The 265,091-nt window shown below is 43.2% G+C and overlaps 16 protein-coding genes and 1 non-coding gene across 24 annotated transcripts; 8 read left to right on the top strand and 9 right to left on the bottom strand.

The window, feature by feature from the left end:
* Positions 1-3,043: 3,043 nt before the first annotated feature.
* On the bottom strand, positions 3,044-9,494 carry LOC138584305 (uncharacterized). Its single transcript, XM_069656502.1, has 6 exons — positions 9,344-9,494; positions 7,273-7,625; positions 7,050-7,125; positions 6,596-6,674; positions 6,081-6,264; positions 3,044-5,945 (listed from the first exon to the last, which is right to left on the bottom strand). The coding sequence occupies exons 2-6, from the start codon at positions 7,621-7,623 to the stop codon at positions 5,352-5,354; spliced, it is 1,284 nt and encodes a 427-aa protein (XP_069512603.1). The 5' UTR covers positions 7,624-7,625; positions 9,344-9,494; the 3' UTR covers positions 3,044-5,351.
* Positions 9,495-15,630: 6,136 nt separating this feature from the next.
* On the top strand, positions 15,631-30,043 carry ca14 (carbonic anhydrase XIV). Of its 4 annotated transcripts, none has more exons than XM_069655416.1 (13): positions 15,631-15,719; positions 16,043-16,066; positions 20,541-20,720; positions 20,948-21,093; positions 22,388-22,483; positions 22,580-22,646; positions 22,868-23,025; positions 24,809-24,935; positions 25,703-25,726; positions 25,820-25,904; positions 26,069-26,110; positions 28,658-28,711; positions 29,294-30,043. In XM_069655416.1, exons 1-13 carry the CDS (start codon positions 15,650-15,652, stop codon positions 29,403-29,405), a joined length of 1,185 nt encoding a protein of 394 aa, XP_069511517.1. In that variant the 5' UTR covers positions 15,631-15,649; the 3' UTR covers positions 29,406-30,043. The 4 variants fall into 4 exon arrangements, with proteins under 4 accessions (XP_069511517.1, XP_069511521.1, XP_069511519.1 ...); XM_069655420.1 differs by having other exon boundaries at positions 26,069-26,102; positions 29,294-29,382; XM_069655418.1 differs by lacking the exon at positions 26,069-26,110.
* Positions 30,044-32,383: 2,340 nt separating this feature from the next.
* On the top strand, positions 32,384-33,625 carry LOC138584680 (uncharacterized). Its single transcript, XM_069656975.1, has 2 exons — positions 32,384-32,468; positions 32,676-33,625. The coding sequence occupies exon 2, from the start codon at positions 32,688-32,690 to the stop codon at positions 33,273-33,275; it is 588 nt and encodes a 195-aa protein (XP_069513076.1). The 5' UTR covers positions 32,384-32,468; positions 32,676-32,687; the 3' UTR covers positions 33,276-33,625.
* A 10,409-nt stretch (positions 33,626-44,034) lies between these two features.
* crabp2a (cellular retinoic acid binding protein 2, a) lies at positions 44,035-50,734 on the top strand. Its single transcript, XM_069656074.1, has 4 exons — positions 44,035-44,363; positions 47,946-48,124; positions 48,666-48,782; positions 50,092-50,734. Exons 1-4 carry the CDS (start codon positions 44,282-44,284, stop codon positions 50,140-50,142), a joined length of 429 nt encoding a protein of 142 aa, XP_069512175.1. The 5' UTR covers positions 44,035-44,281; the 3' UTR covers positions 50,143-50,734.
* A 20,739-nt stretch (positions 50,735-71,473) lies between these two features.
* On the top strand, positions 71,474-92,271 carry itga10 (integrin, alpha 10). Its single transcript, XM_069656939.1, has 29 exons — positions 71,474-71,544; positions 71,657-71,766; positions 71,852-71,940; positions 74,287-74,401; positions 74,504-74,631; positions 75,202-75,350; positions 80,993-81,143; positions 84,963-85,128; positions 85,613-85,686; positions 85,761-85,905; positions 87,115-87,263; positions 87,399-87,542; positions 87,735-87,941; positions 88,040-88,170; positions 88,418-88,584; positions 88,694-88,836; positions 88,917-89,027; positions 89,127-89,212; positions 89,319-89,460; positions 89,558-89,650; positions 89,767-89,843; positions 89,977-90,066; positions 90,150-90,234; positions 90,904-91,017; positions 91,092-91,199; positions 91,284-91,397; positions 91,477-91,572; positions 91,656-91,769; positions 91,864-92,271. The coding sequence occupies exons 2-29, from the start codon at positions 71,658-71,660 to the stop codon at positions 91,915-91,917; spliced, it is 3,351 nt and encodes a 1,116-aa protein (XP_069513040.1). The 5' UTR covers positions 71,474-71,544; position 71,657; the 3' UTR covers positions 91,918-92,271.
* A 66-nt stretch (positions 92,272-92,337) lies between these two features.
* Positions 92,338-98,438, bottom strand: polr3c (polymerase (RNA) III (DNA directed) polypeptide C). Its single transcript, XM_069656940.1, has 13 exons — positions 98,344-98,438; positions 97,118-97,264; positions 96,560-96,824; positions 96,127-96,428; positions 95,854-95,958; positions 94,226-94,399; positions 94,079-94,130; positions 93,922-93,982; positions 93,690-93,840; positions 93,028-93,129; positions 92,855-92,904; positions 92,615-92,764; positions 92,338-92,513 (listed from the first exon to the last, which is right to left on the bottom strand). The coding sequence occupies exons 2-13, from the start codon at positions 97,262-97,264 to the stop codon at positions 92,429-92,431; spliced, it is 1,644 nt and encodes a 547-aa protein (XP_069513041.1). The 5' UTR covers positions 98,344-98,438; the 3' UTR covers positions 92,338-92,428.
* A 59-nt stretch (positions 98,439-98,497) lies between these two features.
* Positions 98,498-105,865, top strand: rnf115a (ring finger protein 115a). Its single transcript, XM_069656944.1, has 9 exons — positions 98,498-98,650; positions 101,296-101,354; positions 101,692-101,746; positions 101,983-102,266; positions 102,433-102,501; positions 102,619-102,691; positions 102,791-102,884; positions 104,009-104,124; positions 104,724-105,865. The coding sequence occupies exons 1-9, from the start codon at positions 98,498-98,500 to the stop codon at positions 104,841-104,843; spliced, it is 1,023 nt and encodes a 340-aa protein (XP_069513045.1). The 3' UTR covers positions 104,844-105,865.
* Positions 105,866-106,468: 603 nt separating this feature from the next.
* Positions 106,469-112,682, bottom strand: gba1 (glucosylceramidase beta 1). Its single transcript, XM_069656941.1, has 12 exons — positions 112,566-112,682; positions 112,311-112,388; positions 111,975-112,166; positions 111,745-111,891; positions 110,685-110,818; positions 110,425-110,597; positions 110,237-110,326; positions 109,998-110,145; positions 107,866-108,090; positions 107,244-107,407; positions 107,025-107,141; positions 106,469-106,946 (listed from the first exon to the last, which is right to left on the bottom strand). Exons 2-12 carry the CDS (start codon positions 112,381-112,383, stop codon positions 106,841-106,843), a joined length of 1,569 nt encoding a protein of 522 aa, XP_069513042.1. The 5' UTR covers positions 112,384-112,388; positions 112,566-112,682; the 3' UTR covers positions 106,469-106,840.
* Positions 112,683-112,878: 196 nt separating this feature from the next.
* Positions 112,879-118,073, bottom strand: dap3 (death associated protein 3). Its single transcript, XM_069656942.1, has 13 exons — positions 117,922-118,073; positions 117,679-117,720; positions 117,384-117,497; positions 117,175-117,276; positions 116,950-117,058; positions 116,748-116,840; positions 116,522-116,652; positions 116,040-116,120; positions 114,812-114,976; positions 114,665-114,724; positions 114,491-114,580; positions 113,535-113,652; positions 112,879-113,454 (listed from the first exon to the last, which is right to left on the bottom strand). Exons 2-13 carry the CDS (start codon positions 117,715-117,717, stop codon positions 113,369-113,371), a joined length of 1,188 nt encoding a protein of 395 aa, XP_069513043.1. The 5' UTR covers positions 117,718-117,720; positions 117,922-118,073; the 3' UTR covers positions 112,879-113,368.
* Positions 118,074-119,625: 1,552 nt separating this feature from the next.
* On the top strand, positions 119,626-136,609 carry LOC138583642 (histone-lysine N-methyltransferase ASH1L-like). Of its 4 annotated transcripts, XM_069655573.1 has the most exons (14): positions 119,627-119,867; positions 122,947-123,809; positions 124,697-128,822; positions 130,995-131,343; positions 131,525-131,698; positions 131,787-131,881; positions 131,966-132,039; positions 132,169-132,214; positions 133,182-133,222; positions 133,320-133,390; positions 133,489-133,664; positions 134,184-134,275; positions 134,398-134,543; positions 134,629-136,609. In XM_069655573.1, the coding sequence occupies exons 2-13, from the start codon at positions 123,156-123,158 to the stop codon at positions 134,527-134,529; spliced, it is 6,030 nt and encodes a 2,009-aa protein (XP_069511674.1). In that variant the 5' UTR covers positions 119,627-119,867; positions 122,947-123,155; the 3' UTR covers positions 134,530-134,543; positions 134,629-136,609. The 4 variants fall into 4 exon arrangements, 3 of the variants coding, with proteins under 3 accessions (XP_069511675.1, XP_069511677.1, XP_069511674.1); XR_011305432.1 differs by lacking the exon at positions 134,629-136,609 and having other exon boundaries at positions 119,626-119,867; positions 133,489-133,659; positions 134,398-134,487; XM_069655574.1 differs by lacking the exons at positions 134,398-134,543; positions 134,629-136,609 and having other exon boundaries at positions 119,626-119,867; positions 133,489-133,677; positions 134,184-134,265.
* A 544-nt stretch (positions 136,610-137,153) lies between these two features.
* Positions 137,154-154,907, bottom strand: rusc1 (RUN and SH3 domain containing 1). Its single transcript, XM_069656461.1, has 11 exons — positions 154,829-154,907; positions 149,810-153,141; positions 144,977-145,099; positions 144,813-144,889; positions 144,163-144,337; positions 143,709-143,814; positions 143,030-143,076; positions 141,672-142,165; positions 141,356-141,585; positions 141,017-141,184; positions 137,154-139,590 (listed from the first exon to the last, which is right to left on the bottom strand). The coding sequence occupies exons 2-11, from the start codon at positions 153,012-153,014 to the stop codon at positions 139,425-139,427; spliced, it is 4,791 nt and encodes a 1,596-aa protein (XP_069512562.1). The 5' UTR covers positions 153,015-153,141; positions 154,829-154,907; the 3' UTR covers positions 137,154-139,424.
* Positions 154,908-156,234: 1,327 nt separating this feature from the next.
* fdps (farnesyl diphosphate synthase (farnesyl pyrophosphate synthetase, dimethylallyltranstransferase, geranyltranstransferase)) lies at positions 156,235-159,998 on the bottom strand. 2 transcript variants are annotated; one of them, XM_069656255.1, is made up of 10 exons: positions 159,897-159,998; positions 159,283-159,435; positions 159,063-159,203; positions 158,429-158,509; positions 158,177-158,299; positions 158,013-158,101; positions 157,847-157,919; positions 157,615-157,692; positions 157,390-157,524; positions 156,235-157,025 (listed from the first exon to the last, which is right to left on the bottom strand). In XM_069656255.1, the coding sequence occupies exons 1-10, from the start codon at positions 159,897-159,899 to the stop codon at positions 156,825-156,827; spliced, it is 1,077 nt and encodes a 358-aa protein (XP_069512356.1). In that variant the 5' UTR covers positions 159,900-159,998; the 3' UTR covers positions 156,235-156,824. The 2 variants fall into 2 exon arrangements, with proteins under 2 accessions (XP_069512356.1, XP_069512355.1); XM_069656254.1 differs by lacking the exon at positions 159,897-159,998 and having other exon boundaries at positions 159,283-159,744.
* A 368-nt stretch (positions 159,999-160,366) lies between these two features.
* On the bottom strand, positions 160,367-167,679 carry fam189b (family with sequence similarity 189 member B). The gene is made up of 14 exons (XM_069655424.1): positions 167,446-167,679; positions 167,305-167,361; positions 166,475-166,582; positions 166,216-166,332; positions 166,012-166,119; positions 165,674-165,834; positions 165,436-165,535; positions 165,273-165,345; positions 164,586-164,883; positions 164,150-164,490; positions 164,026-164,067; positions 162,782-162,960; positions 162,535-162,681; positions 160,367-162,430 (listed from the first exon to the last, which is right to left on the bottom strand). The coding sequence occupies exons 1-14, from the start codon at positions 167,677-167,679 to the stop codon at positions 162,176-162,178; spliced, it is 2,220 nt and encodes a 739-aa protein (XP_069511525.1). The 3' UTR covers positions 160,367-162,175.
* Positions 167,680-169,439: 1,760 nt separating this feature from the next.
* rab13 (RAB13, member RAS oncogene family) lies at positions 169,440-175,229 on the bottom strand. Its single transcript, XM_069656036.1, has 8 exons — positions 174,644-175,229; positions 173,891-173,951; positions 173,484-173,544; positions 173,286-173,363; positions 171,653-171,742; positions 171,338-171,403; positions 171,138-171,188; positions 169,440-170,997 (listed from the first exon to the last, which is right to left on the bottom strand). The coding sequence occupies exons 1-8, from the start codon at positions 174,765-174,767 to the stop codon at positions 170,926-170,928; spliced, it is 603 nt and encodes a 200-aa protein (XP_069512137.1). The 5' UTR covers positions 174,768-175,229; the 3' UTR covers positions 169,440-170,925.
* An 856-nt stretch (positions 175,230-176,085) lies between these two features.
* On the top strand, positions 176,086-181,053 carry rps27.2 (ribosomal protein S27, isoform 2). The gene is made up of 4 exons (XM_069655839.1): positions 176,086-176,144; positions 176,630-176,738; positions 177,244-177,354; positions 179,900-181,053. The coding sequence occupies exons 1-4, from the start codon at positions 176,139-176,141 to the stop codon at positions 179,926-179,928; spliced, it is 255 nt and encodes an 84-aa protein (XP_069511940.1). The 5' UTR covers positions 176,086-176,138; the 3' UTR covers positions 179,929-181,053.
* On the top strand, positions 176,996-177,127 carry LOC138584823 (small nucleolar RNA SNORA13). The gene has a single exon (XR_011305471.1). It is a non-coding gene; the product is annotated as a small nucleolar RNA SNORA13 (small nucleolar RNA).
* A 14,405-nt stretch (positions 181,054-195,458) lies between the features above and the next one.
* kcnn3 (potassium intermediate/small conductance calcium-activated channel, subfamily N, member 3) lies at positions 195,459-254,034 on the bottom strand. Its single transcript, XM_069656088.1, has 10 exons — positions 253,526-254,034; positions 251,738-252,864; positions 235,818-235,913; positions 221,510-221,806; positions 220,361-220,482; positions 217,284-217,425; positions 210,921-211,031; positions 202,700-202,827; positions 200,327-200,396; positions 195,459-199,529 (listed from the first exon to the last, which is right to left on the bottom strand). Exons 2-10 carry the CDS (start codon positions 252,836-252,838, stop codon positions 199,107-199,109), a joined length of 2,490 nt encoding a protein of 829 aa, XP_069512189.1. The 5' UTR covers positions 252,839-252,864; positions 253,526-254,034; the 3' UTR covers positions 195,459-199,106.
* Between the last annotated feature and the right edge of the window lie 11,057 nt (positions 254,035-265,091).

Raw genomic sequence — 265,091 nt, 5'->3', positions numbered from 1 at the left:
AAGCACCAATTGTTGCCTCAGTTTGCTGAACATGCTTAAACACAAAATGATGTTAGTTAAGTGTATTAATGTGCATTATTTCTGTGCTGTTAATGTTACATAACTGCATAATTTAGGACGTTATTTAAGATATTTTCAACGTTCTTTCAAACTGTTTTTTGATTCATCAAGTGTGTGGTTCTGATATATTTCATCATGCTGACCCAGTTGTGTTTCATTATGTCTGACAGGGGCTGTAAATCATGTTGGAGGATACGTTCTCTGGGGACCCCGCTGTCTTTACTTCACGCATGGGCTGCTGGGACCCGAGTGCACGTGCATGTACTACACCCGATACGTCCACTCAGAGTGTGCGCCTTTTAAATCTCACTTTTTCTCCCCTCATTCATAACCTCTCTGTTAGCCAAGTGTGCCCTCTGTATATTTTATCTGGTGATTCCCCCTCACTCACTCTACGTGAATTATTGAGCGGTCGTGTAAGATGGCGTCATCACCATCAGGCTCCCCGCGAACACAACCAGGCCAAAAGAAACGGATGGGGATGTTATTTGCCTGTAGCTCGTCCGTGCCCCAAATATCACACACACACACAATGTCACGAGATACACGTGCGTCCTTGAAAATGTAGTCCCGGTACCTCCGTCTTTACCGTGTCCCCTGTTGGTGACATCACAGTGATGGGGACCACAGATGGTTGGCAGAGCAGCATCTTCAAAACCCCCCAAACACACACACCGAGGCCCGTCATCATCAACGCTGTGAGCTCCAGCAAGGCAGAAAGGAGTTCAAAGTAGCTCAGATTTCCATAGCAGGGCTGTCCACTGTGCAATTTTAATGAGCATCCAGGCTGTTTTGGGATCAGTCTGCACTGAAACCCCCCGAGGACTTGGGGTGAGTAAGAGCAAGTGTGTGAGTCTTTGTGTGAACACACGAGCGAGTGTGTGCGTGGTTGTAAAGTCACAGCATGGCTTCCCATCGCGTGAGTTTTACTGGAGTGCAGTGAATGAATAAATGGGGGAGGGGATTTTAGAATAAGTGAATAAGCACCTCATTGTGTCATTCCGTTCATTATGCACATGGATCATGCAGCAGAAATAGACAGATTCCCCTTAAATCATTAACTTGTTAAAACCAATAAGGGGATGTGGGAGCACAATTAAGACCTACACAACGAGGGATCAGAGGGGCGGTAAGTTCATTATGTGCAATCCTATTGATGTTCGGACGCACGTGCTCGAATAATCCAACACAAGCTTGTTGGATACTGAGAGAAGTGAAAACAACCGAGCACATTTATGATGCAATAACAATTATCGATTGTTCTCAACCTTCTGCTGACTGTGTGGTTTAGTATAGACTATTATAAATATAGCGTGCTGATTCTGTATAATGTAGTGAGGGTGTGAAACTTTTATTTTTTCCAAAAGAAAATTACAGAAGGAAAAATGAAACACACAAATGACCAGAGCTCATTAAAACCCAACCCAAAAAACCCTCTCATTGTTGAAAAAAATCCTCCTTTCTCCCCAAAACTGAGTGAGGTCACTCCTCCTCCCTGTGCCCTCCACACATCCTCTTCCAGTCCTCTTCCTCTTGCCCCTCGCTTCCATCCTCCAGAGGAGGAAGCGGGGGAGGAGGGAGACGGAGGGCAAGGGCTTCTCTGCTAAAAACTGCATGGATACAAGGGGGGGCTGAGAGGGGGGGAGGCGGAGCGGTCTCTGTTGTTGTAACGTAGCACAGTCAGTGTGTCAGAGACAGGCCCATCACAAAATCAACCAGTCAGTGTGTCAGAGCGTGAGGCGGGGAGTGGCGCACGCGCGTGGGCATCAGTGTTTATGACTTTGGGTATGTTTGTGTATGTGTGTGTGAGAGAGAGTACGTGCGGCATGGCTGATTTCATCCCGTCTGAGCAGGGAGAGATCAGACCACACCCTCTTAAAATTTGCCAATCTCGTGCCCACTCGCACGCAGTATCCCTGGATGTGATGCTGGAGTGGAGAGAAAATGGTGAATGTTTCAGAAGGTTTACTTCAGATGATTAGAACTCTGTTTAATATTTGGACATCAGAGGTGCAACTTATGATTATCTTTCAAGTAATCTGCTACTTGTTATTTTTACTAAATGATTGTTAAATTTATAAAATATCAGATGTAGGGAAAAGTCAAATTTCAGAGTCCAGATTGCATTATTTGTCCAATCACATTCAGTTTACGTTGACAGCAGAATTATTGGAGCTTTTGTTTAAACAATCACTCAGTTATTAAAACAGTTGCCCATAAATTGACTCTGCTTATCTATGACATCATTTTATTATACTCAGCTCTGTGTCCACAGCTTTCTCTAATGGACTATAAAGTAATTTCCCATTATAATGTATTGTATAATGTTACATAACATTAACAGTCACCCTACTGTGTGTCTATGTTAACAGCAATGTGAGGTTTGTCATTGATCAACGGGAGAACAAGACACTCCGGTAAGTGATTAGCAAGGTTAGCATCTGACTCTCACCCTTTCATTTTTTAGAGGGGCTGAAATCAGACTTTAGTTCCACCACCGAACAAGGAGTACGCCACAGACGCAGCCATACCCAGCTCTTGTTCCTCTACCCACAGGAGGTTTTGACTCATTTTGATCTTATGAAAATAAACAACCCTCCCACAACAACACACATGTAATCTACAGTAATGTTTGCTCTCCGTAGAAGCAGCTGGTTGGAGGATCAGCCGGCCCCCCCCTGCTACTGCCAGTCAGATTACCGAGGCTGTAGCCTCACACCCTGCTGCCCCTCCTTCCCCTCCTTCCCCTCATAACCCCCCCCCACCCAAGCACGCACACTTCAAAATGTACAGTCTCTAAATCTGCACCCCATTGAGTCACACATCTGTTCAGTGAGAGCTGCTTTCCCAATCCCAAGTCCTACTGACATCGGCTGTGAGTTGCATCCAGAATGAAATGGGATATCAAAATGTTTTCACAAGATGAAATCAAAAAAGTAGAAAAACAGGCACACAGTTCAGCTTTCAAAAAATGTGTCATTTATTAAAAGATTTTTTTTCCTTTTCACCATTATTGAAAAAAGTAGCCAGAAGAGTAATATCATGTAAAGATGGGTGGAGAGAAAGACAGAGTTTAGTTTAGAAAGAAAAGATACTAACAGGATTGAGGGAGACGAAGGAGAGAGGGCAAGGGCAGACGAATGCTGCAGAGTGGGGGAGGGGAGGGGAGAGGGGAGTGGGGGGGGAACTACAGTCAGCTTTTACAGTTTAAGAAGAAAAAGGCAGCTAAAAAAAAACATATTATTCCTGACCAATCAGCAGTGGTCGCTGCAGTAGAAAACATACATGAAAAAGGACATAAACAATGAAAAATAAGTGCAATTGGTTTCTCTGTCATACCACAACCGTTATAAACAGGAGGAGGAGGCGGAGGACACCCCGAGCCTCGGATCGAGAGTCAGCGTCTGGCTCCGCATGCCGTCACCTTTGAAGACGGGATGGGGCGAGACGGTCTGACTCTGGGTCTGCGGCCGAGGGCTTGTGTGCTCCTTCCTCCGCAAACATAGGCAGTAACATGGAGGCTGCCAGTGACTCTGTGTTCACACGTGGTGCTTTTTTGGAGAGGAGTCTGGTTCTTGGATATCCCTCCTCCCTACTCATGTAAATAGTGTATGAAGCACTCATAACAATTTAAAAATATTTGTCTAAATATTTACAATACTTTTTGCAATAAGGATAAATCCAATCACATCGCAGGAACCCCCTACTACATTTACAAGATTATTGTGATTCCCATGAGAGAGCCTCCTATCACACATCTAAACAGAACTGGAATTAGAATAACAATAGCAGCAGTAGAGGGTGGTGCAAATAAAGATTTTTCCTCCCTTACATTTATATTTTCTGTTTTTTCAAGTTTTCAAGAGCACCAGCTTTTAAGTGCAGATCAGTCTGTTCCTCTGTGACCCAAAGGAAGGCTACACTTCAATACTACGTGACAAATAGTAGCCACTGCTGTTGGGTTTGTGTAAAAGTTGGACATGTAGGCGGTTTGGATTAACTGTTGGTTCGTGTAGAAGCAGGATGAAAACAACCACATGTAGGTTTTCATGATTGAATGTCTGTGTGTTCTGGTTTTGTTAAATAAAAGCAAAACAATCAAAACGCAGTATGAATGCACTGAAAGCACCAAAATGCTTTTGTGAACACATCCTATTATTTGGTTAAAAGGCACAGTAGTCCCAATATTCCAATCACAAGATTTCACTTCCTTTCTTTCTTATTTTTTCCCCCACATGATAGCATTAAAAACAAACCGTCAACAGCATCTTCCCAAACTCCCCAAACACATCGCAGGCCAAGCTGTGCGAACGCACAGCAGGCGATATTCAGCTGCCCAATAAATAAATACAAACAATAAATAAATGCAGTGTCCGATCTACACATGAATAAATTAACTGGAGTCATATGTCTTTGAGTGGTCCTTGTTTTTTCCTCCTTAGGTTTTCACGACACTGATTGCCCGTCGGTTTTGCAGTTGAGCAACGTGACCTCTGATTGCTGCGATGCCACTCCTCTCGATGCCAGCCAAGTGCCCGAACTGTTCTTGGATTACATTCGTGAGTTGATGACATCAGTTTTTTTCCGATGACTCTTAACACACCACACGTACAGTATAATGCTGCGTTCTGTACACTGTAATTCTCACGTCGCTAGCTACGAGATTCTCAGTGACCTCGGCGTCACGTCTCCTCTTCACGCCAGATATCTCAATTCTATCTACAAGTGAGTGTAAAGTCAAACATCTCCTGCCGTAAGACTAGAGTCAAATCAGCTCACACTGTTTGAATCCCACATCACAATAAACCTCAGAAACTTTCTGATTATTGACATCAGCTTTTCTAATTTCAGATCAAGAGTGTCCCTCAGGTTAGATTCCTGCCAGAACAGTCATCTCTGAATACATTGATTGCTTTCCTGCTGAGGAGAAACTATTTGCTCCTCGAACTCCTTCGAAATCTCTCTCCTATTGATCGTTGCCCAGAAAGCTTTTAATAGCCTTCAAGTTAAGATGTTCTTTCCTAAACCGCTCAAACACAACTGCTTTTGTGCAAATGCTTAGATTATTATGTAATTGTGATTATTGACACATTTGATCCTGCTGTTAGAAATAACTGTTAGAAGTGTGGTCTTGTTGAGCGGTTGTGTATGATCTATCGTTTGTCTTCACCTACAATTCCTTCCTTCCTCTCTTTAACACATCTTTAATCGCAGGCCCTCAGCCTCACACGGCAGCTTGAAGCCCAGAATGTAACAAAGCAATGCTGCCTGCTCTTTGCTCCTGCAGTGCTTCAGGTCTCTAAGGGGGCGGGGCACACGCTGGGCAAAGGCTTGAGTGTGACATTTTGATCTTGGCAGGTCTCGCTCTCACTCTGTTGTCCGGCAACAGGCTGGCTTTGGCACCGGGTTGGCTTCTTCGGATTTTTGGGGTGCTTGTAGGGCGTCGTAGAAGAGACGGCGCTGTCTTGCATGGCTGGACTTCCCCTTCTGACGGGCGGGAGGACGGCTGTGACCGGCTTGTTTTCGTTGTTACCTGCTGTCGTGCCCTCGTGAGAGGGGCAGGCCTTTCGCGGGGACAGGATGGGGGCGACGTGAACCCACGTCAGGCTGGGCTCAGAGCTTTGACCTGCTTTGTATTTTGAAAGCTTGCCCGCTTCCTCGCTGTCACTGTCCTTTCCCTTTGTGTCCTCATTAAGCTGGCTGTTACCGGCCACTTCCGGTAAATTTTGGTTTGCATCAGAGGGCAGCGATGAAGGAGGAGGAAGGCCGTCCCTTTCATCACGACTGTGCTTCACCCTCTTCTCTTCTGCACTGATACGGGGGCACTTGAGAAGCACTGGGGAAGGCGTGGGGGAGTCGGTGTCTGTCCAGCTGAGTCTGCGCTTCTGCAAAATGAGCAGGAGGGAAATTTGCAGGTGAAAATAGAGCTTGTTTTGTGGTGGAAAAGGAGAAGGGTTTGTTTGGCTGTTTGTGTGTGCACAAGTATGCTCTTGAACACTCAGGAATGCATGCCTTCTCACCTTGACGGGAATATGCGACTGATCCCTGTGCTTGTGCGAAGGGGTGGAGGTAAAAGTGTCTCGGAGGGAGCGAGCGGGGGACGCGGCGACGCTGGAGGCTGCAGACACGGGCTGAGCGGAGATTTGAGGAAACCAAAGCTTCAGCATCATCTCCACCTGGAGCAGAGTGTTCAGGTACTTCTCCCTACAAAGAGTTAAAAAGGATGAATTAATTGAGGAACATATGGCAGTGAAATTGTTGTTATGTAAGTGCAAAGGAGAACATCTGGAGAATAAATAAAATTTCTTCTAATGTTTGGTGTTTGTCTGCACTGCTGGTAAACGCTGTAACTCTACCTACCCCGAGGACTGTTCAATAAAACATGGAACAGGAGATGAGGCTTGAAATAGAAGACTAACCCCCTGGTCCTTTCCCTTTGTTTTAATTACAATCATTTACAAGCTAAAATCCAACTAAGATGTTGTGATGCAGAGGCAAGATAACAGATGTCGGGACAATGTGGATGACGTCTTACCCGCTGTTGGGTCTCTGTAAAACCCCCACAATCCTCTGGATTCGATCCATGGCGACGCTCTGCTGGAAACTGCTCAAACCTGCCGATCAGAAACATAATCCTCCAGTCAGCATTTGCACCCTCACACTTCATAGTCACAGGAAATCATGCTACACATGAACACATGGACGGACTCTCTTTATCTCAGACACACACACCACCTTCACTTTGGGCTATCAGTAGACTCTCGTGAGTCGATGAGTCAGCCAGAAGACTGTCGCTTCACACACGCTGCACTTTGGACTACATCAATAGGCTGCGTCAATACAGACTGCTACACACACACACACACACACAGAAGAACACTCTAAAATGCAACAGACTGGCCACTTAGACCACATAAACCTGCGTTCAGCATCTACTACTTTAGCTGCCACACGTGACCATGTGGAAGCAGCGATGTAAGGATGCTTACCACGGTCGAAGCGGCCCCTCTTCAGTCCATTCAGCAGCTCCAACAAGGGCCTGACGAAACCCTGCAGCTCAGCACACTGCCAGAGGAAGAGGAAGAGAAGATAGATTACTACAGAGTTTAAGTTAGGCGCTGCTGTCTGAATCAGTCTACAGGGCTTTCCACTGCACACTCATTGCCCTGTCATCGCATCATCACTTCTTTTTCTAGGCCCTTCAATCTTTACCTTTTGGGCAAACAGCAAGTCTCCCTCTGATTTTGGGATCTGGCTTCCACGATCCGTCTCCTCCAAGCTGATGCGAGCTGCCTTGCCGCCTCTCTCCAACCTGTACGCCTCCTCCTCTTCCTCTTTATCAGTGAAGCCGTCGCACGTCCACTGGGACCCGGGGCTCTCCGATCCTCTGTCTCTGCCGGCCGCCGCCCCGCCCACGCCGCCGATGATGACAGAGGAAGAGCCGTCCGTCAGGAAGACGTCTGTGTCGTCCTCCGCCTGCTCCGAGTCGCTGAACAAGAGGCTGTCGCTGGAGCTCAGGGAATCAAAGGAGGGCTGGGAGGAAGTGCTGCCCTGGGACTGCATTTCTGTGGAGGAAGCAGCAAGAGGGTTATTATGACAGCCAATTCCGCTATGTAGAAAAAAAAGGCTTGTTCAAACACTTAAAACCAGCCTGTTTGAAGTTGTTACTAGAGTGAGAAGGGGAGGGGAGACAAGATGTGAAAGGAGCTGAAACTAAATCATCCCAAAAGAACTGCTTTTTATTTATCCATTTTTTCCCTCTCTATCTCTATCCCAAAAATAATAACCCCAATTACTCAAAATGGTGGGTATACTGGTGCCCTAGTTAAGCATGGTGCAGAGTGGGACTGGGGGTAGGCAGTAGGCACACAATGGTAGTGCATGTCTGGCTCCCATTGAGGAGATTGGAGACTGGAGAGGAGAGTAAAACGTGAGGGGGATGGGAGCTTGTAGAGTAGTGAAATCAGAATAGGCAGTCTCTCTCTCGCTCTCTCTCTCTCCCTCTATCCCACTGCCTCCGGTGCTCTCTCTAGCCCCTCCTCTCTGTCTCGGGCTTGCTCTCCATCCCCCCTTGGAATCACACACACACACACACACACACACACACACACAAGCGTCTCTCTTTCCTGTACGGCTGCGTTTCTGTATGCCTCTCATCTCTCTTCAGCTCATCCTGTTCGCTATGCACACAAACCTGGTGCTCCTTTTCCTCCACTCTTCCTCCTCTCTTACTCACATTTTACATTCTCTTATCTCTGGCCATGTGCCTTCCCCGTCTCTTTCCCTTTCTTGCTCTCTCTCGCTCTGTAATCTGAGTGACTGCCGGTCTCTGATCCCACCAACACAGGAGGAAATTAGAGGAGTCACAGGAACAAACTCCACCAGGACACACACCAACACAGCCATTAACAATATAAATAAAGTCTGAACTTGCTCATAGACAAATAGAGTGATACACATTTTTGCATCATGCCCACACTGAAAAAAAAAGAAGGAAGAACCACTTACAACACAAGGTTTCAATTTCAGGACTACAGAACATTTCAACAAGCCTCTGCTCAGCTTTTACAAGAGACAACATGCTGTGAAATTCACGTTTTATCCGGGGCTGATGGCTCGCTTCCCGTCAGGCAACTTGTTTCCCAAAACTAAATGTCACGTTGTTTACATACACCTCCCCGAGTGCACTGAACAAACAGCAGCAGAACACAATGATCCGATTTGTCTATTATTCCCATTTCTTCCCAGCCCTCTGTGAGTTAGTCCACAGCCTACGTGTGGTGGATGGGATGGGGGTGGAGGTAGGGTAGATGGGATGGGGGCGATGTGGTGCTGCATGTGTCGGCACAGTCTGCACAGGTACGCGTGGATCATGAGGCTGCGTCTCAGGTGTTGGCTGCCTGTCTGTGTCAGCCCACCACCATGCCCACAACAGGAACCGAAACACCGCATTTACATAATGTTCCTCTCACTTTTCACACAGCTACAACATTTAAGTATCATAAAAAATCCGGATGACTGGACAACAAAGTGAATATCAAATATAATAGAAAAACATGATTTATATATGTCCTGCTCTTGCAATTTAAAGGAACTGACATCATTACATGGTAATAATTTATTTTAAAAGATGAAATCGATCAAAACCGCATTAAAAACAGCTTGTTTGGCTAATTTAACAAATTGTACCGGGAGCACAAACAGGATAGTAGGACAGGAAATTCCTATAGGCTAGCTTGCCAAGTTCGGTAAACGTTAACAAAAAGCCGTTGGAAATACTCACCTTCAATATTGTGAGATAAAAGCAGCAGCTGCCAGAAACAATCGTTAGCGGCTCTATTTCCTACTTTGATAATAAAATCCGTCAATACACGTTCCGTAGCTGGAGCAGCATCGGGACGGCCAGCCTCAGCTCTGTCTCTCACACACACACCGCCCGGTAGTTCATCGGTTTGTGTCTTTGCTAGCTCTTTCTCTCGGCAGTTTACGAGCGTCAACATGTGCGCGGATCCACGTGCCCACGTTTTGCGCGCATTCTATTGGCTGACGTCCCGGCGACAGCGAACGCTATTGGCTGACCCGTCCAGCCAGTGATTGCTTTACTTGTCGCTGATTGGACGGCGGTGCGGGCACTCACGGTACTGCCCACTCATGTGTTGCCCGTGTGCACGGTGTCGGGCAGGGCTGCTCTACTACAGCAAGCGGCGGGTGTAAACACACGCACGCACCGAGCATGCACGCACTACGGCACCCGGCCAGAGAGATGCACAATATGTTCTATGCATCTGATATACACAGTTTTAATGGCCCCGCCCCCTCACACTCAACTCCCAAAACACAAAGCACGCGCACACTGAACGCGCCAGAATAGCTGAAACCTTATGCAACTCAGCTCGCTCATCATACTGATTTGGGTTTAATTGAATAAATACACGCACAAGCAAAGCATACGTGACTTTTCCTGCTTACTGTTGACGATGCCTGGCCTCTTATCAGAGTAGAGGCAAAATAAGCTAAATTCAGGAGAAATAAATAAGGCAAATGTTGGGATGTACATTCCATTTAGGTACAACAAACTACTCATCATCTGTACTGCTCATACAGATTGATAAAACAGACTTGACTATGACCTTTATGTGAGGAGATAATTAAAACCTGGACTGTCCTATCCCACTTCATATACAATCAGTGTCATTTTCACTGCATTTTAGTGGAATACTTGACTTTTGTAATGTAACAAAGTCAGTCTCCAGGCAACATCAGCAACCCCCTATTTGATTTAATGACACAATTCAGCTATTGACAGTGCTGCTATACATCTCATAGCTCCCTCCCTTCCACTTCAGCCTTTCATCAGTTGTGTTTTCCTACTTGAAAATCCTTTAGTTGCAGGAACCTTTAAGATGTGAAATTTTCAGGAACTGGCCAGGAATAGCAAATGTTGAATGCCTGTGAATCGGCCAACCCTGATAATACTAGAAGATTTATTTCAAAAGATGTGGGGTTTTTCTTTTTCTTTTTTCAGTTGTCTTGTTGGTTAAACTGACAAACCGGCTCTGCAACTCGAACATGGAGTGACACAAACATCGTCTAACATAGCACTCTCTGACAAAAAGTGTTTGTCATCGTTGAGGTTGCGAAACCAGAAAACACAGCCTGATACAGGAAAATGTGAAAACAAAATTCACATTGTTATTTTAGTCTATTTTTTGGCTGTATTGTCAACTGAAGATCACTAATAAATCACAATGTAAGTTAAAGGGATTCGACCATAATGCAGCAAGTCAGTGTCCAGGTCTGTGATTAATGATCATGTGGCAGCTTCCCCCTATTCTAGGTTACTACATAGTGAACTCAGTGACCCCCTCTTGAAACAGGCGATACAGCATACCATAATGTATTGACTTCACACACACACTCTCACATCATCTGTCCCATACTCATCTTATGGATTGGTATTTTCTCTCCCAGTAAGACTGTAATTGCAGGTCAGTTGGTATGTTGGCTTTACTGGTATTTTTAGATGTGAAATGCCAGGTTAGAGCATGAGGAGCTGTGGATGCCTCTAAGCGCCTTGCATGTAGCAGTGAAGGGATGAAGGGGGCTGCCCATCCCCCCACTAAACATACAACATACATATGAACTCACTAACCCCTTTCCTCAACTCACACACAACAGGCTGTGTCCTTGTTTGAGAGGCAATACCTGACTGAGCATTGTAACTATGTACAAGCACCCAGTAACCTCAACACCAGGTGAGCACACCACCCCTTTTTATTGTCAAAACACAATAAAGCTTAACCTCTGGTAATAGTAAACCAAGGGAGAGGTCGTGGTGTGTATACCTTGCAGGGACCAGGTCGATAGAAAAAGCTTTCCAACCCCCCACAGCATTCTTCTGCAGCACATGAACTCAATGAACCTCCTCTGGGTTCATGGTTGCTGAAGACCACCCCCATCATTTCCATCCCTTCATCTCCTCGTCTCCCTTCCCCCTTTCGTCCCTTCCCCCAGTGGTGTTTTTCTCGTCCTCTTCTCACTATCGTGCCTTGTGTTGACATGCTTGAGAATTCAACAGTAGTGATCATGTTAAGCTCAAACCCATTGAAGTGCAATGCAACAAATTGGTCCTTCATATGGAGCATACAGCCTTCTCCTGTTGGGTTATTTAAGGTGGAAATGAAGTGTTGACATCTGGAATGACTCAGTAGTGTTTTTGCCTCTAAAGTTACAACATAATGTGAATGATTTCACTGCTGAGGCCTGTGTCCTAAACTGACATGTAGGCCTGTGTCCTAAACTGACTTGTAGGCGTGTGTGCTAAACTGTCATACAGACTTGTGCAATAGCTAATCCTATGGTTCACATAAGGAGAGCTTGAACATATATAGTCATATAGAATAGGATGTTGGCAGTTGAAGTTTATCTTGCAGCCTTGGTCATTGTCAAAGCATGCAGGAGTTCCTATAAGGCCAAATGCAAGAGTAGGTGTGGTTAGAGCGAGACACCAAAACAGAAATCTGAGCCGCCTGAAGGGAAGACAGGGGCCTAAAGTGAGACTAAACTGTAAACTGTCTCCACTCTCATTGCAAATGCCGAGCAGCATGTCTCACGTTTCACCTGGTAACCAGGACAGCTGAAGGAACAATTGCTGCTGCTGTCTCCTCTCTGCACTGCACCTGTCTGCCAGTCCTTCCCTCCTTCACCCTCCTCTTAACCAGAGGAATTTTACATAACTGTATATTACAGCCAAACCGTTTTAACCAGAGAAAACAGATGACACATATATTCATTTTCTACCCACATGGCAGTATGTGCCTCACATTCTTGTTTCTTAACATTATAAGCAGGAAAAGTTCGGTTAAGAGTTTGTTTTTGAGATTTAAAGCATTGATTATTCGACATGAAGCAGCCTTTTGCAGTCTCTCTCGCTCTCTCTGTCACACGTTCTTTCTGAGATTATATATTCAGCGTTGGCATTGGTGGATCAACAAACTGATAACAAGCGCAATCACATGTCAAGAATAACGCTTGTTTTGCTAAATAGCTGTAGTCCAACAGCAGATTACAGTAAATACTAACATATAATTAAACCTAGCATTGCTAATTAGTATTAACGTCCACTAGAAAGCTCGAGAAACTACTTTTTCCGCGAGGCTCACATTTGCGGAGCCGGGACATGTGTTCATCACTATAAACAGCGCCATATTCACATGTCACAGAGATACTCCGCTGCTAGATTTGTGAATGAAGTCAGCTGACACGCCCCCAGCGAAGACGCGGCCAATGGCGTGTGAAAATATTCTAACCACGCCCCCTGCACGGAACGCTGAGCGACCAATGGGAGGCCGACAGGACCTATTGCTGTTGCATAATTTGGCTGAAGCGCTTCACGTTTGAGCGAGCCAGAACACAGTGTGAAAAGATGGAGAGGAGAGAGACAGGCTGAAGAGGTGGAGAACAAATAAAACAGCAGCTTTAGTGCCAGACATCTGAGCTCACGTGAGAAATATTCGCCACCACTGAAATAAAATTGCAGCAAATATTCACCCGTGTCTAGCCAGTAGAGAGAATTACAGTCTATGTTTAGGTTGCCTTGTCACGTGATCACAAAAATAGCCTTTAGGGAAAATAAATAGGTTGTTTACAAGGAATAATCTAGAAGCTAACAACAACCTCGTCAGAAAATCATACGATACACGTTGAATTGGACGCAACAATTTCTTCTATAAGTAGAAACATCAAAGGCTGATAAATACACAAAAAGTATAAACATTAGGGGACAACTCGTAACAATTAGGATTAGGACAGTAAAAATACATTAAAGTCATTCTTATGTTATAGACAGAATAGTTTTACAATAGCTAATCTATCTATTTGTTATTTAAAGCTCCTTTAGAGGTGCTATACTCAATGCAGTAAGTGATTTTAATGAGAAAATCCACCATAAAAACGCGAATTAGATCGATATTCCAGCGTTTGAGGTACAAAAAACTCAGCAGTGCACCCAAACTTTAATTGGTGACGTCATGGGTCGGCAGTTTGCAGTTGAAGTGCAGACATGGGCTCACGTGAGTGTTACATATAATGATTTGGGCTAGTAATGTAGCTGTGAATCGATATTTCCCATGAAAATAACATCCCTCGCTCCTACATTCACGATTTATGGAGCAGCTCCAGAATTGTAACCACTTTTTAATGATGTATATGAAGGAATTACACAATTGAAGTCATGTTTTAGGGTGCATATTTCCGTTTGAGGAAGCAGCTCAAACTGTGTCACGTGGAGAGGGCTCCCCCTTGTGTTTAAAACGTGAACATGTCCAAGAATCTGTGTACATTATGTTCAGTTTATGTAACCTTTACATAGAGACACAGTGGAAGTCCGCAGTATAGAATTTTTCAACACGATTCATAGTGTTCAGACTACAAACACATTGAACATTTGCAACTATACTGGTGCTATTTTATTAAATCCAGTAAACAAGTCAAACGTTGGACCATTTCTAAGAAGACTAAATTTCAATTTGGGAATTGTCAGGTATGCATGACTCCTTACTATTCACGTGTCCTCGTGAGCCGTGACAGTGAGGCAGCATGAAAAATGCCAGCAGCCTGAAACAAAACATTTTGCCTTAAGGCCTTAAGATTCCACACAGAAGAAACAGACATAAGAAAGATTATACATGTCGTACACACACACTGCACTGTTATTGCTATATGATTATTTGTTACTGCATTAATACGTCTTTTATCATGATGTAACAAATTCTAAATGCTACATAGTACAACACACAATATTTATAATTAGTATATGTTTTGTACATGAAATACCTGTCATGGAAAAAAAGAGCAGCAGTTAACATTTATTAAATTATATTTAGTAATATAATATATAAATCATATGTCTTATGCTATAAGTCCTTAAAAATGTAGCCTGTTTAATTCCAGAGATCAGCATAGCCTTCATATCAGACAACTATTTTATAACCATTTATTTTGAATGGCCTTTTTGCTAGCCCAACCAGCGGGACAGCACTCCACGTCAGGATGAGAGTTGATTTTTAGGGTTCTTGAGATGATGACTCGCAGTTGGAAATATGTTTAAAGTAATAATAATAAAGTTATTATTATAAAAATGAAAATCTGAGTGAAATTGACGCCCACATCTTGAACTGGTCAAAGATTACAGACGTGAAACTTGTGCTTAAAAGATTATATTGATTTGTGCACTACCCAAACAAATTAAGAGATTAAAATAGGTTTTATTACCTAAATTACATTTCCAATATAACATTGTACATTGTCGTATTCTTTCAACAAAGATGGGAGGGATCCAGAAATCACAGTCGTACCTCACCAAACCAGACTTTATTGGCAGACTCAGAGTGCCTTTGTTAGAAGACGTTAGCGTATTGTAGGGTCACTTGAAAAACAGGTTGGGAGCTACTTTGAGTGACATGTCTGTCCTCTTCTTCACCCCCTTCTCTTACTTCCTCTGCTCACCTCCAGTATTTTTCTGAGTGTCTAATAAGGACAGTTGAGATCTGAATTTATTGTCAAACTGTCACCCATAAGACCTTAAAAACATAGCAGCTTTAGCGGGCCTCATCTCAGATCCACCCTTTTCCATTTACCTCTTGTGATCTGTACATTTTTGCATCATATTGCCCCCCTTTTATTCCCCTTCCTTTACACTGCTTGTCATTTTTCTACCCCGCTCTTCCCATGCTGAAACCCCCTCTTCTCAGCCCTGCACTCTGTCCCTCTCACCCTCTGCTGTGTCTCCCGCCTTGTCCAGCAACAAACACTGAATTAATTCTCCCTCGCTCGTCCCTCTTTGCGGTGTCGTCTCACCACTTTTGCCCACTCTTCCTCTCTTTTGTTTTCCTTCAATCCTTGTTATGCATAGTCCTGTGTAACAGTGTGTAACATCCACACTCTAGCTGTGGCAGGTGGGATCGCTGGACCCATTCAGTCTCCCCCCTGCTGCCCTCTCTCTCTCTCTTTCTCTCTCTCTCTCTCCCACTTGCTCCTCATCTCTCCGTCCACTATTATTCATTTCTGTGTATGGGCAAGGAGGGCTAACATGGACTCTTTGGGTCTTTTTATCCTTCTAATGCTTCTGTGTTTGCAGTGGACAGCTGCCCATGCTGCCGGTAAGGTCTTAATTAACATGATAATCTGCATTATGTTTGATTTGCTTTACTTTGCTATGAGTTGATTGTTTTGGTTTTTCAGTGTGAGTAGTAGCAAGGGAGTAGTAATAAAATAGTGTTAAAGGATAAATCTGTGTAACTTAGTCAGTTGTAGTGTAATGATCTTAGAAGTACAACTAGTTATAGATTAGAAGTGATGGAAGCAAAACATATTGTCTTGTTCAGTGTTTGTTACCTAAATTGAATTTAGAGCCACTTTAAAGTTTTAAAAAAGGAGCTAAACTTGCTAAAATAAGTGTTTTTTATTTCATTCTTTTTTTCAGAGGACACTCCGTGGACCTACAAAGGTAAGTTCAAGTTTAATTGTACAGCTGAATCTCATTCAGAAGCAATGCAAGTGCAGCAGAGAGCGATACGAGAAGACAACACAAACAGAGGGTGGTATCCCAAATATCATATATAATTTAGAGTTTTATGGACAAGGAGTAAATTCTATAATAAAAAGGTAACAACATTTTATATGATTGAATTAGTTTGTCCTAGTGAAGCAGTTTGATATCCACTAGCCTACATCATGAGTTTTGCTAATCTAGTCCGCTACTTTCTTGAAAATCAGGGAACTGTCTGACTTCATGTTCACATATTCAGCATATATCTCTGTCATAAAAGGTTGTGTAAGTTTGTTAGGATTTGTCCTCCCCCCCTCTCATTTCTTCTCCCTCTGTTTCCCCCTACTTCCCTCTCTGTCTGTATTAGTTACAGCTCAACAAGCTGGCATGAGCACAGCACTCGCACAGAGATGATGAAGGGGTGGAGGGAGATAGAGAGGAAGAAGGCAAGAAGAAGGGGCAGATAGAGCGAGGCGGGCGGAGGAGGGAGGCAGGTGCACGAGGATGAGGGTGTTGCACGGAGAGAGAGAGAGGGAGAGAGGGAGATGGGACGGGGCGAAGCTAAAGCATACCAAATCGTGCTCTTATTGTTGCAGCGCACAATAACCTATGTGTTTATTGTGTTGTGGACGCACACTGGCTGAACTATGCCGTGGACAATGACATTGTGGGAATGAATGGGGCACACAGGCCACCACTCTCTGCATGTATTCAGGAGGGCAACACCAATATACAGTACAAGCAGAATAAAGTGTGGGGGCTGTGCCTGGAGCTAACTGGTATCCATACATTGGCTGCTCAGGCTTTATTATAATACATGTAAAGGCAAGTGTACAGTGCAGAAACAGGTGGGGTCATTTAGAGACCAGCCCATATAATGAGTGATGGATGCATTCAGCTGTGGTAGATTGTGCTTTTTGGCTCAGATTTTTCAAAATAAAAGTTTGCATAATGCTCAACTAAGTGTAAGTGTGTTTGTTAGGCATGTCGCATGACTCGTGTATCTATCCACAGGCTGTTTAGGCATTATTATGATAGATATGAAGGCATGAGTGTTGTGCAGAAACATGTAGTGTCATTTTTAGACTAGCCAGTATTCTAAGTTATACATGTTTTGCATTCAGCCGTGTTTAAATTGTGCTTATTGGTCCATTTCAAAATAAAAGTCACAGGGATTTATCTACTATTGCACATTGCTCAACTAAGCATGAGGCATGTGGTTTGACTCATGTATGAGGCAAGTGTGTGGTGCAGAAACATGTGGTGGGACTTTGAGACTAGGAGCGTATATAAATATATTGATCAAGTCTTGCCTTCAGAAAGGTTTAATCCGTGTTTTTTGGTCCAGATTTCTCAAAATAAAAGTCGCAAAGGATTTATCCACAATTTGCACAGTATTCAAACAGACTGTTTAGGCTTTATTATAATAGATATAGACAAGCCAATGGGCGGAGTTATACATCTCTTGCATTCAGCTGTGTTTTAATAGTGCTTCTTGGTCCAGATTCTTCAAAATAAAAGTCACGGGGATTTATCTACTGTTGCACATTGCTCAGCTAAGCATGAGGCATGTTGTTTGACTCGTGCATCTATGCACAGGCTGTTTAGGCATTATTATAATAGATATAGGGGAAGTGTATGGTGCAGAAACGTGGTGTTATTTCGAGACTAGGAGCCAATATAATGAGTGATCAAGTCTTGCACACAGAAAGGTTTAATGTGTGTTTTTTTAGTCCAGGTTTTTCAAAATAAAATCACGGGGCTTCATCCACAGTTGGCACATTGTTGGAATAAGCGCGAGTATGTGTGAGGCATGTTGTATGATTATCCATAGGCTGTTGAAGCATTATTATAATGGATATGGAGGCAAGTGTACGGTGCAGAAACATGTGGTGTGCTTTTTAGACTAGTCAACATGCTGAGTGATGCATTTATTGCATTCGGTTGTGTTTAATTTGTGCTTTTTGGTCCAGATTTTTCAAAATAAAAGTCACAGATTTATCCACAGTTAGCCAATATGCTGAGTGATGCATCTCTTGCATTCATACGCTTTTTTGTGTGTGTTTTCACTTAGAATTTTCAAAATAAAAGTGATTCATTTACAGTTTGCACATTGCTTGAATAAATAAGTGTGTGTGTGAGGCATGTTGTGTGACACAGCTTTGCATGATGCAGCCGTTGCTGAGCTTGTTAGCTGATGTGTAAAGTCAGGTTTTCATGCTCAACATTGTTTTCACACATGAAAGAGCCTCGTTTCACGGTTTCAGAGACGCTTCTTTCCATGAAACAGTTACGTAAAGTAATCGAGGGAATGTCAGCCTCACCGTTGCCTCATCATGCTCTGACTGAGTGAATCTGCATTTGTGTGTGTGTCTTTGTGCAGCATGCTAGGGTCGAGGTAGAGCAGGCGCACAGGGTCAGGATTTTTCGGCCTCCGGTTACCATGGAGATCCCCATGACGACCGATGGCGGGGCAACGGGACTCACTTTTGAAGTCGTGTTGTGGTGCGGGGCTTTCTGTAGAGAGAGGAGAGGGGCAGGGGGCCGAGAACAGATTAGAGGTGGGGGTTGCAGGAGGTGTTTACATCTCGATTGTGGTACAAACGTGGTACAGTACTTTAGGGTTCACTATTGGGTTTATTCACTCTTAGCATTTGCTCTAACCATTGAACATAAACATGCTTGTTTATAACTTTAACATTTACAGAAACGTGAATGTGCATGTTTTTCAGCGGGCTCTCTTTGCACCCTACTGACACATTTCTGTCAGCGTGAGCTGCTCTCTAAAGCATTCCTCTCCTTTGCAATTGAAATCAGATTCTTTGACTCAGTCTTTTTCTTTCAGACTCTTTCTTTAACTTTCTTTTATTATGCAATGTGGGAGACCAGTTTCTCTCTTACTAAGTAAACCTCCTGGTTCACTCAATCCCTCTCCTCTCCATCAGTTAGTTTCTCAATATTTTTTCTCTATTTTTTATGTAAATTCTGTCTTTGTTTATGTGTCATTAAGAATTTAAAATATAGAGCATATTTCACAATAACTGTACAGGTCACACACACTGTGAGTATATTTTCTGATATTAGACGTTAACAGTATAGCAGAGTATTGGCTATATGCCGTAGATGCTTGCTGTAGCCCCACTGTAACTGCATTCGTATTTTGATATATTATTATTGACATTATAACAATATTATATGATGATATTTTTTCAATTATCTTATGTAGAGGTAGTCTCTACATTTTAGTACAAATAGAAGTACAGTTTTTTTTATATTATTTTATTATTTTATAATCAATTTTATTATTAAATAAAAAATGGAAATGGAAAACATGGTATAGAAATGTGGCCAAATTTACATCTTTGCATGCTATGAAAATCTAATTTAATAAGTCAATATTCAGTCGTTAATTTTCAAATCTAGCTAAAGATTCAGCAAAAGCATCAATTTGTAGCATCTGCGGGCGTTTATTAGAAACAACACTGTGTGTTTATCTGTTGAAAAAGTGTGTCATTCCCCGACGTGAAGAAAGAACACTAAGGAAATTAAGGAATATTCTTAATTTATATCGGAAATAATTTATACTATCTCATCTCAATGTTAGGCTGAGGAAAAAGGGCATTTTATATTTAATCTACGTGTGTATTCAGCCTAATAATTCAAAAAAAAAACTCTAGCTGACTGTTATCAGTGACAAATTTGGGGTTTTCAGTTTACCTTGTTAGGCTCATCAATTTCTGTTATTTGACCACTCTTACACTGAAGATAACAGAACTGCTGGATGATACTGTGTAACCAAAGTTGGAAGAGTAAGTTACATTCGATTTTGATTGTATAATGCTTTTAAGCATCCAACATTAGTTATAGAATGAAGTGCCTGGATTAACTGCTTTTGTAGGTAGCAGAGCCGAGCCCGTGTTTCACAGGAGGTTCATGTAACCTGCATCTGAGTTTGACGATCTTAGTCTTTTAGTTTGATCCAGAGCCAGTTTGAAAGTATATTAACCTTAAAGAGACATCATATGGGAAAGACAGCAACTTATATATCTGGAAATAAAAAATATTTGGGCTAAATGTTGATGACAAAAGATATGAAATAAGGATTGTACTGGAAAGTGGAATCTGCAATTACTGAAAAATCTCAGTCTCTATAATTCAACTTAATCGCAGGTTTTTTCCTGAATTAAAGTAGCAAAGAGCGTATTGTCAATCGCTCATAACCCGCCTTGTCCAGTCCTGGAAATCTTTTATTCAACATTTATTATATGATTTATCAAACGGACCACCATGGAGCTGTGAACCGCAGAAACAGTGAGGATTAATTGTCTTGTGTAATTACAGCCTGATCAATGGAGGCTTTCACAGGATGACAGCGAGTCAGTGGGCTGTGTAATCTGTGACATCATCGTTTCTGTCTTCTCTCCTGTCACAGGCTTGGTGGGTCAGTCTGAGTGGTCCCAGTATTTCCCTGCCTGTGGAGGTACTTCTCAGTCCCCTGTTGATGTTATGACCACGCAGACTAAATATGACCCCAACTTGATCCCTTTGACCCCGCTGGGCTACGGTCAGCACGGGAACAACCCCTTCACTCTGCATAACAACGGACACACAGGTAACAATGAAAGCGATGGATTTCGAGCTTCCTGTATGAACCTGTTTTAGGTATCAGAGCAGGTTAATGGTTGATCTCTTTTCCCTGCAGCCTCCTCTACTGCAACCTCTTTATGCCCCATTATTAGTACAGGAGATGAGTTATTTTTTATATAATACTTTTACATTTTCATCGTATCCCTACCTAGTATTTCTTGATAGATTATCTTCTCCCTGTCTGTTCCTCAGTGGTGATCGAGCTGCCGGACTGGATGGGTATCGGGGGGCTGCCGTGGCTCTTCACAGCTGCCCAGATGCACCTCCACTGGGGCAGCGGCGGGCCGAGCCACGGGGGCAGCGAACACACCATCAACGGCCTGAGTGCAGATGCAGAGGTTCGTTCAAATTGAGCTCTCTGTAAACGATAAAATCCTCTCACAAGAAATCACAGTTAAACTGAGTCAAGGTCGAGTAGAGTGATGATGGTACTTTTTAAATGAAAGGATGAACTCAGAGTAAACCTCCGTAAAAATTCAGACATTATTTAAATGAAGGAAAGAAAAAGATTTACAATGTCAGTGACTCCCAAAGGTGGCCTGCATCAATAGAAATGTCCCTTCTGTTCACTATTTCTACCAAGTAAATAAAGTGATATGTGTGTGGATAAAATATGCAGAAATGTGGAACAATATTCAACCTACAGTTTTGATCACCTATAAGATAATAAGTACAATAAATCACAGAGAGAGGTTAGGAAGCTGGTTAATGTCTTTACACAATCGAATTTTAAGTAACATTTAATTGAACCTCTATAAAAAATTAGGATGAGAGGAATTTAGATCAGAATAAAAATGGATTACACTGCAGTTTTTATCACTCCATGAAAACATAATTCATTACATGTAAATTGGTCAGAGACAATAAATGATTTTTTTGTTTTTAATTATCGATCGGCCAGCTCTCCATAGCCTCGCTGAGGCTGCACTTTGTGACGTCACAAAGCAGCGTGTAGAAAAAACAGTGTGAAACCTGGCGTTCACAGCAGCCTGCAGACTGAGCTGAGAAGCCTGGGGATTACTCCAACATACTTTTACCTACAGATTTGAAACTTCACCCACGTTAAGTCTGGACATCCAACATTGTAACATTATATATATATGTCCTAAAATGAACAGCCTTATATCCCCTCTTTATACTCACTTTCTCCAGAATAGGCTCCCAAAAATCCCAAAGAGAGGAAGATAACACTTGACTAAGATTTGGAGGGTGGGAAAGGATGGAGTAAGAATTTAGTAAGGAGAGAAGCTAAGCCGTCTCAGCACCTTGGTTCCTGTCCATCTCTCAGCATCCAGGTTTGCTAACACCTTTTCTTCAGGGCTGAGTGGACGGAGAGAAAAAGGACATTTAAGCAGATTAAAAAGTACAAACTTCCTGCGCAGTTTATGAAAAAAAAAACGAAGGAGAGGACAAACAAACCAGACATGCATGAGCGTTCTCATTACATAATGCCACAATTAAGCTCTTTCTCATTCACATCAGTCTCCTCGTCGCTCTTTATATTTCTTCGGTCATACTCTTAGAAAGAAATGTGAGTTTGCACGCAGCTTTCTCTCGTTCTCCTTCTTTAACCCTCACATATCAGGAGGACAAACTAGCATGTCCCTCTAACAGTTCTCTCCCTCTCTGCAGCTGCATGTGGTGCACTACAACTCCGAGCTCTACCCCAACATGTCCACAGCCATGACCAAGAGGGACGGCCTGGCTGTGTTAGGAGTTCTCATTGTGGTAATGAAACGATGTGAACAAACAGCATTATGAAGGAATGAGTAGAATAACTGCTGCAGTGTTTTGAACATGAAAGCCTGAGGTTTGTTTTCCCAGACAGGTGAGGAGACAAACCCGGGATTTAACAACATCATCAACTACCTGAGCCGCGTCAGACATGCAGGTAAGTCAGCTTTAAACTTATAAAACCACAAATACTTTACTTTTTATTTTTAACATAAAATAGACACTTTGCTATGACACCTTTAAGATACTTAGGACCACTAATGGAGAAATGAAACAGCAAAGTTATCAGTTATTTTCCAGCACAAACATGTCCTCTCTGACCCCAGCAGTAATAAGATCTCACCTACCTGTTGTTCTCCTCCGTACACCCCCTGACAGATCAGAAGGTGTTCATCCCAGCCTTTGACATCCAGTCCCTGTTGCCTCAGGATCTGGGACGCTACTATCGCTACAATGGCTCGCTAACAACGCCGCCCTGCTACCAGAGCGTCATCTGGAGTGTGTTTCATGAGAGGGTTCAAATCTCAAAGGCACAGGTAAGGCAGATAAGAAGATAAAACTTGCTTAAACTGAATGTCAACTGATCCAACATGCATTGATATGTTGTCTGAAGCCTGAATAAGAGATGAGCACACAGCTCAGGTAACCTTTACTTTGAAAATATGCACCACACTGTTTTTAACCAATGCACTCCTAACTCACATAAACCAAAGCAGTGATGCTTCAGACTGATAATACAATCATTAAATTATTTGTCCATTTTAACCTAGAAATGCTAATTATAGTTTCATAAATAATTATTCTTGGGTTCCAGTGCTATCAAACCAAACATTTCCTAATTTAATGTCCTATATTTTTCATATCATTTTCATTTTTTACCCTTTCTTTAGACAGGTAATCTCATTGAGACACATGGTCTCATTCTCAAGAGAGACCTGCCCTTCTAAGGACGAGTGTCGCAAATAAGGATACGCTTTGAACACTATTATACCCTATAAAATACAACAATAATAAATACATAAACATGTTATAAGACTTCAACTAAAAAAAATCAATCATTTCCTAACTTGAGCTTGAAATAAAGTTAAAAAAATGTGCACAAGTGTGGATTACTAAAACTTTCTTCCTTGTTACCTTGCATTGCTGGCATCTGTGTATTTGTTTCCATGTGTACTAGCAACATTGACATATAAATTAGGGATAGTCGGGTATAGGGATTATCGGCGCCGATATTCGGCATTTTGACGCATCTCGGCATCGGCCTTTTTGCTTAATTTGACGGCCGATAAGAGATCAATTTAAAACTGGGTTATTTTGGCTCTGATGCAGCCGCGCCTCTCTGTCTGCAGTCACTACTCTGTCTCCAGCATTGTCCCACCCACAGCACGGATTGGTTACACGCAGAGCCATGGCACGGGTAACAGCCAATCAGCAGTGAAAGCTGTGCATGCAGAGTGTTTTATTTACTTTATAAAACTTCAGGAAGTTATTTTTTATTATTTAAATTTTCAGTTAACTTTATCAGAGATGCTGCTGACCCTGGGAACTCCCTGCGCTTTTTGTTTGTTTGTTTAATAAACATATGCTTAAAGGCATTTAAACAAAGTTAAGTGTTGGAGTTTGTATAATTCAAAATTTTGAAGCCAATATTTTCACTTTTACTGCAAATGAATATCGCCTCCAAATATCGGTTATCGGCCTCCTTGACTACTAATAATCGGTATCGGTATCGGCCCTGAAAAAACCATATCGGTCTATCTCTAATATAAATAGCATAAATATCCTCAGAGTCCAAAAAGTACCACTTCTAAAGGCTTCTGAAACATTTGAATGCTCAGTGTCCAAAAACTCAAACTGCAACAAGTTTGAGTTTAAGGCTTCAAATGGACAGAATTCTTCAGATAAATCTGTGCGGCAGACTTTATTGTTTTTGTAGATTTACTCTGGCTTAATCTGACGAGTAATGTAGCATCAAAATACATATTTTGTTTGTTTTTCAGGAACTAGTAATGCTAATATATAACATTTTTCTTGTTGTTGTGGTAGATTTTATCTTACCAAAACGTCTACCAGAATTCATTTTTAGAAAAGTATAAAATACATATCAAATGTGACAAATTTAAGAGTAACTTTAACTTGGTGACTTGCAGATCAATCATGAATCTGAATCAATTTACTCAGTGACTTTTACTTAGAGCTACTGGTAAACTTTGCTGTGACTCTCCACTGCTACACCATAACCTACTTCTGTTTTATGTTCAACCTGTAACTAGTAAAACTATTAACCCCGTCCCTCTCCCCTTCACCTCTCCCCTGCAGCTGCTCAAGATGGAGACGCTACTTTACTCGACTAAATCTGAAGAGCCGGAGAGGATGCTGCTGCAGGACAACTATCGCGCCACGCAGCCGCTCAACCACAGGGTCGTCTTCGCCTCCTTCACTGCAGGTTAGACAGACGGAGCATGCACAGATACAATTCATCATTATTATGTCTTCTTCTTTAATAAGAGATATAAAAGTTAATAATACTAATAATAAGAGTTAATAAGAGAGTTTATGTTGCTGTGACCTCCTGAGTTTTACCCAAACTGCATCTCTACATTGTTGGATTGCTGCCCATAATGCAAACCACAGTAACATGCCAGAAAGTGCTCATGCAGACCAAAGCTAGCAATTAGCACAACCCATGCAGAGAGCAAAAAGAGGAATGTGGAGAGAATTGTGTAAATATGAAGGATTACCGGTGACTTTGTCTGAGTGAAAGAGCCTTTGGTGGGCAGGAATAGAAAGAGAAAGTCAGAAATAAAGGAGCAGTGGTGGGAAAACACGGGGAGCTGTGTTTGTTAGCGGGCTGATTAGAGAGAAGGATTTTGCAAAAAGCTAAACACTGACTCCATTGTTAACACGCAAGTTTAACTGAGGAAAAAAGGGAGAGGAAGAGGAGACACAGAGGAGTGATGGAGGGAGACAGAGGGGGAGACAAAGACAAAGGGGGGAGAATTTGTGTAAAGTGCCTTTTGTGGAGAGTGACTGGACTGGAAGGCCTGTGATATCAGCACGGCTGTCAGAGGCAGCGACGGTGACCTGACATAACATTTTCAACCAGCTGAGCTGCAGATTGTGCTGAGATAACCCCACTGATGAATGTGTTTGAACTGTGAGACAGAGAAATAAAAACTTTTCTAATAATGTTTCAATCTTTCTGTGTTGTAGAATCAGGGAAGGAGCTCTCCTCTGGTAAGACTACATGTGATTTTCCAGTTTGTTGCAGCTTTTCTGGAAGTTTTCCTCCACCTGTCACGCCTCTTTGTGTGTGTCTCTCTCCTGCAGGGGAAGTCACAGCGATAGTCATAGGAGTGATGTGCGGCTGTGTCGGCCTGGCAGTGATTGTTCGCTTCATCGTGAAGACGATACGGTAAGAAGCTCGGTCATGTCGGTGGCCTTCTGTTTTCCTCTTTTGTTTCTGTTGGCTGCAGCAGACACTGGAAACCAGTCTGGTTTCACTGGGCGATCCATGGAAGCCCCACCGTGCACACATACCCAGCCTCTTCTCATTCTCTATCTTCTATCTCTCGGCAGATTTTTTAAACTCCTCCACCATGAAACAGTCGCGGTAAACAGGTGGTTTACCTGATCTCATACTGACCAGGATTCATCACTAGAACTGACAGTGTTGTTTTAGTTCTTCATTATTTTTCTTTTGAGCGACATTTATCCTGAAGCGCAGATCTTGGATCATAACATGATTAAAAGAGGATTACTGAAGGAAGTTTGGAATTTCTAGTCCATATTGAAATACCTTCTAATACAATGAATTACAACTAAAGACGAGTCCTGTGTACTCACACCATCGCAGGGACATGAGACAAAATAAGAGTCTGACCAACATCGGCAGGGACAATCTGACTGGAAGGTTGTTTTTTTTTTAATCAATCACAGATTTGTTTATTGGGAAATATATCGGAAATATAATTCAACTAATGAGAAAATGAGAATTGTCCTCAGGGGCTGCTAAAATCCGCACAAAATGAAAGTTGATGATAAGAGCAAAACACCTTCCAGTTTTCAGCAGAAAGCCAGTCTCTAAATGCTATATTACTAAACTGATATTAAAGTTGTAATCTCGACGATCTCAGTTTCGTTCTCTTTGGCGGCACCTATGGCGATAAACATTGCGAGAGCACACTTCCCAGATATCTGAACGGTTGGCTCCGGTTGTAACTCTTGATTTTCCTGGCTGACGGTCGCTTTCCTTTTTCGACTGTTTGCCTTCATCTGAGTGTAGAATTAGCTTAACATAAAATGACGTGTGCTCATACTTACAGGAATATAGTTCTATTAGCGAACTACAGTATTAGCTCTAAGCTTAATCCAAATTGGTTGAAGTTCTTGAAGACGTTTCACCTCTCATCCGAAAGGTTTCTTCAGTTCTAGAAGAGTTCTTGAGTTGTTAGCCTGAGCTGTGAACCCAGTATCACTGAGTCGATAGTACCCACTGGTGTTGATGGGTCGTTGAGACACAGTTCAGGCTAACGACTCACCCCTGATTACACATCTATTAGCATACTAATGACCTACAGAGGCTTATATTTCTAGCTCTGTCCACCAGTCATTTAGAACTCAAGACGCCTTTCAGATGAGAGCTGAAACGTCTTCAAGAACTTCAACCAAGTCCAGTTGCCTTTTGGATTAAACTTAAATTATGACCTTGATCTTTGAGAACCTTCACAGACATACAGTGTTAGCTGCCGACTTCACATTGTGAACAATCTGCTGCTTCAATACTGCAAACAAACCAGCAACAGCAACCTCAAAGGGTCAAAACTCAAACTCAGAAACGCAATGGGTTTAAAAATACAGCCACCACTAGGAGGGGACATCGCACAGCTTATCCTACCAACAGGCAAGTTTCAAACAGAAATACGCACCTTGGTTAACGGAGGCGTTCTGAGTGAAGAATTAAAATGCAATTAAAATTTTCCAGGACAACATAAATTGTGTCCAGGATATTTGGTCATTTTAATACATTTCCAGATGTTTCCATAACTGGAAAACTTGTTTCTAAATTTCCAGGTTTTCCAGGACGAGTGGGAACCGTGAGATTACCTGTTACTTGCAACACTTGCAGAGACCGGAAAAGCAGCCGCTTAGCTCCACCTACATATAGATCATTTCCTTTGTCCTCCTTAGTATGCTGAAGACGGCATAAGAGCCGAAACGCGTTCATCCGTGACCCACATTAAAGTCAGTTTCACATGATCCTGTGAGCGCCGGAGCTTTTTGTTTTTCTGGATCTTATTTTCTACCGTGCAAGAGAAACGATATTTTGTAACTTATTTTTGGAGTTGTGCGCGCTGCCACTGCTGTATTCATTCAATCACCATCACCACCTGCGACAGATAGTGACTTAACAGACATTTATTTAAATGAAAATCTTCGAGATTATATCTTTCATATAGCAAACGGTGCTAAATTATTACTATCAGTTTATTGTGGAAAACCTTTGGGGCCAGAACAGTATAGAAACAAACAATTTGTTAATGAGTCCTCGTGAAATTCCATTAGCTACTTTTAATAAAGTCAAATATTGTTGTTGGTCCGGCTCTTATAGAAATGTCAGTAAACAGATAATCCTCTTTGTAAGGTTTCCCCATAAACGTTTAAGCGACTCCTAAGATCAGCGCTCAGGATAATCTGATTTTCTGACCTCTGCTGCAATAACATGTTGCTGTTTCTCTCATAATGACCTCAGTTTAATCAAAGTGTGCTGTTTTTTTCCCCGAGTCCCACCAGTCAGTGATTTAACCTCCCCACTGCTTCGATCAGGGGTTCCCAAAGATCCCATATCTGCCAGAATCTTTAGCCCTAAGAACAAAAATATGATTTCAATTTCTTGAGATGTATTATTTTCATTCCTGTAATCTTGCTGTCACTGTCCAGTTTATAAATGAGATTACAGATTGTCCCCTGGATCCTCCTCATGGAGCCTTCATGGCGCCATTATATCCTACTTTGGGCACCTCTGACTTTAATAAGTGTGATCAAACAATCGCTTGACAAAAGTGCAGGAGGGAGAGAGAATGAATGATTTGTTTTTGCACCCCGTCTCTTTGAAATGTTCAATCTGTCTGTTCTGGTCATGTGATTGTGTCTTCTGATCTGCGACAGCTCTACCTCTAGCTGGGACGTCCTACACAATAACCGGCCAGCTCCCATGCCAAGGTCACAGTTTGAAATCATCACCTTTGACCTCCAAACCCTAACATGACCACTTGTCTTCACATTAACCACCCACTCATAGTGACTGATCCTGCCGGGCTAGACTTTAACCCCCTCTCTTAGAGTGTTAGTGCTTAAAGAAATTCCACAGACCGTGAGGAATAAGCTTTTATGTATGTTTGTGAGAAACGTTGAGAGGATTCCCACAGTGTTGCCTGTGTTTTAGAAATTGTTTAACCCCAGTGAACACTGAAGTAATCCTTTAATCCTGAAATTACAGTTACCTACAGTGTAACCCCCTAGTGTTCATTAATGCAGACCTTCTGGCTCCGGTTCAACAGAAGCGTTAACACATTTCTCCTCTTAGTGTTTATTATTTTAACATGAATAATTATCTTATCATCATATAACATGCATCAGTCTTGGTCGGCGTTAACATTTTTTAGTGCACCAGAACCCTAAACTTCTGCACAACCATCTGTGAATGTTAAACAAACGAGGACCTCTGCTGGACATCGTCACAAACTACAGCTGACTTGCTTCAAATGGGATGAAATAGTTGTAATCTTCCCTTTCATGTTTCAGGATGAAGGAGCCAGAGAAAGCGAAAGAGAAAAAACAAGACCTGGCTCTGAACTCGACCTCTGCAGGGGAACGGAAAGACGAACCGTCAGCGTCCCCGCAGACGGAGCCGTAGCCGACAGCACGGCCCCGTTCAGCTGTTCTCGTTCAGACACACGAATCACTGATACTCGTCTTCCTCGCGGGGCAGAAAGCAAGACACGTATTCGCTCGTGAGTTGCAACAGGACGAATACTTTATAAGCCGTAAAGAGAAACCGGACACTGTCGCTTATTTTTGTGTTTTTCCTCCCAAATTCGCACAGAAGCACTTAGTTAAATGATGTCAGTTTCACTTCATGTAAATACTCTGTTAAATATATTTTCTTTGTCGCACATGTTCCACTGTTGTTACATCTTCCTGCCTTGAAACACAAGCACACTGCACTGTATGAAATGTCATAGACTTATGAAACCTATAAATTCATTCATTCATCTAGTGTTATGTTATTTTATTTTGCACCAAGTTTTAGAGCATCTACACAAACTGTACAATTTTGTAATTAAACACACTGAAGGACTCTATGATGAAGGATTAAAGCGTTATATATAAAGTGAACATTACAGCTCTGAAGTCATTTTAGCACATGGTAATGTAAATGGATGAGTTATATTTATGTACATGTGTTTATTCTACTTGAAAAAAATGATTCTTCTTCTTCTGTCTGTATATAACTTGTCAAAGGGGGCACCTCAATAAAATACTTGAATGGAAACGGCACCTGCTTCGAACTCTTGAGAGGCTTTGTGTCAAGGACTTTGCATTTTCTTTGCATAAGTATTTGTCTTGTTCTGCCCATATTGAGTTATTTCTTTAAAAGAGCTACATTTTTAAATATTGTACAGGACTGTTTAGTCTGAAGAAAAACACCAACCCTCAAACACCTAGAGATTGAACTCGGTAAATCCTTGACTAAACCACAAAGACTTCAACAAGTAGAAGAAGACAATAATCTATTACACTTTGAATACCTGCCCATGTAAAGGTTTAAAGGTTAAAGATAGAGGCTGCCTCTAACTCTGTTCCTGTTTGCAGAAGGTTAGTCCGAGTCACACTTAAAACCAATAACACTTTGATCGGCTGTTACGTAACACTTCTTGTTAGTGAATTAAACACTAATGACTTGTGTTTACACTTAGACATGAGACTAAAGGTGACCTTTAGAATCTCATGTGTGGAGCAGAGAAACAAGAGAGTACATTTCAATCTTACACCTTATCAGACTGGTTCTTTTTATTGTTATCTTCAACAAGTCTTTTATACGATTAAATAATCTCATCAGTGCCTACATGATCTTTAAAGAACTGTTTTCATACAGGATTGAAAGCTGGAGGTTTTGGAAGCTGATACTTGATTGTCAGGACATGAAGCACAGACAGAAGGAAATAACCTAATTCATTATAATATGCAGACTTTAGGGACACTAAACAAATGCCCCAGAATCCTGACTCGCTTATCAAAATTAAAATAAACTGGGCGAGTGGTTCATTAACGGGTTGGAGGAATATTAACTTAATTGCACATGGAATGAAAACTCATGCCAGCAGGAGGAAGAGAAATTAGAAATTTTAATAAATTAGCTAACTAATTTAGGGGACTCGTTTGGGGAACGTCTGCCCCAAATGATCAAGTTTAAGAGAGACAGGCAGACAAGATGAGAAGTCAGAATTCAGACAAGTCTCTGGAGTTATATTTTACTTTAAGGGTATTTTTACTCATTTTCCAACACAGATGTTTTATGCACCAATTATGTTGGATTTCATGTTTTAAGACGTATAAAACACTCTGAAATAATAAACTGTCTGATTTGTTTTTTCTGTAAAAACTTTAATTACTTAGCACCTCCCCCCTCATTAAAAAGTCCTTAATCTGCAGACTCGAAATGTAGTCATTAGTAGTAGTAATGTTAATGTTAGTAGTCAGTAGTGAGTTTGCAAAAATTACGATGATGGTTACAGCTGGCTGGCGCATCGCCGAAGTGGTTGCCATAGGTTGCACATAATGATATGCATAGTGTCACCCCGTCCATTAACGGGATTGGCTCCTTAGGTTTGTGACGTCTCAAACCTGCCAATTTGAAAACATGTTGTTCAGCCTGTCCTTGGTACACTGCAGTTTAAAAGCAGACAGGCCCAGCCATGGAGATGACTGCTTATGTTGTCCCTGATATGTAGCACATGAAAAACACCACATGGAGATGTTACAAGGTTAAACACTAGATTTTCACTGGAGGGGGTCTTTAAGCTAATTTTACATTTTTTGCATTAAACACTATCTTAACTGAACCAATTAGAAATGGCAATGTGTTTTCAATATTTAACTGAGTAGAAAATCTATTCTGATAGTATGTCTGCATGTATTTAATCAGTCAGTCGAATACTCACTTCATATTTTTGCTTTTTAAACAAATTTCAAACCCAAGAATGGACACTGAAGTGAAGAGGAATGTAGATGTAACTGGATCAAACTAATATGTAATATATATTGTTACTTATATGGTACAGCTCATAATTATTGTTTACTTACTAAGTGGAAAGGTGCAGACTGTAGGTATATGCCAATAAGTGATAGTATCAATTAGAAGTCTCTCTTCAGCTCCGATCAATAAAGGCAAAAAAAGCCCGAAAAAATCTTTAAAAAAGACCATATTATATCAACAAGTAGATATTATTCAATCGTAATTAAATTAAATGTCTAAATTCATCCCCTCTTACATGTGGACGTAAGAGCAGACAAATATTCCACTGTACTTTTGAAGTCCTTTTTTTAAAGTCCTGACCAAAACAAGGTCAGACAAAAAAGTTAGATTAAACATGTATTGAAACTCCCCATAAGAAAAAGCAAACACTATTCAGGCGGCACACACACACACACACACACACACACACACAGCTAACATCCTAAACAGCTCACTGCACCTTTAACATGTATTTATAGCTGTAACTGGATCACCGCGGCTGCTGCTCTTAAGCACAGCCCTGTGGAGACATGTAGGAATGCACATGCAGTTTATGCCACCTCCTCCCGCTCAACTTACAGGAAGTGAAATTTGGAACCACAACTGAAGGACAGAAAAGAGGACCTCACATCTGCAGCTTTGATCACAAGTAGCCCACAGCTTCTCTTTTGCCAAAACCAGGTAGGGAAGTTCTCTCTGTCACTCTCTCTCTGTTATATTATTATCTACTTCCTCTCCCGCTTTCATGTTGTAAAAAAAACTGCACAGACAGACAGACAGCTGTGGTTTAGTCAGGCTGCTCTTGAACACACTGTTTACTTTATTATGTCTCATGTCCCTCGAAAGGTTCGTGCGTCTTCATTCTGTTATGACTTTGTTCCTCTCCAGAACTGCTAGATAATGGCTGCTCTCAGGGCTTTCCTCACTCTGGCCGTCTGTCTCCTGCTGGCTCACCAAACGTTTGCCAAGAACGACGCTCCCTGCCAGCGCTCCAAGTGGAACAACGGCTACAGCACTTTCCAAAAACGCCACATTCGCGAGGGGATGCCAAAATCTATGGACCAGAACGAGTGGGAGAAGTACATCAGGAACCACGGGGGCTGTGACAGACCCACACAGTCCTTCCTCCAACCAGAGGACCGGGACAGGGTGAGGGACGTGTGCACGAACAAAGGGGGGAAGAGGTTCAAGGAGAATCTGTGCATCAGTGATAAACCGTTCACTTTTGTGACGGTGAGGAGCGAGCCGGGGACGTGCGGGATCAGGAGCATCCGAAAGGAAACCAAACATCTGATCCTGGCCTGCGAGGTGATTGAAAACCAGTGTGTGCCCGTCCACTTTGAGGGAAACCCCAACAACATCAGGCCAGATAACAACGCCAGAGGCTGCCAGGACCCAGAAGAGAAAGGTCAAGCTCCCAGCTCAGGAATGAGCTGGCTGTGGATGTGTTCTGCTCTGCTTGTTATCGTCTTATATGTGAGAAACTAAGTAAGACAAGGACGCTTTTATCTGAAGACATTTTCCTCTTTGTTCTCATTTAAAGTGTTGACAATTCATTTGAATTTTTTAAGTTTTAAAAAACAGTATTTTGAAATGTATTTTTGTAACAAAAGCTCAGTTTATTGTTCTCACTGTGTATTTGTGAGTCTGTTTTTAATAGTCGAACATGCATCTCTGAGAGATAAAGACAGGGTTGATTAAATTTCCAGTGTGGTCATGTCTCGTACAGACCTTCTGATGTGTCTTGTGTATTTTATGTAAAATGGCATCAACAAAATGCCATTCAAAAGGGATTTAAATGCATTTAATAAATGTAATAAACAGGATTCGTACAACGATCTGGAATTAGTCTACAGTAATTTCCACACCACTTTTTTTTCAGTGCATCGATGGCACAGATCATTTTTACAACCTACAATAAAGTGTCCCATGTGCAGGTAAATTTCACGCTTTACAGCTGCATAAAACTATAATCTATGTAGGACAGAATTCGTGGACTCTGTACCGATACACGCCCTGATGTCTGCATCATAAATGTTTGAACTGAAACTCGCAGATCACGTGAATAACTTGTTCAAATACAAACTCAATATAGTCCACCAAAAACCACTTTGTTTCCTGAACAGCACCGTGACTAATACTCAGAGGCAGTGAGTCACATTTACAAACAGCGAGTGATTCATCCGAACAATGAGAATCGCCATGTAAAGAGTCTTACTGCTACACATGCACTCTAACAGTGCAGCAGAAAAGCCAGTGAAGAGATAACAGACCCAGTCGTGCAACACAAGATGAACACTTTGATGATATGTTGTGGTTCCAAACCAAACACGATATCATGATCAAGGTTATTGGCATCTGTGCAACTGTTTTTCTTCTTTTTCTCATTTACAAAACTACTGGAATATTTTTTGTTCAAACTTATTTGAGAAGTTTTGCTCTCAGCCTTAATCCGAGGTATTTTCACTCTGCCTGTGGGCTCACCGTCAATATGAAGGCCTTCATTTATTTTCCCTTAAGATAAAGGGATATCGAATATTAGACCATCAAACTATTCCACCCGCTATTAATCAGCCTCAACATGCTCTCCTCACATCCTGACACTGTCAACACAGACGATGAAATACTCAAATTAGTTGTTTGTCATTCAAATTGGAGGTCAATTTACATGTAAGCCAGTTTTTAGATAACGACTGTAGGCTGAAGGCGGTCAGGTAGGTTTGCTTCTTCATTGTATAGTTTTCACATCAGCTGTTTTAATCCATCAGATTAGAAACATTTTTGGCCACAAATCAACCATGTATGTTGAATCAGACATGTTTTCCATCACTCTCTCTCTCTTCCTCAAAGATTCTTATATGTTTTTATCAGTGACGGAGGTCACACCGTCTCATTCTCTGTTCAATAAACATGACTCAATTTAACCTCTTACAGGGCTGGTTCATCACGCTGGGTTAAATCAGATATAGGCGCCAACTGAGCCCATGCTTCTCCCCTATTCTTCCAACATGATTTATATTAATTAGTAATTACTGATCAGTTTGTGGTCAGTTGATAAAGCATGGATGTATTATGTAAAATGCACCATGTAAGCACAGAATATTCTAGATTTAAAACTGGATTATGATTCGGGGGCTTATCTCAAGGCCTCGATCAATTCAGATAATTAACTTTCTGTCGTTTATTTCCTGTGTGGTGTCAAAAACCGTGCAAATGCGTGCTTAGTAGTTTCCTAATCCGTTTACTGATAGGTCGACAGGGAATGCAGTAGGTCAAGATCATTTTAAGAGTTCCCTCTGTTGCACTTTTACATTTTCAAACAAGTCATTGCAGTTTAAACTTTCAAAAACAAAAGTTACAAATCAGCAGGTGCAGCCCGAGTATACAGTCGGCAAACTCATTTTCACAAACTCTTCACCCTCTGTGCAGTTAGCTGCATTGCCTGCTTGCTAACCCAGTGTGACCTCTCTCTCTCTTTTTAATGTCTAAACTTAATAATAACCTTTACCACACCTTATTTCTGAATCTAAAGTACAAACCACAGAGTCAGAAATACAATGCAAACAGTTTTCCAACAGTTTCCCGGACAAACTGGAATGATCTTGTTAGTACACTGGTCCCTGCAGGGGTTTTAGAGGGTCTCTATGTGTAGTCCTGCAGAGTGCATATAACATTAATAAACTCTAACAACAACAGTTTAAATAGATAAAGTAGCTTACTTTAGCTGCACAGGCTCAGACGTCTCCCTGATAACCGGGCCAAAAGGTTCACAGTCTGAGTCAGGAGACATGGCAACACCTCAGTTTCACCACTAGGTGGCAGAAGAGTTATTTAAAAGTCACTTTAGGAATCCCAGGACCAAAGTGAGACCTGCATCCGGATCTTTTGGGGAGACAAGTCCATCTCTGCAACAACATGTGTGTATTTTGTTCTTGGGTCTGCAAACATTACATTACTATGACATGATTAGTTTTAGTTCGTACCACGACATGTGCTGAGCCTCACCTGTTTTCTTTTCTGAGGTATTGAACCTACTTGTGTCTGCTTCCAAAGCTGATTGTACTCCCAGTTTCTGGTTGAAATAACACCAGACGCCGTGACCAAAAATGTTGCAAAAATTTGCAATGAATCAAGAAAAAATAGTGGATGAAACTTTAGTATTTAAAGCCGCAAATAGATTTTGATTTTTGCAGCTGGATCGTGGGTGCAGTTGCAGCATAACTTTGTTTTGAGGATGAAAGAAGCGGCCACATACAAAAACTAACATATTGAAGTGATGTGGTGCACAGTAAAGCTCCAGACATTAATTGCATGAGTGCTTGTTGGCAGTGGTGTACTCAGGCTGTTTGAGGGGCAGGGGCAAAAAAAAGGGGGCATCGGCTGTATGCCATGGGGCACCAAAGCACAGAAAGTTGGGATGCGAAACAACAACGTGGGCATTTTTTACTATAGAGGGATCCCATGAGGGCACATTGTCTCACACGTAGGAGTGTACGGAGGCCAACATGCAAGACCCAAGAGGGGGCGTCCATGAGGGCATGTAGCGGTTTGTTCAAGTGTGAGGGCACCAGGGGGCGATCGCCTCCCCTGAGAACACCACAGCTTATAGGTAATGTCATTGGAAAGAAATGCAGCCGTGATCTTGTAAAACTGCACAACTTTCCATCCTGCCACAGAGCACCATTTCACATCCTTTTTTTCCCTCTGCAGCTGGTGTGATTCTGCTGCAGAGCTGAGAAATACGAATGTTTTCTAGTTAATAGTTCGGCTTTTGGCTCATTTTTTCACAGGCTGTTGGCAAAGTCAAGTCAACTCCTATACTTCAGTACCTTGAAGTAGTTTTTCTGCCCCAAAGGCACCAGGGAGTGACATGTCTGCTGAGCGCTATTCAGGAACATACAATACAACACATAAATATGTTCCCATTCTTTCAGGTACGTACAGAGACTTCAGGGACCCACGGTCACATACAGTAACAGTGACCACAGGTTGACCTCCAGTGAAGCATTAAACCATGGCCATTCCTAATCCATGACATCATCATAGGTCCCACACACACACAGTCACATGAAATACAGACATAAAAACACTGTCTACTGTGTACACACACACACACACATAATCATGACTGAGGAAAAAGCAAAAGCGACAACAATCGTTGACTCGGGTCAAAGAGGAAAGGCTTCGGGGGAATAAAAGAATGAGTGCAGAGTGAGAGGTGGCGTGAGGGTGGAGGAGCAGGGCAGGAGGATGCCGGGAGAAGGAGGAGTAAGCTGATGAAAAAAAAACAAAAAAAACATGGCTGCACTTTTATTGAACTTTTGTGGGGTTTTAAGAAAAACACATTAAATAAGTGTAAACAGACTAAAGTGAAAGGATGGGAACTGGTGCTTGTTTTCCTTCTCAGCTTTCCCTCCATCCTCCTCCTGTCCTTTCAACTGAGCCTCACTGCATTTCATATAACCAACTTAGGGAACATTTCTATCTACGTTACTTTCTTCTTAAATATTTGACCCCCCTTCTCTCCTTCCTTCTTGTCAGTCCTTCCCTTGGGTCTTCCTAAAGCAATTCAGCTTCATTCAGCCCATACTGTGCTGTTTTACAGTGCTGTTGTCACCTCATTAAAGCGTAAAGGGCAGCAACAGAGTGGACAAACTGTAAAAAACAAAAGAGGAAGTGACACGCCAATGGGACCAAACGAAAATTTACTAAGACAAATTAACTATTTTTAAAAAATGGTTTGGAATCAGCCCGTCTTCAGATCTTTTCTTGTCTAACATAACCTCTCTCTGCTCTCGCTCACCCTCTGTCCAGACCAACTCATAACAAATGAGCGCGATAATTAGAACCACAAAGACTCGAGGGGGAGGGAGGAGAGATTTTTAGGAGTTGGAAAGACGAAGGGGGGGTTGAAGGACAAAAGGAATAGAGTGTGAGTAATACAGGCGTCTGGGTGCAACTGCCCAGGCATCTGGAGGTTTAGTCTCATGTACACAGGGAGACTCAGCTCCACACACACACACACACACACACACACACGCACACGGTCCACTCTTATTTACTGATGCTTTAAATACAAAAATTCCCCGTGGTGAAGTGATGTGTGTTGGCAGGATATTGAGTCATGATTTCAGTCAGACTCTGTTTGATTCCTGTAAAATCCTTTTACCCAAGAAGAAGAATAAATGAGTTACAAATGTTGGGAAGGGGAAGATTTCAACACACGCGTGGATGCAGGGGCTCATAAAAGCATGCATGAGCATGCACGCACACACACACACACACACACACACACACACACACACACACACACACACACACACACACACACACACACACACACACACACACACACACACACACACACACACACACACACACACACACACACACACACACAGCTTTCCCACAAGCCAGGCCTTGTCTTGTCTTTACCTTTTGCCCCTGTTTTTTTTTTAGCTACAATTATTGCACAATGTCACAAACGCACACTCCTGAAGATGCACAATCCTTGTCATTCAACGTTCAACTCTTTTTCTCAGTTCCTCTTTTCTTATCTTTTCCTCTCCTCTCTTTGGTCTCCCTCTTTCTCTGCCTCTCATTTCCATGACCGTTGTTAAACGCTGCCATCTCCTCTCCTCTAATCAAACCCACATGGTTTGGTGGGCCGGCATGCCAGCAGCACAGAGCTGCACACACCTTTGGAAGTGAATGTCTGTTTGTTGAGAAGAAGTCACACAGAGCAGTGGCTCCTAAAGTTCTGGGCTTGTGACCCCTAAAAATGAAACGTCTTCATGTTGTATGTGTCAATGAGCCATGAGTGATGACTGCGTCTCGGCCTTTTTTTAAGAGGCTGGAGGAAACAGAACGGTCCAGTATTTCACAAGAAAGGAGCAAAGATTAAAGAAAAGGACACCACTTTGTGTCACAGAACAGAGTTTTTCTTTCCTGTCCAGTTAATCTTCTCCGAACCCTTCAGATTTATTTTACTACCCCATGGGGAGGTCCCAACCCCCCACTGACACAGAAGTAAATCAAAAGAGAAAGATACTGTAATTTGTGGCACTTTTGTCTGCATGCGTGTGCACATCTTAACCAGTGGCTTCCTCTGAGGGTAAAGGCCAGTGATAATGACTTCCAGGAGTTGGCAGTGGGGAAGGCCAGGGTCAAGTTCACATCTGGGATTACCAGGGTTACTGGGGTGAGCGGCTTTTACTCGAGGTCATCTGGATGATAAAGTGGAGAATGCCACTCAAGTGTGACTTTACTGCGGGCGGATCACACGCACAAGCTCAAACTTGTGCAGACTGGTAGCTCCTTTTAAAAAGTTGTGATTGCAAAACGACAAATTCACAGCTCTACTAAACATACAAAAAATGTTGCACGATGTGCAAGCTTCAGTCAGTAGTTTCCCAGTTTCCCATTCCACGCTCTGATAAGCTCTCTTTGGGACAATAACAAGCCGCTAGACAGTCTGGATGCTCCACAGATAGGGTTCAAATCTGTGTCATTTGAATGAGGAGAGGAAATAGGAAACAATACGCAGCGAAAGAGGAAGTGAAAGTGCAGATATTGTCGAGTTCACTCCAGTGAGAATGTTGACACAAGGCTGTAATCTGAATCAGACAGAAGCCCAACAAAACCAAAGAGACAGAGAGGGAAATACATCTGAATGTGTCCTCATTACTACTAACCACTAAAGTCTGTTAAATTATGATGAAAGAAAAGAATTACATTAAATACAGTGCCCGGTGGCAGTGGCAGTGGCAGCAGGCACAACAAGTTACCCCAGATGTCCCTCTTCCCTGCAACATTTTACAGCTCCTACTGGGAGATCCTGAGCTGGTCCAAGGCCAGATGGGGGTATAATCCCTCCAGCGAGCTCCGTGTCTACCTCTGGGTCTCCTCCCAGTCGGACATGCTCAGAAAATCTCTAAAGGGATGCTCAGGAAGCATCCTAATCTGATGCCCTGACAACTTCAGCTGTCTCTGTTTAATGCAAGGGACCACATCAGGGAACCACATCATCTGCAAAAAACAGAGGCAGTTCTGAGGTCCCTGAGGGACAACCCTAGGTAGGCCAACACCATCTGAACCATCTTTGACTTTGTGCAAAGGACACGGACACAGCTCTCACTTTGGTTATTCAAGGATGGGATGACTTGTAGCAAAAGCCCTGGTTAGTACCCAAGCCCACAAACCACATGAAGCCTGGATGAGCAAAGGTAAAGAGCTGGTTCCACTGTTCCACGGTCAGGATGGGATTCTCATTTTTCCTCCTGTATCTGAGGTTTGATGAATGTCTGGATCCGCTTTTCCAGCACCATGGATGAAAAGTACAGTGATACCCAATAATTGGAGCACATCCTCTGGTGTCCCCCTTTCTCAAAATAGGAACCACCACCCTGGTCAACAATGTACAGACCTTTCAGCATCTCAGGTATATCTTACCCACACCTGGTGCCCTGCCACTGAGGAGCTTCTTGACCACCTCAGTGACCTCAAGGATACAGGTAAGGCCTTCCCTGGATCTTTGAACTCTTGTTGCCTGGGTTCAATCATATCATCAGTTCGGGTCAGCAGTTCTCCAGTTCGTCTTAGGCAAGCCCTGCTTTCCCTTTCTGAGTTGTCTAACAATTTTCCAGAACTTCCTGAAGGTCCCTCTCCATAGTCTCTCTGAACACCCACGTTTTTGCTTCCACAACCATCCAAGCCAAAGCCCTCCTGGCCACCCACTTCCAGAGACCGCCGAGCTGACCAAGGGTGAAAGGCATCCTCCTTCAGCCTGATGCCTTCCTTCACTGCAGGAGAAAGTTCTTAGGTTAGGTTAGGCTTGGAAAATGGCCCTCTCTGATATGTCCCCAATCTCCCCAAGTATGCACATAAATTCTTCCAAAGGTGGAAGTTAAAGACATTGTGGAAAAGGGGCCTCCGTTAGATGTTCCTAGTTCCCCCTTACTACGTGCTAAGGTCCGCTCCAGGTCTGTCCGGGAGCGTCAAGGGAGATCAGTTGACAGCTTTGCTCATCTCTTTACCCGATTGGCCGTAACAAATGGTCCAAAATCTGATCATACAACGCTACAGTTGATCATGTATGTTTGGCTTAAGGTGTTCCACCCTATGATAAAACATGACGTTCATTATGGCCAATCCATGACTAGCACGAAAGTCTGCTAACAACACTACTCAGGTTCTGTTGCTTGTTTTTCTTGCTGGTCCATTTATTTTTCAGTTTATAGAATAGTAAATAAATGCTAATGTCTTATTCCCTGAGGGTTTACAAGCTTGTTAAGTCCAACCAAGAGCTTAAACCCAAAGATATTCATGAAACAGAGACACAAAACAGAGAGCAGGAAAAAGCTAATCCTTGGACTTCATCGACTTACTAATGACTATAAAAATAGTGAGTAATTCCTTTTCCGTCAATCAGTTGATTCACCAGTTTCTTCTTTGGTATCCGTATTGTTCTGCATTGCTCAGACTGGTTTCTAATCTGGTGTGTTTTTGCTGTGAACTCTGGCTCATAAGAGTCAAGCGTTACCATAAACAGTCACAATACACTGTTTTGTGTGCACGTGTTTCAGTACTGCCCGTGAGTCTCTGCGTTGGCAGTTGGGGATATCAGTTACCAACAAAGTTCTTGGCATGAGAGAGAACACAGAAAGAACAAGATGATGGAACAAAAGAAGCGAACAGTATACGGGTGGATAATAGTTGGAAGGAAACATAAGGAAGTGAAGATGAGTGAAATAAAGTTGGCACTGGAGGAGCAAACTAATACTTCTTTAAGACAGAGGAGTCTCTCTTTACATCTCACACCTTCATTCTTTCACTGTTTCTCAACCTCTCCATCTCTGTCACTATCTGTTTGCCTTTGATCTCCCTTTGCTGACTCACTCAGCCTATCCTTTTCTCCAAGACAATGAGGTAAAAAAATGACCTGCACTCTAGTCTCTAACTTTCTCACTAACTTTCTCCCCCTTTCTTTCTTCTCCTTTCCATCCTCTCCCCTTCTGTTTTCCCCTTCTCCCTGTCTTCAATGTGCTTGAGGAATGTGTCAGAGCGGCACAAAAGAACAAAAGCTTGACAGGAGGAGGAGGAAGAAAAGGAGGGGGAGAAAGTTGCGTGAGGTAAAGGACAGGCAGAAAAAGGAAAAGGGGGGAATGGAGGGAAGGAATGAGTGGAGAGAAAGGTTGAGAGGAGCAGAACACGGTTGAGTGGATCTGAATGCTGAGCGGTGCTTTGTCATCACGTGCTGACATGCAGCATCACACACACATTTCAGAGCTCTTTATCAAGCCCCCTATGAACAGCACGCACACACGATGGGTGAGGCTGTCGCTGGGCTATACTGCACGGCTGCCTGTTCGATTCAGCGGCCTTTGATGCATTTCTTGTTGTGTCATGGTAATATGCTAATGGCCTGCAGCGAGGCTGAAGATGAATTTTCCCAACTCTAGACAGCGCTCTATTGTAACCTTTGTGTTTGCATCGGTCACTTTCAAACTGGGGGCATGATCAATATCCCTCTTTCTGAACAGGCCGTGTTCGACGGACCACCGTAGCAGCAGCAGCGAGGCCGACTGATGCAGAGCTTAAATATTTCTGTCTTGCATTAGATGTGGACCAATATATTGCTTTAAGAAACAATAGTTTCCCACTTTAATGACAAGTCTTTTCTTAGTGCGATTGTGAAAACAGACCCTCAAACAGTAACCCCCCCTAGTCAGCTGCACAAAGTGATTGACAGGAAAGAAAAGGAGAGGATGGAAGATTGGAGAGGAAATTACAGCTCTCATATGACTGCCTAATGGCTCTTCTCTGTTGTTTGGACCACAAGAACTTGTGAGGACATGCTGTGATTGTGGCACAGTGTGTGGCCAATGGGAAGTGATTGTGCGTGTGTGTGTGTGTGTGTGTGTGTGTGTGTGTGCGCGCGCTGATACAGGAAACAATGTAAGCGAGCTTTGTTCACATCAAACAGGGCCGCCGGGCCCGATGCAAAGCGTTGGATTTGGTCGCAGATTCGTGCGTAAAAGCGCATATCGTGTTACCAAATATTAATCTGAGGCTGTTATTCACCTTTGTTAGTCAGTGTGTCTTTGTTAGAGGTCTGACACTGAGCCGGTGTTAGCGGAGTGTGTACTGCTTCTTCTGATGTCCCCTCCCTCCTCTTCCTCCCGGTTTACCTCGCGCTAATTCGCCGTGGAGTGTAGCGGATGGGATCATCCATCAAGAGTCAATAGTTAACGCCGGCTTTGTCCCGGTGCCATCCATCATTAGCGTGTGCGTGCGTGGGCGCGCACGCACACACACAGAGAGCGTGTGTGTGTGTGGTTGCTCTTTATAGGACTACCTCCGACCCCGCGGGCCCCTGACCCTGCCCCACTGGCCCGTCTGACGCGCTTTTCCAAATGCCCCCGCGTCTCCTCCTCCTCTCCTCCCTTTCTTCCGTCCGAGCAGCAGGGGGGGCGGCAAAATCTCTGAGCCGACCTGCGCCAGCCCTGCTCTTATTTTAATCTATGCTCTCTCATGGGTTCAGGGTGTTTTTTCCTCTGACGAAGGCCCCGTTAAATGGATAGCCCACCGGTCTAGGCCAGAAGCTGTATCCCATTACCACCGCTTTTATTTTTATGACACTGCGCCGTGGCGCACAGGAGGCTGGGGGTGAACTTGGCCTCTCAGTCACTCTCCTCACTCACACACACACACACGCACACGCACACACACACACACACACACACACACACACACAGCTCTGCCATCCTTTCAGTGTGCCAGTCTGGCAGTTGACTGGTTCTTCCTTCGCACCGCCCTGCCAAGACGACATGTTCTGTCAACAGACCGGCCTGCCTGACATCCTCCCTGGTTTTCACATATAATGTTCACCGCATTGAAGTCTTGTGCAATTACCGGCTGGATTACATGTGCACGTGGTAAAATATCACCGTAACACTTCACAAAATGACAAATTAAATTTGTCGCGTTTCCTGCAGTGCGCAGCGGACTATCAGGGCGCGGCACCTTTGGCTCATTTAAGATAAGCGCGTGGAGGAGAGGCGTCTCCAAATGCTGGCTGCATGTGAAGCTCTGCAGTGCACATGCTGCCTGCAGGGGCGTGGCCGGGTTGTGGCACTGTGGACCTTTGCAAGTATTCTGTCGGCCAGTGGGGCGTGTCCGTATTAAAGGGGCGTGTGAATCCATACAGAAGTATCTTTGCTCTCTGTGCCATTCATTTGTAGCACAGCGGCTTATAACGTGCACCGGCACATAGGTGAGATAAGAGCACTGACAGTCGGCCACTCATCCCAAGAGGAGCAGAAGTATCCGGACAGGCAGAGTTAAAACATCTGGTGCGCCCATACACCCAGACCAGACTTAGAGGGGGCAGTTGGAGTCTTTTTGACGCAAGAGGCGCAGGGACAGAAGCGCACCCACCGCACTTGGACCTGACAGTTCACTTACATTAACCCGCAAAACACCTACAGCCTAACATGGAGCGCAAGATTCCTGATTTCGCCGGTACCTGGGAGATGAAGAGTTCTGAAAACTTCGAGGAACTCCTGAAAAAGCTCAGTAAGTGATATAAATTATGATTTTAAAAACTCATCATAGCCTATTGTGGCAGCTTGTCTCATTATTTCGCCAGACTGGCTTCTTATAAAGCTTTTATTTCTGTGCGTAATGACACAGATCAGACGTGTCAGCTCAAACTGTAGCGTTCTCAGCACATTGTAGGTCAAATCTTCCTCTGTGTCCGCACCAGAGGATCACCCCCTGTTCCGCATTGGTAGGGGGTCTTTGTCATTCTGCAGAACCCAAAATTCAGTGTTTGGCCCACAGCCAGCCTCACCCCTCTTCCTCTCTTCTCCCCCTTTTGCCTCCCCTGCTAACACAATAGAGACAAACGACGGCACATCTGTCTGTGTCACAGCCTCATATTGTGTATGTGTGTGAGTGTGTGTGAAGAGGACCGTTATGGCACGATACAGTGCAGGACAGTCACATCATTATCTGAAGTGACAGTCCGGGTAAAAGGAAAAACACCTGCTGCTGAGATTCACACAGTTCTGGAGCATTAAGAGTCTGAACAGACTTCAGAGTGTGTGTGCGTGCGCGTCCATGTGCGCGTCCATGTGCGCGTGCAGAGCCGTCTGTCGTTAGTAGCCCATTCCCATTAGATGACTCGCCAGTGCGCACCTGGAATTCATATCAGCACGTAAGCGCACACAGAGAGATGACTTAGAGGAGCGCACCGAACAACGCGCCTTTTATCTCTCTCTCTCTCTCTCTCTCTCTCTCTCTGTCTCTCTCTCTCACACACACACACACACACACACGCTTTACTGCACATGCAGTTTATTGAAAAAGCCGTCAAACGACACTATTGTTCTGAATATAGACGCATGAAAACTACGCGGGAGCGCAAACTCCAACTTCCCTGTGAGGCTGACGCACCAGTTTGTGTGCGGGAAAGATGGCATTATGCTCATATGGCACATGCGCAATAAGGTGAAGACAGTGTCGTTTGTGTGACTACGTTAATGTTTTTGCAACAGGGATGTAAAATTCGCGACGTTGCACAGTTGTACCAGAGCCAGGACTCTCTCTTACAGAGACATGTAGCAGTGCTATGCTCCTATAATGTACCAATGCATCTCTGGGCCTCGGTCTCACTGGGGGGCACATCGCAGCTGTATGCAGCCTGTCAGCACCCAGCACCCTCCACAGTCCCTCCATCCTATCTTCCTTTCCTCACTCCTGCTCTCCTCCCCTCATCTCCCAGTGTCCCAAATGCTTCCTCTGCCCTCTGCTCTTTGACCTCTGACCCTGACCGTCTGTCCAGCTATCTATCTGTGTGTGTGTGTCCATGTGGCCAGGTCTGTTTGAATTTAAGCATTTTAGTCACAGGTTTGCAAAAGTCTGTTCAGGTAATTTCTGACTTCTAAGAACTTGCAGTTACTTGAGAAGCTTCGGCCCCCTCCGTGTCTCCCAAACGGTCCACAGGCCAGCACTTGACTCCTCGCTGTGTCTGAGCCAACAGGCTGAGGAGACACAAAGGTCAGGGAGAGTCTGCATGTCGGTTTGTTGCCTGAAAAAAATCTAAAACTTTTAGGAAGGAAACCATTACTAGTTAGACCCTGTGCCCAACCTTTAAGGTTGACATTATGCTCATCTATCATGTAAAGTGGTACCAAGTGTAATTAATTCAGTAACACACTTTGATTAATGTAATTTGGTGCATCTTTTAAATTATGTCTGTGTTAAAAGGCTGTGTCTATACATTTAAGATAACCTTTTTGTTTGTTTCTTAACTGGAACTCAGGATTTATCATATTTTTAATCTGCTAAATTTCAAAATGCCACAAAATGGTATAAAACAGGAAACAGAGCATTTTTGAAACTGGAACATGCAAATGTTTATCAATGTTTCTTTATAAATGTCTCAAAACTGATGGACATTTTTCTATTCATTGACAAATTGACCAATAATTCATGCACTGTCTTCTGTGCATGAATTGTGTCTTTAACAGACAGATTACTCTGTGCAGTGAAAGAAGTTATTATATGCTTGACTTGAATGAAAGTTGCAATACCAGTGTGAAAAAACCTCAATTTCAGGTTAAACTCGAAGAATCTTGAAGATTTCAGTTTCATTCCCCTGATAGCGATATACAGTAATTGCGGGAGGACTCTACAGTCTACAACTGGCTCCCTTTGTCACAGTTGTATCTCTTGATTTTCCTTGCTTATGGTCGCTTTTGTTTTTAGACTGTTTGCCTTCATCGGAGCGTCAAATTTGTTTCTTTTTCTTTGGATTTTCACTTATTTTTGAAGTTGTATCAGCAGTCATCGATCTTTTCTTTGTTTGTTCAGCCATAGTAGATTACGGTTTACTCACAACATTTACAGAAACCGGAAATGCATCCGCTTAGGTCCGCCTACCCTCTCTGGCAGGCCAACCACAGGTAGAGCCCTTGGGAACATGTGGTTACTTCCCAGGCCAGACTGCATGTCTGTGAAACTGGTAAATAGACATTAATAAGATAGTGACTCAGGGTCACTGTACACCTCCCTGCAAGAGGTTAAATCCTGATTAGCTTATAAATAATATAAAACTGTAACGTCTGTTGCCTAATGCCAATATTTCCTGCATAGTGATGTCCTTACACTCTTTGAGTTTCACACAATCCATCTTACACTGCACACACTGAGACGATGACAATGCACACACACACACACACACACACTTCTGTTTGTGTGCGCTGTACATACAGTGTGCAGCCTGGCCATCCTGCTGCACGCTGAATGACTGTGCATGTCTCAGTGTGTATATATTTACCCTTGGTGACAGGTGGGAATGTGTGAGAGGTGAGAAGTGCGAAACCCAAGTCGGCGGCAGATACACGCTGGAAGACGTACACACACTTCCCCTCGCACTTGGACAGAGATCTTCACACACCACACACAGACCACTGCTGCCCCTTGTCTGTCTGAGCCCCCCCCTCCCCCCTCCTCTCTCCTCCTCTCTCCTTCCTCCCTCCACACCGGTCTGCTTCCCTCTCTTTTCCCACGCTGTATCATCAGTCTCACTGCAACACACTATGGAAACATGAGTGTGCTATCTGTCTGTTAAAGAGAGGAACATAATGCTGATTAGATTGCAGAAGGCATAAGTCAACATATTTGTCTGCGTGTATGAGTGTGTGCGCTTGTGTGCTAAGATGATTAAGTGTGGGGGGAATGCAGATGTGCTGGGCATGCTTCATCATATGACCTCATTGTTTCCTCTGTCATCGTTATTGGACAGCGCTGTGCTGCTCTGCTCCTTTTACCCTGAGTGTGCAGGAGGAGACAGTGAACCAGCAGCTAAACCACACTATTAAAACACACACGCACACAGCCTAAGGCATGTGGGTTTGCATAATTTGGTAAAAACTGGTTTAATTTGCCCTGCTGCTTAGGGCTGGATCCTATAAACTGTGTTACACAAAGATCTGAACTGAGTAGGTGTTCTTGTAGGTGTGTACTGCGTGCATGGGAATATTTAAACGTACATTTTTTTTTACAAGAGCAAGAGTTTGCTTGCCCCAAATCTCTGCCAACATACTGTATACTCTTTCTAGTTGTCATCACCTTCCTGTTTGTGTTTTTCAGATGTGAACATGATGCTGCGAATGATTGCCGTGAAGGCAGCGGCCAAGCCTCTGGTGGAGATCAAGCAGGACGGAGAGACGCTGAACATAAAAACGTCGACCACAGTCCGCACCACCAACATCACCTTCACCGTGGGGCAGGAGTTCAATGAGGCCACAGTGGACGGGCGTCCCTGCACGGTACACAACACTTTCGTGCACCCACATAAGCACACACACACACACAGAAGAAATGGGCGTATGGGGAAGGGGGCTGTCCAGATTACATCAATCTGTTTAATTTGGCTTTTCATCATATTTGGCCTGATAGCGTATCTTTACCCCTCCCTCGGTCTCTGAAGGCCTATCATGCTACATTATGTTCCTCACACACTCTACGGCCCCTTTTAACTTCCCCGCTTCCCTTCGTTCCCCCTTCTTGCCCTTTCCTGCCCTCCGTCCCTCCCTAATTCTCCCTGTTGCTTCCCTGTTTTCCCATAGATGGCCTCTGTTTGGCCGTCTCCAAAGCAAACACACTCAACCCGCCAACAAGTCGCTGTAGTAACGATGAGCGCATCACAAGTTATCACCTCCAAGTGATCGCCCTTGTTTTTGGCTCTCCATTAGCCACTCTCATTATCTCCCAATCCCTCTTAATGCCATTGTTTATATTTCTGCATCCATCCTTGTTTACATCCAACAATTGACATGGTGTGCCTCATGTTTTTTTCTGTGTCCTCAGAGTTTTCCACGTTGGGAAACCGACAACAAGATCACCTGTGAGCAGACTCTGCAGAAAGGAGAAGGACCGAAGACGGCCTGGACCAGAGAGCTCACCAATGACGGAAAGCTGATCCTGGTAAAGCACACATATATTGACAGAACACAAATTACAGTGTTATTTGTTAGACATATGAGGTATCATTAAAGTTCCTAACCAAATAGTGTTATGGACTAAAGTCACTTGACTTCAGCCTGAACCCAACCAGATTTACAAGTCAACTTCTCTTACTCTCCTGCATCCAGCTTGAAATGACTAGACTCGCCCACATCCTAAATGCTGTTTCTTTACTCTGCCTCTCGTGCTGTCAGTTATGTAATAACTACATAGTATATACTTTATTGCTACCCCGGTTATTCAAGAAATTTAGACTGTTATATTACATAATTGCACTTAGAGTACCATAATGCCGAGCTAATTACTCCCCTGGCAGAGGATGAAAGAGCTTCTGTCACAAATCAAATGCAAGTACAGGCATCAGCTTGAAATCATGAAGTGTGTGTGACAACAAGGCAAACAAATAGTGATGAGGTTAATGATGTGTGCAGTGAAGGCTGATAAAAAAAGAAAACGTTGAAGAGGTCTCAGTGATTTGTTCTGCTAATGACAGCTACAAAAACTGTAAGGTTCCCAACCACAAACTGAACTGTATTTAACAGGAACCCCGCCCAGCTGGCAGCGTAGGTTCATCAAAACACTTCGATGAGCATTTAAAAGTAATTATTCGACCCAAGTCTACCGGTAAACCAGTCTGACTGGAGCTAGAGTTTTAACTGAACAGACTGTAAACAGAGCAAGTATTTATGGACCAATGGTTGCTTGAGGGTAAGCAGTTAGTTTAAATCTAAGACTACTGAAGTGCTATTAAGGAACAAACTAGAGACAGACCGATGTGGTTTTTTCAGGGCCGATACCGATACCGATTATTAGTAGTCAAGGAGGCCGATAACCGATATTTGAAGCCGATATTCATTTGCAGTAAAAGTGAAAATATTGGCGTCAAAATTTTGAATAATACAAACTCCAACACTTAACTTCGTTTAAATGCCTTTAAGAATATGCATCAGAGCCAAAATAACACCGTTTTAAATTGATCTCTTATCGGCCATCGGATTTAATTTTTTTTTTTTTAAATTAAAAAAATTTTTTAAAAAAAGGCTAATGCCGATATGCGTCAAAATGCCGAATATCGGCGCCGATAATCGACCCGGCCGACTTTTTAATCGTCTATCCCTATAACAAACCCCAACAACAGCTTCATAAGCCAACTGTAGTATACTTTATATGGGTAAGTGTCTTTGAATAAGCCTGTTTGCTTAGAGAAAAAAATTTGATAATAGATCATTTTAGTGCCAACTTTAACGTCCACATTCTCCTCTTCTTTCAGACCATGAGTGCGGATGATGTGATTTGCACCCGAGTCTACGAACGACAATGAACAAGAGCACTTCTCCCACTTTTCGTCCTTCCAGCCCCTCGCCTCTCCTGCGTCACAACTTGCATCACAACTCTCCTTTTCAAAGGCAGCGCCGGGAGATAGCGGTCTATAGTTTCATTTCTGGTAGCTTCACGATGTTAGAAGTGTAACTGTATCAAATGTATCTACACAAAGGTCTTAGCTGTCCTTCTCTTCAACTGCCTCAAATTTGACCAGCCAGGTTTTAAACATGTATTGTATGTTACATTTGCTGAGTGACATTGCATTTATTTGGCATTGTATGTGTGTGTGCGTGTGTGCGTGTGTGTGTGTGTGTGTGTCAGCAGAAGAGGTGTGAGACTATATTTGTAGATATGTAAACCAATCTTTGAGCTCTTCCAGTGTCAGGTCAGTTTTGATGTGTCCCTCCTCTCTTCCTGTAGCCCCACAACTTTCACCTTTTCTATTTCACAGCGACATTTTATATTTATTACTACACTAGGAGTCTGATACAGTACTGCTAAAGTTTTTACTTTGTGTCCCTTTTATATGAAATGTGATCATAGGAAAGTACACTTTCTATGGAGAAACAATAAAGCATGATACGAACACAGCTCAAATCTTGGCCCTCCTCTGTTGAAAACCATTAGGAGCGTTTGACAGTGCATATGCTTTATGGTTTGTGAGTGTAGCTGTGGAATATGTGCACATTAGATGGCTCCATCTTTTTTTAGGCCTTCTGTCAGCTGTCTGCAACTAGAATAACTTGTCTGTCCCCTCCCTTCCAGTCTCTCTCTCACTCCCTCCCAGTTTTTTGTCTCTCCATCCGTCCCTTCCTTCTCTCTCTGTCGATCATCTTTCTGCCACATGCCCTCGTTATTCCTCCCTCACTGCTTCAAGGCTGACAGGTTTCCATTTTCCTTTTTTATTTTTCCCCTATCTGCTCACTTCTATCACACATTTCATTTGGATCCGATCATCCTGCAGTTTTCCCCGGCGTCCGGAGCGACACACACAGAGCCAGCTGCGGGAATGCCACCATTAGACTCGGCTCTGTTTTATTTCCATTTTATCTGCCAAAGGGTTACACTTGGTTCACATTTCTCTGGAAAAGTCTTTGAAGGCTTCTTGACTTTAAGAAGTAGTTCAATATTTTGGAAAATATGCACTTACTTGTCTAGAGCTAGAGCCAGCAGCCCATTAGCTTAGCTTGTGTGACAGATGGAAAGAGAGGGAAACAACTAGCCTGCCACAGTCCCACCAAAAGCTCATGAATTAATGATTTATGTCTTGTTTTTTAAATTCAATAAAAAACTAATTTTAAAAATTACAATTCACTTTTTTACTGGGTTATTATGTGCTGGACTATTTCTTGGCCAGGACCAATATCCTTCCTGTTTCCCCCTGTTCGCCTGGTAAATACACACGGCACAAAAAAGCAGGCCAGTGCATAACCTCCCAAAAATAGTGAATTGTTACTAACAAATAACTTTATTCTAATGTGTTAATTAGTGAGCTTTAGAGGTGCTTTTATACCAAGCCAGGTAAGCTGTTTTTATGCTAAGCTAAGCTAACTAGCTACTGATTGTAACTTCATAATCACTGTAGTAACTGCACAAACATCAATCTTCTTTTCTGTCTCTTGGCAAGAAGGCAAATAATTGATTTCCAAACATGTCGACCTGTCCCTTTAAGCATCCTGATTTATGACACATCTGTTGTTATGGTAACCAAGGACGTTGGTAAGACAAGTAGGGCTGAACTTGGTTGGACAGTGAACTACCTGACCAATCACCGAAGGTCACAGAGCAAGGGTCAGTGGGCATGTCTCTAACGACAGGAAATGCCAATTGGATTACAGGGTACAGCTGATTGACAGCAGATGTGCTTAACAAGGAGTGGGCCGTTAAGGGACCTGGAAATGAAGAAGTGGGAGAAAGATGGATGACCCCCAGCTCACACACACCCACACACGTACATACAGTAAGGAGATCAGGGGGGAGATCCTGAGGGAGGAATTCAGTGATACTAAAACTGCTCTTTTATTCTCCTTTTTTTTTTACAAACTATCTTCTTTATTCCTCCTCTTGCCCCGCAGCTGTGTGTAGTTACAGTGTGACCTCAATAAAGTCCCCTCCTCTGCCTCCTGCCCTAATAAAAGGGGTAAATAACTACCCCTCCCTCACTGTTTATTATCCCCTGGGGCAGTAAAAGGCAGCTGTCTGGCCCGCTTCAAAACGCCCGGCTAGCACCGGTCCCCCGTAAAAAAAAACACACACGTTCACATACCAAACTAAAAACACACATTCTGGGAACTCTTCACACATACCATCAAACACTCGCACTGTACACGCAGCTCGTAAAACACCGTCGTGGCTCACCCAAAAGGTGAACGGACAAACTTCCCTCAAAGATGTAGCACCAAGAAGAAGGTCGGAAAAACAAGAACAAAGTAAAAAGGCCGTCTCTGCTGCTGCTGCTGGCATCCTGACTGCATCGTTATCCCCGCATGTTGCCGGCTTTGCAGAAAGCCTAACAAGGAGCAGAAGGCAGTTTGGCAACATCGTAACAAACATACCTCACTGCCCGTAAGTCGAGAAACACACACATGCATACCCAGTAAATAAAAACACTTGTATAATGAAGGATTAGCCTACACATCACTAATGCACGTCATCCATCAGAATAAAGGGGCAATTGGATACCTCTCTAACAAGGTAACCAAAGGCATTTTAAATAGAAACCAATGGTTTGGCCTGTTACGGTTGTGTGAGAGCCGGTCGAGTTTAGGTGCCCAGCGGCCACGGCTGAGTCAGATTGCAATTTGACAGATGACTTATGTGCAGGGAGGGGTGCAGTGTGTGTACTTGTCTGCATACTTCATACTTCATGGTATGTCACAAAAGTCAAGATGGGTGATTTGTGATGTGGTTGAAGCAATTATTGCCACGAGGGTCAAGTGCATTCTGGGTTAGATAGTAAAAGATGTGGGAGTGTTCGCAGAAAAATGCCCTGCAGGGGAAAGGCATGATGGGAAAAAACAGCCCCCCTTATCTTCGGGAATGGTCTTTTGTTGCACACATTCATAGAAAAAAAAGCAGTGACAGTGTGATGACAGGTGAGTGTCATTAAACACCCTCGCATACTGTACTGTCTCCGTCCAGGATATTGATTTACACCCACACACACCTGCACGAAAGCACAAACCGGTACACACATCTAACAGTCGCACGCACTGCGGTAAAGTGCACCAATCTCCTGTGGCAAACGCAATTAGACCACCCAGGAACCTTTGAGGCCTCTTGTAAAACATTGGTCAAGAATAGTACACATGAGGGCATACCACACACGCACACACACACACACACACAATGTAGCTCTGACGTAGATACAGTTAAATGTTTACGGATGAAAAAGTCGAAAAAAGGAGCCAGCAAAACCACACTGGCCTTCCTGAACGCACAATTTTATACACTTACAGTAATTTGGTCTTTAATAAGAACTTAAATTATCTTAGAATTCCCCGTTTTCTGGGTCAGGATGCAGAGTTAATAAACCAAAGGAAAGACATGAGAGAGCGGGGAAGATTTTCTGTAAAGGTCAGGGGAAGAGGTTTGGAAATCACCAGAATATGGTTGGCACCTTGGCCTGCTGAGCCACACAGGACACTTAAAGCAGCCTCCTTAAAAACTCCTCTTAAAAGGTCTGGGCAGAGGATCCTTCCATTAGGGAAAATAAAAATCAAAGAGAAGTGAAATGGAGACGCATGGAGACACTGAGTCAGAGACTAAGACAGGTTATGTAGGGCTAAAAACTCCCCTTTAAATTTCTTTCGTCTTATTGTGTAAAAGATGATTCATTCACTTACACAAAAAAAGGCCAAAGGTTCAATTATGTAATTTGCTTACTGCTTAGCTCAGTGGGGAGAGTCCCTGAACTGATACTGAACCACTATCTGATCATCGGTCCATCATGAGCATCATCATCCGAGACAATGATCGTACAGTATACCAGAGGTAGGCTGAATGAAGTCTTTGTAGAGACCAAAGATTTAATGATAAATCTAATTACAGACTCTGACGGTGACCTCTGGATAGACCGAAGGAGATGATGAAAAGATGGAAGATACTGTGAGAGGACTGAATAGGAGAAAGAGGCGGTGCGTGGGAGAAGTAATCGCAAATCCTACACGGCTAAAAGTTTGTGAACTGAAAGACGGCAAACTTTCAGACCGAGCTGGTCAAGCATAAACTGGAACTTTTGAACAAACTTTATAAATATTTTTAACTCAAAAAACTTGTTTTCTCTTCCTTACTCCATATATTAGGGATCAGAACACTAGAAACACCTCTGAATATTAAGCAGCCCAGTGCAATATAAAAGCTATGAACTCAGAGCAAAGGCCAGGGAATATGCAAAAGTTTGCAGTATGACGTACAAAGAAAATGTGCAACAGAGATAAAAGTCCAACACATGTGGGTTACTGTAACACCCTGAGACAGATGTGCAAACTTATGTTAATGTTGAGCCTGTGGGAAGGGGTAAGAGAGAGTGTCAGTGAGGGCCCAGGCCATGTTGATGAGGCCAGCTGCATTCAGGAGGAAACTGTTTTTGTGGTCCTGATGGACAGCCTCCTGCTGCAGAGGACTATCTCTAAAAGTTGTATCCAGGTTTTCAGAGGGGTCAGCCACAATATTTCCAGCTGACCTAAGTGTCTGTTACTGATACAGCTTCTTAGAGGGATAGTAGATTGCAGCTGATCCCCTCCTTGAGGAAGTGAATGGTCTGCTGGTGATGGATGAGGTGAGGATGTAATCAATGATGGTGGTGTAGAAGTGCACCATCATTGACTTTGGCAGATTGAACCTACACTACTAGTCAAAAGTTTGGACACATTTTCTCATACAAGTGAATGGGAAAGTGTGTCCAAACTTTTGACTGGTAGTGTATTCGCCTGCCACAGGAAATACGTCCTCTGCTGTGCTTTCTTTGGGAGGCAGCTGATGCTAAGCTCACCAACTGGGGAGTAGCACGGTTGGATGGGGTCAGGTGAGCTTGTTGCTTCCTGAAGGCAGCAATCGTCTTCACTGGCTTCATTCCATTGAGCACCAGGTTCTTCTGGCTGCAGCAGGCCACCAGAGTCAATCTCCAACCTGTAGGCGAACTTATCTATACCAGAGATAAGCCCAATAACAGATGTGTCTTCCACAAACGTAAGGAGCTTGAAAGACTGATAACCATGGTGACGCCGTTGCTGTATAGGGAGAAAGAAGTGTCAAACATCTAGTCTGTGTTACACCTGTAGTTGGCGTCAGGCAAAAACTGCTGGGACAGTTAGTCCTGCAGCAGGGTCGGGGGTAGGGCAGCGCAGCCAGGATTCTGGTAAAAGTTTCTAAAGGGTCCAGGAGGTGAACTGCAAGGAGGTCCAGGAGTTGGTCAGGGATGGATTTGAGGTGGGAATGCTAAGAATGCTCAAACTACACCATTACTACAGAGATCCAGGCAGTGGGTCTCTTGTTGTCCTGTGCTCCTTTGTGTTTTAGGGACATGGATGATGTTGGAGCTGATCAACACAGTGATCCAGGGTGGAAAAGAGCTCTTCGCTGGGGTTCTTCCTCTTAAAGAGTCTATTGTGATCCCTAACCAGGATGGTCTCCTTTGCTGTAAGGGAGGATGGAGCCTGGACAGTGGGGAGAGGCCAAAGCTTCTGCTTTGAGAGGCCCTTGTTGCGGATGGCTGCCACAAAAGCAACCATCCTCTGTGCCATCTTTCCTTTAACATTTTGGGACCTCATGTTGGCATGCGTGGCTGTCTGGGATCCAGTTCATCCCACAAGTGCTGAATGGGGTTGAGGTCAGGGCTCTGTGTAGACCAGTCAAGTTTTTCCACACCAAACTCAGAAAGCTATTTCAGTATGGACCTTGCTTTCTGTGCAGGAGTATTGCCACAATGATGGAGGAAAGGCTCTTCCCCAAGTTAGATGCTCTTTAAACAAATACCCCCTATTCAATTTTGTTAAAAGAATACATTTATATTCCATATATTTTGCTCTTACTGTGTAGTTTGTACACATGCTGCAACATAAGTGAGACAGATAGGGGGTTCTGCAGAGAGACGCCAAGGAGGATCATCAGGCGATACAGCGTGATCAACTGTCAGAATGACTCATTCCTTTTTTTATATAATCAGCAGACTGTCAATACACCCTCAGTTACAAACACACACAGGTACACACACGCAAGCAAATGCTTATTACACTCAAAGCCTGTTTTATAAAGATGAATACATCCTTCATGTGCTTTATTTATTGATCAATACATTCTTTACACAGACGATTTAACACATTAAGCTTCAAGAGATCTCAGAGGTATAATATAAACAAATCTCTAAAGGGGAAAATAAAAGCTGAAGTTAGATAATTTACAGTTTGAAAGAGCCTGCATTTGATTACTGCATACATGAGGTTCAGCTTATCACCCCCTTTTTCTTTTCCTCTGTTTTCTTCCCTCCCTTCCTCCCTCTCTGCATCTCTTTCCTCTTTTGACCAGCACCAGACGGCGGCCAGGCCAAAGCATACCGGAGGCTAGCATGTCATAGCTGGACACGGTGTTAGCGCTGGCTGAGGTGTGCTGTGGTGTGGTTTGATTGGTTGCAGAGAACTTTGACTCTGGAAACAGGGGTGGAGGAAGCACACCTTGTAAAAAAAAAAACCCACTGGCTGCTACACACACATGCACACTCACACACTGAAACATGTGTGTGCATGTAAAGAAAACCAAATGTGCTTCCCACAATTTGCTGAAAGTGTGAGAGAGTTATGTTTTCTGAAATAGCAAAGGCGTGCTCTCTTTGTGGGAATAGATAAAGGAGCACTGCACACTGACAGACAATCATCATGATAACCGCGGGAGTAAAATATTGGCAGAGCTCCTGGCAAACCAAACACAAGTGACGTTGCTGGAGCACCTGGTGACAGATGGAAAACAGGCTCGTCTACTAACACCACACCGTCACTACCGTCTACCTTACCCACAAATCACATCTACTGTACTGCACTGATGATATGTAATACAGTGGTGCTAAGGTTTCCTACTGCCCTTCATCTATCCATCTACACAGCACGGCTCTGTGTCTGGCACTGATCTACTGATCGTACAGCAGGCAAAATATCTCAAGGACATGCCAAATAATGTAGTACGCCCAGCAGGCATTCCTTTTGCACCTCATCCTAAAATCTGCTTTGCATTAGACGTCAAATCTCTGCTGCTGTCTCTGATAAAACTTAAACACAGTTAACAATATTTTCAGGTAGTGTATTTCTCAATTTAGAAAATACAGGATTGCGCCTTTAAATTATAAATAAGCATCAGAGATATAGTCTGAATACCTGAAGTCAATATTCACTTTTATGTCTGAAAATCAAGAAATAACGAGACAGCTCTTAAATGGCTAATCAGTGTCAAGTTCAATATTTACTGTGCAGCAGTGGTTTGTAAAAGCTGTAAAGTTATCTCCTCTGCGTCAATTCGAAGTTGTGTTGTTATAGCGGCGTGACTTTGCAAAGTTCGATTTAATGCCTGACGTTAATGGGCTCTTGCATAGCTCCAGCTGGTGTGAAACAGTCTGTGTGTGTGTGTGTGTGTGTGTGTCTCTTGGCTCTCGCTCCAGCTCAACCTCTGTGCAGGAATCTGTGGTTGTGTACAGTGAGGTCTGGTTGCATGTGAGCTTGCGCATCTGACTTTACATACAGCTGCCAGACAGCATGGCCATGCTGCCTGTCGAGGTTACAGTAACAGCATCCTGCCAAAAAAAGGCCAACGTGGGTCACTGAAATGTAAAAAGTCTATGTGCCTATTGGTGTGAGTATTTTTCTCGGATCGTTATGGGAATATACCACCAAAAGGCAGATGGAAGGTGGAGAAAGATAAAAGACAGAGAGGAAGAAGTGAAGGCAATAACGGCAAGGGTACTGATGGAGACCAATGTCATTTAGGCAGTAACTGTAAGAGCACTAATGGAGAGACTCGGGTCAATTATCGAATAATCATTACTTTTTCCCCCACTGGATTTATAAATCAAAGCTAATGAAGTTATTCTCATTCTAACATTTGTAGGCCACTCACCAATTTACTCTCCAACCCAATGAACTCTCTCTCTGTCCAAAGCTTGGCAGAGACCCACCGCCACATGATGTGTTGCAAATGGGAAGCTGATTTGCCATAGACAGAAAAGGACATAGTTACATAACTTGAAGCATAACTACAAACATTTAAGAGGAGAAATTATGCATAATATGAATCAGTCATCAGCTGACCATCATGAGTCAGAGCACTGACAATCAAAAGACAAATTAGCTTTGGATGAACTTTTCAATTAGCTACAAAAGGAAAACTGATGCACACCATGAGGCAGTCCATCCAGGCTTGGACAAAACATTAGCTGAAGCAGGGCGCCACCGAGTGGTGAGATGTATAATTGTAAGAGCATCAGAAAACAGCAGCTCATCTTTAGGTTCTGAAATTCCACTACATTCTTATGATTCATAAACACAAACATAAAAACTCTCCAAGCAGACCTCAGATTTTAAGAAAGAGAGTAAAGCCTCAAAAGTGGACCTCCTCCTTAGATGATCCCAAAACACAATCTAATACCTACCTCCAACACTGCTATTGTTACGAACTAGTGACAGGAATTTAGATAAAAACCAACGTGGAATTCTTCAACAGTCATAAAGGAAAACAGTAAAATGTTCAGTATTTTCTATATCAAAACAGCATGTTAATATGATTCAGCTAATTTATTTTCTAAATTGTGTGTTAAGTGAACATTCAATATATCCCCATTTTTTGTAATAAAAAAATAGAAGACTGGAGCTAATATAGGCTTCATGCAATGACTGATATGTTGTATTTCTTACAAAACATCTGTCTGTCCATTAATAGTAGACTTTGTGTGTTTATTTACAAAAGAAGCTCAATTAAATTACCTTTAAGTTGAAAACAGGAAAATACTTTCTCTTGTGGATAAGTCTTTTTGGGAATGGGCATACCATTTTTCAACTGAAATACTGTCTTAAGGAAATAATTTACTATGCAAAAAAGCCTTCCAAATACTGTAGCTGATACTTTCAGTGAGTTCATTCTACAACCATCGGATATTGGCTGCTGTAAACACAACTGGAAAAGGATTTAAGGCCTTGACCTCAAAATGTATGCATTTTTTTGCTTGAGAAAATGATAAACCAGGGAAAAGATCTCTAGCCAGCATTTGACATTAAAAACACTGTATCCACTTATTAAAGGTCATATACAGAAGTATATATTGAAATAGGCCTACAAATGGTCAAAAATAAAGTGAGTATCAAAATATATTTTTTTCTCATGTGTCTGTAAATGTGGAAGAACATTAAATTTGACAAAAATAAAATACATTTTTCATGCCCAAAGTTACTTGAGTGTGACTCACAAAGACCTCTAGAGGAAGAAGTGGTGAGCTGTAAATCGACCGTTGGAAGGACTCTGAAGTTACAATCAAAGGCAGGGGCATATTAGCTAAATGGGTCTCAATTTTCAGAACAAATTAACTAACAAACTCACGACATGTTTGGAGGCATTTATATTATTACTATGATCTAACATAAACTGCCCTTGTTTTGTGATTCTTGGTCAGTAGGGGTCATTTAGCATTTATCGTTAGCTTAAAAGTTATTAGCCAAAAACTGAATACTTACACATCTAGCTGAATCATGCTAGGCAGGGCCAACGTCTTCTAGTCTTCTATCCGGAGCCATGCCTAAGACATGTAAGTAGCATTTCCCAGATGTGTAATCCCTTCTTTTGTCGGCCAAGTCCTGTTTAGAGTTCAATAAATGTTCCACTTCGTTCACCTGTCGCTCAGCTGGGTGCTTGGACAGTATCATACAGTTAGCTAGCCAACGGTTGTTGATGGCTGTAATATGAAACCGAACATTTCTGTCATTAGGTGTTCATTAAATTGGTTGTGAGAATTATGTTGTTAATGCGAACGCACTAAAAGAAAGCCAGGGTTCTTGGCGACGTGTCAGGTGGGGAAACGTCGATGACAGGAGGGTGTAAAGTGACAGAAACGCGACTTAATCTGATGTAATTGGGTCACTTGTATCAAAAGTTATGACAACCAACGTGAAATCAAAGATGGCGCGGAAGTTCTTCCTCGCTCACAGACTAGAGTGCTGCTGCTGAGCAGTACTGACACTAATGGAAGGAAGCCGATTAGAGATAATACTGATGCTGCTGGGTCATAGACAGTTGTAATAGTTAGATACATGATGATAAGGGCATTTTCTATATTTAATTGGTCCACCAATTTGCATCTAAGCCTATCCTGATTGCCTTTAAGAGACAGAAAGAGCTGAAAACACTTCAGAGGATGTACATGGCAAGAGCATAGCACTAAAATGTCTGTCACATAGCCAATGCAACGTTTCTCACATATCCAAGTGTCCTTGAGAGCAGAGGTGGGAAGTAACGAAGTGCAAAGACTTTGTTACTGTACTTAAGTAGATTTTTCAGGTATCTGTACTTTACTTGAGTATTTATTTTTCTGACAACGTTTGACTTTTACTCTCTACATACACACAAATATCTGTGCTTTCGACTCCTTACATTCTCAAAACAGGCTCGTTACTTTAGTTTTAATGCCTGGTAGGGGAATTATCGGTTATTTTTATTTTGGTCTCCGCACGCTGCCTTCCCAACATCAAGACTGATTTCAAAGCTGTAAAAAATTCAGTAACCCTCAGTTCCGTTCAGTCTTTATTATTCTGTCTGAAATTTGGCTTGCAGCAAAGTGTCCAGTGATAATAAATGAAGAAAACTATCCTAGTGTGCCGAGGACTTTTTTCGTTTTGCCCAGTTATCAAAAGAGGTATCGTGTATTGCTGAAGTTCAAAATTCTGGTGTTGTTACAACTCTAGGACAGAGTTAATGTTCATTATTGGCAGTATATATATATTTTTTTTATTTTAAGCTAAAATGTTTAAGTTTAATTGTCTTTGAATTATTATTATCAGTATTATTATGATTGTGAGGTTTAGTTAGCTTTGCACAGAAGTGGTCGGTAAAATGTCCTTCAGAGGAATACTTTTAACTTTTTTTCTTAAGTTCATTTCAGAGCCTGTACTTTCTTACTTTTACTTGAGTAAAGGCCCCCTCTGCTTGAGAGTAAGAAGGAGATCTGTGAGATCTTGTGGCACTATGAATATGTGAAGAAATAACTGTAGAGGCCTGAGGGTGGCGTCCAAGGGCTATTTAATGGGCATGACAGAGGGGGGCATGTATGACTTTTTCTTTCATGTGTAACATTAACTCCCCTGACATTTCTTTCATTTTCGATATCATTATTGTTTTTTTAAGACCATTATAATTTTATATTTCTTTGTAGGATATGACTAATCTGACTAATTATTTCCATGGAATATTGTATTTGATGTAATTCTCTGGTATCTTAGCCTTCCTTCATAGCCCCTCATGCAGGCACACACACTTGACAGGCAAAGAAGGACAATTACTTATGCTTCTTTAGCTCACATCATCTGCCTTAAAAGGAAACTTTTTGCTAAAACAAACATACTGCTAGTAAAGAGACAGAGAAGAACAGCTTTGGTCAGGATATGGAGAAAACCATTAACCGGCAGCGCCATTGTTGTTAGTGACAACAGTGCTGAAGCTGCACCTGCTGCTGTCAGCTACCACTATCTTGTGGCTCCTAAATTTAAAAGATTGACAGATTTTGGACAAAGAAGAAGAGAAAACCTTATAATACTTAAAGAGCAAATACAAACCCCTTGCTCTCTGAATGTCAACAGTGGCATTTTTGTTACTGCTGGTTTCGTGATTATTAATTTGCATTGAACTGGTGCATCTGTTGATCATGTTACATTTTTCCCAGATATTTTTTGTGAACACTCAACAATAAATTTCGAACTGTGGCTATGACCACTTGTAACCTCTAGATGGGGACATTGTCATCCTGGTAAAGACACCCCTCAGTATAGAAAAGTTTCACTGTAGGAGATGGTAATGACTCAAAAACTGTGATATATATATATGTATATATATATATATACATATATATATGTATATATGTATATACATGTATATATGTATATACATATATATACATATATTGTAATCAGTTTCGTTTTTGAAAATGAAAATTCAAGTACATCTCAGCTCTAACTGTAACTGTAACTTTAACTTTTGTTCTCTGTCAGAATCTGTGGATCATGCTCTGTATTTATTTGGCAGAACTGAATTTATTTGCTTGCCACTATTCTTATCATAAATCAGATTAATACAGCTGACATGTTGACCTGTAGAAAACAGCAGGTGGAACTACTTATTTACTGATTGCTTCCTGACAGAAATTACAGTGATACAATGCAGCATTTAACTGGTTAATTAGTTACACCTGCATGACTGCTCAGCGGACCCATAAAGTGACCAACCGTGGTGGTCAAACATTCAGGCTTGTACCTTTTTCATTCTGAATTTTGAATATTTATTAAATAATTTAAGCGAGAGGCTCATCCTGCTTTCTTTATTATAAAGATTAGTTGTTAGCCTATAATATTTTTTTGCCTAACTTTTGCTCATGGCTTAGTAATGAATATGGGAACAGAGGATTTTCCACTACCTGCACCCAAAAGTTGATCAATCAATGAAAGCTTTTAAAACATCATAATGTGGTGTATCATTAGGAATTCGTACCAAATGGCTTGTTGTCAAGAAATGTAGGAACTGTGAAGAAAAAGAAATAAGTCAGGGGTGAACAAACTGAAAGATTTTTAGAGAGAAAATCTAGAGACATGTTTGAAAAATGAGAGGGCGAGAGAGGGAGAGAAGTGGGTTTGAGGTTTGTGAAGCAGTTGCTCATTTAGGTGCCTGGTGGATGGAGAGGACGGATGGAAGGAGGGGAGCTCTGAGGATAAATGCGCTCTTTCATTTCAAAGTGAGAGAAACCCGTTAGAGGCACATATTTTCATGAACAGAAGCTCGCTGGAAACGACCGTTTTTTCGCTGTTTCGTTTGAGGAATCCAGTGGACAGGACCATGGATAACTAGCAGAGCAACTCACCTCAAAGTTTTGTCTTGATGAGCGGAGTTTTATCTTCAAAGACGCGCTCCGGAGTCAGCAGGGATAAAACGCGGTGCCGACTGACTGTTTGGGAAGGTGTTGCATATTAGTAATGGTTAAATGACTCTGGACGGCGGCCTCTTGTTTGATGGGACAGGTGCTGGATTTTCACGCTCAGAACAAGGGTCAAGGAGGTGTCAATTAAGTTGTGTTTTTGTATCCTAAAGACCTTTTCATGCGCCCCTATATAACTTGCAACTGTGGTTTCATGAAACTGTTCTTGCTGGGACTTCAAAAAGCGCAAAAAGAAAAGCTTTATTTTATTGAACTATACGTTTAACAGCTCGGGACTGCTTTTGTAAACGTCCTTAACGTCCTGAGCCCCCACGCGCACAGCAGACATGCTACTGCAGCACGGTTTGACCGGATTTTATGCATCACTGGGGAAAAGAGAGAGCTGAAAAAGTGCGCGTGTTTCTCTGTGTGTGTATGTGCGGTGGACGCCGATTCGCTGCATATTCATCTCAGGGGAGACCACTTTGTTAACAGAGAAAAAAGGGGGAAATATATACAAGAGACTCTGCTTTAAATTTGTTTCATAAATGGAGCTGCGTAAATACCTGTTGTGCCTGGAGTTCATCTTCCTGCTTAAAGGTAAGAACTAGTTATTTGAAATTATGTTTGGGCTTAGAACTACATGTTTACATTTTGTTTTTACACTTAAAATCCGATTTAATTTATAAGTATAATCGAAGTCTGAACACAAGGTGAAATTATTCAGTAACTGCTCTTTAAGCTAACTTTGGAGAACTATATAAACTGAACCTCTTGTCCATGATTGATGTCTCTTCACTGCCCAGTTGTTCGCCTGTCCTCCAGAACTGTCTAACCTGGTGATGTGGTCTTTAACCTCCACAACTTTTGCACCCTAACAGACAACATATGTGAATAATTGTGTCATACGTGCCTCCCAGAGGCCCAGAGATCTTTGTTCTGTGTGACAGTAAGTGACTGACCATGAAGACATTCCTAACGTGATTGTGCGGGAGAGTCGAGAAGCAGTTGCATTAAAACATATGGCCGCACTCCATTTGCCAAACAGATCAAAGGTATAGGAAGTTGCGCATGAGTCCAACAAAGTGATGGTTCCTGTTTCAAAGTCTGATACTTCAGTAAATCTATCCCTTTTGTCAGTACCGAGGAAATATTTCATTCTTGTTGGAGGCCCCCAGCTCTGCCAGAAGATGTCTGGAGCAATCAGAGATATTTGCTGATGTATCCTCTGCCAAAAGGTTACTGGTTCATCTCCTCTTACAGCTGACACCCTCTGACCCTGGCAGCAGTGTAACTCGACCTCATCGGCCGTATCAGCCACTTTCATCGCTTAGACTACACGTCTACAGTTCCCCTAATAAGGCGTCTGTGCCATGTGTGTTTTCTTCATGGAGCTTGAACATCAGACACCCTGCTTACTCATGTTCGCTGTGGCAGTGCGGCCTCACACACCTCAATGAGCCATTCCTGCCCACCAGGAGGAAACCAAAGAAATAGGCTATTGTTGTCTACCATAACTAAGTGTTTACGCAGCTGATAAGACTTTATGTAACTGCTGCATTATAGCAGGTTGCCGTGAAGCAAAATGAGATCGATAGGGCGAGATATGTTGCGCAAAGCATGTAAAGTTTGTACCTGCTCTGAATCACATACACAATCTCTGAAGGTAATGTTTATATTGAAATACTGGCCAAATTTTAACATGTAGACTGCAGACTGACTATGAAGTTATGCAAAATGCTTCTTTACCAGAAGCTGAGGAGGGAACAAGGTCATACACATACCTATTTACACATGCCAGCACCCAAATGATGCCTGCGGTTAGGTTTTACACATTGCCTTTCATTTTCTGTTTAAATGGAGCATATACGGGGTAATCTTCATCACTGTGTAACCCATGGTTTAATTTGTACTGTAGCTTAGTGTAAGAGTTCTTCCGAGTGTGAGTTTCTACCTTGTTCATGTATCATACATAAGCATGTGAGTGAGTATGTGTGTAATTTTAATGGTTTCAGCAGAGCTCCCCTGATGCAGCCAGCAGGCACCCCACGTCTGTTACACTCTGTTATGCTTTGCTGAGATGTCGAACACAGGTGTGTGTGTGTGTGTGTGTGTGCTTTTGACTCAGTTCCACCAGTCATTCATAAATTTGCGTTGTTATTCTCCCAGCTATCTTCTGTTTTTTTTTTTACTCTCCCATCATTCGCTCACTTTCATTCCTACTCCCCCTCGTCTCCCACCCCCATTCCCCACGAGAGGGTGACAGAGATGAGAACAGAACACGATGGAGATAATGGATAGAAAATCTGTGAAAGTGGGTGAGAAGAGGTGAAGGGGGGGAGATGCTTGGGAAACATGAGTCGGTTAAATGAAGATGATAGAAACAGAGAGTGGAGCTGACATCTCTGCTTTGTTTCACAGAGGTTCTACAAGTCAGGGATATATTTTGGACAAAGACAAAACAAAAGAAAAAGGAGAAGGAAACTTAAATATGTTAGTCCAATTAGAACATACATCAATGCATACTTCTATAAGTGCTGGTGTGTTTCTATAGTTTCAAAACATTGTAGTGTCAAGTTCAGTTCCTCAACATGTGCACTCACACACTACACAATCACAACTATACACATCCAGCAGCAGTAGCGCCCAGAGCCGACAGTGTGGTTGAGAGAATCTGGACCCAGTTTGGCTTGATAAATGTTTGCCGCCAGTTGTCATGGCTATGGGTGGTCAGACAGGCTGTGGTACGGTGTCATATATAAACCCCAAATGAAAATGGAACCAGAGGAGGGAGGACAGGACAGGGAGTGATGGCACCGTTGTGTGGGTTTTTGAGGGGTTGGGCAAGGAGAAGGGGCCTTGTGGTAGAGTTATAGTGTGTGTGTTTATGTCTGTGTGTTATAGGAGAAGGAGTTAAAGAAAGAAGCAATTTATGTTTTACGAGAGAATGAGTGCAATAGGAGAATGACATCAGTCAGAATGACATCAATGAAATCTGTTGCACGGGTGGTTATCAGAGGCCTGGTTTGTTGTGGAGAGAAATTTGGAATTGGAGAGTGGGGTTGGTGTTGCCACAAGAAAAGACAGAAACTGTTTACTATGCTGGGCATAAGAGGGGTGGTGAGAGAGTTTAGGAGAGATAAACGGTTTACAAAAAGGTTTGATAGAGAGATTTTTGTTCATTCTGGCCATTGAAACGAAAGGTTCTGCATTAAGGAATTACACTATTCTTTCCCAGGCATATTCCCATTGGTGAATTATATTAAACATCTGTGTAGAACCAAATCTATGGCTGAATCCCATCAGAGTCCCCTGGTGGTTTGACGGCTAAATATTGGAAGCTCACATAGATCTGCAAGATGAGTCTACAGCTGAGCTTAGCAGCTGCTTTTGGCTTAACTAAGACACAGCAGTGATTTGAATTAAATGCTGATGTTGGCAAGCTAACATCCTCAAAATGGTCATGTTAACATGCCGATGCTAAGAAGGAATAATACCATGTTCATCACCTGAGTTTAAATTGTTGGCATGATAAGATGCTAATAACCATTTATTTTGAAAATTTTATAGCACAAACTTTTTACACATTTTTATCGTTTTATGAAGATTTAACAGATTACATTACTGATTAAATAATTACAGCTCATCTGAACCAAATTCATGGTAATTCATCCAGGTGTTGTGAAGACTTAAACCACAAATGTGAACCTCATGGTGAGGAAAAGTCAGTGGGTCCTGAAAGTCAGTAAACCTCATCCTTTAGGGACTGTACATTTTGTGCCAATCCTTTGAGTAGATAACTGCAAACTGTGGTCGACTGCTGGCCCAAGAGGAAAAGTCAGAGGACCACCAAAGTCAGCAAGAATCATCCTTTCAGAAGCATGAAAGCCTGTACCAAATTTTATGGCAATCCATCATTTATTTGTTGAGAGACTTCAGTCTAGACCGAAATGGTGGAACGAACGTCAGTACGACAATGCAGTCTCACATCTATGTTGCTGTAGGACTCTAGTGAGTAAATCTCTGTACAAGTAAAAAAAAAGAATCTTGACTGGAAATGCAATGATTACAGAGTAAAAACATCTGTGCTGAAGATAAAATGAAAGAACAGACAGAAGAAAGTGCAGTATGTGAGAAAGGCAGAAGCAGAGACGGAAGAGAAACAGTGGACATATCTAGTTTCCCTCTCAAAACCAAGTGGAATCCCCTTCTGATTGGCCTGGCCGAGGTAACTGTCTGTGTGTGTCAGTGTGTGTATTTGTTAGGAAGTATCTCTATACAAGTGTATGAGTAGCTGGTGTAATCACAGATGCCGTGTTCTGGTCTTGTTTCCCATCCTGTACTACTTTTCTGCTGTGGAATCACCGAGTAATGTACAGTAGTGGAGTTACGTTGGATGCCTCCGGATGCTGCTAAATTACATGTCAAGTCAAATTTATTTTAACAAAACACATCCAACACACCCTGCTTTTCAGGGATACAAATGACTAACAGTAGATAAACAAGAGGGACATGTTAAATACCAACTGTCTGGAGAATCATACCAGTTATGAGACCCAACTAAAAATACAAAATGACGATACTCTTTAATTTGAGTGGAACTGTGTATCCATAGGAAGTACCAAGGAGAGTTTATTTCCTGTTGGCCACCTACAACATCAGAAAATAATTTTGCTGAAACCACCCGAGACTGTATATAGAAGAGCACCTCGCTGCCATGACATCACCCATTGATTTGTGGACTGTCTGGTTGAAACCTTGAATTTAGCTTTGTGGCCCTCCCCATCTTGTTTTTTAAGAGCCAGAAGGGACCAAATTTGTTAAAGGCGGCGGAGCTTTGGAGGAGTTAGGGTTTTGGGAAATGCTAAGTTATCAGTATTCAGTGTTAAAGTAATACAGTCTATCATTACCTGGATAATTAGCAAGTTAACAACAATGTTTCCTACAGAATGTATTTTATTTGAGATGCTAGCTAACTAGAGTTGTTTATTCTTTAAACTAGAAAAAGCTAATAGAGCTTGCGGATCAACAAACCGTAATCTGATGTCATGCATCTTCAAAGCGAACCATGTTACTCATAAGAACAAGTCTTCTCATAACTACAGCCAGCCATCTCCTCTGTGAGGAAAAGCCAACATCCTGACTCCCAAGCTGCCACACATAAATGGTATAAGAAACATTACACAAATTCATTAGCCAGGTTTGTTGAGTGAACACAACATTCCATGCTAGATATCCAATCTGCAGGCTCGCTCGCTTTTTGGTTTCAGGTGAGGTGTTTCAACAATTACCGCATTGCCTTGAAATTTGTTACAGACATTCAAGTAACGTTGGTGATCTCCTGACTCTCCGTCTGGCACTATAGCAAGTCAAATTTATCGCTATGTTTTGTGTACATTGCTAATAAGCAAATGCTAGCATGCTATCAAACAAAAACTGAGATCGTATTTATGATAAACAAACATGTATTCCCTGCTAAAAATCACCATGCTAATTTCCTTCGTTGTTAGCATGTATATTTAGCTATTAATCAATGCATTGCTGTATCAAGTAGAGTCTCAGTGCTACTAGCATGGATGTGGACTCTTAATCTGGTTTTCCATTAGAAGTGAAATATATATTTTTTGGATTAAAAACATATTTATTTTTATAATTTAAATTGATAATTAATTGAATAGCCTATATACAGTAAAGAAACCAAAGACAACTACACCCGCCCTATTGTAGGCAAAATAACCTGGAACTGAAGGACTCGCACGACTGAATTTACTAGTGCGAAGACCGTCATCAATCCTAAATTGTATTTTATTTTAGAACTACTTTGTATTTTAGAAGTTAATCAGTAACATCTTTATTCATTTGTCCATTAAGTCTATATTTTATAGAGCATGCATAGCAGGAAACATTTTATCTGTGTAGGTGAGTATAAAGGTAACATTATATATTTTTTCTGGTGTTGGAAAAACATATTTAGACTTTTCCTTTCAGAAAGTGAAAAGAGTAAGATGTGTGTCTTATATTTTGGAATATATATATATATATATATATATATATTCCAGTTGGAATATGTTTTCATGCTTCTCTTTACACCTAAACGTTTACAACCCAGTGAACTGTCTGACTACCATCTTGTTGCTCTCTTTCTTCTCTGTGTCTCTCTCTCTCTGTATGAAGGGCAGGCTTGTGTGTCATAACAGGAGGCTTACTATGCTACATAGTTTTTCTAACCAACACCCTTCCCTGCCTTGCCTCTTCTCTCCCCTCTCCTTTCCAGCTCTCCCCTCAGACTGAACTCCCTTTTTTTCCCGGAGGTTGCCTTTGGTCAATCTGTTTATCCATCTTTTTTTCAGCCCCCCCTTCACCTCCCTCCAGTCCCCTCTCCTAACGCCAAGAGGGAAAATAATAATCTGACTCTGCACTGTAGATGTACAGTTTTCAGCTTCGTGTTTTGCACAATTTTCTCTCATTTAACAACTAATGACTATAGTTAATGCCAACTCATATTCTCAACGCCTTAAAGCCCTTAAAAGTTTGACATTCTGATTTTTCTACCTCTGTTGATTTCCTCATATCTACGTCAGACCTTGCCTTCTTTGTCTCTAATTGGTTATTTCTACAGCTCTACTTCTACTTCTTCTTCTACAGCTACATGTATGTTAGGGACCTGAAGATGCTGTTGTTCAGGGTAGGATGAAGTGTGCAGAACAGCAAAGTGTTTTGTTCAACACTGATCAAACTAAAACACAAACCTTATGTCACATTATCCCTGGACAGAGCCAGGCTAGCCAGAAAGGGAAAGGTAGCTAAGGGAAACCCTTGTTCAATCAATCAATCAATCAAATTTTATTTGTATAGCGCCAAATCATAACCAAAGTTATCTCAAGACACTTTACAAAAAGAGCAGGTCTAGACCGACTCTTTGTCATGTTATTTAAAGAGAGGCCCAACATGAATCACCATGATTAGCACTTAGCAATATTCGGTACATCGGCAAGGAAAAACTTCAAACCTTGAGCAGAACCAGACTCATGTTGAACAGCCATCTGCCTCGACTGGATGGGCCGAAAATGTTCTAGTTCTAGTCTTGGCTAAGACTGCTTGGCTAATTTAGCAAGTTGCTGGCTATAGCTTTATATTCAACTGGCAAATATGAAATAAGTATCATTAAAGTGTCAAAGAGAGCAAATAAGCATAGGTCCCAAAATGTTGAATTTTCCCTTTAAAATCCAACTCTCATCCTCAGTCCTGTCATGCCATTATGGTAGGAAAAAATGCAGAGGATGCTATCTGCTTCTCCAATGGGCGCTGGAAAACCTCTGCCAGACTACGTAAAGCGCATCATCTGGTGGAGGCCAGGGAGCTCGCTAAACTACACTTCCTCAGTCTAGGACGCCCGCCTCCGATGTCATGTCTCGTTCAAAATCGTCAGGTTTGAAATGCAGACTGCAGTCCTCAAGATTCTTTAGACGATCCACCGGAATATTCTTGTCGTATTTCAGATTATGTACCGCTCTGAGCCATTGCCTGCAGTGCAACAGTAGTATTTCACTCCAGCGCTGGCGTTCCTCTCAGAGGGAGGGGCACATTGCATGCTGGGTGTTGTAGGAATATAGAATGGGCGAAACCACGAGCTGTTTGAACAACTTTCTCCACAGCTATGGCGCCAATCTTCTGCTTCTATGGATTACAGAGAACACCAGCTTTGACTGACAGCGGCTTTTTCCAGGGGCGAACTGCTCCTTTAAGTTGCTTTAATGTTGGGGAAATCATCTTTTTCCACACTGTTTGACATTCCTTTGTCTGAAGTATTTTTTCTATCAGCTTGTTCCATCTCTTTATTTAACTTTTGAGTTTACATTGAAAGAACAATTTCAACCTAAACATTCAAATTACAGTGTTTGTATTGTTGCACCATGTCATCAAAGGGAAATTCCGAAGTCTTTAAAGTTTACAAACAAATTTACTCAAATTTCAGCCGGACATTTATTAAGTTTTCTGTCACTGAACAAAGGTTGGCTGCACAGCATGACTTTGCAAAGGCTCAACTAACAGCAAGTGAGGTTTAGGGAATGTTATTTAAATAAGAAAAATATATTTAACTTTGACATTTGTGTAATAGTCCCTTCCATTGTGTCTTTCAGAGTTGTGTCAGTGTTTCAACATAGATGTAAAGCATCCACGCATCTTCACCGGTCCAGAGGACGCTCTGTTTGGCTTCTCTGTTTTACAGCATGAAGCAGACGGAGAGAAATCGTAAGTGTGTGTTGAAAGACAAAGAAAGAGAAACAATAATTAGACATCTTCCGCAAAGAGGACGTACACGAGGTTTGGATTGTAAATGACTGACTGTGTGATTCTGTTGAAGGATGCTGGTCGGTGCTCCCTGGGACGGGCCACCCAACAACAGGAAAGGAGATGTGTACAAATGCATTGTGGGAGAGGAGAAGAACTCAAGCTGCAGTAAAGTGAATTTAGGTGAGAGAAACAGATATTCTTGACAGATAAAATTACCCATTGAAAATGTGTATTTGAAGTCAACTCTTCTGTCTATATATCCCAGGTGAAACTGCCCTCCAGAACGTCTCTAAAAACCTGAGGAATTCTCACCTGGGAATGACGCTGACTCCCGACTCACCTGATGGCTTCCTGGTACGTGGTTTCAACACTGAGAAACAAACAACTTTTTATTTTGCTACATCATGGGGATTTTGTGTGTGGGAGCCTGAAGGGATGTGGTGAGAGCAGGTTGTGTTTGCTTGTCAGAAATTGAATGAATCAGCTCAGTTTGGAGTGTTTTTATTTGAATTTAGATGTGACCGTGTGCGGTTCACTCATCCCCCACTTCCTGGATACCTTTATGGAGATTCATACGCACATTTACAAAGTCAAACACAGACTCTTTTATCACCTTACAGAATCTAAATCCTTATAATTTATATATCCAAGGATTATATAGTACATGTATATTATGAGACGTTGTCAAGTAAAATATCAAGTCTTTCAATGTGTTCAGAAGCAATTTATAGGTGAAGATTTTAATCTTCCAGATTTAAATAACAATTTAACTGTGGACATTTTACATTCAAAACTGTAGTAAAAAGTTTTTATTTATTCCACTGTGTGAGGCTTGTGAGCTAGCTCAGGCAGTCAACTCTTAAAGGGGCCATATCTTTTGAATGGATGTTCTCATATTTTCATGGGTTTCACATTTTTGGGTGTTTATTGTTCACAGTGAAAAAGTGAAAGCTGCATAATTCCATGTTTTTCCAGAATTATATGTTTAAAAAGGTCGCCTCTGAAATGGGCCGTTTAGAACAGCTGCGGGTTTCTACGTAGAACCTTGCTTTCGCTGAAATCGACCAATCGTCATTCACGGTCATTCACCCTCAGGCTGCCTTCTTGCACTAGCTTGTAGTCAAGTCGATAGAATCTGGCGTTTCTGGCTTGTACATGTAAGGCCGAATAACTGATCCTAGAGCAGCCATGTTTTCTACAACTTCGGAGTGACAGTGCAGTGCGGCCGTTCCCCCACGTGGGATCGCATACGTTGGGGAGGGGCTACACCAAATACTGTCAGCCAATCGTGGCTAAGGTCTGACCTTTGAATGGAAAAACGGCTTGTTTGTTCCAGGAGGAAGGAGAGGCTCCGAAAAAAATTACATTAACATATGTATACAATTTTTAAAACGAAACAAACTTCAACAACGTGATTCCAAAACACATTAGGATAATAGAAAATTGATTACATAGCTAAAATATGTCTACTTTAAATAGGTCAGATCTCAGAGCAGTCAAGTGCACGTCCTCATTTTGATCCCTTAACTCTAGCTGGTCTCACAGTTCAAGCCTTTAACTCTGATACACACATGTTGCTGTTACTCTAGAGCCTTGATTTCTCCGGTTTTGAGGCTCCTGGCGTGCACAGTAACACACTTCTGCCTGGGCCAGCGAGCAGATGTGTTCCTTTTGTTTATGAGTTACTGTGTCTATGGCCCTTTGTCTCATTGTGTGTGTGTACATATGCATGATTTGGTGCCAGGTTTTTTTTTTACAGCTGCTTCGGGTGTGGAGTTTGGTAAAGTTCACGAACGCCATCCAGCTTAGCCTATTTTAATTTGTGTTGTGTGTGTGTGTGTGTGTGTGTGTGTGTGCCCTTGTGTGTTTATCCTAACCCCAGTGGTCAGGTCTAAAACAGGATCGGAATGCGTCTCCGGCCCTTTGTTAATGACAGACCTACCAAAAGCCATAGCACCTCTCTCGCTTTTCTCCGACTTCTCTCTCCTCCCTCTCTCCATCCCTTCTTCTCTGCTCGTCTCCCTTAGGAGAAACCCTTCCATAATGACAGGGCAAGAAAAACCAGGATGTTTCTCTTTCTCTCATTCTACCCATATTTCACCCCACTTTGGGTCTCTCTCTCTTTTGTCTCTCTGCCGTGTGCATGAGTTTCTCTTTTATCTGCTCTTTCCGCACTCTCCCCCCTTATTGCTCCCTCTTGGTATGAGTGCCAAATAAACAGCCGGCTTTGAAGACAGAAATATTTTTATGATGCCCTCCCACCCCACACTCACCCCACTACATTTAACACAATCACTTTTAAATGACTTCACTGGTCTGGTGTTGGAGCTCTGGTGAAACCACTCATGACAACAGTGACTGCCAACATGTCAACAATAGTCGCTCTCTTTCTCTCTGCGTCTCCCTCATTTTATTTCCCCCAAACCACACTATTGTAGTTTTTCCATGAGTTATTCCCTCTCATGACTTGTTTTCTTTTTCTTCCACGTCTGCCCTCATTAACTCTTTTTTTCTCTGTTTATTTGAGGGTCACCAGTCCACATTCGTCTGCGTATTAAAACCCTTGATAAAGACCAAAATACCACTTTCACAACTTATAACACTTGGAAATATACACTGCTCAAATTGACTGTAGTAGCTCCCGTTGTTGCTTCCCCTTCAACACAAATGCTTATGTGTGTATTTGTGTGTGTTCGGCAGGCATGTGCCCCTCTGTGGTCTCAAGAGTGCGGTACGTCCATGTTCAGCACCGGCATCTGCGCCTCTGTCAGCGATGACATGGAACCGAGAGAGACCATCGCTCCGACAGCGCAAAGTAACCACACGTTTTGCACAAACACACACATTGAGGCAGAGAAACATGCTGCACAGGCCTGTTGCAGCTAACCAAATATTTTTAAACTCCCACATGTGGCAGGGTGCTCCACATACATGGACATCGTGATCGTGCTGGATGGCTCAAACAGTATCTACCCCTGGTACGAGGTCCAGAACTTCATCAGCAACATCCTCAGCAAGTTCCACATCAGCCCGGACCAGATGCAGGTAATAGCGAAAGATGTTTCGTGTTTGCAATGGCTGTAAATATTATTTACGTTGGTAATGGAAACTTGTGGGTTTGAATTCGAGTAAGTCTCCAAATCAAACCTCTGGATCCCCTTAGCTGTTGCCCAGAACAGAAAGACAAGCTCGCCCCTTGAGTGAAAACATGCATATAGTGACACATTTACGGAGCCAGTATAGCGAATCTGACCAGAACGAATTGCTTTCATAATAAAAAGGGACATGAGCCGAGCTAGCTTGAGGTTGGGGAGGAATGGGGACATTTCTAGTGAAACAACAAGAGGAGTGAGAGGGGGTTTGGGTTTAGAAAAAGGAGAGTGGGGGGTAAGGAGTAGCAGGCAATGTGAGGTGAAGAGGAAATACTTCTGGTTTCTGAATGAATTCAAAAAGTCCCAGAGTGCTCTGTTTGCTTAAAGAACAGGGTTGTTACTTAAAGAGATAGTTCACCCCAGAAACAAGATGCTTTCCACAACTATGTGCCAGCACAACCATGAACATATGGCATTAGTGAAATGCTTCACAATGTTCGTGTGTGTGTTTGTGCACATTCAGGTTGGTATACTGCAGTACGGCGAGGTAGCGGTCCATGAGTGGTCTCTGAAGGACTACCAGACCACACAGGAGGTGGTGGAGGCGGCCAAGAACATCAGCAGACAGGAGGGACGAGAGACTCGCACTGCATATGCCATCCACATGGCCTGGTAGGCCTGTCAATCATTGTTACCCCGCTCCTACTGGCTGATGTTCTTTCTACTGAAACACTCTGAGGATTTGGCTGAATAACTGGAAACTGTGTGGCTGTTTCAATATAACATTCTTATGGGTTTGTCTAATATAATATGGTATAATATTGAGTTAAAAAGACAATCAGGTCTATTTTTCTTAGACTGGTCTTCCAGCTAATGATATACCTCATGAGCTCAAAAGGCTGTTTCTGATTTATGGCTTACCAAATTATAAGACCAGAATTAGATTAAACACAGTATCATACAGCTGCTACAATCAATGTTCTGATTTCAACAATGGATCAAATGACTGCTTGATATAAGAGGAGTAACTCATAGTGACACACCAACAGATAAATGTCATACATCCTCGCCTCTGTCAGTTCATTGTTTTGAATTTAGGTCCTGAAGCTTCACTATTTTTTTTTAATCAATTCAACCATCATCAATTTTTATTTATAAAACGAAAAATCATACCAAAAGTGAACTCAGGAAACTTTACAAAAAGAGCAGGCCTAGACTGAACTCATTGTAATATTACAGCGTTCACTCTCAATGCCCAAGTTACTTTCACAAACGCAGAAAGGCGAATTAATCACACTGGAGCATTTATCAGCTAAATAGACCGATATCAGGTGGTGAAGTCCAAAACCCAAGCTCAAAGGGAAGTGAATATTTGACAAAAAAATTAATTGATGATGTTGCTCTTTGTTTGCTAACACAGTTGCCATGACGACCTAGAGAAGATGATAACCCACTATTCACTTTCAGATCAAACAGTAGGGCTTTTGCACTAGCATCATCAATAGAAAGGCTGAGGAGCAGTTGGCCAGCTGTTGGTCTAGCAATGCCACAAACAACATAAACAAGACGGAGTGCACTTTGTTTGTTTTGTTTTAAACGCTGCACGATAATAACATAAGTTATTTATTTATATTATTTTCCCTGTTATTCTATTTTTTAAGGCTTGTGTTACAAGCTAGCCAGCGCTGCGTTGGCTTAGGTATTGGATCAATTAACATAGACTTAAGCCTGGACCAAAGGTTTCTTTTATGCTGGGAAGGTGGCTTCATTGAAGTAGTAGTTTAAGACGGATGTCTATGACGGGGCATTGGTTTAGCACAGCGGTTAAATCATGCGTCTTATGTGCAGAGGCTCGGTCCTCACCGCGTTCGGCTTCCGTACTTGGCCCTTTGCTGCGTTTCGTACCTATTCTCTCTTCCCCTGTTTCTGAGACGATGCACTGTCCTCTCACTTAACAAAGGCATAAAAAGCCCCAAAAAATCAAACAAAAACTAAAAAGTTTTTGAACAATGAAAAAGTTCCACTAGTTTTTGCTTTTGACGGATCCCAAGTGGCCCAACTAGTTTGAATTAATACGGGTTGTTATTGCTAATGGCAGAGCATTTTATGTCCATATAGTTTTTTCTGAAAGTTATTGATCTAAGATAAATAAATGATACATGAAAAAATCATTTAAAAATGTGTTGATCATCATTCAAACTCCCTCCTTAAACTTACTCCTGGCAGTTCCTTCATGACTTCTCTTTGTAGCTGGTAGTATGCTGGAGGTATTTAAGCTGGTAACCCAAGTCTAAAGAAACAACTCTACAGGTCGAGGGTCAGTTGCTTAATGAAAACCTTAAAGTCTTAAAATATCTCTTTCTTTTTTCAAAATAAAATTCCTGCTTTATTAAAGTCATACCCACATCGAGCACCACACCCAGACCTGATGTGTGGCCCCAACTTCCATTTTTGGGTTGTGTGTCTTGGAGACGTGTTTAACTTCTACACACAGACAGACCCACACACACACGCCCCCACACTAGCACACACACACACACACACACACACACACACACACAAATACAGGTAATTGGAGAGTTCCTGTTTTCTGGTACTTTCAAAGGTAAAAGTTGGAGAGCTTTAGGAGGAACGTTTAAAAGGTAGTTGAAAAGCAGTGACTGGAAAATGGAGCCAGTAAAATTGTGTTACTGTGGCATAAAAACACCACTGACTGGAAATCCAGACTCTACTTCCACTCTCTCTTGCTCTTTATCTTTTACCGTCAGTGCCTTTCCCACCCTGTCAGACGGTGAAAACACTCAGTAGACTCATCATGAGAATAAACACAGAAGCCTTTGTGAAATCACTTAAGTATAATGTTTAATTTGTTTGGTCATGTCAAAATAAAACAACGTTACTGCTCACACACACACACATAGATCGCAGCGCAGGCATTGGGCAGGAAAGTGACGGGGTAGAAAAACATGGAGATTAGCTGAGCTGGACTAGTCGGCTGCTGGCTCAGCACGGCTGCAGGTGTGGCACACACTGACCCAGCCTGGTCAGCCAAGTAGTCCTCCTGCAGCTGTAAAAATACACACACAGACACTTACAGTACACACATGCGCTGATGGACACTTACACACACATTAAGGGCTCACACCTTACACTCAAACTCACATACACACATGGTTTTACTATACTTACATTGACTGCATTCATCCCGTGCCCCCCTAACCTCAACTTTAACCCTCGTCCCTGCATGGTTGACCTTTGACCTTTACCCTGACCTTGTCCTTATTATAAACTCAACCCTAAACTTAAGCACTTTGCTAACATAGCTATAAATATTTGTCCCTGGAGGCTTTTGATGATTTTATTTTTCACTTTTCTGACAGTTACAGGAACAACTGAATGTTTGTTACACTGTAAGTTCATCCAAGCCGATAGAAATAAACCCACCAAATCCGCTGTATTTAACGAGAAACAACAGTGCTGTAAAAGTTTTGAGGCCAGTGAGGGAAGCAGTGACACTGGAAAAACAATTAAATGCTCAACAAACTCATGCAAAGTTTGTAATGGAAGGGATCTTCAAATGCGACCAAAGTGAAGTGAGGACACGCAGAGGAAAATTGCCAGATTCACGTGAAGGCAGAGAAAGCTAAGCTAGCTAAATTAGCGGAGAGATATTAGAGATCCGTAAAGTGTTGGACTTGACTTGAGGCATTCAAGCCTCTGGTTTTGACCTGTTAAAGTCCTAAATCAAAGATAAAAATAGGAGAAATTAGATACGACAGGTGGTGCAGTGGTTAGCGCCGTCACCTCACGGCTAGAAGGTTCCTGGTTTGCAGAGGGCCTCTCTGTTTAGAGTTTGCATGCTCTCCCCCGTGCATGAGTTGGTTCCTCCCACAGTCAGAAGGCGGCTGTGGCTCAGTGGTAGAGACGGTCATCTCTCAATCGGAAGGTTGGTGGTTCAATCCCTGACTGCTACAGTCACATGTCGAAGTGTCCTTGGGCAACACTGAACCCCGAATTGCTCCTGAAGGCATATGAATGGGCATAGATCTGATTGGAGATTGGCATTTGGTGTCATCAGTGTGTGAATGTGTGTGTGAATGGGTGAATGTGACATGTAGTGTAAAAGTGCTTTAGGGTGGTCGGACGACTAGAAAAGCGCTATATGAGTACAGTCCATATACCATCCGAAGACATGCTCATTAGGTTCATCTGTGACACTGTGTGTGAAAAGGTTGTCTGTCTCTGTGTGTCAGCCCTGTGATTGACTGGCGATCAGTCCAGGTGTACCCCGCCTCTCGTCCAATGACAGCTGGGATAGGCTCCAGCCCTCCCCTGACCCTGAACATGATGAGCGGTGTATAGATAATGTATAGACATGACAGCGACAAGCAGGCTTTACATGGCAACAAAGCTTGAATTTCAAATAGACTTTGTGTTTTTCAATAAGAGCAAAAATCTTGCTGAAGTCTTGTTTCTGTCCAAGAAAGAGTCCCGCACACAACCCCTCGAAACTCTGTAATTCGTTGTTTTTTCACTTGTACTTTTTTATGTTGGACAAGGCTAGGTGTTTTCTCCTGTTTATAGTATTTGTGCTAAGCTAAGCTAAAGGCTGCTGGTTATAGCTTTAAATTAATCTTACAGACATGACAGTGGTATCGATCTTTTCATTGCGATCTTTACCAGGAGGCGAGAGAGCCACATCTCACAAAATGTAATTTTTCAGATTCAAAAAGGCTTGTGTTCAGTTTTACAAGAAAAACCTTGAGAAAGACACAGACACCCAAACTGCTCCTAATAAGGAGTTGTGTTTGGGGTTTGCTTTGAACACACACGCACACACACAGTGTAATGTTGACCTGTAAATGACAGTACTGGAGCACACAGAGGACACTTTAGAGTAGATGACAGACTGATGCATGAACATCAAACAACCCTCTACAATTGAATCAGCGCCTGATTTTTATATTGCTCCACCCGTCTGAGACGGTCTCACCCCTACACACACACACGCACACGCAGACCGCTGCGCCGTGTCTTTACCACACTGCTGGGACTCCATAAAATGGGTTGTAAATACGAGCAGGCCTCCCAATTAGCATCACTCACTTTCTCTCCTCTTTCATCTCCCCTTTCCTTCTTTCTCATCTGTCTGTTCCTCTCCTTTTTTCCCCCTCCTCCCTCCTTACCTGTTTATATCTGTCTTGTCTCGTCTTTCTCTCATTCGTCTCTCCTCAGCCAAATTCCTTTCTTCTTTTATGTCTCTCTCTTCTCTCTTTCCCACCAGTTTTATAACTCTGTATACACCACAATTGCAAACCCACATCAGAGCAGGATTTGCACTCTCCAGTTGTAATATTTGGCGTCTTTTATTGTTCTACTTAATTTGAACCCGTTTCTCTCCCCTCCAGTTACCCTCGTTTTCTGCTCCTCTCCCTTTCCTCCTGCTATTTTCCCTTACCTTGTAGACTTAATATTTACCTGTCTGCCATCTTCCTTTTCTCATCTTCCCCAGTATTTTACTCATCTATTTGTCCCTCTCAGTTATTTTTCCTCCTCTCCTCCCTTCTGTTTTCTCCTCTCCCTCTCTACCCTATGTAATTTGCAGTCTGCATAGGGGGAAACGGTTGTTTTTAACTCCGAGTTTCTTGCGGCTGACCACGATGTTATATTTAGACAAGGGCTGGAGTTAGGCCTGAAAATGACTGAGTTCGCGAGCAGTGACTACTCTCCCCAGTTCACTGTGTGTGTGTGTGTGTGTGTGTGTGTGTGTGTGTGTGTGTGTGTTGGTCTGAGGCTAACCAACCCTATTCAACGCTTGAAGCAGGTCCCGCTGAAAACAGGTTTCCTGCAGACAAACAGGGTGGGTCCGTTCTTGTGTGTTTGTCATTTAGGTTTCCTCTCTGTATCATGGCACAACCGGATGGGAATGCACAGATGCGGTCGCTGTGTGCAATGACAAATGCACTGACCGACTTGAGTCAACTGGCAGCTAATGCATGTGTGTCAAGGATGACTAATATAGATGTGGGAAGGTCCAGTTGTGATTTGGACCGTTTATGTGTGACTTGATGTGAAGGAACTTTAATATGTTCTGTCTGTGTTTTACTAGCTATTCATTTTGTCAGGAAGCACTTAGAAGTGTATATTATCTCATAGGTGGGGTTTGTTGATTTTAGGAAACCAAGTGACTCCCTCTCCTTCAGGCTCTTTCACTTCTCTTCTTCTTCTCTTCTTGATTCAAGATCATTCACCTGGATATTTTAGCAAACTAGCATCACGTTATAAAGCTAAGTCCGTCCTCTCTTTCCTTGTAGCACAGAGGCGTTCAGTGCTGAGCGCGGAGCGAGGGACGGCGCCACCAAGGTGATGATTGTAGTGACGGACGGAGAGTCACATGACGGGGAGGAGCTACCGGATGCTCTGATGGAGTGCGAGAACAGGAACATCACCAGATACGCCATCGCTGTGAGTACATCTCATCAAGTCTCGCAAGTTTAAAGACCTAAAACCTTTTTTGAATTGCAGGAGTTTTATTGTCTCATGATGTTTAAAATGTTGGTTCTAAAGCTTTTTTTCTACCAAGAAAAGAGAGAAATTATTTTAAGAGATGCCCAAACGATGAACTCATGTTATCAATGGGGTGTGTAGAGCATCCCTGACATTCCTCACACATTGTCTGAATGTTGTCTGGTAACCACATAAACCCTCAAGCAGCCACACAATACCACCACCACTCTCCCAAAAATAACATCTCCAAATTACCAAATGAGCCCCTTGGGTGAACTAAAATAGCCTAGTGGGAACAAAAACTCCTCCTCGCCGGCCCCACCCGACCCCCTCGACACAGCAGTTTTGGTGTCGGAGGAGCAGACAGACTCCCGTGGCAGGTCAGGCTGCAGACCCCTCCCTTCCCCTCAAAGATAGCTGGGGAAGCTTCACACTCCACTGGAACCACAGAAGAAGAGAGCATGAGCCAGCAAGGAGGAGGAGAGGCACAGTGCCACTATAGAAACATGTGTAGACAGTGAAGATCAGATATAGCTAGTAATGTATGGGCTCAGTTACCAATTGGTCTGACTGGATAGTCCTAATGTTTGAATGTTTTGTTCAGTTGAAATCACTTTGGAAGATTTATTCGTCTGTGTCTTCCTGAATCTTTCTCTCCGACTGTCTCACTTTCGCAAGTTATCTCTGGGAATCGAGTGTGCTCTGTCCCTAAAGCATTTGCTGACAAGAGGCAAGGCTGAGAAGGCCAAAATGTGTTGGCCTTCTTCTTAGCCTGTTCTTTTTTTATTCACACACTAAAACAACAGAGGTTAAAGAGTTTGTTGTGTCCAAAGCTATAAAAGAATCAGTTAATACAAGACTAGAGTTCAGCCATGCTAGCAGTACTGTGAGCTTAATGGTAAACATTAACGGGCTAACATGCTAACAATGACAATTTTTTTTTTATTAGGTACACCATCTTCAGTTTAGTATATTGGTATGCTAACATTTGCTAATTAGCTCTAAACACATAGCTGAGGTTGATGGGAATGTTAAAATCATTAGGATTAAAGAAAGAAACTGTGGAAAGATTTAATTCTTCAATGCTTTTAGTACAACATGTGATTTACCATTTTATTACACGGCTGTGTTAAATACTTGATTCTGATTGGTTAATTATGGCATTCTAAGGTCTGTTATTTCTCAATAACAGACCGTTGTTATGAAGAACAGACCGTTGCTAGGGATTCAGCTCTAATCACACTATCTGGAGGACTAACTGTTATCATATCAATCCGCTGAAAGTAGTCTGGTAAATTTGATGTTGGTTTGTTTCCAGAGGGAGAAAAATAAGAGAGATGAAAACAGTGGAGAGAAAGTAATAAAGGTTAAATGATGCAAAAACTGAAGGCTACGACAGAGATATCTACAAGACAGCACTTGAAGTAAACATTAAACGGAACACAGTACGAGATACAGCTGTGTTCAAAGATGGTGAATGTAAAAGAAAACTTCAACAGACAGTTACAAGGCAGGAACCCTCAATCAGGTGCTGTGCTGGTCCCTGTGGTCCTGTTCACCTTGTCTTACTTCACCATCAATGGAAATGTTTCCATTTAATGTGAGTGATAACAGCTCGGTTAGCTCATTTTAATGTGAGTAATAACAGCTCGGTTAGCTCATTTTGATGTGAGTAATTTTAGCTCGGTTAGCTCATTTTAATGTGAGTAATATTAGCTCAGTTAGCTCATTTTGATGTGAGTAATATTAGCCCAGTTAGCTCATTTTAAGAAGGCTACAGAGTTAACCGTTGCTATGGACGCAGCTATTAACACTATAACAGACTATTTTTAAACAGAAAACAGAAATATAATCATTTTTAAATTAATAAAATCATTTCCAAATCAATTTATTGTGTCAAATTATTCATTTTGTAAGTAAACAGCCATGTAATAAGCACGATAATGGATGTTATCACGGAATAGAACCCCGACAGGATGAGCTCACCGTGAAGGGGGTCCTCACAATCCAGAGGACTAACTGTAATCAATCTGCCAAAAGAAGTCCGGTAAATCTTTCAGCTTGTTTACAGAGGGAAAAAATAAATAAAAGAGACAAAACAGCGGAGAGAAAGCGATAAAGGTTGATCAATGCAAAACCCCGCTTAGTGTTGGGGTCCTGCTCACCCTGTCGGTGTTCCAATCCGCGAGGACAACCTGCTTACTATTACTTATCCCCTACTTACTCCAACACATTGGAGTGGAAGCATATAGTTTGGGCAGTTATAGTTCAAACCCAAACTAAGACATCTGTATGGTTTTCCTTTGTAATCGTGTGAAAAGACCCTTTAAAAAGGCTGACAAAGCAGTGAGACCAGGGAGAGGATTAAGGTTTAAAAACCATCAATTGTGTTCAAATGAGCTGTAATAGTTATATCACTGTGAACCTTCAAATTAAAACTCTGCCTGCCATGTTGAGAGAGGGAAACAGACAGCCAGGGAAAGAGAGCCAATGTTTGGGTCTGTTTAAGAAAGAACTAGAGCACGAGGTGGGTTTTTGAGTGTTTTCCCTAGTTGTCAGAGTGTTGACAGGTGAGTACTTCTCGTCACAGTAGCCATGTTTTGATGTTGCTCTCTGTGCTGCTGCCTGTCTGTGTGTGGGGGTCTGTGTGTGCGGTGAAATGGCTCGCAGGGGAGAGTTGAGCTTTAAAAACAAGAGCACGGTCACTGCAGACTGTGTTTTATACATTAGTGCAGGTTAAAGCCTGGACGTGTGTGTGTGTGTGTGTGTGTGTGTGTGTGTTGGGGGGAGTGGTTTATTCACAGCTATGCATGTCTCTGAAAATCTGCCTTTTATTTCTAAAGTCTTTCTTCTTTTCTGTCTCTGCTCATGAGTTAATAAAAGCCAGATAGAGTTGGCAGCCCGGGTGGAATCTCTCTATGAATTCTTAACGTACATATTTATATGTGGTCTGTCTTCATGTTACACACTACACCCCTCTCCGTCCTCCTGCCCTTTGAAAACAGAGGATTTCCTTAGTTTGCTTGGCAGCTGGAGTCACAGGGGGAGATTCTTGGGTTTGGTTTCTCTTATGGAATTTTCTCATTTGTACTTCAGGAATTAAGCCATCGACCACTGCTGCTACGGTATATCTGCTGCATCAGTCATCTCCGCACCTCTCTGCTAGGCCTGCGCTCCTCATTTACAAATCTCTGGTGGCTACTATTTCCTCCACTTTCAAGCTTTCCAGTCAATTTGTTGCCTTTAGGTAATTGCTGGTAAATTACACAGGCAATGAAGTGTGTTTATTTTCATTTTATTCACAGTTAAATCCTGAAGTCCAAAGTTACTTGTGGGCTACAGGATCAGAGTACATAGTTGTAGTGCTGGCTCCTCTTTTCTCTTCGGTCAGACTCCTGTAACATCTCTCTTTTCACTCTGATGAAGAGTGTTGAAACATCTGGTCGCATAACTAAAGGCTGCATTTTCAGCAGTTTGTGTCAGTTGCTTTTTTCCTTTTGAAAGTTTGGCGTCCTCGAACTGGGAAGCACCTGACTCAGCTTCAAACTGCTGGACGATGCATGAAGAAACATGTTTCTTTTTCTGTCGCTCACAATCATCGAGAAGTTATTGCTCCCATACATGCCATAAAGTCTGTTTGTGCTCTCTGTTTTTCTCGCCCTCGCCTCCGTTCTCTGCTTCTAGTGTAATCCCTCAGTGTTTTATTAAACTTGTGTTATCTGCTTAGTCATTTACTGTGTTTTTTCCACTCTCTCTTTCTCTCACGCTGGGCTCCAGGTTCTGGGTCATTACATCCGCCGGCAGCAGGATCCTGAGACATTCATTAGCGAGATCAAGTACATCGCCAGCGACCCGGACGACAAATACTTTTTCAATGTGACGGATGAAGCTGCGCTCAATGACATCGTGGACGCCCTGGGAGATCGCATCTTCACTCTTGAAGGTTTGTGATGCAGGGGAAGGAGGCTGAGCATGAATGAACGATGTAATGCTTTTAAGAAAAGGAAGAAAGCAGCAATGTAACAGTTCTTTAAGTCTCTCATGATTAGCGCTAAGATCTCCAGTGTTGTTTAATATGTAAGAGCTTGGAAAAAAGTATCAGAGTCCATGTGAGAAAATGATCAGTAGCCCTGCAGAGAGAGCATAAAGAGGAAGGCAGAGGGAGTGTACAGCCATCACAATAGTCATGGGAACAGGAGGGGCATGCTGATGAAAAGCAATGCCACCCTTTAAATGTTTAGGGAAATCAGAGAGGAAAGAGACAGGAGGAAAGGAAAGGAAAGGGTGAGGCATGTCGGCCACCTGTGATCCTCAGGGTGAGTAAGGGAGCTAAAGATGCCATCTAGATCAGATCCTGACACGGAGAGGAAGGAAGGGAGGAGATGTGTGAAAAGAAACGTGACTGACTTTGCTCTCCGTGTCTGCAGGCACGCTGGGATACAACCAGAGCTCGTTCCACATGGAGATGTCTCAGATCGGCTTCTCCACACACACACTGGATGTAAGTGTTCATATCTATGTGAAGTGTGTGTTTTCACCTGCAGTGTCTCATCAGTGACACTCTTCATTCATCAGGATGGCATTCTGTTTGGGATGGTGGGCGCTTATGACTGGGACGGTGGAGTGTTGAAGGAAGGGACCAACGGACGCATCATGCCGCCCAGGGAGGCTTTCGAAAGCGAGTTTCCACTGGAGCTGAAAAATCACGCTGCTTATTTAGGTACCAACATATCTCCCCACTGAACACAATGTCAAAAGGATCAAACTGTTTTTGGCTTATGGTGCATCAATATCATAAGTTGCATTCATGTGTCTTGCTTGAGCTCATTTGAAGAATCTGTCTTCCAGGGTGGTGCATTCATGTGTCACTGGGAAGCTCAGACATGTGGAACTTAATTCAGCTGGCTACACAGCTGAACTAACGCCCAAGTTGGCTAACGCCCAAACATTTCCTGAAGAACTAAATTGACTTCCCCAAAAATTAATTTGGTAGCTTAGAATTATTTACACTATTAATTAAGCTGCAGTTTATTTTTTTAAAGAACAGATTCATAGTTTTGTGTGTGAAATTTCACAGACTATATGAGAATATTACAATTACCTCAAGGGCAAGAAGGCATCTTCAAATAGCCTCTTATACAATGTTGAATTTATTATCTCAAACTAAATAACAGTGAACTTTTGTAACCCTGATGTTTTAGGCCCCTGGAAACAGTTAGCCACTTTGCCAAGTTGGATTTTAACTGGCATCTTTAAAGCTCCTGTGAGGAGTTTTTTGGTGGTTATGAAACAGACTGAAATTAATACTGATAACTCTATATGACCTACAAAAGCCATCGACAAGACTGATTATTTCTTTGTAGATATTTTCACCGGTGTCAGATGAGGAGATTAACAGCACGTGGTCGAAACTGCCTTTGTTTACATTTTTCACGGGAAAGATTCTCAAAGAGTGATATGTTTAAATCATAGAAGAAGCAGGAGGAGATTTTTCACAAGAAACACAACTGACACATGTACAGGGCAAGATCAGAAAAGAGAAGCAGCAGCTGCTTTAATGTTATAAGCTCCAAAATGTATGTGGTCTTTTTCCAAACATCTTTGATTGCTAACTGTTTATCTTTCAGGGGTTAGGGTCTCTTGTATCACTTATGTCGGGGCTTTCTACAGCAGCACAGAGAGCAACTCCAGAAACATATAAACACTGACAAAAATATATGGTCAGCAAGATGTGACGCATGACTTATATCAAATACATTTTTCAATCAAGTAGATTTTCACAATGAAAATGCAACAACAGTGGTGAAAATCTACTTCATTTTTCATCATAGATGAAATCATTAAACAACACCAGTGTTGCTCTTAAAGTCTTAATTAGAGGACAAAGATGAGCTGACGTGTTGGATGATGTGTATCTATGTGTTTCCAGGTTACACAGTGTCGTCTGTGATAGTTGGCGACTGGAGGAGGCTGTATATCGCCGGGGCTCCTCGATTCAAACACAAAGGCAAAGTCATCCTGTTTGAACTCAGCGATGAGGGAGATGTTAACATTGTCCAGGCCCTCAATGGAGAACAGGTTAATCTTTCCATATGCACTTTTCTTTGTGGATTTATTGTAGCAGAAAACAGGAATCTCAGTTTTTTAAAAGGAGATTGAAGCAATGGCTCCCCCTGCTGGCGGTGATCTGAAAGAGCATGTTTCTGTGTGTAGATTGGGTCATACTATGGCAGCGAGGTGTGTGGGCTGGATATCGACCAGGATGGCATCACCGATGTCCTTCTGGTCGCTGCTCCGATGTTCCTCGGCTCAGGAAACAAGGAGGCTGGCAGAGTCTACATTTATACTCTCAGTGGGGTAAGACAGCACTGGCACTGATCAGTATTTTCCTTGTAGACTATTATGCAATGACTCAGAAAAGAATACAGCATTTATTAATTTCTAGGTAGATTTTTATAGCATTGATCTCAAAAAGTATCCTTTATTATCCCCTACAATGTTCCCCATAAACTCCTCCATCTTCTTTCCCTTCTTCTTCTTTAATCTTAGGAGGAGGAGTTTGTATCTAACGGTACCCTGAAGTCTGAGGAAAAGTCCCAGGATGCCAGGTTTGGTTACTCCCTGGCATCCGCTCCAGACCTCAACCACGACGGCTTCACTGACCTGCTGGTGGGAGCCCCGCTGGAGGATGATCACAGGGGCGCCCTCTACGTCTACCACGGAGACGGCATTTACGTCATCCACAATTATAAGCAGGTTCTTGTCACTCGCCTACTACTACATGTCCTCTGGTGTGTTTAAGGATTCAGTCAAAGTCATTTCTGTTTTTGTCTCTGCCTCTCTCATCATCTCAGCGTATTTCGGGGGCATCAATCTCCCCCTCCCTGCAGTATTTTGGCCGCAGTGTGAGTGCTCGGTTGGACTTGGATGGAGATGAGCTGATAGACTTGGCAGTGGGAGCACAGGGCAGCGCCGTGCTGCTCAGGTGGGTATAGAAGAGTTAGGAGGGAAGGACGTGGCTAGAACAGGTTTGATTTTAAAGCTGGTAATAATGAAGCTAGACAACATTTAAGATGCATTTCCTGTAGCCAAGAGCAGTAACCATAAAAAAGCATACAAAAAAACGACCTATTTAGTCCTATTGTGATCATCTACTGGCGTCTACATTTTACTGGGATCACATGGCGGACAATCAAATCCTGTTAATCATCTCCTGTCCTTCCTGTGTGCAGCTCTCGAAGCATCGTCCAGATCAATGTGAGCCTGTCCTTTGAGCCGCACTCCATCAACGTCATCCAGAAGACCTGCCAGAGGGGAGGCAGAGAGTCCGCCTGTCTCAATGCCACCGCCTGCTTCACAACTGTCTCCCGCTCCCCGGGAACACACAGCAACAGCTTTGGTATCACACTTTATTTTTACTCTACCCTCTCTAGTACAGGAGCAGAAATAATGAGAATGGGAATATTCCAACACTCACCATCTGTCCCAATTACCTGCTCCCTCCTCAGATCTGTGGGTGACGGCCATGCTGGACGACAGGAAGTTGTCTGCGCGGGCGCTGTTTGACGACAGCTCACACCGACAGACCCAGCTGGCGGTCCCAGTCCACACAGGACAAACTCGCTGCCATAAACTGCCCTTCCACGTCTATGTGAGTGTCTGTGCACACTTTTGATATCATTCATATACAAACTAATTTATTTAATCACAATTTTTCCTTCTTTGTTGTAGGACACAGCAGATTACATCCGCCCAATCAGCTTCTCTCTGCGCTTTAAGATCAACAACACAGAGAGTGGGCCAGTGCTGGACGAAGGCTGGCCAACTACTGTGAAAAAAACTGTGAGCTGCAAACATTTACTGACATCTTTCTTACTGCCGCACATTTCCTCCCTCTTGTCTACATAAAACATGCCGTCCTCTCCTCTTGCACTTCTCCAGATCCAGTTCTTTAAAGACTGCGGCGAGGACGATGTGTGCACGACAGACCTGGTGCTGCAGGCTCAGATGGACGTCTCTGGGACAAGGTACAGATTTGAGATATTCCTCTATTCTCTTCTCTTTTCATGAGTTTGACAAAATCAGATTGCTTCTCAGAGTTTTCAGAGAGTTCCCATTGTGTTTCCTCCACAGACAGAAGCCTTATGTGATTCGCAGCCCTCGTAGGCGTCTGGCGGTGGAGGTGCAGCTTGAGAACAGACTGGAGAACGCCTACAACACCAGCCTGACGCTGCACTATTCACGCAACCTGCACTTCTCCAGCCTCAGCATCAGGGTAAACCACTCACATATACAGCAAACACTCCATACACTTTTTACACAGACCTACAAAGACAAACTAATGCAAAAGTTCTCACTTTCTTTTCATGTAGGAGGATGCCCACTTTAAGATCGAGTGTACGGCACTCGGTGCCAACAGCCACTCGTGTAACGTCAGCTATCCAGTATTTCGCTCCCAGTCAAAAGTACGTGCACGTCGAGGGAATAGCTCGAAAAACTCCCTCGGCTCAGCCCACTCATACTTCACTTCCTCCAGGTGACACGTGTCACTTCAGCAGCCTCTTCTCTCTTCTGTTTGCAGGTTAACTTCATGCTGGAGTTTGAGTTCAGCTGCACATCGCTGCACAGCCGGGTGCAGATGAAGCTTCACGCTGCCAGGTAAAGCAGGGAGCTCACAAATACTGGAAATAAACTCTCAAACTTTAATGTTGATGCTGCAATGAGTGATTCAAAGTGTACTGCCATCTGTAAGAAGCAGCTGCGTCTATGTAACCTCCTGGTTCTTTTACAGTGACAGTGTGGAGAGAGAGGACACTTTGGGAGACAACAGTGTTCAGCTGCAGAGTTTTGTTCAGTATGAACCAGACTTGTTTATTAGCAGGTATGCGTGTGCAGCATACAGTATCTATATAACTCATTTAAAAATGTTTTGTATTCATTTATTTTACCTGTTTGTCTTTGCAGTGACTCTAATCTGAACCGATATGAGGTCCACCCCACTCGTACAGTGTCAGAGGCAATTGGACCGGAGTTCTACACACACCTCAAGGTAATATTGGCTCATATGCTCATTTTATGATCTTTAATGCTTCCAAACATTGTGAAGCTTAAAGGAGAAATGGAAAAGCCCCTGGAAAAAGCCACTGTCACTGCCACTGAAAATTGGAGCTATAGCTGTGGAGAAAGTTGTACAAACAGCTTGTGTTTTCGCCCGTTCTACATTCCTACAACACCCAGCGTGCATTGTGCCCCTCCCTCTGAAAGGAACGGCCCAGCGAGAGACGCTGGAGTGAAATACTACTGTTTCACTGCAGGCAATGGCTCAGAGCGGTACAGAATCTGAAATACAACAAGAATATACCGGTGGATCATCTAAAAAATCTTCAGGTCTGCAGTCTACATTTAAGACCTGACGATTTTGAATGAGACCTGACATCGGACATCGCTCCCTCGCCTCCGCCAGATGACGTGTTTTGCGTAGTCTGGGGGTAGTTTTTCCAGGGCCCATTGGAGAAGAGGATAGCGTCCTCCAAAGGCACAGAGCCAAATTGCCTTTTTTCTTACCATATTGGCATTAGCTCCCCATTATAGCATGATAGGACTGAGGTTGAAAATTGACGAACTGGCCCTTTAGTATAGCTTTTGTTAGTATTTGTACTGAGTCATCCGTAGTCTAAAAACAAGGCTTAATTAGATCATGTTTTGTTTGTGTTTGTAGCTGCAGAACCTCGGCTGTTACTCCGTGAGTAATCTGGAGCTCAGGCTGCATCTGCCCTCTGTGGCTGCAGGAGACCGAGTCTTTATGACCGTCACTGAAGTCTTTTCATACAACGTGAGTAGCTCTGCTGCGTGAGTGTTTGTCTCTCCCTTTTAGATCATGTCTGACATATTTAAATCCCCCTTTAGGCCACAGGGGTGAACTGCAGCGTGCTGAGTGATCTTGCCCAGCTGAAGGCCAGACAGAGGGACGTGCGCTCGCTTCATCCTGAAGACATGATGCAGAATGACATACTGGTGAGGCCCCTGGTAGCACAGCAGCTGCTGAACTCTGTGCAGCATCAGTATGTGTGTTAACAAACTGTTTGTTTGTGTGGTTAGAACTGCAGCAGGTCGTGGTGCACCGAAGTGGTGTGTGAAGTTCAGCAGCTTCTCAGAGGCCAGTCCGCCATCATTCGTGTCAGCCGCAGAGTTCATGATGATTTCTTCAGAAAAGTGGGTTCAACAACAGGCAACTGATTTTTCTGTCCTATGACACAAACATTCATCATCACCCCTGTGTCTGTATTTGTAGGCCAAATATAAGTCAGTGAGGATAATAGGTGCCTATCGCCTCGCAGCTCAGGAGACTAACCTCATCACACTGGGCACGGGGACAGTCTGGAGGGAGGTAAGAAGACTGTGGCATAATTTAAGAGGCAGAGTGAGAAAGACGATTTCTTTTACTAACCTTTTAAATTGTGTATTTTTCAGACTGTACTGGAGGTGCTGAAGGGAAGAGCTATTCCCATCTCGCTGTGGATTTTAATTGGCAGCATCATTGGAGGTTTGCTGCTACTGGCCCTGATCATTTTCATACTCTGGAAGGTATTTTCACGTCGCATTTACCTTCTAAATATCTTCAGAAACATGAATGTGTTTTGGACAGATTGATTACCCTCTCTCCGTCTCTCTCACTCAGCTTGGATTCTTCACACGCAAACAAAGAGGAGAGGATGAGAACCATGAGGACTGAGCCCCAGTTTTGCTGCCATGACAACAGTCATTTGCCATGATGACTACCACATGAGCCGAGACGGCCCTCTTTCCTGGCACAGAGATAGTCCTGGGATTGGACTCGATACTCAGACGCGACAGGGACCTCCAGGACCAAAGAGAGAATCACGAGGGTCCAACAGAAATGCACTACCCACTATTTCCAGGGTCGGGAGCACTTATGTAAATAATTTTGTTCTATTTTAAGGAAAAACCAAAGTGTATTAAACCACAATTCTTCTATTTAATATACAGATATCCTCACGGTTTCACATTTCAAACAATCACTTTGTCCTATGTTTGTCGTACAGTTTTGTGTTTGTACTTTAATAAAAGGAAAACAGTTAAAAATAAGTATTCCTGCGCTCGTTCATTTCAATGATATAACAGAGGAAAATACTTTCTATTTAGATTTTATTCCACTCAAAACTGAAACAATTAACTCATATAAACTATAAAACAGCCATACTTTACAGCATCCACACTCTGATTCAGCTTGTGGATGTGCCGGTTGAGATGATGTAGGACTCTAGAAGAAACATGGTTTCATCCACCTGGTTCTCTGCTGAATCTAACCTGCAGGGGGAAAGAACAACAGCGAGAATATTATGATATAAGAACCCAAAATAAAAACATGATTCAATGTCACCTGTAGAATAATATGTATTGTCTCCTACTTGTTGATATGAAGCCTTAGGCCCTCCAGCTGTTGCTTTTCAGGGGCAGTGATCATCTCCTCCACCTCCGTCAGCTGTTCAGGCTCGGCCCCGCTGGCCTGCAGAGACGCCAGGATGGCCTCGATTCTCTGAGATTTCTCCAGGAGACGCCTGTCAGCCAAGCAGAACACCAATCATTACTGCTCTGTGACACCGCGTGTGCATCAGAAAACTGGGGGCATACAGGTATTATGAACTCACTTGCTGTCTTTGGTCTCAAACAGGCGCCGCTCTATGAGGTTGGCTACGGTCTGCACAGAGAAAAGGTCAAGAGATGAAAAATTACTGATGGCAAAACCAACATGAAGGAGAAATAAATGAGTAGTCCTCTTCTATCTGGAGCTGATAATTTTCTAGTTTGTTCATTGTTTCACCTTGTAGCAGTTCTGCAGCAGCATTCTTGCAGTTGGAAGTTGGTTGACAGTGTACAGGTAGAAGGTACGAGAGGGAGCGTAGTCAGGTGTCTTTGGGATTTCCTGAGATTAAAAAAAACATGACTGTTCAGAGAACGAGTAGGTGGATTAAGGGATAAGAACTGGAGCTGCAAATCATCGCAGTGTGCCTATTTAAGCTGTCAGTATGCCAGGGAAACTGCCAAATTGTCACTTTTATTAAATTCTTCCTGCACCACTGACCACAGAAAGACACATAAGAAAGATGAGGCTACTTTGCTTTACAAGTTAAAATACCTCATTCACTTAGTGCATATTCAAAAGTGTGCCAAATAATTTACAAAGTAGGTTTTTGGATCTGATAGTTTTGGATAATTCCTACTCTCCAAGCAGCCGCTCATGTTAATAAACTCACAGAATTGGCTTGTAATATTGTCTTTAAATTTTTGGGGAAGAGGAGGAAAAAGCAATCATCATTCCGAAACCTTAAATATGCATTCTGAACAATTCACAATCCATTATTCTTCAGGTTTTTCTACTAAATCAGATCAGAGATTAAAAGTCCTGTGTTGGGTCATAGCTTAGTGGGAAATAAAATGCAAAGGGAGGAATAGTGAAAGCATCTTCACGTGCCCAGCATGTACCTGCAGCTGCACCAGGTTCTGTGAAAGCAGCGTGTACAGCATGTCTTTAGCCTCTTTGGCTGGAATCATGGCAAAATCCTCCACCTGCTTCTGCTCCAGATGACGTTTTCTTAGCAACAGGCGGAAGATGCGTGCCGATCGGGAGCCAAATCTGATGGTGATTGAATTAAGAGTGACTGAATTGCCAATGATAGTATTGCATGTATCCAAATGTATACCTATACTTGCTCACCTCTCCTGTACAACAGACTCGAGTGTGGCCCGAGCCAGGTTGGCCAGCGCTCTGTGCAGATCTGAGGGATGTGTTAAGAAAAAAAAAAAAACCCACACCTCGTGTTTCAGAAATTACATGGCACATTCTCAGGAGCCTGTGTGTTAAAAAAGGATACTGACAACATACATCCCTCCTCCACTTTCACCAGCCTTCCCCACAAACTCCATCTAGGAAAAGCAAAGGACAAGAAGATTTAGAGAAATCCTGTAGATATAAGTTATATTAAGATTTGATAATGTGACGTGTCTTGCAGAGGCCGTACCGGGTCGTCGACTAGCAGCGTGAGGTACTGGTCTAAGATGGGTCTGGGGATGTTGTAACTATTCGGCAGGGACCTGAAGATCTCGTTGGCTGAGAGGGGCTTTGTGCAGGTGGCTGTGGGCGAGGTCGTCACCTCGCTCATCCTCAGCATCGTCCTCACTATCTCACTGCTGGTCTGAGTTATTAACAGGAGATGTTTAAAAAGACCAGTGTTATAATCATACAAAGCCACATTAATAATTGCTTCAAATATAGAAAATAGAAAAGATGTAAAATAATTTTGTACTTCATTTCAAACCAATTGAAACTGAGCATTAATCAAAATGTTTTCCTGGCTTTTGGTTGTCTAACTAGATTTATTTGCCCCAATATAAAATCTTCTCATAACTCAGAAACAAGCCACACTTTTAATAATCCTAAAAAGAATAGATTTTGGAAAATACTTGTCTTGGCTGTGCAGCAAATTAAACTCTTCAGCTATCAGCTGGTTAGCTTAGTTAGCAAAAAACTGAAAACTGCTAGTCCACACTGTCTGAAGATAAAAATATCCACATGTCTGCACCTCCAAAGCAAACATATTAACAAGTCATATCTTGTCATAACAAGTCAAAACTGACTATTTTGTATGTTTCGGTAAAGGACCGTAACCTCTTCATCTATAAATATCTCTATATAATGTGTAAATCAGTGAGCTTTAAACTAGGGATGCACCGATGCATTAGCTGAACATCGGAATCAGCCGATATCGGCAGCGCTGACATCGGCGAATAAAGTGGCATGCGCTGAAGGCATGCGCTTTTCAGTTATTTTTGGCTGACCGCCGGGGTCAGCCCTACACACGGGTCTGTATGTGACTGACTAACTGACTGACAGTACTTTCACAGCCGTAGAGAGAGAGAGTTTGACATTGCGACATCGCAATGGCGGCTCATGGAGCATATTGGACCTCCACTGACGCAACTCTATACGGCTCTGGATACTTTGTTCGGGGAGCAGGCGGGCTGCTCCTCCGCTGTCTTCATCTACGTCCGCATTGCGCACCTGCTTTCAAACACGATGTCATCAGCCTCATAAGGACAGTCCCACAAAAGCGCACACTGACCTGATGCGGTCAGCCACATACTAGGTTTTGACCTAGTCTTGTTTGAAGAAAGATAATTTTTATGTGAAAGAACTTTAAATAAAAATATGTATTGTAAATTTGAAATATTGAGTTCATGCTTTCTCAAAGAGTGTGATGATTTTTTATTTTATTTTTTTATAATTAAAGTACATTTTGGCCCCTTATCCAGACGAGGGCATTAATAATTACAAAAAATATTGAAAAAGTTATTGAAAAAAACATCGGTATCGGCCATCAGCAAAATTGTTGTTTTCAACATCGGTATCGGTCCTGATTTTCTCGATTGGTGCATCCCTACTTTACACATGCTGGTAGGTGGATTTCATCATTTTTGCACAGAACCAGGCTAGCCGTTTCCCTCTCCATTTTTTGTGCTAAGCTAACTGGCTGCTGATATTAGAGTGGTATCAATCTTACATTTAAAGCTCTGAAAGAAGGCAAAAATCTAGATCTTCAAAAATGACTATTCCTGAAATAATATGTCTAAAGCATCCATGAAACCTGACCTGGTCCAGTTTGTTGGCAACAGCACTGATGATGGCCTGGTCTCTGAAGTGGAGATGGAACCTCTCAAAATTGACCTGCCAGTAAATCCCCTCATCACCATGTGTCTGTGCATTAGAGAGGAGAGATAGACGAAGATATAGAGGGATGGAAGGTCACACAAAAGATGAGTAATATGCTAAATTCAAGGGACAGAGACACGAAGAGGTAATGGGATTTATTTTGGGCAGCATATGTGTGAAAAAAATTGTTTCCACCATGTTCCAAACACCCACCTCTGAATCTATTTTAGCCTTCTTTGCGTTTCTCTGGTCCTCTCCATCCTCGCTGGAGAGTTGGCGTTTGCCTCGCCCAGTGAGTGTCACATGAGGCACCTTGTAACAGTCGGGGAAGCTCTCCGCTGTGGGCGGGGCAGTGCTTACCGGGGCAGCAGGAGCACCAGGGATAGCAGGGGCAGCTGGAGTAGAACTGTCTTTTTTTACTGCTGATGCCATTGGAGGGCAGCGCTGAAGGAAATGGGTCTCCACTAGTTTGGAGAAGGCCGAGGACACTTCAGTGTAATCCATGCTGCGACCCTCTAAAACAAGAGAAATGAAAAAAAACGCTGTTTTAATTTAGCAGCAGGTGGTGAATGCACAAACACACTGCTGCAGGAGACATGAAAACTGTTCTACAATCTGTGATTGACACATGCTTTCAGATACTGACCCTCCATGTTCTGTGTCAGGCGGTCGGCCACTGTCTTCACCGTGCTGCTCATAGTCATGTCCCCCCTCTGGAGTAACTCCTCAATGATTAGCTCCCCGGTGTCACCATACAGGGTTTTGGCCGTGTAGATATAGCGCGGGTATCGCAGGATTCTCAGGATCTGGTCACAGCTGGTCCTGTACTCTGTGGGGCTCCCGGGTCCTTTGCGGCCTGGGCTGAACACACAAGCACCGTGCTGCACGAGCACACACAGGGACTTCTTTACCTGCAGCAACACAGAAAGAGGGTGGGAAAAGGTGCTTTACCATCATTATTGTAGATAACTTTTTAGCACGTATCACCCACTATACTTGCTTGAATAACAGCAGGGATTTCAGCAATACCTTTTTCCTTGCATAAAAGAATCTGATCCCACACAGTATTGTACAGCTGATTATGTTTTTCTCTTCTCTTCTGGCATTGCTTCACTTCTGACTAACAATAAGTTATGTACAATAACATGTCTATGGTGTGAATTAGAGACTGTAAAAGCCTAAACAGAAAGTGTAGGAGTTGTACCAGGTCCAGTGAGATGCCTGTCTCATGAATGATGATTCTTAAATTCTGTGCTCCACCTCTGAGCAGGTGTGTGCCCACTTTCTCCACCACTTCTCCAAAGTGCTCCCTCAGCAGGAGACCACACAGACGAACCTCCTGGGCAGTCATCTGCACAGACAAACACACAGAAAGGACTTACATTAAGCAACGACAACCAATATAATACTGTCTATGTGCTTTTAATAGACAATATGTTGTAGGCTGAGCTTTACTGACTGAACTTTCTAGAACTCCTGATTCTAAAATGCACTAATTAAAAGCATAATAAGGGCCTTAAAGATTGGAAACTGAACATTCACGGAACGAATACAAGGACACTGATTGTGGGAGGCAAATATTTGCAACAAGAGAACTGTCATGAATTCAGAAATACTGTTTCCCTGTTTTTTAGGGAAATAATTATTTAAACAATGTGTGAAAATGTTGGAGGAGGACTACTGTTGCTATGTGCAAAAAAAAAAACTTGTTGCTATGTGTACCTGTAAGAAATATGTACTATATAAAGAAATTATAAATGTGCATCTTATTACTGGATACTGGTGAAAATAACCTCATCCTGCTTTTCAGATGCATTATCTTGCTATTGAGTGAAAGTTATTTTATCTTGTATAATGGCTACCAACAAATGAGGAGTATATTATGGAACAATACTGTTGGCCATTCTCACAGTATAATAGTAAATAACATTACAAAATGCTTTGATTTGTTGTTGTAAAATCTCCCTTGAATCATCAACCATGTTTAAACTTAAGGTTAAGTAACTTAAAGTTCACTGCATCGCCCATTACTATTATTAAAAAAGTCACCAACATTGCTTAGTCATGCCTATTCTCTTGGATTTCATAATTTAGTATTTATGTAAACATGGCTAAAAAGCTGAATCATACGGATATGGCAATTTAGTGAAATGTCAGTGCTGGTCATACATGGAGACAATATAAACAGAAGGATACACAAAGTTTTTCGGGCGTTTACACACACATAAATGTCAGCAATTCAGTAATACATAGCTTGACTTGTTACAAGAATCAAAGGATATTAGTTAGGTTATATGACTGTTACAAAGCTACTGGTGAACGTGTGCTGACCATAGAGTTGAAACACTTTGCATGCAAGCTAATAGCTAACGTTTACACCTGAACATTATGTTACTCGAAACCTCCACTCCTTAACTCTGTCTCACAAACCTTTCCGACTGACAAGTTCCTGAACAGGGAGAATCCTTCCTATTAAGCACACAAAGATTGACGACTTCACACATGCGGCTTCTTGTTGTCAACACATGAACACTTCCGGTCCTCGGCTCGGCTCGCTCAGATTGGCCCGGCGGTGCCGCGGTGCATGCTGGGCTGGAGGCGGACAGCTGTCTTCAGTTTGTGGAGGACCGACGTCAGTGTTTGTGCTGGTCTGGGGAAGATGGCGGAGGCTGCGGCTGTTCCACCGCATCGGTTTTTCTGTCACTGTTGTAAGGGAGAAGTGAACCCCAAACTCCCGGTAAGGCATATATATTTCTTTCTTTGCCTATCACACTGTCATGTCCAATATGTGCGGTTGACAAGTCAGCGTTTCTGTGAAACACCGTTTGTTTCGCTTACCTGCTACAGCTAAACACTAGCTAGCCAGTTAGCAGCTAGCGCCGTTTGTTGTTGTTAACTCACTAAATAAACTCGTGACACTCGTGAATGTCTTCGTTAAAAATCAGACATGAAATTCACATATGGACTGGTTTTATTTGTCTTGCTTATAAAGTCAATTAGGTCAAAATAATTGTGCTTGACGCCTTCCTTTGACAGCTAGGGGATATTGTGTTTTGCACAAAACAACACTAACAGCTGAGAGAAGAGGGTCTCTGTTATTGCCTTGTCTTTTTTGTTTATTAGGCAGCATTAACTTGCGTTGTCTGACCAAGGGTTATTTTTGTTTTCAGTTTTTGTTTCTTATAATCATACTTCTGTCAGGGCGAGTTTGGGGAATTCTCCAGAACATAAACACATCGTTTTTAGTTTCAGTTTTAGAGTCAGAAGTGAGAACAGCGGACTTGACCAGCAGCTTGCCAGACCTCAAGATGTTAAATAGAAATTTTCTAGTTACACCCATCTGCTACTTATTAGGTATACAGAGCCAAACCTAATTCAGTTTTAAACAACAGCCCAATAGTAAGACATGGCCTCTTGAAGGTTAACATGGTTTTGTTGGGACTTTTCTAGAGATGTCTTGATTCAACCTATTGTTTGTTTTGTCTTTTAAATTGTAGTTGTAATTGTCCAAAACGTTTTAGGTCCAGCATCCCTACCTAATGTGACGATCTGCTGTTTTTCATAGGAGTGTTTAATAGTAAAATTATATATTTAAGCATGAGTCTAGTCTAGTCTAGTTGGGTTCACAAAAGAAGCTCTTTTGTTTCATGAACATATCAGCTTTTGTTTTAAAAAAAAAATGTGATGGGCATTTTTTCCATTATTAAATAATACCCAGCAAGTGATTTGTGTAATATATGATAGAATATATGATTATAAATATAAATGTAATTTATTTAAGGCAAGGCAAGTTTATTTATATAGCTCATTTCAGCAACAAGACGATTCAAAGGGCTTTACACAAGACAACATAAGCAAGAAACACGTTATAAAACAAGACATTAAAAAGCAAAGTGAAGATACATCAAGTGTTTTACACAGTTAAAAACAGAGCATTAAAAACGTTAAAAGAAATGTGACACAAAGCAAAACAAAATATATTAAAATATAAATTCAGGTCTGGTCAGAACACTACAACAGCATATGCTTTCCAAAGGACGCTTTCCAACACATAAGTAGGAGAAACACCTTTTCAGGTAATTTTTTTAAATAAATATGAATTGGATGAAATATATCTTTTATAAAGGTCACCCGAGTGTAGCCTATATAACATTGTGTATATGGCTACCAGTCGTTTTCTCAGTCAGTCAGTCCACCAGATTATTTGTCGTCAGCTTATTTTTATGCTATGGTTGAGGGTAATTCCAGCCTGCCCTGTCACGGTCTCTAAACTGGCCTGCTTGTCTCAGGCACACTCAATCCTGTGGCATGTCTTCACTGAGCCAACTGTCTGCAACAGCGCCGGGTTTATCACCCCACACTACTACAGTATGTCCAAAAGCCCACCTCTCAGTCATGTGTCCATTATTATAACCAATATAATAACCTGTCAATGGTTAAAATGAAATATAACTAAAATAGTTTGTTTTCTCAATTGATTTTGACCTTATCCCTGGTTTAAGATCCCTCATTTCGTGACCTACTTTTTCCTCAACATCTGTTATAAAACAAACCTATCAGTCTAATCTCTCCTAACCCAGTGGCAATGTGTCTCTAAAATGACCCCACTTCAATCCTGTTACCATGAGAAACCCTATCTTACACTTAGGAGACAAGATATGATCCTGCTCTACAAACTAGCAGTACTGTCTTCCTCATTCTGGTGCGGTGCTTTCTAAAACACTGTACATGTTAGGTGTGGTTGGCAGACCAGCTCTACCTCCTAGGCTGCATTCATACAACACTGGCCGCCATAGAAATTTGACTGAAATATCCTCACAAACCGAAACTGACAAAGCGTTGTTTTGTTTATAAAAGTAGTTGCCACATTGTTTTAATGATTAACTTCAAGGGCTAGGCAACAAAATATAAATATCATTATATAATATACATACAGTGCCTAAGTTTTTATGATAAAACAGAAAATTATAGTGGATTTTATTTAGGTTCTATGTAATGGACCAAGACAAAATAATCCATAATTTAGAAGTGGGTGGGGGGACGTAATAAATGGTATTTAAGTTATTTGCAATAATTATATGAAAAGCTAACTAAGATAAGGCGCAACCAATGGCTACAGGTTAACTTGTGCGTTCAACAGATGTCTGCTTTTTGGTCTGCTCAAACTGTAAAACAATAAATAAGTTTTTAAACTCCAGATTCTAACACTGTACAGGTGGAAAGGTCTAAGGGCGGTGAATACTGTATTCAGTAAATCTCCGAACTGTAGGTCGAACAAAACAATTTGGATGTGTCACCTTGGTTTCTCGGAAGTAATTATGAACGTTGCTCCTAACCTGTGTGACTCCTGTGTGACTCTGCCTTTGTGGTGACTCTTCGCAGGAGTACATCTGTCCAAGGTGTGAATCAGGGTTCATAGAAGAAGTAACGGAAGACTCCAGGTAAGAAACATACATTATTCTACCTACTTATCTCACGTCCTCAGACGCCCGGCCTATAAGGCCTTTTAATGTTAGTCTGGAACAAAAGCAAGCACTTATTTTCAATGTTCCTATATGTTTTATTTTACTGTGATGATATGTGGAGCTTGTGATGCAGCACACATTTCCCTGTGAACAGTTTATAAAGTGTTATTTTATCTGATCTTATCTCAGTGTGGCGCTGTAGAAGCTTATAGCATTAGCGTGCAGATTTTCATCAAGCTAGCTAATTGTATAAGGTTCAGTGGAGGTTGCTGATATTGTGTCTTTTGTCGCCTTGTGTGTCTTTTTTCCTCAGTCTCCTAGAGGGTGGCTCTAACGGGCTAGATGAGACAGCCACACAGTTTGCAGAGGTACGAGATGATCTGAGAGATTTGAGGGAAAATATGGTAGGGAATGGGGGCAATCATTTTTTATATTTTGATGAACTTGTCCTCCTGTTTCCTCTGCCTTCTTCTCCACTTACCTGTGTGTTGGCTTCCCCTGTTTTTCCATCACGATGTTTGTTTTATCATCCTTCATAACACAAATTCTCTTCCTCAAAACCCTTTCCTTTCTCCCCCTTTGTCCAATCCCATCGTCCCTGTAGCTATGGCACCTGTTGTTACTGGAGCGGCCATTCACAACAGACGGCGACACGCCCGACTCAGAACCTCGGCTCCCTGGAGGGCGCTTGGGGAGTCTCAGCGACCTTGGGGGTTTGGGAGGGGGACCAATCGGGGGGTCAGTCCCAGCAGGGCTCGGGGGACCTATGGGGGGTCTACTAGGAGCCGGGGAACACTGGGGTCCGGGGCGTCCCCCTCGCCTGCACAGCCAGAGGAGATACCGCTCCAGAGGCAGCAGTCGACCGGACCGCTCGCCTGCTGTGGAAGGGTGAGTAGGAGCTGATTAGTTCTTTCTTACATCCTCTTGGCTCTCTTCTCCTCTTTGCATACTCCCACTTATAATAATGACAGTGCTATTTTTGGGCTTACAGTGCGAACTGCTCTTATTTTTGGCGATGACATTAACAGTTGTCTATTTTCTGTCTGCGTCTCAGGATTGTACAACAGTTTCTTGCTGGTCTCTTTGCCAACTCTGGAGTCCCTGGCTCCCCTCCCCTGTCATGGTAAGAGAAGACATTACAGTAGTGTCACAGTGTTAGTGCTAATGTTATAGTGTTGGTGCTAGCATCACAGTGTTGGTTCTATCTCTTATTAACGTGTGGTGTCCGTGTCCCTGTCAGGACGGGGATGCTGCACTCAAACCCAGGGGATTACGCTTGGGGACAGGGAGGGTTAGACGCTGTGATAACGCAGGTAAATCAAACTTTCTAGAACTTAACCGTGACATAATGTCAACTTTTAGGTTCTATGTAATTTACAAATGTGTGTGTGCGTGTTTGTGTGTGTGTGTAGTTACTAGGTCAGTTGGAGAACACAGGACCTCCTCCAGCAGAGAAAGAGAAGATCTCTTCTCTCCCAACTGTCAATATCTCTCAGGAACAAGCAGGTCAGTGTTTCCTTTCTTCTTTGACCTTCTTGAACCTTCTCTCGCCATGTTTGTCCTGTTGCAGTATTACCATATTGCTTAAAGACATAGCAAAAGCGGTTTAAACCTGTTTATTCAACAGCTGTATTAAGATAATTAGCCTCGTACACACAGCTTAGGTTGGCGTGTAGTATGTAAACATGTTACTACGTTTGTATATAAAGGCATTACTATAACTCATTTTATATCATGTTGTACCATTTAACTCTTCTTACCCATTAAAGCTGTACTAACTAGTGACAGAGTAATCAAAGAAAGCTTCTAATTACACATAGCTCATTATGTAAATACTTGCTTGCTTGCATAGTGCAGCAGTTACTAACAACCTGAAAAGCCACTTGTGTTTATTCTCTGTTGCTGCCTGCCAAGAAAAGCCTCTGAAACTGTGTCTGTTTGGGGCGAAATGTCCATTAACCTTCAGAGTATCATCAGTTTGTTCCATAAATTACACCGAGATGACGCTTGTTGGCTCTGTGGTCTTTGAGCTCCCCAGTTTTTTCTTGTGGATGTGTTCTTCTTGACTTCCTCTTCTGTGTATGCTGTCCTATTTTGCAACTCGGCTGTAACTGTGTGGTTAGTAAAGCAGCACGGCTTTACAGGACTGTTGTTGGAGAGATAAGAAAGTACTGACTCTTTAAAGAGGGGCTATTATGCGGTTTCACATTTTAAGACATGTATATTACAATTTTGGAAGTTTCAAATCTGTAGGTAAAAGTATGTTAGAGTAATCTCTCCAGGCTTCTCAGCTCAGTCTGCAGGCCGCTGTGAAGGCCAGGTTTCACACAGTTTCTTCTACACGCTGCACTTTGTGACAAAGTGCAGCCTCAGCAGGCTTCAGAGAGCTGGCCAATCAGAAGAAAGTGTGCTTGTAGGGGCGGGGTTTCTTAAAGGGACAGAGCTGACTGTGTTGTTTCAGGCAGAGGCTGTATGAGGGCCTGCACAGAGCACCAGTGAGAGAAAAATGATGAGTTTTTTAAACTGTAGATTATGCTAAACTACTCCACAGGTATCAGAGTGAAATATGACGCTTTGAAATTTGCATAATACCCTCCTTTAAAGTCTCCTCTCTCCCTTCTCTCCTGTAGACTGCTGTATGGAATGTCCAGTGTGCAAAGAGGACTTTGCTGTGGGAGAGCCAGTCAGACAGCTACCCTGTAACCACTTCTTTCATTCAGACTGTATAGTACCATGGCTGGAAATGGTGAGTCACAACAAAGATGGTGTTATAAACTCATGAAATCGGTCATTTATGACCGATACACTGTATATGAGGGGATTGGCTTGCGGGCATATTGATCACGTGCTTTGGCTCCTTGATTACTCATATCGAAACAACCCACAAACCCTAACTTCCTGAAGCAGCTGTGCTCTGTAGATTTGGCACCATGTCAGCTTTTATGTGACAGAAGTATAAGAGTGGAGGGGAGCTATTTTTAGTGTTTGATTGTGGGCCACGAATGATAAAACAAAACAAACATGTTCTGCGTGTATTTAAATGACATGACATAACATGTCGCCCACTGCAGCTGTGTGCTCACTGATGTGTTATTGATGTGTTGACTACAGTAGAGTGCAAATCTACACGATGTCAAACGTGCCACATGTAGTTAAATCAGAAGTACATTGTTTCAATGCTGATTGAAGAGAAGTAGCAGTGGGGAAAATGGGGTATATTTGACATAAAAACAGCCTCCGCTTCATGTAAAATGGGGCTAAAATAAAATCTCCACTTGTTTAAAACTCCAGCGAAAAAACTGCCCAAAGCTAATGCTATCTATATTCTGCTCTGTGGCCACACAGCATGACACATGTCCAGTGTGTAGGAAGAGTTTGAACGGAGAAGACAGCAGCAGCCAGCCCCCGTCAGAGTCCCCCTCCCTCTCCATGGACCCCCGCACACAGGAGAGATGGTCCTTCTGAGACACCCACCTGTGTCATCCCTCGCTTCTCCTCGCCCACATCCAACAACACACAGAGAAGACGAAAACGCTTCTCGCTCTCCTCTCTTCATCTCCGTTGCAGTCATAATCATCTCGGTCTGATATTTTTTGTATTTTTATTTTTTATTTTAACGCCTTTCTCTTCCATCATGTATACAGATTCCCATACGGACGTCTTAACAGCCACCTGAGGTCTGCTGGATCTCTTTTCTTTCTTTGCCTAATAACAAACCAGCCTAGTTTGATAATGATCGAGCCCATGTCTTCTCTACTTCCACCTCTCAAGCAAACTCCGTTTCCATCTTTCTTGAAATGCACTGCTGCGATACACTATTGTGAGGAAATGCCAGACTTTATATCATACACCATGCCCTCTTTACTCATTGGGAAAATTAGCAAAATCCTGCAACTGAGCCCCGTACGGCCTAAAGGAATACAGTAGGGTTACTTTAACTCTTGGACTCTACATGGTATGGACCTGACAATACAAACACCTACACCCCTGCAATAAATGAAATGTTTATGACGGGTTTAATAATGTTTAATTTTGTGAGACTGTATCAGGAAGATGTTGATCGGACTCTTCGCCGCTGCTGTTTAAAGGCGACACATGGAAGCTGTGACATCGAGTGAAAGCACAGGATTCCTTCCGGCTTTCAGCACCATAAAAACAATTAAATGTCCTACAGGTAAGGGAAAGAAAATAAAAAAATCTTTGGATCTCGGCCCATCATCAAACGCTTTAGATTGAAACCTCTTCCTCCTGGTGTATATATTCTAAACAGATGGCATCCCTCTGTCATTTTATTCCTCTGTTTATGACTGTCCTTTGTTTCACATTTTTATCACTTTTTCTTTTTGATGTAAATAATTTTAGTCCAACAACTTATGGTTTGCAAAGGAAAAAATTGAGAATGGAAACACAAATGTGAAATACCTGGTTATCAAACTGTATATTATATATATGAAAAAAATGTCTATGATGTATTAATAAATTGACAAAAAAATGGACCGTTGAATTGTTTTTTTCAACAGAATACATTTCTCACCCAGAGATACTTAAAGCCCGGCTACAGTCATGTTTCAAGGCATTTAAAAAGCTCTGCTTGAAATAATAGTGTCTGATATTTTTCTGCAAAATACCTTGTGAAAATCCTCCCAAGGCATCTCCTCCTTCTCCCTCATTATACATTCCTGAATCTGCATAGGCCCCGCCCACTATGAACATTTACAACTGCCCGTCTCGAAAACAAAACAATAAACGTTAGTACTCAGTAGTGTCTTTGCAAAAATTACTACACGGGCATCGCCGAAGTGGTCACCATAGGTTGCACATAATGATATGCATGGTGTCATCCCGTCCATTAACGGGATTGGCTCCTTAGGTTTGTGACATCACAAACCTGCCAATCTGAAAACGTGCTGTTCAGCCTGTCCTTGGTACACTGCAGTTTAAAAGCAGACAGGCCCAGCCATGGAGATGACTGCTTATGTTGTCCCCGATATGTAGCTCATGAAAAACACCACATGGAGGTGTTAAAAACTTTTCACTGGAGGGGGTCTTTAAAACATTAGATTAACACGATATACTTAACAACATGCACTTTATTCAAAATTAAAAGATTAAATAGCAACAGAAGCATTTACAAATTCTGTACATTATTTATATGATTAAAGAGATGGTGAGGACGCTTCATGCTTCTTTTTATCTGCAAATCAAGGCACCAGCTCCGCTTCAGCTCAGGTCAGTCTGGTGAATTTCTACATTCATTCCCTTCAGCTACCTTTCCTGATGAGTGCATAAAAATCATATGAAGTGAGGTTATTCCTGGTTTGTTGAGGTTAATTTAAGTGACCACTGAAATGACTGAAGCTGTGCAGGATAACACGGCAGATAAAAAAACAGTGCAACCAAGCACTAAAAGTCATTGTGTTTTGGGCGGTGAGATTTGTGTCATGCTGAACGGGTATCAATAATCAGTGTGTGTTCCAAGCGAGTGTGATCAATGAATGAGCCGGAGCCGTGAAGGGGATGTAGCCCACAGCCGGATCCCAGACTTCAAACTTAATCACTGATGACGACCTAAAAGAAACAAAAACAAAGTTCAGTAGATCGAACTTCCTGTTATTTACAAATTAAAACTCCGGTCACATTTTGTACCTGTTGAGTACGATGAGCACCACTGAGCCATCCGGTCTGATGAAGGCCGAATATTCAAGGTCAGTTTCTTGACTGGCGGACACGCCCACTCTCTGGGACCCCTCCCACAGGAACTTACTGTGTACAAAGGTGGGGTTATATCATTAGACTGCCTTTTTATTATAAAAGAACAAGTGGAAAACGAGTGTAACAACGATTATGTGAAGTGCAGTTTTCTACCTGAAGTGAGCCATGCTATAGAAGCTCGGCTGCTTGTAGAAGACATCACGCTTTGCATCCACTATAACAGGGCTGTCTACAAAGTTTTTCACCCAGTTTGGCCCACCAGTTTGGTCCAACGCCAGGTTCCAGTCCGTCCAACCCACCACATAATGATTTAAGTCCTGTCATGGAGAAAGAAAAACACCCACAGGTTAGAGTCTAGTCGGTGCTTTGTAGCTTTGTTGTAAGAGGTGTTGTTGTCTTTAAATGAATCCTTTGGACCGCTGCCTGCTGTTTCATTTAAATGTCACAAGGACAACACATCTACATAAACAAATCCCTCCTGATTCTCAAGATGTCTACAGTCTGAATGCGCCCATGCAAAATGGATAGAATAGAGGGAGTCTAGTTTCCTTTGAGTGAGAGTGAAGACAGGAGAAACTAAACACCAGTCCCAGCTTGCTTTGATGGCCTGCAGGCAGTTTGTGCAGCGGAGTTTAACTTGTAAACCTGCACTGCAGCATGGAGGGAGGTGATTCACCTTTTTGGGAACAGCTCCCAGCCTGTCAGATCTCACATCTGTTTTACTGGATGTGACTGAACAGGCATAACCCTCATGCATAAACAGAGATCATCTCACCTCGATAATGTCGTGTGCGTACTGTTCAGCCCTGTCCCAGCTACCCAGCTTCACCCCTCTGTCGAGTGGGCTCCAGCCAGAACACGCCTCTGTGCCAAACAGGTAATACTCCGGGTACAGGTGATGAGTGGCTCCCAGGCTTATCTCAGCTGGGACAAGGCCGTCAAGGTACCAGTGAACTGCTACACCGTGAATGTACTTTCCTGCGTGAATGTCACTTAGGACCTGGAGAGACAAAACAAGTTTTTACCAATGTCATATTTTGCAGGGTATCTGCAGGTACTGAAAAGGTAAAAACATTAAATATAGTATACTACATATAATATACTTTAAAAGTAATAATCTTGAAGGTTTGTCATGTAAATAAATGTCTGTTAAGTCACTATCGGCGAATGAGGTAACACAATGGCTGATGAAAGCATTTGTATTTGCAGAATTACAGACTGGGTGTCTGTGGCGACTTTCATGGCAAAAATCACAAGCGGCGCCCAGTTAGTGGCGCGTTTTCCATCAGCCAGCAGTGTTTGGTCTGCCATGGAGGGTAGGCGGAGCTAAGCAGCTGCTTTTCCGGTCTCTGCGAGTGTTGCGAGTAAACAGTAATCTACTATGGCTGAACAAACAAAGAAAGATGGATGACTACAGATACAACTTCAAAAATAAGTGAAAATACAAAGAAAAAGAAAGAAACTCGACGCTCAGATGAAGGCAAACAGTCTGAAAAGGAAAGCGACCGTCAGCGAGGAAAATCAAGAGTTACAACCGGGGCCGACCGTGGACGTCACACATGCAACACTGTTTGGATATCTGGGAAGTGTGCTCCCGCAATTAGCGTTTATCGCCATAGGAACCGCCAAAGAGAACAAATCTGAGATCTTCAAGATCATTACTTTAACATACAATATACAACTCACCTGCCACTTCATTAGGTACACCTGGAAAATCTAATGTAATCCACTACACCAGCTCAGCCATAAGATTTGCTTTTCTGTTGCCTGTAATGTACAGGCTTTTTTCTAAGCTGTCATAGACGTGTTGATTCAATGACATTTCAGCATCATGGTCATAACTGGTGGTGGGGCTGTACTGAGCTGCTTTATATTCAGAGGTGTTTCTAATACTCTGGCCCCCTCATGTATGTAAATAGGGAGGACAACATTGGGACACATCTCAATATAATTTAGATCAGTACAACACCACCTTTAACTTTGGCCTCAGTAATAAACATCATTGAATGCAGAAACTTGTGACTCTCAACAAAACAAAAGTCGACACAAACTAAACTTCCTAAAAGCAGAATCTACGGCAGTGCTGTTGTATTGAGCTGCATTAGATTGTACAGGTGTACCTAATGAAGTGGCCGGTGAGTGTATATTGTTCTCTTGCTTGCTGTATGCAGTAATATGAGTAAAAAACAGTTTATTCGTCCTATGACAGGATAAAGCGAGACAGCCTACAGCTACAAACTACAAAAAACTGTACAGAACCTAAATCAGTTCATTATTTGTAACTGGATAATCCTTCTATAAAAGTTATGCTGTTTAACCAGGAACAAGTTGCCTTAGAACAATTGAATAATAATCCTCAAGTTTGTTGTTCTAGGAAATACTGAAGAAATGTTATATAATAACACATAATTATAGGCTGTATGGTCACTACCTATCGTCCCTTTCCTTCATGCTTTCATATTTCGTCAATCATGTATTAAACTGAATTCTATGTGGTCCTAAAACGTCTTAAATTCAACTTTGATAACCCTGCAAAAATCTGTTTCTTAGACGAAGTCTTTTTGAAAGACAAAAACATATCTCAGCTACAGCACAAACACTTTTCTTCAAGGTTGGTTCCTGTCTGATACGTTGGTAATTTTAGACTCTTTCCTCCAGAGAACAAAGAAGTGAAACTGGTAAAAACTCCTTTAATTCTACAGCAGCTTTGCAACACATTATACATATATTATACATATACCTATTTTATCTTTACGCCAGCATAAAATCTTTTAACCTGTATCACACATTCTATATTTTACTGTTGATTCATCTATTTTTGTCCCTTATACTAAGTGAAAGTGCAGCCTCAGGTAAATCAAAGTTCACCATGACTTTGCCTCTCTTTCTCTCTGTCCTTGGACTCACCACTTTGGCCCAGTGCGGCAGCAGCAGGCGGTTGTCATCCAGTATGAGGATGTGTGTGTGTGGATGTGACGAAGCATGCAGAGCAGGGCCCAGGTCCAGAGCCACCCAGTCCCTCTGCTCCTCAGGAGTGAAGCCCAGAGCCTGGAAACTGCAGCGAGGCAGAGATACTTTTCAGTCTGTTATGAACTATAGGAGCTGTGATGATGGTTAATTCTGTTTAATATAACATAAGGAGATACCTGTAGTGTGTCATCTGTCCTGCAGTGGGCTCATTCCCTGTGGTCAAAGCCCAGAAGGTCAAGTTATATTTAGCATACTCTTCAAGGAACCTAAGAGGAAAGGAAAAAAAGGCTGCCAAAATGAGATTCCCTCACATCAAACGTTACCACCATGTGACATCACACTCAGGTTGGGCTTAACATGTCACCTGATATAATACTGAGCCCAGGTTTTGTACTCTTTGCCCCCAGGCTGGCCTTTCAAGGATCCCTTTCCTGTGAGTGCACCGTTAGTTTTCATCCAGGCGGGGGCGCTCCAAGCACTGGCCAGCAGAGACAAGGGGCGAGGAGACAAGGCCTGAGCACGCTGCAGGAGAGGGATCTGAGGAGAGGAGGTGGAGGAGGGGGAGAGAGTGAGAGTGTGTGTGTGCGTGTTTGTGTGTGTGTGACAGTGGGAGAAGAGACAGACCTTCATGTGGACGTCCTCAGGAGCCAGAGTGAAATTATCCAGGTCGTAGTCACCGGGTGTGTCGGCGTATGTGTACAGACGGGTGGAGAAGTCACAGCTGGCTATGGGCACACGCACCACGCTGTAGCCGATACCTGAGAGAGACATTGCATCAATAAACACTGAGGCTGGCTGATAATACAATATCATCATTAAGTGACTTTAACGTTGTACAGACTCTATCTGGGTTTGGTCTGTGAACTGGGGGCATCCTTAAAAGGATTAATGACACATATTGGCTCTTTTGTTTCTGTATACAGATGCTTTCTTTTTGCTGTCAAATTATGAAAAACAAAGATTGGCAATGCTACTTATTTATTCTGGTCAAATTACCATCAAAATTGGCTTATAATACACTATAATGTAGCTTTAAGAAGACATAAGTTTATTCACGCGTTTGTCAATAACTCCAACTTGTGGGCACCTGTAATTGGATGCTGATGTATGTATAAACACCATAACATGAAATACATCTTTACTGGAGGTACCTAAAATGTCCATATAACTGCTTACATCTGAAAGGTACTGTTTTAAATCCACTTGATATGGTAGTTACACTAATTAGGAAGAGTTACAGTGAAGTATTTCTTTTTTTTTAAACATATAAAGACCTAGTTCTTTCAGACTTGTGGAATATCAATAATGAAAACACCATTAAAACAATAACATTTTTTAAACCATAAAGCTCTGTCCTTATAGCAGCTGGTATAAGTGATACTGGACAATGTGGATGCTGCTAATAATGTGCTAACCTGCACATATAGACACCTTTTACAGGAGGTGTGGAATGTGTCATCATGTGTCATTATATTGCATAGCATCCCGTTTTATAAAACACTGGTTTCTATGTGTTTAAGCTCAACATAAAACAATGTAATAATAACAATTGTATCTCATTCCTGGATATTCCTTTGATTTGTGGTCACATTATGCATGTTTGATCTATTATTACACTGTTAACAGACAGGTAGTAGTTTTGGTAGTAGCTACCAGTGGTTTCAGGTGGCTCATTTCAGTGTACCTTCAGGGGAGAAGTACTGTCTCAGCAGCTGGTCCTGTGCTCCAGCAGACAGAGACAGGATGTTGATGGCTGCTGCATCTGTCATAGCTCCGCCGAATCCCCTGATCTCCTGGTACTTCTGGTAGGGAACGATGGTCAACCTGAGGTCTGAACGACACACATAATAACAAAAGGAGATTCTCTACACCTGAACACCACAGATAAGCCAGTAAAAGTCCCACATCACTCACCTGCCCCTGTGCCATTCACCTGGACCTGACCCTGGGCTGCTTCTAGTCTGCTGCCTGCCATGCTGCTCAGGTAGGAGGAGTACTGACCCAGAGGAGGCAAAGTGACCGACCCAACACTGTCACAGTATGTTGCATTACACTCACACACCACAGAGTCATGGCCAAATTTTCTGGCAACACATTTATTACTTCCTGGAAGAAGAAGAAGAAGAAGAAGAAGTCCTAAAAACATTTTTTTATTTGTTGTATGTTTAACTTTACATGCAAGCACCAAAAAGGATACAAAATATGGACTACTGCAACCTAAATCAGCTGTTTTGTTGTGTGTTGTGTTACCTGTAGAGAGGGTCACTTCTGCTGTGAGGAAAACAAGGGCTAGAAGTGCAAATGATGGCAACGACAACGCCATTTTATCTAGAAACAAAAAATATCCAGACTTTAAATTCAATAAAAATCAGTTTACAACAGTCCCAGGAAGCATTTCAAACAGCCAAATATAACTTATCAATGACACCTGCTCCTGTCATTTAGCTGACTCACACATATTCTATTGTCGCGTCATTCAGAGCACTGCAGAGGAGATTATCTCACCTTACAGGATCCGGATAGAAACTCTGGCATGTCCTGAAGGTTCATTCAATATTCAAATCCAACCGTCACCTTAACTGCGTACAAGCTGACATGCTAACCACTTCATGTTTTGGTGGAATGAGACTTTTAGACAGTCATGTGACTTTTTGAAACAATCACGTGAACACAATGCAATAATATGATCCACAGCCAGGTGGTGCTGTACCATAAACTAGGACAGAAGAAAACTGATTATTTTGAGCTCGTGAAAGGCGAGTTTTATTGTGTTTCGGAGTATATATAAAGTAATTATATTAAATATGTTTAGAGCGGGGTAAAAGCTTAATTAAACTAAAACATGAAACCTCCTAATATGTGTTTATGACAAAGACTACATAAAAAAGGCCGTCCCATTTCTGCATCCATTCCCTCTCAGTTCCCCCCATATCTATAGCGCATATAGAAACCGTCATAAAAAGGTGGCAGATAATGTATTTACATTGATCAATAAATTATTCTTTTCAAAGTCCCGTTATGGTTAATGTCAGTTTATCCTTTTTCAAGGCACGCATCTGAAAACCAGTAATTATTTTACTGCAGAAAAAAAGTTCCCTGTAGATTTTAACTGGTGTACAATGATTAAATTACCTGTTTTTCTACAACAACAATACTTTTCTTTTTACTTAATTCAACATTTTATTATCAAAGTTACACACATGCTTCATAATTTACAGCTGGACACATATAACAGACACGGGCGTTTGAATGTTTTTGTATTTCTAAAACACAAGTATTTATGTGTGTGTTGAAATCTTGATGTAACTTCAGAGGGAGGCACAAATTCTGTCCAACGTCGATGGATTGTTGTTGCTCAAAAAGATGATTTCTTTCTTTCCTTCCTCCGTTTGACCTGATGATTACAAAAAAAAAGATTATTAAAACAGCATCATTTAAATATAATTTTACAAAGCAAATAGTCTCCTCTCTTACTCTGTGGGTGCTGCAGCCAGTGCCGGTCCAGATAATAGAGGTAACAGCTCTCAAACTCCTTCTCGCTGTAGTTGGGCACAGAGACGGGGACGAACGGCTCCATGTTGTCGAAGCCTCTCTGATGAGCAAAACAGAGTAAGGGGGGTCAACTAACTGAACATCAACACAATATTTAAATTGCATATTCATACAAGAATGTATCACAAACTTAATTACATCATATAGATGCAATAAATAACTAACTTAACACCTAAATTATAACAATACAGACACTCATATGTATTATGTACATTACTTTGATTAAATGCAGCGAGGGGAGGAACGTGTATAATAATTAATATACTAAAATACTAATCAACTAAATTGCAGAGGGGGGTGACAATAAAGGCCTTACTGGTTCATAAGGAAATGGATCTTATGACGTCAGATAAAACCAACCACTATAAATAATCTCACTGCACGACATTCACAAGGTATGACACTGCAAACAGAAACAGCTCCAGGCATAAAGCAAAATGAACAAAGCAGACAGAATGGGAACAGAAGTGACACATTAAAGGGTTTCATGGTGTTTAAGTTTCTGTTCAGCAAACACTGCGTGTCAAAACACTTGTGTGTTAAACAGCCCGGTTAGCACAGAGCGAAAGCAATTATGTGCGAAACAAAGGCTGGGACTCATCCTTTGTTGACAAATGTCACACATAATCTGTACACTTGTTATACAACTGGATGTAACAACTGGATACAACTGGCTGTTGTGTTGCTCACAGAGACAAAAGTTAAGATGCTCGGCACAAAGGAACAACAAAGGATGACTGTGGTGTCTTGTCTCAAGGTCAGGTTTGTGATTTCCTGAGTAATGGCAGAGGTTGGAAGAGCGAAGGAAAGGCTAATCTGCTGTTACAGCTCGAGGGCAAGAGCTACAGATTATTAAGTACAATGAAATGACCTCTGACCTCTCCCAGCAGCTCTTGAGGCAAGTAGTCAGCTTTGGAAGTGTAGAGAGACCCCGTCTGAGACAGGGTGGTGATGATGGCGCCTCCAGTCTGAAGCAAAGTGAGCAAATGTTATTGGAATAAAAAACAACCTGAAGTATAATATTCTCGCTCAGCTGTGGTTATCTTTCTCACCCAGTCGTTCTTCATCAGCTTCCTCAGGTTATAAACCAAAGTGAGCTCCTCTGGATCCACCTGATGGACACATAGAGAGACACATGAGACTTACTATCTGTGGACACTGACAGAGAAGCATGAAGACAAGTGAATGTGTTTCCTCACAGCACTCTTATCCTCCTTCTTGATGGTGGATCTTCCCCACAGGGCGTTGACACCGTCCACGGCCACAGCCAGGCGGAAGACTGACTCCGGCTGCCCGCTCTGCAGCCTCAGCTCCTTCATCACCGCCCCCACCACATCACTGCTGCTCTTCACACGAGATATGCCCTACAGCAGAGAAACACCAACACACGCCTGATTACAACAACTTATAATATAAAAAGGGATCTCCACTGACTCTTCCAATCAAAGTCTGTTTTCGGGGGTACAAATGTATGTGTGGAAAAAGTTGTATAAAGGCTTGAGTGGCTCCAGCATTAAGGCTGATACATTCACTGTGACAAGTGAGAATTAATTGGAGCTAATGAGTGCGAGTTTAAAATATAACTCTGGGAGTGTAGAGACAGAAAATGTGTGGCGTTAGAGATTTAGCATTAGCTCCTACTAGCATGCACATCCACAGCTGATCATACTGCTGATGGAGTTGCATTGTGCATACTGTACGCACCAGGATGTGACCAGGATGCAATGTGCAATGTAGAAATCAATGGAGTACTCATTCAAATACGAACACAACTTTGTAGGAAATAATCTATCTGAGGAGCTGAATTCTGGACGGTGATTTCATGCTCCATTTCTTTAGTTCTTAGCCTCCAACAGTTTAACACAGATGCCTCAGCAGGAGGTTTGAAACACACATTCTATATTTTCTACGTGTGGCTACAGCTCACATTTCACTGCTCAACCCTGTCTTACAAAATGTCAAGTAACCTTTATTCCTTGCTTACTTTGGTCTAATAATGTGCTGTCAGGAGGCTGCCTGTTAATATCAGATGTAATTACAGCCTACAACAAGCTCGCGGTGCCTCCAGCAGTGACCAAAACTTAGTTTCTATGACAAGTCTGACAAAATAGGGCGGCGCTAATGTCTCAAAATGTTTGATTATTATGCAGCAAATGATGCAGTGAGCAACAGCAGAGCGTAATTGATGATTGTCAAAGGCTGAACGGAGCAGTAGATTTATGTTCAGCCTGTGAGAATGTAACCATGCTCAGCTCATTGGCTATTGATCACCACTAAGCACAGGCAAGGTGAAAGATGAAACTTTAAAGACCCCTGTGGGAAAGTCGGCAGCACGGAAGAAGGTAAAAAGATAAAACAACACAGAGATGAAAACTGTCGGGCAAAATAAAACACAGAGTTGAAGGCGGGATAATCAAACTCCCTCACCTGATCCACCAGCTCTCCGAGCGAGCTCCCCTCCTCAGTGAACTCTCTCTTTGTCCACATATAGCTCTGCTTTGTTTTTATCTGGGAGAGAAACAGCAGAGTGTCATTAACAGCACAGAATTCAGGACAGGACAGACGTTTACATGAGCTGGATCCTCATTTATACGTACGCTCCAGGTCTCCAATGTGTTTCGCGTAAAGCTAAAAGATTCAGTATGTTCCGACTTTGATCTGTTTAATGTTGGCATTCATTTTGCATCAGTTGCATGTCTTTCAAAATGCTAATGCTAAGAGTTATTTTGTGAAGACACAGTTGAGACTCAAAAGGCCAATCTTTATTAAAACTATCACACATCTGACAACACTCCAGCAGCCTGGATTTGACTATGTGTACCAATAAAGTCAATATTATCAAATTGCAACCCATGTAAAGATTATGTGACAACTAATACTAATAACGGCACACTGTGTAATAATTTTACCTTTGAAAGGAAACGCTCATTGCTGGTTTTGAAGTTTCGTAACCATTCGGTTGCTTGTAACGGCTGATCAAAGCGAGAGGCGTTAAAAGAGGAGGGCAGCAGCTCCTTGCAGTTCTTCACCCAGTCGTGAGCTGTTTGAAAAAATACATTAAAAAAAGATATTGACATTTTCTGTACGTCTGCATTGTAAGCAACCCCTTGGCGTGTCTGATTGTGTTTGTCTCACCGCTAGGGATATGCAGCACCAGCCATCCCTGTGTGTAGCAGAAGTGGACCGTGTGACAGAGAGACATCGTCTTCCCGCTGCCCTGCAACCCATCTGAACAGCTTGTTAAGTTCAACAAGAGGTTTATTTAGAGGCAGCAAGAGAAGAAGAGTCTGTTTATCTGTGTGTCTACGAGACTATAAGCATGTTTTTTAAAGGATACAGAATAAATATCGCACAGGAGGTTTGCTGAGGTCTGTTTTCTTCAGACAGGAGATGACCTCTAAAGCAGGCTGCCTCACCATCACACAGGCTTCGTTAAACGTCTTCACCTAAAATGGCACATGGGAGACATTTTACTACTTAAAAATTAAAGCGGCATAGAAATTATTATCTATGAGCCAGTAGGGTGCGAATAAAGGGCATGAAATTAAAGACAAGCACATACCTGTTGTTGATACCGCCGAGGGAGGCCGTGAGGGAACAGTGTGCGGACGTGTGCAGAGTGAAGAGTGTAATACTGCCCAATATGTTTCTCTGACTGACATGCCTGAAAAGGGACAAACAGTGAGCTCTCCGGCTTAAATCACATTATATGTTTACCTACTTATGTTAGCCTGATGAGCTCATCTAGACTGGTAAATTCAGTTTGCTTACCGGATCATTCTCCTGTGTTCTGAAAACTGAGAAGGGCTCCGGTTCTGACTCTACAGCCACAGCCTCCTGCTGCTGCCCACATCCACTGGTGTGAAGAGACCTTACATGTGTGACCTGCAAAAGACAAATTATTTTCTGAATATTGTTTTGTTTCCAATTTATTTAAATTAAATTCAATTTAAAAACATTGTTTTCAAACGACAGTTTTACAATAATTAAATTTCATTTCATTTATTTTGAAATATGAACAGAGATTTTAGCTTTTGCGAAACTTGCTAGAAGAAAATGATCCTACCGTCTGCCGTAGTCTGAAGGACAGTCTGTGGAGCGCCATGATCTGAAACGTGAGGACGTGATTATTTAGATATATTTCAGGGATTTAACGTGCCAATGAAGCAAGTAATGTGTACGTTATATTCACACAAGTGTCCTGTAACCTTGCGTAAACACTAAGCTAACGGCTAGCTGTGGCACCCAGCAGGCACGTAACAGGCAATATTAGCAACACGGAGCTAAGTGAGCACTGAGAGTCGTTTACCTCAAATTCACTTCATTAAGTATTCAATGACGATGATTTCCGTTACGGTCATCTGTTGACAAATGTCCTGGGAGTTGTTAAGAAGAGGCTAAACTGCACACCTCCAGACGAAGTCAATGTGCCAGATCTGTCATGGACACCGCCATCATACAGAACCGAGACGGAAATGACGTAAGGCCATCACAAGTCTGTGCAGCCAATCAGGTGATACCTCAAGAGCCAGGGCACAACAACAGTTTTTTTTTAGACTTTGACATATTTCACCTGCATCATTATTAATGGTTTAACATGTGGCAGCTGTTGAAACACTGGGGAGCTGATTTAAACATTAATAACTGTTTGGAGAAAGTGCTTTTATAAGTCTCTTTATGTTTTAGCAAAGATGAAAAGGTACACAAAAGAAGTATTGTTGTTCTGTTATTTCATAAATTGCTCATTTCTTTTAATAATTTTGCTATGAAAAAGGGCATCCTCTCAAACGCGTATGCTGTGCTCATGTGGTGCATATTCCTAAATAAATTCTGCTTAATAAAAATACCTCAAACAAATTTACCTGGGTCCAGGACCTGTATGCCTATGATGAAAAAGGAGTCCCATTGCCAAAGGCCTGACCACAGGTTCAATATGTGAAACTAAATTAATTTCTAATTTGTTATTATATCCACCAACTAAAATGACATTGGCCTCATTACAGGGTCTGAAACATTACCTCATACAGAGGCTCTGTCTTCTAGAGGGACCTTAGATCTATTATTGGACAACTGGACATGCAGAAAACCTTAGACAAGTGGAACTGTTGTTTACTATTTACAGGTGAGACTCATTTGAGTCTGTTGTGTGAACTTAGATGAATATTCAATGAACAAATTGCACAGAGGGTAGGAAGAACAGGGAGTCAATAGGGGGCTGAAAGCTTTTCCTTGTCCCTGGGCCCCGAAGAGGGTTAATTCGGCCCTATGTTTCGACAAAAAAACAATTATGTCATTGTTAATGGCTACTTCCTTGTTATAACACTATGGTCGATTTTTAACTGACATGACGATCGTTGTTATTAATATTATTACCGTGGTATATTAGGCTACTATGAAAATGTCTATGTATATTAGAAATATGTTTTGCTGCAAAACAGATTTTGTGTAATTTATACAGCACGAGTGGGTAAAACATTGCTTGTAATTGTGGATCAATATTTTTCATTAACCAATACATGATAAACATCTCTCACATATCAACTTTCCAATAAGTGCTCAGCCCTGACGGTCTTTCTTTCCTCCCCCTCTGGTGTAAGCTGACACAACTTTAGAGCTGCACCCTAAACCCTCCCAGCAGCTAACTTTAGCCAAGTCGTCGCCATTTTATTAAACGTCTAAATAGCCCTCCCCAATCGGCTATTATGAACCGCAATGAGATCCTGTGCTGTATTCTCCGTTTTATCTCCTCCTCTGGCCACATGAAAATGGCCACGCAATTGCATTCCCGCACATCCTCCAACCCGTGTGCGCTGTCAGCCTGTAGCCCCGCACACACGCTGCTGCAGCGTTTACCCCGTCGTACTGACACGTTAACAGCCTGTATGCATACGAGAGCACAATCCCAGCCATTATTACTGGCGGGAGAGACGTAACTTTCCCCGAGAGAAGTGGGCAAATAAGATCCAGTGTTACCAGTCCGCCACCTAGCTGCGGAGACGCGCCGACGAAGATCTGTCGACTGTATGATTATGAAAACACCCGCGCCAATGTTGTTGCACAGTAGGCTCTGCGCTCCGATGGGACTGAAACTCGGTTTTAGGAGGTGTTTTAACCTCCGCTGGCCTTACTTATGTAATCAAAGCAACATCTAATGCACCAAAAGCTCCGGATCGCTGTTGGTGCGAAGGGGGAGAGCAGGACAGCAACACCTTAACCTCCTGCCTAAACGCAGTTGGCTCCGGGACGCGCTCTCGGGTAAGTAGCCTACGTAGCCTTATTACAGATTTTCATGGCAGCCTGTATTAATGTGTGCAGGCCTGTCATCATCACCATCAGCGAGCTCACGGCACTGTAGATTAGTGAGAATTTGTGTGCATCCGCTTTGCGCTAATTTTATCCCTTGTTGCTGAGTGTGTTTCTCCGTGCATGGTGATATTTCTTATTTCAGTGTTGCTGACACCAGCAGAAGGGCTGGCAGAGGACAGATAGAAGAGAAAAAAAGGTGGATCGGGTCTAATCCACATTGAAAACACCACTACGAAGCACATTTTGATGCTACGTAGCACCACACTTCCATGTTGAGTTTCATTTTGCATCTCTGCGTGATTTAGGGCGCTTAAATGTGTGTTAGTTTTTATTAAGGAGAAGGAGTGACGACAACAACAACACGTGCATGTGTGTATCATTTGTAAGTGCGACAGCATCAGGCGGATAGTGGTTTTCAGAGGTGCGCAAAGTCATTATGGAGAAGGAAGCCCCTGTTGACGTCCTCAGTACACCAGTGATAGGTTGCTCCAGTGCGGTAACACCCCCACTGCCCATACTGTATCTACAGTAGCAACATCAGTCAGCCTACGCAGCTGCGACCTGGGTACACAATGTACGACCAACACACTTGTAATACTAGGAGAAAGTGTGTGTGCGTGAGTGTGGAGACTCACGTGAGAAACTTCCCTGTGTGTGTGAAGTAAAGCCGCACTAACAGTGCGAGTCTTCACGTCCAATATTTGGAGATGCCATCACAGCAGCCCTAATATCCAGCTGTGGGCTCGCTGTGCTCGTGCTGTTGTCAGGCAGACGGTGATGGTGTTGTAGTTATTGATGATAACTACACCGTCATGGGTTGGTGATGATGGCTGGAAATATGGTGGGCCATTATCTTGATTTAATCGTCGCCTCAGCGCTGCCGAGGAACCACACTGACGGTAGTGTCAAGTCCACCCATCATCCTGTCACTGGAAATAGCTTCTCGTCTAATGTTAGAATAATTTTGAGTTATGTCTGAGAGGTATAGCTCTGGAGAGTATAAAAAGCTATTAGTATGCACTTTGACTGATGTTGAATGGGCTTGCCCTTTTAAGTTTGAAAACCTGCCACTCTTATGCTTTTCTTATAGTCACTGTGCTCGACCAGATTGAAAGTGATGTGACTCAGTGTGCTACTTTAGGCCTGTAACCTCCTCACTTTGCTCTTTATACAGGTCAGGCTACTAGGGTAAAGGTCATTAGAAATGTTCAGATAGCATTTTTTCCTTCCTGATTCTGATTCCAATACTTAGACTTGAGTTTTGGCCGATACGATTACCCCTCCAATACTATTGTGATAAAATAAAATACACAGTTTTGGTGGTTAAACATTGATTCCTGACATTTTTCTAGCTTTCACCAACATTACACTCTCTCCCCTCACCCCTATGTGGTTGTTTGTTTTTGTAACACAATGACTAACCTCAAACCAGTAGATTTTTTGGGGTGTAATTTGTTATGCTATCATATTGTTGCAATGACTGGCATACTCCCCGATACCACATTTTTTAGCAGAATTGGAGGTACTGATATTGGTCTTGAATCGACTCTAGATGTCATGATTAAAAGTGGCTGCAGTTACTTAGAGTGCCACTGTCCATCTGTATTCTCATTTCATTTTATTGTAAGGAGGTTTGGCCTTGGAAAATGCTCTGCAAAACGGTTACATAACAGCAGTTACTGGAACAGATGTTGATTTGAGCTCAGTATGATTCAAGGAAAGAGTTTGGGTGTGGAGGGACCAAAAGGCAGGCGAGATAGCCCACTGAGCTCTCAAATGAAAACATTAACTGAGATGCTTCTCTAGGTTTAAGGGGGCAGTTCAGTGCGTTGAGAGACTATTTCATAAGAGGGGCTCTCAGGAGAGAGATGCGAGAATGCCTGGCAGGGTGTGTTTTATTAGAAAATGGATGAGAGTCTCCTTTAATGAGAGAGGGTATAATGAGGGAAGCATGACAGAAGATGCTGCTTCCCTTCGATACATTAAGTAATAACTGGGCTGAACGCAGAGTGAGAGGGAAAGTTGTCTCTGCTAAGAAGAATGTTATTTTAGGGTGTGTTACTTGCCGTAATGTCACATTAAAAGTCAATTTACAATGGGGTCAACGAAAAGCTTACTTGACTTAGAGGAAGCAAAGGGAGGAGGAGGAATTTGCACTCCTTTCCAAAAATAAGTTTTACCCTTTCCTACGGATTTGTGTTACCACTACTGAGAGGGGAGGAGGGGAACGGTCGGATCGTGAATGGAGGGATTTAGGTTTGAGAGGAGGAAAAGAACGAAGTGGAGGAGGAAATATGGTTCTGATTAACATGGATACAGTGCATGAGTTGACCATTTTACTGTGTGGTCTACAGAGAGAGAGAGAGAGAGAGGGAGGGAGGGAGAGAGGGTGGATGGGACTAATAGAGAATGCATGCAAAAGCTTTCTGCCAAACATGAAAAGGGGAGTTTTTTCGGAGAGAAAAGAAAGTACAGCAGAGGGAAGGGTGGGTGGAGAAGTGCTTGTGGGAGTAGCTGAGAACAGAAGGCGCACAGACAGTGGGGAGAGGAGGGGAGGAGACTGGATCAAGTGTTTGAATTAGTCAGGAGCTGATTGATTGATATATTGATTTGAGGAGGAGAAGCAGAGTAAGGATTAGAGCGTAAGTAAAAGCATATAGGGTTAAGGGAGTATTTGTCTGTCAGAGTTGCCGTTATTTACAGAGTGTTAAAGAGAACCAACTGAGGTGTTTTTTGGGAAGAATGTGAGTAGCTCTCTCTTCCAGTTAGTGCCGACATTCGGGGAATCTGCAGCGTTGATTGGCCCCTTGAGTTTTCGGTATGATGAGATCATCTCTGTGGACACAGATTTTAGCACCTCTCTACAGCTGCATGCAGGAAGGGGACTTTCCCCTTAATTCCTGTACTGCTACTACTCAGCATCTGAGCTCACTGAAATGACTAATCACTGGCCTTTCTATCTTTCTGTCTGTGTCTGTCTGTCTTTCCTTTCCCCCTCTCTCTCCGCCTCAAACTTACTGCATCTCAGTTCAAGCCTAAAGGACAAGAGAGATCTTCCTTCGCTGGATGAAGACGTACAACTGTTTTTGGACTGTTACAGGATATTCTTCTGGAAATCTCTTGACTGTGATCTGAATTCTGCCCCTCACCCCTCTCTCCACCAAGTCCGCCGGGGTCATTTAAAAGTTTTATACTGGAAACCCTAGATCGTCTTACTGCTCCCCCCTAACTTCTCTGATGGACCAGAGAGTGAAGGGGGGAACCCCTCCAACGACAAACTCCACTCTGGACCCCACCTCTGCACCTGAAGACTCTGAGCAGGTCGCAGACAAAAAGAGGAAAGGTGAGGGGGAAATTGGAGATGGCGGGGAAAAGGAGGGGGAAAAAAGAGGAGCAGGGAAAAAGAGGGACGGAGACAAGGGGGCAGTGCTGGAGTTGCTCATCGAGGGGCGCTGTGGAAGCACAGGGCAGCAACAGCTTCAGATCTCTGGTAGAGAGACCAGCTGCCCAGAGGGGAATGTGCGACTCCGGATTGGACTCCAGGCCAAACGTACCAAGAAACCGCCCAAGATCTTAGAGAGTTACGTCTGCAAGCCCACCATCAGGACCTATCAGAGGCAAGGCAGGGGGGGAACGCTTAGGGGGGATGGAGAAGGAGGAGGGGGCCAGCAGAGCAAAACCAGTTCTGCACCAGACAAGGCAACCAGAGATCAACGCTCAGGCTCCGATGCTGTCCAGACAACATCAAAACAAACTGCATCTGCTGCTTCGCCACCATCATTATCATCATCATCTTCGTCACTGCAGCCACTGTCGTCAACATTAACGACAGCTTCCACCCCAGCCTCAGACCCTGCCATAACCAGCCAAGGGACCAAGTCTGCAAAACAGGTAAGTTAAAGAAACGGTCAATTCCTCTCACACACGTAAAGATTTGCTGTTGTCAGTTGCCAATTTTAAACCTTAAAATGGAAAAAAACATCTTAAGACTTAAGGTAGTCATGCATTTTTAATGAAGCATATGCACTGTAGCTTTTGCAGTTAACCACCAAAAAGGCTGGCATGGTGCAAAATCGCCCAGCTTTATGCTCAGTTGTAATAAGGTCAAATGAGCTATTGTCTCAATAGTGAAACCTAAGCAGCCCATTTAAACAAACCGTCCTATAAATAGGACAACAGCACGGCAACCACTTGGAGCTATTACAGACATTGGTCCATCAGTCCCTATGACAATCACCCAAGGGGAAGCTTATTGCTTTAGCTGCACAAACACCACTCAAGCTGCAGCATACCAAAATTACAGGACAAGTACGAAATGTCAAGCCTTCTCATCTGTATTAGTGGCAATTTATAGCTACCAATAGCGCGGCTTTCTCTCTCTCTCTCTCTCTCAGCGTTCTGTCTCTGCCTGGCTCGCTATATCTGTCCCTCTCTTCTATTTTTACATCCCCTCTTTTCTCTACCTGCTCTCATTTATCTTTCACTCCCCCTCTGTCCCTGTCCCACTCCCTTCCTCTCTGTTTCTCTGCCTTTGTATTTCTCCTTTCTGTGTCAACCCCATTCCTGTTTCCATCACCTCACTCTCTCCTTCTTCTCAGTATGCCCTCTTTTCTATGCCTGATTGAGTCATTTTGTCCTCACTCTCTTTTAATGGGTGGACAGAAACAAAAGCATTTCTGTTATTGTCTTTTCCCTATTGTCCTCAACGTTGTCAAAAGCAAACTGATGGACATCCCTGCTATTGTCTATGACAGAGATTCTGTGTTTGCATTCTCCAGGTTCCTACCAAACTGGCCGATAAGACTGAGGTGAATTCAAATGGCTCATCTGAGAGGGTGAAGAAAGAGAAGCTTGGTGGTGTAAACGGCCAGCCGGTCCCTGCAGGTCACAAACCCTGCTCACCCACAGCAGACAAGTCAGCTTCAAGTACTCCCTCCACCCCTTGTATCCAAGCCCTGTCTTCGGAAACCAGAGATGAGGGAAAGACCTCCAAGAAACATAACGGTTTGGTACAGACATCAAAACAGAAGGGATTATCGAATGGGAAAGGCTCTGCCGACATCCTTGGCACTTCCACCTTGTCAAAAATCAAAGCTGGAAAACACAGCGGTTCTGCCTCGGTTTCTCCACTTGACTCCTTGACCAGACCTCCTGTCTCCAACAGCTCCCATAAAGAACTTAGCCTGTCCAATACGAGTAGTCCGGACTCTCCTTCTTCACCCTCGGTCACCCCAAAACCACATTCCTCCCCCACTGTAGTCCTTTCCTCTACCCAATCCCAAGATCAGGATCACTCTCTACAACCGGGACTAGAGAAAAAGAGAGAGAAAGAGAGGAAAGCAAAGAAAGAGAAACGGAAGGACAAAAAGTCTAAGCGAGATAGATTGGAGGCTGGCAGAGCAAAGAGTGAGGGCACAAATGAAGAAGGCAAGAAGAAGAAAAAGGAGAAAGGAAAGGATGGAAAATCAAAACATAGTAAATTAAAGGATGAAAGACATAAGACTGATGACACATGGAGGGATGACCTAAAGAGTGAAAGAGGAAAGGTTGAGAAAAAGAGGGATAAGCTAAGCCCAGAAGGACAAATAACAGAGGATAATAATAATGCAAAATGTGGTGAAACAGATGAGAGTAGTACAGTAGATAAAAACTGTAAATTAGTGAATACAGGCAGAGCAGATGAGGTAAACAAGGCTGATGAAAGTTGCAAGCCAGTTAAACAAGCTGAGCCAGCAACAGGTGACACCAGTAAATCAAAAGAACAAGACGTCTCAAGACATTCAACTGTGCCTCCAAGCCACCCCTCTTTTTCTGCTCCTCCCTCTCTTTCCACTCCTTCTACCCGTGCCCCCCTTTCTCCCCCTTCCTCTCCCCGAGAGCAGGACAGCCGTCCACTCAAGAAACGTAAAGCCAGACGGCCCAGCTGGACCAAGCTGGTGCATCGAGCGCAGAGAGTGGAAAATCAGGAAGCTCCTTCAGATTCCCAACATAATCCTTTGCTTAGTTTCCCCCAGAACCCCAAGACGTCCCTTCCTGCCAAGGCCACAATTCAGCAGACTGATGAGTCACACCCCGCTCCCTCTAGCTTCTTAACCAGCAGCTCCTACCCTACCAAACCTCCATCCCCAAAGCAGAGTCACCAGACATCAGAGCCTAGCCCCCCTGCTTCCAGGTCCCCAGTAACCCCTGCTCGGAAAAGGGGCCGCCCAAAATCCCACAGTTCTAGCTTAGATGAACTTCCCCCTAGACTTTCACCGAACGCTTTCCCAACTGAGGTGCCTCTTCTGGGCTATGACGGAATTCAGAAAGCCCCTGTGCTGGAGCCAAGTCCAATACTGCAGTGTGCCACTCAGACTAAAGCCAGCCCCAAGAAGCGTGGTCGTCCACCCAAACGACCCCTCCTTGAGGACCAGAGTGAAGATGCACTGAATTGTACTGATGATACAGACAGGAGTAAAGATTTTCATCCTCCTGAGAAGGGAAACAGGCAGCTAAAGATCAGGAGACTGATTAATGAAATGAAGAAGAGAAAAAAGAGGAGACTACACAAAGTGATGCTGTCTGGGTATGTTGGAAAGGAGGGAAGGGGGAGCGAGGCAGCAGATGGCGAGAACTCTCTGAGAATGTGTAAATCGATAGAGGCTACAACAGTACACACACTCTCAGCCCTGTCCTCCTCCTTTGGGAGTAAGCTAGGTCCTCAGATCAATGTAAGCAAGAGAGGGACAATCTACATGGGCAAAAGGCGAGGACGCAAACCAAAAGCCCAAACAGATCCAGCAACCCACATTAGCTCCAAGAACTCCACTCAGTCGTCTCTGTTTACCAATCCATCGGAAACCTCTCTCTTCTCTCACCAGCCAAACTCTCACCCATTTCCCTCCCCATCTCTTACCCACTCCAGTGGGGCTCAGAGCCCTTACAGTGAAGGTAGCCTCACAGAACCAACATCTTCCCTACTTTTCCCTCACCACTTCTCCCTCCCTTCCCCATCGTCCTCCTGTACCTCACCCCGTCCCCCTTCCTCTTCATCCCTCTCTCCCTTTGTGAAGAAGAGCTGTCCATGTCAGGGAAGGCATCACTTCCCGTTTCACCAGTCTTCATGTAAGCTCTCCTGTCCCACCCCTCCACTTCATCACACACCTGGTTCTCCTGGGCACCTAAAAGAGGCCACCCCCTCCCCCAGGAGTGAGTCACATAGTGAAGAGACGCTGCCAAGTGATAGTGGGATTGGAACGGACAACAACAGTGTTTCTGAGCGAGGAGACATGAGGGGAGCTCGAGGCATGCTCAGGATGGGTCAGGGGTCAGGAGTGATTCTTGGAAGTCAAAGGCATCCCTCATCACTTGTAGACCGCCCTTCTCCTGTCTCCTCACCCCTTTCTCACATACCCAGACAAACAAACCCCATCACCAACGCAAGTACCGCAGAACGCCACAGACACAGGCACAGGCGGAGGGATTTTGACTGTTCCTCCCCCTGTACCTGCTTGTGCCCGTGCCCTTGTCCAGGACACAGCAAGTGCACTCATTCAGACTTTTACCCTTGTATTGGGCACAATGCACTGAAGAGACAGAAAAATAAGCATAAGAAGAAGCACCAGCAGCTGCACATGCAGGATCCAGAGTTTCTCGCGGAGCTGGAAGATTTGATTGGTCAGTTTAGTGATGTCCATATCGGAAGGCGAAGTTGGGCGAGGACAGGACTGGGACAGGGCTTTGATGGGAGTGGAAATAATGCTGGAGGACGGCGCCATCACTCCTCCTCCCACTCTCTCCGCTCCAACATCTTCAGGATCAATCTCAATGGCTTCTACTCGCCTCACCCTTCATCCTACTCTACTAATCCTTCCTTCTCCCCTCACCCTTTCTACCCCTGCCAGCCTGTGCATTGCAACAGGAAGCCAGATCGCAGGCAATGTGGTTGCCCGTCAAAGTTCCAGGAGACCATTGAAAATATGGGCTTTTACAGCAGCTATCCCCCAACGACGGCACTTTACCACCACCTCCCAAGCTCCTACCCGCTTGCCTCTCCACACCAGTACTCCTCCCATCAGCCCCATCATGCCCACTTCTTCCTCAACCCTGCCAGGTTTCACAGGCGGAGGAGCAGGTTGCTGAGGGAGGGAGCTTTAGGGGGAGAGGTTGAGGGTGATGTAGGAGGAGGCCAACACCTCGGCTCAGGGTTCACGTCCAGCCTCTCCTGTGGCTGTGGGAGAAGTGAACACAAACACAAGCATAAACACCGTCACAGGCACTGCGAGAGAGACGTGGATGAAGAGGATGAGTTACATGAGGACGAGGAGGGAGATGGAATGGACAGAGGGTTGGCTAGTTCAAAGGCAAGGTCGGGATTCATAATGGGGCAAGGAGATGGAGGGAGGAAGGGAGCAAGAGGAATGGGGAGGATGCTGTCTAAAGAATCACCTTGGCTGTGTGATAAAAGAAATGATTCCTTCTCTTCTGCTGCTGCTGCCACATCATCATCAGCATCATCCTCAGAGAGGTACAAACATACATCTCTCACCTCACTGGGCCTAGGTTCCTCTCACCTGTCCTCATTTGGAGGAGGCTGGGGCGGCATAGGTCAAAGCTGGACCAAATTTGGGGGCCTGGGAAGGACAGGATTTGGAAACTCAAACCCAATCTGGAGAGGCTTAACCGAGGAGCAGCGCAAAGGCCAACTGATTGAATCGGATGTAGAGGACGACGATGGCGAGGACGTTCAAGACTCGCACCTTTATAGGAGGTCCCCGTCCCCGACACACACCAACCTGTTCACATCTGCTGCCATGGCAACAGGTGGGAGGGGTCTGAAAAGTGGATTGGCTGGTAGGAATCCAGGAAGTGGAGACAGGCCATGGAGAAGAGATCAGCCAGCATGGTCCGAGAGAAGAGAAACAGGTGAGGATGCATGAACGGTTTGATCAATAAATGTGTGTATGAAATGCATGTCCTTCCATTTGATAGGTCAGTATGCGGTTGTGTTAGCAAAGTGCTTAATTAGGTGCAAATACTTTGGCATACTGCAATGTTGGTATTTCTTTGGCTGGAGACTTGTGTGCTCAGAAGTGCTGCAAATATCTCCCTTTCCATTATACAGTATCTTGTGCTGTGTGAATGAATAGATGTATTCTAATATTATGTAATGGGAAAAAAATATTTATACATATGATACAAAGAATACATCCATCCATCCATCCACCATCGATAACGCCTATCCTGTTCAGGGTCACAGGGGGCTGGAGTCAATCCCAGCTGTCATTGGGCGAGAGGCAGGGTAACCCTGGACTGATGGCCAGTAATCACAGAGCTGACATATAGAGACAGACAACCTTTCGTGCTCACACTTACACCTACGGGCAATTTAGAATCACCAATTAAACTAACGAGCATGTCTTTGGACTGTGGGAGGAAGCCGGAGGACCTGGAGGGAACCCACGCATGCACGGGGAGAACATGTAAACTCTACACAGAAAGGCCCACTTCGTCTGAACCGGGACTCGAACTAGGAACCTTCTAGCTGTGAGGCGACAGCGCTAACCACTTGCACCACTGCGCAGCCCCAGAAGAATATACATTAAATTAAATTAAATAAGAAATCTTAGAGGTGGCTGTGGCTCAGAGATAGTGCGGGTTTGATCCCTGGCTCCTGCAGGCTACATGTCGAATTGTCCTTGGCCAAGTCACTGAACTTGAGTGTGTGTGAATATGATTATATCAGTACTAATGGGCAGCTTGGCACTTTGTACAGCAGCTTTTGATAACAGCGTATGAATGCGTGTGTGAAAGGGTAAATGTGACATGTAGTGTGAAGCGCTTTGTGTGGTCAAAAGATAGAAAAGTGCTTTATAATGGCAATCCATTTACCATTTGCCATTGAAATGTATTTGAAACACCCAAATCATGACAGCTAGCTGAGTGAAGAGGTTTCATGCCAAGGGGCTCTTCATTTGCACAGTGTGACAGATTTTTATATTTGCACAATTTGGAGATGAGATTGAGGCACAAATAGATTGCCCAAAAAGTGACAGCATTGCTTTTTCTAAGGTGTTGTTGAGCCACACATCAAAGCCTGGAGGGTGTTTGAGAGGAAATCAGACTCTGTTCTTTTTATAGCCAATTTCAGTCTCCCTCTGCTCTGCAAGGAACAAGCCATACACACACACATATGCACACACACAAATGCAACCACTCAGTAACAACTCTCTGTTGGAAGTTTTTTAAAGTGTTATAGCAGGAGGGCAACATCTTGATGGTAATCTTCCAGAAAATCTTTGAAATCTTCCCGTTCTGCAGCGAACCGCATGCTGTTTCAGGCCGGGGCTGCCCAGTGAACACAGTCATTAGTTAACCACCAGATTGGCTATTTAAAGCCTGGCCTATCCCTCACTGCTGGCCAACGGGGCCTATTTGACTTGGAAAAATCCAATAAGGAAAGAGTGGCCAGTCTTGTCAGGGGCTGTGGAAAATGGAAGCAAAAGATAGATGACCACAGGAGTGATTGATGAAGGATTTGCATGGAGGTCATAAATGGGGCAAAAAGAGCTTGTGAGGGGAAAATGTTGTTTTTGAAAGAGGAGGAATACATCTGACATCAGCTCATCATCTAACTAAACCCACATGTGTTTTGAAGAACGACACGCTAGCACAGGCACTCACACTTTTTTCTCTTTGTCTGCTCACTCTTCGAGATTATGTTCCACATCAACTGCAAAAACAATTTGTGTGCAGGAGTGCATACGTGTGCACGCTCATATTAAGTAGTATGCACTCTGCTCTGTGTTTTTGTCCATTCTTGCGGGTTTTTTTGCAGTGAGTGTGCGTGTGCATAAATCACTTCTTAATGCATTTCCCAGAAGTGATCTGGTCCGAGGAAATGTTGTGACTCACCTAATCTGTGGCCCATCCGCATGACTCAGCCAAGACTGGCCTCACCTCACACCTCCTGCTGGCTCAATCACTGATCCACATCTGTCTCATTTCCTCTACGCCACTTATAACCCACCCCACCTCTCCCTCCTGCCTCCATCTGCCTCAACCCCTCCCTCCCTCTCTCTGTTTCAATGACTGCAGGTTTACAAGGTGACTCAAGAACCCGGGGGCAGCAAAAAAGTGTGCCAACTCCAGACATTGTGGCAGGGAAAAACAAAAGAGGGCCAGGTCGGCCAAGAAAGCACCCACTGCCCTCCACCGTATCCTCCCCCACGCACTCATCTGCAGCTCCCTCCATGTCATCAGCCGACCTCATGCCAGGACACAGCCACAACAGAGATGGGAGAGAAGTGGGAGGGAGAAAAGAGGAAACAGGGCCAGAGAAAGATCGAGTAAGCGACACGGTGCAGCAGGTGACAGACTCTGAGCTGCAGGCCAGAAGGAAGAGAGGACGAAAGAGAAAACATGGTGACTCTCCTTGTCATCAGAGGTAAACAGTCACGCCTGTCTTTTTAAGTACCTGAGTTGGTTGACTTGAAAATTCAATACAACCACTCACTACTGCTATATTAACCCATCGTTTTCAGCACTGTGTGCTAAACCAGTGCCTTTTCTCTCTTTCTCTTTTTCCTCTCTATCGTTCTATCTCTCTCTTCATACTTTACTTTTAGTGTCACTGAGGACAAACCCGAGAGCGACACCCCACCTGAATGTTTCAGCCAGACAGATGTTGACCAGGCTCCATCCCAACCAGTAACCATCCAAAGAGAGGAGAGAGCAGACGGTCCTCCCAGGAAGACGTTTCTGAGGGCAGGTCTTTACTCTGACGATTACAAAACTACAGAGTGAGTCGACCGAATTCATTAACAAACTATTTACACATTTTTGTGCTATCAAGTGTTTTTTTACGTTTTTGATGCGTCTCTCTCCAAGCCCCCCCTCCCAAGCCCAGCTGTCATGCAGAGAGAGTATGGACTACACACCTGAGGAGAATGAATACAGCCTTTTACCTGCTCCCATGCATGTTGGTGAGTACAAAGATGAAGATGCAAATACGGCTGGAGTTTTCTGTAGCTGTGATAGTTTAACCAAACTCCCGTTATGTCCTACAGGGAAGTACCTTAGGCTGAAGCGGATTAATTTCCAGCTACCTTATGATATCATGTGGCTGTGGGAGCACAACAAGGTAAAGCAGATCTCTAGAATTGTAAATCAGCAAATGAAAAGGTCAAAGGGAAGCATCTTTGGAGATAAAAAAGAAGAAGTTTGGAGTGTCCTGGATGTGGTTTTTAATTCTCATGTTGTGTTGTTACAGCTTCAAAAGCAGCCTGCCGTCCCGCTGAAGAGGAAGCGGCGTTACTGTGAGTTCCCGTATTGACCACATTCACACGGCGGCCATTTTCCTCTGATGTCATGCTCAGGGTTGGGAACTCACTGTTGTGTTCCAGGTTGTGAGTCATATAGATTTATTTCTGACAATTATTGTCAATTTACTGCTTCCAGATTGATCAGCAACTGAAAAGACCATAAACAGTGAACATTTAGAGGGAAATCTGATCATATTTCAAGATAAAGCAACACAAAGGAAAACCTGTTAGCTACAGTCAGACAACAACCAGCGTTAGCATCTAGCCACTTACTAGATAATTTTACCGCTTGTGGCTGAAAGTTAACGTTAGCGTTTGGGAGTTTTACAAGATATGTAAAAAAGGCTTACATTGCTAGCGAACATACTGTTCGCTAGCAACAAATAACTAGTTAACGTACCGACTAGCTAACACAATGTTTGCTAACATGCTTGAATGCTAGCATTAGCCTAGAATCAGAATCAGAATCAGGTTTATTGCCAAGTAGGTTAACACATACAAGGTGCAGAACAATTTACTCAGAACTAAAATAAAAATAAGTGAAAGACTTAAATAGAATAAGATAAAAAATAGCCAATGATAAAAAATATATACGTATGTATATGTACAACAGGAGTGATTAAAAACTGTACATGTGCAGGATATTAGTGAGGTAGCTAACGGGTTAATATGTTGTTTTACTTTGAAATATGGTCATATTTCCTTCCAGATGTTCACAATCAATAGTCTTTCAGTCGCTCGTTTATCCATTAGTGGTGAAATGATAAAATAAAGTACCTGATGTACACTACCTGGAATACAGCAGCACCACATTATAGCCTCCCACGCTGAGCGTGACGTCAGAGGAAAATGGCAGCCGTGTGCATATAGTGAGTTGGATGTTATCTTCTGGTTTAGTTGATGGTTTCGGATCAATACTCTCATGCAGTGTCTTATCTTTTTCTCTCTCTGTTTCAATCAGGCCGGCTGAAGGAGAGGACTTTATCCTCTAACCAGACAGCGGTGCGTACATGTGGCTTTAGGTCTTTGCAGTGAAGAATGCAGCTTTACTAAGTATAAAAACTTACACACTTATCTTTATTTCCTTTTTATATTACAGGAGGAGAGCTCGAGTGACATCACCAGCCTGTTTCCTCACCTCGACATGGAGCCTTTGACCAGCAGTGAGAGGTATGGAAAGAACAGAGTGATTAACATCTCAGAATAACAACCTGATGCATTGCAACTGAAACTCAGCGTGGATGTTTCTTCCTGTGTGCCTGGACCAGGAGCTTTGTGGTGAAGCAGCACGTGTTCCTTGTGAGGAATTGGGAGCTGGTACGAGACAGACAGATCCGACTGAGGATAGAGAGGGAGAGGGAGAGAGACGCCGAGGGAGAGGAGAGGGACTGTCCACGCCTGTCCTGTGATGGAGCCAATGGGGACGACAGCCACATCAAGTCAGGTCCATGAAGCAAGTGTGTGTGTTAGTTTTCGTTTCTGTAGGTGTTTGTGAATGCATACGTGTACGTGGTCGACCTCTATACATGTTCATTTTTACTGTACATCTGTAAAGATCTCTTTGTGTTGTGTCTTTAACTTTATGTGTGCATGTATGTGTGCGTGTGTGTGCTCTGCTTACAGCCCGTTTTCCTCATGTTTGGCTTGTCTTTCCATATCAAAGTCAGCAGCACAAAATAAGTGGTTTTCCGACCACAGAATATCAGGCTGCAGAAATGTTTCCCCATTTCTGTCATCCACTGATGCCGTCCAAGAACCAAGCAAGCATTGACTCTCTCCATTAGCAGTGAAACCACACAGTTTCCATCAAAAACTCCCTCACTGATTGCAGATAGAAATCAAGGGAAAATATTACATAAGGCATAATTACAGATAAATCTGTGATATAAATTATGTGCTGCTTTCATTCCCTCTTACAACGCCTTCACTAACATAAGAATACTGTTTGACCTCTGACCCTCAGATCAGCACGTGGGGGCGGAGGTGACGGTTATCAGCAGTGACCCCCACCATGAGAGTCAGGACACCTCCAGCTCACGCACTGCCAGCCCCTGTGTGAGTGAACAAATGCACCCACGTGAAAAAGAAATAAGACGATCTTTTCTTTTAAGGATGCAAATTTCCACAAGGATTAAAATCTGCTTATGCAATTATTTGTGCCTACTTGTTCACCACAGTCCACCAAAACCCAGAACAGACAAGAGGAGGAGGAGGGAGAGGAAGAGAAGCGAGGGGAGGAAGAGGTCTGCAGCAGAGAACAGAGGAGGAAACGGCTGAATGATTTACTTTTGACCCTGCAGCACTCATAAGCTAACGGAGAGAGGTAAATTGAGCGTCAGACACAGAAAAATGACAGACTTTGAGAGGTAAATGCGTGGTTTTGCTGACAGTATCTTGCTCTCGTGTAGGTGGGACCACTCTGAAAGAAGGGACCAGGCCCACCACCGGACAGATGGACAGGAACTGATGTCACAACACTGCTATTAACAGTAGCAGTGCCGCGGAGAACAAGGCAGAAAAACGGAGGAGAGAGCTGGAGAATTATAGCGGCTGAAAAAGCAAGAAAGACATCTCACACACTGACAGATGAGTGTGTTGAACCCAGTGCTCTGAAGGGCATCACACCAAGGATGAAACCATGGCAACACATCCTTTGTCCAAGTGGCGAGGGATGATGAGAGAGACGGAGATAGACCGTCCCGGATGAAAGAAAGAAGCAGACCAGCTGAAAGGAATTTGCACTAGTGCTGGATGAACAAGCACACTAAAGACTGTATGTATGCTGAGTGGACACACTATAAACACACGCGCGTACACTTTGATTGCTCTTACTTCGGCACCTTAAGCAAACTGGGAGAGACACACACTTTGCTCAGAGACTGAAAGTGGACATATATGGTACTCAGCATTTCGGTTCTGAAGTTTCCAAGAGACGAGGAGTTCACGAAAAATGCCCGGGGGGACAAAAATGTAGCCCTAAGTAGGTCAAAATTGAACCCTCATTTAATCGTTAAGCTTTCAAAGTCACATTGCACCTTTGGGAAATGACGCGAGGAGGAGTGAACCAGTTAAAAAGCTGTTGAGACAGTGTTAGGGGTTTTCTTCACTTTACCAAGACAGTGTCTGCTATGTACCAGTGAATAGGCTGGGGAGGGGAGGGGGTGGGCTTAGTGATAGGAATTTTGGCATCGCTGCAAGAGAATTTCTAATGAGGTTTTAAGAAAGAAGTTATTTTTGAAAACAATAAAAAAAAGACGGCTTGAGTACTATCTGCTAAAGACATAGAAAAGTATATTCATGAGAGGAATGTTTATCGTTGACTATTTTCAGTATTGCTTCCTGGGGAAGGGGTTAAAAAAGTGTTTTGTTTACTTCAGACTGCCTTTGAGAATGTTTCGCTCTTTGCTCCAGAGCATTGACAATCAGAATGTCCTCGGGGGGGAAACGAGAGAGGAACGGGAATGAAAAGTAGAATTAATTTGCCCCAAATGCTCTGTAGAAGTGCCATGTTGTCTCGTGTACGTACCTAAGCGAACCCATGCAGTCTTTAAAAGCAATATCTCTGATAAGGACTATATAAGGACTTCCTTTGTTATGTTTTTGTTTTTTTTTAAAGTTGTGAATATTCGAGGATTGGAGGTTATTTTTCTGTACAGTTGCAAAGTAGATTGTTTAGGAGCATTGGGCTAATCCAGTGGAAGTAACCATACGCGTTTAGTTTCATGTGAATGTACATAGAGAGAGAGAGAGAGCGAGAGAGAGAGAGAGAGACCTGTTTTCCTTCTATCAGCAGTAGCGTGTAAAATTACTATCATACATGACAATATGACAATACTATCTGGTTATACTTTAAACTTAATAATCAAAAGTTTCATTTTACTAACATGTTTTTAACCGATTATACAGCTGACCAATATTTCAGTCATTGACGATGATTGTATATGATTTTTTTGTAGAATTACATGATTTGTCTCTTTTTTTAGCCGAGCGTATTTTTTTTATATTGGTCAGACAATCAGTGACAGTGACTTAGTTTTCTCCAGTGTTAAACTTCTGCTCTCTTTCAGTAGTGTGGCTTCTAATAACAAGCCAAGAAAGTGCAATTTCTTTGACTGTTTACATACTGTATGTATATTTTTCCTCTTTCCTTTTTTAACTAAGAGCACTACATTATTGCCAGTGGATGATTAACTTTATAGCAAAGGTACATATAAAGAGTTATTTATCTAGTTTGCATGACGTGTAACCTTTGCCTGTTGCCTCCGATAACGTGCATCTGAAAAACAAAACATCAAAAACAGTTATAACTCAACGCCATAGAATGTCAGCTCAAACTTTTTGCCTCTATAACCATAATAATAAAAGCATTTTATGTCTACTAGTACTAAACACCCGCCGACTCTTTGTGTCCATTGTAAGGCCTCCTCTTTGTTTTTGTGTGTTTTCTTTTGTAGGTTACTGCAGTGATTTTAATCAGCTTCAGCAAACAGTGCTATCTAGTGGCGTTAGATTGTAAATCTCGCACCGTGTTGTCCTCCATAATGACCCACAATGGAGGACGCGTTCAAAGGGAACACGGTTACAAGATGGGGGAGGGCTGCAGCTCTCTCTGGAGATTCGTTCTCCTCTTTCTGCCCTTCACAACATCCGAGGGCACCGTGAGATCGGAGCACGAAAAGTGGGAGAAGTATTCCCCATGTGCTTAAAAAAGGGAGTGTGTAGTTAGGTATTTATAGCGTTTTACAAGCTTCACTTCCTTTGCAATCCGACACATGTAGGTAGTTTCCTGTCACATTTTATGTGCAACAAATACAAGACATGTTATTTTAAGTGAGGGAGGCGTTACCTACATGCTTCCATGATTATTTTACACATTAACTACTTTTTTTTTTGTGAATTTTAGAGTAAAATAAGACTCAAACAGCTGCACCGGTTTGGTTTATACTGATCATTTTATTTGGTGTATTTACAAACAAGCACATGCAGGAGGTTTGACAGTGACTGACACTATAGGGGCACTGAACTATATGCAATAGTAGGACACTGGGGATGTCTACGGGCTACATGACACCAGAGAGAGAGAGAAAGAGAGGAGGAGGAGGAAGGTACAGAGGTCATTGTTACACTTACACACAGAAGTGAAAGTGCAGGATGTGCAGACGCACGGATGTGCTCACACTCTGCTTTCACTGCCACATACGCTGTCTTGTGCACACGCACGCACACAATGAACCCAGATAGATAGAGAGACATCAGATGGGTCAGATCGAGCTTTTCCTTTCAGAAACCTCAAGATCAATAAATAGTACAGCCAATAAATTAAATGCATTTAGAATGCGACCTCATAAATCAAAACAAACAAAAATAGAGCATTTTAAAGTGTCATCTAATCTAGACATTATTCATTGTAAACAGATCGGTATTCTCCATTCGATGGCATTTTTTTAGCGATCATAAGTTACAAGTTATGAGCACTGGTTTAACTTAACACGGACAGTTGCCATAGTGACCGTAATGTCATGCTACATGGCACTGACACAATAACAAGAGGAAACTCAGCTTTCCCTGATTGAAACGTTCCTGCAGGATTAGATGGAGGTCCTTTACTGTCAGCCTTTACTTCAGGTTCTTTTAACTTTTTTAGGCTTCAGATGTAAACTTGCATGAGATCTTCAAATCAAATCCATGACTTTAAAACAAACAAAAAGGCTTGTAGTTGTACATATAACCATATGCATAGTCATCAACACAGAATCTAGAGAATAACTGATAAATATATGACACAAAGCAAAGTTCTCCATATGAGCAACATTAAATCAACAGATCACTTACACCACTAGCACTTGCACGACCACTATCATTAATAATTATCAATGATTATGAGGAGCAAACATGGCGGGAGGGTAAATACAAAAGCTGAGGTATGAGGTGAAGGCCAGCCACCGAACCTACAGACTTTACAGCAGCACTGATGAAGTACAAACAACTGGAGTTTTCTCACTGCGTTAAACCGAAGGTCAGATAGTTCAGAGTGTTGTGGTGAGTTCGAGAGAGTAGCTACAGATTGCTGTTGTCTGATGATATCTTTTATATAAGTGTGTGGGATGGTTAGATATTTTGTGGCATTCATTCGAAGCATTCATGGCACATTGCGATGCATAAAGATATGAGGCTGGATCTAATAACTGTATGAAGTCAAGACAATGGCATACATGAAGCACACAGGAGGGAAGATACTGGATTTCATACTGAAAACAAACACATTTACCTTTTTCTTTTGCGTGTATGACGACCACCTAATGTTCATGTGAAGATAAAGAATTAATCCGCTCATTTTTAATCATCCTCCCTCCGTCTACTTCCTGCTTTCTCCTGTTCATCTATCTTTCTATCTATCTTGGTAATATCAATCTGAATTTATATACCTATATATATATTTTTTATGTATATTTATACAGTCAAATATAGTAGCAGAAACATGTCAAACACACATGAACCAGGCGATAAAGGTGAGAGGTCAACAGGGGTGAAAGGTCAATAGAACACAGATCTACACAGCTACAATTCACTACATTACTACGCAGTATGCAACAGGAGCTACGGCCCAGTACTCCGTCATGCCTTCTCCGCCCGACAACCTGCGAGCCACCGCTCTCTGCGGCTGCCAGCGAGAGATATTAAAGTGGCTACTTCCAGGCTGTTGCCTCCTCACAACAGGCAGCCGCTGATCTGACAGCACTTGAATCTGCTCGTGGTTGATTGCGCAGAGTTTTCCCGTGATCATTTTCAGATCAGCGGCTGACACGGAAGGCAGAATATGAGAAAAATGGCATTTTAAAGGGATACTTCGCTCTCAGATCAAAGGTCTTGCAGTGTGAAATGATCTAAATTTGACTTGAGTCATTATTTCGCACCATCTGCTGCATTCCTGCTGTTAAAATCCATTAGTTTAATGCTACCAAACTGGATGGATTGTGATGGGAGGAAAACTCCCATATGTTCATAAAGGGAGACGGGCTGCAGATGCACGTAAAGCAGAACAGATGGTGTTGTGCACTCAAGTCAAACTTACACTGAGAAATGAGTGCGAAATATCCCTTTCAGAGTAGTGGAGCCTCACCACAACCTCTCAATACTCGCCTTAAATATATATATTTATTTATTTATCTTTTATTGTCTGAGTGCAGCAGTTTGGGTGCTGAAGTCACATGATGAGGGAGGTGTAGCCAATAGGTACCAGCCCCTCTTTGTCTCCCTGACGACAGCGAATCCAGTCTTGATCGACTCCTCCCAGCACCACCAGTTCCTCCCCTCTGCAGAAGCTGAGCTCTGAACCGGTTCCAGCGTGGTCACACAGCGTTCGTACTGACCTGAGGACGCACAGCAGAGATCTGTTCAGCCAAAAATGTACCACATGTCCTCCAAACACAAACCATAACGTCATCCCCGACATGTGATGGAGCTGAATCTTTGATGAGTCACAGCAGGATTGTTCAAAGTCAAGCCGGTGAGTCACCAATTATTGTGTTTCAAAGCCAAAAATGAGAGCAGGAGAGCGCTTCCTACACCCACGGGTGCTCTTTGAAGGTGAAAGAAAACATGTCAAAGGGAAGAACACAACACAACATGACACCGTGACACTAATTAGTTTTATAATGTATTAGCTCATATTTATGAAACTGTTTTATTTTACATTATCTATCTGAAATGTGACACCCTTGTCATGGATGGAGGCATGTTTTGTTCAAAGTTTGACACTTTCACTCTAAAATCTTTTGTCTCAATAAGGCAAATAAATATTGTCTTAATGCCAGAAAATAAAGCCCAAAATCTTCTTCAAATTTAATTTAAATCAGAGGCAGAATTAATTTCACAGAAACTCTGGGTATGATATCTTAATTTGTTTAATTAATTGGTGAGTCAAAAACATATGCAGATTTTAAATGTGCAGTGGGAACAAGAGTGAAATGAGACTTATTGAAATTCTTGACAAGTGCCAGACTGCTCCTCCTATCGTAGACATGAGCTCATGCAATTTAACATTATAGACCTTGTCTGTTTAACACAACCCAGATTACTTTAAATATAGATCCAGGTGGAAATCACCTCTAGCTACTCTTCCTCATGATTTTGTCATGCCCTGATCTACACATCTTCTGTGGTTCACTCTGTGAATCTTTCACTGATGCTTTACAAACAAAAGAACCACATCCTTCAACAGAACCCATTCTCACACAGGTGGTTGAATGATGTCATACCTTACTCGCTCTGAAGCAGAAAATCGGATTATTTAAGGATCATATTGACACCTTTAAAATCTATTTTCATCACTCAGTGGGGTGAAAATGAGCAACTTTTAGTACCACTCACGTGCACGTTTCACAGGTCCTGTAAACGAGTTGTGTTAATACATTAGCTGTTATGTGTTTATGTACTTTCTTTCTGTTTATATTGTAAGTCCTACGGCTTATTATTTCACTATTGAATGTCCTGTTGCAGCCTGTGGTTGGATGGGTTTCAGATGGTCACAACTGTTGTGTTTTATAGTCTCCTTAATGTGTCTCAGAATTGGAAAACGCAACACATTTTGACCTCAGATTAAAGCGCCACCTTGTGGTTTATTAAAATTAGGCAACTGTGAGCTGAGATATTAGATTTCATTCAGTTAAATGGTATTTAATAAATACTTTTTAGTTATTTTTAAAAGCTAGAAAAATTACCAAAATGCACCATCCCTCCAAGTACAATCAACACTGAATTCAACCCACCACAATCACCCCTTTATGTCTGCTGTACCTGAGTGATCTGGGTTTGTCCTTCATCTCCAGTTCCTCAACCTCCTTCTCTGCCTCTGGTTCACTTTCTTCCAGGGGCTCTGGGGCCCTCCTCAAGATCGGGGTGGAGTTGCTGCTCACCATTCGGGTCAGTGCGGTGACACCAGGAGCGAGCCACTGAGAGGGACGCCTGCAGAGACGACAGAAAAACGTTCAGAGGGGTAAAAAAACAGAGAGAGAGAGAGTCATGCAGAAACTATTTTAAGTAGAAAAGTTACTATGTCTCCGTCCAACAACACATAGTAGTTTTTTTTCTTACTTTACTATCTAATCTCTCTATGCATTACATGAATTGTCTAACCTGGTTGGTGGAGTGTGCCCTGTTGGGCTGTTGGGGCTTTTCGAGGCTCCAAACAGCCGCCCCAGACCCCAGGGAACCTGAGCACCACCGTTGACCGGAGCAAAGTCACTCCCTGCATGGATCTGCAGACCCGGCAGATCCGTCTCCTCCTTTTTCTGGCTCATCTCAGCCAGGTTCCTGCTCAGTCTGCCTCCCAATCGCATCACAGCCCCCCATCCCTGCTGGATCGCCTATGATTTAAAAGAAAATGTCAGCGCTGCAGGATAACACGACATATCAGACTATAAATGCTGAACATCCACACAGAGGGGAGTACCTGTCCTGCCTGCTGAGCAAGGCTGTCCTCCTCATCATCAGGAGGAGGTAACGCTCCAATTTCCTTCTCCTGCACCCACATCAGCTGAGGACTCGTCTGCGCGAGAGGGACCGAAGCCTTTAAGGGTGCAGCGCTGCTCTGTGCTGACTCCCCTGACGCTCCATTCTTTGGATTAGCGGGTGATTGCGATTTTTCTTTGGTGGTCTGACGTTCTGGGCTTCCGAAGTCAACCTCCGACAGGGTTTCAATATACCTGCAGCCTGTGTTTTTGGATTGTGAACTCTCTGTTGATCCAGCATCCTGAGAAGGTGGACTGGGGATCTCTGGCCTGTGATTTTCCGGCTCCAGATGGTGGTGCTGGAAGAGCAGGTCGAGGTTAAACGTCAGCAGGCTGAGAGGCTGCAACACCAGGAGCAGCTCCTCGAACAGAGGCTGGCAGGCGGTCTGCGACAGACGCATGAAGGAGTTGGGATGGTAATATGTCTCCAGCACATCTGAGAAGAGAGAGATTACAGTTACTTTCTTCAGTTGAATGAAATCAAAACTGAAATTGAAGATTTGGTCCCCAAAAAGCCAAAAAAGACGATTATCGATCTATCGACGATTTATCATGTTATGTGCCAGCAGCCTGAAATCTACGTGTCATTTCGGACAGTCAGCTGACCTCAAGTCATTTTTATCTCACACTGATTTAGATAAGGTTACTCATGGTTTTATTTAATCTCGTTTAGACTACCGCAGCCGTCTTTACACCTGCGTACGCCAAAAATCCATCAAACGTCAGCTCGTCCAGAATGCAGCAGCAAACTGGCACTAAACGTGGAAACCAACTGCACTGGCTGCAGGTAAGTTTTGGAATTGATATTAAGATTTTACTGACTGCTTTTAAGGCACAGAAAGGTCAGAAAGGTCAGGCCCCTGGCTATATTTTTGACCTTTAACTTTTTATGAGTCAACTTGCAGCGTTGCAAGATGCTCTGGCTTTTGTTTGTCCGACAGTCCAGGTTCAGGACAAAGGTGACTTCTCTGTGAGAGCGCCTGAACTGTGGGACAGCCTGCTAGAATCAAGTTTCATATTTGAAATCTCTTTTTTATAAACAGGCTTTTATGTAAATCATCTTTTAATATTTCCTTACCCTGATCTTATGTATTATATTATATGTTTTCATGTCTGACTGATGTGTTTTTAGTTGTCCCTCACATATAACCCAAGATGTGTTTGATTTTATCGTTGTTGTATTTGTTTTATGGAAAGCACTTTGTGTTCTAAAAAGGTGCTACACAAATAAAGTTATTAATATTTTTATTAATGTGTCTGCCAACAAATATTAGATCACCTGGAGGTGAAGAAAACTTACCACTGCAGGACTGAAGGTGAGACAGCCAGAAATCAAGACGCTTGGTACTAGAGGAGATAAAAGAGGGGAGGTGCAGGAAAGTCAAAATATAGTATTGATATTAAAATCAAGTAATGTGATTAAAATACTGATTTAAGCACCAGTGGACATGAGAAAGTATTAGGAGCCAGAATGCGTCTTCCTTTTTATAAAACATCCCTTGGTCAGTTGTCAATCAAATATCAGGCAGTTATCTTGTGGAAGGAAAATTTAATCCATCCCTCTGAATCACTTTTATTTTGAACAATAATGTCCACCATAAGAAATTGTTGGGTACAGCAAACTCTATCGCTTCTCTCCATTCAATCTAAAAAACAGTTTAATAGCTTTCTACTTATTTTTATTCTAGTTCTGAGTTAACTGCTCTGGCACCAAAACATCAAGACAGATTCCTTGTATGTGTAAACCTACTTGGCAATAAACTTGATTCTGATTCTGATGTTTAGAAATGAAATTCTCGGTTGTTTGTGTGTTTTGTTTTGTAGGTTTTCTCACCTTGTATGTGCCTTTTGGGTGTGGTGTTCCCATAAGCCATACACAGGTTTCTACCAAACTCGCTCCTACATAAACCTGCTTTCATGTTTGCTCTGTGTGCTTTGTATATTTGTATGTTTGTGTGAAACAGTGAAACTAAACTTACTTCAGGAGGCCGAGCAGGAATGCGTTGAACCTGTGTTTGCTCTGCCTGAGCTGCGGCAGCTCCCCGACTCGCACTTGAAGGTTGAACAAGGCTTGTGTTTTAGGACCTTTAAAAAGGGGTAGAGAGGAAGAGGGGGGGATGTATAAAGAGAGAGGGGGAGAGAGAGAGAGAGAGGAAGGGATCAACATAAGAACTTGCAAGAAGGGCAAAAAATTGCAGTGAAACTTGGCACTCATTGGCCGATCAATATCTGCATCCTGTTGTTCGCTTAATTCAGCATTTTAGACACTTAAATCAACAAGTATCGGCTGATGTGTGGGAAAATGACAGAAAGACAAAGTCCAGGTTTATCATTATCATCCAGGGGGAATAACATGGAAAAAAAGCCTAATATTATCTTTAATGTCTAAATCTATAAACGCTGCTTCCTATCCCACGATCCTCTGTGTGCTACCTGGCCGTGTGGAGGCCTGGACCAGGCCCCAGGCGGAGTTGGGCCTCCTGCCAGCAATCAGGTCACTCTGGTGGGGTTTTAAGCCATCAGTCAGCAGGCTGTGCAGGGCAGGGCAGAGGCACTGCAGCACCAGACGGCCCAGAGACGGATTTATAGTGCTGTCTCCTGATAAGGCCTGAAAGGAGAGAAAGAAAAAAAAAAAGAGAGGAGAGGAAAATGGGATAGAGTGAGGAAGAGGATGTGCAGTGAGAGGCAGAGACAGGGGAATGAATTGGAAAGGGTGACTCAAGAGAGAGGGAGGGAGGGAAAATGGGACACATAAACAGAGGGCAATCAGGGTCAGTGTGATGTGATGAGGGAGGATTTTTGGGGGAAGGGGGTTGGAGTTAGTTAGAAATGTTTAATACTACAAGATTGGATGGTCTAAAGATATTCTAGTACCTTGTTAACTGAGAGAGACTGAGGAGAGACAGGACAAAATGTGTAGAGTCAGAACAAGAAGGAAGAAAGGGGAACAATTACAAATATAAACAACATTTAATGTAACATGACATTCTGTTACTGGTTGAAAAAAATAAAGACTGATGAGAGACGAAACACGTCTTGATAGTGGGACAAACACGATAAAGCTACACCCAGCAGTGACTGACCTTCTGAACAACAGTGCGTGAAGAGCTGAACTGGGCCAAGATGGCCTCCACTGCCACGCTGACCGCGCTGACCAGAGCTGCACGGAGGAACAATGGTCTACTGTTAAACTGTGAGAGCCACACACATCAGGAACAAAGACGCACAGCTGGACCGGTGCACCAACCTTTTTTTTCCTGCAGGAACAGAGAGGACAGGCCCAGACCTCTCATTGGATGCTTCACATCTTCGCCCATCCAGGAAGTCCCGGTCCTCTGCACGGAGCCGGCGAAGGAGACGCTGCGGACAGCTGACGGTGACAGAGAAAAGAGAAATTACTGACTGAACCAATTAAAAAAAACACACATTTAAGATCAGCAAAATGAATCACCACAGAGAGAGATATCATAACTAAAATATTTGTGTTATTAGCAGAAGCAATTAAGCAATGAGAAGCATCGAGGAGGCAGTTAGAAGCAGATGGCGCTACTGACAACAAACAGAGTGGGGACATCCTGTGAATATTGCTTTACTGTGACGAGCTTCAACATCTGGATCTGTGAAGACAACTTTCTGTATGCAGCAGGGATAAACAGGATCCCATGCATTGATCTTGACTCACACCCACAGACAGTCTTAGAAGCACACATAGGAGAAACTGCGGCGCTACGGGGGGAAGCAACTGTATACGCTACCACATCAGTCAGGTTAGATACAACACACACAGGTGCAAAGGGCAGGTGGTATGTTTATACGGATTTATATAATCTAGTTATATAAATACACACATTCTTATAATGAACAGGATGCAGTGGACTTTAATTATTTTGGATCAGCCCTAAATCTAAACACACACAAGGATGGCACTCTTTACTTTACATCACCAACGAGCTCCTCGGCTTGCGCCTGGCATGAAATGCATGTGTCCATTTCAACACGACGTGCAGAAATAAAACAAAAACATCAGGGAGACTGACACAGAGACAGACAGGGGAAGACAAAGAGGAAGAGAGTGATGAGAGCGACTCGAGACACCCTCTGACAGCAGCAGCTGTTACCCGTCTGAGGCCCTTTTGCAGATTTGAAAGGACCTCGTAGATAAGGCGTATCAGGTTACCTGCAGAGAGCTGACTCCTGATACATGAAACAGCTACGGTTACACAGTTCTTTCAAATCTGCAAACAGCCAGGTTGAAAAAGTTTAAGGGCGTCCATATTAGGTGCAGAGAACAAAGACGACAGTAAGAGAGACAGACGTGCATGCAAGCAAGATGTCAGACCAAAAAAAAAGAGAGAGAGAGAGTGTAAGATGTAGGGAGAGAGAAGAGAGAGATAAGTCTTACTCGCCACGCGTGACCGCGGAGGAGCCTGGTAGAGTTTTGGGGGTAGGGGGGGCGCCATGGGCGGGATAGGAGGGTAGAGGTTTGGGTAGTAGAGGGGAGCAGCGAGGGCAGGCAAGGTGTGAGAGCGAGGGAAAAGCGGGGAGCTGAGGCCGGAGCTAACTGCGCCCGGAGGGGGCGCTCCGGAGCGCAGGGGAGGGGAGAGGGCTCCTATAGGGGAGAGGCGGGGAGGGGCACCCCTGTGCAGAGGGCAGTTTTTAGGGTGGTACAAGTAATATGTGGGGAGAGGAGGGAGCTCTTTAGATGTTCTTGCCTTGTAGCTGTTGGGGTCTGTGTGTGAGTGTGTGTGTTTTTCAGAATACAGTGAATCCATAGCACTGGTGCTGTTTGAGTACGTCATCATGACATCAATGTTCTTATACGGTGTGGTGCATCCTGGAGCGTCTGCGCTGCCACTAACAGGTGTGTCAGACTTAGCGTGTGTGTCAATCTGCTTCTCTGATTCACTGCAGTAAAGAGAGTCAAGATTACAGATGGAGTCAGACGCAGAGTCCCCAAGTGTGTTAAAGATATCCCCATAATCACACGGAGAGTCTACACCAAAATCAGCCAGGGAATCATAGTTAAACCCAGAGCTTATATCAGTGCTGGATTCATCTCTGTGGATAAAAGCTGAGCTGGCAGCCGGGGCCCGCTGAGTGTTGCAGTGTTTGTCTGTAGACTCTCTGCCTGCATGGCAGTGGGGTCTGGGATCTGCAAAGGGCTGAGAGTTACAGTAGCCGGGGCGAAAGCGAGGGAGGGCAGCATGGAGGAAGTAGGGTTGGGAGGACTGGGCGAGGGACAGTGGGGGGGAGGAAACTGCTTATTGGGAAGGGTTAAAAGGTTAACAGTTTGAAGGTGCAGGAGTCAGGATGGCGAGGGGAGGCGCGCAAGCAATGTGATATGAGGGAGCAAAGCGGAGCAATGGACAAATAATGAAAACAACAGAATGGGATGGATGGGCGAGAGAAACAAGGAAGATTAAAGCAAAAAAATGTGGCAACGGAATGGGAAGGAGAGAGAAATGCAGAAAATGTTAGAGTCTGTCGAGAGAAAAAAATGCACATCCATGAGTGTATCCAGCAGAAATCATCATCATGTAACATCATGCAGTAATGCATCATTTAAACAAGTCAAACAGTTGATTGACAGTTACACAGACAGTGCATGAGAATCAATGGAGTTGATTTATGAAGAGCGATAACCGCAGTCTTTTATATAGGAGGGTTTGACACAACAGGAAATGATATGGTTGCCATAAAAGGGTAACTGTTCAGCAGTCTCAACGCCGCACCGTTTAAATTATTAGTCTGTCAATCAGCCACTCATTCACCAATGACTGGGTAATTAAAATGCCAACATCAATCTAAGAGATTAATCATATTAGGATCCTAGTTTTCTTTGCAGCACCTGGTTTCCCTTTCACTTACTTCTTGTACTGAGAACTATGAATATTAAGTACAAGACAGCACGGTGAGTGCCAATCTAACTGTTTGTACTTTACTGCAGTGCATGCCATCATCACCTCTGGATCACCTTCTCTCTCTCTCTTTCTTTCACTTATCTTCCTTTGTCTTCTACCCCTCTCTACCTCCCTCCTCTCTCCACCAGTACAGCACAGTTTAATGCTGAGTCAGTCAACAGATACAGAGAGATAGCAGAGTTCTGCTCGCTCCTGCTCAATCACCATGTCTATCTCTGTGAAGATTAAGAGACGGTGGAAACACTATTTTCATTACACTCAATCACCTGTGACAAACTGCTAAGCTACCGGCTACAAAATGAGCTGGAAAGCAACCATACCTTAGTTAGACTTGGGCAGTCTTTGAGCTGTAACCAATACATGATACTTCCTATTTTTCTGACACTAGCCCTCAGCAATTGGTTCACGTATTAGGATCCGCCCCTCGGACTCTTAAAGGTGTACACACCTATTTCTGACTTCCCCTCCTGAGCTTGTTGCAGTAAGGGAAACTCCTGCGGCCTGTGATATATTTGTATTTCATTTGAATTTTAGTGTCAGAAAGCAAAGGTAAAGGTATGAGAATATATCAGTTCTGGTGAAAGAGCCTACTGGTTTTCTCTCTGTATTTTTAAAACAAAATTAAAGACCTATCTTTCTAATTTTGAGTCATTTTTAACCTGAGTAATCGTTTTTTTTTTATCACTGTTCTTACAATAGCACTATCCCTGGTGTCTGTTTTGTCTTATTAAACTATTAAACTAAAAACTGATTTTATTTATTGATTTCTAACATTTTAATATTTATTTTTTGTCTTGCAGAATGTTATCTATATGTTCCTTTCTGTTTGCTCCTATGTGAAGCACCTGGGATGCATGTTTGTATGAAAGGTGCTATATAGCTAAAGTTGGGTTAGAGTTAATCACACATTAATCAGAACTAGTTTTACTCTTTAAGCTGTTTAAAGCCGAGCATTCAAACTGTATAAACATACACCTTCCTGTATCTGGACATTAGCACTTGAATCATTAGTTTCTATGTAGCCCACTGCTGCAGTGTATTAGATGAGTAACTTGATCTTGGCTATCTGTGCCACTCTAGGGAGCAAGGCCGGGGGAATTGGGGAGGCAGGATAGACAGCAGGATAAAGCATTCAAACATCCAAAGTTGATTGGATTTGAAACCAGTAAGCCAGTAAGACAGAGAGAGGGAAACAGTAGAAGATTTTAGGTCACACAGAGAGATAGAAATGAGAAAGTAGAAGAGATTTGAGCTGAGGAAAAAAGAAGAGAGAGGTTGTGAGCTCAGTGGGCACTCCATTATCCCCCTCCCGTTGGTCTGAAGAGTGGATGAATAATTGAATAAGGCAGTGATGACATCACACTCTGATAACCAGTGCAGGAAATACTGGCTGGAAAGTTTCCAACCTCCTCTTTCTCCTCACATTACCCTCACTCCCTTCACTTTCTTCCTCCCTCCATCTTCTTACTGTTACTCGTGTTCTAACTCCAGCTTTCACTGTCTTGTTCGCTTCCCCCGTCTGTTTATCCCCCGTCACCACTTATCTCTGCTATCATGCATCATTCTTTTCTGTGACTCACGCTCGCCCTCCCTCTCTTTGCTCTTGTTCCATACATCATTTCCATAAATGAGTCAACGTTTCACCTCCCTTGGTTTTTCTTTGTGCTGTCCAAGGAAATTATTTGTGCATCCCTGGATAAGTTAACAAGCTGTTTATCTTTTCTCCGTCTGTTTCTCTCCATCATTAGCTCATCCCAGAGATGACACTGAGCTACTTTTCTGTAGAGATGTTCCGATACCATTCATTCCTTCTAAATACTGATATCTACACTTGGCCGATACCAAGTACTCCTCCTCCTGCTGATATTTTGCTAGCTTTGACTAACACTCTCTGCTAGCACCACGTGCACGGTTGTTGTTTGTTATTGTCACATGATGACGTCTGTACCTTAAATCAGTTCATTTTTTGGAGGGATAATTGGTTATGGTATTAATTTGGTAAATTGATTGGCCGATATATTAGGCAGCATGGGAGGCTGGTACCAGTACTGGTATCGGCACAACTCTACTTTATCTTTCTCACAAAAATGCACCTGCCCTCATCTAATTCATCTACCTCCTTTGTTTTCAATGGCATCATCATTGAAATCCATACTCACCTGAAGTTCTCGACTCAAAAGTCCTTCCTCCATCGGCTCGTCCTCTCACCTCCACCTTCACCTCCTCCTCCTTCTCTTCCTCTTCTTTCCCTTCCTTTTCCTCACTCTTATCTTGTTCACACTCCCACTCCCTGCCCATGGTCCACAGGCTGCTGTCGCTGATGGAGCAGCCGATCTTCTGAGATGGACACAGCTCCAGCTGTCCACCCTCCTTGTCCGCTCTCTGGAGCATTTCCTTGAGAGCGGCCATCGAGGTGAGGGCCGGCGGCGGCTGCATGAAGAAGGCCTGAGCCTGGGAGGTGTACTCCCATTGCTGGCCGTCGCCCCCTGCCTTCTCTCTCCTCCACCTCAGGTTGTAGAGTATATCTGGATCTGGAGTTATAACTGTTGGGTCCGGGTCTGGGTCAGTGATTACCTTTGTTGGGAGGGAGGCGCTCTTGTTGCGGTTGCGCAGCTCTTTAAAGGTTGTGGTCTTGGGAGGTACCTGTAGAGACGACCCTGATGAAGTGGGCTTCTTTTGCACTTCCATGTGAGATTTCCTCATTTCCAAGGTACGATGCTTAGGCGGGCCTTCACATTCAGGTGTGAATGCTATGAGCCAATCAAATCGCTCAGGCTGTGCAGAGTTGGCAAGGAGAGTGCTGACTTTGGGGGCTGGTTGGGATGGGGGGATTGGGGGTAAGGGGCGAGGAGGAGGAGGAGGAGGAGGTGAATCTGGAAATGTAGTAGGATACCGGAACGACTCGAAGTTCATACTGTTTGATTTAGTGTCATGTGTATTGCTTAGACTGGTGCTGTAGTAATGGTCGGAGGTCAAACTGCTGTTCCTCTTCCTCCTCCTTGCCATCTCAGTGAACGAGGTGGTTCTTTGCGTGTCCTTGAGTTCCTCTTTCTTTTTGCCTTCTTCAGCTACATCTTCTCTTAAACCTCTGTACATCTGGCCTCTGCCGCTCCATTCCTTCTCTTCCTCCCTCTCTTTTAGTCTGAACTCTTGTTGCTCCACTGACCTGGACGAGAAAACATTTTCTGCATCTCCCTCATCCTCTAACCCTCCGACACAAACACCGAGCTCCGGGCTGAGTTTGAGGAGCTCAGCTTGGGTCAATCCGGCGAGCATCAGCAGCTTCCGAATCTCTACATCCAGTGCGTGGAAGGAGGGGGGAGGAGGCAGGGCAGGTGGAGGAGGTATGGCAGGGGGAGATGAGGAGGACACTGAAATAACAGGCGGAGGAGGAAGAGGTGGGGGACGTGTGGTCGGAGGAGGAAGGGAAAGAGGGGTCTTTTCCTGTTCGGCCTGAAGAGCAGCGAGCCGCTGCGCCTCCTTCCTGGCAAGATGACGCTTCCGAGGGGGAGGAATGGGAGGAGTTGGGGTGGGGATCGCTGGAGGTGGAGACGGAGTGGTATAGAGGGTGAGGTAAGGGACTGGTTTGGAAGTGGGGAGAGGAGGAATGGATGGCGGAGATGGAGGAAGAGGTTTCTCACACCTAAAGGTGGTGAATGTGGGGGATGAAGAGTTTGGGGAGAAAGTTGTCATTGTAGGGGAGGTGGAGACCGCCATGGAGGTGGTCTCCCTGCTTATATTGATGTAGGTGTGGAGGTCAGAGCTCACACTGGCGTGACGCACTGGGGGTTTGGGGGGTCTAGGAGGCGGCTCAACAGGAGAAGGGGTGAGGGAATCAGGAGCAAGAGGGTCCTCGCAGTCTGACGGAGCAGTGAGGTCGACCCCTGCATCAGAGAACTCCTGCGACTCTCCCATCGTTCCTCGGTTTTTATACAACTTCCAGGAAATGTCGATGTTTCCCATTTCATCCATGATGTCTGAAAGATCCTGCTCTTCCAGATCTCCAAGATCGAACCCCTTATCGTGGAGCCTTGCGATGTAGGACAGTTTTACTTCCCTGTTCACCTTCTCCAAGCGATCCAGGTGATCTAGCCGATCCCGCAGGACATCCCAGTGTTGTTCCCCCTCCAGATCCCAACGAGCCACTTGGATCACCTGGCTGAAGCGCTCCATTTTCCCAAACTCCCCTACTGACTCTAGAAAGTCAAGCAAGCCTAGCTTGGCGACTTCAGAATCATCTTTGACTCCGAGGTAGTCGGGGGAAGGTGAGTCAAGGGCGGAGGGGTAGCCCTCATCTGGGGAGCAAGGAGGAATCGGGGAACGTGTTGTTATGAAAGGATTGCGGCTAATAGGGAGGGACGGGGGTGAACGCGCAGGAGGCTGGCATTCAGGGGCTTGTGGGAGAGAGTGGTTCTTAGGGGACAGAGCGACGGATAGATCATCTTGGTCGTGAGAGGAGCAGATGGAGGTGGATTGATCTGCACAGTCAGACTCCAGATCAGAGCAAGAGCTGATGGAAGTGGAGGATGACGAGGTAGAGGAGGAGAGCGAGAACTCCAGGAGGGAGGGAGGACAGTCGCAGCATGATGGCACAAGGGTGTCATCATCATCATCATCGTCGTCGTCATCATTGTCAGCCTCATCATCATCGTCAATATCAATATCCCCGCTGCTCTCTTCCTCGTCATCTTCTTCCTCTACTTTTACGTTTTTCTTGTTGTCGAGATTGGCACTTTTATCTGCCTTTTTGCCTTCGTGTTCCAGACCGGCAGCCGCAGAGGGCTCCATCTTGGCCTGTGCTTGAGAGGGAAGCTGAGGCTGCTCCTTGGCTCCTTTCCCATCATGCCTCTGGGGCAATGAGACTGGTGGAGGAGGCGGCAGCTGCAGTTGCTGTCTGATAGAGATGGTGTTGTTGTTGTTGTGGTTATGGTTGAACATGCTGTTGTTATCCTGCGGCGAGCGTCCGTCGCAGCACAGACACGGGAGGCTCGGCTCGTTGCAGTTCGGGTCGAGAGGGAGAACGGAAGGGAGCGGAGGAGGGGCGGCTGCAGGTGCAATTTTGGCTGCCGCAGATGCACGAGCATTCTTAGGTTTGGGTTTAGCCAACTTGGAGATGGTGGGACCCTGTTTTTGTGAGCTAAACCTGGACTGGCTTACTGGTGCTCGAGGCTGCACTCCCACCCTGGTCCTGGTGGGTGCAACGGGGCCTTTAGTAGCCCGGCGAGGAGAGGGCGTTGTGATTGTGTTCATGTTTTTATCCTCCCTCTGAAAACCAGCACCATGAGACTTTGTTCCAGCTGATGCATTGGTCCGTCTGCTGACGTCAAAGCGTCGTGGCTTTGCAGGCTGAGAAGAGGACTGCATTATAGTGATGGGAGTTTTTAGGATACTATGATATTTCTGTTGCTATAGAAACAACTGTGGTAGAGGCTGGACAGATCCAAACTGTGACGCGCCGAGACGGTCACATCTTGGCTTGGCTCCCAAGATCCTGTAACATCAAAGGAGACACACAGTGAATAACGGCTACGAGCAAATTCGGCTCTTCAAACACTGTTTTCATGCTCTACATGTGTCACTTTAGGGAAAGTCTTTGAAGTTAAACCCATCATCTGGACTAATCATTAAAACTCAATTGCTTTTGGGCGTTCTGTTTTAAAATTATCACAGCCCTCGTCCTGGGAGGACACAGCAGAGATAAGAAACACACACTGGCTCACATCCAGAGTCCTGTAAAAAAAAAAGCAGCATCACTTAAGGAAAAGTATGAGAGCAGAAAGGATTAATTAAAAGCTGCGCAAATGATCAATGAATCTTTAAGAAATAGGCCAAATATTTACTTTAATTTTTTTAAGACTTTCTCACTTGTAAACAGAACTTATTTTGGTTTTGGACTTTCTGTCAGACAAAACAGGACGTTTGAAGGCGTCACCTTGGACTGGTCACCTTGGGGAAACAGTAATGGCAATTTTTTTTCTGACATTGAATAGAAAAAAAAAAGTGACGAAAATAATTGTGTGTATAAAGTGATAAGGAAATTAATTGCTAGTTGCAGCCCTAAAGTAATGTGGCATCTTTTTTGAGCAATACATACGCTGAATTCTTATAATACAAAAAAAAATCTTTTAAATGGCATTAACATTTTAAACACACCACAAGCAAATAATTACACAGCAGAAGTACCACAGCATTTGTATGCAGGTTTTCTGCAGGGTGCGTGTCTACCTTATTTCATCTGTTGTCCTATTTTCATGGTTTTTCAGATGTGCTATGTATCTATTGACATTCAAACACACACCCACACTCATATCACACAAAATAATCCCTCTGATAATAACGATCAGCTAATTTATAGCTTAATAACTGCCACTCATCATCTGAACCAGTTATGTTCGGCTTCACTGATCTCTGATATTCATGAGTTTACAGTAGTCAAGCTGTCCCCATCTGTGCCAGTCCATCCTTACAAGCTGACAAGAAGCAGAGCCGTTTACATGAAAGGAAATGTCGTTAAAAAACAGTACCTGGAGCAATGCCTGAAAATAACGCAAATTTAACTGGAGCATGAAATAATCAGGCAGCGGCAGTGAACAACAGTGTCTTTTTAAAAGCCCATATACCGAGGGCTATTGCTCACATATTCCTGCACAGTGCCCTTCACATCACTGAGGAATATTAAACACTCAAGTGCTTGCTTACGCTGGGCCTTACGTCGGAATAATGACCATAACTGGCAACAGACCCTTATAATAACATAAGAGAGAGCCTATCGTCACGTGTAATTTAACCCGTCCTGTGCACAGTGTATATACCCCTGCATTTATTGATCCCACAGAGCTGATGGAAGCAGGGAGGATGGGAGGAGGAGAAGGAGGGGGGGAAGGAGGGGGTACCTCCAACCGCATCGCCCTGATATAGGCTACAGGCCCATCCGCTTCTATTATAACTCAAATATTACACATAATATCTAAATACACATTAAAGAAAGATATTGACACTTAATTTTGTCCTGAAAACGATCAAGAAAAATCACTGTTAATAGCGGAATTGCAGTTTGTTGATCTACGCATCTTCCGTATGTGAATCGGATGTTTCGCTCACCCGAGAAGACAATGCATTTGTATTTGATGATAAAAATAAATATAAATGATAAGATAATGCACAAGGGCTCGACTCACGATCAGATCGAGGAAAAGATGGATGAAGGTCTCCATCTCATCGGGCTCCCTCACATCCAAGTCCGAGAGAATGTGAACGTCTCAACGACGTGAACAGCCTCAGCATCTGTCTTCTCGCGAGCATCCAACAAACCGTCGCCCCCCTCCCCACCACCACCAAACCACACCCCTTGCTTGCCTGATCTTCTAATCCAATTTAACTTCAGACACTTTAAGCTTCGTCTCATTCCAATTATTAATTTTCAGCCCTGCGTTAAGATTTCTCTGAATTCTTATTGGCAACTCATTCATGCGTTATGTTTGAGAGGAAATGAGCTAATACACAAACCTCACATGCACCCATCTATGGCTGTTTGTGACTGCACATCTATATGACAGCACCAGTTACTGTTACTAGAGACAAACATAAGAAGCACATGAAGAGCTTTGCTGCTATTTCTTTAATTCTTTTAATTCATTTTTTTGTTAACTAATTATGAGGTTTTGACTGTGGATTGTTCAAACCAAAGCTGAACATTGTTTAAACATTTCTTTGTCTTTTGAATTTTTACCAACTATCAGAAGATGAATCAGCAATTATAAGTTGTTGTCAGCTGCAAAACAGTTGAAATGTTAAACAGATAAATCTTGCTTATACAGTTATAGTTTGTTTATGATATATATAGTGTTACAGTGGGGAGATTTGTATGCGTGTAATAATAGAAGTGCAATGTCCTTTATATATTTAAGTAGCATTTTAAGTGCAAGACTTCAGACGAAGTGGGTCTTCCTGTGTGGAGGTTGCATGCGTGGGTTCCCTCCAGGTATTCCGGTTTCCTCCCACAGTCCAAAGACTTGCAAATTAGGGTCATTTGTGAATTCTGAATGCGAGCATGTAAGGTTGTCTGTCTCTGTCTTTATGTGTCAGCCCTGTGATCGACTGGCAATCAGTCCAGGGTGTACCCCGCATTTTGCCTGATGACAGCTGGGATTGGCTCCAGCTCCAAGAACCTGACAGTGTATTTTTAGTGCTTTTGTTAAAAGGAAGTTTTTCCTTGCCAATGTGCCGAATTGCTAAGTGCTACTCATGGTGGATTCATGTTGGGCCTCTCTTTAAATAACTTAACAAAGAGTCGGTCTAGACCTGCTCTTTCTGTAAAGTGTCTCGAGATAACCCTGGTTATGATTTGGCGCTATACAAATAAATTTGATTGATTGATCTTAATACTTCCTCTGCAACTGCTCTCCTTTGTCCAAGTAGGCTGTATTCTTGATAAAACGATATCGATGTTTTATTCAATAGGAAAAAAATTTAATCTAAATCTAAAAAATGTGATCCTCACATTTGAACAGATGGACACTAGAATTTTTTCTGTCTGCTTATACAGCCAATAAACAACATAAAATGACAACAAAGAGAGGAAACGTACTGGTCATGTATTATTTATTAAAAGCAATAACACCCAGCCCAGTGCAGACTTTATAGCAGCAATATAAAAATATATGAAATTAAAAAGAGCATCAAGCTTGACCCTCTGTCCTTGATCAGGATACATTAAGTGTCTTATATGTACGGTCTCTTTTAATGCCTAATGTATCAATAAATCTATCCCTACAATAATCCACATTATTTCCACAATCTGACTTAATTTATGTCTTTATCTTGTGATGAGTTCCTCAGGACAGACAAACAAGAAACCCTTAACCAGTCCACGTGTCACTCTTACATCCACTGGGTACGTTTCTATGGAAACTGTTCATAATAAACTGGGTGCAATAAATAGATAACAAAGCTAAAGAGACCAGCTATAGGAGGATATTTACAACCAAATACCTACAAAGTTAATGAACTGCATGGAGGATGTTTATCTCTCTCAGTCCTGTTCGAGTTATGCTGTAAGGACTCAGAGCTCCGTCTCTGGAAACCCTCTTTAAAGTGAGAGGAGTCGCTCTGTGTGTCATAAAACAACATAACCCAGATGATGCTCCTGACAGTGTTTATGTCCACCATTCCCTCTCACTTGTTCCTTTTGTAGATCTTCTTGGCAAAGTTGAGGAAGACTGAGTGGGGGAGGTTTTGAGCGTGACATGCGATGAGTTTCTGTAGCCGCTGGTAGCTCTCATCTTCATATCTGTGGTACAGTGTCGGCATCTGCAGGGTGTCGTACAGGACTTTGACCTTCTCCACGCTGGCATCATCGTGGCGTCCATAACATGCCTGAGGAGGAGGTTTGGGATCATAGAAAAGTTAGTCTCAACAACAATATATAACAATAAATAAGGTTATATTATATTATATTAGATAGTATTATAGTCTATTGCTGCAGAACATTATCATGTATTTAATGTAAGCAGGTCATCGCTCAAATCAAACGTACAGCACTGTGATATAACAGTTGCATGCATTGTATTTATTCTGTTGCTTGTACTTAATAATGTTTGATCATTGCTACTTTTAGGGAACTAGGAATAACACCTGTACATTTACAGTTACTGAGTGTTATGTGACATTGTACATGTTTGTTTACGTCTGTAAATGTTTGCAGTATTCAAAAAGAAAGGCTTGTCATCAATAGTCCCACCTCCAGCTCTGTTCTCTGTTCAGCTGTCATGATTTCCAGAGCTTTCACAACCAGCCAGCTGCATTTGTTATCCTGGATGTCTGTACCAATCTTTCCTGTCACAGCGGGGTCTCCATAACAGTCCAAATAGTCGTCCTGCAAACACGACACACCGCCTTGTTTTTATCCCTTCAGCATATTATTCAAATGTCCCTTTGAAGCGGGATGATGTGTATGAGTAGTTACCTGTATTTGAAAGAACTCTCCCATCTCCAGCAGGATGTGTTTGGCATTATTGTGTTCCTCTTCACTCTCAATTCCAGCCTACAAAAGCAAGGCAGTTAGAAAGAGTGTGACGTTACTCTCCAACTCTACTGTTCCATACAAGTTCTGTAAACTCTACTTTGCTGAGCCTTTCAGTGCCATCTTCATAATCTTGCCTATTAGTTCCTCACATGTGTGTACATTATGAACTCACCATGTACATTGCAGCTGCCACTGGGAGGTAAAAGGAGTAAAAGGCCGTCTTGTATTTTACAATAGCTTTATATCTGAAAGACAAGGAGAGGAACAATTACACGCATTTGCTTTGGTAAACAACTTCATTCTGTCAGAAATATACTTTACAGATTTATCTTTGCTACCTCTCCAAGGTGAATCTGTCGAGGTCAATCTGACCAGGGGGGGCCGTCATGAGGTCCAGAGCCTGGCCCAGCTCTGTCTGAAAAGATGTCTGAAACAAACAGAGCTGTAGTGAGAATCATGTGTGAATGTGGCCGTATGTTGGATCAATCAGGAAGCAAAGTACCTCAGTAAAAAGCTCCAGTAGGTGGACGTAGTATGGCTGATCCCTGCAATGTCTGCGAAGTAGTCTGTAGATTGACGCCTCTAGGAGAAATGAATCATTGATGGCATCCAGACCTATCCCATCCTTAGAAACAAACAGAGAGAGTTTACATTAAGAACTGAGCTCATCATGAACAGCTTAAAATAAATCAAAACGCTACCAAAAATTACAAAAATCTTAGTGTCTGTTTTCCTGGATTGTTTCAAGTCTCACCTTCTTGTACCAGCAGGGCTGTCCTCTCCGAGTCACAGATGCGTCCATGATATCATCTGCCACCAGGAAAAATGCCTGAAGCTGCAGGTGACAGAGACACAACTTCAATCGAACCTGCAGGTGTCAGTCTGAGTATGAGCTTGGGAGAGGACGTTTTAACGACGCATTAATTAGTTTTGTAAACCCTGACCTCAATTTTGTGAAGAAAGATATATTGGTTTGAGGCATAATAAACCACCGTATTTCTCCTCTTTTCTAATCTTTTCTGTGCTGGAATTAATATTCTTTTTTTAAGTTGATAAGATGGAGGTCTGAGACATATTCCCACATAGGAAGTACAGTACAGTACAGCGTATGGCTGGTGTTATTCTGCTCAGTTTACTTTTTTTAAACATTAAGCCAACAACAACATCAGTCTGTTACTTACACAATTATATTGGTCAAACAATTACATACTGAAAAAAAGCAAATTAATTTCATTAAATACAGGAAAAATATTGTGAGTAATATAGTGAGTGCTGCTTTGGCTACACCTGTAAAACCGGTTTAGGACTTTTGATGGCATTTGTTGAGAGTAAGAAAAATGTGGAATATAGCCAGACTTATTCTTTAAGGTAGCCTAACATGTCCTTACCAACTCAATGCACCAACCAACCATCAGAGCCCTCTGCACTGTGTCCTGTGTGAGCTGAGTGGGTGGGAGAAGCTCCCTCAGTGAGCCAATCACAGACAGGCCTCGGTTCCTCTTGCCTCCAGGGGAATTGTACACCAAAACCTAAGACATGAACAAGATATATGTCAGACAGCAGTTGACAAAAAAATCAGCAACAGACAAGACAACTTGTAGCACGTACCTCTCTCAGTCTTTTCAGAGCATCAGCTAGCGCAGGATCGGTGAGGTCCTGCTCTGCCAGCTCCGTCACTAACTCCTCAAACTGGGCTTCAAAAAGCTGAGGGTCCGATAGCAACCCTTTTTTGCTGTGCGTCCCGTTGCAAATGCTGTCCCCCTGGAAAGACGAGGTGCACAACAGAAGAGATGAGTTTTTTAACTTAGGCGGGGAGGCGGACAGCCACTTGGTCCTGATCATTTTAGGGGCATTAAGGACACAGCTCAGCAGGCGTCTCATTCTCAATCAATCGTCCAGAAATCCTGTGTCAAACTTGTCGGACTGCACCGGTAACTACAGCATCACATAACGTTTGTAACTTGTTCCGGTTGAGGATAATTACCGAGCTAGTAAGCTCAATTGTCTCATACTGTAAGTAAGTCCACTAGGCTCGGTAAACACGAGCAAGGACCAGCTAGTTAAAGAGACACACTATTATTAGCGAGCAAGTTTCCTTGTCACGAAAAGAAGCGTTAGCTGACGTTAGCTTACATTGTTATCCTGCATCCAGAGTTTTAACAACGCTAGCTATAGCATACCGAATTAGATTATTTTTTGCACATTCACATGCCTTTACATACCATAGTGACACTGTTGTCTTTTCCGAAAAAATGTCAGAATAATACAGAAAAAAATATTATCTTCTGTTTCTATGTCTTGCTGTCAAACTGAAGTCTGTGAACGTCTCCTGAAACCAGGATGTGCAGATTGTAGTTCGCGGTTGCTCTGCGTTCTGTTTTATTCCAGCGCAGCAGAACTAAAACTCCCAGCATCCATTACGAGTGGCGTGTCTGGGCGCGGATTTCGAAGGCTCCATTTTACATTGAGCGTTCTGATTGGCCTGTAGCATCGAACCAGGATGGGCTTTCACAGTGGCTGGCCAATAGGGTTTGAGAAGAGGCGGGGTTAAGATGTGGAGTGGGGAGATTTGTGAAGATAGCGGTGAGCCCATTATAGTATTATTTAAAGAGTAGAAAGTAGAGAAGATTAAAAGTGACTACACAGAGAGATGAAAAAACAGAATGTAAATCCCATCTGTGACTTTGGGCCTTTATAATATGTACAAAGCATCAACATAGGTATTTTTATTCGATGTCTATCATTTATTTCATATCTTGAAATACACAACTTGCATTGAAGGTTTTGCCATTGACACTGCATTTAAAATCTGGAATAAGTGTCATATTTAGATACATTTATTATTCAGGTTTCAAGGCTCTGTCCTGTTAAGCCTGCCATACAGATATACATTTTTCTTCAAATAAATAATATTCTTATGCAAGACAGGAGAGGTAGAAATACAGCTCAGTGCCATTATAAGAGGGGGCATGTGTGTACCTGTATCTGTGTGCAGTCTAAGTGTGTATGCTTGTCAATTTAAAAGTAGTTTCTTACGTATGAGTGTATCCAAAATGTGCCTTTACTCGAATGTAGTCAATATCATCACTTTGTGAGCACACCAAAAAGACTCCAAAAACGAAAAAAATGTCCAATTTGACACAAAATATTGATACACTTAAATTCTGTATTCAGATCAGCCAGACCCCTCTAGCAAGCCCTGCAAGTCCAGAGAGACCCATGCCAACACAGTGTGAAGACAAACCTCATTACAAATGTGTCTGTACATTTATTGCAACAGACTCTTCATGTCATCAGAGTCCCAGTGCGCTTTATACCTCTTTATCTTACAAGATCAGGCTGCTTTAGCCAGTGTTGCTGATATACAGTACGTGTGCACTTAAAACATTTATAACCCTATTAAAATAAAATAAGGGTGCCGAGGCGTGTTTGTAGCCATCTGGCAGAAAACTTTGGGAGCACTGCACATCTCTGACTCTGACCTTCCTCTTCAGCTATCTATAAACACTTACACATTTCAAGTGGCAACTATTATAGGTCTTGGGTGTAATAGGAGAAAAAAAATAAGAAGCATTGTCAAAACATGCAGATAAAGACATTCTGAGGACGTGTTACGTAGTTACACAGACGGTCAGGATTGAATGCACAAGGTTCCTGCTGTATTTGGGAGACTGTAGCAAAAACATGCACATATGCAAATCAAACCACTGTGTCCAGACTCCATCCACAGAGAATACATTTCAAAAGGCTGAGCATGTGTCTGTGGCGTGCATTTATGTCGATGTTAAAAATGCTGGCTGCCTTTTTTTTTTTTGAAGGCCAATGTGTAGGTGGAAAGGCGTGAAGAATGTGGGAATCTGAAGAAAGAAAAGACAAAATCAGCAAGTCAACAACTGAGTTTCCATGTGAAAGCGTTCGTCCTCGTGTGCAACCTCATCTGTTTATCTTACATTGTACGCTTCGGGATGCATTTTTTATATATCAATGGAAGACAAAATAAGGGTTTCCGTGATCACTTCACCTGAGCGATCCTGTGGATGAATAGCAATGTACAAAAGGGTCAGAAGCATATTGCAACCCATAATTATGTAATCGACTGAATGTGAGTGTGAGTCAGCGGCTGTTGTAGCGTGGATGCTCATCGAGTTCTGCCTCCAGCCTTGAGGAAAATATATTTCCAGATGAGTTTTGAGAGAAGGATTTGTCTCAGTCAGTTCTGGATTAACTCTGATAAACCAGGGACAACACTGCCCAGAAATAAGCATCCAATGTCTGTTTCTCTGATGTCGAAAAGTAAAATAGTTTATGAGCTCTAGGGTGATGTTCAGAGTGATAAAGAGCACCACTGAATAAGGCCATTTGCACAGCTGGCTTCAGGAAACAGAGGTGATACAGAGGAATAGGAGGGAGGACATTAAACATTTCAGTACCACATATCCACTAAACTGCCTCAGATTCTCCACTTCATCAACCCCGCGAACTCATACACCCCCTCTCCTCCTCACAGTGCCGACTCTGAGTAGAGAGCGCCTGATGACCCATGGGGCGGATGAGGTGTCACTAGTCGACGTAGGGAAGCAGAGGAGGAGGAGCTTAAATCTCCACAGCTGCGCAGGTGGATCCCCTCCGGCACCCGGCTGCTGTAGTGCCGGTTGTGTCGACTGTCACTATGGGAGTGGTGATGTCCGCGGCGATGAGGGTGATGGGACTGATGGTTGGGGTGTACTCGGCTGGTGTTCCAGGGGGTCCTCAGAACCTGAGGATTTTATGTTGGAAACATTTAGGTAACGAGCAGATGGCTTAACTCAAATTATTCTAAAGTGCTGGACTAAAGTGATGGCAAAATATTTGTTGTCATACTTGTTCCAATGGCAGATGGTTTGTGGCAGCGCCCTCAACTCCACTCCTCCTCTTAGGCCCCTGCCCTGTGTTCCCAGCATGCTCGGAGGAGGGCGAGAGGTTGCGTCTGGAGCGCTGCAGGAAGCGAGCCATCAGAACTCGAGTCACCTGAAGGGAAGGAAAAAGATCAGTGAAGGGGAAGACAAAATAGGCTTACATTGTATTATTGTTACATTATGTCATTTCTATCAATCATTTTCAGTAATACCTTAAGGTCTCCAAGGGAACGGTTGCAGTCTTTAGGTAAACGTAGGGGTGAGGTGGGGGGAGGTTTGGAGGGGACCTGCACCCCGGCGCCTGCTGCTGATTTAATGCTGCCTTTCCTCGGCAGAGCTGCAGCAGGAGGCAACGAGGTGCGGGGCAGCAGACATGCCTCAGAGGACGGACCTTTGACAGATAGAGTCAGAGAAAAGAGAACACTGAGGCCTGAAGTTTTAATACTTTAATACTTGGGAACAGGAGGGAAAGATAAAACATAATGAATTCCTGCACATTTTCTATTTCTTTTTTTGCCAGATACCGAGGCTTAAATTGAACTTCAGGGAGAACCAAGACAAAAATAACAAACCAAGCATCCCTGGCTAGAACGGAGACACAAAAAGAAATGTTAACAACAGAAACAAGGGGTAAAGAGAAGGAAACCAAATGTCAAGTCTCCCCTAAATGTAAATGTGGAGACATACTGTACTATGGATGTTTAAACTCAGCAACCAAATAAATACAGCCCTCCTTCAGCAGCATTGCCTTTGCCAGGGAAATAATTCTACCAACTAACTAATTAAAAGCAATACATGAGAAAGTGGAGCATCTGCAGCCCGAGGGTTAGCTACCCTCAGTGGGTGAAGCAGTTTTAAGAAGCCGTTTAAATTGCTATCATGGTGTAGCTACGTTTAACTCCGGTGGGGATGTTGATTGGGGTAACTGAGTAACTGTCAGAGGCAGAGGTCAAAGTGCAGTGCATAAACGCTACCTGATGCTAATCGGCTGGAATTGTCTTATTTGGCTTGGGTTGTTTGTTGCCCATTTACAGAGACAGGGCTGTGAACCACAAGGGTTTTTTTCATACATCAGAATGTATCATTCGGAAATAATACAAATGAGAAAATGGTGAGGCTCAATATTGTTTCCGCAGCACAATCTAATTTATCAACGTGTAATCAAATCAATGCTAATTTAGCCGCTGTGGAGGAGTCTCATCAATCATTTGCACTTGGGGACACAGTTGCATGTCTCCGTCTGTGTTTAAATCTGCATTAGTTTCTAAGAGGGTTTGATGAATGACGGCCATTAGGTGCAAATGTGTTGAAGTATATCTCCCTAAAACAACTCAGAAGTGTTTGCTTTTGGGTTTTTTTCCTTTAATCGGACTGTCAGATGTTGATAATGAGACAAAAGGGAAGAGAGAGGCGGTGATGACATGAACAGACACAACATCACAGCTAAAGCTCTTACCAGTGTCTATAGATGCTTTGCTGCCAACAGAGCCAAAGTCAACTACAAAAGAGGAAAATAATGACGAGTTATGGACATTAAAATATTATTGTAATACATGTACTCATCTTCCTGTCTTACTTACCTGTATCAGTGGAGGAGCCGAAGCCCGGTTCACTGTGTGACCTCACCAGACGTAGGAGCCCTTCGCTGTCCCTTCTCACACCTTCTCCCTCCTTTTCGCTCTTCCCAGCCCTTCGTCGGAGGTACAACAGTTGGCCCAGGATCTGTGGCCCAATACCCTGACCGCCAACCTGCTCACAGGCAGCTGAGGAGGGTGACATGGGAGGCGCGGCCGATATTGGGGCAGCTCCGTTGCCTCGAATGTCTGTGGTGGAGGATCGCTGTTGAGAGGTGGAGTTACCTATTGCTTCCAGCTGGGAACAGCTGCTAGCTAGCATGGCCTGGCGACGCAATACGGGAGACCTGCAGGACAAAACAAGAGAGGTTAATGTACTATTTCTGTTCTCCCTTATGTTGTTTAATTGTGTCTGTATATACGTGTTTATGTGTGTCCTGACCTGTAGGTGGTGGTCGCCGTGCTGGGTGAAGAGCAGGAATTGGACCTCTCTCCTCTGATGAAGCGCCGGGCTCTCGGACCTCCAGCCAGAGGACTCTCTGGTGTCTGAGAGGGCGGGCCGCGAAAGCTGATGTACTCGCTGCCGTCCCCGCCGTCTCCACCCTCACCAGCGCTCCTGGTGCCCCTCTCCCCCTGGTTCCTCAACCCGACCTCCATCAGACAGGAGTCCTCAGAGGGGGAGGAGTCGTCAGGTATGTCCACAATCTCTGACATCAACAGAGATCCACTGTCCATGGACACTAAAAATAACAGAGTATTTTAATATGGAAGGACAGAATTAGCTTTAAGCTTAGTTTACACCCATTGGGAAAGTTTACTGGGGTCTATATTTTAAGGTCTTGTTTTACCTTTTATATTTGCCCTGTTAAAGTTACAAACTGTACACTTCCTGTTTCCGTTTAAAAATAAAAGCCCTCTTGGTGGACAGACCAACTTCTATTATACAATGGACTATTATTGTAGGTAATGCTGTATTTATTTGACTTACTTTGAATAACTCAGTCTACTGTTGCTAAATGTCACATCCTCCCAAACAAATTAACGTGTTTACTTAACTATAATGCAACTCTGCAACTCCTCCATTCGACCAGTACAAGTGACTCTGTCACAGCATGTGATAGTTTCTCACCTTCTCCACTGAAGGCAGTAGAAGTTCCTCTCTCTCCAGACAGCTCAGTGCCGTGGGCGTCATACATTGTTGCCTTGACAGTCAAAATAGACAAGGATCAGCACAGGCAATAAGTCATACATAACACACACAGAATCACTCAGACACATACACACACTCTCACCTGGCTTGCGGCTCTTTGGCCCATCACAGCTTCATAGGGAGGAGGGCAGTCAGTGGGGTAGAGAGGAACAGGGCTCTCCATGGAGCCATTATAGGTGATGCTATATGAGGTTAATACAAAAATATTAAACAGATAATTTCCATTTCGTGTCAAATGTATCTGTATTCTAATCATGCGCGTGTACTATATACTGTAGACAGGTGGAGATGTATTAATACTCATAAAGTGCCTGTGGTACCTTTGGGCGTCTGTTTCAGAGCTGCAGGTGTACTCAGGAGGGTAGTACGGAGGCGGAGGGATGGGTGGTACGAACTCCTCAAAGTCCATTATGTTGGTCAGGAAGGCGTCCTGAGGAGTGGTGCATTCTGGGTTGACTGAACGAGAGCGATGCGGGGCCAGCTGGGCAGCAGGGAGAACACATCAAGATCATACAATGGGTAGACTCAAATATTTGTGCTGTCTTTTTAAAACTGTTTTCCCTAAATGCAGACGTGTAATTTATTGCGCCGTACTTGTGGTTTGTGACAAGAAAAAAAAAAGCCAGTCTGGTGTAAAATGTGCTGCGTGTGCACTCACCAGGTGCACAAGGTCCAGAGAGAATATGTGGATACTGCAGGTCACAGTGGACAGAGTACAGATGATGGTGGAGAGAATGCTGAGACCACATGCGCTGAACAAAAGGTCCTGCAGAGAAATGCACATTAAGAAAATCTGACTACAGAGAGGCGTAGTCTTTTGAAGTATAAGAAAATGTGTTTCCTACAAAGACATCCTACCCACCTTCAGCTGATGTCTGACTGAGTGACAGTCAGCATTCAGGTAGAGGACCAGGGTCTCCTCCTCTGTGATGGAGCAGGAGTGAGTGGGTGCACAACACACACACAGACCGTTCTCCACCTACACCGTACAGAGAGGATTGTTGTAAAACTGCACACTGAAAACATATTCGCAGTTATTCCTCACACGTTCCCCCCGTGCAGCTGGCTAGAAGGGCATTTCAGCAGGATGCAGAAGACAACACTTGCACATTGTTGTGTACCTGGCAGGTGAGCATGGACTTGACCATCTGTGCGTTCTGACAGGAGAGCATAGAGCCGGCCAGGCTGAGGATCACACACACTGCAGACAGCAGCATGAACAGAGACACCTGTGGAGGAACACAGAGACACAGAGCCATGTTTTGAGTCAGGTGTCAATACTTGTGCCAGGCTTGGTTTTATTCTTCCAACTACAGACTATGGCAGGATATTTTACTGACGGGCACACCTTCAACCAGAGGACAAACTATATATAGATATTCTGAGTTTCTTATAGGAAATTTAAGAAATATAGGATTCAAAACAATAACAAATGGCATAGTTTGATAACCTCAATAAGTAGTGTTGGATCATGGGAGTTGTGGTCTTTTTTGTTAAACAACTACCATCTGAGGTGACTCAGGCAGGAGTCATGTTCAAGGATGATGTAATGTTTTCAAGTTTTGTTCATGTTATGTTGTTCTAATGACATGGCTGCAAGTAACGTTAGCTAACAAACAGTTTGTGGACCTTCTTCCTCCTTCCTATAATCTGGCGTTCCCTTGTTTCTCTAATGAATTAAACGCACTGTTTCCGAGAATAAAATTGGGACATTCAAAAATTATTCAGTTTCATCACAGGCAGGTGCACTCCATCTGCTTATAAAGATCATGCAATATGATAAAAAGCTCCAGACAGCTGCTAAAGGGACCTTCTAGTGAACATTGAGTCTTTGTGGCCCCTGTGGGTCTTGGGCCCTGTGGTCCTCTTTACACAGAGGTGTTGCTGCATGGCACAATGATTTATAGCTAAGAGACTTGAATGCTCCTTTTATAATTTGAAATATACATACCACCAGCGTCAGAGGTCTCCTCCATGAGATGATTCCAACTATCCCTGATGCCACCACCTGCAGAGAGACACCACATACATCAGACGACACACCCTTCAGGACCTCTGTTTGTATCATACCATCAGTCAGATGTACACTTACAAAGAAGCCAGCCCAGAACGGACAGGACTGCCTCACACGGGCTGAGGAGGTGAAGGCCATGCTGGTAAAAGAGAAGGCCAGGACCATGGCCCCCAGGCCCAGGTGGCACAGCCCCAGGTACAGGAGCAGCCGTGCCCCACCAGGCCCCCGACCAGACATGCCCCTGCGGCTGTCCGACCAGCCTCGAGACCCCGAGGCCGAAGCCACGCTGCTGGAGTCGGACGGTGAAGGCATCTTAGGCTAGTCTCCTTCAGAGTAGGCTGGGAGAGGGTTCACACTTACTCTGGGCTCATAAAACAAAGTTCGGCTGTGTGGGTAGAAGAGGGAGAGGCATAAATTCTGGCTTCAGCGCTCCACTCTGTCAAAATTATGCACCAAGCTCTCCACTGGCAAGTGCCATAGGGTCTGCGCAATGCCCCATGGTGTAGTCCAGTCAGGGAGTCCAAGAACTTTGTCAGCAGAAAGTCGAGAATTGAGCAGCCACTACACACTCACAGCCACCGTACTCACCTCATTTGACGTTTCAGCCATGATTGTTTCAGACAATACATTGTCCATTTCCACTAAGGCAGTTCTCAGGCCACTAAAGCCCAAAGAATACAGTCTAAACCATTCTCCTGCAGTCCTTTACTTATTAAAACTTAATCACACACACTGGCCAATCTGAAGATCATTGTTATACTCATTTGCTCTTCGTTGCTCCCTCCTCTTCTTCTTCTGCCTCCTCTCGCCAGTGGCATTGCGGTAACTGGAGACCCGAGCAGGCCTCAGATTTTAAAGCATCCCAAAGAAAGCAGCTGATCCCTCGTCGTTTCACCCCCCAGCAGAGATGACACGAGCCGGTCAGTCCGTGTGTCCAGTCCGGAGGAGCAACATCTAAACATGTGTGCTCTCCCCTCGCGCGACCTTCCGTTAGGTCCTCTTCAGCCTGTCACGTAAGAAGAAAAAGACGGTGTGGAGATCAAAGCCCCAAGATCACATCGGTTCGTTCGGGAAGCGAAGACTAATTACCTCGACATGAACAGGAAATAAATATCCTCCATCTATTTTCAAACTGCACCAAAAATAGCAGCCAGGCCGGGATGGAGCTTTCTTTGCGGGTTTCGATCTTTGACAACTCCACCTCGGGGGTTTTGCGGTGGTCCACACACGCACCTAGACCCCCCTCCTCCTCCTCCTTCGCCGCCTCTTTCCTCCCTGCAGTCACGCGGGCATCCCGTTCAGACCCGTGTGTGTGTTTGTTTGTGTGCGTGTGAGTGTGTATTCCGGACGTTTACCTCACTGCCTCCCACCAGGCGTCACATGAACATCACAACATACCCTACCTATGTCCGGGATTACATCTTTAAATCCATCAAAGTTCGTTTATATTAATTGGCCCCGCCCTCGCGCCCTTTCATCGGTACCTCGGTAGAGCTCTCGCGCTGAGAAAAAAAAAAGGAATGTATCGTGTTTGCAAAGCGAAACCTGCCCTGCGTGATGACAAGGCACGCAGCAGAAGAACGTGCAGGCAACTTGAGGATGCGGCATAGCGCGCGCACACCGTCGTGGTGCTGATGCTGGGAGGAGGGGCGGCTGCTTAGCGACAGGCTCCAGCTCCTAGCTGCTGGTGCAGTGAGGGGGAAAACACTATCACTGTGCTGGCCGCTTTACTGGGAGGACAGTAGTTAAAAGGAAAGCAACAGGGGGTCCTAGTCGTGAGAATGGGTGTCTCATATAGGTGCCTGCTCAAATCTAGCCTTATGTATGAATCCACATATTTCCTGTGAGTGTCCTTGAGACACAAAAACACCTTCTGCTCTTTAAGCTGCTTCACATTTTGAATTGAAATGATCTTGAGTAAGAAGTGGGTATATTTGATGTCAGGCAACATAAATATAACTTAAACTTAACTTCAATTTACTTGTCAAAACAAAAGAGTTACAAAACTCATGAACAAGCTACATGCTATCACTATGTTAACGTCGGAGCATTTTCGAACCACAACACAGACATCAAGTTTGGCATTTTTATTAAGCAAGCGGCAGGTCTGTAAAGTACATACAAGGTCTTGTGGCAGGTCTAAGAAGTCAGAATGTGATAAAAATGCATCAAACATACATAAAGTAAAATACAGAACATCAGTCAGGATCTGAATCTGGGTCCGCTTGAATGATGTGAAACTGCCGGAACAACTGTCATGTCAAATGTATCTAATGTGTCAGTGTTGGGTAAGAGTTATACCAGGCATTTCAGATAAAAGCAAGACCCACTAAATGAATTCATAAGGGGGGCTGGTAGGCACTGCTGCTTCCTTCACATCCTGTCCATTCACTTACATTATCCATCATTCTTTCATCTCTCCACTCATCTTCTCATATTGCACTTATCTCTGCGCCTGTCTTCCACATGCTCAATCCATTCATCAGTAAAAACTGAACTTGTTAACATGCTAGTTTTTTTCCTCATTCCTCTCCTCACAATCATAATAAACTTGTATAACTCATTAAAATGAGCGTAAAAATGAAGGTACTCTGGATATTTAATATTCAAATGAGCCTGTTAGGGTGGATTCTGTTAAATGCTTTATAATGCTGTACACTACTTAAACAGTTCATCAATTATTAAAGGATAACAACGACATACAATTTGCTCACATTTAAAGCCTGATGTAAATTTTGTGATATCTCTGCAGTTTGTTTATGTGCCACTAAAATGTGGGAAAATGTGTGTCCCATTTTTATTCTAATGGCACGGCAGGAACTGACAACTGACAAAGAGAAAGTGTATTGTTAAACAAGGAGGGGTTATGAGTTATTAATTAGTCTTTTTACCAACTGTGTCCAGTATTTAAACCATCTAACAGAATCTATAAGACGCCTGTGGCCCCTTGGATTTAAGATGAGCAGTATGTGTGTGTAAATCAAAACACTTCTCTTCTGCCGCTGAGCTCCTAAAAGCTTCTACCTTATGTGTTCACACAACAGGTGGATGAAATGGTTCCATTTAGCTAAGGTGGGATTTCTTTTACATACTACCCAGACCAACAAAGTTTTTGAACTTACAGCTAAAGCTCTTTTAAGACATAAAGCAGTGAGTGTTACAGGGATGAAAATATGCTGATAGCCAGGAGAAATACAAGGCTGTAACTAAGGTGAAATACTTTAGAGTCCTCACTTTGTAACATTTAAATGACAACATCACAGGAAATGTGGCAGAAGATATGTTCGATGTGAAAGAGAGGCCAGTCACCTCAGTACAATTTCAGCTCAATTGAGGACTCCATAAATTATTCTTATTCAAAAATATGGAGGAAAATACATGAAAATACCTGTATTTTGGTGTAAAAACATCCATTAAAAAACATGTTTTGTTTGTATGTGAAATTTTAGCCCACCAGATGGAGACAGAAACCCTGCTGTGTTGTATTTCTCCTCAGTAATACTGATGTGTTCTTATATTTGTACTGTGCTTCCTTATGGGTTGTGTCCAACGACACATCTAGAGAAGAACGCATTTGGAGGTTTTTTTCTCAGAACTGCTCGTGATTTTCACCTCTCGTCCTGCGGGGCCCTGTCGAACAAGCAAATATCGACAAAAGATGACAGTTACAGACAAATCTGGTTTAACTTTAAGTAACAGGCCTTAGATTCAGGGAGGAACAAATGCTTCAGTTTGGTGTTATTTGGTCGGATGTGTTTGTTTGGACTTACTGTTTTCTTGCTGGATTTCTGTAGTATGTCGCGTGCCAAAGACAGAAAAGACTACAGGAAACATAGAAAGATAAAAGAGTTAGAAAAAGTAAAGTCTAAGTAGCATATGCATATAAAGAAATAAACCATTTAGCTAATAAGCTAAAGATTAATGAGGTATGAAGAGTGTTTGGATAGTCAGTGGTTACATTCCAGCTCACCTCCTCCACGTTAATGCTGGACTTTGCACTGGTCTCAAAGAATCTGATGCCGTGATCTTTAGCCAGCTGTAAACAACAGACAGTAGATTAGGATGTGGGTACTAATCACATCCTGCTTCTTATCTTAAGTCAATGTAAAAATGGGTGCATAAAAAAGAACATGACACACACAGACGCTCCGCTCCACAACACCCGTTTCTTTCTGAAACCTTTGACTATTATAAGCATGATGTTACGGCAAATCTCACATCCATCTGATCGCTGAATAATACAATACATTACTTAATAATTACGTTTCTGTCAGGGTCATCTCACCTTTTCTCCTGTCTCCTTGGAAACCTTGCGCTTAGCTTCAATGTCGCACTTATTTCCTAGTAACATTCGACTGACCCCTGCAGATGCATTCTGGGAAAGAGGGAATGGAAGAAATTGATTAGTGAATGTTGAGTTCCTGTCTACAAGAATGTAGGCAATGAATGGATGGAAAATTTGTTTAAGGAGAACGAAGGAAGCAGACGTCTTTACATCAAGTCTGAACTATATAACAAGAATAAGCTGTACTTGAGAGCCTGCTGGGTGGGAAAACAGTCTCTGCACTTACAGTAAGACATCCTCAATGAAATGATTATACCAAATTATCATTTAATTAGTACTGACTTTGGGCATTTGCATTCCTGATGACACTGTAGGTATTTGAGTATGTATAGAGGATCCTTAAGGATGCATTAACTTGTATGAAAAGTGTTTGAATTCAAGTCTGATTGATTGATAGATGGCTGCATGGTGGTGCAGTGGTTAGCGCTGCTGCCTCACAGCTAGAGGGTTCCTAGTTTGAGTCCCGGTTCGGACATAGTGCGCCTTTCTGTGTTGTGTTTGCATGCGTCGGTTCTCTCCGGGAACTCCAGCTTCCTCCCGCAGTCCAAAGACATGCTCGTTTGGTTCATTGGTGACTCTAGATTACCCGTGAGTGTGAATGTGAGAGATTGTCTGTCTCTAAGTGTCAGCCCTGTGATTGACTGGTGATCATACCAGGGTGTACCCTGACTCTCGCCCAATGACAGCAGGAATAGGCTTCCATTGCGACCCTGAACAGGATAAGCGGTATAGATAATGGATGGAACACAACATAAACAGAGCCAACACCTTTACACATTAAGTGACGCATTAAAATGTTTGTGTTGTGAACGTGTATTTTAGGTCTTTCACTCTTTGTAAAGTCTTTGCTGCAGACCGCTTAAACAAACTACTGAGTAGTATGCAGAGTTGTGCAGGGTGTCCTGGGTTGCAGAGGGGACGATTCTCTCTGACCAATCAGCGGCCTGCAGTGTTTTTACTCCACTATTTAGGCCTTTTGCATCAGGTCTGCTCCTTGTTTCATGTCAACACAGCTGTCCACTTTCGGTTAAAGCCAAAAGTTCTGTGAGTATAGAGTTCAACTGAAAGACGGTGTGAGGGATTCTTCGGTTCATTCTCAGTGAAGAGATTTCTACACCTGAAACCGAACAAAATGCAGCTGAACACAAAATAAACACTGTCCCTGTAGAGCCAGTATCCCAGGTCCTCATGATCATACACAACCCTTAATGTGGTCAGTTCTTATCAGGGCAACGTCATCCAGGCCTGAGAGGATTAGTTGGCTGATTGATTGAATGTAAACTCAATCAAGCCTCCTCAATGCTTTTCTGTTTTATATCATTGTGAACTCAATATATTTAGGTTTAATTTACATGCAAGGTTAGCTGTAGCCTTAATTTCTTGAGCAGAAAGAAATGTTTTTCTTCATGTGATTCAAAGGAACTAAGCCTTGAAAAATCACCAGTTGTGCAACGGCCCTGCTTTGTTGCATTGAGCAAAGGCCCACACTCATGACTAACATGTATCCGACTGACTAAGCACTATTTTAAGTGTTTCCTGGTTAAGTTTGCTATGACAGTGGAAACAGTCTCACTTCTTTGATGCTCTTCATCCAGTTCTGGATGTTTTCGTAGGACTTCTCGTCTGTGATGTCGTACACCAGGATGATGCCCTGATGCAGAGAGACAAAAAAGAGACGGTCGGTCTGAGGTACAGAGCTACACAAAGGGGCAGCAGAGTGATGTCAGCCTGATTATCCAGTCTGCTTGTCCTGCGGGCGTCCTGAACTCACCATGGCTCCTCTGTAGTAGGCTGTTGTAATGGTCTTGAACCTCTCCTGCCCTGCTGTGTCCCTGCACGAAGCAGACACAATGTCAGACACCAGTGCACTGGTGCATGCATGTCTTGCAAGAACTTTAAATAACAACCGCAGGACGGCTGGAGATGTGGCAGAATACAGGAATGCACTTAATTTGCATTCTACACCGCTAAAGCGAGCTGAATTCATGTTGCTGTAAGAACACAATTAAGCGACATCTATGTGCAATAGCTTACTTGGCAATAAACCCTGTCATAAAGTCCTGATTTGGAGAACAACAGGGAGGTTCCTCTTTCCATTTACTCATTATATTACTATCTGCCACGCCAAATCACAAACACAAAGGGTTTGGAGACATGCAACCAACTGTTATCCCTTACCAGACTTGTAGTTTCACTTTCTTCCCATCCACTTCGATGGTTTTTACTTTAAAGTCGATGCCTGAGAGACAACAAGAGGACAGGAAAGAGCAGAGAGGAGGGGGATGATGAGTTAAATACCTCAGATATGAACTAAAAACACACCCAAGCACACACACACACATTGCAGAGTATATAGGTCACCCTCACAGGGGTGGATTCATGCTTGTTCCCACTGTGATTTTGACCCCCTCAGCGAGCGCCACAAGCAGACATAAAGGAAAGACGTGCAGCCCTGTGAGTTTTGTTTTCTTTTCCTGCTGGATGGACAGACAGATAGACAGCAGAGGGCAGAGGAGGAGGAGGGGGAGGTTGTCCTGTGCAGGCCAGAAAGCCAACCATTCTTCTGGGAACGTAGAGATGGTGAAAAAGATAGGAATGAGGGTGGGTGGACCCTCTGAGAGCCAAGTGAGAGGAATGAGATCTGAAGGGAGAGATGGGGGAGAGAGGGTCAGGGAAAAGACACATTCAAAAGGAGAGGGAAAAAAGAAAAGAAAGATAAGAGACAGAAAGAAAAAAGAAAAAGAAATTGGAGTGCATGGGCTTGTTCAGACATGAAAACAGAGTGAGAAACCAGTTGGTACGGGGTTAGGCATATAATAGAGGAAGAATGAAATTATGTCAACATTCAGATAACATTTGTCTCACTCACAAGTCCCTGCAGACATGTCATATAGGTTAAAAGGCAAATATATCACTGTAATGTTAACCTACCGATGGTGGAAATATATGTGGAGTTGAAATTGTCCTCAGCGAAACGAATAATCAGACATGTTTTGCCAACTCCGCTGTCCCCGATGAGCAACAATTTGAAAAGGAAATCATACTTTTTCGCCATGTTTGGAGCTTTTTTTCAAAGTTAAAGCACAGCTAGAAGGGGAAAAGTTGGGGCTGTCCCTTCCTGGAACCACTTTTCATCGACTCCAGTCTTCAGTAATGATGACGAAAATGAAGTTTGGTTAATTAAAAGGTATCTCCATGAAACGAGTGTATCCTCTTTTCCTTTTTTTTTCTCCCTCTCAGACTTGTCACCGGTAAATTCCGATCCCCCTCAGTGCCTCTGTGCTCTGTTTGGACTGCGCTGGATGAAAAATACGCTACATCCAAAGTTGACCAGTCTACAGCGGGTCAGTCTTCTGTGCCAAATCTATACAAAGTCCATTTTGTTGTCCTCCAAAAGTCTATATCATTCCGGTTACTCACGTACCGGGGTGGCTACGTGTTTTTTTCTGCCTCCAGCAAAACTTGCCGTCGGCACCGATTCCAGATCCGCTGAAAAGGGCTACGTAGTGTGGGAGTCTCCATGGGAGTAACGGCCCCAAAATTGCAGGCACGAAGGATAACCACTGGATGGCGCCGTTTGACTGGAAACGGATACAGTACAGTAGATAGTTGAGAACCTGGCTGCAAGTTTTCTAATGCTACTGTAACGAAATTCAACTCTCCAGAAGTCCGTTAAATTGATGAAATCCAAATATGTCAAATATCTCTGTAGATTACTTAAAACGGCCTCATTAATGAAATGTCTTAAATACTCACCTTTTCATGTTTTCATTTGTCTTATTTTATTTTATTAATTTAAATTGAGTATTATATACTCATGCAATGTTTTGTGTCTTTTAAGTTATGTCTGTTTGTTCTACCTGAAAGCAACTTTATGAATGTAGTGAAAGTATGCCTTACAGTTTGTAAATGTGAATTTTCTACAATAAAGTTTGAAAAAAAAACCCAAAAAAACCTGGCTGCAAGTTTGCGAAATATGAGTAGACAGGAAGTCACGTGATATCAACGACAAGCATCGATAGCTTTTTTTCTTTTACCAAACGTCTATTACCAACAATAACTGTTCAGAAATATCTGACTATGTAATGACAATTGATAGTTAAATGTCATATAAATTTAATTAAGTTTAAAAGCTACAAGTTAGTGTTTAATCACCCTAAGCAGATTTTTGTAGGCATGCTAAATTAAATGTATGTGTAATTTTTACTGTAGGTAAGTGTAACGTAAATGTGTTTAAATTTGATCGCATAAATAGTTAAACATTATCACCAACGTGTCAGAAAACCAAGATACAATTAAAGATATACAGATAAAAAAAAATTAAGTGAAAAAAAAACATTCTTCCGTCGGTTGGTCTTTTCCTTCAGCCAGGAGTTTCCGGTTCGTCGTCAGTGTGTTTTTCCGGTGAGCTCGCAGACACGCAGACATGCCAGTAAGTAACTCTACGTATTTTATATTTGTCATCTGTCGTTAAAAAGTGTTTTGACGCGGGGAACTTAATACGATATATAATAGTGCTTTGTTTTATGTTGGAGTCAAGTGGTTTATGTTGCTGTAACGTAAATTTAAAGATGTGAAAAAAGATGCAATATGGCGAGACACGTGTAACACAAAGCAGCCCACGCGGCTCCCTTCATAGTCACATGTTGATTTTTAATTTTTCAGGTAGAAAACCTCAACTTCTCTTGATATCTTAGTAGATATAACCAGTGTGATTGATCTGAAAATCAAAATCTTCTTAGCACTTCACTGTTTATGATATTTCCTGTAAATCAGCTGTAAAGAAAAATCGACCTTTGCTCCCTGAAATCGTATAAAGATAATAACTTTTTTTGGACCAGTTTCAAGTTTTTATTACAGCAATTTTGTCGAATGTGAACGATTGAGCTTAAATGTCGTTTGTCATTTGTTTTTCAGCTTGCAAAGGATCTGTTGCACCCCAGCCCAGAGGATGAGAAGAGGAGGCACAAGAAAAAGCGTCTTGTACAGTGTCCTAATTCCTATTTTATGGATGTCAAATGTCCAGGTTAGTTTATTTATTTGACAAGGCCCTAACCCTCATTTCTAGGCATTAATAAGAGGAAACATTTTTGAGCAGCGCACCCAAAACCTTAGTATTGTTTAACTTTCAAATAAAAATTATGTTAGCGATGCTGGAGGCTAAGCCTACTTTCAACATAAAAATTATGCTTAGAGTTTTTGTTTTGATGGTAACTTTCTATATAAAATGCTCCATCAAAATGCTTCTCCCACATTTTTATCAGACTTGTATCAAAAAATATTTGCCTTTATGTGTTGCCCTTTCATTGCTTCCTTGGTGATCGGGGTGTCAAATAAGGCATACAGAGACACTTGTGACTGTTTGTTTGATGAGTTTCATGTGACTCCTTTATATAAACAGCTGCAAGGACATTCCAGTAATCAAGAGTACATGATGTAATATAATGTTAATTATGTTGGTAGCTGGCTGTTTGCAGTGTTTTAAGTTTCATTGCTGCACCGTCATGATTTTATGTGTGTGTTGTCTGCAGGTTGCTACAAGATCACCACAGTGTTCAGTCACGCTCAGACTGTAGTGCTGTGCGTCGGCTGTTCCACAGTGCTCTGTCAGCCTACAGGAGGCAAAGCTCGTCTTACAGAAGGTAAAGGAAACTAGTGTGTATAGTTAATAATATCTGTTAATTTTAATAACATATGATATTACAGATAGTACATATTTAGGCCAAGATCAAGGTCTATTTGTGTATAGGTGTTCTGTATGCTTTAATAAAAGACCATTTAATAATTTAAGTATTGTATTAAACCCTAAGCCCTAAAACTGAGACCCTAACTGGTCCTGTACCCACGTCTTTGAGATCCAACCTGGATAAACCAAAATATATTTGCTCTATTCAATCCATTACTGAGCGTTAGCTTTCCAGGCTAATGCATCATGTCTACTTGCATCACATGACGTGCTGTATCAGCAAGGCTGGATTACTGGGCCGAGTGAACAACTGCCCCTGGGCCTGAAAAGTCCCAGAATCACTGTGGTAACTCGATTTTACGAAATATAAAAGAGCATCTTTATGTAATATTGAGATGTTTTTATCAGATTTTTGTTTGAACACTTTAATTTCTGTGGAATTTTATTGTACACACATGGTGTAAAGTTGTGTTTGATAAACTTACTACAATCTAATTGGCAAACAGAAAACCTAGTCAAACTTATTTATTTATTTATTTTTATTTAACCAGGAACTTGAGCGTAAACTAGAAGTATAGTGGTTTATTTCAGGATGGAGCACCCTTTTGCCTCACATCATGCTTATCTGGCCATGGAAACTATTTACAATTATTATATATACATTTTGGAGGTCATTACATTTGAACTTTTATGCAACAAAATGTCCCGGGGCCTTTGGAGGGGCCTGTAGGGTTGGGTCATATATCAGAACAATACACCACTGACACCTAAATATTTGCCTCTGTGTTGCCCTCTCATTGTCTCCTTCATGAGCAGGGTGTCAACCGAGGCATACAGTGACTCTTGCGGTTGTGACAGAAATTCATCATCATTGATCCATTTCTACACAGTCAGCTGCAGGCACAGAGTTTTCATTCAGAAGTTTGTTTAGAATTCGACTGTAAATTGTTTCCTGTTGTTCCTGAAAAAAGACCAGAATTGCTTCTGCCATCAAAGCACGTTGGAGAAGTAATGATGCACTGTATGCAGTATTTCGGTGAATTGTTTGCGCTCAAGGTCAAGGTTTGAGTTTACTGACGCTCTTACTGTCTCACCCACTCTATCCTGTGCTCTGCTGCCGTGGTAACCAAGGGCTTCTCACTGCACTCTGCTTTGAGTTACTCTGAGCGCAGCTGCAACGGTTGGCACTAAAGCTACACTTGTGTGGAGATGATTCAGTGTTTGAAAAGGCAGATAACATTAGTTTAAGTGTTCTCTGCTGTGTCCTTGACAGTGAGTCAGTTTATACTCTACATACATCGACCGTCTTTCTATCAGAAATAGTAGTTTTTGAAAATGCCACGAATATCTACTTTATGGCATTTTTGAGGCTGTACCGGCGCTGAAGGTCTTGGTATTAAGAGCTGCAAGTCGATAAAACAAATCACTCTGCAACAATTATTTGTCTTCGTCTTTTTTTAAGAGAGAAAAATCCATCTTGTTCAGGCTTCTAAAATATCAACTTCTTGTTGTTTACTCAGTCTTTGTTCTGATTGTTGAACAAAACAAGACATTTGAAGTTTTGACTTTGGGTTTTGGGAAAGTTTGATGGGCATTTTAACAATTTTCTGATATTTTCAGGCTAAATAATTGACTCAAAAACAAACCAGACAGAAAATGTCTCAAATGTTATTGTCTTTTAGTAAGAGGCATTGCAACGTCGGAACCCATCAGCTATAGTCTGAGCATGATAAAGCCTCTGGGGATAACGGTGAACGTGTCGGGCGTGTCCAGTTTAGCCAACAGTTAATAGTATAGGTATAGTGATAAACCGAAGACTTCCTTTTCTGTGCGCTGCATTGTTTACAGTCCAATTACCAACTTAAAAGCAACGGTGTGTTCAGAAGTGAAGTGAAACCAATGACTGTATATAGATGGATGACGCGTTTCCATCTGCTCTCATTGTACGGAAATGATGCCAAAAAGCCCCGGTGATAAGCGCTGCCATCTTGCGTTTGTGACGTCATTTGGAGCTAGAGTCTGCGCAGCGGAGATCAGCCGGTGGAGCCGTCGTAGCCACTTCCGCTTACCAAAACACACACTTAAGTTACCGAAAAAACAGCAAGGATCCCGCATGCCTGCATATTTAACAGCAGAACAGCTTCTTTGTGTTGGTCTGAAGCAGACGTTCACAGATTTGGAAACTTGAGTGACTGTAGTGATTGTTTTAGTTACGTCCCTTCTCGCCGTTCTTCCTCCACTCTACTAATCCAGAACAGATTGGCTGCAGGAAGCATATTTGTCAACAGAGCTGTCAATCGTCATTTTTAAAGCATCAAATAACTAATTAAAAATAAACATGGCAGTAAAATGCAATAAATCCAACAGCACCACAAATCTATCTCCAGCTCTTTAAAACAGTGAACACAAACTGCATAACATTTAGTCTCCTATATTAAAGAGTGTTAATTTTACACCTCAAGTAACTCACTCCTTTAATAATTTTCTCCATCTTTCTTCAGGATGCTCATTCAGGAGGAAACAGCACTAGTTTGACCAGCTGATTGGACACAGTCGAGGAGAATGAAGGGAGCAACACTGCCATGGAGCTGATTCAGCAATGAGGAAAAAAAAGGAGAGCGGGAAACAAATCATGTGATATAAAAAGCCTATCTACAGAATATGCACAGAGGCATTGTTGAGATCCCACCAACAACACTTAACCCATTAATTCTTATCTCTTAATAAACATAGGTTGTTTTTTTGGTAAAATAATCTTGCATGTTGTCATCCAGTTTGTTCTTTTCGTCTCATTAAGGCTCTTAGATTTCACTTGTTTGGTAGAAGACGCTTGATAACTCAGGACCCTTTTAAAATGTGCTGGTGAAGATCAGGACATGTGAGGACTATAGCACTTGGTATCCGCCGAGTGAACAGATGCATGGCTTTAGCAGAGTTTTTTTTTTTTAGGGTGATGTCCTTTTGAAAAACCTTTTCTATAATAGTTCTAGGCTGGAGAAGCACTTTTGCTGAAATTACAAATAACATCAAAGAAACGATCCTTTACTGCAGAGTTTTACCATGTAAAAGCTGCACTTTACATAATGAAATACTGACTGATGTGTGTTCTAGCTGGTAATACATCCAGACACTAAATGCCTAATGTATACCTGCCAAATTAATGCCACAGTTAGGTCAACGTTTTAGTGATGTCATCGTAGCCGGCGCCAAAGCCAGCGGTGTTGGTGCAGGGCCCGCTCGGTCTATATTGGGGTTGATTCAGGGAGAATCATCGCTCTTTAGTGATGTGACACTAACAGACATCATAATGAACATTGACATTGTGAACTTGTGTATGCTTCCAAACTTCTTGTGAAAAATGATTTTGGTTTAAATCTTGTAAGGTTGCACAAATGTAACCTTAGGAAGAGAGAGAGAGAGAGCTTGAGATGGAAGAGATGGAATCATTGTGTCCCACAGCTTTGTTTCAGGCTTGTGAGCATGTAGGCGTTTTGCACAGTGTTTAATGTGACAGCACTGAGTTGTACACTGAATAAAGAAATACAATCAGGAAAGGGAGTGAATGATAACTTTCTTCTTGCTATGGTGACATTTTGTTTATTTCTTGCTTGTGTATTGGACAGATGACAAATATAATAAATGGGAATATACCTGATGTGCCTCCTGGTTACTGACTCAGTTATTCATTTGTTCCTCTCATAGTTCTTACAAACTTTCAGGTCAAAATCTTCTAATGGATGAACATATTTCTGTCTGATTTTCTCTCTGCGGCAGGGTATTAGCAAAGGCCCTCAATGTTATCTAAAAGTCTTAATTTTTTATGGCTTTCTGTTGACAGAACTGTCAGTTGCAAAAAAATGTTTTCATGCGATTATGGACCGCTCTTGGTTAAAAACAAAGTGGGATCGTGGGCACAGAAGGACTTAAACTCATCACCATGGGACCTTTAGCAAACATCAACACCACAACCATAGAAGCAAATTACCACAAGACAACTTTGCTGTTATCAATTTTAATTGGTCAATCTGTCCAATTCTTTTTTTTTGTGGCACTTCTCGGGTCCAGAATGCACTTATTTAATGAAGTTTATTATTAAATATCATCAAAATACTGCCCGGATTTATTGAAAAACTTTAACTTTAAATGACTCAGGGCTATATCGTCCCCTCTGGTCTTTCGTCATACTTTAAAGGAGCGATTCACCCCTGGAAAAATCCACTGTCAGTCAAAGCTGGTGTTCTCTCTAATCGATAGAAGCAATATTTGAAATTAGCACCATAGCTGTGGATGAAGTTGTACAAACAGCTTGTGGTTTCGCCCATTCTACATTCCTACAACACCCAGCCTGCATTGCGCCTCTCTCTCTGAAAGGAACGGCCCGAGAGAGACACTGGAGTGAAATACTACCATTTCGCTGCAGGCAATGTCTCAGAGCAGTATAGAATCTGAAATACGAGGAGAATATACCGGTGGATCGTGTAACAAATCTTCAGGTCTGCAGTCTACATTTCAAACCTGATGATATTTTAACCGAGACATGACATCGGAGGCGGGCGTCCTAGATTGAGGAAGTGTAGTTTAGCGAGCTCCCTGACCTTTGCCAGATGGTGCGCTTTATGTAGTCTGGTGGAGGTTTTCCAGGGCCCATTGGAGAAGTTGTTATCGTCTTCCAAAATTCTACCATAATGATATTAGCTCTTCATAATAGCATGATAGGACTGAGGTTGAAAATTGGCAAACTTGCCCTTTAATTCTAAGTGGAGAGAAGGGACTGACCATGCAAAGAGGCTAAAGAGAACGAGGGAGGTAAAAGGGTCAGTGTAGAGCAGCTAGATGGCTGACCCCTCCTGTGAGTGGATGCACACTTAACATCTGTACACACCTGTACGGGATGCAAGCTAGAAATGTAATAAAGAAAGTGAAGTATAGGAAATGTACTCTCGTACAGCGAAAACATGCATAGCAAAGCATTATACAATGCTATCTGGTATGTTTGTTACTGGTGAGTTCAAAGTAAGGACTTTCAGGCCTGACTGCAAACTGTATATGTTCAGGTAGGGGGCAGCCTTGCTCTCTGTAGCTCTCATAGCTGATAGAGAGACATATTACAAAGAAGCATGTGGGTGAAATGTGCTGGTTGATGTTGGTTTCTTCTGATCCTTGCATGCTTTAGTGTAATATGTGAAGAAGCACTGACTGTTTTGTTTTTCAGGTATTTCAGGGTGGTGTTGCATTACCTGGGAATGCAGTAGTGAAATACTGTTAGGCCAAGAAGAAAGTGGAGGGCTCCAATTTAACTGGAGGAACAAGACACAACTTCCAATCAATACATCTATAAATTACCCACAATTACCTCAGAACTTAACACTATGCATTTCCCTGTCTGTATGGATACAGAGAGGCAGATATTGCAAGGAGGACATGTAGGGGAGTATTGTGACTGAGGGAGGTGTTGCTTGGGTTTCTTTGTGCTTCAGACAAAGCCTGGACACCAAAACATGGCTGTCGAACGCTGAAGTCATCTGTGCCAGGTCATCTCTGTGTAGGAGGCGGAGAGGAGGATAGGACGGGAGGATCGATAGCAAAGAGCAGAAAAATCATTCGGAGACATGGCCAGATGAGTTTTTACAGTATTGATCTGAGCAGTTTGCATTCTCACCCCAGCTCCAAATCTGGCAAAATGAAAGTTACTGAATGAAAAAGGGTTATACAGCATGAGAAAGGCAGAGAGAAAAAAGGTTAGAGGAGTGTACAGCTGACGAAGTGTGCGTTTGTGTGTGTGCTCAGATAGTGGCCTTCGCTGTACATGGACAAAAACATGTAGAAAGCACACTGTAGAGACCTCGAGATCAACTGCAAACACAAACTCAGGTACACACACTCACACACTTACACACACACACACAGCATTTTGTTTGTTTAAGGTTCTCCAAGGACAGAGCAATTACACGTCATTAGCATCCAGCGCACAATTAGCTGACCTGAACTCTAATGAGCAAGGTTTGGCTGACCCCATATGTCTCCATGGCAATGACCTCCAGCAGAGCAAAGCTGGTGTCTAGGCCACTTGTCAGAGCCTCCTGGGCAGCGCATGGTGATGACTCGTGTCCTGTCACACACACTGACACAGAGCAAGGAGCACAGGGCAGCTGGCATCTCTGGTGCACAAGACAACGACACGCAGAGGTCAAACAGTCTCATGATGTCTCGCAAAAATGTATTTTCCATTCACCATATTCAAAAGACAGCCATGCTCCATTGACGTCACACTCAGGATGGGAAGCTCAAATGCCAGTAAAATGAATGATCAAATAAAGGTACCTGACAATTATCATTATTACACCACACACCACCATGGATAAATTAGCAACTGAAAGACAATTAATATTGAAAATCTGGAGTGAAATCTGGGCATATTTTAAAGTTAAACATCATTTTTGATAACCTGTTAGCTACCCTTAGTCAACAGCTAATGCTAGCATTCAAGCGCTTCTTAGATAACATTATCTTAGCTTATATTATGTTAGCCAGCAAGTATCTTAACTAGTTATTTGTTCCAAACGAAAATACTGTTGTAGGAATTTAAGCTTTTCTTGTTAGGGTTGGTCTAGTGTTAGGACCACAGTAGCTGGAGACCAACAAGGATAGCAGTTTGAAAGGTGTTTAATTCTTTGTGCAGGCTGGCTGACCACTGAAGGCGGTGAGGCAAGAGGGCAGGTGATCTGAAGTTTGACGTGGCAGCAGGGCACACACACTCAAAAAAACACAAAAGGAAAAAAACTGTTTGCTACAGCAATAGTTAAGCTAAAAGCTAAAGCTAAAGGTACCAGGAAGAAAACACAAACTGGCAAAAACACTGATGAACTCTAGAGTCAAAAATACATGCGTCAGCACTACCGAACGGGAAGGAATGATCTGTCAGAGTGGTGGAGTCTTGACCAGTCTTTTATGGAGGAGGTGATTGCTGGAAGATTGAGAACAGGTGTGCCTCTGCTGCAGCTCCAGAGGAGAGTGAATCAGCCACGCCTCCTGCCACACACACTGGGGGTAAAGGTAACAAAAAGAGGAGGGGGAGGAGGAGAGAAAAACAGAGCCACAAGAAAAAACAGAAACAACACAAGAAAACTTCAGACCCTAACATTTTCTAATTGTACTGTGTAAAACGGCCAAACAGTAAAATAGCTTTTTGCCTCTTCCTAGCTAACTGTAATATTATCTAGGCTGGATGCTAACATTAGCTGCTGTCTGACCGAAGACAAGCACTTCCTAGATAACGCTACGTTGGCTAACATTATATAAGCTAGTTAGAACTAATTAGTTAGTTCCAAACTAAAATATGTTAGCTAGTAGTTTAAGGTTTTCGTTTTGTATTGTGTAGTACAACTAGCAAAGGGTAATATCACAACTCAGCCACTTCCTAGCTAACAGTAATATTGTCTAGTAAGGCTAGATGCTAACATTAGCTGCTGTCTGACCGCTGCTTGAATTCAAGCTCTTCCTAGATAACGTTCCGTTGGCTAACATTAGCTAGTATGTTAGAACTATCGTGTAGTACATCTAGCAAAGGGTAATATTACAATTCAGCCACTTCCTAGTTAACAGCGATATTGTCAAGTAAGATTTCTCTCCAGATTTTCACAGTTAATTGTCTTTTCAGTTGCTAATCAATCTCAAAGTGTTGAATTGTCACAATTGTCAGGAAACCTGAAGCTATACAACTAATAACCTGGAACAAACCAGCACAACATTATAACATTTATTGAGCTTCCCACCTAGACAGTGACATCAGAGGAAAATTGCGTGTGTATATGGTCTATTTCCTAGAATTGGTGAATTCTCTAATTTTTTTCCAGTCCATAGGTAGGAATTGAGAGACAAGGCCTTTCCACTCTAATCTTAATTTTCTGATTCAAAGAGTTCCAACTCCCCATTTCCCCCCATGCTACACAAAGGCACATACGAAAGCAGGTGTTAATTGAGTTTTAAAAACATCATTTGCAGCACTCAGCAGTGTAATTGCTTACTGTAATGGTAATGGCTTTGATGACTCGGGTTGATCTGTAGCATAATCAGAGACTATTTCCATGATCTCCTCATTTTGCCCACACCTGATTATCCTGTCTTTGCTATATGAAAGAATCCTGTCTATCCCGAACTGCTCTTAATAGCGTCTTAAAACGGAATCTTTATAACCTGCTACAGTAGCATTGTGCTCGATAGAGAGTGTGAAGAAAGAGATATTTTGGTTACACAGGTTTGACGTCTTCCCTGTCTCTGTAAAGAATAAATGATGAAACACGAGTGTCCCTCGTGGTTTATATCAGGGCTGTTGCAATTGTTTCAGGTTGGTCCGCTTTGCTGCATATTTTATTTCACCATCTCCCAGTGTCAGTCAGTGTTGTGGCCCCCAGAGCTCAACAGTCACCTTAGTTGATAAATTAGCGCACATATGCTTACAGACACACACAGGCATCATATACTACCTGCGCATACACATATATGCACTTGCTTGCATGTACACCATAGAAACAGACAGGAACACACACTCTACACACACCTCTGTATTAGCGAGGGTCACCGTGATGGATGCTCTCCCTGAATGGCCGTGAGTATAAAAAGCCTGGCGACCCGGTAAAAGCCATCAGTCATGTCAGTTTGTCACAGCTTGAAATTAATCATTCCTGGGTCTGTGATAATTTCCTGCATTAATTATTCCCACCATGTAGCTTAAATAGTCTGCGAGCTGTGAGTGTGTCTGCCAGCAGCATGTGGGAAAAGAACATTTAGGGAGATGAGGAGGAGTTGGAAGAGTCTCTGAGGGGGGGTTGGGGGATATCAAACTGCACCCCCTATTGGTCAAACACTGTAACTTGCACTTCCCTTAGGGAGGAAAGAGAGAATAAATGTATAGCAGGGTGGATGTGGGGATAAATAATTTCTAGTGCGGCTCTAAAATACAGAAGTATGAAAATATTTGTTCAGATCATCATCCTGATTCGGAGGCAGAAAAACAGGGTGGCACTGAGAAGATGTAAACACAGGCTGTTCCCGTGTCTGAGCACACTGCTGGTTGTTGGCTAATTGCAGCTGAGCTCCTAATGGAGGAGGCAGATAATGTGTTAGGCCTGTTGTCAATAGTAGCATGGGAGATAGGCTCATAAAATGCAAATATATAATCACTAGCCACATGCCACTCAGTTGTTCTTGTTAGCCAAGTTGCTACTGAGTGTGTTTACATGCAGCTGGCTAATGGATTATTTCCCCAGTCAGAAAATAATGCATGAATACTCTCATGCATATTACACATTAGTTTACAGGAAAAAACAAGAACATTAAATCTGTATTTATAAAGAATGTGTTTAAAACCGTCCAGACAATACTTGCAGAAAGTATTAAACTGAATGCTTCTGTATGTTAAAGATTATAGCTCCATTAGTTCCATTCATAATCCATTCATTCTAGCTGTTCTTTCTTTAATTGCTTATAGCATATATTCCTACTGAGGGTCATCGCAATCTATCTGTCCATTCATGCGTTTGTTGGAGGGCAGCGAACACACAAACACACTCACACTAACAGGCAATTTACAGTCGCTGGTCCACCTGACCATCATTCCTGTGAGAGTGAGACAGCACCTGTCGCATACAGGCAGACACAAGCATGTCAAGGAACATTAAAACCTCATACGGACATGCTTTTGCACATTATTTGTGTTACAAAATTACAGTCATTTAGCAGTGAACAGTCCTTTTGTGAGTGATCATAGTGTGGAATAAGAGCTGTTACTAGAAGATACTGTATGTGTGCAATGTCCCTCAAAAATCAATGTGTAGCGTTGTGAACACTTAGCCCCACACCTGCAGCAATCGAGCAATAATTGTATTTTTGGGCGGGATGAGATCAAAAATAATAAATTATTAAATCATGTGCCATTAAATCAATTTGACTTGAATGTTCAATTTACAAAATAGTCAAGTCTATTCCTGTCAGAATCACCCAATCAACATCTTTCTCTCAGCTCATTAGGAATAAACAGTCAGTGTGAAGGGCCTGCTGATTGCTAATCAACAGTTCCTCTAATGCATACGTGTTCGGTGTGTGAGAGCGTGCGTTTTGTGACTCCCCTCACTCTGCATCCTTTCTCATCTGTGTCGGGGAAACTCCCGTCTCATACGGACACAGACAGCTGCTATGGAAACCAACATCACTTCTCAGGCAAGTAACAGGGGAGGGATGTGGAGGGAGAAGGGGGCGGGCACAGGCACAGAGTTCAAATGAATATGAAATCCGAATGTGTGTGTGTCTGTGCATGCAAGTCTCAGCATCTGTCTGCGAGTGCACAAGTGTGATAAGCAGAAGGCGCAGAGCTAGCAGCGGGGAGGCACGATAGTAAAGAGCAGAGGAAATAAATCTGAATGAAGAAACTTGCTGTGCTTGTGGGGCGCTGGGACTGAGGAGGAGAGTTTGGGCCAGATTGAGGAGGAAGAGGAGGAGGAGGGAGGCAAAGAGCAGGAAGCAGGGGAGCCAACTTTCTGCCTCCTCTTCTCCTGCTTTGATGGCTGATGTTAGGGAAGTTTTAAAGACTGAAGAAAGGCACACATGCATAAAGTCATGATGTAAAGAGACGAGTGTAGAGCAGGGCTAAAAATATCTCGTTTGACTCGAGTCCCACCTGGATGCTAAGAGCCAGACATGAGCACGGCTGGCATTTAGCTGACTGCTTCCAGGCTCTAATTGGCTGACTGTCCAGAGGCCACGACTTGGGCCCTGCTTCATATACAATGAGGCGTGACTCTCTGACAGGCGCCGCCTCAGAAACAGACATCTTCAACAAAAAGAGAGAGAGAAAAAACCCCACAATCAATAGAGGAAAAGAAAGAACGGAGAGGAAATTAAACAGTTGCTGGTGCCTGCCTGTGAGTGCAGCACGCAGAAGAGTTACAGGTGGCCGAGTTATGTCAGCGAAAGTGGCAACAGTTAGATGAAGTCCTGTCAGGGGAGGAAGCAAAGCACAACTCCCCTGTGGCATCATTAAAAACCCCCATCGTCTCTCCCTTCATCCCGATTCAACCGAACAGCCTGAAAAATAGGTCAATTAACAACCTCTTCTCTCTCTCTCATAACACACACACACACACATACAGGAACGTCCCCTGCACGCAGCCTGAGGAGAGTGTGGGCAGCCAGCATTACCATGGAGTTAACGTTGCACCTTCTGTATTGATGGTGACAACGGTTTGGTCTGCACCCAGTGCGTGTACCTGCACTGCAACTTGAACCAGGATCAACAAGGTTTACACACCTCTTTCATTAAACTGTCTGGCTGGAAATATACTGTATGCAGAGTACACTGTACTATATAATTCTTCTTTGGGTGCTGGCCAAACGTCTTCATTAAAACTATCAGACATTTATGGATTTTTCAAGAACTACAGGACAGCGAGGGTGTGTTAGATTTTAGCTGACTGCACACTTAACTGAATCGTGAGTGGATCAGGTAGGTCTGTAAAAGCCCCTTATCTGATCTCCTCTAACAACAAGAGCACACATTCATATATTCTCCTGTATCACTAATGGAGAGTCAACATCACTTCCATGATTGTGTACGAGTTGAAGAACTGACTAATCCAATGAAGTCTCTAATGGACTCCACGTGAGAGAAGTTAATAGAACAGAAAATGCAGAAAAGCATATTGCCATAAACTCCTAATCCATTTACTGCGTGCATCCAGCCCCATTAAATGAGAATGTTCATGTAGGTGTCCATAAAAGGAGGCAGTAAGTAAGTGTGGGATGGTGATGTGCTTTCAAAACCTGGGCAAAGCTAACACGCATCACTAACGTCCATCCATCCATCCATTAACTGTACTGCTTATCCTGTTCGGTGTCGCAGAGGGGGGCTGGAGCCGATCCCAGCTGTCATAGGGCGAGAAGGCGGGGTACACCCTGTGACTGATCGCCACGTCAGTCACAGGGCTGACACACAGAGACAGACAACCTATCACGCTCACACGATTAACCTAACGAGCATGTGTTTGGACTGTGGGAGGAAGCCAAGCATGCACGGGGAGAACATGCAAACTCCACACAGAAAGGCCCCTGCCAGCCGAACAGGGATTCGAACCAGGAACCTTCTTGCTGTGATGCAACAGCGCTAACCACTGTACACAAGACAGTAAAAAGCTGGGGCACAGAGACGTTGTACTGAAGGTGTGCTGATTCCAGACACCGACTCAGCCAAAAAAAACTACAAGAAACAATCAATCAGTTACTCAATTTTGATTAATACAGCACCAAAGTGATGTCAAGACACTTTACAAATGGTCGGTCTACACCGCACTCTTTGTTATATCAGTTAGAGAGACCCAATATTAATCCACCTTGAGCAAGCACTTGGTAACAGTGGCGAGGAAAAACCTCCTTTTAACAGACGGAAACCACTCTCATGGTAAACAGACATCTTCAGCTACCAGCAAGGCCGAGAAAGTGGGATAGAGGGAGAGACAGAAAGAGAGAGATGGATAGAGACAAACAGATAGACAGACACAGAGACAGACAGGGAGATGTACGTGTGATATGACACTCATTCCACTTACTCCTATGTTCCTATACCTTTTCTTTAACCCAGTCTCTGACACCGACAAAAACAGTCACATATTAAAGCTCCTGTGAGGAGTTTTTAGCTGGTTATGAAACAGACTGAAATTAATACTGATGCTTCTATATGAGCTACAAAAGCAAACCAGACCATTAGTGACAAGATTGATTATACCTATTTTTAATGCCTGTAACTGCTGCCGGGGGGCAGGTGTCAGATGAGGAGAGGAACTGTGCACTGCCAAATCTTCCTTTTTTCTATATTTTCCACATAAAGATTCACAGTGACTGATATGTTTGACTATTAAAAGAAAACAGAAGGAGATTTTTCATCACACATGTTCAGGACGAGATCAGAGACAAATGACCCTCACAGGAGCTTTAAAGGAGCAATTCACCCCTGGGAAAGGCTGCTGTCAGTCAAAGCTGGTGTTCTCTGTAATCGATAGGAGCAATAACATGAAATTGGCCCCATAGCTGTGGATGAAGTTGTACAAACATCTCATGGTTTCACCCATTCTACATTCCTACATCACCCAGCGTGCATTGCGCCCCTCCCTCTGAAAGGAACGGCCCTGAGAGAGATGCTGGAGTGAAATACTACCGTTTTCCAGTCAAGGACATTGATCGCTGCAGGCAATGGCTCAGAGCGAAACAGAATCCGAAATACAGCGAGAATATACCGGTGGATCATCTTAAAAATCTTCAGGTCTGCAGTCTTCATTTCAAACCTGACGATTTTGAACGAGACATGACATCAGAGACGGGTGTCCTAGATTGAGGAAGTGTAGTTTAGCGAGCTCCCTGGACTCCGCCAGATGATGCGTTTTACGTAGTCTGGCGGGGGTTTTCCAGGGCCCATTGGAGAAGAGGATAGCGTCCTCCAGAGGCACAGATTACTGCATTTTTTCCCCCTACCATAATGGCATTAGCTCCCCATAATAGCATGATAGGACTGAGGTTGAAAAAGGATGAACTGGCCCTTTAAGCTAAATTATAACAGGGCTTCAGTATTGTAGGCCAATATGCACTGTTGTAAAAGGTTTATAATTTAACTACAATTTTAATTTAAAGGTTTAAATATAATATTTAAAGGTTTTATATAGTTTAAATCGAGGAAGTCAACTTTTGGGACTACAATTAAAACACCTAGAGGCTGGATGCTGACATGTAGATCTAGGAGCAGACTGAGGCCTCAGACGGGTTATTTGAGAACAAGAGAAACCAGAGGGGGTATCGATTGAGGGAGGAGGCCTGGCCAACGATGTGGAGAAGAGGAGTTGTGTTCCTGTGAAAAAAAGAGTGAGATCGGTAAACTAGGCAACCTGATGGTCTACCGACCAGTACATGGTAAATGGACTGTACTTATATAGCGCTTTTCTAGTCTTTGTGACCAAAGACTTTGTGTGACCACTCAAAGCTGCTTTTACACTACATGTCACATTCACCCATTCACACACACATTTATACACTGATACCCAACTGTCAATCAGATATCACATTCATACCTGTTGGCTATGCCACCGGGAGCAATTTGGGGTTCAGTGTCTTGCCCAAGGACACTTCGACATGTAGCCTGAGGGAGCTGGGGATCGAACCTCCAATCTTCCGATTGAAAGACGACCGACTCTACCACTGAGCCACAGCCGCCCCGCATCATCACATCACGTGCTGGACTTGCCAAACACATTTGGACAAAAGAGAAAAGAGAAGTAAGATATACGACTAAGAGGAGGTGAGGAAGCTGGATTCAGGATGTCACTGTTATTGGAAACAGGTCCAATTCAGTGGATGAGTTTGTTTACTGTACGGTGCAGACAGACGGTCTCAACAAGGCTGTAGAAATCTCTCCGACCAGAGTGAGCGTATAGCCAGGATTATATTCAGGTTTATAGCTAAAAAATGGTGTGAGCAGGACTCAGCTTATTCTCTGCAATAGGCAACGAAACAACGAACACACGACCTGTGTATGCTGTATCTCAAGTCATCTTCTCCAGGCTAAAAATAGACCACTAGGGATGTTCCTGGGGGAACCTTCACACCTTGATTAGCCTTGCAAAACCGATCAAGGAATTGATGGAAGATTCACTCTAATACACTCTCTGTTTCTGCTCCGAATTTCTTTCTAGAGAAGAGAAGACTGTACGGGAGCGTTTGAGGGCATGTGGCTGAGAGATGGAAACTGACAGGTTCACAGAGAAATACAAAGACTGGGGCGATGTAGAAAGGTAGGCTCTGAAGAGACGGAACCTTTCTGTGTTTGCATGGATCTTTAATTGTATGTGTGTGTGCTCTGACCTCTTCTTTGGTGTGTAGAGGGCATCACAGCCTCTTTCCAACTACTACTTCTCATGCATCGTGAGGGGTTCAAAGGTCTCCACTTCCTGGTGAACTGTCACGGCTGAAGTCATCAGAGGTCATGAAACAGATCGGAGAGTAAAAGGTGCTTGTTTCTGTATTATGTGTGTGTGCTGTTGTCCCACTGCAACAAGGTAAAAGCTGCACATCCCACAAAACAACATGTTGTGTTCATAGAAGCTTCCAGTACACTACTGTCTCCCTCTGACAGAACCGGCTGACATTTAGGCCGCGTGTTATTGTGATGACATGGCGGTTGACAGGTGTGACACATGATGGTGGACCTGTACAGGCAGGTGATAATGGTGGCCGACCGTTGGCATCCCTCCGGGGCCTCTTCCTCGTCATGTTCACACACACACACATGCTCAAAAGATCATGGCACATGGAGTTCAGCAGAATCAAACTTCTGACACTTCAGAAGTTACATTGTCAAACTGTCTTCAGAGGCGTTAAGCACATTTTGTGAGGTTTTAAACTGGAGAGATAAGGGAGAGGGTTACAACTCAAATTATAAGAAGTCAGCTTAATAAAGTTTGGATGAAGGGGTCAACCAAAGAAGCTCCACAAGGAATATCTGCACAGAAGGCCGAGAAAGCAGAACAAAAACCGAAACTTGAGTTTGATAAAGGTTGAACATTAGGGTACGCTGGGATGTGAAGCAGTCAGAGGAGCAAATATCTTCTAGACAGGTGTCTGAGCTGCTGTGTCTTCTGTTATTAGCTCTGTGATGTTCACTGATTAATCAGCAGCAACCCATGGAGACAGTGGTCAGTAACATCTATTCAGGAATTAATCATTACCTAATGAGTCAGATATTTACAAACTGCCAGTCTGTAGTATTGTGTAGTCAGTATTACGAGGAAGGCACTAATTAATGATTCATCATGATCAACACTAGTTTCCTCATTAACTACTTTATTGGGAGTACTTTTTCAACATGTTGACAAACTCATTCAACACGCTAACCAAGAGCTAAACAGTGGAAACAATTGAGGTTGGTGCAGTCGCTGTTAGCGCTGTCGCCTCACAGCTAGAAGGTTCCCAGGTCGAATCCCGGTCCGCACGAAGTGGGCCTTCCTGCGTGGAGTTTGCATGTTCTCCCCGTGCATGCGTGGGTTCCCCTCCGGGTACTCCGGCTTCCCCCTACAGTCCAAAGACATGCTTGTTAGGTTCATTGGTGACTCTAGATTGCCCGTAAGTGTGAGTGTGAGCGTCTGCATATGTCAGCGCTGTGACTGACTGGTGATCGTTCCTGGATGTCTCTTGCCTCTCGCCCAATGATGATGCTGGCTTAGGCTCCCTGAACAGGTTAAGCAGTATGGATAATGGACGGATGGATGGACAGTTGGGGTTCAAGCAAACCTTGTGATTACTTAGTCTACCAACCTGTCTACCTGCTGAGCCACAACTACCCATATCTTACAGACTAAGCTCTTACAGTCAGCTGTAACGTGAAGTCATGTGTAATGAAACATGGCTTCAAACCTGCAAAAATGTCTGCTCTGTTCCTCCTACTAATGATGCCTATAATTACAACGTGCTCTCTTTGATGTTACATTTTGTCCACTTGAATAATAAACCGTCCTTGCAGTCATTTTTTTGACTACATTTGGCTGAAAACGGACTTAAATATATCCCTGCTTCCAGTTTCTCTGGGTCTTTTGTTGTCCTCGGCTCAGGCAGCAACCCTGAAACATTAAAAGGGTTTCCTGTCAGGTGAAGAGGGAAAAAAAAACAGCATTACCTAGCTTTAGAGCTATAGTACACCATCATGTAAAGGCACATAGCTTGAGAGAGCCGAAGTGGCCCCAGGGGCAGAAGAGCCCACCAGTGAGTAACACAGATAACAGGCTCATCACATGTAGGTACATCGGGTGCTGCGCTCCGAGCAGAGCAGGGCCTCAGGCTGACTCACTTTCACACCTGTGTTATTCTGCTTTACTTTCACCCCCGGGCTAAACACAAGACAAGCTGGGATTATATGATGCCTGTTACAAGAAAAGATAACAATTAACATCCTGTGTGAAGGAGAGGTCGTGTGAATTCTTATGCTCTGTGAGGTCATCTTTTGGAGAGCATTCATGTGAAAAGCTCAACTAAAAGGAAGAAATGAAAGGAAGGTACTTTACATGAATGAATATATGAAAATCCACGCCAAAATAACTTGATTTAACAAATAACAAATATTTACTATGTGCTCCTTTTCCAGCCTCTTTTGAACAGTGAGGCTTCACAGTAAACTAATTCACACCTTGCTATACCTGTTGATTTTAACTATATAACCAAAGGGATTTGTTCTGCCTCCCGCTGCTCCATCCCTTGCTGCTTTGTTTCTAGCTGCCCCGCCCCTAGCTGCTCCGTCTCTAGCTGCCCTGCCCCTCGCTGCCCCGCCCCTCGCTGCTCTGTCTCTAGCTGCCCCGCCCCTCACTGCTCTGTCTCTAGCTGCCCTGCCCCTCGCTGCTCCGTCTCTAGCTGCTCCCCCCCTCACTGCTCTGTCTCTAGCTGCCCCGCCCCTCGCTGCTCCGTCTCTAGCTGCTCCGCCCCTCACTGCTCTGTCTCTAGCTGCCCTGCCCCTCACTGCTCTGTCTCTAGCTGCCCCGCCCCTCGCTGCTCCGTCTCTAGCTGCCCTGCCCCGCCCCTCGCTGCTCCGCCCCTCACTGCTCTGTCTCTAGCTGCCCCGCCCCTCACTGCTCTGCCATTCACTGCTCTGTCTCTTGCTTCTCCAACTCCATCTACCTCGCCCCTCACTGCTATGTCTCTAGCTGCTCAGCCTCTCACTGCTCTGCCTCTGGCCGCTCCGCCTCTGGCCCCTCTGCCCCTGACCGCTCTGTCTCTGGCCGCTCCGCCTAGATTGTACTCATTCTCCTGTAAATGACGTTAGCTAGCTTATCAGAACATGAGTTAGCTGTTCTAATGGTTTGACAAGTTTTCCAGATAAGCTAGCCAAGCCATAAAATACTAAAGGATTTGTATCTTTTACAACAGAATCCACTTAAATTATTAAATCCACTATTCTTTCAGCATTTCTCTAAACTTCTAAAAATCCTATAAGTGACTTGGCTCCAGTCAAAGAGAGAGACAAACATTTGACAGTGAAAGATATAAAAAACTAGGCCTTTAATTGACTGACAAAATAACATAAATAACCCATGACTCGAGTATAAGTTTAAAAAACCATGTGTGTGTTTGGTGCTGAGACACAAAATCAGTCGATTACAGGAAGAATATCTAAACTATACAGTTCAATAAGGAGAGCTTTATTTATCTACCCGTCGCATTAAAGAAAACATAATAAAAGAACAAAAAACAGTGACTCAGAAAGCAGTAAGGCTGTAAAGTTATAGATATATACTTTATTAATTCTCTCTGATAAAATAAAATTACAAAATAATTTCAACCTCAAACGGCACTTTCCTTGTTCATAATTATTTAACGTATTGTTAATACATATATCATAATTGTCATGACGAATGAGAAGAATACTATAGTTTAGTAATATTAGATATCAGCTAGAACTGCGTTTAATCATAATGGTAGAAAAGACTAAGCAATACAAAGCTAGGTTTCGTTAACAGCATACTATACAATATTCCAAGCGTATGTAATTCAGTATTCCGGCCACAGGGTGTCGCTATAAGACAGTTTTTGATATTGTCTCCAATGCAAGGGTAGGCTTGTCTCTTTCCCATCTCACTGTTAGAATTCCTCTCTGATAAACCTCATAGTCTGTCTTCCTATGCTTTATTTATTCAACCAACAGCGGCTCCTTCATGGCCATGTCTCCTTTATAAGGTTATTTGTGTTCCCTTGTGTTCATCCGTCGTCCACCGTGATCTGTTTTAAAGCAGTGAAGAGCAGTCCATGTACAGCACTGTAACAAGTCCATGCCCAGATTTTCACAGTTATTCCCTCAGAAATATTGTCAAGATATCTGCAACGCCTCCTGCTATCTTTTATCCCCAGTGACAGCAGCGTTCCCTGCCTATTATTGAAGTCCATTTAAGAGAGAGCACTTTGGTTGTCGAGGTGTGTGTGCGTGTGTGTGTGTATCTGCGTGCGCATGTGTGTGGGTGTCTGTTTCTGTGTCTGCGTGGCAGTTTAAGTGATCGAGCAAGCGAGAGTGTTTGAGTGTATTTCTTTACACACAATACATTCATGATAACAGTGCGTCGTTTTGGGACTGCAAGCTTGAAAAGGATGGCAGTAAGTAAGGTCTTCTTCTCCCCTTCATAAAGGGTCAAAGACACAACACAGTGAAAAGATATTAATCACACCAACTTATAATCACACTGCTAAATAATGTTGGATAAAAGTCAATTAAATTACCAATGTAAAGATTATTTGTAATTCTAGCAGAATTAAAGCACACCATACATCCTCCAGCATCCCGGACTCCGCTGACCCTTCAAAATAAAAGAATAAGCAGCTCATTTCTTATTGATCGACAGTGTTTTTACTGTTGCTCTAACTGTCTCAAGACGACCTCTGGGCAGATACACTCCAGTAAATTTAATAACATGAAAAGAAAAAGAAAGCTCTGTCTTTTAGTGTTATAAATAGTTTTCATATCATCTTCAAATTGAATCAGGCAGATCCAAATGGCAGTTTGTGTTGTAATTGAATCTTTCATATCAATGCACTTGATAAAACTATAAATTGTAACTTTCAATTCAAAGAAATAAACCGTTTATATGTCTTTTTATCAGTCCTGTAAACCTTCTACTGCACTTAAAGGGGGGGTATTATGCTAATTTCAAGCTTCATATTTCGCTCTGTGATACCTGTGGAGTAGCTTAGAACAATTTACAGTTAAAAACAAACATTTTTCTCACACTGGTGCTCTGTGCAGGCCCTCATACAGCCTCTGTCTGAAACGACCAAGCGGCAACCTCTGGGGTTGGGAAATGAGGCGGAAGTGCAAAAAACTGCAGTTCCTCGGGTGGCCACTTGAGGCTTCAGAAAACAACAAATAACATTAGACCAGATGGGAAAATGACAATTTTTACTGCAGAAATAAACATGTTTACAGCCTGGTACAAAAAACGGCTTGTAAAATAGCTAATTTTACTGTTCCAGATAACTGTACGGGGGGTGAATTTTTTTTATAACACACCTGTTTTAATTATATTAATCCTAAAATCATAGGAGCTGGGTCACTTGAGTCAACACAGACACACTGAATAGTCACTAAACTTAGCTATGCCTGTTTGTGTTGTTGGAGCCTTTTGGGGTTTTTTTATTCAAAATTTGGACAAATAATGTGGCTTGCTGTATTATTTAATGCACAGCACAGCTTCACTTACGCAGTCGAGATACCAATGGGTGACGTCATGGTGGCTTCGTCCACTTTTAAAACAGTCTATGGAAACGACTCAGTCAGCTCTGTCCGTTTATGAAAGCCCATTTTCTTCTGATTGGCCAGCTCTCTCAAGCCTGGTGACGTCACAAAGTGCAGCGTGTAGAAAAAACTGTGTGAAACCTGGCATTCACAGACTGAGCTGAGAAGCCTGGGGATTACTCCAACATACTTTTACCTACAGATTTGAAACTTCACCCACGTTTAGTGTGGACATCCAACATTGTAACATTTAATATATGTGTTAAAACGTGAAACAGCATAATACCCCCTCTTTAAAAATCAGTTCAACTTAATATGTAATTCAATAAATGCTGTAATAAAGTCCTGCTGTGGTTGCTTAGGGTTATTTTGTCATCTGCTACTTTCTTCCTCACCACAAACAAACACTACTATGACTCACGCCCTTCGGTGTCGCACCGACTTATTTCAACTTGATCTGTAATTTGTGTAGTTCACTGAGCGGCTACAATTCTCCCGACTGAGTAGTTAAAATGTCACAACTAGGCATTGTAAGTCTAAACTACCACATTAGCTCACAAAGGATAAGTCGTTCGGATGAACATTTTTTACAGTGCGTCCACATTACTTGGCAGTGCTGTGTGGTGATTGACAGTGCATTGAGTGCTTGGCAGTATAGGCTTTAGTATTATCTTGTGGGCTCCTGCATTCATTCCTTTGTGTGGGTTTAAATAGGGCCTGCATTGTGATTGTGTATTCATGTTTGTGCTGTGTTCACTTGTATTGCGTGGATATAACTTGTGTGTAAGAGTGTTGGTGTGTGTGTGTGTGTGTGCGATGCATGCCACTAGTTTTTTTTCTATATAATGGTCGTATTGATCGAACCTTCTGTTAAAGGGATGCTCGTTAACACACAATTAGCATTCAGATAGAAAATACATCATAAGGATAAAAAGTCATGGTCATTAATTCCTGATGAAGGGAGAGAGAGATCGGGAGAGGGGGAAGGAAAGAGAGAGAGATAGAGAGAGAAAGAGAGAATAAAAGGCCTTTTTCAGTAATTGGAGCTCTGAGTTCTGATAATTATTCCTAGTTAGTTCTCCTCCCTCTCTACTTCCCCCTCCTCATCCTCTCTTCCTCCATTTCTCCCCCTCCTGACGTCCCTTCCTCCCCCTCACACCTTTTAGAGTCTCCATTTTATCTTCTTCCCTCGTTAAGGAAAGCGCACAAAAGTCCCCAACGTGTCTCATCGCTCACACAGGCCCTCCATCTTAATCCTATTTCTGCTCATAGTCCCGTCTTCATCGCTCCAGCTTCAGAGGATCACCTCTCTTTTCTCTCCTCCTCCTCCTCCCCTCCTCTCCTTTAGTCAACAGGAAGAGGACTAGCTCGACCTCCCCTCCTCTGTCCTCTCCTCGTCCTCAGAGCTGTTTTCAGCAGCTAGAAGTGCAGGTGTTGAGGTTGGGACTCGCCTCCAGGCTCCCCTCCGGGCTCACAGGTGGGGGCGACAGAGGGGACTCCAAGGCCAAAGTAGTGACCTGGGAGGGGGGTGTTACAGGAGATGCAACCTGGATTGGAGTAACAGGAGCTGGAGGACTTGTTAAAGAAGCAGCTGGAGACAGAGGGACCACAGCACCTCCTCCACCACCTCCTCTACCGTCCCTTGAATCCCTCTCTCGGAGCAGGTGGACCAGGGCGGCGTGCTGGGCGCTGAGGGTGGCCGAGAGGTGTGCGGGCAGGGTGTTGAAGCCAGCAGTGAGCTGCTCCACCCGCTGCTCCAGGGACAGCATCTGGCGCTCCAGGTCCTCGCTGCGGTCGTTAAGCTCCGACATGAGCTCATACATGACGCTCTGCATCTGTGAGGAGAGGAGAAAAGAGGAGAGGAGGAGATGAGTCAGTGCACACAGAGCACTTTGAACGAGAGGGACAGATTGGACACACAAACAGGAGAATTATGAGTGCTGCTTTATTAATGCTTGTTCAAAGAAGATGCTTTTGGACAGGGAAAGGGGCAAGAGAGGGAGGTACATCTGAAAGAGGGCCAGCGTGCGGCTCGGGAGGAGTGAGTAAGACACTGAGCAGGAGGGAAAAAAATGTCCATGAGGGAGTAGAGGCTGGAGGGAAGTCTCTGTGTGGGCGTTATAACATTGTGAAGAAAGGGAGAAGAAGAGAGAGAATGAAAGGCAGCAGTGTCCCTGCCTCGCACATCCCGGCCTCAGTAACCATGGCAAAGCGCACAAGTGGCCAGTTGAGATGGAGTCATTGAGATGGCATAATTGCAAAATATTTAGCACTAAAGGCATCGCTCCATGGAAGGACACAAACGCACGCACACACTCACACCCCCTTGATCTCCTTCTCTCCCCTCTTTTTAACAATCACACGCACAGACACAAACAGACGTGTGCGCTCACATTCTCACTCAGACACCCACACGGTAACAGAAAAACACGAGCGCTCCCCTCCCTCCGCTCGCATCCTCCTCGCACTCTCACTCAGTCATCCCTGTTTTAACACTTGTTCCGGTTGCTAGGAGACGCAAAGCCACAGAAACGGGCAGGTCAGCGCCAAAACGGAGGAATGTTGTCACATGGTGGTTTGTATGATGAAGTGTATTTCCTATATTACATGTGTGTGTGTGTGTGTGTCTTACCTTTGAGAGGTCTACGAGCGTGTTGGCCTGATCGCTCAGTTTCCTCTGCTCCATTTTCACACTACGTAATCTGCAAACAGATACACACATAGACACATGAAATACACACGCGCAGACACAAAGGTGAAACCCAGTAAATACACAGTGGTCGGTCCAGAGAGCTAATCCCTCGGGGTCCAGACAACAACACTGCGGAGGGGTCACCTTGCCTGGTTCAGCTTCATTACTACCTGCAGCGTGTCGTTGGATTTGAACGTCCGCACAGTGTGGAAGAACACAGTGTGCTATTTTTAAACACTGTCATTTTGTTATGCTGGTTAAAATACACATAAATTAAATGTTAAATAAGACTGAGACCTGCAGGGGAACACAGCCTAAGGGGAAATAAACTAAAGGGAATGAAATTAGATAAAATTAAATGAAACATCTTCCCCGAGTCTGTTTAAAAACCTGGTCGACTCTCAGAACACAACACAATTATTAAGTTCTAATCTAACCAGAAAAAGCACTCATGTTAGCATCAAATCACTTTGCTCACAGAGTCAGCCACTCACTCCACCGTCCACATGCTGCAGGATTAGCCTCTCTATGTCACAATTAAAATAGCCTTTGGTCCCTTGACTCTGCCTTTTTGAAGGCACTTGTTCTAAAGTCTAGACGGAACTGTTCAAGATCAAAGCCGCTCGCAACATTAAAGAGGGGCGCTTAATTGTGATGCTAGACAGAAGATATACAAAAATCTTTGAGTATAACAGCCATTAGCAAGACAGTCGCCCCTGTGGCTGTTTAAATAAAGATAAACCATACTATGGAAGAAGTGAACTACAATTAGGGATCATTTCTGCTGTATGTAGGGGAGACTGGGGACAGTTGCAACACTTTTGACACTGTCACTTTCGCCAAACTCATATTTTTAAATACTTTTTTATATTCTTTAAACATATCTCGAACTTCCATCTGTCTGCGATTTACCTGTACTATTTAAAGGTGAATAAATGTGATGTATCATTAACAATATTTACTTGAATGGACGACGTCAGATGGTGCAACTGATCCCAACCCAGGGGCATATCTACACTAATGGAGGACAGTTGCAACATCTCAAAAATATACTTATGAACTTCTCGACTTAATAGTATACAAAAATATGCATTGTTATATAATAATATTATAGGGTAATTTATTCAATTTAAACAACTTGTTGTTACTCCGCCCATCCTATCAGCCGGTACACACTGATTTGCAACATGCTAACCATGTCACTTAGGCCCCGTGTCCACATAGCGCCTTTTTTCAGTTGTTTCCAATAAGGAGGAGTGTGTGCGGCCGCCTAAAGAAAAAGCGCTACACCCAGCGTAATTTTTCAGAGCGCTCCGCCTTTTTTGTGCGGCCGCTCCGAACGCTTAAAGTTGAAAATCTCTCAACTTTTCAGAAAGGCTCTGGTGTCGTCACCGCCGCAGATGCGCCACTCGTTACCTTGGATACCACCAAACATGGAGGAGCAACGTGTTTTGGTTGTTTCTGTCTACCCGGAGCTGTGCGATATGACAAACAGTATCACAAAAGAGACCGAAAAGCCCGTTTGTTGTGCTTTTATCGCGCCCTACGTGTTGTAAGATTGTTGTTAGCTGTTTAGTTAAACTCATTGTTGTCATAGACACAAAACCCACGTGCAGCGTTTTTTCTCTCATCACGTGCAATGTTTTTTCTCTCACCACACAAGTGTTTCTGCCAGAAAAAGGCGCTATGTGGACACGGGGCCTAAGAAGTCAATAAAACAATGATTGAAACTAAGTAAGTTTTTATAAATTCATACAAAGGTTTAAGGTGAAACATTGAAAGAGATGAATAATGATGCCTCCAAACAAGTTCTTTCACTAACACACACAGCAGCAAATGTTGAATGCGCTTGCTGTCTTCCTGGTGGGCAGAGGATCTAACTGGGCATGTGCAGTATGATCTCTCAGGCTTATTTGGAGGATTAAGACTTGTTGCGACTGTCCCTCGTTGCAACCTTCCCCGGTCTCCCCTATTAGCAGCATCAACACCACAAAGCACGGATAAAGATAATGATGAGAGTGTCTCTAATAGTACACAGTGCACTGATTACCAAGTCCCACAACTGTATTTTCCTGCAGTGAACCTGCCCTTTAGTACTTTAGTAGATGATGAATCATTTTGTGTGTCTCTGTGTGTGTGTATGTGTGCGTAGGGATTCATGCACTTTATCTGATTATCAGCGTTGATTCAACCAGTGGGTGGATAGAAAGTACAACTGATTTCAAAGGCTTCATGATCTCAGCGGCACGGTTGTGTGCACGTGTGTGTGCATGTGTGTGCTTATGTGTGGGTGCGTGAAAGGTGTGGCCTCACTGATGTATCGCCTGGAGGAACTTCCGCTGGTGTTTGCGGACCCTGGAGTGGTCGATCTTCTTCATCAGCTTGGTGTGCTTGTAGATGAGCCAGGTTTCCCTCAGCACATTAGCCGCTGCATTCTTTATCTGCACACAGACAATAAACACACAAACACACACACACGTTGTTAGCAACAGGTAGCCCTTGGCAACTGGTTCAGGCAACAGGTTTACCCATCCATTTTTCCCTCCATTTTCCATTGTTTTCCTGCAAAGAAAAAAAAACTGAACCATGGTTCTCATCTTGGAGGCTGCCCTCATTCTCTCCGTCTCTCTCTCTCTCTGTGCACACAGCGGCTCGCTTGCCAATGCTTTTCATAAACAGCTCTCTCCTCGGGGAGATTTGGCAATGAGAACCAACAGGAGTCTCCCCCTCACACACGCTTCTCTCTCTTCTCTCAGTCTGTCTATATGCCACATTATATCGTAGGCTAACTCAAATGGGCTGCATTATCTTGGCTGGTTGGAGGTAATTCACTACCGCACCACCGCAGTTCATTAAAAACATTTAATTATGAAAGAGGCTGAATTAAAAAATGTAGCACGAGTGGCTGCTCTTAACCCAGCTGACAGAGACCATCCTCATTCATGCAGAAGAGGCATGTTAGAGACGTAGCCTTTGTAATGATGCTCGCAGATGAAAAGCCTAATCGCCATCAGAGGCAACGGCATGACAGGCGTTACTTTCATTTCATTAAATACTGTTTATTTAAAGTTTTTTGCAAAAAAGGATCTGGATTCTGTCACATTCATGTATCCTTATGTGCTCCTGTATGTCTCATCTAGCTTATATCTCTATCGGTTGCTATGTAATTACTACACAGGGGTCTGACACTCGCTAAAAAAAAAGAAAGGTGCGGGTGGATACCACAGAGAAGGAAGAAGAGAGAGAGAATCTGTAAGGACATAAATTGAAGGAGAGACTTCAAAGAGATGCTGAGCACTGAACAAAGAACAATTATACCCCCGTCTGAGGAGCACAAAAGAGCCCGGCAGCTTGGCTAATCAGCACCTATCCACTGCAGTCAAGGACTGCTCACACATACACACACACACACATGTACACACATGTAGACTAACACACTGTATTGGCTACAGATGAATAGAGGAAGAGGAGGCCCTGGGCCTTGCAGATGTGTTTTCAATGACACGGAGGAAGTCAAACCAAAAAGCGCTAATCCAACATGCTATAGATGATATGTGAGACCCCTCCAGGAGATTGCGTCATACAGTCAACTTGCATTTTTACAAACCACTCCTAATGACAGCTACCCCTACAAATATATTAGCTCTTACTTTTATACAGCGTGTTTACAGATCATTTATTTAAGCATGTGATATTTGATGTGAATCCACCCCAGAAATAAAAAGTATATATGTTTACACACGCCGTGACTAATGGGATTTGGATGTAAATCGAGGGCCCGAGTGTGTGTGTGTGTATTTCTTGGTGTGTATCAATAGGATTACAAAACTCTCATCCATGTTGCAAGGACACGCTGACAGCGCCGCAAAGATCCTGAAGAGGAATCGTCAAAATGAAGACAAACTGTTCGCAGGCCTACGGCGCTAATGTCAACATCATCGCTAACGTCTTGACGGCAGAGTTACATTTTTTTAATACAGCGTCTGGATACAGAAGTTAAATAAGTGCTTACATAATCTAAGAGGATGTTGTCAGTGATACTCAGGATAAAGTTAATTTGGATGCTGTTCAAAGAAAACAGAGTTTTAATGACGGGCCAGGACACTGAAGAGCACATTTAATACTCTCATATCTACAGGCACGTTGGTAAATTGATATGTCACATCTGATTTATCAGCTGATTAATCACTGCAGGGCGACTGAAACATGATGAATGGTGGCATGTTGTGTCTGTCTGGTGAAGTTTTCTCACAAACTTCCCGCTGCAGTCCAGCAGTGCAGTCGGAGCCTTCGATGCTGCTTCGGGCCATTTAATTAATCTTCACCCTTCATTTAAATCCTGGGAACCGCTCCACATGCAAATAACAGGGGCTGATAATATCACACTGCTAAGTCGTCAGCTCCATTAAAGGGGGGAAAAAACGACTCAACAAGAACTGCTGATAATACTCCACAAGAAACCAAGCGACGGCAGCAGCAGCCATTCCTGCGCCATATGGCGTGTGCATGGGCGGCCATGATGGCGCCATATGGCTGGTTAGGGTCAGAGATCTGTTGTGGCTGCTCCCCTGCACGGCTCACCTTATGGCAGGTACATGAGAAATCTGTTAAAACAAGGGGTTCCCACACCTCAGCGTGTGAGGTGCTTGATGACATATTGTGGAGTATAAATCAATCAGTATAAATAGAAACATTTGAGGAATGTCATCACAGATAATCCCACAATTTTAATGTAATTTAAGTCTTTATTTCTGCCACATTATTTAATGCGAATACAGAAAAGAGAAAAACATAAGCTGGATTGTTTTCCTTCATTTCTAATCACCACGGAGATGTTTTTCTAAGAGGTGAGACGCCTGACCCCTCCTACTCAGGAGAGCATTAATGACCTTTGTATGTAATTAGTAATTATACTCCGCGGTGCTACAAAGGGGTTTTCTAGGAGAGCGGAAAATGTAAACAAACAGGCCAATTACCTTGGCAACAACCTCCCACCTCATGCGTGCGCCATAGTTACACGTGGCGTCACCTGCTCTGACCTTCGCACACAGTGTCAGTGGGGAAGAGACGACTCTCTCACACGCACAGGCAGTACCACACCTCACCGAAATATCTTGTGCACTTTTTAATATAGTTCTTTCCTCTTATTTCAGTCTGTAGTGAAGCAGATTTTTAATTTAACCTTTTTAACAGCAAAAGAAAAAGACAAATTTCTGCCTTTTGCATAGAACGTAAAGACAATGAAGTCATTTTATTCTATTCAAAACTCTAAAAAGAAGTTCAATTGAGCAATTTAAGACGTCAAAGAACATCTCATTAAATTAATATAACACTTTGCTTTCACTGCGTTTAAATGTTTTGTGTCTTCTGAATGTCATTTGCGAGACAACTCCCGCCGCACACAAAGACAGCTAGCAAAACTTTATTTATGAAGCACACTTCCTGCCCGGGCGGGAGCACAATGTGCCCAACCTTCATAAATCTTCACAGTGCTTCAATAAAAGGAAGAGTACACTCAGGTTCAATTGGTATGAAGTCAAAAAACATCAGAGAGATGTTTGAACGCGTTCATTAAATGTCAAATGGATTTCTATCGCTGTCACAATACGTCCACGTTAATAAGGATCCGTCCGCCTGGTGTGGGAATTAAAAGGCTTTTATTTTGTTAACAGTGAGGAGTTTAAGCTAGCTTAGCAGAAATCTTCGGGGGTTAAATTGCTCCAATTTGGCTGTTGGTGTAAACATTGGAAGGCACCGCGGCACCTCCTCCTTGGCCGGAGCCCAGAGTGTACTCTGAATATTCAGAGAGGGCGAAGCGCTGAATATGCCACAGGGACTTCTGAAAGTGCTCCGAATTAACCACAGGTCCAGAGTGGTGGGAGAGTACACGTCCAGAGTGCAAATTTATAGAAAGACCTGGCATTTTTCGACTTTATAATAAGGTTGAAATAAAATACTGACCTCAGAAAAAGACTCTGGTGGCCGTTTTCACTCGGTCAGCTGGCTAACTGCTTCAGTGAGGGGCCTTTCATTGACAAGGCAGAGTCTAATTTAAACAATACTTTAGAACAAAGCCACAGTTCTGCAGCTGCAACCAAAACACAGGTTTAAAGTAATAATCTTGAAGATTTTCATGTAAATTAATGTCTGTTAAGTCACTATCTATCGCCTAATGAGGTAACACAATGGTGTTTGAGCCTATGGCCCACTGATGAAAGCCTTTGCATTTGCACTATATAGTAGTATTACAGACTGGGTGTCTATGGCGACATTCCCAGAGTGAGCGGTGCCCAGTTAGTGACGCGTTTTCCATCACCCAGCAGTGGTTGGTCTGCCAGAGAGGGTAGGCGGAGTTAAGCGGCTGCTTTTCCAGTCTCTACAAGTGTTGTGAGTAAACAGTGATCTACTATCGCTGAACAAAGAAAGAAAAGATCGATGACTACAGATACAACTTCAAAAATAAGTGAAAATCCAGAGAAAAAGAAACAAATTTGACGCTCAGATGAAGCAAACAGTTTACAAAGGAAAGCAACCGTCAGCCAGGAAAATCAAGAGTTATAACCGTATATTGCCATTAGGGGGCGCGCAAGAGAACGAAACTGAAATCTTTCGAGATCGTCAGTTAACACTCTGCCTAAAGACAACTATGTGTGTTTCCTGGCATGAAACATAAGCACTTATAATAACGCACACATGGTGGATTATGGGCCTATCTAAGTGTTATTTGATTAACATGCGCGTTAATCCGATTAAAGCAAAAAGAAAACTTCACTTCACTAAACACTGCATGAAAATTAACCCTGCGCATTGAACTTGGAATCATTTTTACAAAGCTAATTCTCCTCCCTGAAGGTATTATAAGGTCCTCTGCACCCACTTCACACCACAACATTTCAACTTCAGTCTTGTCGGACGTCTAAAAATCTGAAGATGAAAGCAGAGGAAGATGGAAAGTGAAATGTTTGAAGTTTGTTAAAGAATGTGTCAGGAAGTGTCAGAAACGCTGCACACATGTGGATAAAACTGACAGGTGCAGTACACAGACGTCTCAGGAGTGTCTGCGTTTATTTACTGTCTGCTGGAGGAGCTAGTTTACTTGCATGTTAAGCTCTGGTGATGCTGTTACACTTCCACACCCTGCACTTTGTTTACACACATGTAAAGACAAAGACATTACATGCAACACGGTCGACTCGCTAATAGCTTCACTGATTGGCATTTAATGGACATCCTTGTTAATCAATCAAAGGGAGCGATACACAATTACACCGATGCAGAAAGCCAGCGTGTGCGCCTTTGTGTCAATCTGTGTGTGTGAACGTATGACGATGACAGGATGTAGAGTCTATCAATGCATTATTCATTATAAAGCCTTGAGTGATTGTGTTCTCTTCTTACGATGATATGGCAGGGAATGGCCCCCGCCATGTAAATCAATGTGCATACAACAGCTTCAATCATTGCTCTCTCAGTAATAGAGGGCAGGAGACAATTACCAGCGCATAAACCCCAGACCCTTTGAAGGAAATGTCACCAAGCAGCAGGCTGCATTGACTTGAATCAAACTGCTATATGGCACCTCCCTTACCTGATGACAGGCTTTGATTTGGATTGAGAAGGACATCCACTTTAAAACACAAGGGATCATTTTCTACTATATCTAGGGGAGGATTCAACACCAGTTTTATCTACACGCAATGAATGGCATCGCAATGACAAAAGTTACAAAGTTTATCATTGTGATTTAACACCTTTAGGGACAATATGACTACAGGTTCCAGAGGCAGAGCTGCAAAATAAATATGCAAACAGCACAACAAATGTGACGCTCATCTATACGTTTCTATACAAACACAACAACCAGCTATGATAATACGAGTGCACAAGGCAGCCACTAACCAGCCTGAATCAGTTGTACTGTAACACCCTATAGGGTATTATGACATATAAGCTGCTAGTTAGAAACATAGCAGCTAAACTGAAATAACATCGACTAATGAACACATGAATTAGCCTTCTCGCTTCTCACTCCAATTGGCATAAATAGAGATTCTGCTTGTATAAACATATAAGTAAGCATGTATAAAGAGAACCTGATACAACTTCTAAAGTAAGGCCCCGTTCATTTGTATATGAGTTGCTCGGTAGAATTCAGAAAAGTAAGACTTCTGGGAATAAAATGACCTGAATCATCCACATACATTTTGTATTATGCGGCCCCTGGATCAAGGGGCAAAGCATTTCCTTTGACCCTGCTTCCCAACCCCCATGGATCTGATTAACATCCATATGCTGAGGAAAATAACTAATTAGTGAATTTGACCATTCATATGACATAGAGTTAATACTTTAAGTTGAAAAAGAAAAAAACTGTTGATTCACATGGTTTGGCCACTACTGTCAAATCTGCCTCAAAGCCTGGTGCACTTTGTGAAAGCTTGGACCAAAGCTACTGAAAAAAACCAAAACGTTTTTAGTCATGCTAGTAGCTCTGTGAGGCTGTACTTTTAGCATGCTAACATACCCACAGTGCTACCACGTGGATGTCAAGCAAGCATAAGGGCCTGTGTCTACTAACAGCGTTTTTTTTTGCGCCGGCAGAGCACAGTGAGCTTCTCACCGTCGCTTACTGTTGCTAGGATACGAAAGCTGTATCACGGCACTTATGCTTCCCTTTGTAGTGGCCACTACATCTGTTGAATCATGTTGCTGTTGAAAAAGTTGATATTATAAATCCCGCCCCTTCTTGATTTTGATTGGTCAGTGAGGGAGAAGTGACATTGACAAGGGTCGCAGTTTAACTATTTCCAATATAGAATATATAGTGTCGTGTCCTGTCTTTAATGCCGATGTTACTTCGACACATACCTAAACATTGTTGCAGACCAAGTACACCCCTTCATGGAAGCAGTATTCCCTAATGACAGTGGCCTCTTTCAGCAGGATAATGCGCCCTGCCACACTGCAAACATGGTTCAGGAATGGTTTGAGGAACACAATGAGTTCAAGTTGTTGACTTGGCCTCCAAATTCCCCAGATCTCAATCCAATCGAGCGTCTGTGGGATGTGCTGGACAAACAGGTCCGATCCATGGAGGCCCCACCTCAAAACTTACAGGACTTAAAGGATCTGCTGCTCACGTCTTGGTGCCAGATACTTCAGCACATCTTCAGAGGTCTAGTGGAGTCCATGCCTCGATGGGTCAGGGCTGTTTTTGTGGCAAAAACACAATATTGGGCTGGTGGTCATAATGTTCTGGCTGATTGGTGTACGTATAGCAGCACAGGAGACGGTGTTAGTGGATACAGGCCTTAAAGCTTACCACGCTCACCATCGTAGTTAACGCTGACAGCATGCTAACACTTGCTAATAATATCTGATTAACTTTTGCTGCCAACAGTTGTCAAGACATCGCACTAAAAGCAAAAGATGTCAACTTGTTGAACTGTCGGGTTAGAGGAAAAGACGGGGGATCACCAAAGCGATCAGAATTCACCCTCTGAGGACAAAATTCATGGCCATCCCTTTAACAGTTGTTGAGATATTTCAGCCTGGACCGAAGTGAAAGACCTGCCACTGCCTGCATGGCAACATGACAATTTAAAGATCTATGAATGTCATGAAAAATATCCACCTTTATATAAAGAATACTTAAGTAAGATCCACTTTGATTTCATTCAGCTGTTTCAGACGGTTGTTTTACATTGTCAGCACTCTGCATGAAAAACTCACACAAACACACACACTGTTCGAGGTGTTAAACGTCTTGTGAAAACACACTCTGGCTGACCCGGCCACCGCCTGCAGGAAGATGAAGCGAGCGCCCGGCTCCAATAGAGGGTCTATTCGTCTTCTCTGTCGATATTTTATCAACGCTGGAATCATCGATCTCCCTCACCCTCTCAGTCACCCAGATACCCTGCTGACATAATGTACCCTACATATTTGATATGGGAGCTATTTCTGAAACTTGGGTCTTTCAACCGTATGAAAAATTGAAAAGGACCGGAGGAGGAGGAAGGGGATGGAGAGATGAAGGGAAGGAGGCAGGGAGGGGGCGAGGATGAATGGAGAGGAGAGGGCGAAGGAAGGAAAAGAGGAGAAACGGTGACAAAAAGGAAGAGAAAAGAGAGATTTACTGTAAGAGAGACGAATGTCAGAGGAGATAGGAGAGGAGGGACGGTTATGTTAGAGAAAAGAGACGGGAGAGGGACGGTAAGTGGGGGCGCAGAGCAGCGAGGGTGAGAAAGAGATGACCTTTCATCGCCTTCACTCACTCAAATCACACGGCGCTCTGTCACAACAATACAGGCTCATGGTGTGATGTAGTAGTCGGTGATTCTGAAGGTGGGGCAGGAAAAGGACAAGCGCCTTATATTCAACCCAAAAGAACGACTTCCCCTGTAACGCGTAAAAACTGCACTTTTATAAATTACAGCTCTGTCTCTCGGAGAATGTGACCTTTCTTTTACAAATTATACTTTTGTTTTATTCACGCGAGACGCACTCATTCACACCACGCAGGCCTACACACCCTCTTTGTGAGCTGCGTGTCCATCATGAAGTTGTGTACGTGTTTCTCGGCCTTGGTCAGCTCCAGCTTCCTGGCAACCACAGCAACCACCAGAGCCGTACAGCCTGCACCCTGAGAGAGAGAGAGAGAGAGAGAGAGAGAGAGAGAGAGGAGGGAGGGAGGAGAAAACAGAGCACTGAGTCAGTCAGCAAAGAGGAGGAATTGGTAAATCGGTGGCTCTTTCGTCCGGGGGAATTAGCCGGGATGATTGAAGGGAGCAAGGACAAATATGAGGAAGGGAGCCACATGACAGAAGGAGGAGTGAATGGAGGAGAGAGGAGAGGATTAAGAGGGATAGCTCTGCTCCAGATCCACATTTCCTCATGTCGAGAGGCAAGCCAAGTCTATTTTCACTCGCAATCCATCTGGTGTGAGATCCCTTCTATATCGCTTCTATATGTAGCAGAAAAAATAGGCCCCTTACAGAGGAAAAAAAACACATCAAAGATCGACACCACCTCATTTAATTTAATTAGATGCTGTCAATCTGAATTACACGGTGTCAGTCTTCTCCTGTCACCTGAGGCTCCGGGCCTGCAGGAAGTGTAAAAGTGTAAAAAACACACACCGGTTTGTGTGTTCTCCAGCTCGGCCCACATGGGACACATGGCGAATCCATTTGGGAGCGACTGACAGCGGTCTCTCAAGCAGAAAGACATGCATGAGAGAAGAAGAGGAGCAGGAACACAGGGGGGAAGACAGACTTAATTAACTTTCAGATTAGACACCGTTTTCAACGGGGCGTCAGAGCGCTCGCAGGTTCCTCTGAAGAGGTGAGAGAGAGAAAGCAGAAAAGATAAAGAGAGTGAAGGGTTATGGGTAAATATAAAAACACGGAGGGAGTGGTCGGAAGGAGGAGGAGAGGAAGACGGAGGAGAAGGCGATGTTAATGGGGTCACATATCTTCTGATAAGCAATGAATTAAGATTAAGAGTGTTTAATGAAAATGTATGAGCGCTTCTTCTTCCTGCGTGCGCATCTCACGGTGGGAGAGAAAAGAGGGGGGGAGAGAGAGCGATGATAAAAGAGATATAAGGAGAGAGAAACATAGTGAGGTCGAGAGCGAGAGCAAGGGAGCGTGCAACATTCTGAAGCGCGTATGGGAAAGACTTCATCGCGCACACTCTGGAAACGATAAGACAGCGTTGGCCCAAAATAACTTTGGCTGGAGTCAGTAAAATGTAACGCACAAACAGGCATTAGTGCCCACGTCTATACACTCATCCACTCTATTTGTGTTTATTCCAAAAGTATGAATAAAATATGATGAGAGCCGATGGAAAACCCTTAGAGCATTGGTACATGTTGGTGCTGTAGGGGGAATGAGCCTACGTTGGATTGCTACAGTACAGTATGTTCGAGTGCAGCACTGTGTGTGTGTGTGTGTTGAAATTGCCCTCCTCGGTTATAAACAGTAGGGTGCTGATTGGTTTGTCAAGACGGGCTATAAGTGTGTGTGTGACTTTGTTTGTGTATATACGCCTGCACTCATTTGATTTCAGCAGGGCTCCCCGTGCAATCTCCACAGAGTGACACGGCTGATGATGGCGCGGCGGCTGTGATTTGTTTCAAACGCTCGGGTGTTTCCCCTCGCAGCGCCGCCATCAACGTAGCTGTCAGAAAAAAAAGGGGGAAACACCTTTTTTTGTGTGCGCACTCGTGATAAGAACTGCACCTCCAAGAAAACAAAAGAGTTTGGAAACAGGTCAGCAGGAACTCAAAGAGATGTGATATAAAAACAAAAGGATGTGAATCTAATTAGCGTACGCAGAGACAAAGAAGGCTTGAAATAGCAGCTACTCTGCATCTAGTTAACCTGCCTGCACTGGCTCTGAGTGTCTTTTACGTTTGATCTGACTTCTAAGTGTTTTGGAACCAGCTGTCCTAACAAATTCTTTGTCATCTTATAACCTGTCATGGTCTCTTCGCTCCTCTGCAGCTTGTGTTCTCAATAAAAACTGTCATAATAAGAAAAATGGCTGCTCAGTCTTTTTTAGCTCGGCACTAAAACTCCCTATTCAAGGCTGTAAGAGATATGAGCACTGTGACCATTTTCAAACGACCCATTCATCAAAATTGTAACTTCAGTTTAGCTCCTATCAAATAAAGGCAAAGGCAAAACAAATTAACCATTTTTAATTGTTCTAGAAGGGGGAGTATTATGCTAATTTCAAGCTTCGTATTTCACTCTGTGATACCTGTGGAGTAGCTTAGCATAATTTACAGTTAAACATTTTTTTCTCACACTGGTGCTCTGTGCAGGCCCTCATACAACCTCTGCCTGAAACGACTCAGTCAGCTCTGTCCCTATAAGAAACCCCGCCCCCTACGAGCCCACTTTCTTCTGATTGGCCGGCTCTCTGTGACGTCCCAAAGTGCAATGTGTAGAAAAAACTGTGTTAAACCTGGCGCTCACAGCAGCCTGCAGACTGAGCTGAGAAGCCTGGGGATTACTCCAACATACTTTTACCTACAGATTTGAAACTTCACCCACGTTTAGTCTGGACATCCAACATTGGAACATTATATATATGTCTTAAAATGTGAAACAGCATAATTCCCCCTCACATGTTTTTTTTATGTGTTTCATGTTTCCTAGTATATTCCAGTTGTTGCCTTTTGGTGCCTGTTTGCTTTGGTTTTATCTGCAGTATTTGCACTTGTTTTGATTTGCCTGTTTTGTTGTTTACTTCATTATAAAGCACTTTGAACTACTCCCCTTGTATAAAATATGCAATATAATTTAAGTGTATTATTATTACCTACAAAAGGGTGCTGTAAATGGAACAAAACAGCCATTCTGCAACACTTTACTTTAACACAATGCTATGTATTTGCTTTCTATGCAGATATAGGGCCTTTCTAGTGTTCATTAATATACAGGGCATGGGGTTTACTATATTGTCATTCATTATATATTTATGCAGCAGCCTTCACTTATGGGTGCTTACAGGAGGAGTTATAGCTGTTGATACATGAATGCAGTTATGCTAATTCTGCATATAAATACATTACAGTGTGCTACAAACTATTATTGATGTTTTGTATGATTACAAATGTTTAAGATGGGAGGTTAAAGTAAAGTGCATACAGACAAGAATGAATGTAAATACACACCACTGTATTATTTGATATAAGTTGTAATGTACAGCCTGTACCTTCTGCTTCTGTAGAAGAGCAACAAACAGTTCAATGTGTTTAAACATGTTAGCCACCATCCACCCACTCACAGCGACACACACAAACACACGCACACACACACTAACACCTGGCACACCCCCGGGTAGCCTCGGGGCAGTGGTATATTCCAACTCTGTTGGCCTTTATGTGTTGTCATAGTAACAACGGCGAGAATTCCTCCTATAGGAACTCATTACAATAATTCTCAAGTAAAGCATATCCTGTTCTCTGTGCTCGACCTTTTTTTACCCATGATTCCCTGCTCTCTCCTCCTCTTGCATCTTCTGATCACTTTGTTTTCCCACGACCTGCTGCGCCCTGTCTTCTTCATTCTACCTGCATCCTTCTGTGATGATCAACAAAAATAAACTACTCTGAACACTCTGTGAAGTGTGTGTGTGTGTGTGTGTGTGTGTGTGATGGGAGAGGAGAGTGTGTGTGGGAGTCATCCTGAGAGTGTATGTCAAGCTGTGTGTCACTGTTTGTGTGGAGGATGCAGTCTGTAACTGTGGGCCTGGGACGTTCTGTATCCACCCGCTGTTTTGTTTCTGTGTGTGTTTGTGTGTGTGTGCGTGTGTGTGTGTGTGTTAACATAACAGTAAGAGTTGTACTCAGTCTAAAACACCGATTGCATGATTCACACAACAAATGGGGGTCTGTGTGTATGTCCTTGTGGATGAGTGTGTTTATTCACACTTTTTAATGAACTATACAGTAAAGAAAGTAGGTGAGTTGGATAGACACGGTGAGGATGGGAGAATACACAGGCGGATTTCAGAATAAAAGCCCTACAGATAGAATTGCCATGCTGAAAGTGTGGATGGATGGACAGACAGACATTTTTTCACAAACTTTTTCACAGATTATGGTGTTCCAGATAGATTTTAGAAGCAAATATTTCAAAATAAAAGCCCAGTGGGTAGAATGGCCATGCTAAAAGTGTGGACAGATAGATAGATAGTTAGATAGATTCACAAACTGTAAAATTCCAAATAGATGAAAGGAAATATTTCAAAATAAAAGCCCAGTGGGTAGAATTGATGGCCACGCCATAAAAGGGTGGATGGATAAATGCATAGATGTATGTATGGATGACTAGATAGATAGATGTGCTTTATTGATCACAAACTGGGAAACTGTGGTGTTCCAAATAGATGACAGTAAATGGGCATGCTGTGAAAGAATGGATGGATGGACAGATAAATAGATGAACTTTATTGATCCCAAACTGGGAAATTGTGTGTAACAGTAGCAGGTTATCTGAGTAAAAACGTGTAAAAACATAGCATCAAAATATTGTCATAATAGTCAGAGAGGATCATTTTAATTTAAAGAATAATATAAAGAGCTTTCCAATTCGCTCTCCAGGTATTCTTGAACACTCGTCCAGCAGACACTGAAGTGCAGTAATTGCATCTAAAGGCTCTTCTACTGGCTTCAGCATTCGCTATGCTGGTTGTTGCTTTACTTAAGGCGCACTTACACAAAACACACTCAGCTCAAGAGTGAAAGGACTACGAGGCATGCGGTCGTGGCGCTGGCAGTAAAATGCTCCATTAGCAGCGTTTTCGAGGGCCACTGGTCTCATGATCCCATTGAACCATATATGGGGAAGACTGAGGAAGATTTTTTATTTAACTGTACTGTTTGCCAAATGCTTTTTGAAATATAACTTAAGCACCGAAGCAGTAGAGCAACACGAAAAACACAACTCACACTCAGTTGAACAAGGCGTCCACCCCCAGATGCGTAAATGGGGGTCCTGACAGGGTCAGACCGAGGGTGCCAGAGCCACAACAGGCCAGAAAACCACTTTGGTACTTGGTCAAAATCCTCCACCTCAATTCATGTTAAATTAATTGCAATTGCGTATCCTAGAGCAGCAACGTGCTTGTCATGATAATGAAATATGTCTTAAATTAAGCACAGCCTCCCCCTCTCTGTTCGAACATTGACTGAAAACCAGCAGGTAGCAGCGGACAGGAGTGGGACTTTATTCCTTTGTATGAGCACAATGCCTTCACTTTTCATTTACTTTAACGAGCTCAACCAAACTAATAAAACACAGTATTATTTCTGTGTGGTTCTGAATGCAGATAAAGGACAGAGTGTATTATTTATTCATTGAAAACATAAATTTCAAAAGCCTAATCCAGCCTTCCACATCTCACATATTTTTTTTTAAATGGCATTTTCAGGTGAGCTCCCACTGTGCTCTGACTTTCAGCTCTTTTGTTGTAAGCAGTCTTTTATTTCTCATTGTACTCTGCTCTCTGGCTGCATAAAACACACAACACACTGTGTCCTATGAGGAAAGCATTCACACGGGACATATTATCATTATATTTTATTTTAACGACCTTATGAGAAACAACAAAAGCCACCGTCCTTATTAGCACATTTAGAGATAACTTGACATTTAGCAGTAGAGCTATTAAAAAGATCTAATTTTCCTGCATTTGAAAAGTAAAGTACTAATTTCCTCCAATTATTCAGAAGAGTGACTGCACGACACAAAAGTTCCCCGAGACAAAAGGAAATCTTGAGATGAAGAAGAACAGGTCCAGTGTGACAAAACAAAAACGAGGAATGAGACAAAGACAGAATGAAAGTAGCAAAAGTAACACCTGTGAAGTGAAGCAAATAGAGGAACAGCTTAAACACTGATACTAACAGATGGACGTTAGAGAGAAATAAACACAAGGCCTCAGGGAGGAAGAGACGGACGGAGAGGAAGAGAGAGATGGAGGGATGAACAGAAAGATAGAGACACAACGAGAGAGAGGTAGATAAAATGAAACACAGCGAGAGATAGGGAGGGGAACAGAGAGTGGGAGGACATGGCACACTGAAAGGTGGGACCTTCATTATGCAATGAGGACATTCAAGGGAATAACACACACGCAGAGACGCGCACACACACACACAAACCAGTAACACGCTCTTGTTTGCACGCCTACACACCCAAAACACACAGAGGCACAGATGCAGGCTAATTCAGGGAGGATTGCCCAAATCACACAAATGGCAGAATTTCTCCCCCAAATGACAGCATGCTCTCTAATCTGCTGACCTTTGAACGAGGCGAGGACAGCGCCGAGGGGAGGGAGGGGAGACAGGGAGGGAGGGGAGGGAAGTACTGACCATGATTCCTGTGAGCAGACACACTCCTTTGCCACAGTAGGTGTGAGGGACCATGTCGCCATAGCCGATGGACAAGAAGGTGATGGAGATAAGCCACATGGCTCCCAGGAAGTTACTGGTCACATCCTGAGCATCGTGGTACCTGAAATTAAACAGAGTGTGTGTGAGAGGGGGAAGTCAGTCAGAGGGAAAGACAATAAACAACATGAAAACAACACGCTGACCCACTGTCTCCTGTCTGCACATGTGGGAGCGTCAAACCTCAAACGCGTCCTTCGATTTTTTCATGACACACAACACAACTCACGAGTGAAGCTTCGCCTCCATCATTCCTGCACTATGCACAACACTGTTGCCATAGCGACCAAACGTGGTGCCGATCAGACACAAAAGATGACTTCTCCAAAAAAAAAAAGATTGAACAGAAGAATTAAATTTTTTTTAGCCTTGGAAGTCTGCAATAACTCTGAGATCAGCGGCCTCTGAAGGCTTGTCTGAAACACTTTAACTCAATTTCATGTGTTTTTTTTCCTTTGATAATCTCGTTTGGAGCGGGCAGGAATTGCCAATTAAATTTGGACGTTGACCAATCAGTGATTTCCCAGCAGCCTGGCAATGATCGGTTAATCAAGCATGTTAACCAAATAACACTTTCCTATGTTGATTATCTTTAAAAGAGTTGAAACAAATTAAAAAACAGACGGTCACTTTTTGCTTTCCTGTTGATAGAACTTCAATAATAACATTAATAATAAAATCTGATCATCAAAATATACACAAGACAATTTAATTTACTGTTCCTCAGTAACAGCAGGGTGGTTATGTCAGTATTTTTACTATAATGGAGCATCTGTCTGCCAGTTTAAGTAATGTCCAATAAATCACTAATCTGCACAACCAGATGTTTCTAAGAACAATATGTATTCCTCTATCTGCTCGCCAGCACGTCTAAAGGTCACTGATAAATGTTACTTTATTCCATGTAATGTGTATTGCTGTGATTGGCTAATACTTGCTGCCTCATGTTTGTCCAGATTGTAGAAGATTGTTTAGACAGGACTACAAGAGGCCCATATTCATGTCTCTTATAGTCCCTTAAAGTCCTTTTATTGTTTTAGACAAAACTACAACTTTTCCTGAATCTAACAAAGTCGTTTTTGTGCCCACACTTCACAAACTTGGAGCCCAAGCTTTTCACAACCTTAATCAAGTACTTGGTTTGATTTATGCACGTAAACTACGTGGTTAGGTTTGGTTAAAAGATCGAGTAAATGCTGACACACAGAAAAAAAACAGTGTTCTCCTGGTTAAATGTGCTGTATTTGAGCTACTGGGGTTTCTAGCCAATCATAGCACAGCTGAGCTGGAATAGTCAGACCTCTATTTTCAGTCTTAATGCTAAGCTAAGCTTATCAACTGCCGATTAAAGGGTTATACTGTAGGTAAAAAGTCAGACATGACAGTATCAATTATTAGGTGTGCGTCAGTTCTCCAACATTCTCTGTCTCTACTCCCTCATCTTGGTGTAAGGAACAGAGTCAATTCAATTAAGATTATTTTTAAGCATGAAAGATAATAAAAAACAGGATTTAGAAACAATTGACACTGAATGCATGTTCTGAAATGAATGCTTATTCATTGTTTGATGTCTATGAAGGCTGTCTTGGCCAGCTTCCTTATTAAAGAGATCCTTGTATCTTAGTTGGAATGTATCAGGAAAGATAAAGGTTAAATAAAATTAATAAACAAAATATTCCCGTGTGTTTGCTCATATATTATACAGCCTACTGAACTGTGATTTTGGCAAAGTTGCATTGTTTTATTATTCAGATCACAGTTTACAAAAGGTATAGTTTTAGACAAACAATCCAATATTGTTGTCCTTGTATCTGCTTAAAACTACATTACAGTGCTATCACGAAGTCTAGTGTGGGTATACCACTTATAAAAGCCGACTAAAATAAATTGTTAGCAGAGGCGTCTTTCAGGACACTATCATGTTGCTGATTTACAAACAAAGACACAAAATGGACAAAAGAAGTAACAAGTCCTTCGCTTGGATCAGATAAAGAGTACAACTGGTGAGAAAGCCTCATAAACTGAAGTCTGAAGATGGATTATGTTGCCCACATGTCCCAGATTATATTTCCTGCCAATTGAATTTAATTGCTCGGTTGAATTCCTCATCCAATCACAGTAATTGCTCTGTCTCATGAACAAATACACAGACACAAAAATTTGCCATATTAACATGGCAGCCATTTTCCATTACACCCACATTACACTCTGGGCGGGATCCTCAAATGCTGTTATACCGTTGTACTGCTGTGTTCCAGGTTTTAAACGGTATAAATTAAGTGTACCTAACAATGGTTATCATTTCATCGCAGCCTGATTGATGAGCTAGAAATTTAGCTACCGTTTGACACCAGCTAATGTTAGCATTCAACCATTCACTAGCTAACATTACGTTGGCTAGAAAGTTAACAAGCTAACAATACGATGTCTAGGAATGTATGCCTTTTATATTTTATCGTGTAACTACCAAATGTTAATAAGATTTTAGCTACTTTCTAGCTAACGGTTGTGAATGCTAACATTAGCTGTTGTCTGACTGTAGCTAACAGGTTATCAAACGAGTTATTTTTTGGGGGGTAGACGGTAGCTCAGTGTGTAGGGACTTGGCTTGGGAACCAGAGGGTGGCCAGCTCAAGTCCCGGGGTGGACCAAGCGTGGAGTTGGGCTGAGCTTGAGGTGCTAGCTTCTTTCCTGGGCTCTGTCGAGGTGTCCTTGAGCAAGGCACCGAATCCCCCGCTGCTCGGGGCGCGTGTCCATGTTTGTGCATGTGTGTATTTTGGACCTACAGTATGTTTGTAAAAACAGAGTGGAAAAATAAGTATATCGAGAAGCGGTAAAACAAGTGACTCATCAGATATCCTGAATTTATATGACTTTATACAACCTGGAACACAGCAGTGCAACATTATAACAACATCTGAGCTTCCCACAGTGAGTGTGACGTCAGAGGAAAATGGCCGCCGTGTCAATATGTCTACTTAAACAGCCTTGTTACTAACCTCTCGCACACTCGTACGGTCCAGGCCGCGATGATCCACAGAGAGATGCTGAAGACCAGCAGCACCGTCCCGGGGCAGATAGTCATGAGGGTTTTCATTACAAATCGTGTGTTAAAATGAACCTGCAACGCGCACACACACATAAAGTACACACACTCAGTATAGCAGAGCTGATAAATGACACATTTTACACACATTTTTTCAAGGCTTAGCTCTGAATCCTCATCCTGTAACAGGATGTTTCCCACACAGATTTGGTGTTTCACTAATTAGTCTTTTGAGTAGCTCCTGATAGCGGCGACACTCGGAGAATCTCAGCTGTAATTGGAGTCGAGATCAGGGCTCGCCCTCTGACACGGGTCAAGCTTCATAGTGTCTTTGAGTAATTGGCCTTCTTTGGCTCCTGTAGCTCATTTGTCATCAACTTCTGGCAGATGGATGATTCGAGAGCAGCGGTTAAGCCCTGGAAGGGTTACGCAGCTGAAAAATGAGTAGTCATGTTAGCGCTTCACTTCGATGTTAGCTTCACCTCCTCTGTGTTACTGTAGCCGGAGGGTCGGAGTGGTGCCATCGCTGATACACTCACAACCTGCTAAATTACTCATCTCAAAATCTACTTCATCCCTCACGCTCTCCTCCTCCTCCTCCTCTCCTCCTGATTTGCATATTTCCTACATCACAGCACATCTCCACTTCCTGGTTTTCCAATAATGTTTATCGTTTGGAGCCATTACAAACCTGGCGCCGATCATTTATTGTACACATTTTCTCCGCACTCGTGTTGCAATCTCGAACGAGTCCTTTCTTTTCATGGCCCATTTGAGCCGTACCCAATTTCTTGTTCCCATTTCACGCTCCCATCTCATATTGTATTATGAGAGATCCACCAAAGCTTACGTCTAAGTCTCCTAACAAAAGGATAGGAAGGGGATTTGAACTAGGAGATGAAAAGAAACAGGGTGAGTAGAAGGACGGAGGATTGTTAGAGGGATAGAGGAATGAAAGGGACGGGGCAGACACAGATTTAATTCAGAGCAGAGAGCCCTTGACCTTAATAACTCCCTCACCTCCTCCTGTCTGAAGCTTTGACCACTACAATCTTGAATGCACGTACACACACCTGCAAGGAAAAAAAAAAACCCTTCTGACCTTATTTAGGGCGCCTATACTCCTGGAGGAGGCGTCAGTGAAGAGTTTGCTGTGCAGAAGCATGACTCTGGCGATGAGGTAGAGGCGCAGGAACATCGGCACGCTCAGCACCATGTCCAGGTCGGCCTCGGCCTGCGACGGCGCGTACGAGAAGGCCAGCCGCGCCCGCCACTGAAACTTAAAGTCCCCGGGCACCGGATGCACCGCAGACACCAGCAGCTCCAGAGCGATGAGCAGAACCCTCTCCATCGTCATGGCTATGCGCCAGTCGTCCGCTCCGTTGTCGATGACGAACAGCTGCGGGGACAGGAAGGACACGAGGAGAGTTAAAAGAGGGAAGGAGTTACTTTAAACTTTTGATCATGAATCTCTGCTGGCACTCGTCACAGCAGCTGACTGAGCGGATGATTAAAGGAACCAGCAGCAATTTAGGGTAAATGTCTCTTTGCTGAGATGTTAAACAGCATCCATCTAATCAGCAATCTATTCAGTCACCACTTGGCTTGGCTCATTTTCATATAACCTACAACTCTTACTGAAATGACATCAAAGATGCCTCGTCATCCGAGGCTCTTGAGAAAAACAGCCTCCTGGTTTTTACAAACACAATATTTTTCTATAAAAGAAGCACGAGCCAAACAATGCGACTCAGATTACAGTTTTCCCTCGCTGTGTGTTGTTGTTGTTTTGTGTTGGTAATTGCTGTATTTACTCCTGATATTGTCGCCAAAGCTGTTGTTATAAGGAAGTGGTAAGAGCAGGTTTCATTACAGGGACCCTCCTCCAGACGGTGCTGACAGGAACTGGGAGGGGGAAGCCGGTTGGAAAGAGACGGATGAAGTGCGGAGGAAATGAAGAGATAAAGATAGAAACGGGGAAATGTCACGGAGAGGAGGACACTGCGAAAAAACCCTCTAAAGTCGGCCTTTTGATTTCTAATAGTCTTCTTTTAAAGGGGGTGTTCTCGTGTTGTTAATATATCAACCTGTTTCTAGATCTTTCCCTGTCTGTAAACACAACATGCTGCTTCACAAAAACCAGAGGAAACGCACATAATTGAACATTTTCTCTCCAGGCAACATGATTCAGATAATAAAAAAAGGTTGCAATTTGCAATTTAGCAGTAAAATTGAGCATATTTTTTCATCTATTAAGATAAAAGACACATTTAGCGCTCAATTATGAGCAATCAATGAGGTTCTTAAAGGTTAAAGAGAGAGAAGCACCAGCAGCGCCTTCAAACAGAGAGCGAGAGACGAGGAACTCCCCTGTTTAGTTCACCTGATCCTGCACCGCCTGCAGGAACAGCCGCTGCTAACAACAGCTCTTTACCACATGATTCATCTCGAGGGCTTTTATCCCACACAAACATTTATTTAGGACAACAAAAAACTACAACAACAGGTCAAACGTCAGAACGAGCTCTGGCAGCCGGCCGCGCTGTGGTCACTGTCATGATGGAGGCCGACAGCTCCCTCCACCACCGATAGACACACACACACACGCTCCTCTTCATCATTACCTACATGTAGCTCAGCAGGATGTGTGTGTTTCCCTTCTTCTGCTGTTGTAGCGTGCGTGCACACATGTAGCCGACGTGTACACACACGTGTGGCCTACGCACACGCCTGAGTCATTCTGTAAGATATCGTTCTAAGCGAGGGTCAAACGCTGGCTGTTCTCTAATGATTTCAGCCCGCGTGTGTTTATGCGTGCGTGTGTGTACTGTACTTGTGTGTATTTGTGTATGCCTGAGCGAGTTTGAGCGAGAGTGTGCAGACCCAGCCTCGTCATGGTGACTGTTGCCAAGGCGACAACATCAAAGAGCAGCCAAGCTTAATTAGGATCCCCAGCGAGAGAGAGAGAGAGAGAGAGAGAGAGAGAGAGCAGGAGGAAGAGGGAGTCAAAAAAGAGAGAAACGCAGGGAGAGATGAGCGAGAGGAGAGAAGAAGGAGAACGATGGAGAGGTGTGTGTGACAGGGAGTGAAGAGGTAAAAGGAGGGAAGCAGAGAGAGGATGCCTGACACTCGTGTTCTCTGCACACACACACACGGAAAGGCTCGGTGTGTGTGTGTGTAGTCGCACTTTAGGGGCAGAAAATCATCCATATGTGGACAGAGAAGCTGCTTTCCATAAGATGAAACATGTAGTTCTGTACTTCCTGTCAATGCAATGTCCTAAAATAAGTTTCTGTGTGTGTGCTTGTTTCAGCCGGAGAGTAAGGCACCAAACTGTGTGTCTTCATTCACTTTTTTTCTCTCCCTTCACACACCCCTCACTCCCCGTCCTTCTCCCTCTGAATGACATCTCCTCAAATCAAAAACGAGCTGATCCAGTTTCTTGCCACAGGAGGAAATGAGCGCCTCTCCCCTTCTTCCTCTTCTCCTCCGCCCCCCTCTCTCTCTCCTTCCCTCTCTGCCCTGTCCTCCCTCGCGCTCCTGCTGTCGGTCTTTTCCTGGCTAAATCGCCATGAGGAAGGGATAAATAATTAAATTCCATTAGGAAAGTAATCTGTCAATGGGAGTGAGTGAGTGCCAGTGCCCCTACACAGGCCGGGGCGGAGGGAGGAGGGAGGATGGGAAGAGGAAGAAGAGACTCTCTATCCCGGAGAGAAAAAACAGGAGGTCAGAGAACAGCAAAGCTAAATGAAGTTGGACACAGAACACAAGCCCAAAGGGAGAGAAATGAACAAGAGCATGAAAAATAAACCCTCTTCTGTTACTCTCTTAATTTTAACAAAATGTGGCATCGCAGGGCAAAGGGCAGGGACAAGGAACAGCGACGGAGAGCGGACAGGACAGAAGCAGGGCAGAAAAAGGGAGGAAAAACAAACTGCAGGCCAGCTGGGGAGCAGGGAGGGAAAAAAACAGAAGAAGAGAGAAATGTGTGAAAATGACAGCACGAAAAGATGCGAGGTCGCCTCTCACAGGTGAAGGTGTGAGGTCTGAGAGGACACTCGCCACCTCTAGCATCCCCCAACCTGCTGGAGGAGTTTGTCACCTCTCATCTCTCTCCTTCAGCCGGCCCCGTCTCTCCCTCTCTCTCTCTCTCTCTCTCTCTCTGTGTGCCTCGACCCCTCGCTGTCCCCGCAGCCATCCTACCTTTGTAATCGCGTTAAGTCCCTGATTGCAGATGTCTCTCATCACGGAACCAGACACAGTGCTGGCCAGACTCTGTTTGAGCGAGCGAGCGAGACGTGCAGGGAGGATTTTGCAAATGCACACACAATCAGACGGGCCTGTCGAATGCAGCCTCTGAAAAAAGAGGTGGAGGCAGGGAAATCAGGCTCAAGTCGGCCTTTTTCCGCAGGAGGTGAAAAGACAAAATGTCAGAGTGGGACGGAGACGGACCTCGTCACAGGCTGAGACGGTTACAGAGCGAACACTAACATGCTTTTACATACAAATGTCTGCGTCCTGCAGCATGGAAATCCCTGGAACAGGCAGACAAAATAAGTGGGGCGAGCCAAACACACACAAGCACAAACTCACACACCCAAATTTATACGTGAATATGCATGACTGCTCCGAGGGAACACCCCCCTGCGGCGCTTTTTTTACACAGTCGACAGAGGAGAGGAAGCAGAGAGGGCGCCGTGGAAGTGAAAAGGAAGTGTTGGAAAGTGTGCGAGATGAGGGAAGGGTTCACGGTTTGGGTGTGTGTGTGCGCGCGAGCGATGTTGCCACGAGAAAGTCTAAAAACAGCGACTGGGAGAGAGTAAAGAGGATTCCACCAGTGGCATCTTGAGACCAGGAATCTCCTTCATTCAAAATAAATATGAAAAAACAAACTGGGTTACTAAAAAGTGCCAGCGGCTGGCGAGACACAAATAGCATTTGATAAATTAACATTTCTTGGAAATAGTGAGTGAAGTGCTTCTTTTACGTCTTGGGAGGAAGCTGTGGTTTTCCGCGCTCTCATTCTCTCCTCCCAGGGCGGATGTACATTATGCAGAATCTGCAGAACAAAGAGCATCACAAAAGGACTGTCCAAGCATCAGACGACTCAGGGATTTAAAGAAGACTGCCTGTTTTATTTTGCTAACGCTAATGCTAATGCCTGTGAGTGCCAAGCCGGTGTCTTCCCGATCAATGCACTGCCTCTAAAATCCTCCGAAAGTAACCGAATAACACACTTCTCTAATGCTTAAAGTGCACTAATGGACTGCAGAAACATCCCTTTCTCACACTGTCTATTTGATTAATTCCAAACAATTCAATTTTTGCCTTTCAAGTCTGGATTTCTAGAAAGTTTACGAGTTCAAATCACAGACTGTATAAAAAGATGGACGACATGACAGCTCCCTAAAAGTGAAGCCAAAACATTTCGAGCGCCCCCTGCTGACTGGCTACAGTATAGGTCATAAAGCCCGCCTCCTCCATGTTAACAGATGGGACATGAGTCAAACTATAAAATCAAAATACACGCCCGATACATTTTTCTCAAACATGGTTTCTGTCATTATAGCTAGTTATTATCATACTGATTTACGTACAAGTGTTCATTTTTCTGACAAGTTTAGTTTAAATTAGTTATTTGATGCTGTCAAAATGATGATTGACAGCTCTGTTGACAAATTCGGCTCCTGCAGCCGATCAGTTCCGGGTGAGCAGAGCGGAGGACGATCCGCGAGTGGAAACATAACTAAAACAATCACTACAGTCATTGAAGTGTCCATACCTGTGAACGTTAACCTCAGACCAACACAGAGAAGCTGTTCTGCTGTTAAACACGCCGGCGTGCGGGATCCTTGCTGTTTTTTCTGTAAGTTAAGTGTGTGTTTGGGTTAGCGGAAGTGGCTACGGCTGCTTCACTCGCCGATCTCTACTGCGCAGACTCTGGCTCCGTATGACGTCACCATTGCAAGATGGCAGCGCCTATCACAGGGGCTATTTTGGCATCAATTTCGTACAATGGGAGCAGATGGAGACGCGTTGTCCATCCGTCATTGGTTCAAATGAACACTCGTCTTCGACTGCTCTGTTTCTTGTTGCTGGGTGTGTAAAAGTGTGCGTGTGTGTGATGAAAGAGCAGAAGGCGGATTAGTGAGTCACACAACAGACCAGAACTTCAAATACGTGAACACGCACGGACGTCCCTGAACGCAACATGAAAGACGAGGTGCAAGCCTCTTCCATCTGCAGATATTCAGAGATTTTTTAAGCACACATTCAGCCTGGTTTTGAACCTATGAATCATTAATCTTCTGATCAGCCAAAAGGCCACTTTGAAACTGTGGTTCATAATAACAGCTGTGTTTAGACCCGTGATAATTCAACCCTCCGCCTCCATTATTCCCGACCAATATCAGTCAATTCAGACTAATGGTATACAGATTGAGCAGTCAATCACAGCGCTCTCAGCATGTCTGCTGGGTTCATTGTGGTGATAACTTTCTCTGCTCAAATTCTTATTATATCTGCACAATAACAGAGAACAACACACAAACAAAGAATCAGTGATTGACACAAAAAGCAAGGTTAGACTCAAATGTAAAGAACAAAAGTGCAAAGAAACACTCGATCAAGGACAATGATGAATGACAGCAATAAGCAACACTGATTTGAGTCCATGTCAGCTTGTTCACGTTGGGTTTTCACTCTTGTTCAAAAACCTGACCAGTGTCTACAGACCCTGGCAAGTGGATTCCTAAAGTGGCTGTAATAGCAGCCAATATCAAAAAAGAGACAAGGCGAGAAGGAGGTGAAAGATGTGTCTGAAGTGCAGATATACAATACATCCAAAGATAAACAGTGTGGTGCTAGCAGACAATGTCAGCAAAACTTCAGCGATCCGGTAACAGTGGACAATTTGGACAGTTTGGACGGAGTGGGCCTTTCTGTGTGGAGTTTGCATGTTCTCCCCGTGCATCCCTCCTCTCACAGTCCAAAGACATGCTTGTTAGGTTCTTTGGTGACTCTATAATTAGGTGTCAATGTGAGCGTGAAAGGTTGTCTGTCTCCGTGTGTCAGCCCTGTGATTGACTGGCGATCAGTCCAGGGTGTACCCCGCCTCTCGCCCAATGACAGCTGGGATAGGCTCCAGCCCCACTGCGACCCTGAACAGGATAAGCGGTATAGATGATGAATGGATGGATGGAAATCCCATCCGTAAAAGGACAATGTGTACACTATGCAAGGCATCAGTTAGGGAAACTCTCCTCTGCTGCAGTAACAGAATAATGAGGACTTTGATTCTGTCCAATCACAAACAGTGTTGGGGACACGTTACAAAGAAATCAGTTAGAGTACTCGGATTATCTTTTTGTTGCAATGAGGAACGTAACGCGTTAGTTTTGCAATCTGTTATTATATTAATACGTTACTGAAAAAATATTGCAGTATTTCCCTTTTCCTTTTGTCGCCACACAAAGAGAAAGTCCCTGAAGCACAGTTTCTGTTTCTCTCCTACTTCTTGGCAGGTAGCTGCGTACCAGCGTAAGTTAAAGAGTTGACAGCATTTACTTCATGGAAATATTACCATTATTTTTATTTTTGGGTGAAAGGGACAAGAGCAACATCATGGTGAAATTTAAGATTGATGCTTCTTCTGCTTTAAGAAGCATCTGCTAGCTAAACACGGCTCCGCTACACTAGTGGTGGCTAAGAGCCCGTGTTGTTTTCACTGAAACAGCTGTGCCTAATACTGTATGCCTCTGCCCAGTTCACTGTCAAATTGTTAGCATAATGTGAGCTATAAAGGTTATATTGTGTGTGTCATCCCTGCAACGACGGTAGAGTCAGTACACTCAAATGTAGACGTACAGTAGGCTACATGCTGCCCTGACAATATACTTTTTATGGCAATAATCTTGCAATGTAACAAGTTACTTTGAAAAGTAACGTTACCAACACTGATCACAAACAAGACATGTTGTCCCACCTTTTCCTCTACTGAAGTGTCCTTTGTTTTCTGAAATGTTTTTGTGTGCCGTCATGTTTTGTGATATTTCCTTGTTTTAAGAAGATTGACTGAGTGTTGTTTCATCATGACTTTCATTGGGTTAGGGGAAACGCAGTATGGTTTTATGAAGTGTCAGTGAAGGTTCTCTGTCGTCCAGGTCAGGGTGATTCAAAGGTTGAACCTTTGCATTAAACCTTTGAGTTTTATGAAGTGTGTTTTGCAAGATGTTGATTTTGGATACTGTTTTGTTTTCTGAAATGCTGTTGTGTGATGGCCTTTCAGGGCCACCGTAGATGACAGCATTTTAAAAGTAATTGCAAGCAAAGCCGCTCTTCATTTCAGAAAAAGACTGCAAGAAATAATGTACAAGTCGTGTTTCTTTAAACAAAACTCCGCCTATAAGGAAATGTATAAGTTTGCAAATGATTAGTTCATAAAGAAACCTTAAAATAAGTAAAAACCTGATGAGGCTTCATGCACCACTACACTACATACGTGCAGAAGTACATCTGTACCTCTGTATGAACAGACTGTTCTGTTGAGGGCTGAAATCAATCCAGACTGGTTGAAGATAAAATGTCAGAAGTTTTTCTCGGAGCAGGACCCAGCAGGGTTTGATGGCCACTCGCGATCCAATCTGGTGCTTTTATGCAAATTGCACAGCAGAGCTGAAAGTACCAGACATGACACACCAGGAACCACCTGAGCGGGTACTTGAACGCTGCACATTTTTACCACGGTGCAGAACATAATCAGGACAAAGAACAGCTCAGTGTTACTGCTGTGCGGAAGAAAGCAGCACGCAGAAACTCAGCTTATTCGGCTTTTAAGTTATAATCTGGAAGATTTTTAGTTCAGTAAATGTCTGTCAACTGATTTGGTTTCACAAAGTGGGTGTTGAGCTGACGTCTCTGTGAAAAATCACAAGCAGTGCCCATCATCTGGCAGTGTTCGGTCCGTCAGAGAGAGAAGAGGTAAGTGGTTTCTCTGCTTTCTGATGAGTTGCCAATTATCAGGAAATAAACATCTGCAGATGATAAAACTAATGAGAAAGAAGATTGACATGCAGAAGAAAATAGTCGATACATGAGGGTACTGGATCTCACACATGCAAAACACACGTGCAATAACCACTGATCGCCACAGATGGCAGCAAAGAGAAGAGAGACTCTAAACTTTGTCCTGGACCGTTCCAGTTATATGTATGACATGGATACATAAGCACTTGAATTTGTGAATGATAATCACTGTTTTTGCAAGGAATGGAACAGCTGTATGTTGGTTTGCACTGTTGGCTCACAGCAAGAAGGTTCATGGTTTAAATCCCTGTGCAGCCGGAAGCGGAGGAGGCCTCTCTGTGTGGAGTTTGCATGTTCTCCCCGTGAATGTTCTGGCTTCCTCCCACAGTCCAAAGACATGCTCGTTAGATTCATTTGTGACTCTAAAATTGCCCGTAGGTGTGAATGTGAGCGAGAAAGGTTGTCTGTCTCTGTGTGTCAGCCCTGTGATTGACAGGCAATCAGTCCAGGGTGTAACTCTCTGCCTCTCGCCCAATGACAGCTGGGATAGGCTCCAGCCCCCTGCGACCCTGAACAGGACAAGCGGTGTGTAGATAACGGATGGATGGAGAAGCTGTTAGCTGTAAATTTAGATAAAGTTTAGATAAAGATAGTATCATTCCCGCTTCAAAAACAGTTTCATTCCCATTGCAATAAACATTCTGAACTCTGAACGCTGAGGATTAAGCATGGCCCTTATGCGTGAAATGTGTCTGTATGTATATCTATGTTATATGTTTAATGTTTAATGTTGGAACCTGTAACAAGGAGCTGTACTGAAAACAAATTCCACCAGCCTGGCTGTGTGGTCATTAAAGAATCAATCAATCAATCGATCAATGAAGACAATTTCCATTATGAAACGTTATCTATTTCTGCAGGAATTAGTTTGTAAATTAACCGGTCATCTGAATCAAGCAAATGTAGACATTTTTGTACAATGAATATGATTTATGTCAATGAGACATTACTCTGAACAAGTTAAAGGAGGATATTTTGGATTAGTTGATCAAACAAGTGTGTGAGAACAACTGAGAGAACAGGACGGACTTGACGAAATTTGGCGAGAATCAGAGGCCATCCTGGAAAATATTGGAACATGACTGAGGAGTGTGAAAATCGAACATTTGGGTATTTTAACAGCAAATATCTCACTGTAAACGGATTCAGGGGATTTGGCAATGGGATCATTTTTTGCTAACTAATAATTTTTTTTTTTAAAAACAGCATAATTATTGATTTTTTATTTTAACTTTCCCGGTTGATAGATTTAAAATGAAAGAAACAAAGCCGGAAGAGTCGACGTGCCTCTGCAGAGCTGTAACTACAATGTTCTCGCTTCAAATCAAACTCTGCTACATGTTCATGTTGGTTACAGCATGCTTTAATTATCTCTCCTCCACCACAAGCTCATTATAGTCACTAGTTAATAAGAACTTTTCTTTTATGGCAGTGAATAAGGGAGGAATTTATCATCTGTGATGATTGCAGATGATTTGCAGTAAAGTCTAGATTGATTGTTTTCTCTTATTTCATGCTGAGCACAAACGGTTTCGGGCTTTCCCATGACGGATTAGAAGAGACAGTGAGGATGGAGAGAGAGGCGGAGGAGGACAGGGGGTGAGATAAAAGGCAAAAGGAAGGGTTTTTAGAGGTCGAGAAATGTGTTCGAACGTTGAAGTACGACAGGAGAAGGGTAAAGAGGTGAGAAGTTGAACGCGAGGAGAGGAGCGAAAGAAGAAACGATGTGAAACTCGACAACAAAATTGAATTGAAGCCCAGAGGAGAGGAGGGAGACAGATCTAATCTGATAAGCGGGGGGGGAGAAAAAAAAAGAAAGAAAAAGAGAAGCACGCTGATGGTGTTAACAAAACGTACTTTGAGATAAAAGACACGAGGAGGGAGAGAGAAATGGATATCAGCGAAAGAGAAAGAGCGAGAGAGAAAGGTGCTTTTATGCCTGCTGCATCCGATAACATCGTCCTGATCTGTGTGTGACTTCGCCTCAAAATTCAGTGCAAATCTATGCATTCTGTACCTGTACGTGTGTGTGTAATATCCTGTTACACGCCGAGCAGAGTGTGTTACAATCTGAGAATACGATCTTTATTGAAGAATGCCTTTCATTTCACAAAGCATTACTTCTTATGGTGTGCAGTCGTGTGTGTTCGAACTCTCCAACAGTAAAAAGCAGAGACAAACTGCCGCTTCACATGCTGCTCATGTATGCAAACAGGCCGAGCGCCAGCAGGCAGGTACTGACTAATAAACCTAACATGCATGTAATGAAACATGTATGGTTTCAGGTGTAGCCTACATACTGTGTATGAAGGCACTTATACAGGCACAGTCACTGCACTCATCAAGAACATCTACATGTAACTCATCGACGAGCACAAATTGTTGTTTTTTTAGGCTTTAGATAATATGAAAAAAAACCTCTTTTAATTTGAACAGAGAGAAACTAGTTGTTTACTGGTGCTTCAGTCTGACAGTGAGGACCCACTGGAAGAGAACAAGCAAAACAAAACCGCCTCCTCAACTCCTCGTTTGCTGCTGTGGGCATGTAAGAGCTCACAAGCTACAGTAGCTAGTAGCTAGTTAGCAAATAAATAAGCATCTTTTGATGTTTCCATCAATGTATGAGACTTTGTGCTAAGCAGCCCTTTGTTTTTGTTTGTCCCTGTTATCTTGGAGGTAAGGAACACAGAGAAAAGGGATCCCTAAAATCTTCTCCTCCACATACATTCATCCAACGCAGGAAGTTAAAATTTTTTAACAATTGTCATCTGAAGTTTATGTCAACAGAAGGTCTTGCACAAGTCACGTAGAAATTAACAGGGGCAATCTTTGAGTTGCTTCGCTCCAGGTTCTGTGGGTCTTCCCAGGTCGTGCTAAGCTAGGCTAAACACCTCCGGACTCCAGCTATGTACAGACAAGAAGGTGCTATTTTCTTCACTCTTGGAAATAAAGCAATGATTGAAACTACTTTCTAGAAGCGGCTCTGATCTAGACTTTGTAAATGAAAGATGTTGCTTGACGAACCCTCACAGAATTATCACTTGCATTTTCCCCCCCAAAGGCCATGCAGTAGTTAGCACTGTCACTTCACAGCTAGAAGGTTCCTGGTTCAAGTCCTGGTTCCTGCGACCCTGAACAGGTTAAGTGGTATAGTTGGTTTTTTGGTTTTGGCCTGCAACTCTTTTATTTTGAATAATTCTCACTTCCTGCTCAGCACCAAACAGCAGATCGACACAGTTAGGGACAAGCTAATAAACATAGTGTCGCATGTAGCAGCTAATGAGCCAGATGTTACCCTGAGGAGTTGGTGGAGACCAAAACAGAGCTCAGAAAGATAAATTATTAAACTAAGTGGCCAGAATTGGACTCCAAATGAAAGCTACTGTTGCTATGTAACCGCTGCAGGATGTGCAAACAAGCAGCAGTTTGCTCATGCCAACTTAAAAAAATGATATGTCAATGTTGTGTTTAGTGCTTGTTTCACTGCTCCAAAGTAACAAAAGAAAATGACTGCAAGTTTAAGAAACTATTTCATGTGTGATTACCTGACTGTAATGTCCCTGTATCCCCACATTTCAGCAACATGTATGAAGCACAGCGTTATCCTAACCACGAGAAATGTAGGCCGAAACTACAACTATAAAACTGAAGTTGTAATAAACCAGGATTATCCTTTAAAGCCCTCTGCTGATTTAAATTATCACCACCCTCACCCAAGTTATTATCAAGAGTGATTTTAGGTTTTACACCCTCATCGTCTCCCCCCACCCTGCTGCGATTTCCACTGATACCTCCACAGCACACTCCCTAACTTGATTAAATCAAAAGGAATTTTTCTCAAAGGGATTAAGAGAAGACCATTTGATCTCTCTCTCTCCGTCTCTCTCTCTGTCGACCTTACTGTAGCTACTCTCAATCTCGTCTTTTCTTCTCTGTCGGCATTAGCGTGCCTGTCACGTGCGGCAGCCACAGCGTGTGGGAGGATGACTGACTCCGTTTGCGAATGTGACATCAAACTTGTGAGCGGAGACGAGGGTTCTTTTAACAATGAATGCTTCCCACATACGCAAACACATGCATGCACGTGCGCCACATGTGCAAACACTGAATCTGCTCCTTCTGGCTGTGAATCTTTTTACACAGCGGCTGCCTATTACAGACTGATTACCAGTCTATCAGTCCGTGCGTATGACAGTGAATAAACAACGGCCATCTAGTTATTGATCCACAGTCGGAGAGTAGGCCCCTTAAAGCGGAATATATCACAATCTCTATCACAGACTCGCTGGAACTTTAATGGACATTTCCAGCAATATCCAAGCTGTGATGTAATGAAAAAAAGTCCCAGCATTAAACTAATATGTGGTTAGATGGATGAGTGTTGCTCAGTGGTTTAGCTGGTGGGAGTAATAGCTGGTGTGGGGGCACTCATTGGGTCTAAATCCCGCAAGGCTCCCATAAATAGTCAATGTGCATCGATTGCAAATGGCTTCAGATGAAAACCCCGGCTAAATGACCGTGGTACCATTATATTAGCAAAATGACAAACAGCAAAACAGATACTTTGAAGCATGAAAGCATTCCTGATTGATTGTTTCTGCCTTGCAAGAGGTTGAGGCTGTGTGCGCCTGTACGGTTTGTGTGTATACGTGTGTTTTGTGTTTATCTATTGAATGACATGATTGTTACTGGCTGAGTGTGTATTTAAAATTCGGTGTGTATCCACTCGATGCAAAGCCGCGCAGACTGGTTTGTCGATCCCACAGCGACTGTCATTAATGTCATTAATTGGCTGGAGCAGACACACACCTGGGTCCCTCGGTCTGTCTCAGAAGCCTGAGGGAAAACAACATAATGTGGAAAGCTGTGGCCAGAGCAGTATCGCAGCTTATATGAAGGGAAACCACTCCTAAACAAAAAAACGAAGGCACTGAAGGAAAAAAGAAATGTGCTTTCTTGCCAAAAGTTAGATGAAAGCTGCTCTCATTTCTCGCCACTAGATATCACGCTACATTTAGCAGATGGTTAGCTTAGCTCTTTTCAGACGTAAAGGTAACCAATTTGGTAAACAAGTTCAGACAGAGCCAGGCCAGCTAAGCTAATGCCTCTCGCTCACTTGACCGTATTCACACAGCAGCCATTTTCCTCTGACGTCACACTCAAGACGGGAAGCTCAAATGTTGTTACAATGTGGTCGTGCTGTATTTGAGTTTATGAATTATTTAAATCACAGGGAATCACAGGCTTCTTATCGGCTACCTTCAGCTATGTCCCAGCAGGTGACCTCATCATTCAACCAATTCTTAGCAAACAATATTATTAGCTAGCACCATACTGATAACTAGCTAACATTAATGTTAGCCAGGAAATTACCCCTTTGTTATGGTTTTGTGTACCTACCAAGCAGTATTGTTAGCTAAGAAGTGGTTAAATGCTAACGTTAGCTGTCCATACAGTATTGTTAGCTAAGAAGTGGTTAAATGCTAACGTTAGCTGTCCATACAGTGTTGTTTGCTAAGAGGTGGTTAAATGCTAGCGTTAGCTGTCCATACAGTATTGTTTGCTAAGAAGTGGTTAAATGCTAACGTTAGCTTTCAATACAGTATTGTTTGCTAAGAAGTGGTTAAATGCTAACGTTAGCTGTCCATACAGTATTGTTTGCTAAGAGGTGGTTAAATGCTAACGTTAGCTGTCCATACAGTATTGTTTGCTAAGAGGTGGTTAAATGCTAACGTTAGCTGTCCATACAGTATTGTTTGCTAAGAATTGGTTAATTGCTAACATTAGCTGTCCATACAGTATTGTTTGCTAAGAATTGGTTAATTGCTAACATTAGCTGTCCATACAGTATTGTTTGCTAAGAGGTGGTTAAATGCTAACGTTAGCTGTCCATACAGTATTGTCTGCTAAGTAGTGGTTAAATGCTAACGTTATTGTGTAACATGCAACGATGGCTAACGAGTTATCATATACATTGTTTCAACTTGAAATATGGCCCGATCTCCATCTCCAGTTCACCATCCATTGTCTTTTCAGTTACTGATCATTCAAGAAGCTAATGATAGCAATTTGTCATATTCCCTTACGTTTATGGGACTTGCAAACAGGAACACAACAATCAACCATTATAACTGCATATGAGCTTCCCACCCTGAGTGCAATGTTAGAGAAAAATGGCCGCCATGTGAATATGGTTTATACTTCTCTCACAGACATGAGAGTAATATCAACCCTGTTCTCTTAGCTACCAAAGCTTACAAAATGTAGCACACCAAGCTAGCCTAGCTTAGTGTCACAGTGTGTTAATGCTGTTGCATGTGTTTTACCTGAACCTCCCGGGCGTGGTAGGCAATGATGAGACCCAGCAGAATGACTGTGGACAGACTGATCAGACACTTCAGGGCCAGAGAATACATGGAGCTCTGCAGGGAGAAAATAGACAGACACACCGTTAAAAACACGCAGCACAGACAAAATACACATTTGAGATTGACTTTGCTATGACGGTCTTTTTAAAATTCAGAGTACAATTATCCTACACTCTTAAAAAAGTCTATATAGTTCACAATTTGTCACGTCTGGTCCAACTTGGAGCAAGCCGCAGATGTCACACAATGTTCTCTGCTGAATTAGAGTACCACAGCAGCAGCGCCTCAGCAGAGACAGTGAGAACTAACATTTACCAAACAGACTTTCAAAGCCGAGCAGAAGTAGAGTGGTAGTATTCACCTGTCAATATTACTCTGAAGGCAAGCCTTAAATCCGCTGCTTGTCTGGTTTCATAGGGCTTATAATCAATGCGCTGGGGGAACTTCCGATCAATACAACTCATAGCACTTCAGTGGCTTCTTTAACCCCCTCACCTCACATGTTCAGAGAACAGCTTACTGGAGCCATCGCACACATACAAACACAGTCGTTACACAAGAAACACACAAAAGCTCACAGGACGTAAAGATGAACAGATTGAAGATTTAAAGGAGTGCATCACATTGTTTTTGTTAGCTGGTCTCCGGTGACCATTTCAGAGTATTTTTTCAGTCCTAACAGCATGTTTGGTCGTGTGTGGGCAAAATGTGCAGAAGCTAGAACGTAATCAGAAAGAAAATCGAGCCTGAACAACAGGTATCACAGCTTAAAGACATTAAAAAGCTGAGATAAAGAGAAAGAATGCATGAGAACTCTATAACACAGCTTTTTCTTTCTTTGGCGAGGGTCCATGGGGCATGTGAATTAATGCCCTTTGAAGCTTCCTGGGAAAAGCAGATTCTGTGGAGGGACTATTACATCACCTCACCTTTTGTTTTTGTGTTTTTTTGCTTTCACCTCTGAAACAGTCATGCATCAGTAACCTTTGTTATCCATGCAAGAGGCATGGCTCCAGGCTCTATGTTAGTCTGTGTGCCGGCTGCTCTGTCTCTGTATGTTTGTCTAGTTGTTTGTTCCAGTGTACAACAAGTATCTGATTTATTATCACGACATTTTTACATTGATTGTCACCAGAGGATGTATCCGTGTGTCTTCGGCCATCTTTGACCTTCAAGTCAAAGCTTTAACTTTTCACTCAGCTAATTATCTCAACATCTACTGGATGACTTGGCACCAGATTGTGCACTTGTGCAATGCATGGATGCAACAATTTACTCTGATGACTTTTGTGATTCGCTGAGCTTTCATGCGGTGATGCAAGAAGCTTAACATTTTGATTTTAATAGAAATATCTTTAAAAATACAGAATGAGTTGCTGGGGAATTTGAAACACACAAAACGTCTTTCTCGTGACATTTTATCTAACGCCATTTTCAATCAGCAATCTCTGTTTATCTGATACTTTGATCCATAGTGTTGTGACGTTCGCGAACGATCCGATTCTTTTGAGCGGCTCTTTGGAGCGACGGGAACCGAGTCATTAGTGAGAGCCATTCTTTTTATAGTTGTGCCCAAATTTCACTGTCTGCCATAGATCCACTCCTCTTTATGCCGAATTACCACAGGCAGCTTTTTTCAGCTGCAGCTCCGCTACATAAAGTAGCGTGCAGCGGAGCCACAACATAGTGCCGACGGTGAACAACATTATAAACCTCCGCCAAGCTTGTTGTTTTTTTGTTGACATCTCTGTAGTCACACAGAGTTGTATCATAAATTATTGGCAAATCAATGACGTTGATTAATTGTTCCTACGTTATTCTGCTGGAATTTTAAATGTGTGTGTGTGTTGACACGGGAGAATATAGTGCAGGTGAGCCATAATTCCCAACACTATTGGTTAATGAACAAACGCCTTCTGAAATAAAAATTCCCACCAGCTTCAACTGGTAATAGTGAATATTACACCTGATTAACATTAACATGCATTATCACTGAGAGCATGTTAACATGCTAACCTGAACAATGTGCCCAAAGCATTTCTTTGCTTTAGCTCAGCGTCACAGAGCCCCGAGCATGGCCGTGCACTCTCAGTCCTGTTTATCATTATCATTTGATTTTTCTCGCACTATAACGACCACAACAACAACAATAAGCTTCTTAGCATATATAATGTCAAGTCAAGTCAATCTGCAAAACAGATGCCCTATACCACTTTCTTGATTTGGTCAAGCAACAACTCCAAAACAAACAAACAAACAAACAAACAAACCCTTTTACAGGACACATGGAGGATCTTTCTCCAGGAGGGAAGCCATGCAGTAAGAACCACGTGCACCAGAAGTAGCAGCAGTAACATTTCGGAGAACAGAATTACAACATTAAGTTAATACAAGTTGATAACCTAATAATTAAAACATTTTTGGGGGCCTTTATTGTATGGGACAGCTGAAGAGAGACAGGAAGTGTGAGGAGAATAGAGTGGGAGCTGACGTGCACCAAATGGGAGAGTGGGAGTTGAGCCTGCGATCAGTGTGTCGAGGACTGTAGCCCCTGTGCATGGGGCGCCTGCTCTGCCAGCTGAGCTAAACCAGCACCTCCTAATAATTTAATTTAATTAATTGAATCAGTTATTATATGAATCACAGTCATCATGAGCGGAGTCTGAGACAATGTGAGGCACTCTACCAACAGATCCTGCTGGTTATTCTTTAGTTTCTTACTGTCAGCATATGAAACAAAAACACAAAAATCAATTAATTCTTTCCAGCTTCGACTCCCTTACAATGTCTGAGCACCAAACTCCCCTTTACCTACTGCTGAGGTCATTTATTTGATGTCATTTCTTTTTTATCGCACATCAGGTCACTGACGTTTTGACATGTGTAAAGAGAAATTTGTTTGGGACTATTTTCAGCAGTATGAACACGCCTTGGGTGGAGTATAAACAGCAGTAAGGTGTATGAAAGAAAAGCTATTTGATGTGTTGTTAACTGTATTTGGGTAACAGCGGGGGTCTGACTCTGCACAGAGTGATAAGGTATGAGGCGCTGGCTGCAGGAGCAATTCTTGTAAGAAAGAAAAACATTGTTGGTTTTGTCTCTTGAAAGGAGAAATATAGAATATCAACACACTTCCTTTACATTTTTGAATAGAGAGGAAAAAGAACTATCAAAATAGGACATAACCTTTTGTCAGCGTATTTCAACAGGTCTCAGGTGTAAGTCATTCATTTTAACTGAGTATTTCAGTGTCATTATTCTGCTTCAAAAGCTTTGCAACCTGTAAACTCTGTGCACAGACGTCGTTTTCTGAGCTTTGGAATTAAAACTCGGCTGCTGACCTGCATTCAGAGCTGTGGTGTAAAAAGCCACACTCTTTAAATTGATTCATTTGTCTACGCTGGCTCAAGGACTACATGTTGAATCGCGGATTATAACAACTCCAAAGTGCATTCATACTCGAGTTCACCAAGGTCTCCACAAGAGAAGAGCTGAGCCGCCGTAAGACTGCGGCGTCCCAGATCAGATATTTGGGCCGTTAAGGAGGATGCTATTAAGCATTCATCGCCAATCACTCTCTTTATCTGAGGCCGCTCTCCCAGTTTAGACACACATTACTCAGCCTTTCCCTCATGATGCTATTAAGCACAATCTGCATTGCATTTTGGGTTCATGAATATATATTGCAAGTCAGCCTCCTGGAAAATAGAGTGTGTTAGTGTGTTACTGTGTCTGTTTAGGGTCTGTGTAGATGCTTCATGGCCTTAATGGTATTAATTCAACAACACACACACACACACACACACACACACACACACACACACACACACTCAGAAACACACACAGTGTAGTTTGTTAATCCTTCTAGACTCCTTCCTGTGTCCTAATCAAAATCTGAGAGGATCTAATATGAGATCGCCTTTTTCTAGCATCTTACACACACAAACACAAATATGAACACACACACATTCAAGGAGAGCATTAAGGGAGTGTTGTTCATTTGTTGCTCATATCAATGTGGTTATGGGCCAGCGCACAACACCAGGAAAACACCATCTATCCGTGGCCCTCCTCTGATTTCCTCCATCGGCTCGCCCACAGCCTCATAGCTGTCTTTTTATTTCCTCACTTTGTCTCTTTCCGATACTCTCTCCGCTGCTTACATCTCATTTGTACTCGCCGAGGCAAACTAGGTGCGAAGGAAGCCAACATTGTTGTGCTAATGAGAAAAACGCAGGCTTGTGTTTCGGCAGCCGAGTCTGTTTGAACACAGCTGAGCTGAAATGGGATTTTATTGGAGTTAACTTCCTGTCTGTCTCCCTCTGCTTCCTCCCCTCATTCATTGTCTTTACCTTCTAAAGTCTGTTGGCCGTCACACTGTCGGGAGCATTTAGCTCCTGCCTGTTTCCACTTCACTTACTCTGTCTTTATAGTGAATGACCGGGCTGTGATGGTGCAACGTGTGTACATGCCACTGAGAGCTCGGGATCTTAATTGGCTCGCAGTGGTTGATTCTAGTAACTGGACACCTCTCGTGCCTGTTTGCTGTTCTAAGTTAAAGCACCTGCATTAATACGTAGATAAATACAGCAACAGAGAGCTAAAGCCGTTTCCATGCTTCAATAGGAGAGCCGGTGCATGCACGTTTCTATACCAACTCAATGTGCAGAACAGCAAAAGCTTTTTTCTTCTTCTTGTATTTGGCTCAGAAAACACATTTTTGTGTCTTTGTACTTATTTACAAATAAAGTTTTGGATTGCATCAAATGTCCTCCAAGCAGGCCACAAGTGTGGCTGAACGTCAGATGACCAAAACTTACCTACAGGAACGACCAATGCCAATGCAATTTGCACACAAACGACAGGTGATGCTGATGTTTTGATGGTTTCAAGTTGTCGTGTTAAGTGACTAAAATCTAACTTTTAATAGCAATCCCATTTAGACATACTTTCCTTCTAGGGCTGTCCCGATTTCCTTTTTTCGGTCAAAGCTGCGGCAGCAATTATTCGATTGTATTCAAAGCTTTGCTACTACGACGGAGGGGGGATTTCTCCATTTACTTACACTAACTCCAGCTTTCGGAAAAATGTTCTCCGACGGGGTTGAAGTGGCAGGGATGCAAAGCAAGTGCTTGGCTACCTTGGAATCCGTTTTTGACCTGTCTTTTAAAAAGTCTTCCAGCTGAAAGGTGAGCTCAGTTAGTAGAGCAGGCACCCAGAGGCTATCGTCCTTGTCGCACTGATAGCAGGTTCCGGTCTGCTGATCATTTGGTGCATGTCATCCCCAACTCTCTACTCCCCACATTTCCTGTCTCTCTTCAGCTGCCCTGTCAAATAAAGGCAAAAAGCCCCCCCCCCCCCAAAAAAGTTTCTTAGCATTCGGGGGGTCAAACCCTACTTCCTTCCCACCTTCAAGTCCTGCATGTGCTATAAGCCACTGTTAGACTTATAGCACAGGAAGTACCACACCAGCTAGCTCACCTACTTGATGGACAACTACCTCACAGTGAATGAACAATGTTCAAAAATAGATGTGCAAAATATATATATATATATATATATATATATTGTGACCAAAACCCAACTTCTTCTGTTCGTCATAATGTCAACAAACTTGGAGGTCGATGTCAGCCAGTCATTGCGTCTCAATGGAGACCTGATGTTTGATTTAAATTCTTTGTCTGCCAACGTGGATGACAGAGATCATTGATTGGGTTGATGTCAGCCCAGTGTTGAGCTTTGATTTTCAATTCCCACCTAAACTGAACATCCTATAAATGTTAGTCCAACGGCTGTCTAATGTTACACTGACGTCAGTGCCAGCTGGGTACATTATAGAAAATATGCTGAGTCACTCTCAGGACGATCAATACCACTCTGTTGTCTATACGTTAAGTATCTGGCTAATGACAAGTTGTGGTTTCACGGGGGGGTTATACTACATCATGCAAGGGCATCGACTTCCTTTCAGCTTGAACCATACGGAGACAAATTCTTCTTTTTACAGTGGGTCACTTACACTTGCTGTATTTCTCACTGAACAACATGTGAACTAAACACTGTTCAAATAATCACATTCAAAGTGACTGAAGTCTGTGTAGCTGCTTCAGTTTCAGGGTCCTGGTGACGCGCGTCATCTCGCTTGAGTATAACAGAGCTGGGCTGCACAATTAAGAAGAAATATCATCAACTGCATAAGGGCAAAGTGCAAAACTTGATTCGCAAAAGCTGCAACTTTTTTTTGATAAAGGTAAAAAAGCATTATGTAGTACTGTAGTGCTGCAGAGATGCACTGCACATTTTCAGATTTTGCTTTGTTTTATATTTTAAAGCTCCTGTGAGGAGTTTTTTGCTGGTTATGAAACAGCCTGAAATTAATTCTGATTACTCTATATGACCTACAAAAGCAAACCAGACCATCAGCATAGATTAATTATTTCTAGAAAGTTATTTTTAATGCCTGAAACTGCTATGTACAACTATGCGCCAAAATCAACACAGAGCGAAAGTTCCTCACAGGAGCTTTAAGTGAAAACAGAAACTCTGATTATGTAACATTAGTTTGTTGAAACATGTCCATGATCTTAAACCATATTTCAGCTGAATATTTGTCAACATTAACACAATACGATGGCGTTTTTCATGATGTCCAGCCTCAGGACAGAGCCATAAATCATAATAGTAACACCTCTCTTCTCCCAGTATAACCAAGAAATCTATTATCAAGAAAGATTGCAACGACATCCCTTTAAACTGCTAACGACTGTACTTGTGTGCAGAATAATCAAAGATGTTAATGTGTTAGTTAGCAAACTGCAGAACTGTAAGTCGGCCTTTTGCACTTTGGACTGAGCAGGGCTAGCACACATGGCTAAACATGGCATGAAACCGTTGGTCTGTCCTACAGTTATAAAGCTCAGTTGTGGTCTACAGATTTCATATAGTCCCTGCCACACGCTGCACACGTCTGCATGTACATGTCTAAAGTGTGCGTACGCTCTTCTTTCCTGTTTCTTTGAGTCCAGCTGTGCAGAAGTGAGTGATTAGTGTTATTGATTAACGGCTTGGAGGGAAGCGTGCAGAGATAATAAGCTTTTTGAGCTTCTTTAGCTCAATTAGCTGACCCACAGACACACACACGTTTACTTTCGGGGAACATATACTTGTCAAACTGATTCTTTTTTTTTTGTCAGTTTGTACCTTTATTGAGAGAGACAGGAGAGTGGAAAGTGTGGAAACGGGATGAAAGGCGGCAAAGGGCCGAGGGTGGGAGTCGAGCCTGGGGCCGCCGCATGCAGGTCTGTAGCCTCTGTATATGGGATGCCCCATTTACCCGTTAAGCTAAACCGGCGCCCCGTCAAACTGGCACTTTTTGTCCACAATTTCTAAACTGGTCTTTAGTCCAAAATGTGTCCCTAAAAGTAATCTCAGCGAGGAACACACACACACACAACAAACCAGTTAGTATCTGGATGCAGGTTTTCCCCAGTTGTCCCCATCTCACCTTTATTGACACAGATGTGGGAGCAAATACACTTTGCTTAACAACCCATTACTCTCATAGCGATAAGTCATTCACTACACATGTTGGTGATGCATGTGTGTCTGTGTGTGTGAGTGTGAGAGTGTGTTGTAATGAGTTAGCCTTGGGGGTCTCTCCCTGACTGAGCGATGCCTCCTTGCAATCAGTCTCCAGGGAAACAGGGAGTAGACAGAGGAGCGATGTCACCTTACCAGGATAAACACACACACACGCACACACACGACTGCACATTGACACACTATTACAGACCTACACACTCAATTAAATCCACACAAAGGAAGATGTGAATGCACACACACACACACAGGCAGGTGCATCCATGTGTACTAACATGACAGAGCTGGATTCATAGAGATATAAAGACACACACACGCCATACGTGTGTATTCTCAGAGGACATGACTTAGTGACGTGACTGTTATGATACCACCGGGTGATGCAAGTCCTAACACACCCATGTGTACCAACACACTCACACACACACAGACAGGTAGCCAGGCCTCGTTACACTGAAAGAAATGAGCATATTTGTACCTGTTAGCAGCGAGACCTGTGGGACCCAGCGTCCCTTAGAAGCCTGTGATCTCGAAGATGAAGACAGCGCGGAGCGGAGACGGGGAAAAGAGAGGGGGAGGATCAGGGGGAGGTGGGAAGGGGCCGTGCAGAAGTGCTGAGATGGCTGATAGAATATGGTGGCAGTTGGTGAGTTTAATTCCCTGATGATCGTCTTGTACTGTCTGAACAGCAGCACGCAGCCACTGTAAGTGTCCTCGCAGAGAAAGGCCTGCAAAGGTCAGCCAGTAAATGTCTGCGAGAAATGTCACAGATAGGGGAGCGAGGGCGGGGAAGGGGGAGACGGAGTTGTTGTAAGCCTCCAGGGACGGCGATGATCCCCAGAGGGAAACAAAGACGTATTAAAGACTCGGAGGAGGGATACAAACACCCTGAAGAAAGGATGCAAGAAAGGAAGTAAGGAAGGGCATGGAGACGGGAGGCGAGCAGAGACTTTCCAATACCATTATATACAGCAGCTTTCCAACGCTAATCCTGATCTGGTGTCGTGGATGGTACTGAGTACTGATCCAAATCCAGTGTGATTAAAAAATACACATTTCTTCAGGTTAAACTCTTTATAAAACATGAAACAAGACTTGGTCAAAACCTGGTGTGTGGCTGACCGCATCAGGTCAGTGTGCGCTTTTGTGGGCAATGTGTTACAAGGACTGTCCTTATGAGGCCGATGATGACGTGTTTGAAAGCAGGTGCGTGCTGTGGATGTTGGTGAGGACAGCCGACAAGCAGCGGAGGAGCAGCCCCGCCTACTCCCCAAACAAAGTATCCAGAGCCGTATAGAAAGAGAGTCGCGTCGGTGGAGGTCCAATATGCTCCATGATCCGCCATTGCGATGTCGCATCTCTCTCTCTCTACGGCTCTGAAAGTACCGTCACTCAGTCAGTCTGTCAGTCAGTCACATACAGACCCATGTGTAGGGCTGACCCCGGCAGTCAGCCAAAAACAATACACAGAATGAATACAGTAGAACGTTCAACAGTTAATCACAACTAAAGAGTTGAGAGTAAATCTCTCTCTCTCGTGTCCACAGAGGAGCTTTGAAGAGACACTGAAACTGAGACTGCGACTAAAGCTGTTTTAATTGCTGATATGCCACTAGCTCTGACGAACATTGTACTCCTGACCTTCACCACACTGTCGGCTTTAGCCATCGTCACATAACTACCTGGAATCAGTCATCTTTGGTCGCTCTGAAACAGAAGCTTCTGTACTGTCGTTGTTTGCCGTTGTCACGTCATAAACTACATGAAGTATTATTTCTTGCCATTCTAAAACTAAAAATTTCGCTTTAAATTAGTATTTTTTGACGCTCTTAAACAGTGTCACATGATCAGCCTGGGGAGTAACGGAATGAAAGTAGCGGCGTTACGTAATTATGATACAAACAAGGCAATCTATTCTGTTACAGTTACAGAAAAAAAAGAGGAAATTAGATTACAGATACATTCATTAAAAACGGGGATTAGTAGCAGAATTACAATTTTAAAACACATTTTAAAATGAAGACGATATAATAGCAAAGATGCTGTAACATCTGGTGTCTCCTTCCTTAACTGTCTGTCTGATAAAACCATGCACCTGCGCGCGCACACACGTTACGACACTCAACAGTCTATGGTTGCCATGGCCTGTGGTGAAAAAAAACAACCTTCTTTTCTCTTGTCTTTATTTGCAGATAAGTAACTGAAAGAAATCTGTTACGTTATTTTAAAATTGTGATGCTTGGATAAGGTAACTGATGACGTGTTTTAACAGGTAATTAGTGACTGTATCAGAATACATTCTTAAAGTAACCCTCCCAACACTGCGCATGATAAACTAACTGAAGTCAGTCCTCTTTGGTGGCTCTAAAACAATAGCTTTTACATTGTTATCGCCTGCTTTTGTCACATCATAAACTACCTGAAATCCTATTTTTTCCGCTCTAAAACAGCTCTTTTCGCCGCTCTTAATTTTTCTCTGCACTGTTGTTGTTCAATATTGTCGGGTGATAAACAACCTGAAATCAGTTCTTTTGTGCAGTACTAAAACAGTAGTCATTATACATCTCTGGCAGCACAGCTCAACTTACAATGTAGGCGACTGACAGAAGAATTATACGTGGTGAAACAAGTTTGTTTTTTACATCGGATCGGGTGCATTGACTGACATACTCGTCAATACCCGATACCTGATATCCATTAATCAATACCGCATTTCAGGGGGTGTCAGCGTCTTTTCAGATGCTGCCATCATTATCGGTACAACTCTAGAAGCGAGCTCATCTTCTAATCTATGAAATCATTAATGCTAGTGGTAAAAAAAATAGACAGGAAGTGGATGCATGCTTACACATGATACCCCAGCCCTGTCACACATGCAACACCATCTGTACGTCGAGGTGTCAAGTGTGACAGCGTGACAGGTGAAGTTGACAGCAGCTGTGTGTTTCCTCAGAATAGCCATGTTCCATAGCAGGCCATGAAACGTGGCATGGAGCCGGGGCCCCCGAGGAGCCACACGGGTCTTTGTGAAATGATCTATTGATCTGACAGCGACAGGCCACATGCTAAGGTCCAAGGTGTCCGAAGGCCTCGGTTATTCTCAGATAGAGACACATGTCAGGCAAGGAGCCCTCCCATTTAACCTGTTCCTAATAAAATCAATAATAGAAGCTCATAAAGTGGTTTGACGAGGATCTGTGCCCTTACTGCTGTTAACAGGGTCACGGTCCTGGGTCAGCGGCAAACTGGTGACACCAACCACCAAAAAGGAGCCACAGAAGAAGTTAAAAATACAGCGTGGAGCTCGACACGCTGAAGTGTCAACATAAGTTATGATCTCAATCTCAGAGTTTTTCTTTAGTCTTCGATAGTTTTTGCAGGAAAAGTCACAGTCTGCCTGGGAGCAAACGAAATTATTTCACATTCATGAATTATTTCATCATCCAGTATTCTCTCTCTGCAGAATCTATCCCGGCTCAACGACTGGGATTTGACATTTACAGTATAGGAATCCACTGCTGCTGCCGAGAGCGCTGAATATCAATGCTGGAGCAAGAATTCAGGTCCATTAATTAAGGACAGAAGAAGAGGATGAAGATGCTCTTGCATACGTATTCCTCCTTCAACTTTTCCACATTTACAGTGTTACAACCTGGAATTCAAATTGACATTTTAGCTTTTAAAGGTTTGATTTGCAAACAAGAGAACACCAAGCAGCAGATATCTGTTGGATGCACAAGTTAACCTGAAGGCAATTGCTTGTACGTGCAGAAGCCAGCCATCAGGAGAGCACTCAACATCAAAGCCCTTTTCACACATGCACTGCGCCGACATTGTCCAGGTGGGCCACATGTGTGAACACATCTTTCACCCCGACTTTATGCAGACTTTTCTCCACCAGCCTCCTGGTAAAATGTCTGCAAGAAGTCGGAGGTGAGTCGACGTGTGAGCGCAGCAGGTAATAGTCAGGAGTGGGCGGGGTTATGACGTTTGTATCACGCGACCGGTGCGACAACAGAAGAACAGCACGTAACAGGACAAAGAAAAACATCCGAGGTTGAAGAAGAAGAAGGATCGTTTACAAGACGTCTGCGGATCGAGGAAAGATTCGGGAGCTTCTGGCTGTCAGACGCTGAAAATGTTGGCCAGTTTTGGGGTCCGCAGCAAATGTAAGGGGAACATTATCAGGAGTGAATGTGCAATAAAATCCATTTTTATTTGCAGTTGAAACATGACAAGTTCAAGAGGGATAACTACTTCTACAAGACACTATATATTACAGTATTACTTTGTTAACACTGATGCTTCAATGTGTACACTTCGTCCTGGCTGGCTGAAGTGGATCTACTTTATTTTCCATATATATATCCGTATTTAATCTGTAACAAGGTTACTGTGAAGTAATATGAAAAGAAACATGAACCTATGGCTGTCAGATAAATGTAGTGGAGTGAAAAGTTGAATATTTATGTATTAAATGTTCAGAAGTTGAAGTCTAAAGTCGTATAAATTCTGAAATATTCTTCTCAGTAACTTTCCACCACTCCTGAACACACATTTATAAAAGACGTTATTTCTTCATGTGACTCAAACGCAGCCGTGGACTTTGTCTTGAAGTTGACTGAATGAGACAATATAAAAACGGAGGATGGAGGCTATAATACAATGAATTGAAAATGTCAGCTGTAGCCACAGTGTGTGCTGACAGCGTTTGAATCTGCTCCTGCACATGAATATACATATGCTTAGTCACTGAACCCACAGTCACGAACACCATGTCCTCCTCTGTTAACCTCTCTCCTTTTATCCTTCCTCACACACACACACACACACACACACGCACACACGCACCATCCAACCCACCCTGTTTAGTTCCATTCTTATTCTTCATCTCTATTTTTGGGAGAGAGAGAGAGGGAGAGAGAGAGCGAGCAGCTGGTTGGGTAGAAACAACATACGCACAGGCGGTCAACAGTGGCATTGTGATCTAATGCTATGTGATTCTACATTATGAAGCTGATCATTTCTGTTTTTAGGAAGGTAATAATTCTACTTCCTGTTTATTGTTGAGGTCATAGTGGGCGCTTTATTTTGAAAGGTGAAATATTCTGCCCTTCTCATGTATGTAAATGGGACAGACAATATTATGTAATCCAGCTGAATACCACGGCAAACTACAACCTCAATAATAAAGCTCTTGTTTATTAATACAGTAAATGTGTCGTTTAAAACGCAACATTTTCACATATTTAAAGTTGTAATCTTGCAGATCTCTGTTTCGTTCTCTTTGGCGGCACCTATGGCGCTGAACGGTAATTGCGGGAGCACGTTTCCAAGCAGTGTTGCATATGTTTCGTTCACGGTTGGCTCCAGTTGTAACTCTTGATTTTCCTCACTGACGGTCGCTTTCCCTTTTCAGACTGTTTGCTTCATCTGAGCGTCCAATTTGTTTGTTTTTCTTTGGATTTTCACTTATTTTTGAAGTTCTATCTGTAGTCATCAATCTTTTCTTTGTTTGTTCAGCCATAGTAGATTACTGTTTACTCGCAACATTTGCAGAGACCGGAAAAGCAGCCGCTAAGCTCCGCCTACCCTCTCTGGCAGACCAACCACTGCTGACTGATGGAGAACGCGTCACTAACTGGGCAACGCTTGTGATTTTTACTGCAAATGCAAAGGCTTTCATCAGTGGGCCACAGGCTCAATCACTGTTGTGTTACCTCATTGTATTGTATTAAGTGTAGTTATGAAGTGGACGCTGAGTGTTTATATACATAAATACTGAAATATGATCCGCTCCTTATCACATTTCCCCCACGCTCTCACACCACGTATCCAGAATCTCTGTCAATACGACCCAGCGCCTCCGAGAGGCGGCATCCATTTTCAGTGTGCGAGATTGTGAAGCACATGTGTGCCGGGGAGGACAGTGCATGTGTGGGTGAATGATTATCAATAATCAATAGCAGAAATCATTCAAGGCTTTTCCTCTTTAAAGCGCCGCATGAACCTCTGCACTTCTCACTCTGCCATCTTCCCATCCATCTCCCGCTCCGTCCTCTCTTTCATCCTCATCATCTCCATCCTTTTTTTTTCTCTCACAACAAACCAGCAGGCTTCTTTCCACCTCAATTATCTAAGTGAGGGCTTGAACTGTCTGATGGAACTCCAGTATCTGTTGGAGGCAAACCAAATCTGCAACCATAAAAACTGAAAAAATATGTAACTTGGCACCCTGCGAGTAAAAATGAATTTTGATCAGGCTCGCTGACGCAGCTGTGGGTTCAAACTCTTTTAAGTAAAAGGTACAACCCTGAAGGAGACTGTGAGGTGCAGAGATACTATTCCTCCTCCTCCTGCTCTTAACTGGATATCTTAATGAACATAGATTTAACCAATACAAAGAGAGCACTTGCAAACACAGAGGCTCGGATTCGCAGCTGTCCGTCACTTCTTATTGATGGACCACGCTGCCTGATTGAGATGAGGAATGTGGCTAAAGAACCTAAATCAGGCTTTTCATTATCGCCTTCCCTTTTTTTCTCTCCTTCTACAGCCTTTCATTTCTCGCCCAGCCGCTTCTCTCTTCCGATCACACTCCCCCAGTTTGACGCCCACTGCAAGAGCACAGGAGCAGAGGGAGAGCGAGTGAGTGAGGGGGAATATGAACGAAAGAAAGCGAGAGAGAGAGAGAGAGAGAGAGAGAGAGAGAGAGGAGAATAAAGAGAGCAGGCGAGGAGTTGAAAGAGAAAGAGACAGACAGAGAAAGAGAGCATAGAAAGAGTCGGCCGTCTCCTTCGGGGAGAAGAAGAGGTCGACAGAGAGGAGGATAAGAGAAGGAGGGATTTAGGGAGAGTGTCCAAACTATGAAATCTCATTAATAAAAAGACTCAGCTCTAAAACTGTGATTTTCATAAAGTAATGAGATGGAAGCAGACACAAAGGCAGATTTTTCGACACCAACAGAGAAGCCAAGAGTCCACTGGAGACAAACAAGAAGGGAGATAGAGATGAGGGACACACCCAGCTGGCCTATTCTAATAAGCTAGCTATAAATCTGTGCTCCTCATTGATCCCCTGTTCTCCTTTACACAACTCGTCATCCTCATATTAAAATCTTCATCAGTGGCAGAAATGATTCCGCCTTGTTAGTTACATAAGGCTCGGATGAACGAAGAGCAGAAGTATCTTTACATCGAGAAGGTGAGCACAGCATGCTCCGAGGCTCACTGGGATCCTTACACACACACACACACACATATACACGAACACAACCAAAATAAACAGACAATAGCAGTCAGGGGCCCATTCAGCTTATTACACTCCCCATTACACAGACAAATGAGATCCTGGCCTCGTACTGATAATCTGCTCCCCCCCATGTCCTCACCATTGTTGTATTACATCATTCAGAAGCAGCAACTGTCAAGCCTGGTCATTACAGTACACAACCCTCACACAACATGGGCAGCGTGCTGGTCAGACTGTGAGTGGTGGACCAGTCATGAATTAACTGGTGAACACTGGCTCCAATTATCTGGACACCAAACCGATCAGAGCAGCCGAAGTTCGAGGTGCTGACGTGTTAAAGACGTTTCACATTTAATGTCCCCAGTTTCCCCAGACCTTTGTAACATTTCCTAAATACATCCTGTGTTTCCTGTCACTTTTACTGATTACTATCAAGAAAGAAATAACCCTAAAAGATTGAAAAAGTACTGATGTTAACCAAAGGGTTTCCCAGCTAAACACCAGTGCACACCACCAAAACCAACATTAAAGCTTGGTCTGGCATTTCAAGACTTGGTTTGACACCTTTAATGTACTGAGACGACATTAAAGGGCCAATCTACCAAATTATTATTTAAAGTCAGTTTAGTTGGGGGACTTAAGAGAGACCGATTAAAAGCAGAATGATCAAAATCGTAGCAGCAGAGGCCGAGATATTCAGATTTTAAGTCCCTACTAAAAGTCAAACTTCCAATAACACTGGATCCTACACTTCCCATAATGCAATTTAATAGAGTCTCTAATCAGAGTGGCCCTGCCTGGTAACCACCATGTCTTACAAACTTCACACCCTCACAGGTTTTCTTCAATTAATTTGTAGCCTCCAAACCAAGGCCAAGCTAACCGTGATGACATCACTATGACATCATCAGGGTTCGGGGGGGATCCAGCTCCAAAAAAGCCTTTGAATACCTAGATTCAGGCTAACAGTGTCTAGTAGAGTGATCTTTATGTGTAAATCCCTTTAAGTGTCATGGGTCTGTCCTCACCTTTGTGTACACGCCCCACGACAGCTCCGTCTCAATCACCATGACGACGATCCCAAACATCCCGAAGATGAGGGCGTAGTCACTCAGCCTCTTCCTCTTCTCGAACAGTGCCCTGCGATGCCCCAGTTTATAGCCAATGTTTTGGTTCTTGCGTTTGGGGGCCTTGGAGGTGCTGCCTCTGGGCCCGGTTCCCACAGCCCCGACCCCTTCCCGCCTGCTGCCCCTCCCTGGCTGCGCCCGTCTGCTCTCCACCAGCGCATGGTTCTGGTGGTAGATGGACATCTGGTTGGACGTGGAATCGGTGATTTCATACCCTGCTCTGGGGTATGGCGAGTCTTCTTTGGATGAAATCACAATCTCTGGCGGGCTCTGAAGTGGCGGTTGATTGGTAGAGGATTGGGCCACCGAGGAGGTAGGAGGGGCTTCCCGCTGTCGGTCATGCCCACCAGCGGCCGTTGCCCCTGAAACAGCTGAAACGCCTGCCTCTTTGGTTTCACTGCTGCTGTCTGATTCGATGAGGTTTCTGCGGGAGGCGCTAAGGCGGCTCAGGGGCTTCATGACCCCGCCTGTGTACTTACAAGAACTCATGGCGATCTCTGTGAAGGGGTTACTGTCCCTGCGGTGGACCAGAGGGCTGGCCTGTCTGTGTTTGCAGCCCCTGTCTCGCTCCCTGTCCCTGTCTCGCTCTCTGTCCCTCTCCCGCTCCATGGAGGGCGAATGGGAGGAGTAAAAGAGGGCGTTGTAGACCGGAGAGTTGTCTCCGCTCAGGCTGTGTTGTGATCCCAGGCAGGATGAGAGCGGGGTGCTGGTGGGGTGCAGGGCGTTGGGGATGGGTGGAGGCAGCGGTTGGGCTCCGGAGGATGACAGGGGCAACTTGGGGAGCGATGTTGGAGGTAAGCTGGGCGTGGCAGGGGACGGGGACGGGGTGCTGCCATTAAGACGGTCGAGGCTTGATCCTCCCATGTGGTTGGAGTGGTTTGATCCTGGCTGGTTGCCAGTGGTGGAGGGATGGGACATACTGCCCAGAGGAAGGAGGAAGCGCTGGTCCTCGTCCTCGCTCCCTCCTAGCAGAGCCAGGCTCAGAGAGGGGGGAGGCTCCATGGTCACGGCTGTGGCCAGGCACCTGTCTAAAGACAAACACAGAAAGAAGAAGAGAAGCACTGTAATGACTGACAGAGGAGAAAAATGACAGAGAATACAGACTATTTATCATTGACGGCGGTAATGAAGAGAGAGAGATTGGCCGGAGGGAGGAGTAGGGGAGCTTTGTGATGGATAACGGTTAGTTAAAAGACATGAGGGAATAGCCTGAACTCCAAAAGAGGAAGACGTGTGACAAAGAGGTGCAGCAGAGTGAAGAAAAGTAGCCATAATTGGGGAATATGTTATTCCTTGAGTCGCATTTGAGTCAGCTGCCCAGTCAGCCCCTCTCAGCGCTCTCTGTCTCTGTTACCCAGTGTCCTCTCCTTCTCTCACATCCCACAATGCTTCCAGCCATTTGTGCCATAAAATGTCATCTGTGTTACACTGTTGTTGGCCAGAAGGATGGTGCACATCCTCTGGGTGTACACCATGGAAATGAGATCAGGCTCAGAGGCTAAAGGATAATAATGTCACATGAGTCTATTTTTGATAGCCTCAGAGGTACTCTGTGTGTGCATTCCTTAGTTTAGCATAAGTTCGCAGCATTTCTGTGCATTTGATTGATCCAAAACAATAACCTACTTTCAGTATGATATAACCAGACACCTTCACACCCCCCTCCTCCCTGTCTGTTTCTCTACCTACCTCCTACCTCTTCTCTCCAGTCCCTGTCCCCCAGGTTAGTTGTGTTGAATCACTGGCTGGATGAAAATAGACCACCACACTTTTTCTTTTTCATGTTGTCACGGCCATCCCATCATCTTTTCGCTTCGCCTCCTTTCATATAGATCCCTCCACAGGTCCCCGCTTGTCTCTCGAAATTGTGCGTCGCTTCCCCACAGATGTTTGCCTCCGTCTCAAATCACTTGATATGCTCAGTTTGTTTCTTTCTCAATCAGCGCTGATCTCTCGACGGTGCCCATTTCGATCCCCCTCAGTGGCAATCGACTCGAGATGAAGAGGTGTAATCCATGTTGACTGGATTAAATCGGTCAACCTGTGGCTGCACGTCAAAAAATTTCCGGCAACATAAACACCGGCAAAACAGGCAAGAAACAAAAACACAAAGCTGGACGTCCGGTACCGGTCTTCAAATGAGCAGTGAAGCCTGTCATACACTATGAGACTCCACCGACTTCCACTCAATCTACAGCTCACTGTCTCCCCGGATCTGTCTCTCACTCTCTCCTCCAACTTCTCTCCCTCTTTCTCCGCCTCCAGTCCTGCCGTTCGTTCCCATTGGACGGAATCAGAGAGGCGAAATCAGCGCTGGAAACAGGTGGCAGGATTTGTAGGATGAAGCTGCCAAACAAATGTCTAATTTTTGTACCCGGGTTGTTTGAGTATTATTTTTTTTTTGTACTGTAGCCTCAGAAAACAGCGCGTGGAGCTACTGTGAAAAAGACGATGGCACATTTGGTCGTTTATATGCACCTGATAAAGGACGCTGGATCTGGCAACCCAATGTAAAGAATCACCCCAATCTTTTAGAGAATAGTTCTCACATTTAAAAAGAAAATATGATTTTTTTTGTAGAATCAATTTCTGGTTAAAAATAACTGATTTCTCCTGCAACACATGGCGTGGAGGAGGGTGTGGAAGCAGCAGGAGCGGTGCGTCTCTGTGCGCCTTCAGCTGAGTACATAAAGGACCTGCACACTTTTCTGAGATTAAAAAGAATAATACAGGAAACCCTACATGGGGAACTGACAGTATAGATTATAATAAACTGTGATAGGCTTAAAGATTAGCCTCTAACTATTATGTTCTTCTTGCAGGAATAAATACAGTTGTGAAAAGAATCAAAGATTAATTAAGGCCTTAAGGACAGAAAACAACAATTCAGATGCATAATTTACAGCAGACACATGTAAGGGATTCTCGTATTTCATTCCTAGTAGACTAATCAATTTATAATACTAACTCTAGAGAGCTCATACAACATAATCCCACATAAAGAGGCTATTCTACCTGGTTTAATCGGTTTAAAATGATGGTTCACTGTGTGCGTTATGGGCTGCCTTAATCGGATGAGCGCTGACGTGGACTCGTGTGGGAGCGGATTAGACTGTTTCTCTATAACAGGTCGGCCTATCCTGTAATTATGCAACCTGACAGACATCAATGAAGCACATCATCTCGTATGCAGGATGATACCAAGTATTATTATTTATACATCAGCCATATGTTAATGCCTCACTCACACAGCTAATGTGAAACGAGGACAAACATGTTCTACCATATGTTTCACAATCTCAACATCATATTTATTTGTATTCATTTCTTTTGTACTTTATTCTCTTAATGCTGCGAATGAGCCCCTCTGACTTTAAAAGAGGATGACTACACCTTCCTCATGAGGAGAAATAGACGCAGTAATGTGTTGTTTCTGCCGCGGGCCGATTCATGACGGGTCAGTGATGGAGAGTGGCTGCTTCAACAAGCAGTAATTCTTTACAGAAAGGCCCGAGGAGGGGTCAAAGGTCAGAGCTACACCTTGATAGATGAAAGGCACTAACTGGGGACAATGTGCAAGAAAGATCATTAAAGCAACGAAAATAGATTTTTTTGTTGTTGTTTTTGCTTAAAGAGGTAATCTCGAAGATCTCAGTTTCCTTCTCCTTGGCGGCACGTACGGCACTCTTTGTTCTTTTTCTTTGGATTATCACTTATTTTTGAAGTTGTATCTGTAGTCATTGATCTTTTCTGTGTTTGTTCAGCCATAGTAGATTACTGTTTACTCACAACACTTACAGAGACCGGAGAAGCAGCCGCTTAGCTCCGCCTGCCCTCTCTGGCAGACCAACCACTGCTGGGTGATGGAAAACGCGTCACTAACTGGGCGTCGCTTGTGATTTTTTCCGCTGCAAATGCAAAGGCTTTCATCAGTGGGCCATAGGCTCAATCACCGTTGTGTTACCTCATTCGCCGATAGAGAGTGGCTATCACTTTCAGTCAAAATAATTGAAGTAATAACTATGTATCCGTCCTTGTGTGTGTAAATGTGATTGGATTCTGAGCTCTCGTGTCTTCACAGGCTGCGCTTGGCGACAGTGACTTGATGCTTATATATGTATTGCCCCGGATCATGAGGGCAAGTTTGGCTTCAATGTTAAAGTAGGTCTAACTCCTACACTTCTTCTTGCGTCCTTTACCTTGCCAAAGTGTTCAATGTTTTTTGTTGTCACTATGTGTTGCCTCTAAAAAGGAAAGCGACCGTCAGCGAGGAAAATCAAGAATTACAACTGGAGCCAAACGTGGACGTCACACGTGCAACACTGTCTGGATATCTGGGAAGTGTGCTCCCGCAATTATGGTTTATCGCCATAGCACGCCAAAGAGAACGAAACTGAGATCTTCAAGATTAACACTTAAAGTAAAATGTAGCCTGTTTAAGAATGTTAACACCCTTCCCTTAGAAGTCATGAGTCTTTTTTTAGCAGTGTCAAAACATCAAAATTGCATTGTAGACGGGTCACACACAACCTAGTGTTGCTGTATTGACTGAATCCTTGCTATAACAGGACCAGCTCATTGATCGGGATACCAAAGAGGAAGGAGAAGAATAAGGAGGAGCTAGAAGGAGTCTTACATGTATGTGTTTATGGGGTCATGTTGAGAGAGAAGTTCGATGCGTTTATATGAATAACTCAGATTTGGGATGGGCCTTTTCCCTTGACCTTTCCGGGGCCCAGCCATATCTGTATTTGGGGGTGTTTGTGCACTTATGTAGGCATTGGGTCTCGTGTTAGATTTAGACTGGGAAGAATATTTTAGGATGATTTTCAACCTTAACTTTACTATGAGAATGGATTACTTCCTGTTTTCATCATCATAAAGGACAGTTTTTGTGTTTGTCAGACATTTAAAGACGACTCCTGAGGCTTTAGCGCACAGTTATCCAAACTTTCTGACATTTTACACATCAAACACTCAATTTATTACCAAGAAGCCATTAGGAGATAAACCAATCATTAGCACCCCTTAAGGAACGACTGGTGTTCCTGAATTTAAACACACAAATGTGTGGGTGCTCGTGGTCTTAATCTCACCTGCACAGTTGGTGTATTCCTCCCATTTGTGTTCTTTTCTTTATCTGCTCAAATAAAAAGCCTCTAAATTATGCAAAAGAGTAATTATCAAAACTTTCATGTCCTGGCAGCCGTTTCTTCACAGCTGCTCGGCCAATAAAACAGAGGAGAGAAAGAGATTTGACAAACACAATAAAGCAAAGAAAATGGAAAAGGGTCTGCCAGAGGCCCGGGGGGACATTAGGACTGACAGAAAATAGAAATGGTGGCGGCCGCACTGTATATCATTCACGAGTGTTAATACTGTGGACAGAGGTTAGAGGGCAGCAGAGAAAGACGGAGAGTTTGGGGCTGCGAAAGCAGAGGGGAGTGACAGAGAGGAGGAATGATGGGCCCAGTGAATGAAAAGGTTAGTCCACAGTCCTGCCCTGCAGCAGACGTCACATGTATGCTGGGAGAAAATATGTGAACCAGAGAGTGAATAATAGAATACAAAGAGGACCAATAAAGTGGTACGGCAGTTGCTATGCCAACACTGTAGTATACAGATGAGTTCTCTGTCCACCTGATAGAGCTCTCTTTGTAGTCTTCATACGGTCTTCTGAAAGACACATAAAAGACGGAATATGAGAAATAATACAGTGAATCTGATAAAACTACTTAGTGACAACAGGAGGCGGGAGAGGGATTTGGGCAAGAGGCTCCTGAGTGATTCTGACACACGCATGCAACAAAATAGCAATTATTGAATTTGCAGTACAATCCTTCCATTTTTCTGAGGGGTGGAAGAAGTATAAGTACTTTAGGTAACGCTTTAGATTAAGGTCCTTGTTATAAGCGTTAGTTAATAGGTAATAAGACCCTTATAACTCCTTATAAGATGCTTATTAACATTGCATACTGCACACACACTCTTGCTTTAGATCCAGTATCTGCAAAAAAGCACAATTAACTGTTAATAAGCACATAGTTAATTGTGAATTACTGCATAATAAAGCATGTATTAATCTTAATAAAGCAACTGTTAAGCTTAGTAAAGGCTTAACAATGGCATAATAGGTAAGTGAGTAAGAGTGAGTTTGTAATGCTGTTATGAATGATTATAAAAAACGTATAATGCTGTTATTAATGCTCTTAAGTTTCTTAAGTGCTTATAAATGTCGTTTAATCTAACAATAAACTTGATACTATTATAAACACCTACATAGTGTTATTTCCATATATATTAAATGAAGCTTAGCTCATGCAGGACACGGAGTCATACACTCCAGCTGTTATGAGCTGACAGTCAGCTGATTGAATAGTTGATAGTCAAAATGTGAGCAAGGGGCTGAGGAGGGGGTGGAGGGTGTGTGAGGCAGGAGCAGCTCGGTGACAATAGTAAGAGGACGTTAACATTCTTTATCTTGAGACAGAAAACTGGTCGAAGCCATTCCAGCATTCCCCTGCACGGTCCTGTTCGAAACAGTAGATGGCGTTATGAGCAATTTTTAAACAATGGCATTTTTTTCATACTTTATTAATCCCTGAGGGGAAATTCAATGTTTTCACTCTGTAATTACAAACATGCTTCACAAATATAGGCCCCGAAATACACACATGCACAAACAGGACTCATGCACGAATGGAGAGATGTCAGAGTGAGGGGGCTACACATGGATGTGCGCCCTGAGCAGTCGGGGATTCGGTGCCTTGCAGAAGGACATCTCGACAGTGCTCTCCAGCTACCAGCCCCAATTCCACGCTTGGTCTGTAAGCCAACAGACTGAGCTACGGTCCACCCCCTATAATAATAATAAAGGTAAAAACAGTCAATACTGACACTTTATCACAGGACCATGCTTTTTAATCTACTCTTAAATGTACTAACACACAATACATTTGCCTTTGAGTGTTGGTGCATAGAAAAAAAACACTGTTGGAAAAAGTCTAACAAATAGAGATTATGCAGGTTGGCCTTCTGCAAGTCAAGAAGCAATATGATGTAACAACTAGTCATAGATATAGGCCAAGTGTAGGAGAGTAAAAGAACTACATTTACCTCTAAGACACATTAAAAAAGTCAAATGTAACGGGCTGAGTAACCGTACCGCACTGACTGACCGACAGTGACAGCCAATGCAGGGGAGGAAACAGAGATGCAGATTTTACTCCTTCTCTGAATCAGACACCTGTTGTTCAGATTTATGATAAATGTGGGAGAAGTGATGAGTAAGTGCATTGCATAGCTGCACGGCTCCTCTTAATAAACCACTGTGCTGGCCCCACTCTATCAGACATGCTCTAATCGCTGCTCTACACCGGCTCCACTGTATCCTAATGGCTCAGATTGCATTAGGGGCCTGGAAGCTGCCTGTGCGGGCTAACCCACAGCCTAAAACCGTCCACTGTATGCAGATGGATCTCTGCACAGCAAACAGCACTCTGATCCTCCTGCCTGACAGAGACTAATCAAATACAGAGAACGGAGACTACGGGGGGTAGAAGATACAGAGGGAAGGCGGGGTTGGTGGACGGCGGAGCTTGCAGAAGGCTGTTAGTAAAGCCATACGAAACATCTCACCTACAAACAACTCTGCCCTTTTAACGAAAAGACTGACACGCGAGCAGGCAAACGCACACGCAGCATTTTGACACGGCTTTATTAGACTCTACGGCCGTCAGAAACTGTATCAAACAGCAAACAAAATAATCCCCGCTCCATGTCAGGCCCTGTTTTTAAAAGATATACCTCAGCATCGTCGCCCCGGTCCGTAGAGCCCATTAGCAGAGTTTGCTGCTAACAAGTGTGTGCAGCTGTCATGTTACCAAAATTTTGAAGTGTTTGAGCAGTTCAAAGGGTAACTACAGTTTCACAGTGTCAGCATGATAGCAAAGTGCATGCTGTGGCGGTGCTGATGTACTGGATGTGTGTGTGTTTGTGTCAGCTGCCGTCTGGCGAGAAGTCCCTCGTCAGCAGAGTAGTGACACTGCTGGACTTCTTCTCATACACACTTTTCCTGTCACTTTAACATTCAGGTCCCTTTTCACCCTCTCTGACGTTTCATGGGAGTTTTCTAAGGGAAGGATACTGGACAGCCATTCTCTTTCACTCAATTCCTAAAGGGTATGAAACCCACCAGTGCCCAGACAGATTAGCTGCTCTATCTTTGCATCATCATATATCCAGTTGTCACTCACAACTCTAATGATGACTGTGGCCAGTCTTCCTTCACCTTCAGGAACAGCCATGTTAGCTATCTTAAATCAAGCTAGCTACCAAGCTTAAAGGAGCGGTTCGACCCTGGAAAAAGCTGCTGTCAGTCAAAGCTGATGTTCTCTGTGGAGCTGTGGAGAAAGTTGTACAAACAGCTCGTGGTTTTTTCCATTCTACACTGCTCAAAAAAATGTAGGGAACATTTAAATCAAACATCAGATCTTGATGAACGTATAATTCAGGTAGAAAATCTTCACTGATGTACATTGTATAATTTGTTGAGAACAAAATGATGTAACGACGGTCAATGGAAACCAAAATCATCAGCCCATTGAGGGTTGGATTCAAAATCTAACCCAAAATCAAAGTAAAAAATTGAAATCACTGGCTGATCCAACTTACGTGAATGTCACCATGGCAACTCATGATGTGACTCAGTAGTGTGTATGGCCCCCGCGTGCCTGTATGCATTCCCGACAACGTCTGGGCATGCTCCTGATGAGTCGGCGGATGGTGTCCTCGGGGATCTCCTCCCAGACCTGGATCAGGGCATCAGTGAGCTCCTGGACAGTCTGTGGCGGTACTTGCGGCGTCTGATGCACTGATACATAATGTCCCTTAGGTGCTCAATTGGATTTAGGTCAGGGGAACGAGAGGGCCAGTCAATGGCGTCAATGCCTTCGTCATCCAGGAACTGCCTACACACTCTGGCCACATGAGCGTTGTCCTGCACCAGGAGGAACCCAGGGCCCACTGCACCACCATAAGGTCTAACAATTGCTTGGAGGATGTCATCCCGGTACCTAACAGCAGTCAGGGTACCGTTGGCTATGACATGGAGGTCCGTGCGGCCCTCCAAGGAAATGCCTCCCCAGACCATCACTGACCCAACGCCAAACCGGTCATGCTAGATGTTACAGGCAGCATAACGTTCACCACGGCATCTCCAGACTCTTTCACGTCTGTCACATGTGCTCAGTGTGAACCTGCTCTCATCTGTGAAGAGAACGGGGCGCCAATGGCGGACCTGCCAATTCTGGTGTTCTCTGGCAAATGCTAATTGAGCTGCACGGTGCTGGGCTGTGAGCACAGGTCCCATTAGAGGACGCCGGGCCCTCATGCCATCCTCATGAAGTCTGTTTCTGACAGTTTGCTCAGAAACATGCAAGCCAGTAGCCTGCTGGAGGTCATTTTGTAGAGCTCTGGCAGTGCTCCTCCTGTTCCTCCTTGCACAAAGTAGCAAATGTCATTCCTGCTGCTGGGTTGACGCAGTAAGGCAATAACTCCAAGTGGTACAGAATCCGAAATACGGCCAGAATATACCGGTGGATCATCTATAAAATCTTCGGGTCTGCAGTCTACATTTCAAACATTTTGAACCAGACATGACATCGGAGGCGGGCGTCCGAGATTGAGGAGGTGTAGTTTAGCGAGCTCCCTGGCCTCCACCAGATGACGCATTTTAGGTAGGTAGGACATTTTCCGGGGCCCATTGGAGAAGCGGATAGCGTCCTCCATAATGGCATTAGCGCCCCATAATAGCATGATAGGACTGAGGTTTGACTGGGGCGAACTGGCCCTTTAATTTAAGGGTACCTAGCGAGGAAGATAAGGGACATCCCTATGTTCACCAATATTGTGGAGGTTGGTGAGAGATATCTTTGCAATTCAAACTGAAAAAGAGCAAAGGGAGGGGGATGTTTTGTGGAGACATTATTGTTTAGCCTAAGCCAACGTAGAAGTGCCAAAAAGACTTCTTCTCTCACACTCGGCATAGAAAAGTATCTCAGAGTAAGGATGAAGGTGCTGACTCATGCTCTGCTTAAAAACAACAGACCTCCCTCCCAGCTTCCTGAGACGTATGTGAGTTTGAGTTTAGATCGCAAGGTTATTTTAAGACTCCCACTGTTGTTCCTTAATCAGTGAGTATAGCAACAGAGCAGTTTGAATCACTCAGCAAATCTAAGAAGTGTGCAGCAATTTAGATCCGTGGGGATCACTGTACTCTACTTCCTCCCGGGACTCTAACCACCAGTTAACAGTAAAAAGCTGTGGTCGTTCCCCACCACTAGCCGTCACCTCCCTTTCTTCTGCTGATTGAAATGGCAGGGAAAGCTGTTGTAATGGCAGGGAATAATGTTGAGTGAGAAATCTGTGGCCTGTTCTCTGTCCTCGTAGTTCTTAGAAGCGGTGTCAGATTTAGGCCGTTAATGCGTAGGTAGCTGGCAGTCAAGGTCTGAAGCCGTCTGACAAAAGGAATGCTTTATTGGACTTTCTGTGCCGCGCTTGATTAAAGAGGCAATCGGCTAAATATGTCTGCAAGTGTGTGCAGCTGTTGTAATGCTAACATTTAGAGGTGCTAAATAAGTTCAGAAGCTAATTACAGTTTCAAAGTGTCAGCGCGATAGTAAAGTTTATGCAGGGTTGGTGTTTGTGTTTGTGTCTGAGAGGACTGCGGTCTCCCTGAGTCAGCTGTCTCATATCTCTCAGCTAAGTGACATTGCCTGATTCTTGCCAGACTTTTTGTGACACTTTACATCTTAAGAAAAGAACCATTATACAGTTAAGTAAAGTCTGCTTAATCTTATTATACCATCACGGCGGCCAAATTTCCATTTAATAGAACCTTAATTACTATGACGTCACTGTGGCATTATGGGAACGCTAGCTTTGTGCTACACCACAATACTATTTGTTGTAGCCTATAACTACCATAACATTCAGCTACTTAATGTATGCAGGGAAATGGCAGGTCTTCCTTAGAGTATTATGTAAAGTAGCACAAGCCTCCCTGAGGCTTTTTGGTGTGTTTTTCTGAGGTGTTGCAGACATTGGACAGAATCCATTTTCTTATACTAATCCTCTGAGTGTGAAAAATAACACAAGTCGACTGCCATCAACCACTGGCCATGTTTTAAGCCCTCTGATGCTCTACAAGGAACAGTGAGCTAAATGCTAATGTCAGAATGCTAACATGTTCAAAATGACTGCTAACATTTCAATGCTTAGCAGGGGTTATATTTACCATGTTGACCATCTTAGTTTAGCATGTTAACTTGCTAAGATATGCTACTTAGCATTAGACACTTCAGGACAGTGGTTCGCAACTGGTCTAGCCTCAGGACCCACCACCACCCCCTAATGACAAATTGCGACTTTTCAAGCACTCAAATTTCTTTGATGAAATATGGTGCAATTTGGAGCCGAGACGGAACGAAACTTCGTAGTATGTCAACATCACAAACAGTCAACCAAAAGGACTAGCAGGTGGCAGAGTTTAAGAGGAAAATATTCCCTCATTAAGTCCAACTACTGCAGGGCTCATCAAGTTTCAAGAATGTAACTGCAGCTTGGATCAGTGGATACATGGAGTGTGAATAAACTACACTACTACTGCACACACATCATTGGAAACTCATGTCCTTCAAAATAAAAGCACAGCATAGACTTTCTCAATCTTTTTTTTTTTTTTTCAAGCACACCTCCCCGACCCCCTTTTGGGTCCTGACCCACCAGTTGAGGACCACAGCTTTAGGATGAAGGACATGATGTCTGTGACGTAAAGGAGCCAGTTGAGGTGGTTCGGGCGTCTGGTTTGGATGCCTCCTGGACGCCTCCCTTTGGAGGTTTTCCTGGCACGTCCAACTGGGAGGAGACCCCGGGGCAGACCCGGAGCGCACTGGAGGGATTATATATCCCCCGTCTGGCCTGGGAACGCCTCGGAATACCCCAGGGGGGAACTGGAAAACATTGCAGGGGAGAGGGATGCCTGGGTCACCTTGCTTAGCCTGCTGCCACCACGACCCGGCCCCGGATAAGCGGAAGATAATGGATGGATGGATGGATAGACATTTTGTTTGTTTCACTCGAAAGGGCTAATAGGTCATCCGGCAAAGTATTGGACAAATTGGGGCGCTCCTTTAGTGAAGTTGGTAGAGCAGGCGCCCCATTTGCAATGGCCACAGTCCACAATTGAAAACACCATGTATTACTCTCACACCACGTTAGTCTCCAAGGCCCCTCTTTTCCTTTCTTAAGACTGTACTTGAGGCTCGATCCCTCCCGTCACACCTTTCATGGCTAATATAAATTTACACCCGACTCCACAGGTTCTCTTGATCTTGTGTGTTTCTAGCTTAGCATCTTAACCAGTTCTCTCCCTACTCAGCCTCCGCGTATTCCCTCCTTCCCCTCCCTCATTTATTTCCGTTGGAGAGGATCGATTGGCTCGTTTAAGCTCTTCGGTCTGGACTAATATTTCACTGCATGCAGCCTTGTTGCACCCGTCCATCCTTCACTGCACCGTGCTTTGCTCCTCTCCCTCCGTCATTAGCACGGCCCTCCCACCATCCAAATACTTGACCTGGGAGATAGCATGTATAACTTGATGGGTGGAGATCCTGACTGAAACAAGGCGTCACTCTTGCACTTTTGGACAAGACTAATACTGGTAGAATTTGTGTGATGGGATTCCACGTTTACAGACCCTCCCTTAATAAAACAGGCTCTTTGGGGGGCTTTAACAATAAACGCAGAACAGACACCACTCTGATTGGCTGCCAATATTAGCTACCGCCATCATCTTGTCCCCCTGACAGAGACAATTGCAGCTGAGCTGGAGACCGGATCTAACACTACTCAGAGCTGATTCAGATTTAGACGCTGAATATCACTATTTGTTCCCAGTGAGACTTCACACCAAGCAACAGCTCATGAAAAGGCTCGTTCAAATGTTCTGTGTTACTGTCAGACAGGACAGCTGAAACACTGAGGAGCATGATCGACCATTGTGATGTTACAGCACGTAACACGACTGGAAGATTTGCAACCACACTGCTCCCTTTTTATTTTGATCGTCTACTTTACATGTGCGTGTCTCACATCCCTTCCTACAATCATTATCCTTTTGACATGTTCATCTTTACATGTCTCCAAATGCAGATTAATGCTGTTTGCATTTAGTACGATGCTGCCTGATTGCACT

The sequence above is a fragment of the Semicossyphus pulcher genome, unplaced genomic scaffold (genome assembly GCF_022749685.1).
Source record: "Semicossyphus pulcher isolate SPU_LCO1_2020_fin unplaced genomic scaffold, fSemPul1.0.p SCAF_9, whole genome shotgun sequence".
NCBI classification, from domain to species: Eukaryota; Metazoa; Chordata; class Actinopteri; order Labriformes; family Labridae; genus Semicossyphus; species Semicossyphus pulcher.
The sequence above is the reverse complement of the archived record's forward strand: the minus strand, read 5'-3'. Positions and strand labels throughout refer to the sequence as shown.

What these genes read in the sequence shown, in the direction of transcription:
- kcnn3 (XM_069656088.1), bottom strand. Translation starts at nt 252,838, where the DNA reads ATGGAGCCTCCCCCCTCTCTGAGCCTGGCTCTGCTAGGAGGGAGCGAG. An exon ending in ACCACGCCCGGGAGGTTCAG is followed by an intron (nt 221,807 to 235,817) that starts GTAAAACACATG and finishes CTGTCCCCGCAG; the next exon opens with CTGTTCGTCATCGACAACGG. An exon ending in ACACGCAGCTCACAAAGAGG is followed by an intron (nt 202,828 to 210,920) that starts GTGTGTAGGCCT and finishes GTCTGTGTGCAG; the next exon opens with ATAAAGAATGCAGCGGCTAA.
- fam189b (XM_069655424.1), bottom strand. Translation starts at nt 167,679, where the DNA reads ATGCCTTCACCGTCCGACTCCAGCAGCGTGGCTTCGGCCTCGGGGTCT. An exon ending in TACTGCCTTCAGTGGAGAAG is followed by an intron (nt 164,884 to 165,272) that starts GTGAGAAACTAT and finishes TGTTATTTTTAG; the next exon opens with TGTCCATGGACAGTGGATCT. An exon ending in CGGCTCCTCCACTGATACAG is followed by an intron (nt 164,068 to 164,149) that starts GTAAGTAAGACA and finishes CCTCTTTTGTAG; the next exon opens with TTGACTTTGGCTCTGTTGGC.
- rusc1 (XM_069656461.1), bottom strand. Translation starts at nt 153,014, where the DNA reads ATGCAGTCCTCTTCTCAGCCTGCAAAGCCACGACGCTTTGACGTCAGC. An exon ending in TTCCTGCTCGGCCTCCTGAA is followed by an intron (nt 143,077 to 143,708) that starts GTAAGTTTAGTT and finishes TATCTCCTCTAG; the next exon opens with TACCAAGCGTCTTGATTTCT. An exon ending in GGGCACACTCCACCAACCAG is followed by an intron (nt 141,185 to 141,355) that starts GTTAGACAATTC and finishes TCGTCTCTGCAG; the next exon opens with GCGTCCCTCTCAGTGGCTCG.
- rab13 (XM_069656036.1), bottom strand. Translation starts at nt 174,767, where the DNA reads ATGGCGAAAAAGTATGATTTCCTTTTCAAATTGTTGCTCATCGGGGAC. An exon ending in GGATGAAGAGCATCAAAGAA is followed by an intron (nt 171,743 to 173,285) that starts GTGAGACTGTTT and finishes CCTCTTTCCCAG; the next exon opens with AATGCATCTGCAGGGGTCAG. An exon ending in AGAAATCCAGCAAGAAAACA is followed by an intron (nt 170,998 to 171,137) that starts GTAAGTCCAAAC and finishes CTTGTTCGACAG; the next exon opens with GGCCCCGCAGGACGAGAGGT.
- LOC138583642 (XM_069655573.1), top strand. Translation starts at nt 123,156, where the DNA reads ATGGACCAGAGAGTGAAGGGGGGAACCCCTCCAACGACAAACTCCACT. An exon ending in GTCCGAGAGAAGAGAAACAG is followed by an intron (nt 128,823 to 130,994) that starts GTGAGGATGCAT and finishes CAATGACTGCAG; the next exon opens with GTTTACAAGGTGACTCAAGA. An exon ending in TATCCTCTAACCAGACAGCG is followed by an intron (nt 133,223 to 133,319) that starts GTGCGTACATGT and finishes TTTATATTACAG; the next exon opens with GAGGAGAGCTCGAGTGACAT.
- gba1 (XM_069656941.1), bottom strand. Translation starts at nt 112,383, where the DNA reads ATGGCGTTGTCGTTGCCATCATTTGCACTTCTAGCCCTTGTTTTCCTC. An exon ending in GGTGAATGGCACAGGGGCAG is followed by an intron (nt 111,892 to 111,974) that starts GTGAGTGATGTG and finishes TGTGTCGTTCAG; the next exon opens with ACCTCAGGTTGACCATCGTT. An exon ending in TGGGCTCAGTATTATATCAG is followed by an intron (nt 110,327 to 110,424) that starts GTGACATGTTAA and finishes CTTTCCTCTTAG; the next exon opens with GTTCCTTGAAGAGTATGCTA.
- ca14 (XM_069655416.1), top strand. Translation starts at nt 15,650, where the DNA reads ATGGACTCTTTGGGTCTTTTTATCCTTCTAATGCTTCTGTGTTTGCAG. An exon ending in GACAGCTGCCCATGCTGCCG is followed by an intron (nt 15,720 to 16,042) that starts GTAAGGTCTTAA and finishes TCTTTTTTTCAG; the next exon opens with AGGACACTCCGTGGACCTAC. An exon ending in AGGGAAGGAGCTCTCCTCTG is followed by an intron (nt 25,727 to 25,819) that starts GTAAGACTACAT and finishes TCTCTCCTGCAG; the next exon opens with GGGAAGTCACAGCGATAGTC.
- crabp2a (XM_069656074.1), top strand. Translation starts at nt 44,282, where the DNA reads ATGGAGCGCAAGATTCCTGATTTCGCCGGTACCTGGGAGATGAAGAGT. An exon ending in GGAACTCCTGAAAAAGCTCA is followed by an intron (nt 44,364 to 47,945) that starts GTAAGTGATATA and finishes TGTGTTTTTCAG; the next exon opens with ATGTGAACATGATGCTGCGA. An exon ending in TGGACGGGCGTCCCTGCACG is followed by an intron (nt 48,125 to 48,665) that starts GTACACAACACT and finishes CTGTGTCCTCAG; the next exon opens with AGTTTTCCACGTTGGGAAAC.
- dap3 (XM_069656942.1), bottom strand. Translation starts at nt 117,717, where the DNA reads ATGGCGCTCCACAGACTGTCCTTCAGACTACGGCAGACG. An exon ending in AGCTGATGAAGAACGACTGG is followed by an intron (nt 114,581 to 114,664) that starts GTGAGAAAGATA and finishes ACTTTGCTTCAG; the next exon opens with ACTGGAGGCGCCATCATCAC. An exon ending in CTGGCTGCAGCACCCACAGA is followed by an intron (nt 113,455 to 113,534) that starts GTAAGAGAGGAG and finishes TGTAATCATCAG; the next exon opens with GTCAAACGGAGGAAGGAAAG.
- rnf115a (XM_069656944.1), top strand. Translation starts at nt 98,498, where the DNA reads ATGCTGGGCTGGAGGCGGACAGCTGTCTTCAGTTTGTGGAGGACCGAC. An exon ending in TAGACGCTGTGATAACGCAG is followed by an intron (nt 102,692 to 102,790) that starts GTAAATCAAACT and finishes GTGTGTGTGTAG; the next exon opens with TTACTAGGTCAGTTGGAGAA. An exon ending in TAGTACCATGGCTGGAAATG is followed by an intron (nt 104,125 to 104,723) that starts GTGAGTCACAAC and finishes GTGGCCACACAG; the next exon opens with CATGACACATGTCCAGTGTG.
- LOC138584305 (XM_069656502.1), bottom strand. Translation starts at nt 7,623, where the DNA reads ATGCAGTCCCAGGGCAGCACTTCCTCCCAGCCCTCCTTTGATTCCCTG. An exon ending in GAGGGGCCGCTTCGACCGTG is followed by an intron (nt 6,675 to 7,049) that starts GTAAGCATCCTT and finishes TCTGATCGGCAG; the next exon opens with GTTTGAGCAGTTTCCAGCAG. An exon ending in AGTCGCATATTCCCGTCAAG is followed by an intron (nt 5,946 to 6,080) that starts GTGAGAAGGCAT and finishes CTCATTTTGCAG; the next exon opens with AAGCGCAGACTCAGCTGGAC.
- rps27.2 (XM_069655839.1), top strand. An exon ending in TATGGATGTCAAATGTCCAG is followed by an intron (nt 176,739 to 177,243) that starts GTTAGTTTATTT and finishes TGTTGTCTGCAG; the next exon opens with GTTGCTACAAGATCACCACA. An exon ending in CAAAGCTCGTCTTACAGAAG is followed by an intron (nt 177,355 to 179,899) that starts GTAAAGGAAACT and finishes ATCTTTCTTCAG; the next exon opens with GATGCTCATTCAGGAGGAAA.
- LOC138584680 (XM_069656975.1), top strand. Translation starts at nt 32,688, where the DNA reads ATGGCTGCTCTCAGGGCTTTCCTCACTCTGGCCGTCTGTCTCCTGCTG.
- itga10 (XM_069656939.1), top strand. Translation starts at nt 71,658, where the DNA reads ATGCTGGTCGGTGCTCCCTGGGACGGGCCACCCAACAACAGGAAAGGA. An exon ending in CCAGACTTGTTTATTAGCAG is followed by an intron (nt 90,067 to 90,149) that starts GTATGCGTGTGC and finishes TTGTCTTTGCAG; the next exon opens with TGACTCTAATCTGAACCGAT. An exon ending in CTGAAGTCTTTTCATACAAC is followed by an intron (nt 91,018 to 91,091) that starts GTGAGTAGCTCT and finishes ATCCCCCTTTAG; the next exon opens with GCCACAGGGGTGAACTGCAG.
- fdps (XM_069656254.1), bottom strand. Translation starts at nt 159,555, where the DNA reads ATGAGACGCCTGCTGAGCTGTGTCCTTAATGCCCCTAAAATGATCAGG. An exon ending in TTGGTTGGTGCATTGAGTTG is followed by an intron (nt 158,510 to 159,062) that starts GTAAGGACATGT and finishes TGTCACCTGCAG; the next exon opens with CTTCAGGCATTTTTCCTGGT. An exon ending in GAGAGTTCTTTCAAATACAG is followed by an intron (nt 157,525 to 157,614) that starts GTAACTACTCAT and finishes TCGTGTTTGCAG; the next exon opens with GACGACTATTTGGACTGTTA.
- polr3c (XM_069656940.1), bottom strand. Translation starts at nt 97,264, where the DNA reads ATGACTGCCCAGGAGGTTCGTCTGTGTGGTCTCCTGCTGAGGGAGCAC. An exon ending in TTGCCAACAAACTGGACCAG is followed by an intron (nt 94,400 to 95,853) that starts GTCAGGTTTCAT and finishes TTAATAACTCAG; the next exon opens with ACCAGCAGTGAGATAGTGAG. An exon ending in GAGTCTGTTGTACAGGAGAG is followed by an intron (nt 93,841 to 93,921) that starts GTGAGCAAGTAT and finishes AATCACCATCAG; the next exon opens with ATTTGGCTCCCGATCGGCAC.